This window comes from Ceratotherium simum, chromosome 13 (assembly GCF_057802395.1).
Source record: "Ceratotherium simum simum isolate JZ-2026a chromosome 13, ASM5780239v1, whole genome shotgun sequence".
Classification (NCBI taxonomy): domain Eukaryota; kingdom Metazoa; phylum Chordata; class Mammalia; order Perissodactyla; family Rhinocerotidae; genus Ceratotherium; species Ceratotherium simum.
Genome location: NC_141912.1, coordinates 34857234 through 35124523, shown reverse-complemented (window position 1 = coordinate 35124523; position 267290 = coordinate 34857234). Strand labels below are relative to the sequence as shown.

Genomic DNA, 267290 nt, shown 5'->3' with positions numbered 1-267290 from the left:
TACCCAGGAGAGGAAGGCCTCTAGCTCTTCCCAGAGTGTTCCAGCGCTGCAGTGACTCCCTGGTCCTTGTCTACAGACTCTAGGGAGAAGGGTGCAGAGGAGCTCTCAAGGGGCCCTCACACAATCACCTCCTGCAAACACAGTGAGCAGAATTGGAGCCCGACTCCAGGCCACTTGCCCCAAAATCCTAAGTGAAAATTATGGGGGTCTCTCCAGGTACCAAGGTTTGAGTAGCCCATGGTAGAAGAACATAACTACCATTAGGCCCGGAGTGCACCATCAGCCTTTTGTCCCCCAAGGAAAGAAGTATTTGAGGTGAGAGAAAAGCCTCCATATTGTCTAGGCTGAGTAGGAATTGAAGACTAAGATGGCACGATGACCAGGCAATTCAAAGCGTGCCGGGCAGCGGGGAGTACTTTCACATTTTGAACCATATGAATATATTACACAATGAGATAAAATAGAATTAAAGGAAAATGAGAAGAATAAAATATGTTTCCCTGTCAAATTGGTTCTCTCAGACATTACTGCTGGGAGCATAAATTGGTACTACTTTCCTAGAAGTTCAGGAAACTTGAAAGTACCAACACCTCTTAACGTAGCATTCCAATTTAAGAATTTAGATTAAGGAAATAATTGGAAGTGTGCACAAAAATTTACAAAAGTAAAGTAATGGAAACAACCAAAATTTCCAGTGGATGCTTATTAAATAGAAGACGACAAAACTATATTAAATAATGCAAGTTTAATGTATACATGTTTATAATAACATATATATATGATGGATAATATATGTGTATTACAAGCAACACATCTACCTGTGTGTGCTGCTGCTGGTGACTCAACCCGGAGACAAAACTGACATGGCCCTGCCCTTGGGAACTTGCAGTCAAATGAAGAGACAGACATTAAACACAAAGTCACACCATTCAGTGTGCAATTGTAAAGTGAGAAGGATTCTATGAAAGAAAGGCATTTGAGAACATGTGGAATATGATGCAGCCACTGAAAATAGTGATTTTGTTTTTTCACTCAAAAGACTTTGTTTCATTATAGTACATGGGCTAGGACTGATGGGAGGGGGTAGATGTAGTGAGCAACCATTGCCCTGATTAGCATCGGATGCCCATCCGGATAGCCCTGAGTGTGCCAAAGCTGCCGCCGTTCTGCATCATGGTTTTCCTGATGCCGCCGCTCAACTCCTGACCCCGCCTTCCGATCCCGAGACAGGAAAAGGTGCGGAAGAGCGCCCCGGCCTCTGTGCCCGCGGCGCAGCCCATGACAAAGCCCATCTTCACACGATCGGTGGAAGCGGCTTGGCTGAGATTGTCCGTAGGAAGCCAGGGACACCAGCATCTCGCTCGCGGCCTCGGTGGCTCAGCTCTACGTCTCACACAGAACACGAGGCAGAGTGCTGAAAATAGTGATTGTGAAGACTCTACAGTAACAGGTGTGGCATAAAAATTAATATATTTTAAAAGATTGTAATCCAACCGTGGTTCAACTCAGTTACAAGTCACGATGCTATCTACTGGGAAACATTGCAAGAAAAGAACTTGGTTGACATGAGGTCTTTCAGTGCAGGATAGGTATAGGTATAGGTATAGGTATAGGTATGGGTATGGGTATGGGTATAGGATAGGGATAGGTATAGGTATAGGTATAGGATAGGTATGGGTATGGGTATGGGTATAGGTATAGGTATCGGTATAGGTATAGGTATAGGATAGGTATAGGTATATGTACAGGTACAGGTATAGGTATAGGTATAGGTACAAGTGTAGATAGTATGTATCAGGGTAGACTCCTAATCACAGTGGACCAACATTTGGCCAAGAGGAAGAAGGTTTTTTAAGATTAGTTTTCTGCATGCTCTATCTCTAGTAAAGGTAACTATCTTTCCACTTTTAAAAGTGTGATAAATTCAGGTAACTTCTGTGATAGGCTACTTCTAATTTCAGAAATTATAGCCTCAAATTTAAGGCTTTGATTATTTGTTATAGGAAATTGCACTTGTCAGAGTGTGTGTTACCGCAAATCGTGTTTGTTCACTTCAAGTTAAGATTATATTTGTTATATGAAGTTACGTTTGTACACCGACCTTGTATTGATAACCCACTGTTTAGGACCTACCTGATTTTGTTATAATTAATCATATCTTATATTATGTTGCCAAGTTAGATTCCACATCTAGAGTTTCCCTCCTTGTGGGTTGTATAAGTAAATAAAATGGTATGATAGTACATTTGCTTTCAAAAACACAACACTATATCTTGATCCTCCACAAAGGAAAGCATTTATTATGTAAGGTAAGTGAAGAAGACCACCACCTTGTATACACACTACATTCAAAATTATGTTTGGGAAAAAAAAGATGCATAAGAAAAAGAGTGGGAAAAATAATCAAAATGCAAAACGTTTTCAAATGTCATGCAACATAATTATCATACCTAGGTATGAAAAAATTATTTTAAAAATGTTTCCCTGAGACTGAGGAGTCACTCTCCCCTCCCAAATGATATCAATTGAGATCTTTTTGAGGATGCAAAGGTCAGATAGGGGACACTGGAAAATTCCTGTTTGCATTTTTCACCCAAAGATTAGTCGAGATTTCTAGTCCATGTGGTAATTATTTCTCCAGTGACTTTCCAGTTCTTAGAAAGATAAGAGAGCTCCTGATATTAACTCCAGACAGATGGCTGGAGTGTCTTTCACCATCTCATCCTTCCTTTCCCTGTTTTCCCAAACTATCCAAATACAGCTTACGGCACAGATTTGGAATAGGAGGGGAAGCAAGACAGGGGCTGAGAATGCCCCGTGACATTGGGCTTAAGGGCACTTTCTGAGGCCACGCATCATCTATGTTTCAGCTCACACTGCTACAGAAATGTTCTTTCTAACCACGCGCCCATGTCACAAAATTCCACTACTGCAAACAATTACTGACTGAAGGTCCTAGAGAGTTTCTCATAATGGAAAGTTTCACATCCAGACTTGGAAGTAGCTGGTTATCTAAGTGGGCTAGAGGTTGGGTTAGAAGAAATAAATGTGATTTTCTTTATTTGACTGTCATTTCTTTGATGGGAAAGGGAAGGTGTTAAATAAAAAGAGGGTCTACACACACACTCCTCTTCTCCATGATTCCTGCCTTGAGACACAAAGACCTCCTTCTCTGGTCTCCAGTTCCAGTTGCCAGGGAGGGATCACTCCACTGCCACACCCTCCATCTGTGTGGGTAGGCCCCCAGAAGACAGCTACTCCTTGCATAAAGTCCATTACCACTCCAAAAAGCAACATCAAAGATCCAGAGAAGATACACCCTTTAAAGTAGAGAACCATCTTCCTTTCTCTGGTCACTGTACCTTAGCAAAAATTATTCATAAAAGGCAAAAAAAAGTTACTACACTTAATAACATCTCGCTTCATTTTTAGGCTAGATGCAAATTCAATGTAAGAAACACTTACTGTGGGCCAACTGTAGCAGGGAGCCAGGGGCTCTGAATGTGCCACACTGTGCCAGATGTTGGGAATGCAGCAGTGAGCGGGATAGACAGGTCCCTGCCTTTTTTGTAGTTCTTGCCCGGTGAGGAGTACAGATAGATTCACAGAGAGATAATGACAAAAACGAAAAGAGATCACGGATGTGACATACTTAACACAGCACATACAATAGTATGCATTACTGAGTCACAGAAGGGCACAGAAGGCTAGAGCCAGGCTCTTCAGGTGTACGGACCTAAAAAGGGCTGGAGCACGGAACAACTGGGGAGATGTGGCTGGAGAGGGTGGCAGGTGGGCGAAGGCGTCCTTCACCCTGTGTGTCCCTGGCTGCTGGTGCCGCTCCACAGGCTCCACTGGTACCCAGGGAAGTCACCCATCTGCTCCACAGTCTCTGCACCTCATGCCAGCTTGTCCTCTGGGGTGGCTCTGCCCACCTCCTCTGAGGGCTTTCAAGACCTCAGTTTACAACCCAGCAGGCCCTTCCTTTCTTCTCTTCAGTTGGTGTGGCGACCTCCTGCTCTCTCAGGCTAGTCTTTAGTCATGCTGGTCAAGGCATGGACATTCCTTGTACAAATGGGACTGCTCTTTTTGCCCCATCTTGCTGGTGGCAGTGTGTAAAAAGCAAGTGTGACATATCACCGAGAATGATCACATTCTAAGAATGCAGCGATTGCATCCTAAAGAGCTCAAGAAAATATATGGTTGAAACAGGGCTTCTTTATGTGTATATTATGACATTCCAAATAATAAATTTAATGTAACCAGGAAACAAATTATGCTTTACATTTTCCTGCGTACTCTGAGTAAGACTTGCATTTGTGGTCATCATCAATGAAGCTCTGTAACAGCCATTGAGAGAGTCACGGGTAGCCAGGATTCACACATGACACAGTGTCCCAGGTAATGACGTACCAGCATTAGGTAAATGGTTTTAGGGAACAGCAGAGGCAAGAGATCTGTGTTGTTTCCATACAAACAGATTCCAAAGATCCATGACATTGTGAACGATGACAGCGTTGCTATCTATTTCCTCTCAGTGGGAGGAATGAAATTATCCGGATGCGGTGCATTTGACAATAAAGAATAAGCGATGGTTCCTGGACCTGAATGGGAAGAGATGATGCCTGGGAAACTACAGAGAAACTACAAAGAATCTTCACGTGCACGGATTGGACAGTTAAAAAAATATATGTAAGTACATCTTTTCACCCATTAATCTAAATTTTCATCAACACATCGCTGTACTTCACCTGGGCGTATGTATTTTGTAATATTTTTTAAAATCAATTTGTTTATAGAAATGCTTAAGGCCTGCACACCCTAGATGCAACCCCACCTCAACATGTCCAAACAGGGCTCTTGACATGCTTGATCCCCACACCTGCTTCTTATTTGGTCCGTCTCTCCCAGTGACCAGCCTTGCCAGACGTGTAACTTTCTCCCTCCAACTACCCTCTCTTCGCCACCACTGCCAGCCTCATATCTAATCCACCTCCAAGTCACGCAGATGCTGCCTGCTAAGCATCCGTCTAGCTCTCTGACCTCTCTGCCTCTTCGCTATTACCATCCGAGGCCAGGATTCTCTCACCTGTAGTCCACAACGGAAGACTGTGGACCACAGACTGCCTGTCGACTACTACAGCTGTCCTAACTGCCTCCCCCATCCTCTCCTAATTTCTGCCAACTCTCTCCATTTTGCAGCCAGCATGATCTTTCAAAAGTGCAAATACCATCACATCACTCCCTGGATTAAGAAGCGTTGCCTCTCATTGCCAAGTCTAAAGTCCAAAGTTCGTAACATGACCTGGAAGAGAAAGTTAAAGCAAGAGCATTGTTCCATGTTTGCGTTTGAGGGGGGAAAACTTTTAGAATTTACTTCATTTAAAAAATATATAGGGGCCGGCCCAGTGGCGCAAGCTGTTAAGTGCTCACGCTCCGCTGCAGTGGCCCGGGGGTCCACCGGTTCGGATCCCGGGCGCGCACTGACGCACTGCCTCTCCGGCCATGCTGAGGCCACGTCCCACATACAGCAACTAGAAGGATGTGCAACTATGACATACAACTATCTACTGGGGCTTTCAGGGAAAAAAAGGAGGAGGATTGGCAATAGATGTTAGCTCAGAGCCGGTCTTCCTCAGCAAAAAGAGGAGGATTAGCATGGATGTTAGCTCAGGGCTGATCTTCCTCATAAATAAATAAATAAATAAAATAAAATAAAAAATATATAATGGGCCAGCTTTGGTGGCCTAGTGGTTAAGTTCAGTGTGCTCCATTTCGGCAGCCTGCATTCAGTTCCTGGGTGTGGACCTACACCGCTCGTCTGTCAGCGGCCATGCTGTGGTGGTGGTTCACGTACAAAAAGAGGAAATTGGCAGTGGATGTTAGCTCGGGGTGAATCTTCCCCAGCAAAAAAAATATATATATATGTATATGTATGTATATATATATATATATATACACACACACATATATATATATAATGGGATGAGTCTTTTAACATCATAATCACAAATTGATATTTTTGCCTTTAAATAGAATGCACCTTTGGGAAAAGCTTAGTAAACTCATGGATGCGCCATTTATCTCAACTGATACAAATTTTGAACCATCATTAAATTTCATAGATATCCTTGTAATTTATCTAAACAGTGTGGTGCAAGCATTTGGAACAATTAAATCAGGTAATAAGAGGTCTTTGCAAATTTATTAGCCCTTGGAGAATTCTTATTTTCTTCCCTTTGGATGCCAGAATCTTGAGAGCTGTAAAATGCAAAGTAAAAATGCACTCACTTTGAGAATTGTACTTAGCTTTTTGAAGTTTTCCAAATCTATTTAGTGAGCCCTTTGCTAATTAAAAATGGACTTCCATTCTTCAAAGAAAAGTTCGTATATCTGATCTTATATTTACTTTATAAAGAAGGCCTTACATATTTTTTTCTTTCACCATGACTTAAATAGTCCAGTGTGCTGGCCCATGCTCACCTGGCCAGACTTCTCCAGAGCAAATCCACTCTCACACTAATATCCGGTTACAGAAGCTTTTTTAAATTCCTCAAAAGTGCCACATTTTCTCTCACATCCAGGCCTTCACGTTTAGAGCTTAAAACAATTTTCTCCATTCTCTTTCTCTCTCTTTCAAAATGATGAAATACATAAGCAGAAAACTCCATGGTATAGCCATAGTGAACCTCACAGAATCACCAACCCCTTTCCAACACTAATAATTTGCCCTATTTTTTAAATAAGTAAAACATTATAGACTCAATTGATGCCCCTGCATACTTCTTCCTGATACCCTTCCTTCCTCCCCCCAGGTACGCTCTGGCCTAAATGTGATGATTATCATTCCCATGAATGTTTTTGGACTATTACTATATTTTTATGTGTCTGTGAAAATATATAGCATTTTTAGTGTGTTCAAACCAGATTTATTTATTAGCTACCACGTTGCAGTTTCGTTTCACGTTCATATTACATTCGTCTCTTGCCCCTTTCCTCTACAAGTAATTTCAAGAATTTTTGGCCTCACCCAAAGGTTTTCATTACCATGTAAAACTAATACAGAGAATTGAGCAAGATCTTGCTGTAGAAGTTCAGTGCTCATATTTAAATTTTGCATTTTGTGGAAATTGTAAAATATCACAGAAAGAAAACACAAGATTACTTTTTTTTAGATAACCTGGTGGCTAGGTTTCAATAAATAACCAATAGATATGGTTTAGCCGAAGTCCAAAAGGGCTGTCCACGTGTTAGGCCTTTGTCTTGAATTGGTTGGGGCCAGGAGACTTTATTTTATTATATTTGAGTAGATGATAACAATTGCATGGTTTGAAGTTTAAAAGATGCAAAGGGTATATGTGAAATGTCTCCCAGCCACTTCATCCCTCACCGCACACTTCCCTTCCCTGAAGACAACTAATGTCATCAATTTCTTCCAAACTGTTTAAGTGGGAGAATACTCTAAGTGTCCTTCTGCAACTTGCTTGCTTTTTCCTACCAACTTAATATTTTTGAGACTTAAATATTTTGAAACATGTAGACCCAGATAGCTCATTTTATCTGTCTATAACATTGCTGTCCAATAAAACTTTCTGCAATCATGGAAATATTCTGTATCAACACTGTCCAATATGGTACCCACTAGCCACATGTGGCTACTGAGCACTTGAAATGCAACTAATGTTATTGAGGAACTGAATTTAAAAATTTAAATTTAGAACATGGAATTAATTTTAATTAATTTAAATTTAAGTTTAAATAGCCACATGTAGCTTGTGGCTACTATACTGGACAGTATACAGCTCTGTACATTTAATTATATACATTACAGCTCTGTAATATTTAATTATATAAATATACCACAAATAATGTATCCATTCTTTTGTTTATGGATATTAAAGTTATATCCAGTTTATTGTTATATAAAACAATTCTGCAATAAACATACTTCTGTATACCTTCTTGTGCAAATGTGGGAGAGTTTGGGTATAAGTTTATAAACTTAAAGTGGAATTGTATTATCAGCTCTACTAGATATTGCCAAATGGTCTGCACAGTGGTTTTTCCAGTTTACACTCCCACCCATGTGTCTCTATTGCCCCATAGCCTCACCAACATTTCATATCACCAGACTTATCTGTGCCAATGTGATAGATGTGAAATGCTATCTCATTGTTTCCTCTCTGAGGAATTGTCCTTTGTAGTGTTTTTGTTTTTCTCTTGAGTTGAGCCCCATTTTCATATTGGTTTGTGGAAGTTCTCCACAAATTCTATATAGTAATTCTTTCTTGCTTATATGCCTATATATGAAGTCCACTATAATATGCCTTTTATTATTAATTTACTTTTTGGAATAGCAATATATTCACATGTATTTCAAAAGGTACACAAAGATAACTAGGCTTCTTCAAAAAATTAAACATAGAATTACCGTATAACTGCAAAAGATTCTCTCCTCCACCAAACTCTAGCCAGATTCCTCTAGGTCTTTTCTACCTTGACCTATAAACACTTAAAAAAAAAAACAATGACATAGTATCTAACAGCTCAAGGCCACACCCCTAGGTTGACCCTTGCTCCCCTTAAAGTGCTTGCCTGAGAAAACTCAAGGTTGCCAAAAGAATTTACTGTTTGTTCCAGCTAACACCTGAGGGAAGATAGGGCCCCTGTCTCCCAGCCTCTGTGGAGGGTAGGCGCCTCACTTGGACAAGCGCCAGTTAACAAACCCAAACGGATTTCACGTGGACCAACCCCTCTTCCTGATTTTTGTAACTTTTCACTTTCATGACTCTACTCAGCTCCCAGTCACCCCCTCCCTAGTCCCTCGTTCTCCTTTTAAAATGCCCAGTTACCTCTGTACAAATCAAAGTTGAGTTCCCTTCACGCTGGACTCTTTCCCTGTTGCAATAGTATATTTCTGACTAAAATCTGTCCTTACCACTTTAACTAGTGTCTGGCTTTGTTTATCTTTGACGTGACCCAGCAATTCTACTCCTAGGCATATACCCAAGAGAAAGGAAAACATATGTCCACACAGAAACTTGCACAAGAATGTTTATAGCAGCATTCTTTATAATAACCAAAAGGTGGAAACAGCCCAGATGTCCATCAACTGATGAATGGATAAATAAATTGTGATGTATACATAGAACGGACTATTATTCAGCCATAAAAAGGGATGTAGTACTGATACTTGCTACAACTTTCATCAACCTCGAAAATATTATGCTAGGTGTAAGAAGCCAGACACAAAAGGTCACATATTGGATGATTCCTTTTCTATGATACATACAGAATAGACAAATCCATAGACGTAGAGAGCAGATTAGAGGTTACCAGGGGATGGGATCAGAGGGAATGAGGAGTGATTATTTAATGGATATGGAGTGTTTTTATGGGGTGATGAAAAAGCTTTGAGACTAGAGAGAGGGAATGGTTGCACGACATTATGAATACACTAAATGCCACTGAACTGTACACTTTAAAATGGTTAACTATGTTATGTGAATTTCACCTTAAAAAGAAGATCACCAATAAAAAGTCCTCCTCATAATCCTATTGCCTGGCTACTCTGTTACCCCTTCTCAGAGGTAACTGATGTTTTGTTGTTAATTTGTCTGTTTTTTGAAAACTCCATTTATAGTGACTTTTAATGAATAGAAGCTTTTAATTTTAACACAGACAAATTTATCAGTCTTTTCCCTTAGGTCTCACGCTTTTCAAGTATCTTATTTCAGAAATTCTTTCTTATCCCAATAACCTACAGTCCTATTTTTTTCCCTAAAAGTTTAAAAAATTTACTTTTCACATTTAGGTCTTTAATCCAGTTGGACCTCCTTTTTTCTGTATGGAATGAGATAGAAATCAGTTTTATTTTATTTTCATATGGATAACCAATTGTCTCAGCACAATTTATTGAATAATTAATCCTGTCCACAGAACGAGGACAACCTACCTAAGTCAAATATTGGATATGCAGGTATATGCATGATTTTTTTTTTTTTTTTGGTGAGGAAGATCGGCCCTGAGCTAACATCTGCCAATCCTCCTCTTTTTTTTGCTGAGGAAGACTGGCCCTGGGCTAACATCCATGCTCATCTTCCTCTACTTTATATGGGATGCCACCACAGCATGGCTTGACAAGTGGTGCGTCAGTGCGCACCCGGGATCCGAACCGGCAAACCCTGGGCCGCCGCAGCAGAGCATGTGCACTTAACCGCTTGCGCCACTGGGCCGACCCCTGCATGATTTTTTTTTTTTTTTTTTCCTAAGCTCTCTATTCTGCTCCATGGGTATGTTAGTTTCTCCCTGTATCAATACCAGACTATCCTAATTGCTAAATAATTATCATAATTTTCAATATATGGTAAGGCAAACTCTCAAACTTGTTTTCTTGGTTATTTTTGGTTCTTTGCTCATCCATATAAATTTTGGAATCAGTTCATAAAGTCAATAAAAAATGTTGCTGAGGATTTTTAATAGAATTGCATTAGATTTATAGATTAATTTGGGAAGAGTTGTCATTGTTGTAGTATTCAGTCTTCTCATCCATAAAGATGGTATGTCCCTCTGTTTATTTAAAGATTTTATTTATTTATTTTTCCCCCAAAGCCCCAGTAGATAGTTGTATGTCGTAGTTGCACATCCATTCTAGTTGCTGTATATGGGACGCGGCCCCAGCATGGCGGGAGAAGCGGTGCGTCGGTGCTTGCCCGGGATCCGAACCCGGGCCGCCAGCAGCGGAGCGCGAGCACTTAACCGCTAAGCCACGGGGCCGGCCCCCTCTGTTTATTTAGATCTTCTTTAGCACCTTACAATAAAATGCTATAATTTTTCTCAGAAATTTCTTGAGCATTTTTGTTTGATTTATTCCTAGTTATTTTAAAATTTTTTATTGTGTTGTAAAAGGCCTTTATAAAATTATATTTTCTTACTATCTGCTGCTGGTATAAAGGAAAACCATTGTTTTGCTTATTAATATCATATCTAGTAACATTTCTAAGTTTTCCTATCAATTCTAATAATGTATTAGGTTTTCTATGTAGACAATCAAATCCTTATAAACAATACAATCATCATTTATGAGGCATTTTTTTCTTTTTCATTGTCAGGTTAACAGTCCACACACTCACACACACATTGCTTGATTTGATTTGCAAAAATTTTGTTTAGGACTCTTCCAGCTATGTTTGCCAGTGAGATTAGCGTATAGTTATCCTTTCTTGTACTGTCTTTGCCTATTGTTGTTATTAAGGTTATATTAAGTCTTATAAAATAGTTTGAAAGTATACTCTCTTGTTTCTTTTATCTGGAAAGGTGTATGTTGTTTTTTTTAATGTCAGTTATAACTCTATCCAAGCAATAATAATCTTGTGAAGCATTTTTCTACTGTCAGAAACAATTTGTAGAAGTCACTGAGCCCCTTGGCCCCCACTCTTTTACTGGGCTAATTTCTTCTCATCCTTCAGTTCTCATTGTGAACTTCACATCCTTAGAAAGCTCTTTTCTGTTTCACACTGGATTAGGTGTCACTGTTCCATCCCTCTCATAGGATATCTTATTTCCTCTATCATAACTCACTTCACATTTCATTGTAATGTCTCATTAAATGTTAGTATTCTCAGCTGGACCACAAGCTGTGTGAAGACAGGGACCTAATTTTTGGTCACCACTACCCCAGTGCTTAGTACATTGATGGCACAAAGTTGGCCATCAATAAATATTTGTTGACTGTTTGATTAAGTGAATGAGTGAAAGAAAAAACCTCAGAATGGGACATGAAACAAGTTATCCCTGGATATGGGCAAATTTGAGCTCCCTGTGAAGTCCTTCTGCTTCAGAACAAGGAGAAGATAAGAACCAAGAGAGATCGCAGCCCCAGCTGTGGAAGGAGAGGCCTGTGGAAGGAGGTGGATGCCCCATCCTGATCTGTCTGTGTAGAAGCCCGGTATAAAAAGACAGTGGTGGGGGCAGAGATGCGTCAGCACCAGGGACCCCGTCATCACTGGAGGTCTACTAGAATCCTGGGGGTTCTACCAGAAGTGGCCCTGGGCACTTAGAGATTCTGGGATGGTCATCATGCCACCTCAAAGCCAAGTGCTATGCAGGGTCATGGGGAAGACCCTGGAGAATCTCTCACAGAGACTGGGGCTTGGACAGGGCTAGATTTCTCTTAATACTGCAGTTGGAGTCCCCCAAAATCCAGTTTTAGTTTTTTGGGTTTTTTATGTTTTTGCACTGTGTGACCAAATTGTATCCAAACCTGAGAAATTAAAATAAACTTTCAGAATTCCCAAATCCTCTCAAGGCAGAGATGGCTCAATGGCTTCTGCTGGCCCCCAGAGAAACCTCACCCCTCTGACTCAGGCTCAATGACTATCATGTTTATTTTGCATCTGCACCTCAGAACCAGGAAGTGCCTTGGACAGAGGTACAAGAAATTCACTCACTGGAAAGATGATATCCCAGGTATCTTAGCTTATCTCGTGTGATTTTGACTAGCATTAGTTACCCCCTTGAGCTTCAATAACTCTGAGTACACTGGCAAATAGACCTTTAGACTTGCAGTGAGGATCATCAGGCCCTGATCCCAGATGGTGGTTTGTTCATTCATTCAATAAACCCTGCCTGAATACCTCCTGAGTGGGACTTGGGTCAGTCCCTGTCATCTACCTAAAAAGCTATTTACATGTGACCCAGAAATCTTGATCTATAGAGTAGACTTGAAGACTGATGGCTTAAGCGTGTTATCTACTAAATTTCCTCCCCATTGTTTCAAAGGAGAATAGAGTGACAAAGAGAGGAGGTGTTTGAGAGGGCTTATTTTAAGCATGCAGGTTGACTAAATTGTTGACTGGGGTCACCATCACATGACACATCTCCCTGCATAAAACTCAGGGCAACCCCAGGACTAGCCTACATCTGAGTGGGGGCCTCTGGAAGCCTGGTCCTGACTCTTCTCTAAGTTGTATGGCTTCAGGGCCAGACGAAGGCCATATTGGTAGGTTTTCACTGCCATGCCCAGACCTTCCACTTTTTCACCATGGGGGCAGTTAGCTTCATTATCCTTTGAATCCATTGACACGTACGTAAGAGACTTGAGCCTCTCATAAGATTTGGAAGGCAGGATATCATAGTAGGTAAAAGCATGTGCTCTGGAGACAAAGCCTGCGTTCAAATCCAAACTCCAACACTTACTTCTCTGGGCTAAACAGGGCTAAAAAAAGTCCGGTATCAGTTAGGATGTATTCTGCAAGCAACAGAAAACTCAGCTACCAATAGGACATTAAATTGTCACATATTACAAAAAAATCTGGCTGTAGGTGGCTGGTAAAGCCCCTCAACTATATCATCCAAGACCCAGGCTCTTCTCATCCTCTCTATCATCCTTGGTGTGCTGGCTTTTTGGGCCCTCAGTGACACTCCACTGATACTCTTGGTGTGTGGGAAACTTTGCTTGTGGACTTCCCAAATCAGTCTGGGAGTATTACTATTTTGGGGGTGGGCAGGGAACAGTGACTCTGCGATGGTTTGGAGTGTTGTTCTCAATTCTTTGCTCCCTCATTATTTATTTATTTATTCATTTATTTAATTTTTTTTTTGTGAGGAAGATCAGCCCTGAGCTAACATCCGTGCTAATCCTCCTCTTTTTGCTGAGGAAGACGTGCTCTGAGCTAACATCTATTGCCAATCCTCCTCCTTTTTTTTTCCCCCATAGCCCCAGTAGATGGTTGTATGTCATAGTTGCACATCCTTCTAGTTACTGTATGTGGGACGCGGCCTCAGCATGGCCGGAGAAGCAGTGTGTCGGTGCGCGCCCGGGATCCGAACCCCGGGCCGCCAGTAGTGGAGCGCGTGCACTTAACCACTAAGCCACGGGGCCGGCCCCCTCATTATTTATTTAAGTGTACATCCATGCTCTTTGCTGTGTGGCTTGCTTGGGCCAATAGAATATCAGAGGACATGATGCAAGCAGATGATTCAAATGTACTTTTGTGATTTGACTTGGTCTCTTGTGCTCCTCTGATGTGACAAGAAAAAAGCAAATTCCAAATATGCACTGCCCCTTCAGCTTGGGCCCCAGAATAAAGACCCTGGGCCAGAACTGAGCACAACCAGAAGCCTGGAGCCCTACCAATCCCTGTCGAGTCCAGCTTGGATCAGCAAAACCACAGCCAACTTCCAGCGTATGAAAGTTCCATGAGGGGCTGGCCCTGTGGCTTGGTGGTTAAGTGCACGCGCTGCGATGCTGGCGGCCTGGGTTCGGATCCCGGCTGTGCATCGAGGCACCACTTCTCTGCCCATCCTGGGGCCGAGTCCCACATACAGCAACTAGAAGGGTGTGCAGCTATGACATACAACTATCCACTGGGGCTTTGGGGGCAAAAAATAAAATAAATAAAATCTTAAAAAAAAAAAAAAGAAAGTTCCATGAGTATGAAAATAAATGGCTGTTGTAGTAAGTCATTGAGATCTTGCAGCTGTTTGTTACATGGCAGAAACTGACTATTGCAGGCCAATTTTAGGTTCTCACCAATGTCTAAGCTCTTTAGCAGGATCAATTATCTTACACCACAATTGAGATGTATGAGCGGATGTAGTTTATCTGTAAGCAATGTGGTCTTTCTTACAACCGTTAACTACTGGGTAGCAGTAAAGCTGGAGTTGTTTCAGTGCAATGCCATAGAATAAACAGGCTGTTCAGATACTTTGTAGTATCTCTAGGTAAAAATGCTCAGTCTCAGATTTCTCAGAGGTCTTTCTTCCTCCAAGGCTTCTTGCCAAGTAGTTGTTGGGAGCGCACGGAGAGAGAGAAGAGGCTTATGCGATCTCCTGGGGGACAGATGTAGGAGAATAATTAAGGTCCTCATGCTCTCAGTGTGTCCTTCGGCTCCTCTGGTTTATGGGTCAATATGCACTTGGTCACATTCACCCTACCGGCCTTTAGCTAAAGTCAGCACTTAGAGTATCTTATGGGTCTCTCTTGGCTGGGTCTGATCTCATTGGTATTCCTTGGCTGACTCAACCTCCCTGTGGCTCTGGAAAGCCCAGTGGACCACCTGAATCTCCACCATGTCCCCCATCCAGTCCCTGACCCAAGCTGTACAAACCACATGCCTATGTTGCCCTTTCATGGTCTTCCTGCCACAGTGTGTCCCATGGCAGGCCCATGGCTCTCAACTCAATGTTCGTCATTGGAGAAGGACTGGAAACGCAAACTAGACCCTATCTTCCTACTGGTTCACTCTGATTTGCCCACTTATCTATATTGGGCACAAGTTTGTATCAACTTCAATGATTTCTTCTATTTTCTGGATGTTTCTGAAGCCATTTCCCCAATTCCAAGTTAAGCCTCTTTGATTCCTATCTCACTCTCATCTCACGGCTTTCTTCTTCTTCAAGCCCCAAGACAAGAAGGGACAGGCTCTTCTTTTATTCCTTTCATATCATATCCTTGGCTTCCTGGCTCTCGTTGCCACTTCGGAAGACAAGAGTTCCTTTTGGAAGCAATCTTTTGAGGTAGGTATTATTATCATCATCGTAGACAGATGAGGAAATCAAAGACGAAAGATTAAATTACCTCCTCCTTTGATAGAAACTTGAATGTAGGTCTGGATCTTGATTTTGTTAAATTGGAGCTAAATGAATGTAAAAAATTATTTCTCTCTCACAGAGTCCAGTTTTCAAGGCTATTATCTTGTTTAAAAATCCTATTTTGAATTTCAATAGATGCATATTAGCCCTTTTCTTCTCTTTATATTCCTTCTGAAACATCCTAATCTCACAAGCAGATTGATGCCACAACCAAATAAGGAGGAGATCATTTAGTTGCTGAGGGCCAAGAGAAAAGCACAATAACAGTTTCTTCATACATTACTCATTCCAGCTCCCTCCTTCCACCTGACTTCCCTACTCCAAAGTCTAGGGAATTTTTACCTAGTCCTTTGAATGTGCGCATGCACATGTGTGTCAGTGTGTGTATATGCATGTGTGTGAGAATGTGTATGCATATGTATGACAGTGTTAACAAAAATGAACTCTCCAATTATTCTTCCAAAGCTGCTTTCTTATTCCATGAGTCTTTGACTTTTAAAACCCCAAAGTCAAAAATTTGACTCACTTATAATTATTGTTCTACTATCATTACTTTCTTGAGATAATAAAGTTAGAACCCATGTTTTTTGTGATGGGAGTAGGGGTGGGGGTTACAGGAAATATAGGATGATAGGTTACTATTTTAAAAATCTTATATCTCCAGGATCTCAGTCAATGGCAATAGAGATAGAAAAGAGGACAGTCGTGGTCACCCACTGGCTCCTCCTTTGGCTTCTTTGAGTCATCACCCTGGCTCCAACAACCTCTGAATGCAGGAAAATGAAGCCAAGATATTTTCAAGTCTCAGCCATATGTCTGGCAATATGTTATGTACTTTCAAATACATTACCTCATTTTATTCTCAAAGCAAACCTTCAAGGTAGATATTATAATCCTCAGTTTTTAATGATGAGGGAGCACAGGCTGAAAGAGGTTTAATAACTTCTCCAAACCCTCACAGGTAAAACATTAAAGAGGTGAAGTTCAAACCCTATCCCCCGTGACTGCTAACCTCACCATCCTTTCCCTAAATTAAGGTGCCTCTTGAGAGAATGGCTAGCCTATGTGGGGAGGACTCTATAAAGATGAGTATTTTCTTCCTTGTAGGAGTTTATTTTTAAAAGAAGCATAAAAGAAAGTTTATCTAACCTGGCTTTAAACTAAGGGGGTCAGATTTAAGATCCTGCCAAGAAATATCGCAAGTAGAGAGGGAGGTCCCGGCTCCCTGGCCGTGTATTAGAGGGAGCTCATACTAGGATGGGTCAAAAAGCCACCCAATCTGAAGATACTCTTTGGGACATTTCCCACTGTTGTCTTTAAACTTAGGCTTTTGAAGGATATAACAATGGATAAAGAAAACAATACCTATGGTTCATACTTTTTAAAGATTTTTAAAATTTCTAAAGTGTATATTTTCTTTCAGACCACCAGACTTTCCTGGTCTGTAGAGGAAGTCCCTCAAACATCAAGAACCCAAATTTCCTCTTGTGGTTCAGTTTTGGTTATTTGTTGATGCATAACAAACTGCCCCAGAGTTTGGTGTCTTAAAATAGTAACCATTTTATTGTTTCTCACAAATCAGTGGGCCAGGAATTCTGGCAGGTCACAGCTTGCCTCTGATCCATGTGATGTCTGCTGGGACTGGAATGTCCATGAGGGCTTCTTCACTTACATGTCTCGAGGCTCAAGATGGAGGGCTCCAGTGGCCAGGGGATGACCGGAGCTGCTCAACCGAGCAGCTGTTCTGAGGCCTCAGTTCTCATTGGTGCTGGCTTCCTCAGTTCTTTGTCATGAAATCTCAGGATCTCTCCCTCTCCACGTGGCCTCTCCTTGCAGTCACTCCAGCAGGGTAGACCGACTTCTTACCTGGAGACTCAAAGTTCCCAAGAGAGGAAAAATGGAAACTACCAGAGTTTCTGAAGGCTTAGGCTCAGAACTGGCACATAGTCATGTCCACTGTACTCTATTGGTTAGATCAGGTGACAGGGCCAGCACAGATTCAAGGAGAGGGGACTACACAAGGTTGTGAATATTAGGAGTTATCCATTAGGGGTCACCAATGTAACAGACCACCACAGGTCTCAACCTGCATCAACCAGTTCGGCAGAAATTTCCCTCCCCTCGTTTTTCTAGATGAGCCCACAAGAGGCCTTACATGTGTTCATAAACATCAGCTGTGGCCACCATGAAGTATCTGCCATGTTCCTCCTCTCCTATTCTGGTTCGGTGCCCATAGTTCTCAAAGCTGCTTAAGGAAGCTTTGCTGTTACCTCAACTGATATCCTACAAAAGATGCCAGCAGCCAGTCCTGAGATGTCACATTAGTGCTGGGGTCTCTGACAAGCTGGGACAATAAGTCACACCCTGGCAGCTAGGTCCCACAGCAATAGGACTTGTGTCTAGAGTCCCTGACATCTCTCGACAAACAGCTCCTTCTGCTGATGACCCCGGGCCACTAACCTCTGGCACTCAAACCCATACCAGGGCCTCGGGTGGCGGTGAGCAGACATCATGTTATTCTCTTCCCTTTCCCGTAGATATAAAGCAAAAAGTCAATGCCTTAAGGCTACTGAAGCAATAAAGGCAGAAGGTAGAAGGGAAAGACATCTTCACCAGCCAGACAAAATGTCCTGTCACTCAAATAATTTTGTGACAATCTCCTTCAGACAAATTACTGAAGTGGAGTTCTCCCAGTCTACTGGAGTTGGAGATGAAATGTCACAAATGTCCGTAATAAAATAGCAGGTTATAAAGGACACAGAGGGAATTCTGGTAAGGAATTTTTTATTCTTTTTTTCCCCCCAAAGCCCCAGTAGATAGTTGTATGTCATAGTCGCATATCCTTCTAGTTGCTGTATGTGGGACGCGGCCCCAGCATGGCCGGAGAAGCGGTGCGTCGGTGCACGCCCGGGATCCGAACCCCAGGCCGCCAGTAGCAGAGCGTGCGCACTGAACCGCTAAGCCACGGGGCCGGCCCAGGTAAGGAATTTTTTTAATGACACAAAATCACAAAGCAAAGCGAATAGAAGAGGAAACAATAGCAACAAAATGTTGGAAATTGGAAAGCTGGAAAGCAAATAGTAACAATTTAGTAGATCAGAGAAAGCTGGGGGAAGCAGAGAAACAACCAAATTTACATTGCAGAAGCTGCAAAACGACTTAGTGACACTAGTCACCTATGGAGGTGAGTATGGGGCTAAAAACAGAATATGTGACTGAAAGTCTACTTAAGAAGCACTTAAACCCAATACCTCTCTTCTGAGAGCAGGGATGTAACTTCCCCTCTTGAATAAGCAGAAGTCTGAGAATTTATACCCCAGAAGATACCAATTAGAGAGTCTCTGGACTCGGGGACACCAGAGAGCAAGGGTGTCATCCTGAAATAGGAGATTTAAGTGAAAGTTTAGAATTTCCCACTGAAAGTTGAGATTCCCAGCCTTTCTCCCCACTTAACTCACAGAACCCTGGCACCCAGACTAGAACACTCCAGACAAGAGATTGTCCAGGAAATATGACAAAGACAAAAGAAAAGACCTGAAAATACAGATGGCAGTTACCAAGTAACAGCCCAGCTAGGCCGCTGTAGCAGACATCACTGCCCATATCCCCTGGGCAATCTCAGTTCAGTGTACTCCCGCTGACTTCCAACTGCCAGTATCTGAGTCTCTTTGCCTGAGGTCTCTCTCCAAAGCCAGAGAAGGCTACGCTGCCCAGGCACAAGGCAGGCCAGAAGTGCTATGGAATTAATACTCCTCCCCAGGAGCAGCTCTCAACCAAAGACTGCCAGGGTTTGACGTATAAATACCTCAGCTCCCTTGCCCTTGCATGCAATACTCTGAGGTGTGTGTTTTACACTATTTTCCCAGCGTTTTTCTGTAGGATTAAGCTGTAGAATAGTATTCTCAGTTATAGTTAGCATTATAGCTGCCTTCTCTTCCCTGTCTCACTTCCCTGCTCCCCTACCTGTGTTTCCACTGAGTATTTCCATTCATATACATGTCTCAGGGTCTCATTTAGGGGAACTCTAAGACAATCATGTTAAAGTTGAAAAGCCCCATGCAAAGTGAACAGAGTTTCTCATCAGCTTTTTAGTGCCCCATTCTTAAATATAAGCAGACAGCCAAGGATCACCAGAAATTGAAGAAAAATTCTGACTTGATATATAGAGATCAAACAACAACAAAAAGAAAAATTTGGAGGAAATGGAGATTGAAAAGGGGGAAGAAAACTTACCAAAGAAATATCATATTAATATCTTCAGGAGAGTTAAGAAGAGAAATTACTTTCATGAAACAAGAACAGAATACTATAAAAAATAACATTCAGAGAACAAAAATGAGCTCTTAAAAATTAAATATATGGTAGCAGAAATGAAAAACATACTGGAAGATTTGGAAGATAAAGTTGATGAAATCTCCCAGAAAGTAGAGCAAAAAGAAAGCAATATGAAAAATGAGAGAAAAAAAGGATTAAAAATTTTAGAGAATCAGTCCAAGAGGTCCAATATCTGATTTTGGGAGTTGTATAAAGAGAGACAAGACAGAACAATTGGAAAGATATCATCAAAGAAATGATTTAAGAAAACTTCCCAGAACTGATAGACATGAGTTTCTAGAGTGAAAGGGCCCAGCACATTGAAAGAAAATAGGCCAGTTCCAGAGCTATATCATTTTGAAGTTTCACCAGTGAGGATGAAGAGAAGATCCTAAAACCTTCTAGAGAGTATAAAACATGTTTTATACAAAGGATCAAGAGCCAGAATGTCATCCACTGGAAGCAAGGACACAGTGGAGAAATGTCGTCAAATTTCTGAGGGAAATTTTTTTCCAATCTAGGATTCTATAAGAAACCAAAGTATTAATTAAGTGTAAAAATAGAATAAATACACTTTCAGACATGCAAGATCTCAAAGCATTTACTTCCCATGCATCTTTTCTCAGGAAACTTTTAGAGGATGTGCTCCCCACCACAAGGAAATAAACAAGAAAGAATACTTGATGTGTATGAAACAGGACATCCAACACAAGAGAGGAGGAAGAGAATTCCTGGGAAAACAGTGAAGGGAGACCCCAAAGACGGCAGCTGTTTAGCAAGCCTTGAGGGCAGCCAGTCCCTATTTGAGCTGGTCAGAGGCTTTAAGAGGGGATTTCATTCAGAAGATGTGCTAGACTACATAATGTGTTTGAACAAATTGAGAAGAGATACATACTGGGTGATATATGGGGTTGAATTAATGGTAAGAACATAGAAACAATACACAAAAAGGCAATTATTAGGTCAAGGGAAAATGAGAGGTTATGCAATGAGTAATGTTTGTGCGGTCATTAACAGATAAACAATGAATATCCATCTAACCCAAGTGAGCTATGTTGGGCTGATAGGGTGATGAGAAGTGGGCAGATGAGGCAGGGTGGGAGGATGTGTTGTTTTCCATAACAAGCCTCGTAGAAGTATTTGAATCTTTAAACTATGTGCATGAATAACTTTGATTCAAAAATAATAAAATCAGGAAATTAATACCAAAATAAACAGGGAAGTAAAATAAAGACTGGAACCTCTAAACAGGAATGAAGGTGAACGTAGGGATCCGTGGCCTGTTGTTTTTGTGTAAAAAGCCTCATATGTGACTTTTTGTTTTTCAGTTTCTTCATAACATGCATACCCAAAGTGTACATATCATAAATGTGCAACTTGATTTTTTTCACAAAGTGAACACAGCCTTGTAACTACCACCCAGATCAAGAAACAGAATATTACCTTATCAGACAGCCCCATAAACCCCTTTCCAATCACTATCCACAAGATCTAACGTCACAGATCAATGTTGACTATTTTGTATTTTGTGTGAATGGAGTCACACAGTATGCCATCTTTTGTGTCTGACTTCTCTCATTCAACTTTATGTCAATGACACGCATCCACGTTGTTGTGTATAGTTGTAGTTCATCCATTCTCATTTCTGTAATATCCCATTGGGAGAATACGGCACAATTTATCCATTCTATTCTTAATGGCATCTGTGTACTTTCCAGTCTGAAGCTACTATGAATAGTGCTGCTATGAACATTTCAGTAAATGTTTTTGGTAGACATTATATACACATTTTTGTTGGATATATTACTTAAGAGTGGAATTGCTTGGTCATAATGTATATGTATGTTCAATTTTAGATACTGCCAGACAATTTCCAAAGTGCTTGTACCAATTTGCATTCCCACCAACAGTGTGAGAGCTCCAGTTGCTGCACATCCTTGCCAACTCTTGCTATTGTTCATCTTTTTCATTTTAGTCATTCTGGGAATATGTAGTAGTATTGCACTGTGCTCTTTTTTTACCTTTTTTGTTTTTTGGTGAGGAAGATTGGCCCCGAGCTAACATCTGTGCCAGTCTTCCTCCAGTTTGTATGTGGGTCGCTGCCACAGCACGGCTTGATGAATGGTGTATGTCCACACTCGGGATCCGAACCCATGAACCTGGGCCGCTGAAGTGGAGCATGCAAACTTAACCACTATGCCACTGGGCTGGCCCCTCATTGTGCTTTTAATTAGAATTTCTCTGATGACTAATGAAGTTGAGTACTTTTTCATAGGTTTATTGGCCATTTGAATATCACTTGCCATGAAGTGTCTCTTCAAGTTTTTTGATCAGTTTTCTATTGTGTTTTCTGTCTTGTTCCTATTGATTTGTAGAAATTCTTCACCTATTTTCATATTGGTCTTTTGTTGTCTATATGTATTGTGAATATTTTCTCTCACTCTATGGGTTACCTATTTTACTTTTGAACTAAGTTACACAAATAAAAGCAAGACACAAATTATATGCTCTCTACAAGAAACACATCAAATATAAAGCCATATTTAAGTTAAAAATAAAGGATGCAAAAAGATATACTAAGCAAACACTAACCAAAAGAAAACAGAGGGGCTATATTAATATCGACAAATTAGACTTCTCATTAAGGACTATTACCGGGACTAAAGAGGGATAAAACAATAAAGGAATCAATTCATGAAGAAGACATAACAGTCCTAGATGTTCATGCTTCAAAATACATATAGGAAAACTTGTAGAACTAGAAGGCAAAATAGAAAAATCCACAAATATAGTTGGACAGTTCAACACTGTTGTCTCAGTAATTGATAAAACAGGTAGACAGAAAATCAGCAAAGATATTTCAGCAGAGACCTGAACACACTATCAACAAATTTGACCTAATTGACATTTACAGAACATTCCACCCGATAATAGAAGAAAAACTTTCTTTTCAAGGTTCATGGAGCATTTATCAAGATAGATCATAATCAGGATTAGAAAACATGTCTCAACAAATTTAAAATAAATGAAATCATGGGCCAGCCCCGTGGCTGGGCGGTTGGGTGCGCGCGTTCCGCTACTGGCGGCCCGGGTTCGGATCCTGGGCGTGCACCGACGCGTCACTTCTCCAGCCATGCTGAGGCCGTGTCCCACATACAGCAACTAGAAAGATGTGCAGCTATGACCTACAACTGTCTACTGGGGCTTTGGGGGAAAAATAAATAAACAAAATAAAAATTAAAAAATAAATAAATAAATAAATGAAATCATAAAAGGTATGTTCTCTGACCACAACTTAATTAAACTAGAAATCAATAATAGAACGATATCTGGAAAATCTCCCAAATATTTGCAAATTAAACAACACACTGTTAAATAACCCATGAGTCAAAGAGGAAGTCACAAGGGAAACTGGAAAATATTTTGAATTAAATATAAATGAAAACCCAACATATAAAAATTTGTGGGACATAGCCAAAGTGGTGCTTAAATGGAAATTTAAACATTAAACTAGAAAACAAAAAAATTTCCAAATTGGTAACTGAATCTTCCACCTTAAGAAACTAGAAAAAAGAAAAGCAAATTAAACCAAAGCAAACAAGGAAGAAAATAAGAAGGATGAGAGCAGAAATCAATTAAATTGAGAAAAGAAAAATAGAGAAAAATCAATGAAACCAGAAGCGAGTTCTTTGAAAAGATCATTAAAATCAATGAACCTCTAGACAGACACATCAAGAAAAACCATTTAAAAAAAAATCTTTAGGGGCAGCAATCAGATCAGTGTTTGCCAGTAGCTTCTCGTTGGGGGAGGGGATTGGCTACAAAGGAGCAGGAAGGAATTTTGAGGGGGGTGGAAATGTTCTATGTCTTGATCATGGTCATGTATGTGATTGTGCACATTTGTCAAAACATACAACCGTACATCTAAAAAGAGTGAATTTTACTGTAGGTTAATTATATCTCAATGAACCTGATGTTAAAGAAAATATGAATGCATTTTAGCATTTCATGTAGGAGTATTTCATGAAACTTTTGCTTTAGATGTGTTTGTGTTCTGGATTGTGGTGTAAAATGTGTTTTTTATCCCATAGGTTGGGGTTAAAAAGAAAGAAAGCAAGTCATTGCCCTAGAACACGCCAAGGTCTTTCCTGCCTTGGGACTCCACACTAGCCGCTCCCTCTGCCTGAAGTGCTGGGACAGGTTCATTCTCCTACTTCAAGTCGCCTTATGGAGCCCTTTCCAGGCGACTCCATGTCTCCCCACTCTCTGTGTCTCTAACTCTCTCGTGTGCTATTTATTTCCTTCATATCACTTACTACAACCTGTAATTTTTTTTTTTTCTGAGGAAGACTGGCCCAGGGCTAACATCCATGCCCATCTTCCTCCACTCTATATGGGACGCCGCCACAGCATGGCTTTCCAAGCAGTGCGTCGGTGCGCACCTGGGATCCGAACCTGCGAACCCTGGGCCGGCGCAGCACACACTTAACTGCTTGCGCCACCAGGCTGGCCCCACAACCTGTACTTTTTTTATGTCTGAAGCAGTACATTGAGTCCGTGGACTTGTAGATTGTAGTCAGATAATAGCTTTATCCTCCCCCCCCCCCACTGCCTCTTGGAATCTGCCCTGTGGAGCTAGTTCTGCCACTGTCCCTGAACTATACTCAGGAAGGCCACAGAACGTATCTGCTCAATCTCTGGAATAGAAAGTCCTCCAAAATTCATTCTAAATTAAGTTTCTTCTCTTGGCCAGCTAAGACTGGCTTGATATGGAAAGCTGTGGTGGCAGATGGGGGCAGTGTGGCCGGCTGCTTCTTTGAGCATTTCTTTCCACCCTCCCTCAGTGTCCCATCCTTTCCATTGAAGCCAGACGCAGCGAGGTAAGGGGAGGACATGCTTTATTTAACCAGCACAGACCAGAAGTGGTTTTGGTTTCCTCTGGCTGTGGCAGATGTTCAGATTGACTTTTGCTCTTGTAGGATGTTTGTGGGTCTGTATAGCCCCTCAGTTGCTGGCTATATCTCACCTGCACTCTGTTCCCAAACCTTGCATTTGTCTAGGGGTTGAATTGGCTGCAATTCTCCACCACTTCCTGTTATCCAGGACCTTTGCAATGTGCTTTGGCAGCTCCTACATCAAAAAGTGGAGTTTGGGGCCGGCCTGGTGGCGCAAGTGGTTAAGTGTGCGCGCTCCACTCCTGTGGCCCGGGGTTCGCTGGTTTGGATCCTGGGCGCGCACCGACACACTGCTTGGCAAGCCATGCTGTGGCGGCGTCCCATATAAAGTAGAAGAAGATGGGCACTGATGTTAGCCCATGGCCAGTCTTCTTCAGGAAAAAAAAAAAAAGAGGAGGATTGGCAGACGCTAGCACAGGGCTGATCTCCTCGTTAAAAAAAAAAAAAAAAAAGTGGGGTTTGTTTCCACACTCTTGAATCTGGATTGGCCTTAGGACTTGCTTTGGTCAATAGAAAAAGGTGGAAGCAATCTTGCACCAGCTCTGAGCCTAGGCCTCAGGAAGCCTTGCACACTTCTGCTCTCAATCCTAGAACTCTGCCAGCAAACAAACTCAGGCTAGTTTTCGCATGACAAGACATGGGCCCCAGGCACTTCTTGTCATCCTAGCAACACCCAGCCAACCCGAGAAGCAGAGCTGTCTAACTGACCAGCAGCTGATCACAAACAGATGAGTCAACCTTGCTGAGGTTAGAAGTGCATACACAAGCCCAGCCCGTACTGCTGACCCACAGAATTGTGAGCTAATTAAATGGCTATGGTTTTAAGACACTAAGTTTTGGGGTAGTTTGATACACAGCGTTACCTAACTGAAACAGTCTGTTAAGAAGTTATCTGTGTCAGGTCATCATTTGCATGGCTTTACTTTAAATTTTTTTGCATCCTTATGATTATTTTTAAAAAGCCAAATAGGACAAGTATTACTGTTTGTTTCGGTCTTCTAAGCTGACCATCTTTTTTTTTGGCATAGGCTCTTTGACTCCAATCCTGTGAGGTGAAGATTATTACTATCCTATCTTTCCAGATAGTTGAGTCAAAAAAATTTAAAAGATTTGTTCAAAGTCATCCAGCTAGCAAGAGGCAGAGCTGGAATGTGATGCCAGGCAGTCTGGCTCCAGAGCTGAAGCTATTAAACACCATCTACTCTGTTCCCTGCCGCACTGACAAGTATTTCCTGGGATATGTAAACCAGTTTGAGGAGCATGGGGTTTTTTTTTTTTTTTTAAAGATTTTATTTATTTACCCCCCAAAGCGCCAGTAGATAGTTGAATGTCATAGCTGCACATCCTTCTTAGTTGCTGTATGTGGGACGCAGCCTCAGCATGGCCGGAGAAGCAGTGTGTCGGTGTGCGCCCGGGATCCGAACCTGGGCCGCCAGCAGCGGAGTGCGCGCACTTAACCGCTAAGCCACGGGGCCGGCCCGAGGAGCGTGGGTTTAAAATAAGGCATCTATATATTTCTTACCTCCAGCTTTACTTTCCCAAAGTTATTTCTAAATAATAAGCAGCACTCCCCAATATATAAAAAGCTGTTTCAAATCAATAAGAAAAAGACAGACAACCAATAGAAAATGGACAAAGGACATCTAGGAAAAGAAATTCAAATGGTTTTTCAACTATTTGATTGAAATTGAAACATGCTTAATTTCACTCATAGCTGATAAATGTAAATTAAAGTAGCAGTGACATACTATTTTTTGCCCATCAGATAGACAAAGATAAAAAAGTTTGAAACACACTCAGTTGGCAGGGCGAGAGGAGGGACTTGGTATTGTCATACATTGTTGATGGGAAGGTACGCTGGTGCAACCTCTACAGATAGCAATTTTATTATACCTACCAAAATTTAATATTTATACATTCTTTGAGCTAGCAGTTCTACTTCAAAGATATACCTCTACACTGGACATTTTTGAGAACCAAAGGAGCACTGTTACAAACAAGGACTAACCAGACATCTGCATGTACAGTCACCCTAGCCATAAATTATATAGAAAGATATTCATTGCAGCATTGTGTGTATTGGTAAAATATTGGAAATAACTCAATTATTCATCAATAGATGAATGGTTAAATAAAAGTAGCATTTATCCCTACAAGGATGCAACACAGTGGTTAAAAAGGAGACAACTCTGTAAATATTGATTTCAAGACAGTAAGTATAAAAAAGCAAGACAGAGAATGGTGAATATGATATACTACTATTTGTGTATTTTTAGAGAGTATGTATGAATACATGCTTGTATATGAAGACACTATCTCTGGAAGAATGGCAAATCTAGGTTTTGGGGAACCTGAAACTTGTACAATTTTGGTGGCCCTTTTTAAGGAAAAAAATACAAAAAGTACAAATACAAAATTAGGTACAGGGCCTGGGAAGGCGCCTGAGCAAGGGGCCTTCTGCTCATGCAGAAGCATTATTGGCTTCACAGAAAATTCCCTCTATCTGGAAAGATGCAGGAGAAACCAGCACAAGAGTTTGGCTCCTGGGAGGTGAACTAGGTGGCCGGGGGACAGGGGAAAACAAGGGATGTGCCTTTATCCCTTTAGCATTCTGCACGTTTGCTATCTCTTCAAGAGGAGGGATTCTTTGTAAATTTATTGCAATGTCAGATCGATATAATTCCTAAACAACGAGGGCGAGCAGGACGGTAATTTCTCAAGAGAAAGATGCATTTCTTTCTTTAGAGACTTCTGTCCTTTTCAAGAGAAAAAAAGAGGATAAGTACCTTTTGTGCATTGTTTGAGCTAAGTATAATAAGGAGAACTGTTGTTTTTTAAATACCAATAACTTCTTCCTGTCATAAGAGGTAAAATCTGGATCTTAAAATTGGCTTTAAGTTTTTATTTTTCACGTACTGTTGATCTTCTTACAGCTCTTCCTTGTGGATTTTTTATAGCGTATTATTCTTCCTCCATAGATAGTCTATCTTCCCTTATCTACGAGAAATTTTATTATAGTTTATGTGAAGTTTTCCTCTTTTCTGTTCCCTCCATGTTCTTTTTCATCTTTTATTTTTATTTTTTTGTGCATGTCCAAAGTCTTCCTCAAATATCTGGTGGTCCTTAACTGAACACTCATATTTAAGGGAGAGCCATCAACAAGGGGGTGGGCGACTCTGGTACCTTGGTGGGAACTAGTAGCCTTCACTCTTGGGTAATTGAGAGAGAACCTAGATTTTTAAAAATTTGAATAACACCTAAATGTCAATATCTGTAGGTATTTTTGTTGAAGTAGTCTGTTTTCTCAGAGAGTCAGACTCCTGGGAGGTAAAAGTGGATTGCCAGCCTTCTGGGAACCACCCGGGGAAACGGAAAGTTCACTGCTTGGGATATAGATCTTCACCAAAGACCCCTGTGCTCAGTATGGAGCCTCATCTCTGCTCTCAGTTGGGCTTGGTGTCCCCAAGTCCAGAGTCTGTCTGGTTTGGTCTTTCCCCAGTCTTAGCGTGATGGGCTGGTCTGGGGGTTGCCTGGTTACCGACTGTAGGGAGAATTAGCTGCAGGTATCAGCTTCTTCAGATCTTTCAATCCATCCTCCCATTGCACCTCTGCTTTCAAAGAAAACTGGGGCCTCAATTTCCGTGTCTTCCCAAAGTTCTGCCTCAGGAATCGGCTTACTTCTTGTTGCCCACAGCTAACGCTCTCACCCCTAGCGGCGAAGTCGCTTATCATTATTCTCTCAGCTCTGTCAGCTTTCCGATTTCTAAAATGTTGGCTTCTCTTGTCTGATATTGTTTCTTCTCCTGTTCTCTTTGTCCCTTAGGCTTGTGCCTTTTTTTTTATTCTTTTATTGTCATTTCAGGGAGGTTTGAGGCATGAGGAGAGAGAAATTTGAATGTCCAGGTCTCAAGATTTAACCAAAAGAGCTTAAAATTGCCTTTGTATTCAAAGAAATGAAGCTAGAATTTGTCCTTGGATCAAGATATACCTTTGTTTTGGGAAGGACTACTTTTATAATGTTTTATTTAGCATTGGTAAATTCATTAATTCATTCAAAGATATTTCCAAGTGTCCAGTATACTGCACAGAGTGGACAGGACAGTATTGGTCTCTGCTGTCATAGAGCTTAGATTCCAGTTTTGAGAAAGGAGAGCCACACACAAAGAAGAGAGAACCAACAAATAAATACTATAAACTGTACTAAATATTATAATGAAAACAAATAAAGACAGAGATAAAGAATAGCCCTATCCTCCTCTTCCTTTTCACATCCAAATAAGAGTCGTTAGTGTTGGCTGCTCCCGTCCCCCACCTCCCACTCATTTTTCAAAACCCACTCCAGTTGGGCTTCTGCCTCTTACTCTCCCTAAATTCCCCTATGACTTCCTTATAACTAAATATGTACAATGGACTTTCCAGACCTCCTCTTACTTGATTTCCCAGCAGCAGATGACAAGTGGACTTCCACTTTCTTAGGACACTTACCACTTGGCCTCCATGATCCAACATTTCTCTAATACCTCTCCCACCACTCTGATCACTCTTGGTCTCCGTTGCCTTCTTTATCCTGACATTAAATACTGGAGCTGTCCAAAGCTTGGTCTTGGACCCTCTTCTCTTCTCGCTTTACAATCCTGGGAGATCTCATCCTTAAGAACTGGAAATTTTAGCACTCACCTTCCTGTCTGGACTCCACCAATAATCCTGATGTTGTTTTTGCATACAGCCTTGACTCCTTTCCTACTTCATTCTTTCTCAGCACTCTTGGCAAAGCCCTCACTCTCTGCCAACTCTGCCACTGCACTCACATAGCTGAATATATCTGGAGTGAAAGAAAACCACGCAACAGTGCTGCCTGGTCTCACTTTGAATTTATGGTAAACCTTGAGTAGAACTCAGTGCTGGCTGACAATCAAGCTACACTTTCCTAGTCCGCTGGTCTTCACGTTAGAGTGTGCAGACCCCAAGGAGTACACAAAGACCTTACAAGTGGTATAAGGGCATGGCCAGTTATGAAGGAATCCATTTTTGCATCCCCTATTTCTGTATGTCCTTTTCTTAAAGCTGATTTGCCTGAGAGCTATTCTGCAGAATCTCATTTCTCTCGTCCTCTTTTACCATTAGCCATTTGCCATTCTCCCAAGGTGAGGAAATGTAAAAACATCTGGGCTGCCAAAGAAAAAATTGATTGCCAATCAATATTCTGGTTGAAATATTGTTTTTGAAAGTAAATGACTCTAATGATTGAGTAATAAATCTTTTAGCCAGTCAGGTGGTTTCCAATTTTTTGCTTTCAACAAAATTAAAAGAGAATCTAATTGAGTTGTCAGCTTGAATATCATTAAAAATAATTTTTATGATCACTCATTATGTGATTTTTGGCATGTAATTCAGAAAGAGTTCAAAGAAGTGAGTGTGATTGCTATAATAAAAGTATTTCCATTCCCATTTACTTATTTATGTGAACAAGGACTTTTAGCCCTTACTTTGATGAAAAAGAAAAAATAGAAAGAGTTAATACTGAATGCTGTTTGTTTTGGCGATGTGATTCAATGACTCATGCACTAGTTGAAAACCCATTAAAAGATGCTTTTCAGATAAAATTTTATATTTAATAATTACCTATCAGAATTTATAATACACTTATGTGATTTTGATCAATTTGTTCTACTGCTAATAGTTCAATCAAGAAGAAAAGTTTAAACATTTAGAATGTTATGGTTAAAAGAAATTTAAGCTTTTTTGTGTGTGTGTGAGGAAGATCAGCCCTGAGCTAACATCCATGCCAATCCTCCTCTTTTTGCTGAGGAAGACCAGCCCTGAGCTAACATCTATTGCCACTCTCCCTCCTTTTTTTGTCCCCCAAAGCCCCAGTAGATAGTTGTATGTCATAGTTGCACATCCTTCTAGTTCCTGTATGTGGGACGCCGCCTCAGCATGGCCGGAGAAGCAGTGTGTCGGTGCGCGCCCGGGATCCGAAACTGGGCCACCAGTAGCAGAGTGCACGCACTTAAACACTAAGCCGTGGGGCCAGCCCAAAAGAAATTTAAAAGAAGTAATGTTTTAAAATATATTTTGTTGCACAGAAATATAAGGAGATCAATACAAAACTTTCAGATATGAAATACATTAAATTAGTTTAAAATTCTGTAGTGGAAGTGAATGAAATGTGAATTCAAGGAGAAAAATAAATAATGTAAAATGTCCAACTGTTGAAGAAGAGTTTATTCATATGTTTTTTAAATGGATGATGTCGAATACCAAATAGCTATGGCATTTAGATTCTATTGGATACATTTAAAAAAGTAATATAAACAGTTTTGCTTTAAAATGTCAATATTTACTAGACGTGAGAATTTTTACCCTCTTTGTAGTTATTTAAATTTACAAGGAAAAAAATTAGACATAAACTAAAAAATATGCAAGAGGTCACATAGTTTTCTAAAATGTTTTTAGGGAACATGCAAGCAAAAAAATCTGGACTGTTGAACTACTCCTGGCACTGAACTTGCCTGGCAACCAGGCAAGAGGGGACTCTGCCTTGAGCCCTGCATTTTAGAGGGTCCCACATGTCATAACACAAAAATAATAAATTTGGAAAGGACATTGGGTAGCTCTGTTATTAAGGATATGACACTTAGTTCTGGCACAGTGTATTAGTTACCTATTGCTGTATAAGAAGTTACCCAAATTTAGTGGCTCAAAATAATACACTTTATTATCTCAGGGTTTCTGTGGGTCAGAAATCTGGGAGAAGCTTAGCTGGATCCTCTGCTTCAGGGTCTCTCACAAAGCTGCAATAGAGGTGTTGCCAGTGATCTCATCTGAAGGCTCAACTGGAGAAGGATCTGCTGCTAAGCTCACTCCCACAGCTGTTGGCAGGATTTAGTTCCTTAAAGGTAGAAACTAAAGGTATAAGTGTCTTGTTGGCTGTTGTCCAGAGGCCACTCTCAGTTTCTTGCCATGTGAGCCTCTCCAACATGGCAGCTTGCTTCATCAAACTCAGCAATAGAGACAGTACCAGCAAGACGAAAGTCACGTCTTTTATAACTTCATCTCAGAAGTGATATTCCATCACTGTCACCATATTCTATTTGTTATAAGGAAGTCACTAGGTCCAGTTCACACTCAAGGGGAGGAGATTACATGAGGGCATGAATATCAGGAGGTGGGGAACGCTGGGAGTCATTGTAGAAGGCTACCTACTATACACAGCATGATCCTAAGTCTAAACATCTGCTGTTATAATTAACACTATTCAGGTCCCAAGGAAATGTGTCTCCATACCTCTTGTCCTCTATCATTAAAACAAGAGGTGATGGTGGAATGCTGTGCAGATTTATGGGTTGTGCTGCTGCTGACTCTAGAGGCAGACCCTTGTTTTGAATGCAGAGAGAATTTAGCAGCGATAGTAATTAAATAGGAGAAAAGGCAAATTAATTAACTTGTCAGTCTTGTCTCCCAGTCAGTATGAATGCAATACTTTCTTACATAATGATGTATCATTTCCTAGTAGGGCCGCAGTTGCACATGGTGACTGAGGAACATTTTCCTGTACTAAATAATTCATATTACTCTTAAATTTGTATATATGAATATGTAGGCATAAAAAGCATGGCACATGATGTTACGCTGGTAGCTAAATAGACATCTAATGCTTGAAGTAAACATAGTTTTATTTTTATAAAAATATTTAATAAGATTTAATTAAAATTTCAAAAAATTAAATTTAAAAGTCAATTAAGTATAATTTGCATTTTACACTTTAATTTTAATAGATGATTTAAACATTAGAAAAATCACATTTAAAAGCATGAAAATAATTTTAATTTTACATTTACCTTATTTTACATCTTTATGAAAATATATTCAAATTATGTAAAGTTTGAATACGGTTGCATACAACTTTTAAATTCATTAGCCCATTACCATCAACAGAACACAGATTATGTGAAAATTTTTATCATAACACCATAATTAGTGACTTTGCTAAAATGAAGATAAGAAAAAATAAATTTTATGATATATATATTAATTTGTAAATAACACCTGTCTTTATGTTATTATTCATCCAACCATCTCTGGTCTACCATCAGAATACCTGGATATATGTAATAATAATTAAATGTAGTCATTTTGATATTCTTCCAGTTGTGTTGCTTTACACGCATTCTTTGATTTTGTTGTTATGAAGGTAGACTTGTCAAGGGAAGAGTAAAGAACATACTTAACAGTTTATAGCTTGATTATTAACTTAAAAAAATTTAGACCTACAATACGCGAGCCTCCAGTTTTGCTCTTGCCCTAGGGCCCTGCATATGTCTACACCTTCTTTTCTCTCCTCAAATCAACCACCTTATGCCTAGCTGATGATGTTACTTCCTAGTTCACTGAAAAACAGGGGCAACAGAAGAGAACTGCTTTTTCCACCTGCCACTACATCTCCCCACCTACCTACATTTCTGCCTAGACCTTGTCTTCCCTCCAGGCACCACAAATGTAAGTGTCTGTCCAAGGCCTCTCCCTCCACTTGTGCACGAATCTCAGTCTCTCTCACTCAAGGACATCACTCCTACAATTGCACATTCCCTCCCTTGTCCTCTTCCCTCTCTACTTTGTCATTCCTATCAGCGTATACAAATACTAGAATACACCTGTTTAGAAAATCCTTCCCCTTGATCTCACTTCTCCTTCTACAGGGTTGTGACTCTCTCGTAACCAATAGAATGCAGTATAAGACATGCTGCATGATTTCTAAGGCTAGGTCAGAAAAGATGATATGGCGTCTGCCTTGTTCACTGCAACACTTGCCTTTGGAGCCACGAGCAGCATGTAAGAATTCTAACTACCCCAAGGATGTCATGCTGTGAAGAAGCCCAGGCTACGTGGAAAGGACCCATGTACATGTTCTTGCTGACAGCCCCAGCAGAGGTCTAGCTGCCAGCCAGCATCTACCGCCAGACATGTGAGAGAAGATGCCTCCAGATGATTCCAACTCTCAGCAGTTAAGTCACCCCTAGGCTTTACGTTGTCCCAGCTGAGGACCCAGACATCAGTGAGCAAAGACAAGCCATCCTCAGTGTCCTTTCTGAATTCCTGACACAGTATTCCACGAGCATAATTAAGTGGTTATTTCATACCATTAAGTTTTGGAGTGGTATGTTAGGCAGCAATATTAACTGGAACAGTGTGTGTGTGTGTGTGTGTGTGTGTGTGTGTGTGTGTGTGTGTGTACATATATACATTCATATATTTCCCAGTTCTGTCTGCTGAGAAGGCCTGGAAACAATGGCATCCCAGTAGCAATGAGGACATTGGGCACCCAGATCTTGGTTTCCAAATACCATCTTCTGTTAAAAGAAGCCAGAACCCCTTGAAGAAATGGGTGACTCCCAGGCAGAGGCAGGAAAAGTACAAATTGAGCCTGGATTATTTCTTGTACCAGAAAGTAAGGAAGTGCTCAAATAATGTTGAGGACATTTCAAAAGGACAGGGGAGCTAGCTTGAAGGGCTTTCCCATTTGGCAAATTTGGGATAATTAGTGCATCAAAATAATATTGATAGTAACTCATTATAATTCACTAAATAAAATAAAAATCCCTGAGTCCAGAAAATATAAATAAATATGGTAGTAATGGATTACAGTTCATTGAGTAAAATAGGAATCTACGAGTCTATATGATATAAATAAATGAATAAATGGTGGAGAAAGGAATAGTAGATTGTTGGCTGAAAAATGAAGAAGAAATGATGGTATGAAAAAATCATCATTTAATAAACATCCTTATAGTGGTTATTCTGATGGTGGTCATCAATGGATGCTAAGGCAGATAGGTGGAGATTTGATGATGTACCATAGATTTAGGAATTGCAAAGGGACAAGTGGTGGCTTTAGGGTGGAGAAACCTGCCAGACTGAGCTGGCAGTACTGGGGGTGAGATGGGTTCGCCTCCTGCACCTTCTGATGTGATGCACTGAGAAAGGCACGTCATTTCCCTCTTGCTCTTACATGCACTTAGGTTTTAGGGATATCTTACAGAAATAAAAGGACTTTACTCTTTAAAAGTGATTCATGAAAGACAGGGAAAGACACAGGAACTGCCCAGATCAAAGGAGACTGCAGATATGTGACCACAAAATGCAATATGTGATCCTGGAACAGAAAGGACAGAGACGTTATGGGACAGCTGATGAAATGTGAACAGTACCTGTGAATTGGTTAGTAGTGTTGATTTCCTGATTAAGATGATGTCTTCATTTGCTAGGGCTGCTGTAACAAAGTACCACAAACTGGGTGGCTTAAACAACAGAAATTTATTGTCTCACAGTTCTGAAGGCTAGAAGTCTGAAATCAAGGTGTCGGCAGGGTTGGTTCTTTCTGAGAGCTGTGAAAGATAAGTCTATTCCATGCCCCTCCCCTAGCTTCTGGTGTTTTGTTGGCAATCTTTGGCGTTCCTTAGCTTGTAGACACATCAACCCTATCTCTGTCTTTGTGTTCACATAGCATTCTCATTTTATGCAGATCTGTGTCCAAATTTCCCCTTTGTATAAAGACGTCAGTCCTACTGGATTAGGGGTCCATTCTACTGCAGTATGACCTCATCTTAATTTAACCAATTACATCTGCAACAACCCAATTTCCAAGTAAGGTCACATTCTGAGGTACTGGGGGTTAGAATTTCAATATTTGAATTTAGAGAGGGACAAAATTCAACCCACAACAGATGGTTATATTGGGGTTGAGAGAGATGGAGCAAATACAGCCAAATGTTGACAAATGGGGAATCAAGGTGAAAAGGATACTGGAGTTATTGATACTGTTCTTAAATGTTTTCTGTAAGTTTGAAATTACCTCAAAAGTTTTTTTAGGGCCGGCCCCATGGCTTAGCGGTTAAGTGCGCACGCTCCGCTACTGGCAGCCCAGGGTTGGATCCACGGCGCGCACCGACACACCGCTTCTCCGCGGCCATGCTGAGGCCGCGTCCCACATACAGCAACTAGAAGGATGTGCAACTATGACATACAGCTATCTACTGGGGCTTTGGGGGGGGGGAAAGGAGGAGGACTGGCAATAGATGTTAGCTCAGAGCCGGTCTTCCTCAGCAAAAAGAGGAGGATTGGCATGGATGTTAGCTCAGGGCTGACCTTCCTCACAAAAAAAAAAAAAAAAAAAAGTTTTTTTAAATTAAAAAAATTTTAAACCCAGTAAGGTGCTGGGTTTACGTATTACACAAGATCTTGGTGCTGAATCTACAATGGGGAAGGAACTGTAAGGAGATGATACAAGTGTTTTGGTAGTCCTATCGCAAACTTGCCTGAGACATAAGTGAGGGTATCAGAAACTAATACATTATGTTTACATAGCACTTCATAATTTACAAAAAAATACCTTATTTCATTTGTCCTTCATAACAATTCTGTGAGGCAAGGAGGTTTCTCAACTTTAAAAGAAACTAAAGAAAGATCAGGTGACTTGCCCAAGGTCACACTCACACAACTGTTAAAAGATAAACTGAGGGGGCCGGCCTGGTGGCGCAAGCAGTTAAGTGCGCGCGCTCTGCTGCAGAGGCCCGGGGTTTGCCAGTTCGGATCCCGGGCGTGCAGCGAAGCACTGCTTGGCAAGCCATGCTGTGGCGGTGTCCCATATAAAGTAGAGGAAGATGGGCACGGATGTTAGCCCAGGGCCAGTCTTCCTCAGCAAGAAAAGAGGAGGATTGGCAGATGTTAGCACAGGGCTGATCTTCCTCACAAAAAAAAAAAAGATAAACTGAGGCGTATTAAAATTTTTAAGTTTATTAGATTAAAAATCAATTCCAATGGGGCAGTGCCACACTGGAAGTGGTTACCAGCACTCCTCAGACATGAGCCAGGGGAAAGACTTATACTGTATAGAGAAAGTGTGGAAGCAGAGAAAACAAATTGATTGGCTATAGCTGAAACCCTTGTTGGCTGTTTGTGATTGGTTCTCTTTAGTGTTTTGATTTCATAACCTTGAGGCATTTATAGGTTTAGGTTTGGTTTGCTTACGTTGGTCGCTGTGGCATTAGAGCCTCCTCAGTCTAATGGCCTCCTTGTTTAATTAATTTAACACAACTAATAAATGATTAGTTAGGACCCTGATCCAAATATTTTGACTCGTTATGCGACTACCTGTGGCAGCAGCAAATGATAAGATGAGTTGACTCTAAGCAAAATTGTGACATCGTTTGTACCTTTTTGGGGTAAACAAGGTCTTCCTATTAAGGTCAAAATGAAGTTTAGGTATGAGGTCCATTACCATACACACCACTTCTTTCACTGTCTACCCTACCACCACCACTACTTATCCTGGGGCCCCAGTTCTCCATATGGGCTTTGATTTCCTTCACAGATGTAACCTTAAAAATGAAACAGCCGGTTATTTTACCAGCAAAATGAGCTTATTCAAGAATAGTCAAAGAATTGCTATCCAGGATGTGCATGCTGTGATGGACCATAGGCAAATCCAACAAACAAGGCAGAGGAAAGATATTTTATAGAGAAAAAGGAGAAAATTGAGAGGGGTTGTTTTGAAGGAAAGTCCATTGGAGAAAAGCAAGAGTTCAGGGTGGTGATGGCTTCTCACTGGCTAAGTTGCTGGGGGTAGTGGATTTCTGTTTGGGATGCAATGTACATTTATGCCTATAATTGAAGATTCTTTCCTATTGACTTCCTTTTGTTAGAGTCTGTAATTGATTATCTTTCCTGTAATTGACCTCCAATGATACTACTGGGAGCTCCCCCATCTGGCCTCCTGACTCCATTTTAAATGAGATTTCCCTTTATTAAATTTCACATGGACCTTCAGGCCAGTGCCTGGTGAACAGGGTCAATAAAAGGCCTTCAGGGGCTGGCCCAGTGGCACAGTGGTTAAGTTCGGGTGCTCCACTTCAGTGGCCCGGGGTTCTTGGGTTCAGATCCTGGGCAAGGACCTACACACCACTCGTCAAACCATGCTGTGGTGGCGCCCCACATACAAAATAGAGGAAGATTGGCACAGATGTTAGTTCAGGGACAATCTTCTTCAAGCAAAAAGAAGAGGATTGGCAACAGATGGTAGCTCAGGGCCAATCTTCCTCACCAAAAAAAAAAAAGAAAGAAAGAAAGAAAAAGAAAGAAACGGCCTTCAAGCCTTGCCCCACAGACAACCTCCTGGACATTTCCCAGCAGCAACTCTCAGATCAGAACTCCCTTCCCCCTGGTCCGGCCCCGTGGCATAGCGGTTAAGTGCTCATACTCTGCTGCTGGTGGCCCCGGTTCGGGTCCCGGGCCCCCACCGATGCACCGCTTGTCAGATCATGCTGTGGTGGCATCTCATATAAAGTAGAGGAAGATGGGCACAGATGTTAGCCCAGGGCCAGTCTTCCTTGGCAAAAAGAGGAGGATTGGCATGGATGTTAGCTCAGAGCTGATCTTCCTTACCAAAACAAACAAACAAAAAAAGAACTCCCTCCCCCCGCCTCCTCCACACACACACACACACAGACACACACACACACGCAAAACTTCACTCTTCCTTATTATTGCCCCAACAGTTAAGTTCCAATCACACACCCTCGCCCTGCTGACCAATCGGTCTTTCTCTCTTTAAAAACCTCCCGCTGGACTCTTACAGTCCAATTATGATCATCCTCTTACCCCACAGGGACCGGAAGTTAGAAAGAGAGCACTCTGGGTTTCAGCTCCACAACTTCCCGGGCCTGCAGACCTGGGGGAGTACTATGCCTGCGCCTGCGTGGACTCCAGGCACTGCTGCTCATCCCCACCCACCTTGGTTAGGAGAGCCTCTCCCAAAACCCCAACCTCTTCCACCTCCCCTCCACTATAAAGCTGGAAGGGGCTTTAGATCCTTGACTGACAGTGACTCACAGTAGCGTACTAGGTCTGCTAGCTCATCCTCTATCTGTAGGGGCCCAAGACCTTGAGCCTTGAGCCTAGAGACCCACAATGACCTGAGCAGTTCCAGCTTGCATGCCTCTATGTTGGGCCTTCAGTTTCCAAAACACAGACTTATAGGATGGTAAAGCTGGACAGACTGGGAATCATTTAGTCCAGACCATTCACATTGCACTGGATGATTATATGATTGTTCCAAAGGCTCAGAGGCTCTACTCTCCTTTTTCTCTCTTGGGTGGCGGAATTAAGGTCAAGCTGAGCCGGTGCAGGACTTGCTGCCACCATGCCTCTTAATCCTGGCATTGCTGAGCAAGGGCTTCTATCTCAGCCTCCCTGGTCCAGCCAGCAGTTACACTGTGGGTTAGGATGGCAGAGGAGGAGGGCAATGTGGACGAGGAGGATGTGTTCCTGGCATTTGCCCAGAGGCCCTCTCCTCCCAGGAGTCCACTCTGTCAGGCCTTGGACAAGGTCTTCTTTATCTTCCTGGCCCTCAGCCTGACACTACTGATGCTAGAGGCTGTTTATAAGCTGCTGTGGCCACTACAATGGGCAAAGTTTGGGGACTGGCTGCTGGGAACACCTCAGAAGGAGGAGGAGCTGGAATTGTGACCACCTTTCCTATAAACATCCTCTTTCCCTGCCACAGAGGTGAGAGGGGAGACGGGAAGAAATGGGACTATTAGGAGCTGTGGAGGGGACACTTAGATAGCTTAGAGCAGCTGTCTTAAGATTTCTGCACCTAGGGGCCGGCCTAGTGGCATAGTGGTTAAGTTTGGGCACTCTGATTCGGCGGCCCAGGGTTCGTGGATTCGGATCCTGGGCGTGGACCTACTCACCACTCATCAAGCCATGCCATGGTGGCATCCCACATACAAAATAGAGGAGGATTGCCAAGATGTTAGCTCAGCGACAATCTTCCTCCAGCAAAAAGAGGAAGATTGGCAACAGATGTTAGCTTAGGGCTAGTCTCCCTCACCAAAAAAAATTCTGCACCTATACTCCAGGAAATAATTTTGAAAAAGTTTGTACTCTTCAAGTATTTTTAAGTAAGTATCAAAAATTTTTCATCATAAATTAAAATTCTTTCAAGGATGTAATTCCTGGCATATTGAAAATATTCATAATTTAAAATAAAACAATTAAACCACCCTTTTGAATGTCCAGGGAAACTGAAATATCAGAATGACTTGATACCCACCACCACCCATTTAAAAATACATAAATAAGCTCTTAACAATTGGGAATGATTTCTTTTCTTCTTTCATCATTCTCTTTTCTCCTTGAACTTCTATTACCATTCCACCTCCCCACAGACAATTTTATGCTTTTATCTTGAAAGTCTTCACTGACCCATCTATCACACTTTCCTGTATATATATATATTAATTGAAATGAAAAACGTTTTTCTTTCTTGTAACCATGAGACTCTAGTTTTCAAAAAAATTTCTTCTAGGTTATCATTACAATTATTATGAGAACAGAACTGATCAAATAGCATAAAGATTGTACACATTTCTGTAATTGTTAAAAGTGAAAGTACATTTTTAATGAGATAGTCAAGGTGGTGTTTACGGTGCCTTGATAAAAGAAAGAGACTACATATCTCTTTATTTAAGACAAGGTAAGGGCCGGCCCAATGCCACAGGCGGTTAAGTGTGCGCGCTCTGCTGTGGCGGACCGGGGTTCGCAGGTTCAGATCCCGGGGAGCACTGACGCACCGCTTGTCAGGCCGTGCTGTGGCGGTGTCCCATATAAAGTAGAGGAAGATGGGCACGGATGTTAGCCCAGGGCCAAGCTTCCTCAGCAAAAAAGAGGAGGATTGGCATCGGATATTAGCTCAGGGCTGATCTTCCTCAAAAAAAAAAAAAGACAAGGTAAGATTATCCCCAGGAGATTTCATGGTTGAGAAGGATATTTTTTGGGGGGTGGGGGGTGGTGGGGGGAGATGGTCTATTGTAAAAGGGAGAAGGAAGAAGAAGAACTTCTGCTGCTGGCGTTTATTCAGGAAGACCAATTCTGGGAAAATTGAGGATCTGGAAATTAAATCCCTTTTATCTTCTAAGCCCAAATACCCTTTGGAGAGTTTTCATGTTCCCCAACTTAAAGACTGTAGGCTTAGACGACTGGAGAGAAGTGGTGTGGGATTCTTTAATGGAAGGGAGGGTTTGAAGTTCTGGGACTCTGAGAGCTTAGGGATGTAAGAGCCTCTGTGATCCTAGAAAGTGGCAAGATGCTCACCACTTAGGAATGCGCAAGGATGCAGGAGGTGGGAATCTCAGCGATTAGGACCGTGTTAACCTTTCCGGTTTCCCCATACGCTCACCTTTGGACCCAGCCTTGCCTTCACGAGTCCTCCCAGCCTCTCTAAAGCTGGGCGGGGTGGGGGTGCGGGCGAGGCAGGCATCAAAGTCGGTTTCTTCTCTCTTCGTTCTTCCCTCAGCTCTCCCAGAGAAAGAGGAGGAGACGAGACCCGAGGTATTCTACGAGCCTGATTTCGTCTCACAGCGGCAATTTGCACAGATTCTCCTCAAAGCCCCCGTCCCACATCTCTTGGGCTCAGGTCCTGGAGTTCCTGGACAAAGCACGGCCTCTTGGTTATCACCGCCTATGCCTCGGGGAAACCCCTGAGAAAAGGACAGAGAACCACCTACGTCCCACCGGCTTGTTGGTCATTAGTTCTGTGGAGGAGCTTGAAAAGACATCAACAACAATAGCAATAATAATAACAACACATTGTATAGCGCGTTTGCATGCGTGTGTTATGATTTCACGATCGGGAGATGTAGGCACCTGGACGGAGAAGTAGCTGCTGGACAGCGGCAAGGGAGCGCGCAGCCCGTAGAAGGGAAGGGGCAGGCGCAGTCGGTTAAGCCGTGGAAGTGGGTACCTGACCGTAGGAAGGCAGAGCCGGAAGGAAAGGAAAGGTTATAGCCTGGCGGAAGGAAAAGGTTATTTCCCTTTTAAGCGACTCCTGCCCTTCCGCGAACCCCTGTGTAGCCTTGGAGGGCCCAATTCCTTAGCTGTCCAGTTCCGTTCCCCGCCTGCTTGGAAACGGGGCTCAGTGCTCCCCGCACGCAACTCGCTGGCAGCCGGGCCGGATGCAGGAAGTTTCTGATTGGCGGAGTCGCAGAAGCACTGGGTGAAAATAGCTCCGCTGGCTGCGCGCCCGAGTCCGAGCTCAGCCAACGCCGTACGGCAAAATGGCGGCCCCCAGGTACACCGGGACTCCCTGCGAGGACGACCCCGCCCCCTACAGGTCCGGAAGGGAGCCGCAGACTAGGTGGGCGGCACAGGAGGCGCTCGGGGGACGGGCCTACCGTCACCTCCGGCCCGGGCGGCGGGGGCGGCTGGGTTCCGTATGACAATATGGCCGCGGTCAGGTACCTGTAGGCGGAAGTTCCGCGACTTCCGGTCCGGAGTAGGGCCTGCGGTGGGAGGGGGAAGGAAGGCGGAGGGAACCATGCGAGGTTCTGAGATCAGCGGAGAGGGTCGCCTCGAGAGACCGTTTCTGAGGTGGGGGCCGGACGGTGCGGGGAGCGAAGGCAGGGGCGGGAATGTCGAGGGAGAGGTATTGGGGAGTCCCGGGCGCTGAGTCTGAGGGGCAAGCTGTGGTACCTTCCTTCCTATCTCTGAAGGGGAGTGGGGCGCCGGGGGCTGAACTGGGGGAGGGGGACTTGGCGGGAAGCTCATCCAGGGGGGAGGGGCTGGACCCAGGGTTGGGATCCGAGGGGAATCGGGAGAGCCCAGTGCGGTGATCACAGTCGGTTACAGGTCACAGAGAGAGAATGGGGAAAATTAGGGTGGGGTGAGAGAGAGGGGACTTGGGGTGAAATATCTCCAACCTAACGCCCCGGTTTGAGGAGACCTATCAGAGGGTAGAATATGGAGATAATTCAGGTAGGAGAAAGGGGAGTGGATTTTTGGGAGGGAACCTCCCTCTCCTGAGACAGTCTAGGAGTTGGGGTGATCCTTCAGGACGGGGTGAGGGTGTGGATTTGACGTGTCTGAGAGCGAAAGGGGGAAAACACGTGAGGTGGTGCCGACGGGGGTGTGGTGTCTGTGCAAGGGGATGTCAAGGAAATCTGGAGTGCAGCGGGGAGGGTGGTCCAGGGTTGGGAGGAATCAACTTGCCAACTATGACAAATAATGGGGAAACGCAACAGAAAGACCGGATATCGACTTGAGGGGTGGAGCTGGGGGTGGGACTCCCGTAGTAAACGGCCAGAAAGCATATGGTACCAATGGTTGCTCAAGATAGGCAGTGAGGAGACTGTTGGGCAGGGCCGGGTGTTACTGAAACCCAAGAAGATTGGAAAATGTGTGAGATGAAGGGATGGGGCTGTGCTGGAGGGGCTCTTTCTGAGGCCCCACCCCCTTCCAGCAGGAATTCCGAAATCCCCAACACTTCCTCCCTCCTGGGGATTTGATCCCCCATGGCCACCGCTAACAGCATCATCGTGCTGGATGATGATGACGAAGATGAAGCAGCTGCTCAGCCAGGGCCCTCCCACCCACCCCCCAGTCCGGCCTCACCCCGGGCAGAAGCCCCTGGCTCCTCCCAGCCCCATAGGGCCAGAGGAAGCAGTAGTTCGGGCGGCAAGAAATGCTACAAGTTGGAGAATGAGAAGCTGTTTGAAGAGGTGAGCTTTAGGGGAGAAGATTCTTCTTGTACCCCAGGGAGGGGGATGGCTGACTGGCTCTCCTGTCCTTTCTTCCCCACTAACCTTTCTCTTGATCCCTTCCCTTGTCTCTTCCCCACTCCCTTCTTCCCCTGAACCCTCTAGTTCCTTGAACTGTGTAAGACGCAGACGGCAGACCACCCTGAGGTGGTCCCATTCCTCTATAACCGGCAGCAGCGGGCCCACTCTCTGTTTTTGGCCTCAGCGGAGTTCTGCAACATCCTCTCTCGGGTCCTGTCTCGGGCCAAGAGCCGGCCGGCTAAGCTCTATGTCTACATTAATGAGCTCTGCACTGTTCTCAAGGCCCACTCAGCCAAGAAGAAGCTGAACCTGGCCCCCGCTGCCAACACCTCTAGCGAGCCCTCTGGGAATAGCCCTCCCACAGACCCCACCTCGGACCCCGCGAATGCTGAGACTACTGCTGCTGAGGCCCCAAGGACCCATGGTTCCCGGCGGCAGATCCAGCGCTTGGAGCAGCTGCTAGCGCTCTACGTGGCAGAGATCCGGCGGCTGCAGGAAAAGGAGTTGGATCTGTCAGAATTGGACGACCCCGACTCCACGTACCTGCAGGAGGCGAGGTTGAAGCGGAAGCTGATCCGCCTCTTTGGGAGGCTGTGTGAGCTGAAAGACTGCTCTTCACTGACGGGCCGGGTCATAGAGCAGCGCATCCCTTATCGGGGCACCCGCTACCCAGAGGTTAACAGGCGCATCGAGCGGCTCATCAACAAGCCAGGGCCCGATACCTTCCCTGACTATGGAGATGTGCTGCGGGCTGTGGAGAAGGCAGCTGCTCGGCACAGCCTTGGCCTCCCCCGGCAGCAGCTCCAGCTCATGGCTCAGGATGCCTTCCGAGATGTGGGCGTCAGGTTGCAGGAGCGACGCCACCTCGATCTCATTTACAACTTTGGCTGTCACCTCACGGATGACTATAGGCCAGGTAGGGATTAGTGAGGTGCCCATTATATGTCAGGTGTGTGGTGGAGGAGGCATCTCTCTAGTCCCTTCTAGGGTTTGGGCTGAGTACTTTCACTTTATATCTTCCCACATAGGCTTTGACCCTGCACTGTCAGATCCCACCCTAGCCCGGCGCCTACGGGAAAATCGGACCTTGGCTATGAGCCGGCTGGATGAGGTCATCTCCAAATATGCAATGATGCAAGACAAGAGTGAGGAGGGGGAAAGACAGAAGAGAAGAGCCCGGCTCCAGGCTACCTCTTCCTACCCTACAGACCCCCCCAAAGCCTCCTTGGATTCTGGTGAGGTATAGAGGGATACACCCTTCAGAGAGACCTTGTCCTTCCCCTGCACTGGCCAGCAGGGAGTCCAGGGTGACTCATGGGGGAGTGTGCAAAGGAGCGCAAGAACCAGACCCTCTGGGGCAAGGGATTCCTTAGAGAAACTCCTTTATCTCCCAGGGCCCTAGTGGAATGGCATCCCAGGAGTGCCCTACCACCTCCAAGGCAGAGACAGATGATGAAGAAGATGAGGAAAGTGATGAGGACGAGGAAGAAGAGGAAGAAGATGAAGAGGAGGAGGAAGAGGAGGAGGAAGACGAGGCCACAGATTCTGAAGAAGAGGAGGATCTGGAACAGATGCAGGAAGGTCAGGGGGACGATGAAGAGGAGGAGGAGGAAGCAGGTATGTCAAGGAAACAGTGTCCTCATGTGTCAGTTCCCTCTACTCTGTGGGTGTGAGCCACCCGTTTGAGACCCTTCCCTTCCTCCTCTTCCTCCTAATATCCTCTCAGTAGGAGTCTTTTCCCTAGTTCTCATGCTACCCCTCCCCTCTTTTCTTCTTTTCCAGGTAAAGATGGAGACAAGAGCCCCATGTCCCCACCACAGATCTCCACTGAAAAGAACCTGGAACCTAGCAAAGGGATCAGGAGGTCTTCAGGGGAGCAGCAAAACAAAGAACTCACAGGGTCACTGTCGTCACTGTCAGAAGAGGCCCTGGCCCCCTCCAGCATAGATGCTGAAAGCAACGGAGAACACCTCGAGGAGTTGCCCCTGGAGGAAGAGAGCCCTGTGTCTCAGCTCTTTGAGCTAGAGATTGAAGCCTTGCCCGTGGATACCACCCCTTCCCCTGAGGAGAGGGACGTTTCCTCTTCCAGGAAGCAATCAAAGGACCCCCTCACCACTGTCTTGGAGAATGGAGCAGCCATGGTCACCTCCACTTCCTTCAATGGAGGTGTCTCTCCTCACACCTGGGGAGATTCCGGTCCTCCCTGCAAGAAATCTCGGAAGGAGAAGCAAACAGGAGCAGGGCCATTAGGAAATAGGTAACGACAAAGAGGAGGAAGAGGGAAGCCAAGGAGGGATTGCAGGGGGCTTTCTGAGAGTACTGTGGAACTGAGTCTGCTGGGGGAGACTGGACACTCCCCCTCCAGCCTCAGGCTCCCCATACACCTGCACACATTTATGTTTCTGTCCCTAGTTATGTGGAAAGGCAAAGGGCAGGGCATGAGAAGAATGGCAAGAAGATATGTGCCCTGCCCAGCCCACCTTCCCCCTTGGCTTCCATGGCCCCAGTTGCTGATTCCTCCACGAGGGTGGACTCTCCTAGCCATGGCCTGGTGACCAGCTCCCTCTGTAGCCCATCTCCAGCCCGGTTGTCTCAAACCCCCCACTCACAACCCACCCGGCCAGGTACTTACAAGGTAAGAGGGGAGGCTACTTTTCCTGATTTCATTCTCTTTTGTTGTCTGTTCAGTTTCAGGCGCTCTGTCTGAATATTGCACCCACCACACCCGTTCTCTTTTTTTTCCCACCCCAATTTTTAATCTCCAGAGGCCTTCCCTCTGCTTCTCCTCCTCCTCTATTCCAGACCTCTCTGACTCTGTCTCTCACTCCCCTGCAGATGAGTGTGGCCACACAGTGCGATCCAGAGGAGATCATCGTGCTCTCGGACTCGGATTAGCTGCCTCCCCCTGCTCCCTGCCTCCAGAATGTTTTGGGGAGAGTATTTGGAGGATGGTGGGAAGCAGATGACCGAGGAAGGGATGAACTGAGCTAATCCCCTTTTGGTGGTTTCTTTTAAAATAAAATTTTAAAAAGCTTAAGTTTTACACAGAAACATTAATAAACAATAAAGTTCTTTTCCTATTGTATCTCTGTCTGTCCCTTGTTCTTCGGCTCTCACTGATTGGCACCACTGCTCTCTGGCTCCAGGTTAGCCCGCCTTCTGGTAGCCCTGGACCTGTCCTTCTAGCCTGCCCTTAGCATGCCCCTCTCTCCGAGTATCCTCGCTCTCGGGACTTCCCCTTGCCCTCTCCCAGGCATTAAAAAAATTGTGCTTCAGCCTCCTGGACTCGCTTTACTTTCTCACTTGGAGCGGTAGGAGTAAAAAAGCCAATCAGGGGCAGACTCAAGGTTATTTGGCCAATCCAGGCCCGGAGGAAGGGGGCGGGATTTCAGGGGGACTGTCAGAAGCTGGGAGACCAGGGCGATTAGATCCCGCAAACCCGCTAATGGACACAGCTCAGGGGCGGAGCCTAGGCAGCGGTGGCCATGACCCATCGCCAATGGGAAGAGGCAAGTTTACAGAATTAAAGGGGAATGAGTGCTTCGGCGAAACCAAATCCTGAGTCCTCAGCGGCGGAAGGGACCTGGTAACTTTAAGGTGGAACGCGGCCACTGTACTTTAAAGGAGAAGTGGCCGAGTCGGCCGAGTATTGCCCAGCGGCACGGGCGGGGTGCCCGCCTGTGCCTTTAAAGCCGGAGGGGCGGGAGGCGGAGCGGAGGCGGAGGGCGGAGGGAGTCGGCGCAAGATGGCGGCGGGAGGGGCCCAGGCTGCGGCTCTGGCCGCCAAGTGAGGGGAGGGGGGGCCCGGGGGCGCGCGGCTCGGTAAGCGGGGACGCGCGGAGTTGGGGGTCACCTTCCGGGTGGGAGAGGAGGTCAAAGTAGCGCTTGGGGCGGAGCAGAGGGGGGCGGGGTCCGGTGTGGGCGGGGGTAGACAAGGGGCGGAGCCGAAGGGGCCAAGAGGCGGGTCTTGAAGGGGCGGGGCTGGAGGTAGGTGGGGGTAAAGGGGCGTGGCCTGCGAAAGAGCCGGGGGTGGTATAGCCTAAATGGAAACGGAGAGAGGGATAGTTTTCAGTACAGGAACAGACTTTTCCCTCTCCTAAGAAAAGAGTACCAAACACCAAAAAGGTAAATTTTAGAAAGTCCGGCTCAGGCAAATGGGAAATTTCAAGGGGAGGTATCCCCCTCCCCAAGAGCACCTTATTTCTCTAACCTCCAAGGAAAGAGCACTGGATTTGGAGTCAATACACCTGTGTTGGTGCTGCCGTTTACTGGCTGTGTGACCTTGGATAATCTCTTAATCCTTTTGACCCTCAGTTTCCTCATCTGTCAAATGGGGTTTCGAGGAATACCTACCTCACAGTGTGGTTGTGGGGAGTTACTCAGATAGCCGGTGAAACATGTCTGTAAACTGTAAAGGGCTATGACATTATGAGATACTATCATTCTTCTCTCTTTTTCTTCCCAGAGACCCCCCCGGCCGCCCTCCTCCTTCCCTTGTTCCTGTGGCTGGGGGGGGTACCCCCTCCCTCCACACCATGGAGCCATCTCCTCTGTCTCCCAGCGGTGCAGCACTCCCCCTGCCTCTGTCGCTGGCCGCACCCCCACTGCCCCTGCCTGCAGCTGCGGTGGTGCACGTATCCTTCCCTGAGGTGACCAGTGCCCTGCTGGAGTCCCTCAATCAGCAGCGGCTGCAGGGCCAGCTCTGTGATGTCTCCATCCGGGTGCAGGGACGAGAGTTCAGGGCTCATCGTGCTGTCCTGGCTGCCTCCTCCCCTTACTTCCATGACCAGGTCCTACTCAAGGGCATGACCTCCATCTCACTGCCCAGCGTCATGGACCCAGGCGCTTTCGAGACTGTCTTGGCTTCGGCTTACACTGGCCGCCTCAGCATGGCTGCTGCTGACATTGTCAACTTCCTCACAGTGGGATCTGTGCTCCAGATGTGGCACATCGTGGATAAGTGCACTGAACTCCTCCGAGAAGGCCGGGCCTCGGCCACCACCGCCGCCACCACCACTGCTGCAGCCTCCTCAGTCACTGTCCCTGGTGCTGGGGTCCCGTTAGGGAGTGGGGGCACCGTGGCCCCTGCCGCCATGGGCTCTATGCGCTCCCATGCCTCCAGTCGGGCCAGTGAGAATCAGTCCCCCAGCAGCAGCAACTATTTCAGCCCCCGGGAGTCCACTGATTTCTCATCTCCCTCCCAAGAGGCATTTGCAGCTCCTGCAGTGGGCAGCGGGGAGCGTCGAGGAGGCGGCCCTGTATTCCCAGCCCCTGTGGTTGGCAGTGGGGGGGCTACTTCTGGGAAGCTGCTGCTGGAGGCAGATGAGCTTTGTGATGACGGTGGGGATGGGAGGGGTGCAGTGGTCCCTGGGGCTGGGCTCCGGCGATCCACCTATGCACCCCCCAGCATCGTGCCGCAGAAACACTGGGTATATGTGAAGCGAGGTGGGAACTGCCCAGCATCAGCGCCCCTGGTTCCCCAAGACCCAGATCTGGAAGAGGAGGAGGAGGAGGAAGACCTGGTGTTGACGTGTGAGGATGATGAAGATGAAGAGCTGGGGGGTGGCTCTGGGGTTCCAGCAGGGGGAAGACCTGAGACTACCCTTAGCATAAGTGATGTCCGGACCCTGACTGAACCTCCGGACAAGGGAGAGGAGCAGGTCAATTTCTGTGAGTCCTCCAATGACTTTGGCCCCTATGATGGTGGGGGTCCTGGGGCAGGGCTTGATGATTCAGGGGGGCCAACCCCTTCCTCCTATGCCCCCTCCCACCCTCCGAGGCCCCTGCTTCCCCTGGATGTGCAGGGCAACCAGATCCTAGTCTTCCCATCGTCCTCCTCCTCCTCCTCACAGGCTTCAGGCCAGCCACCAGGGAACCAAGCTGAACACGGGGCAGTGACCCTGGGGGGCACATCGGCAGGGGGCCTGGGGGTGCCAGGTGGCGCTGGAGGGACCCCTGGAGGGACAGGCGGCGGGGATGGGAATAAGATCTTTCTGTGCCACTGCGGGAAGGCCTTCTCCCACAAGAGCATGCGCGATCGGCATGTGAACATGCATCTCAACCTGCGGCCCTTTGACTGCCCCGTGTGCAACAAAAAGTTCAAGATGAAGCACCACCTGACCGAGCACATGAAGACGCACACAGGCCTCAAGCCCTACGAGTGCGGCGTCTGCGCCAAGAAGTTCATGTGGCGCGATAGCTTCATGCGCCACCGGGGACACTGTGAGCGCAGGCACCGCCTGGGCGGGGGCGGGGGCGGGGCCGGGCCGGGACCCGGCGCGCCCACGGGGCCAGCCTTGCCGCCCAAGAGAGAGTCCCCCGGGGTGGGCGGGGGCAGCGGCGACGAGGCTAGTGGGGCCACGCCCCCGTCTAGCCGACGGGTCTGGTCCCCACTCAGCGTCCACAAGGTGGAGATGGGCTTCAGTGGGGGCGGAGGAGCAAACTGAAGGGACAGGCTGCTTGGGAGTAGCTTTCGGGGAAGAGGGAATAGAGATCACGAGCCAGGGGTTACTGTGGCCCCCAGGCGATGTCCCACCACACTTACTGTCTTCCTTATCTCTATGGACTTGTATATATTCTGCAGGGGGAACCATGTTGCACCATCGGCCACCCATTCCACGTGTCAGCCCCTCCCCCCCCAAAGTATCCCCGGAACTAAGCCCTCTCTTCGCTTCAGATGGGTACGCTGAAGCCCCAGCTCCAGAGTAGGGCTCATATGGTTGGGGAGGAGGCGGGAGAGGGGGCCTGTTGAGCATCGTGGAGTCACAGGGTCAGGGGTCAGGTGGTTATAGTCTGTAGCTGAAGTCTGTGTTTGTGTTGTCGTGGGGACCACGCCTTTGAGACCCACCCTTGTCCTAGGACCCACCCCGTCCCCCGAAGGATGTGCCCCTTATTTCTACCCTAATCCCAACCCTCCCCCCACCTTGGGGTCCCCCAACTCGATTTTCATCGGGGAGGGAGTGGAGACAAGGAGGAGGTCGTAGGAGTACAAGCTTTTTATTTTAAATCTTATTTTTTTTAAACCACCATTAAAATATTTATTGGTCATTTCACTTGGCTTCCCGACAACCCCTATGTGTTTGCTGGGAAACTGGCAGAGGTCGGGGAAGGCGGAGTAGTGGTTCTTCGCAATGTGGATTCTGGGGGGAAATGATCGGGGGCGGGGCCTATGGTTGGGGAGGGCTCTGGGACTGGGCAGTGCTGGGTGGTCCAGGAGGGCGGGGCGGGGCTGAGGTCCCAGACCTGAACTGAAGAGAATGTTCCGGGATCCCTGCCCCGCCAGTGGGGGAAACACCTGCCGCCCACGTGCCCTCACCTAACCGGAGCGGGGGTTGCCTCCGCCCCTCCTGATGGCCTTGAGAGTAAAGAGAAAGTGAAAGGGGAAGAGCAGGCTTCCGGGCTGAGGAGATCGCGGCGCCATGAAGCCCTTGTCCTTTCTCCTCGCTGTGGTTTTGGGTGAGCGAACCCCCGGAGTCTGCCCAGGAACGAGGGGGAAGCGGAGGGAGGTGACCCTGCCACGCGCCTGCCGCCGGGGGGTGGGGGTCGGGTCATCTGACATCTGGGCCGCCCCCTCACTCGCGCCGCTCTCCCCCAGGCTTGGCGACCGCCGTCTCGGCCGGACCTGCGGTGATAGAGTGCTGGTTCGTGGAGGATGCGGGCGGGGGCCGCCTGGCCAAGAAACCCGCTGCACTGCTGCTGCGCCAGGGCCCGGGGGGACCACCTCCCCGGCCGGACCTCGACCCGCAGCTCTACCTCAAAGTGCATGGTGAGTCATCCCGGACTCGCTCCCACCTCTGTCGCCTGCACCGAAAACCCTCCTCTTTAGGTCGCACAGTGCCCTCGGGCTTCAGTTTCCCCCTCTGCAAAATGAGTCTGGTTACCTCCAAATTTCTCACTACCAAGTAGTCTGTGCATTTGAAATTCCCTGGACGCTGCCCTCACCGCGCCTGGCGGTGACTCTAGAGCTCAACTCTCTTCTCTCACAGACCCGGCGGGCGCTCTCCAGGCCGCCTTCAGGCGGTACCCCCCGGACGCCCCCGCGCCACACTGCGAGATGAGCCGCTATGTGCTGCTCCCCGCCTCGGCGAATTGGGCCAGCGGCTTGACCCCGGAGCAGAACTGCCCGCGGGCTCTGGACGGGACTTGGCTCATGGTCAGCGTGTCCAGCCAGGTCCTCAGCCTCTCCGGCCTCCTGCGACCACAGTCCGAGCCTCAGCCCGAGCCCGCTCTCATCACCACGGCAACAGGTAGCTGGGGAGGGGAAATGGAGCGAATGGGTAAATTCTAAGGGTCCAGATCAGCTGGTGACTCGCTATGTGGACTTGAGCCAGTCATTTCCCACATCAAGTCTCAGTTTCCTTACTTATAAAGCGAGGCGGTTCGGCAGGAATTAAACAATCTATCTCTACCGCTTCTTCTAGCCCCGCCCAGTAAAAAATCCCCCAAAATCAAAGAAAACCGAAACCCTGCCGCTTGGGGACGGGGCTTCGTGGTCGGTAGGGCGGAGCTTTGGAGCGAGGCGGGGTTTCCGGACACCGGACCTTAAGAAACTTTTTAGGCGGCGCGGTTGGGAGGGGCTCAGAAGCAGGAACTTTTTTCTCCTCTCCTCCCAGATCTGTAGGGACCCACACCTTTGTGGTTCACCCTGTTTCAAAAACCAGTCTTCGAGCCCCACCGGGTCCACATCCATCGCTGCAGCAGTCAGCAAGGAAAGGCTCTTGCGCTCGAGCGCGTTCACTTCCCTGACAGCCCCTTCCCTATGGCGCGTGGGGATGCGCTGATTCTGTGGTCACCAAGCGGTGGGCTCGGGTGGGCGGAAGGGACATGGCAGGAGACCTGATAGTCCTCACTGCAAGGATCCCTGATTGCATCGTGCAACGCTGTCTGAGGCCCAGCGGTCGGGCACTTTGCTGGGCTGGGGCGCGGAGAGGGAGTGGGCAGAAAAAGCAAGAATGGGGAAGATCTGATTGGGATATCTAGCAGCTCTCCCTTTTCGCAGCGGAGTGTGGGTAGGATGTCAGTAGGTAGAGTCCTCGGCTTTCCTCAGTCTTGTGCGATTTTATGCGGGCGGGGGCCGCCTGGCCAAGAAAGTCCACAGCCGGACTGGCCGGTCAATCCCAGCCGAGCCCTGCACCCTCCCTTCCCCAGTACCTCCTCCCTGCCACTCTCCTCACTGTCAGACAATCACCCACAGGACCAGGGAAACCGATTCAGCACCCACCCCGCAATCTTCACCTCTGCCTACACCTCCATTCTTAGTTCCCAGACCCCACCCTGGGCAGGGGCAGAGGCAAACTGCTGCTCGTGGGGACAGTAGCTCTCTCCAGTGAGGAGGAGTATTTTCCAGGGCTGCTGGCTTCACCGAGGTGGGGGGTGAAAGTGTCCTTTTCTCTCTGAGTCTGTTTTTCCAAATGTAAAATGTAGATGCTATTTCCAATCTGCCTTACCCTTGTTGTGACTATCATGGGAGGCACTTTGTTAATTTATTCACTGATTCAATAAATATTTATTAGCACCCAGAATAAATTAGGGCCGAGTAGTTCTCAGTCCAGGCTGCAAATAAGAATCTTCTTGAAGTTTCTAAAATATACTGAAACCTGGGTCCCACTCCAAGGGAATTAAATGAGAATCTCTTGGTGGCCCTGGGCACTTTTAAGGGTCACAAAGGTGATCAGATGTAGATTCTGCTCTCTAGAAGGTTCTAGGCAGATTTGTCAGAGGTAATTGTTATGTAGATTAGAAAGTGACTTGGGCCTTGAAAGAAGTGCAGATAGGAAACCATGGGAGTGCCCAGGGGGGGAAATTATCTACGTCTCACAGACCACTGGGGGTAAAAACTCACTGCTGTGCTCAGTCTTCCTTTTCAAGCATTTCTGCTTGATTAGGGACTGAAGAAAATGAAAGTTGTTGTTTTAATGTAAAATTAAAAATGGAATCTTTCCAGGGTCAGATCATTGGTAATCTTGCTAATATACATTTATACATTATTTCTTATCAAATACTTTCAAATGTTTGTTAACAAATTTACTTTGTTAACATACTTTGTGTGTATGGTATTTAATTCTCATCATTATTTTAAAACATTGTTATGGGAAATTTCAGATACACAAAAGTAGAGAGAATCATATAATGAACTCCCATGTACCCATCACCCATGGTATAGTTATTACATTTTACCAAATTGTTTTACCTACTCTCCCCCCACCTTCTTTTCTCTTTTCGAAGTGTTTTAAAGTATATCCCAGGCATCATATTCTTTTACTCATAAGTACTTCAGTAGGCATCTCTATTAAATAAGGACTATTAAAAAAATACAACCACAAAGCCATTATCATACCTAACAAAACAAACAATAATTCCTTAATATCATTTAATTCCTAGCCTATATTAAAATTTTTCCAATTGTCTCAATGATGTTATTTTACAATTGATTTGCTCGAATCAGGATCAAAAACTGGTTCATATATTATATTTGGTTTCTGTATCTGCTCAGGCTGCCATAACAAAATATCATAGACTGGTGGCTTAAATAATAGGGATTTATTTTCTCAGAGTTCTGGAGGCTAGAAGTCTAAGATCAAGTCCAAGATCAAGGTGCCAGCAGGGTTGGTGTCTGGTGAGAGCTCTCCCATTGTGGTTGCAGATGGCTGCCTGACTGTGTCCTCACCTGGAGGAGAGCTAGTGAGCTCTGGTGTTTCTTCCTCTTCTTGTAAGCGCACAGTGCTATCAGATTAGGGCTTTACCTTATGACCTCATTTAACCTTTATCACCTTCTCACTGCCCCTGTCTCCAAATATAGTCACATTGGGGTTAAGGCTTCAGCATATGCATTTCGGTGGAGTGGGGGTGGGGCACAGTCCATAACAGTTTCGGCTCTTAAGTCTCTTTTATTTTATAATTGCCCCTTTCTGTTTTGCCATTGATTAGTCGCTTGTTCTGTAGAATTTCCCACATTCTGTATTTAGCCAATTGTTTCCTCATAGTGTCAGTGTCATTTCCCTTGTTCCTTTTTCCTCCATATTTCCTACAAATTGGTAGTTAGATCTAGAGGCTTGATTAGATTTGGATTTAAATTTTTTTCAGTAATATTTTTTAATAGTTGTTACCATCCACTTTTTTAACAGAAAAGTAAAAACCTATATAACACAAGCAGCAAAAACAAGTAGAAATTCCTTACTGTTCTGGCCCCGTTGTATTTACATTTGTGTTTTTACAGAGTCCAGTTTGTGGGATGTAGGTCTAAAACTGCTTCAATAACCCATATTAAAGAGCACTGTTAGCTTAGGGGTTAAACTGTAAACCTTTAGGTTTTGTTTATTAATCCTGTGGATTGCTTTTAACAATTCAAAGGTATGTTTCTGGATTTTGATAAACTAAATGAAATTGCCTCCTTTTTTTTCTCTACTGAATGAAAACAATCCCATTAGTTTGAGAGAAGTTTAACCTTGTAGGCCTCAGAAGCTAGTCTTAAAAATTACATAAAGATAATCATAAGAGAAAAAAGATTACTTCTGGGCCGGCCCCGTGGCTTAGCGGTTAGGTGCACGCACTCCGCTGCTGGCGGCCCGGGTTCGGATCCCGGGCGCACACAGATGCGCCGCTTCTCTGGCCATGCTGAGGCCACGTCCCACATACAGCAACTAGAAGGATGGGCAACTATGACGTACAACTATCTACTGGGGCTTTGAGGGAAAATAAATAAATAAATAAAATTATTAAAAAAAAAAAAAAGATTACTTCTACCTGGAGGACCTAGACATTTCTGGGAGGAAGTAGCTTGAGGGACATGGAGTATCTAGATGTTTGGGAGAAAATGGGGAGGGACATTGTAAACTCGAAGGAACATTATGACCAAAGCAAAGAAATGCCCAATTATTAGAGTTTCTACTAGTTACAAGAAAGGGATTCTATGTGGCTGCTTTTTAGGGTGCAAGAAAAGTCTGGGAAGGTGGGTTGGGGGCTAGATTTCAAGTACCCTGTAAGCTGGGCTTCATAGGTGATAGCGAAGTGTGTGTGTGTATGTGTGTGTGTGTGTTTGCCAAAAGCCTATTACTTTACTTGATTCTTACAAAAGATAGGCAAGGATCAGATCATTGGACTAGTGAGGAAAATACAGATTAAATGATTTTCCCAAGATACCCAGCAAGTCCATGATGATGATGATGATGATAGTAATGAAAATAGTTACAGCTAACATTTATCAAGCATTTTCCATATGCCAGGTCCTGTTCTAAGCACTTAATAGGCATAATCTCATTTATTCCTCTCAATAACCATAGGAACTATGGTTACCTATGGTTATTAGGTATTATTATGGAACCACAGGTACTGATATTATCCCCAGGTCACAGAGCACTGAGACACAGAGCAGTTAGGTAACTTGCCTAAGGACACACAGCTTGTAAGAAGCAGGGCTAGGAATTGAACCCTGTCCATCTAGCCCCAGCCTGTGCCTTTAGTTGCTGGCTTCCTGGGTAGCTGGGGTTTTTAAACAGGCAGTGACCAGATCAGACTTGTAGCCACACTGTTTGGCTACAGTGTGGAGGATGAATTGAAGGAGAGAGAGACTAAGGATAGGGAGACTAGAGAGGAGACTGTTGTAATTGTCCAAATGTATGTTGATGAGAATTTGAGTTGGGAACAGATGTGGGATCTATTTGAGAGACAGAATTAGGGCCTGGTGGGGACAGCACATAGCACATTATATTCGGCGATTTGCTCGTCTGTCTCCCTTATTAGACTGTAAGCAATTTGAGGGCAAGGACTACCCATCTTATTCACCACTCTGTCCTTTACCTTGAACATCCTAGGTGCTCAATAAACATTAGTGGGATGAATGAATTAGAGGAAGGAGTCTGAGTGACTCCCAAGTGTTTGCCTTTAGTGTCTGGGGGGCTGGTGGTGATCATTCATCAGGCCAGGGAAGACGGGCATCAGAGCAGGGTGGCAGAATGCTGCAGAGACGCTGTTGAGTTGGGGTGTGTTAAGTTTGTCTGGCAAACAGTTAAGTGTAATCACAGCAAACATTTTGTAGACTTACTGTGTTCCAGGCACTGTTCTAAGCATCTTTCATATACAGGTGTCTTTGTTATCCAGAATCAGGAATTGAATAAATCTGCATAGCAAGAAGTATTAAATGATTTAACCCCTCACTACGACTCCATGAAATAGGTACTATTATCATCATTATTATCCCTATTTAGGAGATTGGGAAGCTGAGCCATGGAAAAGTGAAGGAACTGGCCTGAGACCATATAAATAGCTGCAGAGTTGGGATTAGCCAGGGCAGCCAGGGTCCAGCCACTAACCAGCGTACACTGCCTCAGTAGAGCATAGAGGTCTGTGTTCAGGTTTAGGCTAGAGCCAGAACCTTCCAAAGTCAGTGAGTACTCTGTACAGCACCATAGGAGTGACCATCATGAGTCATCACTGTCTTCACCAGCAAACCAAGAAAGGCCTGGCTCTTCAAGAGTGGTGCATGGAGGGCTGGCCCCGTGGCTTAGCGGTTAAGTGCTCTCGCTCCGCTGCTGGCGGCCCGGGTTCGGAACCCGGGGCGCGCACTGACGCACCCCTTCTCTGGCCATGCTGAGGCCGCGTCCCACATACAGCAACTAGAGGATGTGCAGCTATGACATACAACTATCTACTGGGGCTTTGGGGGGGGGGAAATAAATAAATAAAATTATTAAAAAAAAAAAAAAAAAAGATTGGTGCATGGAGACTGGACTGGTTCAGGTTGTATCAGAAGTGCACTCGGATCCCGCTGTCCCCAGAGCTCCAGTGGGCTGTGTGTTCAGAGCAGCCTTCAAGGGCTATGCCCACTCACTGCCCCTATTCACCTCTAGACTTCTCTGCTCAGTCTCAGCCACACTGGGCCCCACCCAGTCCCAGAGCAAAGGGGATTTGCAGGAAGGGCTGGGAGATGGTGAGTATCAGAAAAGGAGGTGTCCTCTGAGGGGTGGGGAGTTGAGTCCTCCCTATAACTCCATTTCTCTCTTTTTTCTCCTTCTTTCTCTCCCTCATGCCCCTCCCACTCCCTCGTCTCCCCATTTTCCCCAGCTGTGCTGACTGTCCTCACCCACACCCCCACCCCTCGAATCCGACTGGGACAAGATGCTCTGCTGGACTTGAGCTTTGCCTACCTGCCCCCCACCCTCGAGGCCGCTACATCTCTGTCCCCAGGTCCCCCTCCCTTTGGGCTGGAGTGGCGACGCCAGCACCTGGGTAAGGGGCACCTGGTCCTGGCTGCAACTCCTGGGCTAGGTGGGCAAATGCCAGCTGCCCAAGAAGGGGCAGTGGCATTTGCTGCTTGGGATGATGATGAGCCGTGGGGTCCATGGACTGGAAACGGGACCCTCTGGCTGCCTGCAGTGCGGCCCTTCCAGGAGGGCACCTATCTGGCCACCGTACACCTGCCATACCTGCAAGGGCAGGTCACCCTGGAGCTTGCTGTACAGAGTGAGTAAGGGGACAGGGGTCCCCATGGGTAGAGGGTAGGCACTGGGATTATGGGGACATCATGATAGGAGGAGGGATGGTGGAGAAGAGAGTGCGGGGTGAGTGGGGGGAGATAGATTGGGGTCCCTAAGAGTCAGAGGGGCAATGGGTAGAGGGTCCCTGAGAATCTGAGGGGCTTTGGGATGAAGGTTTCCAAATCTGAGGGAATAGGGGTCCCTGAGAATGGGGGGTTTGGCATGGGGATTCCTGTGAAGCACCAGTGGGAAGACAGTATGTTCCCCATCCTGGAAGAAAAAACCCAAACCCCCCTCAGTTTTGGGGAAGCCAGAGGGCAAAGTGAGGGTCTCTGAGAAAGGACAATGTGGATTGAGTCCCCTCCATGCTCCTTTCCTACTCTCTCCAGAGCCCCCCAAAGTGTCCCTGATGCCAGCACCTCTTGTATGGGCTGCCCCCGGAGAGGTTCCCCCAGAGTTGCTCTGCCTGGTGTCCCACTTCTACCCCTCGGAAGGCCTGGAGGTGGAATGGGAGCTCCGGGGAGGCCCAGAGGGCGGTATTCAGAAGGCCAGGGGAGAGAAGTGGCTTTCTGCCCTGCGCCACCACTCAGACGGCTCTGTCAGCCTCTCCGGACACCTGCAGCCACCCCCGGTCACCGCCGAGCAGCATGGGGCACGCTACGCTTGCCGCGTCCACCACCCCAGCCTGCCCGCCTTGGGGCGCAGTGCTGAGGTTACCCTGGAGGTGGCAGGTAAGAGCCAGGAGGATGGAGAAGCCAGGGGCGGGCTCCCGGGAAGATACTACGGGACTCACTCTGGCCCCTTCGCCTGCCAGGTCTCTCCGGGCCCTCCCTGGAGGATGGCATAGGCCTCTTCTTGTCTGCCTTTCTCCTCCTGGGCCTCATCAAGGCACTGTGCTGGGCTGGTGAGTGTGAGCCCCACCCCGAACGGGACCGCGACTGGCAGACACTCCCTGCCTACTCCCAGAAGCCTGACACCCATCCCTCTGCCCTGCCACTCCCCCATCCCATCCCTTCTCAATCTCTCTCCACAGCTGCCTATTGGTCCACTTCCAAGGAGTCAAAGGAGAAGGTAACAGCACTCCACCTCCCCTTCCATTTCCCCTCTCATTTGATCCCCTTCCCCCTTGGAGGGAGGCCGCTGGTGTGGTGGGCAGAGCGCGGACTTGGAATTCACACAGACATGGGTTAAATCCTGCCACTACCATTCTAACTGTAGGACCCCTTGAACGTATTACGTAACCAACACCTCAGTTTCCTTGGGGGTGGGGATAAAAAAAATTACTTAGGCAGTGCTGTCCAACAGAAATATAATGCAAGCCACATATGTGAATTTAAATAATCTAAAAAGGTAAAAAGAAACAGGTAAAATTAATTTTAATACACTTTATTCCATCTAATATATCCAACATATTATCATTTCAACATGTAATCAATATAAGAAATTCATAGTCTTTTTTTCCATCTGAAGTCTTCAAAACCAGGTGTTTATTTTAAACTGTCAGCACACCTCAATTCAGACCAGCCACATTTCAAATGCTCAACAGACACACATGAGTGATGGCTACTGTATTGGACAGTTGGAGCCCAGGAGGGCTGTTGGAAGGGTTAAAGGAGACTTTGGAAGATGCAGGAGCAGAAGCACTCACTGCACAGTGTCTGCCAGGCAGAAAACACACGGAAAATGTGAGCCCCATTCTTCTGCCACCCTCTGTGCCCATGATGGTTCATTTATCTCTGGATTGACCATAAGCACTTCACCCTGCATTCTAAAACCCTGAATTCCTCACCTCTTTTTTACTTCTCTTCCAGAAAGCACAGTGAGGGCCCTCACCATCATCCAGCAGAAGCCACCATCATCTCTGGTCTGAGCTACGATAGTAGCTCCCCCAAATACTACACCATCATCTGCTCCTGCTCCCTCCAATCTCTCTCCACTGAGTGGCTGGAATCCTTTTTTAAAAGACACAAATCTATAGCGTGCACCTTCTTAGAGCTCTAGGGCAGTGGTTCTCAAAATTTTTAGTCTCAGGACCTCTTAAAAATTATCAAGAACTCTAAAGAGCATTTGCTCATGTGGGTTATAACTATAGATATTCAGCGTACTAGAACTTCAAACTGAGAAAAATTAAAACAAGAATACACAAGCACAAATTTCATTAGCTGTGAGAGCGATGTCAAAACACATGAGCTTCTGGAAAACTCTCCTGTACATTTTTTAAAGAATGAGAGTGAAGGGGCAAATAACATCTCAGTATTGTTACGAAAATAGTCTTAACCTCACATGTCCCGTGAAATAGGGACCTCCGAGTCAGGAACCACACTTGGAGAACCTGTGTTCTAGAGGTCAAATCCATTCTTCTTGCCCTGGCCTCCGGGCCGAGCCACTGCTTACCGCTTCAACTCCACCTGATGCCCTCCAGCCTTCTCAATGCTCATCACACCGACGGCTATGCCTTTCCTCCAGTGGCCTCCCGCCCTCGCGGGGCCCCAGCGCCCTGTTCCCTCTGCCTGGTCCACCCTCGCCCTCCCTGGGCTCCAGATCAGGTCAGCCTCGTCGTTCCCCTCAGACTGCCCCGTGTCCCTCTTGTGCGGCTCACCACGGTTGTACTTAAGTGATTGTGCCAGTCACTGTTAAATGCCTGTCTCCCCTCCCGGACTGTCGGCTCCTCGAAGCCCAGGACCATCCTGTCTCCTCCGCTGCTGTGAGCCCTGCGCCGCTCAGGGCCTGGCGCCCACTGGAGGGGCTCAATTTAAGTTATCGTCTTTTGCGTCTCGTCCTAAGTCTTCAATAAGAAGTGTTGGATCAAATAACTATCGGACGAAGGAAGCGGCAGTTCGGCTTAGGGTCCTCCGAGGGGCCGGACGGTCGCCCAGGGCAACGCGGGGAGCGGGTCTAATCGTGTGGGAATAAAGTTGTGTTCCAGTGCTTCTAATGTGTCTCATTCTATCCCGGGTTCCCCTGTCCAAGCGCAACGGCTCTTCCAGTCACCTCTGGTCCCTTCCAATTACCCCGACCTCTCAAACGCCTTGGCGACACCCAATCCCCCTTCGAAAAAGTTTGGGGTCGGGGGCCACCAATGGCGGACAGGACGCCCTCAATCAGCGGGCTCTGGGGGCGGGAGCGCGACCTCAGGAGAGCGGAGATCCCAGCCTGCAGCCGGAAACCCGGAGCCCAGACTCTGGAACCGGATGCGGCGGCTTCCTGCTCCGCCCCCTTACGGGACGGCGGCCGCCGAGGGCTCTTCAGAAAACCCGGAGTGGATTTCCGTTTGCTGCACGCGTGGGTGGGGGCGGGGAGTGTAACCCCGGGGGTGGAGGAACTGGGTCTTTCTCCGCCTGAAACGCTTCGCGCGGGAGTTTTAGCCTCGTTGTTGTGTGGGGGGAGAGGACTGTCAAACTGCTGCTGCCCTCCCCCGGGGGCTGGAGACTGGAATCTTTATCCCAATTCAATGTGGGGCGACGTGGGCTCCAGGATCCCCGAATCGAGGGGGCCCGAGCACAGCGGAGCTGGCGGCCCGGGCTCCTGGGTCCCGGCCCCTGGACGTCCAGCGCTCCCCTAGTCCGCGGCCCTGGCTCCTGTCCTCACTTCCTTCCCTTTTTGGCTCCTGCTCTCGGAGCGGGCGGACGTGGGGGGGAGCGGAAAGGGCGGGAGGGCCCGGGAGCTTGGCGGGGGGGTGCAAGGGGTTGCGGAAAAGCCGCGGAGGGGACTTGGTCCCGGGACTCGGTCGGGGGCCGGAGACCGACGGGAACAGCGGCCCGGGACCCGCGCTGCCCCCACCCCTCCCGAGCAGGTCAGAGCCAGAACACCCTACGACCCTGCCCGTTCCCGTACTCGTGACCCCCCTCATCCCCAAAATACACCAGGGCCCCCTATATTCCACCCCTTTGTGGCCCTCCCCCCCGCCCCATTCTCCCTGCAGGACTCCCATCCGGTTACCTAGACACCCACCCGCGTCCCTCCCCTCCCACCTCCCCCGCGCCCACCTGACTCTCCACCTGCCCCCCCTCCTGTCTCTCCCCAGGCGCCCCCATGGCCCGACCCCGCTGATTCCTTCACTCGGCCATGCTCCCGCGGCCCCTGCGGCTGCTTTGGGACACGAGCCCCCCCGGGGGAGTCGTGCTGAGCAGCTTCCGGAGCCGAGACCCCGAAGAGGGTGGGGGCCCAGGTGGCCGGGGCGTGGGCGGGGGGCAGGAGGAAGAGGAGGAGGAGGAAGAAGACGAGGTGAGATGTGGGTGGTGGGAGGCAGGGGGTCTGTATTTCAGAGACTCGCCATCTTTCTCTCCGCGTTTGTGTCCCTGCATTTCTTCCTCTCTGTCTCAGTTATTTCCGCACCTCTTGCTGGGTGTCTGCCCGTCTCCCCGCTGCGGGAAGTCCCGGCGTTTCTGTGGTTCTCTGTGGCAGTGTGACTCAGGAGCTGCCCGCAGGAACCTGCCCTGTTACTGCCTGGAGCGTCTGGCGGGCTGTCCTGCGGGTATCTGGCCCTCTCCACCTGTACCTGAGTGTGCTTACCTCTCTGGGCATTGTGTCTCGGTCCCTGTCTCCCCTTGTTTTTGTTTGGCGGGGAGGGGTTTGTTTCCACAGTAACCGGCTCCTCTGACTCTGGGATTGGGGAGGGAACCCTTCGATTTCGTGACCCCTCCCCCCTTTCCCGCCTGGCGCTGGGTGGAGGCGGGAAGCCAAGTTTCGTGGACCTTGGAGGGACAATCGGAGGTTGAGTGGGGGGTGGTCACCTGCTTTCCTCCGGGACCAATGGTGCGGGCCGGGCGCAGGATTTGGGCCCTCAGGAGGGGCCAGAAGTTGGATTTGGGGCCCCGAGGCCCTGGACTCCTGGGTCCAGAGGCTGGGTGAGGTCAGGGTGACTGGCAGGGCTGGTTTTTCGGGATCGGCTGGGGGAGGGGCTGAGGCCATGTGACTCTCTGAGTCTACCCCCCCACATCATCCCCACTTCCCCTTCTCCTTCCTGTACTGGGATCGGAGCCGCCACCTTGAGGGGGTCTCCGGGGCCGAGGGACCAGGGGGAAGGGGGCTGAGGGGAAGGACTCACTCTTTGGGCTTGGCCAGTTCCTGCGGGGGAGGGCGGAGCATGCGGCTGTGCCGGTGACTGAGGTTTCAGCTTCTCAAGGTCTCTGCCTCTGGCTTTCTGCCTCGCTCGCTTCCCTCTCCTCCCCTTTGCACCTTGCTTTTCTGCTGTGTTAGTTCAGCTCTGGGGGGAAGGGGCTTCGGCAATCTTCGGGATCAGGGTTCCTGCATTCCATCCACCCCCCCACTGCAACCCCCTCGACTCCACCGGGCCCTGAGGCGGCTTGGGGGGGGCTGTCTGGGCCCCAGTGGGGGAGACCTGGGGTCACCAGCCCCCCCCACCCCTCGCACTCGCTGGTACTGTCCCCCGCCGCCACAGGTGAGGGGTACAGAGGGAGGAGTAGGGCCTGGGGGTGAGGGCTGGGAACAGTGGGGGCTAGTGTGGGACTGTCTGACTTCCCGTTTCTTGCTCCTCCAGGCCCCTGTGTCTATCTGGGATGAGGAGGAGGATGGTGCCATCTTTACTGTCACAAGCCGCCAGTATGGGTCTCTTGATCCCTTGGTGAGATCATAACTTTGGCTTCTCACCTCTGACCCATCACTTCCCAGCTCCCCTTCCTCTGGCCGGCTTTCTGGCCAGAGTGCTAGGTTGGAGGTCTGGAGACCTAGACTCTGCTGTGTAACTTATATCAAGTGTTTTTGCCTCTCTGAATCTTAATATAATGAGCCTGGATCATCTCCTAGGTCTGGGATTTTCCCCAGAGATCTATGGGCAGAGTTGAAGAAAGGGTCGGTAACTGGTCCCCTGTCTCCCCAGGCCCCAATGCCTCCCCCGCGTTCCTCCCGAAGGCTCCGAGCTGGCACTCTGGAGGCCCTCGTCAGACACCTGCTGGATGCCCGGACATCAGGGGCTGACGTGACCTTCATGTCAGCCTTCCTGGCCACCCACCGGGCCTTCACCTCCACACCTGCCCTGCTAGGGCTTATGGCTGACAGGTCAGGGTCATAAGGACCAAGGGTCATGGATGTGTCTGGATTTTCTAAAGCCAGCGTATCCTACCAAAATAGTCAAAGCCACTGGGGGTTTGGAAAAAATGGACAGATAGAATCTCTTCCCCTCCCCAGGCTGGAGGCCCTTGAATCTAGTCCTAGTGATGAACTAGAGAGGACAAAAGGGTGAGTGACCCCCGATTCCTAACCTCACAGCCCCTCTGCCCAAGCTGCTGCTTGATGGCTGACCCCCGGCTGATTCTCCTCCCAGGGTAGCCATCTCTGTACTGTCAACCTGGCTGGCCTCTCACCCTGAGGATTTTGGCTCTGAGGTCAAGGGTCAGCTTGACCGGCTTGAGAGCTTCTTGCTTCGGACAGGGTATGCAGCAGGGGAGGGTGTCGGGGGGGGCAGCGCTGACCTCGTCCGCAACCTCCGGTCCCGCGTGGCCCTCCAGGCCCCCGACCTTCCTAAGCCCCTGGCCCTTCCCGGCGATCCCCCTGCTGACCCCACGGATGTCCTGGTGTTCCTCGCTGACCACTTGGCCGAACAGCTGACCCTGCTAGATGCGGTGAGACCCTGACCTCTGACCCCCACACCCCTTCCCCCTTACTAACCTTCCCTTGACTCCAGATCCTTTCCTTGCTTCCAACCCTTCCCCATCCAGCTCCCAGCCTCCTCTGTCCACCTAGTTGACCTTTCCCTGTTTCCCCTTGGTTGTTTTCCTTCAAGCCCTGTGCCCCTTTGGTTCCTTGGCTACCTCAGATCCTCATACCCCTGATATTAGAAGGCTGACTTGGCTTGACTATGAACTTTAACCTCTGACCTCTGCCCTGCAGGAGCTGTTTCTCAATCTGGTCCCCTCTCAGTGCCTGGGGGGCCTGTGGGGTCATAGAGACCGGCCGGGACATTCCCATCTCTGCCCATCTGTCCGAGCTACTGTCACACAGTTCAATAAGGTGGCAGGGGCAGTGGTCAGCTCTGTCCTGGGGGCTACCTCAACTGGAGAGGGGCCTGGGGAGGTGACTATACGGCCACTCCGTCCCCCCCAGAGGGCCCGGCTCCTGGAGAAGTGGATCCGCGTGGCAGAGGTAAGAGAGAGGATCAGCCCTGATGGCGACCGTGGTGTGGAGAGAGGTCCCACAACTGTGGCCTCCCTCTGTTCCCCCCACAGGAGTGCCGTCTGCTCCGAAACTTCTCTTCAGTTTATGCTGTTGTGTCGGCCCTGCAGTCCAGCCCCATCCATAGGCTTCGGGCAGCCTGGGGGGAAGCAGCCAGGTGGGGAGGATGGCCTGGGGGTGAAGCTGGGAAGGGGGAGATGAGCCAGGCCCATCCTCAATGCTGCCCTCCATCCCTCAGGGACAGTCTCAGAGTCTTCTCCAGCCTCTGCCAAATTTTCTCTGAGGAGGATAATTATTCTCAGAGCCGGGAGCTACTCCTGCAGGTGAGGCCCTGTTCCCTGGCATTCCCAGGCTTCCCTGCTCCCCATTCCCACCCCCATATCTCCTTGTTCTGTCACCACCAGGAGGTGAAGCTGCAGCCCTCTCTGGAACCAAATTCCAAGAAGGCCCCGAGGTCTGGCTCCCGGGGTGGGGTGAGTGACTAGTGTGGGGTGGTTGTGAAGGAGCGTATGGGGGAAGCCGTCTGAGGGATGGAAAGGGGAGGCACAGCAGGGTGAGGAGAATTAAATTTGTCCTCTGAGGCAATGGGATAGGAAAGTGGAGGGATGCAGAGTCCTCAGATCAGTGGTAGGGGCATCTGACTCTGACCTCTGACCTCAGGGTGTGGTCCCGTACCTTGGCACCTTCTTGAAGGACCTCGTGATGCTGGATGCGGCCTCCAAGGATGAGCTGGAGGTCAGTGGTGTGTGTTTGTGTGTGCATTGCAATGATGGAACCAGTGGGCCTCAGGGTCAGACAGACCTCCCTCCAGAAAGGGGTTGCAAGGCGTAAGCACTGAGTGCCAGGACTCTGGCTCCATCCAGATTGCCGGGTTCTGGTTCTGTTACTTTGGCAAGTTGCTTAACCTCTTTGTGCCTTTGCGATCTGTAAATGGGAAACTAGTGACAGTATCCACATCAGCCTGTTATTATGAGGGTTAAATGGATTAACATCTGGCGAGTACCTAGAACGTGCCTGAAATGTAAGCATATGTAGAGTTTGTTAAATAAACAAATACTGGGACCTGGGGCAATTTCCTTATCCTTGCTGAGCCCTAATTTTCTCATCTGTGAAGTGGACACAGTTTCTACCTGTGATGTTCAGTTTAAAGGGTAAGGTAGTGTGCTTAGGGCATGATAGATAGGAGGGGAAGGAGGGGCCGGGATGGAGGAGTCTGAGAGGCTGAGGAAAGTGTGTGTGAGTGGGATGTGGATGTGGTGTGTTTGGGAGAGGGAATATGCTCTCTCTGTGGCGGGGCTGGCACTCTTACTGCATCCCCATTATCTTTGCAGAACGGATACATCAATTTTGACAAGCGGAGGAAGGTGAGGGGAGTGCGTGGGTCAGATGTTAGGCATCCCTAGCCGTGTCCCAGGAAGGGGAGATGGAGGGGAGGGTCGGGGGTCCCTGAGTTTTGGCTCCTGCAGTCTGAGGGCTCCTTCCTAGGAGTTTGCTGTCCTTTCTGAGCTGCGGCGGCTCCAGAATGAATGTCGTGGCTATGACCTCCGACCCGACCCCGATATCCAGCAGTGGCTACAGGGGCTCCGGCCACTGACAGAGGCTCAGAGGTGACTGGCTGGGTGAGGTTGAGACTCTAGGGCTCAGGCTGGGTGTGGGGGTTGGTGTGCATTGTCCTGACCTCTGGCCATTGCTCCCCTCCCCAGCCATCGTGTGTCCTGTGAGGTAGAGCCATCTGGTACCAGTGACCCTCCTGCCCCACGCGTGCTTCGGCCAACATTGGTCATCTCGCAGTGGACAGAGTGAGAGAGTCAGTGGTTGGGGGGCAAGTCTCTTGGAGACTTGCCCTTCTTCCTCTGACCCCCCCAATCTCCTGCCACTCCAGGGTTCTGGGCTCTGTTGGGGGTCCCACCCCTCTTGTCTCCTGGGACCGGCCCAGTGTGGGGGGAGATGAGGTGCCTGGAACCCCTGCTCCTCTGCTGACCCGGCTGGCCCAGGTGAGCTCTGTTCTTGACCTCTGACCTTAACACTGACCCTGACTCTGTGAATGTTTCTTCCTTGACCTCCCTCCCTGCCTTCACGCCAGTCCCCCATGTTGTTTGCCCCCAGCACATGAAGTGGCCGTCTGTCTCATCTCTGGACACTGCCCTGGAAAGCACTCCATCCCTGCACAGTCCGGCTGACCCCAGCCACCTCTCTCCCCCAGCCTCCTCCCCTAGGCCTTCTCGAGGTCACCGCCGCTCAGCCTCCTGTGGCTCCCCGCTCAGTGGGGGTACAGGAGAAGGGGCCTCCAGGGGGACTGAATATGGGGGAGGGGGCTCTGGGCCAGAAGCCTCTGATTGCCGAATCATCCGCGTCCAGATGGAGCTGGGGGAAGATGGCAGTGTCTACAAGAGCATCTTGGTGAGGGAGCCATGGGCTACAAGGTGGGGGGTGAAGGATGGTGCCCTGTGGGCCAATGGATGTTGTCTTAGGTTTGAAGAGCCAAATGAGAGGATGATTCTAGTTTTAATTCTGACCCTTGGTTTTCGCAGCCGTTTTATTTTGAAGGCTACTTTGCATTAGCTGCTGCTCCTTGAACTTTTGGTGGCCATATTAGGTTTTCAGAACCAACAGCAGTTCCCTGCAGGGAAGCAGCCCTGTTTCACTGGGCACCGTGTGGGCTGGCCTGTGGAGGACAGGGAGCCACCACATTGGGTTTCCCTGGTCACTCACAAGTGCTGGACACGGGTAACCTTTTTTGGTGGGGATCAGTGGCTAGGGTTGAAAGGATGGGAAGTAGAGATCATCATGGCCAATTTATTGCTCTTTTGGTCTCCTGTCCTGCCAGGTGACAAGCCAGGACAAGGCTCCAAGTGTCATCAGTCGTGTCCTTAAGAAAAACAATCGTGATTCTGCGGTGGCTTCGGAGTATGAGCTAGTGCAGCTGCTACCAGGGGAGCGAGGTCAGAGGCCACGAGGGGAGGCAGACTCAGGAGAGTGGTGCCCACCAGTGGGAAAGCTTCCACATCTGGGTGGTTGTGGGGGGAACGACTGTTTGTGCTCGACATCCCCTCTCTGAACTTACAGAGCTGACCATCCCACCCTCGGCTAATGTTTTCTATGCTATGGATGGAGCTTCACACGATTTCCTCCTGCGGCAACGGCGAAGGCCCTCGACTACTACACTGGGCCTCACCGGCAGTCCCTCTGCCTCAGGAACTCCCCCAAGCGAGGGAGGAGGGGGTTCCTTTCCCAGGATCAAGGCCACAGGGAGGAAGATTGCCCGGGCACTGTTCTGAGGAGGAAGCCCTGTTGGCTCACAGAACTCATGGTGGCCATACCAGACGTGGGCAGGCATCCTGAATGATGGCAGTTGTGTCGCATTGGGAAGAAATCCAGAGAGGTGGCCAACCACCCTGGGGCAGTGAAGTGCTGCTAGTTTACCAGACAGCCGAGGGATCCAGCCCTGTGGGAACTGGTAATCTTGGTAACCAAGCTGGAAACCTGTGTACAGCTCCCCAATTTCTATGAATGCACGACACGCCTAGTACTGGGAAAGGGGGTCAATTTCTGATTCCTGGCCACATCCTAGCATGCCAAGGGCCAAGGCAAGGCCTAGAAGTAAGGGGAGAGGAAAAGCCTAGAGGCTCTGAGCCCTGGGGAGAGGGGATGGCACAAAGTAGGTTCTTGTAGGAGTTCCTATTCCTACTGTGGGGGTTCATGTCACTGTGACAACACTAAGATAATAAACCAAAACACTACCTGAATTCTACCCCCCTGTCCTTGCAGTGCATGGGAACCAGCTGCTGGGAGTAGGGGTGGGGAGTTGGCTGAAGGTAGACACCATGGAACAAGAAGGAGCCCAGTGTTTTCTATCCCCATGAAGAGCTAAAAGCGAGGTGCTGGTGAAAATGGTTTCCTCAGAATGGTTTATTTCTCCCCAGCAACCTCTCTACCCCGGTCCCTTTATTTGCTCTTAAATTTTTCTCCTCATTTGTCACAGACCCATGTCAAGTACTAGCCACCCAATTAAAGTGATCAGTATGAAGACCTCCCCTGGCTGCAAGTTTGTAAGAAACGATTTTTGGACAAAGAAATGGAAGAACAACTTTGTGGACAATGGACAAACTTAGAGAACATCACAAAGCATTACATGTTGGGATTTTAAATCAGTTTAAGCTACATTCAAACAAATTCTAGGAAGAGAGAGGCTAAAAAGAACTAAGAGAGACACCAGGACGATTTGGAAGATAACAAGTAACCATAGCAAGGAGGTGAAATGTGAAACCACATTTCAGCCTGGGGTTTCAGGTTGGAGAATTGTGAGTTCTTCAATTAAACTGCCTTTCCCAACAATTCCTGCGTTATAAATGCCCTTCCCATGTTTCCTAAAGACGTGTGCCAACAAAAATAAGAAGGAGTTAAGGGTTGTATACACAGGCAAGTAGTAAGTTTAAGAGAGATTTTAGTCTCAAGAAAGAAAAAACGATTACCACAGACAGATTCCAGTTGCAAGAATCTGGACCTGTGGGAGTAATGGTGACATATATATAAGGTGGAAGGGGCGGGGGGAATGGATGGAGAATTACCACAGAAGTGTCTGGTCAGGAAACAGCTAGAAGTTTTCACATTTTATTAGCTACAGTATAGATCCTAGAGCTGCCTCGTTCCCTCCCCTCCCCGCCCCCCCACCACAGGGTCAGGCCTTCCCAGGAGCCCCTGCCTTTGCTGCCTGGGCCCTCTGGAACTCCTGCTGCAGCTGGGCAAGGGTCTCCCTCTGTTGCTCTGACTGCCGCTCGAGGTCCCGGAGCTGGGATTCATATCGCTTACTGAGGAGAGGCAAGAGAGACAAAAAAGCAAATGAGAAATGAGGGAGACTTACTATTGAGTGTGCTGCAGACAAGAAAGAGATTGGTGGAAAACTTGAGATCTAGGGGAAGGACAAGAAGCAGGATTAAAAGGGAAGGGGTTGGAGGAACTGGACAAGTGGGGGCTACCCTGAAGAGCTACTCTACAATGGCTCCTCAACACCCCTACTCCAACAGTGTCAGATGCATCACAGGGCAGTGGAACAAAGACTCACATTTCAGCTGTGATGTAGTCCAGCCTCTTCCCCACTGTGGCCCGAGCCTCCCCCAGCTCCTGTTTGACCAGCACAGGACCCAGAAGTTTAAAGACCACGTTGGACCCATCCAGCAGGGCCAGTTCCTGATGGAAGGATGGGATATATATGATCACAATCACTGCCACTACAGGTCCCTCCTCGCCCCACAAATCCCAGTCTCTCACCTCCTTCACGATATTATTTTCTGTTAGTTGTGCCTCAAGTTTCTGCCGCCCTGACATGGATTTACTCAAGTCTGGGGGGTGGGAAGAAGGACTTGATTAGAGACATCAAATGTGTCCCCTGATCCCTCCCAATCAGAAGAAAATGGAGCTGAGGAAGTGGACAAGGATGGGGACGGCGGGTCAGTGGGTGGAGAAAGGGGCTGCACGCGGGGGCCTGGGTGGGGCAGAAAACATCTTGGGATGGCTTTGGGTTCTGAGCGAGTGAGGGGATTGGGGCGAGGCTGCACCGACGCTGCCCCCTTACCCTTCTGTAGCTGTTGGTATTTCTCCACTTCTCCCTGTAGCTTCTTCTGGATCAGCTCAGCCATGGCGGGGACGGAAGCCTGCGGCGAGCGGGCGAGGGGCACTGGGTCTCACACTCTGGAACGTGCCCGAGCTCCCTTTCTGGCCGGGCCTGCGGAAATGACAGCGCTCTTCAGAGGCAGCCTGTCGGGGCACCGCAGCCTCTCTCCGTCCCGGATATCGACTCTACCCCGGCCCCACGAGGTGCCTGGCGAAACGAGACCCCAGACCCCTCAACCGACACCCTACCCTACTCACGTTCTCCCTTCAGTACTACTAAACCCGGAAGCAAACAAAGAATGCTGGGAAAAGACGGCGCCGGAAGCTGTCCTCTGACGTATGCTGGGAACTGTAGTTTTGACATGTTTAATGACTGGTGTTCTGCTAAAAAGACTGGACTCGGAAGGTTTTAGGCAAGATGGGGAAACGAAGCTGGAAAAAGAAACTGCCCCGTTCCTTGTGCCCTGGCCCCGGATTTGCCTTTCTTTCATTACTTGGGCAAAACCTGCCGCTCTGGTGGGCGAGGGCGAGGCTGCCCCGCACCTCCCTGAGGAGCGCGCCCTCACTCAAGATGGCGCCTGGGAGGCTTCAGACCCGGTGTGTGCTGATTGGATGACGGCCAGAGGACTTCCGGGAGTTTTCAAGCGCACTGTTGGACAGCTGAGAGAAGTTTGCACGTGGGTCGTGGTTCAGGTGGGCTAGATGGAGACGGCCCCCAAGCCAGGAAGGGGTGTCCCGCCCAAGAAGGACAAACTTCAGGCAAAGAAGAAGGTAGAGACCTCCCTGGGGTGAAAGGGAAATTTTTAACTGCGGGGTCGGAGGGGCGGGGCGCGGGCAGCGGAGTATCAGGGATCCTGATCTGCCGGTAGAAACCGCGGCGATACTGGGAGGAAGAGACCACTCCGACAGCTGCCGCAGCCTCTCCAGGCCCCCCTCAGAACAAGAAGAGGAATCGAGAGCTCCGCCCCCAGAGGCTAAAGAATAATTACATCACAAAGAAGTCTCGGATCTCCAAGAAGCCCCAGGTCCCGAAGAAACCCCGAGAACGGAGGAATCCGGAGCCTCAGCGGAGCTTGTCCGGGGTGAGCCTGGGACCGGATCGGGTGGCGGGGCAAGTCGCCTTGGGCTTTGAGGTTGCGAGGGTTGGGGTTAACCCGAGCCTCGAGCCTGTCTGTTATTTGCCTCCTCCCTGCCCCAGGCGCAGGATCCATTTCCAGGCCCCGCCCCCGTGCCTGTGGAGGTGGCTCAGAAGTTCTGTCGCATTGACAAATCCAAAAAGGTGAGGACCAGCCGGGGAGGGGGCGGGGGTTGCAAGCAGGGAGTGACTGGGTGAGATGAGTGGAGGCGGGACCAGGTGGCTGTCTTGTGACTCCACATATTTGCTGGTTCTTCTCGCGCTTCTCTACCACCAACGATGTTATAGCTGCCACATTCTAAGTCCAAAACCCGAAGCCGAGTTGAGGTGGCTGAAGCTGAGGAAGAGGAGATAAGTGTCAAAGCTGCTCGTTCTGAGCTGCTGCTTGCTGAGGAACCTGGGTAAGTGGACCCTAATGTGGGCCTCCCCAGCCCCCGCTTTATGGCACTCTCCTTTCTCCTTTTTATGTTGGTACACCCACTTCATATTAGGAAGCTTTGCTGCAACCTTACCACTCACTTGCAGGTTTCTGGAAGGGGAGGATGGGGAGGACACGGCAAAGATACGCCAGGCCGACATCGTGGAGGCTGTGGACATTGCAAGTGCAGCCAAGGTGAGCCTGAGGATGGAAAAGGGGCCAGTGAGTTGATTGGTGGAGCAGAGCAAGATGGACATGGGGACTAGAAGAGGGAATTACTGAAGGGAGCCAGCTCTTCATGATCCTTTTTCTTTTTTGCTCTTCCCTTTCCCAGCATTTTGACTTGAACTTGAGACAGTTTGGACCCTACAGGCTGAATTACTCTCGAACTGGGAGGTAAGGTTGAATTCCAGTGACTCTGGAACTAGGACATAGCGGTGTCTCTTTATCACGTCAGCCAAGCCTACCTCAGCCACACCAGCGTATGTCTGGGGTGTTGAGTGGGGAGGGTCCTGTGATTTGCTTGCATGTGAGAGAGAGCCTGTGTAGCAACATCTCTTCTCTCACCTGGAGAGGAGGAGCTGGCGTGGGGCAGACCTCAAAAGGTCTGAGTCAGGGTGCTCCCCTGCATTGACACCGTGCCTGTACCCCACCTCCAACAGACACCTGGCTTTTGGAGGGCGCCGGGGTCATGTGGCCGCACTTGACTGGGTGACAAAGAAGCTCATGTGTGAGATCAACGTCATGGAGGCCGTGCGGGACATCCGGTCAGTGGGGTGAGACAGCCCATCCCTGACTGAGTGACAGCCCGTGACGCCCTTTCCCACTGAACCACTCCTCCCGTCCTCCCAGGTTTCTGCATTCGGAGGCACTGCTTGCTGTTGCTCAGAACCGCTGGCTTCACATCTACGACAACCAGGGCATCGAGCTCCACTGCATCCGCCGCTGTGACCGAGTCACGCGGCTTGAGTTCCTGCCCTTCCACTTCCTCCTGGCCACAGCTGTGAGTGGCTGTGGAGCACAGGGACCTGGTGGCAGCCCTGGAGAAGACTGCCCCTCCCCTGGGACCACAGTGGGGGGAGGACAGAGGGCAATCACGACTCATTCTCTTCCTCTCTTTCTCTCTCTCTCATAGTCAGAGACAGGGTTTCTGACCTACCTGGACGTGTCAGTGGGAAAGATCGTGGCAGCTCTGAATGCTCGGGCTGGACGGCTCGACGTCATAACTCAGAACCCTTCCAATGCCGTCATCCATCTTGGACACAGCAATGGTGCGTCCCTGGCTGGGCTTTGACTCCCCGACCATGGTGACTTGCTTTTTTCTATACTGTACTTCGTGAGTACTTACCTCCCGCTCTTGTTACCTCTTGGCCTTGAGTCCCCATTTTCTCAGGTTTAATCACCTCAGCGCCCTGTTAGTAACTTCAGCTCTTCTCCTCTGATGTCCAGGTACTGTGTCCTTATGGAGTCCAGCTGTGAAGGAGCCACTGGCGAAGATTCTCTGTCACCGTGGTGGGGTCCGGGCTGTGGCAGTAGATTCTACAGGCACGTAAGTCACTTGTTTGGGGGTCACAGCTGGGAAGAAAGGCATAGAGTCAATGTGTCTTTAGGAGCACAGACTCTGCAGCCAGCTGCCTGGGTTTAAATCCTGCTGTTACCACTGACCAGCCGTGTAAGTGTGGGCACGTTACACAACCTCTCTGTGCCACACTCTCCTCACCCTGGGAGTGAGGACATGAGTGTCTAGCTCAGCACATTTTTCCTGTAGAGTCAGGTAGTAAATATTTTAGGCTTTGCTGGTCAAGAGGCAAAATCGAGGGTATTATGTAGGTACTTAAGTAACAACAGAGACAACAAAGCACAAATTTTTAAGCAATGAAATTCAAAATATAATAATTTAATACAAAATCTTTGTAATATAGGTCTACAAATGGGAAGAATTCAATTCCTCTTTTTGAAGATAACATTTTGCTTAATTGAGGTTCATGGTTAGTGTTCCAAATCACCAAACTAAACTGCAAATGTTTGTCTGTTAATGCTCATCTGTAAAGAGATTTTCTATATTTCATCTTTGGAAACATCTTTTCACACAGATAGATGATGAGACAGGTGGTCTGTGAGGTGCTCAAAGTGCTGTCAGTTATAACCATGTCACTGAGACTTGTCATGCGCTGGGCAGCAGTGGGAAGCGATAAGATGCCACACACAGTGTCTGTCTTGACCTCTCTACTGTGCTAGTGTAACGGAGAAGCAGCCACAGAACAAGTAAATGAACAAATGTGGTTGTGTTCCAATAAAACTTTGTGGACACTGAAATTTGAGTTTTGTTTAATTTTCACATCTCAAAATATCCTTCTTTTGATTTTTTCCAACCACTTAAAAATGTAAAAACCAGGGGGGCCGGCCCCATGGCGTAGCAGCTAAGTGCGTGCGCTCCGCTGCTGGCAGCGCGGGTTCGGATCCCGGGCGCGCACCGATGCATCGCTTGTCAGGCCATGCTGTGGCAGGGTCCCATGTAAAGTGGAGGAAGATGGGCACGGATGTTAGCTCAGGGCCAGTCTTCCTCAGCAAAAAGAGGAGGATTGGCATGGGTGTTAGCTCTTGTAGGCTGTTCAGAGATAGGTGGTGCGCGGCTTTATTTGGCTCGTGGGCTGTGGTTTGCCCAGCCCTGGGCTTAGCTCATAGAGCTGTTGTAGGCGTTACAGTGAGGTAAGGCACGTAGAGTTTAGCGTGGTGCGGGGTGAACGGAGTGCACCATGTTTCATCCTCATCCTCAGCGAAGATGATCGTGCTCTTTAGGTCTGGCTGGTGCTGTGAGGGGTGGGGGTGGTGGGTCCACTTTGAATCTCTGCTCTTTCTGAGAGCTTTGGCATTTCCACAGCTCTTCTGATCTGTATGTATCTCTGGATCTGGCAGACTGTTTCCCGTACAAGTTCCCGTGTGTTTTCCTCTAATTCCTTTCATCTGTCAGGCATTCACCAGGCACCTGGTGTGGGCTGGGCTCTACACTGAGGTTCTGGGGGTATAAGGATGAATCGGCCATTAAGCCTGCCCCAGTGTGTTGTTCCATACACTTTATTTACAAAAACAGGTGGCTGTGGTACAGGAATGATTATCCAGGTCACGCACTTAGGTTCTACTCAGTTGTCTTCTGTCACCCCAGACTGCATGCGTCCATCAATGGATAGGTCACCTCTCTCCCAAAGTTCCTCCTTGCCTGCCCCCTTTCTGCCACATTTTCCTGTCACCCACAATATGACTTCTTTGCCACTTCTAGCCTCACAGCCCGTGTTCTTCAGCCATCAGTAATAGCAGGAATCCAAAGCACCATTCACTGAGTGCATTCTGGGTGCCCAGGCTCTGCTACTTGCTTGGGTGGTATCACTTCATGACCACTCACTACCCCCCGTGACATCCTGACTGCTTTTCCCCTCGAGGGTCCTCCAAGTCTGTTCTCTCCATCCTTGCCGTTTCTGCGGACATGCGTGATGCTCACAGCCGGTTTCCAGCCTCCAGTTCTTCCTCCTCCTGGCGTGCCCCGGGTGTGTTGTCAGAATAATCTTTCCCACAAGCTGCTTTCCTTTTACACTGCTGCCCAGGCATCTTCTACATTAGGTATAAACTACATAACTTTATTTTTAAGTTGTTTTTAAAGAAAAACAAGAAAAGGAAAAGCCCAGTGGCCACCAACTTGTGAAAGCCTTCCAGCTGCTCAGACCCCCTTGGCCTCCCACAGTTGTGTCTTGGTGGACAAGTGGTTTGGTTCCGCCCTTTTACTCCATATCTGTGGCAGCCTGGCTCTGGGAGAGTGGGGAGGCCTGTCCCAAGGCTTTCTGCCTTCTGTGGGCCACTGGACCTAAGTAGTTGGCCTTCCCTGGGCCGCCTGGGTCAGCTGCTCCTGTGCCCAGGGCTTAATCAGTTAGTTCACTGAGGTTTGGTCAACGATTGATGCTGAACAGCTCTGGGCCTTGATCTTAGGCACACCCCTGCTTATCTCTGGTTCTCCTCAGAGGCGCCTTAGACAAGCCACAGAGACTCCAGAGATGAGGCTTACTGTCTTCCTCAAGAGGTGTTCTGGGAGCTTGCATTAGGATTGGATTGGGTTCCCAAAGCCGAACTGTTTCTTGCAAGTTTGGTAGCATGATAGTGTGGCCTGAATGCCCATCTGGCCAACGGGCTGGTATCTGCACAGGGGATCCCTGTGTGTAAGGTGGGTGGGTATGGGGTGAGGAGCCAGCATGTGCCCCTGAGTTGTTGGTTCACTGAAGGGTGTGACCCTGTGTCCCAGGAGCCCTCAGTAATTCCTGGTTTGCGCTTATAGCCTTTCCTTCTGGTGGAGCTGGGGCCCTCATTGTCTTGTCAGGAGAAGTATCCAACTGGGCCTCTATTCGGCCCCATCACAGGGCAAGTCTCTGCTCATAGGAACACTTCAGTCCCCTCCTCCTGGGTTCACAGCCAAGGCTAGAAAGAGAATCCTTGACCCTTGGCAAACATACGTCCCCCGGCCTGGCTGGTCCCCTTCAGCCTCCGTCTCTGAGGAAGAACTTGAACATAGATAGAAATTCCAACCTCTGAAGGCAAACAGCTTCTGCGGTGCAGGATTCCTTGGAGGATTTGGTCACCAGCCTTGCCCTCCCTCCTTCCAGGGAAAGAGGGGGCGGGGCAGGGCCCTCTAGCACATGACATCATTAACTCCTAAGGAGGTTTTCTCAGGTCCATGGGTCTTCAACTTGTGTCTTGTCGTGCTGGAGAGCAGTGTTGGGGACCGAGTCCTCAGTCTGACTTTCAAGAGCCCCTGCAATTTGTCCCCTCCTGGTCCTCCTGACCATATTTCCCACCAATCCTGAAAACAAACCTCTGCCTCTGTCTCACTATGTCCACACTCTGATGTTAAGTCATTTGTACCTGCTGTGTCTCTGTTTCTTGTGCTTTCTTGAGAATCCCAATTTTCCCACGAAGTGCTCCCTGCCCCCTGCAGTCTGTCCTTCCCTTCGCCGAGCTGCTCTGCTGCCTGTGCGAGCGGTGGAGCAGTACAGTTAGATACAGATTGTTCCGTCCGTTCTCCCTTTGGTTCACATGTCTTCAGTAGGTAAGAGGACAGACACTAGAGAAACAGGCCTGACTTGAATTCTAGCTCTGCCATTCACCCTGAATTCCTTTCTCTGAGCTTCAGATTCCTTATCTGTAAAAGAGAAATAAAAATAGTACCGAGCTGTGTGATGCTTAACCAAGAAGATGCCTGTGGAATGTTTGTTGTGATGGTAGTGGTTACTAGCATTATTACTCTTTTTCTCCCTAACCAGACTTGATGCCTGGACTTAGCAAGCCCATGCTATGGATTAACTAATTTCCCCTCTCCCCCAAGGCATATGGCCACCTCTGGCCTGGACCACCAGCTGAAGATCTTTGACTTGCGAGGGACGTTCCAGCCTCTGAGCGCTCGGACCCTGCCCCAGGGAGCGGGGCACCTGGCCTTCTCCCAGCGGGGACTTCTGGCTGCAGGAATGAGTGACGTGGTTAACATATGGGCAGGGCCGGGCAAGGCCAGCCCACCCTCCCTGGAGCAGCCCTACCTCACCCACCGGCTCTCAGGCCCTGTGAACAGCCTTCAGTTCTGCCCCTTTGAAGATGTGCTGGGGGTGGGGCACAATGGGGGCATCACCAGCATGCTGGTCCCTGGTGAGTGAGCCAGGGGGTGGGGCTCAAAGTGAATGAACTCTGGGTGGCAGTTTGAGTGAGCCCGAGACAGCCAAGAGCAAAGGGCTTGGTCGGCGGGAGTTGCTGGACTGGTTTCCTATTTATGGCGGCCTGCTCCTCCCTCTCTCCAGGGGCTGCTGAGCCCAACTTTGATGGCCTGGAGAGTAACCCATACAGGAGCCGGAAGCAGCGCCAGGAATGGGAGGTGAAGGCCCTCCTGGAGAAGGTGAGGATGTGCCGCATGCGGTCTGGGACTGGGAAGTAGGGACAGCTCCCTGTGCTGGGGGTCTTGGGAAGAGTGGGACTCAACAGCCTCCCTGAATTCTTTCCCTCTTTGGGGTCACCCTCCTGCAGCTCCTTACCCATTCCTCTCCTTCTCTGACACCTCCAGGTACCTGCAGAGCTCATTTGTCTGGATCCACGGGCCCTGGCAGAGGTTGATGTCATCTCTTTGGAGCAGGAAAAGAAGGAGCGGATAGAGAGGCTGGTACGGAACAGGCCCCTGAGTGCTCAGGCCCTCCTCACCCCCACATCCTCTCCCTACCATGTCCCCAGAAGTGCGGCGCAGCAGGTGGGTGCTGTCACAGTTCTCTGCCTCTAAGGCTGTTAGAGATTTCACTCCTGTCCTCTCCCTCAGGGCTATGACCCCGAGGCCAAGGCTCCCTTCCAGCCAAAGCCAAAACAGAAGGGCCGAAGCTCGACAGCGAGCCTGGTGAAGAGGAAGAGGAAGGTCATGGATGAGGAACACCGGGTAAATGAGCACTGGGGGGTGGGCAGGCCTCCCATGGGCTGCACCCTCCTGCCTGTGCCTCTGGTCTTGCCAGCCTGCCACTTCTCACCTTGCCCCGGTCTCCCCCCACAGGAAAAAGTCCGGCAGAGCCTTGAGCAGCAGCCACAGAGGCAAGAGAAGAAAGCCATGCCCCTGGGGTCCCGGCCATCTGCCCTGGACAGATTTGTGCGCTGAGCCAGGCTGCAGGGTGGCTGGGATCAACAGTCTCTCCCCAAGATCGCCTGTGGGGAAATGACCCTGTTCCCTGGAGTGAGGAGGGGGTAGTGTGCCCCTTCCCCAACTGGGGGTGGACAGCTGGCTCCTGGGGTGGGTTGGTATTAAAGAAGGTGTTTTTTTTGGATAATGTGTCTGGATCGTCCTGTGGATCTGTCCCCCCCCCCCCCCAGCAGGGGGCTCCTCTAGGATCTGAGGGTTATGGTGGCTTGCCTCTACCCCCGCCCCATATCTTGTAGTCGCTGTGGCCTTAGCCTTGCTCTTTAGGGACCTTCCTCCTCAGAGAGGCTGTCCTCTCTCTTGTCCCATGTCCCTGGAGATGTCCTTCCCATCCAGCAGGGTTTGGCAGTCTCTAGGCTCCCAGGTTTGTGTTCAGGGACTCCTGGGGAGGACCACACTGCACTCGAAGAGATAGAGAGACAAGTTTATTGAGGGGCTCGTGCCACCCCAGCATTGTTTTGCTCTTTCTTCCTGATGACCATCTTTGGGGCCGGCAGGCCAGGCCTCTAGGTTTTTCCTGTATCCCTCAGTCTTCAGTGACAGACTGACGATCTGCTATGGGGAAACTGATCAGCTGCAGCCACTCAGGGCCCCTGCCTTGGGCCTGGGAGAGAGAAGGTCGTAGGGGTGGTGGCTGAACCCCCAGCTCCGCACTCCTCTCCTGTGGTCCCTGGCACTCTCAGCTGTGAAGCCAGGCTATCACCCGACACCGCAGGAGGCCCAGGACTCCCTGGAGCCAGGAGCAGAAGGGTGCAGTCCTTTCCCCATCAGAGCCGCCCACCAGCGTCCAGGCTGCTTGCATCTTCCAGGGGTCCAACCTGTGGGATGTCAGCAGGAACTTCCCATAGCAGCACCGGTCCAGGGGGTAGTGGGTGGCACCAGCCAGCTTGACACAGTGGGTTGGAGTGAGGCCTCCTCTTCGGGCACTTACCCCCACAAAGACATCCTCCAGTGGCAGAGGGGGTGCCCGACTGGCCACCTTCAGGATGAGCTGCACAGCGGAAGCTGACAACACATACCCTGTGCCAGAGGCATAGGGTGGAAAGGGGCCCCATGTGGGAGGCCACTGCTCGTCTGATATCCGGTGCTTGCCCCCTGGGGTCCGAGAGGGGTGCACCCACCAGTGCACACGTCCCAGGTACAAAAGAGGCACTGGCTGGCTCCCCAGGGTGGGGCCGCCTCCTTCCCACTCTTCATGTCCGACCTCAGTGCCTTTCTGGGGCTCCACGCCCATCTCCCATTGTTCCCAACGGCCCCCTCGGCGGACCAGCTCTGATACCAGTTCGGGGACGTTGACAAACACATCATCGTCGGTCTTGAGGATGTAGCGGGCCATGGGGCAGTGTTTGTCAGCCCAGTTCAGCCCGCTGAGGGTCTTGAGGGTAAGGTTTCGGTAGGAGTCCTGGAAGGCCGCCTGCAAGATGTCCCCATGGGCCGCTGACTCCAGTGCCAGGTTGTTCTCGTGGGAGCCCCCGGCGGAATGCCGCCAGCTCGGCTCTCCCAGCAGAAAGAGAGTCCGAACCCTGAGCCCTCGGGCCTCGCGCAGCCCGCCCCACGAGGCCCGAATGGCGTTTCTTTGGTTCAGGTTCTCCGGGGCCGTGCAGACCAGGATTAGCAGGAAGGGAGGGACGCCGGGCCCACCGCACGCCTCCTCGTTGGGGATTAAGAGGCGGGGCAAGGCCAGGGGCGGTCCGGGGGAAGCCGGGGCTGGGAGCAGGGAGGCGAGCGAGAGGCTCAGCAGCTCCTCCCCGATGCCCGAGGGCCCAAAGAGGGTCCAGACAATCACCAGCAGCAGGGCGGCAAGGAGAAGGCGCCGGAAGAGGCTGAGGGGCATGGTGTGGTGCAGTCAGAGCGGACCTGGAGGGAAAGATGGAGGGCAGTTAGAGGGCGGAGAGCCCAGCTCTCTGCGGCCTGGGTCGCTAACCGGCCCCGCCTGGGATGCGGCGGGCGGAACGCGCGCCCGGTCCCAGCGCCGGAAGGTGCCGAGACGCGGGAGGCGGCGCGGCCGGGGAGCACGGGTGGAGCTGCGGGGAGGTTACCTTGTCGCCGCGGCCGCCCGAAAGCTCGGCTCCAAGGCTGGCTGATCGCTGCCGCACCAGCCGCGCTCTCCCCTCCGGCGGCGCCGGCTGGGCCCCGCCCCTTTCTCGGCGAGAGGGTGGCGCCGCGCGTCCACTGCATCCCGCCGGAAACTTCGCAGCAGCGCGGAGCGGCGGAAGTAGCGCGGCGTGGCAGTCGGCTCTTTTCCCAGGACGGGCGGCAGGGAGAGAATTGGACCAGTACGCCTTGGCGGCAGCGGGCGACCACCAACGCTGTGCATCCAGACAGGCAGGGCCCTCGCCAACCACGCACGTGTTCCATCTCCCGGCTGCGGAGCCCAGCTCTTCCGGGTCACAGAATCAGCGCTCAGTTAGAGGACTTGATCTGTACCAGCATCGCCCCAACTTTCGAACCTCCGGACTAGGCACAGGCCCCCATCTTTTAGAGACCTAGGGTAGCCAAGACTTGCAAATACACCAGCGTCTACTGGCTAGGCTCAGCCACCCACACACCACTCTGCCGCACCAAGCCCAGGGGATTTGGTCATCTTGAAACCGTGCAACCTGCTCCATCTTCCTCATACCTCAGAGGGTGGGGCACCACTAGGTGAAGGGCTGCTTCTGGCAGGGTGGGGCGTGGCAACACTACTGCTTTAACCAAGAGCAAAGACACTGATTGGGCAGCTGAGGGGGAACATCAGCGGAGAGAGGGGAAAGATGAACAGGGCCCAGAGTGATAGCATTCCCCATCACTGTCCCCAGAAGAATGGAGAGAACCACAAAGAAGGAAGCCATAGGTGTATAAACTATTTATTAACAGACAAAGCCTACAGATTTATTTCTTCTTGGACACACCCACAGTGCGGCCACGGCGGCCTGTGGTCTTGGTGTGCTGGCCTCGGACACGAAGTCTGCAGGTGAGAAAAGAAAAGGGTCACAGGTCATATACAACACAAAGAAAAGGTGGGGAGAGAAAATGGAGCCAGAGAAATCTCTGAGTCTTAGGGGCGGGCAGGCAGGATGAGACTCCCCACCCCTACTCACCCCCAGAAGTGGCGCAGCCCTCTGTGGGCCCGAATCTTCTTCAGTCGCTCCAGGTCTTCACGGAGCTTATTGTCCAGACCATTGGCCAGGACCTGGATTTGGAAGAGAAAGTGAGAGATGTGTTTTACCCCCTGACCTCCTATGACCGCCCAATTCCAGCTGGACACCCCGCCTTCCATTTCTCTAACGTCTCCCATCTCAATACACACCTGGCTGTATTTTCCATCCTTCACATCCTTCTGTCTGTTCAAGAACCAGTCTGGGATCTTGTACTGGCGTGGATTCTGCATAATGGTGATCACACGTTCCACCTGGCAGGCAAGAGAAGGGTCAGATCCAGATGCCCCCCTTCCGAGGTAGGCCCAACCCACACCCCCTTCCTTGTCTCACCTCATCCTCAGTGAGCTCTCCTGCCCTCTTGGTGAGGTCGATGTCTGCTTTCCTCAACACCACGTGAGCATATCTTCGCCCCACGCCCTGAGGAGAGGTTTTGGAATTGGGTTTGAGTCTGATTTTTCTGATTTCCTTTATAGCCCCTACTCCAATCAAAAGCATAGAAAGGTAGGGCCTGCAATAACCTAGTGCTTTATACTTTCCGGATTGCCCCTGCCCCGCCCACTTTTCCAGATATGAAGCCTAACCATTACACAGAAAGGAGAAAAAGTTTTGTTCAGGGGCAGGGCTGGACCATGAACAGATAGCTGATAGCCCCTTGAAAGCAGAATCTTTTCTTTTTTTCACAATGCCCAGCATACGCAGTTGTCAATAAATGCTAGCTGCTAGACACTGCAGCAGCACAGAAGAGGGGTACCTTTCAATTTCCTGCTGGAGGACAAAGGGCCTGGCTCTCGAAGCTGATGCAGCATCAAAGCAGCAACCCTTTTAACAGGGTTGAGCAAGGGGTAGGATTGTCAATGGCTCAGGGTCTTTAAGCCTCATGATTCTTTGGTCAGATCACCACATCCCCAGGACCCAAGTTTTCCAAGATCACAAACGATTTTGTTAGTGCCTGGAGATGACCAGGCCCTTGGGAGCTAACTGCCCAAATCAAACTCAAAGGAAACTAATGCTTACACTAGTGGCATCGTATCGACACCAGCACTGTTACTCTTTGCCACCGAACTCATGAACCAAAGAGATTTGGACAGTGAAGGATGGTGTGCTGGGTTTAAGTGTCCCTACCCCCCTATATATGTCCACCCGGAAACTCAGAATGTGAACTTGTTTGGAAATAGAATCTTTACAAATATAATTAGTTAAAATGAGGTCGTACTGGATTAGAGTGTACCCTAAATCCAGTGTCCTTACAATAAAACGAGAGGACACACAAGACACAAAGAGAAGGCCACGTGGTAACAGAGGCAAGAGACTGGAGTGATGCAGCTCCAAGACAAGGACACCAAGGAGTGCTGGCAGCCGCCAGAGAAGAGGTGAGATGGATTCCTCGAGCCTTCAGAGCAGCATGGCCCTGCTCACACCTTGACTTGCGATGTGTGGCCTCCAGCACTGAGAGAACAAGTTTCTGTTGTTTTAAGCTAACAAGTCTACGGTAACTTGTTCTAAGAGCCCCAGTAAACTAAAACAGATGGTACTTCCTAGAAATAAGAATGTGACCTAGGAAATCAAATTATCAGGAGGTAGATTCAGAAGAGATTAGGGTCTAAGTCTCCCTCAAATTTAAATATTTACAAAAGTAATACTATGTCAGAAATACATCCTTTAAAACGAGTGGATGGGGAAGGGTGTAGATGAAACAAGATTTCTAATTTTTAGCTAGATGATACATCCATGGCGCCAATAATTCTCTTCCCTCTACTCTTTTTTTTTTTTTTTTTTAAATTTTATTTATTTCCCCCCTCAAAGCCCCAGTCCGTGGTTGTATGTCATAGCTGCACATCCTTGTAGTTGCTGTATGTGGGACGCGGCCTCAGCATGGCCGGAGAAGCAGTGCATTGGTGCGCGCCCAGGATCCGAACCCGGGCCGCCAGCAGCGGAGCGCACGCACTTAACCACTAAGCCACGGAGCCGGCCCCCCTCTACTCTTGAATGTTTCAAATTTTCCACCAGCAACTGTTTTAAAAGTTGCTGTCAAACTAAGATTTTGAAAGTCCTGTTTACTGACTCCAGAGATTGGCTGGACAATTTCCTAAGTTAGATCCCCAGATCCACTGTTCTCTGCCCCAAGAACACTCCTGTTCTCTCCATCCAGAAGAGTGCACTACAGGGAACCATCACTTTCTCATCTTCATAGTCCAAGGGTCTGGAACATATAACAGTAGAGTTGATACCAACTTAATATTACTCTTGGAGTATTTAGAGCACTGTTACTCATGGGGGCACTGGCACTTTGGCAGGACACGAATTCCTTATAAACAAGGCCAGCAGGTATGATGTTCCAGTCATTGTGACCAACACCAAGCCCCTCCTCCCATGTTTCCAAATAATCCACAGATGGCAGTTACTACACTGATTTAGAGAAAGGGCAGAAGACCAGCCAGCCTTAAAGAATACTCATAGCAAAGCCTGTAAGTGGAAACAAAACAATGAGGAAGAGATCACGGCATAGAATAATCTTGCAGGATCTGTATTACCTCTACAAAACGCCCTCTTCTGCTTGGGTCAACTTCCACTCCATTCTTCACCCTTCCCTGGCCAATTAACCTTGCTTACCACTTCTTTAATCACATCTTTTCAGGAATCCCCTCCCCACACTCAGCCACCACCCCCAACTTTCTTCCAATTTCCAAGTATTATCTCCCATACCACATCCTTAACAAAAGACCACCTCTACACTTTAGTTCTCTCACCAGAGGAAGAGCTTGCTGCAACTGCTGGCTCTCCAGGTAATCAGCAAAAACCTCAGTACTCATCTATCTCTAGGAATAACCTTTCCCAGTGAAAAGCAGGGCATCAGGATGCCAAGAGTCTTCTTATCACAGTGCTCATTAAGTACCTGCAACTGCTCTGACAAAATTGTTTTAAGTTCACTACAGAGGTTATGATGTTTAATTAAACTAACAAATACAAAACCAGTTAATTTCAAAGAGGTAGAGAGGAAGGACTTAACAGAAGCATCCTATTAACCATGCTCATCTTTTAGATTCACTATCTCACTTAGGCCTCACAGCAACCCTTGAAAAAGGTACTGTATTTTCCATGGCCTTACTAGTTTCAGAATTACAGAAGGACGCAATCTCCTTATACACCATTTAAGAGCAAATGAAAAGGGCCAGCCCAGTGGCTCAAGCGATTAAGTGCGCACGCTCCATTGCTGCGGCCCGGGGTTCGCCGGTTCGGATCCCGGCACGCACCAACACATTGCTCTGGCAAGCCATGCTGCGGCAGCATCCCATAGAAGGTGGAGGAAGATGGGCACGGATGTTAAGCCAGGGCCAGTCTTCCTCAGCAAAAAAAGAGGATTGGCAGACGTTAGCACAGGGCTGATCTCCTCACACACACACAAAACAAATGAAAGCTATGCTTCCTGCAGTACATAATGAAAAATTAAGAAAATCTAATCAATGTTGTAAGTCAAAGCTGCGATTTAGTTTTAAATTAACTTACCTATAAAATAGTTATCATGGTTTCCTCTAAATTCTTTGAAACCAGGCAACAGTATCCCTAGTAACATCCACTCCCTAACACTGCATGAGCACCTATCATGCACCAGACGTTGGGGATTCTTCACAAGACAGGCCGATCCCCACCCCCACTGGTAGGAGAGGAAGACATTCAACCATTTCCACAACTAATCACACCTATTTGGGGGGGGTAGATAGAATAATGTCTCCATCTGGAAGGCCAGGAGTTCACTAGGTTGGTGAAGGGAGATCCAACCTTGCACTCAACCAACTTAATTCATGCAACAAGCCAAGTACTGGTTCCTGTTTCTGAAAGGGGTACGACTTGCACCTCTAGCATCTGAGTCAACATCCTGCTCCTGATTTAGTGACCCCCTCTCACCTCCCAAATATACGTTTCTTCACACTTGGAATCTGTTGGCATTTCTACTCACCCCTCAAAATGTACAATTATTCAATTTCCAGGGCATATAAATTTCACAGGAAGGATTACGGGTGTGATGGGGGGCGGGGCAGAAATCTAGAATGGACCTCACAAGCTGATTGATGGCTCACGGTCCAGGAAAATTTTAGCAAATTCAGGTAGAACACCAAATCTACTCCCCATCCCCTAGGTGGAATATTTTGGCTTGACCTGAGACTATTCCCTGGCTTTCATACTTACCTTTTAGGGTAAACGTGGTATGGGTTTAAGGGATTTAGTCACTCACTCATCCAGTCTCTTTTTTTTTTTTAACCCAATAGCCGAGGGGATCTGGTTGGGGCTTATGTTTCCTCTACCCTGCCTCACTAAGACTTAGGTCCTAACAACCCGTTTCACTTATATTGTCTAGTTCTTACCCTGCTTTACCTTAATGGCAGTGATGGCAAAGGCTATTTTCCGCCGCCCATCGATGTTGGTGTTGAGTACTCGCAAAATGTGCTGGAACTTCTCAGGGATCACTAGAGACTGACAGAAATTTGGGGAGAAATCAGACACCGTGAACTACCACCAAACCGTAACCTCAAACAGGAGCGTTACGCTTGTCACACTGGGGGCCACGACTGCCCTTCAGGTTTTCACAACATAGCCAACTGCAGTCCTGCAGACAGCAGGATCACGAAGTGCTCAGGCTGGGGAAAATGCAACCTCTGGGAAGGGGCAAGTCTCCTGCCCGATCCCAAAAGTACTCTGAACGGCGGAGGCCGGAGGTCCCCATACACGCCCAAACTTTTCGCGGCTTCCGAGCGCCCGTGGAGGGACTCTTCCTCTGGCCCCACTCCCCAAAACTGGACGTCTTTAGGCGTCCCTTCCCAGGGGCACGATCCAAGGCTCCGCGCAGAAAGCTGCAGACCCCCAGAATAGGCCGTTCTCGGGCCCCCGATAGCAGACCTTCCCAACCCCGGTTCCGATGTCGCCGGATCCCCGCACGGATTCCAGTCTTACCATGGCAGCAGACCTAGCGGCGGCGTGTAGGCCTCCTGTGGAAGAGAGAACGGAAGTGACGTAAAAGCCTTATATAGTGACCAGGCGGAAGAGGCGGAGCGATCTTGGTACAGCGCTTCCGGAAACTGCTTGTGCGCGAGCAAACGCGACTTCTGCGAGTCTGAATTGGGAGCCATAACTTCCGGTGCGTTCTCTCGTTACAGTTCGTCAAGATCTTGGCTGTGAGAGCAGCAAAGGTTCCGGCGTGAAATTGTGTTTAAGACTTCCAATTCCCATTTGCACTCGGATGAAGTGGTTAGAGCCGAAAGGGGGAAGCTGGAGTCAAACAATTAAACTCAAATATCTGGGAACGATTTCGCGCTGTGCAAGACGCCCCAGGACGTGCAAGACGTCCCGGGAAGCGACCCGCCGGACTGACAGCTGCCGGAAGTGAGGCTGCGCGGAATGGCCGCCGCCGCGACGATGGCGGCCGCCGCCCGGGAGCTGGTGCTGCGGGCCGGGGCCTCGGATATGGAGGAGGAGGAGGGCCCACTGGTGAGAACGCGGGGCGGTTCCCCTGCGGAGTTTCGGCCGGTCGTCCTCGCGTCAGAAGGGCCTGGGCTGGGTGTGGGACAGATTGGGAGCTCGGTTGCTACCGTGATGATGCCTGGATTGGCTCCCCATACCTCTCCCTGTCATCGGACCGGAGCCTGAGCGGGGACCAGAATGGCCGAGACTGAGGATCCGAGGGAGCAATTTCAATTAATCTCCAGATTTGGGGGGAGAACAGACAAGCAGTGTAGTATAAAGGTTTAGAACATGCCCTCTGGAGCCAGACGGCCTGGGTTCTAATGCCTGCTCTGCGCTTACACGCTGTGCCCTTGGCCGAGTTAACCAGACTTTCTGTGCCATCGCTTTCCACACCTGTAAGGTGAAGAAAATAAGAGCTACCATATAGGGTGTCGGTTAGGATTAGATGAGTGAGTATTTAGAAGATGGCACCGGGCATGCAGGTAAACACTATGTGTTAGCTGACGTTTCGACAAAGGCTAGGGCTCCCCAGAGGGATTATGATAGAACACCTAAGATAGCAGGAGTCTGGGGATGCTAAATTCTACTGCAAGCTCTGCTCTGTCCTCTGCATCTCCTAATTTTCCTCATCTGGACACCTCCACACTCTTTGTGGGTTGCCTGTCTCCTTGTCATATTCCCTACCCATCAACCCCAAGGAGTAGATGCGGTACAATGTGAGACTCTTAGAATTTTTTGACTCGGTGCCTATGGCATCCTGTAAAAGCCCCGCCGCGAAGGATTGGGGATTATCCCATTATATTTTGTTTTCCCTCCTCCATGTATTCTCTCCCTTTAACCTGTCCCCCTCCAGGGGGGTGGTCCTGGTCTTCAGGAGCCATTGCAACTGGGAGAGTTGGACATCACCTCCGATGAATTCATCCTGGATGAAGTGGACGGTAAGGGATGGCACAGGGTGGATGCAGCGCCTATAATCTGAGAGGCGTGGAGGCTGGAAGTAAAAGGCAGGGATGGTGTGCAGATGTTCAGTGAGGGGAGAGGGAGCTGTGGAGCTGGACCCTTATGATTTACTTCTATTTCCAGTTCACATTCAGGCGAATCTGGAGGATGAGTTAGTGAAGGAAGCTCTTAAAACGGTGAGGCTTTCCACTATACTAATCTCCTACTAATTCCCTCCACCTACCCTCCCCTCAAAGAAAAGAAAAAGAAAACAGTCTCTTGCTCTTATAATATCACCGTGGTGTCTTCCCCTGTAGTCCTTCGTCATTTCTGTTCTAGTGTCCCTTCACTGTGACTTCCTCCTGACCTGTCGTGTTTACATTCTCCCAGGGTGTGGATCTCCGTCACTATTCAAAGCAGGTTGAGCTGGAGCTTCAGCAGATTGAGCAGAAATCCATTCGAGATTGTATCCTCCAGCAGAGGAAAAGGGGGCTGTTATTAAAACGGATTTTGTGGGATGTGGTGCTGACAGCCCATTGGGGCTGGCATCTTCTCTCGGAGGTTTCTGTCACCTCAGGGAGAAAGTGGAGAGGTTGTGTGGGTCTGAGCATCTCCATCTTCACAGTGAGGCCCCTTGACTTTTTGTGGGTCAGATATCCAAGAGAGTGAGAACATAGCCTCGCTGCACAACCAGATCACAGCCTGCGATGCTGTCCTTGAGGTTAGTAACCATGACCTGGGACCCCCAATAACCCTGAACCTGAACCCGGATCATGGTCTCTGGTGCCATTTTCTGGGTCTCCAGCCTCAGGGGGGACAGTTAGAGTCACTTTTAGGATGACCTCAATAGACTTTTTTATTGTTACTACCATAACTAATGTTATTTGCCGGTGACCTTTGGGGTACCTCCTCCCTCATCACCCACTGCCCTCATGGACTAATAGATAGTGGAGACTTAACGAAGAAACTTAGGTGGCCCACTTGTCCCCTACCAACCCTGTGGCCCTCCAGCAACATCTCCTGCCCTCCTGCAGCGCATGGAGCAGATGTTGGGAGCTTTTCAGAGTGACCTCAGCTCCATCAGCTCTGAGATCCGGACACTGCAGGAACAGTCAGGAGCCATGAACATTCGGCTTCGAAACCGCCAGGCAGTTCGGGGGAAACTTGGGGAGCTTGTCGATGGTCTGGTGGTGCCCTCCGCTCTGGTCACGTGAGTCACCAGTTTGAAGGGCCACAATATCTATGGCAGGTAGATGGGCTGGGGTGGCCTGCCCTACTTACCACATGGGTCTCCTGGCTCCAGGTCATCAAGTGCCTTCCAGAAACTGACGAGTGGGTTGACAACTCTTTCTAACATTGATGCATGCTTTAGGCATCAAAGATTAGGAATCACCAGGGTCAGGCATGTAGTGAGGGGGTCCAAGGCTTATGGGGGGGTGGTCCAGGAACAGAAAACTTTGTACCCATGTCCTGACTGTGTGATACAGTGTAAGATGGGAAGAGGAGACAGGCTGGATGTATGGGGTATGGTTTGGAGTCTAGGGATGTCTGGGTCTCCCTCCTAACCCAGCTCACCCTTTCCTGCTATTCAGGGCAATTCTGGAGGCGCCAGTGACAGAGCCCAGGTTCCTGGAGCAGCTGCAGGAGCTGGATGCCAAGGCGGCCGCAGTCCGGGAGCAGGAGGCCAGAGGCACAGCTGCCTGCGCAGACGTCAGAGGCGTGCTTGACCGGCTCCGGGTCAAGGTGGGGAGTGGGACTGGATACTCTAGAAACTACTAGAACTAGCTTCCCTGAGACCTTCATCCTGGATTTCCCTGGCAGAGCTCATTGTAGCTTGCCCCCAAGAACTTCACCCTGCCTTTACTTCCCATCTCTGGGTTCCCTTGAAAATCTTAAGAAATGCTGAATAGGGATTCTCCACCCTTTCTCCTCCTATATTTAACATTTGTCACTTCCCCCACTGCCTCCCAAATGGTAAGAAGGTTGCAGCTTCATGCCTTTGTTTGGTCCCTCATGTCTAGGCAGTGACGAAAATCCGAGAGTTCATCCTTCAGAAGATTTATTCCTTCAGAAAACCAATGACCAACTATCAGATCCCCCAGACGGCCCTGCTGAAGTACAGGTCGCCACTCGAAGGAAGGGCTCGGGATGGCCTCTGAGCTGCGAGCAGCCCAGTGTGGTGTCTGGTTTCTTGGGCAGGCAAGGAGACTGACTCGTCCCTGGTCCCCCCAGGTTCTTCTATCAGTTCCTGCTGGGCAATGAGCGAGCCACAGCAAAGGAGATGAGGGATGAATATGTGGAGACGCTGAGCAAGATCTACCTGTCTTACTACCGCTCTTACCTGGGGCGGCTCATGAAGGTGCAGGTGAGGCCAAGGACGCAGAGGCACCTGGGCACCTGGGCTGGGAAGAGGGGCCACTGCTGGGCAAGGGGGGACAATGTAAAAAGAAATTTTTTTATAGCACCATGGGAAGAGACGCTTACCAGTTCTCTGTTTTGTTTTCTCTAGTACGAGGAAGTCGCTGAGAAGGATGATCTAATGGGCGTGGAAGACACAGCAAAGAAAGATATCCTAGAGCTGAGGCACCCTCATGCTAGGCCGAGAGAGTGAGGGGGCTTCTGCCTCCAGTCTCCAGGGCACTGCTGCTTACCTGTTTCTGTGGGACCAAAAGCTTCAAGAACATGTTAAAGGCTATGGCCTCTCTCCCTAGATGAAAGCACATATCATCTTGATACATAATTTTGCATATCATGTCAGGGAGTATGGAGGCTGTCTGAAGCCCATTCACAGATGTCAGGTGCAGTGGCACCCTGGTACTGGGAAAGAGGGACATCTAGGCTGTGTCTGGCTGCCTGGGGTCCCTGGAGGTACTGAGTCTTTGATCTTCCATCACAATTGTGATCTTACTGTTTTCCCTGACTCTGACCCTTCACGATTCTTCTCGAAGCCATCCCTCCGCAGCAGGAACACCATCTTCACCCTGGGGACCCGTGGCTCTGTCATCTCTCCCACTGAACTGGAGGCCCCCATCCTGGTGCCTCACACTGCCCAGCGGGGAGATCAGAGGGTAGGAGGAGGAACAAGCTTCAGTCATGAGGGGACTCTGAGCATGGGTGACGGAAAGCTTCCTACCCTGCAGGCCTCTGGATCAGTCCCCATAGACCTCAGACTGGCCTTCCCTAGTCAACTTGGTGTTCTGTGATGTGAAAGGGTAGGGACCATTGGCTTACGGGCAGACAGAGGGGAGAGGCTGGCTGAGGGGAGTGACATGTCATGAGGCAGGTGTGGAGGTGGAGGCAGGAGTAGCAACAGCAGGTGGGTGTGGGCTCTTGTGCCCCTTCCCCCACCTCTTCAATACCCATTCTGCATGCTCTTTCACAGCCTGGACTTGGGTTAGGTGGGAAGGGTCTCCTGAGCCCTCATGACCCAGGTTTGCTGATTTTCCAGCCATAGCCACTAGGAGTCAGTGTTGGGTCCATCCCTTCTGTCTCTCTTCTTTACCCCTCCTCTTCTAGTATCCATTTGAGGCCCTTTTCCGCAGCCAGCACTACGCCCTCCTGGACAATTCCTGCCGTGAATATCTTTTCATCTGTGAATTCTTTGTTGTGTCTGGCCCGGCTGCACACGACCTCTTCCATGCCGTCATGGGCCGGACACTCAACATGACCCTGGTGAGATCCCCACTCCTGTGCTCTTAGGCCCGTGTCCTCAGTCCTCATTGGCGCCGGGGGGAGGCAGGGTCACAACTCTGGCGGTGCTGAAACCAAGACCCCTTCATTCTAAAATGTCTAAGCCTCGTACTCACAGTGCGACTCCCCATGAAACCCTCAAAGCTTGGGATCCCTGAGACTACCCCTACTACTGACCCACACCCAGGCAGTAGCACCTGAATTCAGGGGCCCCTAAACCTTAGTGCTCTGATAGGCTTGTGATCATCGATCCTGGTGAGCAAGGCAGCAAGACCAGCCGAGCGGCCGGTTGACGGGAGGAGAGGACGTTTCCTTTTTAGATCTCTCTCCCTCCCTCCTTCCCTGTGCCACGTCCCCAAAGGAGCACGTGCATTTTTCCATAGCCACTGGGAATGACAAAGTAACATCATCTTTCAATCCTCTGCCTGTTCCTAAATCACAGAAACACCTGGAGTCCTATCTCGCTGACTGCTACGATGCTATTGCTGTTTTTCTCTGTATCCACATCGTCCTCCGATTCCGCAACATTGCAGCTAAGAGGGATGTGCCCGCCCTGGACAGGTCACTGAGTACTAGTCCTTGATGCCCCCCTGGCCTTGAACTCTTGGTCTGACACAACCCTGCGCTGACCCTTTGGCTCCCACGACCTGATACCATTGCCCCTTATTCCCATTCATCTGCCCGGAGGCAGTGCTGCTGCTTTCTGACTCACCTTTCACACCCACTCCCACCTCCACCAGCTGTCAGCCGTTCATCAGGTTCCCCACACACACTTTACCACCACCCCCACCCGCTAGCACCCCGACGTTTCTCGCCAGCTCATTTCTGATTCTGATTAAGCCCACAGGTACTGGGAACAGGTGCTTGCCTTGCTGTGGCCACGCTTTGAGCTGATCCTGGAGATGAATGTCCAGAGTGTCCGAAGCACTGACCCTCAGCGCCTTGGGGGCCTGGATACTCGGCCCCACTATGTGAGGGAGGGCAAGGGTAACAGGGGTTCCTGAAAGGCAGGGCTCTGAGCTTCACTGTGGGGGTTGGCCAGGTTCACAGTTGTGTCGTGGGCCTGGCTGGATATGTGGCCACACTGTGTGAGGGGCAGTCTAAGAGTGTGGTCAGACTCAGAGTGGATTGGGCACTGTTGGTAGGAGAGACTGTAGGTGGGAGTCGCACAGCTGGGTTGCCCAGCGCCCAGGGAGTTGGGAGGTTGTGTTGGTTGGGCTGGGAAGTTGGTGAGACTTTTTCTTCCCACTTTCTTTCTCCCAGATCACACGCCGATATGCAGAGTTCTCCTCTGCCCTTGTGAGCATCAATCAGACCATTCCGAATGAACGGACGATGCAGCTGCTAGGGCAGCTACAGGTGAGGGCAGGGCGCCGCAGCGGGCTGGAGTGTGAGGAGGGGCCCTATGCCTTTGTCTTTTTGTGTCACCTTCTCCTTTCAACTTTTTCAGGTGGAAGTGGAGAATTTTGTCCTCCGAGTGGCAGCTGAGTTCTCCTCTAGGAAGGAGCAGCTCGTGTTTCTGATCAACAACTATGACATGATGCTCGGTGTGCTGATGGTAACAGATGCCCCTTCTCCCTGTCTCCGGTACTACCCAGAGAATTTGGGGTCCCCCGCTGCTCTTGTAGCTCCATGAGGCAGGGACTGTGTTGGTCTTGTTCCATGTTTTCTTCTTGGAGTCTGGCACGGTGGCTGGCACAGTACAGCACACGTAGAAGGAAGGGGTATCCTGATGTGAAGGGCTGCTTCTCCCTGAACTTGAGATTTCCCTTTGTCTTCCCTCAGGAGCGGGCTGCAGATGACAGCAAGGAGGTTGAGAGTTTCCAGCAGCTGCTCAATGCTCGGACACAGGTAGGGGTGTGGGGAAGAAGAAAGAGACAGTCTTCTGTGCTGTTTTCAGTTCTGTGTGTGTGTGTGTGTGTGTGTGTGTGTCTGTCTGTGTGTGTAGGTAGAGGCAGTTAATGGACTTTAGGTACACGGAATTGGAATTATTATAACTCTTGGTTCACAACATGCTGTCATTATTGGTCTATATTCTTTTCTTTTGTATTTTTCTTTTTCTTTTTTTTTTTTTGGTGAGGAAGATTAGCACTGAGCTAACATGTGTTACCAATCCTCCTCTTTTTGCTGAGGAAGACCGGCTCTGAGCTAACATCTATTGCCAATCCTCCTCCTTTTTTTTTTCCCCCAAAGCCCCAGTAGATAGTTGTATGTCATAGTTGCACATCCTTCTAGTTGCTGTGTGTGGGACGTGGCCTCAGCATGGCTGGAGAAGCCGTGCGTTGGTGTGCGCCCGGGATCCGAACCCGGGCCGCCAGTAGCAGAGCGTGCGCACTTAACTGCTAAGCCACGGAGCCAGCCCTGTAGCTCATTCTTTTTCACTGCTATGTAATGTTACATTGTGTGAGTTTAACATATTCTCCTGTAAGTGGACATTTGGATTATTTCTATTTTTTTGCTACTGTGAGAATTGTTTTATGACAAATTACGTCTTTTAGTGCACGTAGATGTAGACAAGCTTTATCGAAAGTTTCTCTTGGAAGTAGAAGTAGGCTTGCTGCTTACAGGGTTTGCCAGTATTCAACTTTATGAGACAAGTGTGCCAAATTGTTTTCCTAAGTGGTTGTACCAATTTATTCCATATCTGCACTTTGTAAGAATTCTCACTGAGCCGTATTTTCTCCAACACATGGTATTATCAGACTATCTTTGCCATTCTGGAAGGTATCTTATTGGGGTCCTGGTTTGCATTTTCCTGGTTATTAATGAGATTGAGCATCATTTCAAATGTTAAGTAGTCATACAAATTTTTCTTTTCTGTAAAATATCATAGCATTTGATCTCTTAAAAATTGGGTTGTTTATGTATTTCTTTTTGATTTATAAGGGCTCTTCGTATGTTCTGCTTACTAGTCTTTTGCTGATTATATAGATATCTTTCAGTATGTGTTTTATCTTTTTACATTTTTTATGTTGTCTTTTGATGAACAGAAATTCCTAATTGTGATATGATTGAATTTATTAATCTTATCTTTATTATTGTGTCTTGTTTAAGAAAGTCCTTGTTATCCCAAGGTCAACAAAATATTATACTACATTTTCTTCTTAATATTGCAGAATTTTGCTTTTTCATTTAAGTTCTAAATTTACCTAGAATAGATATTTTGTGTATGATGTGAGATAGAAATCCAATTTAATGTTTTCTATGTGGATAATAATTGGCCCAGAACTATTTATAGAAAATTCCTTTCTTTCTGCACTTGACCTGCAGTGCTGTCTCTGTCACATAGGAAAACTCCACAAAGATGTGCGTCTTGCCTCTGTTCTATTCCATTGATCAATATGTCTGCCCTGTAATACAATTTTAATTATTATGCTTTATAGGGCAAATTCCCCTACCTTGTTTTTCATCAGTATCTTGAGTGTTACTGGCCTTTTGACTTTTCATATAAATTTTACAATCAGCTTTTAAGTTTTAACATAAAAAGACCATTAAGGATTTTGATTGGAATTGCATGGATCAATTTGGAAAAATAGACACTTTATGATATTGAAACTTCCTGTCCATGAACATGGGCTCCCTCTTCCTTTTTTAAGATAATCTTTAATGTCTTTTGACAACGTTTTATAATTTTCAGCACAAAGACATTGCAAATTTTTCATTAGCATTATTTCTAGGTAGGTGTAATATGTAGGTTTAGTCCTAATAGGAATAAATAAATCTTTTCTAATTCTTTGCCTTTAATTTCTTATGTCTTTGATCTCTTTCTATTCTGGCTAGGACCTCTATGACGATGGTAAATGGTTGAACAGAAGGGTCATAGTGAGAATCCTATGCTGTTCTTGATTTTAAAAGGAATGCTTTCATCATTTCCCCATTGAGGGTAATGTAGCTGTAGGTTTTTTGTAGATGCTCCTTATTAGGTTAAGAAGATTCCTTTTAATCCCTAGTGTGCTAGGAGTTATTATTGTAATTATTTCTACTAGGAATAAATCTACATTTATTTAGGAATAATTACTAGGAATAATACTAGGAATTACTAGGAATAATGTATTTTCTCTCTAGTTGTTTGGACTTTCTACTCTATTCTTTTAGAAATTGTCCTTTAAATAAATTGTTGTTACTTAAATATTATCTTTTTAAAAAGAAATTTTCTTGTTGTTTGAACTGGTATGTAGAAATGCTATTGATTTTTGTATATTGGCCATATAGCCAGCCACCTTCCTCAGTGGGTATTTCTAATAATATTTCTGGAGATTTGTGTGCGTGTGTGTGTGTGTTTCCATGTAGGCATTCGTCGTCTATGAGTTAGGACAGTTTTAGTACTTCCTTTCTAATCCCAATGTCTTTAACTTTTTATGTCTTTATTCTCTTACTGCACGGCTAAGACCCCCAGTACAAAGCTGAATCATTATAGAAGTGGTGCTAGTGAGAACCCTAATCTTTTCATAATTTTAAAAGGACAGCTTTCATCATTTCCCCATTAAGAGTAACGTTGCGGGCTGGCCCCATGGCTTAGCGCTTAAGTGCGTGCGCTCCGCTACTGGCGTCCCCGGGTTCGGATCCTGGGCACGCACCGACACACCGCTTCTCCGGCCATGCTGAGGCCGCGTCCCACATTCAGCAACTAGAAGGATGTGCAACTATGACATACAACTATCTACTGGGGCTTTGGGGAAAAAAAGGAGGAGGATTGGCAATAGATGTTAGCTCAGAGCCAGTATTCCTCAGCAAAAAGAGGAGGATTAGCATGGATGTTAGCTCAGGGCTGATCTTCGTCACAAAAAAAAAAAAAAAAGAGTAATGTTGCTGCAGGTGTTTTATAGATGCTCTTTATCAGGTTAAGATAGTTCCTTTCAATCCCTAGTATGCCAAGAGTTATTATTTTTTAAAATCATGAATGGGTATTGAATTTTTAATCAAGAGTGTGTGCTTTTCTGCAACTGTTGAGGTAATCATATAGTTTATTTTTTTTAATCTATTATGTGGTATATGACGTTTGTAGATTTTAGAATGTTAAACCATTCTGGATTTGATCTAATTCATTTAGAATTTTTGCTTCTCTGCATAGGTGAGGTTGGCCTCACCTTTATTGTACTATCCTTGTGTGGTTTTGGAACCAAAGTCATACTGGCTTCATAGGAGGTGGGAAGGAAGTATTCTTTTTATTTCTTTTTATTCTGAAAGAGATTAAGATTGAAATGATCTTTTCCTTGAAAGTTTCATAGAACTTTCCAGGAAAAGCATCTGGAAAGATTTAAAACTATGAAATTCCCTCTAAGTACTGGTTTTATTGAATTCTGTAGGTCTGAATATGTAGCATTTTTATTATACTTCTATGAACTTTTATATTTTGATTATTTCTTCTTGGATCTGTGAGATTTTTGGAGGAGTGTTTTAAAATTTCCAAAAGTAGTTTTCTTACTTATCTTTTTTGTCATTAATGTCCAACTTAATTGCATTGTAGATGGGGAATGTGTTTTTTGGGGTACTGATTCTTTGAAATTTGTTTAGGTTTGCTTGTGGCCTAGTACATGATCATGTAAATGTTCCATGTGTGTTTGGGAAGAATGTGTATTCTTTAAGTGTCAGGTGTGGAAATCAAGCTTTTTAGTTGTATTGGTCACATCATCTATATCTTCACTGATCTTTTATTTATTTATTTATTTTTGGTGAGAAAGACTGGCCCCGAGCTAACATCTGTGCCAATCTTCCTCCATTTTTGTTTGTGGGATGCCGCCAAAGCATGGCTTTATAAGTGGTGTAGGTCCCCACCCAGGATCTGAACCTGTAAACCCCGGGCCACTGAAGCAGAGTGTGTGAACATAACCCCTGTGCCACCAGGCCGGCCCCTTTACTGATTATTTTTTGTCTCCTTAGCAATAGTTCAGAGAGATACTTTGAAATTCACAGATTTCTCACTTTTTCCTGCAGTTCTATCAAATTTTGCTTTATATAGTTTCAGCTTATTTTATTTTATTTATTTATTTTTGGTTAGCTCAGATCACCCCTGAGCTAACATCCAGGCCAATCCTCCTCTTTTTGCTGAGGAAGACTGGCCCTGGGCTAACATCTGTGCCTATCTTCCTCCACTTTTTTATGTGGAACCCCGCCGCAGCATGGCCTGACAAGCGGTGCGTGGGTGCACGCCTGGGATCCGAACCCTGGGCCACCAGCAGGGGAGCGCGAACACTTAACAACTGCACCACGGGGCCAGCCCCCGTTTATTTTATCTTAATTCTTAAAAGTTTAGAATTGTTAGATCTTACTGGTGACTTGAAGCATTTGTCACTATATAATGTGCCACTTTAGCCCTGATAATTTTGTCTTAGAGCCTGTTATGTCTGATATTAACATAGCTCTGCCAGCTTTATTTTGGTTAATATTTGCCTGTTAATTTATTTCCATTCTTTTACTTTCAGCCTTTTTATGTTTTCACATTTTAAGTCTTTTGTAAATAGCATATAGCAGGAATTTTTAAAAAATCTGATTGAATTGTCTTGGCCTTTTAATTTATGATTCTAATTCATTTATGTTTATTATGATTAGTGTTACATTTGGACTTTTTTCTACCATCTTTAGTTTTCTGTTTGTTTGGTGTCTTTTGTGCTTCTTGCCTCTTTGCTTTTCTTACTACATTTTTTTTTCTCTCTAATTATTTGGATTTTGTATTCCATTCTTTTAGAATTTGTCCTTTAAATTTTACCTTGCATATTTAGCTTAACATCTAAACTTAATATTTAACCCCTCTCTCAAAGAGTATGTGGGCTTTAAAACACCTTAAATGTTTTTTTTTGTTTTTTTGCTGAGGAAGATTCAAACTGAGCTAACATCTATGCCAGTCTTCCTCTATTTGGTATGTGGGTCACTGCCACAGTATGGCCACCAACGAGTGCTGTAGGTCTGTGCCCAGGAACCAAACCTGGGCCACCAAAGCACAGCGATATATACCACATCTTCTTTATCCAATCATCAGTCGAGGGACACTTGGGTTGCTTCCATGTCTTGGCTATAGTGAATAATGCTGTGATGAACACAGGGGTGCGTAAGCCTCTTTGGATTGTTGATTTCAGGTTCGTTGGGTAGATACCCAGTAATGGGATAGCTGGATCATAAGGTATTTCTATTTTTAATGTTTTGAGGAATCTCCATACTGTTTTCCATAGAGGTTGCACCAGTTTGCATTCCCACCAGCAGTGGATTAGGGTTCCCATTTCTCCACAGCCTCTTCAGCATTTGTTGCTTTTTGTCTTGGTGATTATAGGCATTCTAACAGGTGTAGGATGATATCTTAGTGTGGTTTTGATTTGCATTTCCCTGATGATTAGTGATGTTGAGCATCTTTTCATGTGCCTATTGGCCATCTGTATATCTTCTTTGGAGAAGTGTCTGTTCATTTCTGCTGCCCATTTTTTGATTGGGTTGTTTGTTTTTTTGTTATTCAGTTGTGTGAGTTCTTTATATATTATGGAGATTAATCCCTTGTCAGATATATGGTTTGCAAATATATTTTCCCAGCTGGTGGGTTCCCTATTCATTTTGATCCTGGTTTCATTTGCCTTGTAGAAGCTCTTTAAACTGATGAAGTCCCACTTGTTTATTTTTTCTTTTGTTTCCCTTGTCTGAGTAGACATGGAATTCAAGAAGATCCTTTTATGGCTGATGGCGAGTAGTGTACTACCTATATTTTTCTCCAGGAGTTTCATAGTTTCAGGTCTCACCTTCAGGTCTTTGATCCATTTTGAGTTAATTTTTGTGTATGGTGAAAGAAGATGGTCTACTTTCATTCTTCTGCAAGTGGCTGTCCAGTTTTCCCAGCACCATTTATTTAAGAGACTTTCCTTTCTCCACTGTATGTCCTTAGCTCCTTTGTCAAAGATTAGCTGCCCATAGACATGAGGTTTTATTTCTGGACTTTCAATTCTGTTCCATTGATCTGTGTGTCTGTTTTTGTACCAGTACCATGCTGTTTCAATTACTATCGCTTTGTAGTATGTTTTGAAGTCAGGGATTGTGATGCCTCCAGCCTTGTTCTTCTTTTTCAGGATTGCTTTAGCTATACTTTTGTTGCCCCATATGAATGCTAGTATTCTTTGTTCTATTTCTGTGAAGAATGTCCTTGGGATTCTGATTGGGATTGCATTGAATCTGTAAATTACTTTAGGTAGTATGGACATTTTAACAATGTTTATTCTTCCAATCCAAGTGCATGGAATCTTTTTCCATTTATTTATGTCATCATTGATTTTGCTCAATATTGTCTTCTAGTTTTCATTGTATAGGTCTTTCACTTCCTTGGTTAAATTTACTCCTAGATATTTTATTCTTTTTGTTGCAATTGTAAATGGGATTGTCTTCTTGAGGTCTCTTTCTGTTAGTTCGTTGTTGATATATAGAAATGCAACTGATTTCTGTAAGTTGATTTTGTACCCTGCCACTTGGCTGTAGTTGTTGATTATTTCTAATAGTTTTCCGATGGATTCTTTAGGGTTTTCTATAAATAAGATCATGTCATCTGCAAACAGCCAGAGTTTCACTTCTTCATTGCCTGTTTGGATTCCTTTTATTCCTTTTCCTTGCCTAATTGCTCTGGCCAGAACCTTATCCAACCTGTGTTGAATAAGAGTGGCAAGAGTGGGCACCCTTGTCTTGTCCCTGTTTTCAGAGGTATGGCTTTCAGTTTTTCCACATTGAGTATGATGTTGGCTGTGGGTTTGTCATATATGGCCTTTATTATGTTAAGGTACTTTCCGTCTATACCCATTTGGTTGAGAGTTTTTATCATAAATGGATGTTGGATCTTGTCAAAAGCCTTCTCTGCATCTATTGAGATAATCATATGGTTTTTCTTCCTCCTTTTGTTAATGTGGTGTATCACATTGATTGATTTGCATATGTTGAACCATCCCTGTGTCCCTGGTATAAATCCCACTTGATCATGGGGTATGATCTTTTTAATGTATTGCTGTATTCGTTTTTTTTTTTTTCCCCTTTTCTCCCCAATGCCCCAGTAGATAGTTGTATGTCATAGTTGCACATCCCTCTAGTTGCTGTATGTGGGACGCCGCCTCAACATGGCCAGACAAGCGGTGCGTCGGTGCACGCCCGGATCTGAACCCAGGCCACCAGTAGCGGAGTGCGTGCACTTAACCGCTAAGCCACGGGGTCGGCCCCTGTATTCGGTTTGCCAATATTTTGTTGAGGATTTTTGCATCTATGTTCATCAGGGATATTGGTCTGTAGTTTTTCTTCTTAGTATTGTCTTTGCCTGGCTTTGTTATCGGGGTGATGTTGGCCTCATAGAATGTGTTGGGAACTGTTCCCTCCTCCTCTATTTTTTGGAATAGTTTGAGAAGGATAGGTATTAAGTCTTCTTTGAATGTTTGGTAAAATTCTCCAGAGAAGCCATCTGGTTCTGGACTTTTATTTTTTGGGAGGTTTTTGATTACTGTTTCAATCTCCTTACTTGTGATTGGTCTATTCAGGTTCTCTATTTCTTCTTCATTCAGTTTTGGGAGGTTGTATGGGTCTAGGAATTTATCCATTTCTTCTATATTGTCCAATTTGTTGGCATATAATTTTTCATAGTATTCTCTTATAATCTTTTGTATTTCTGTGGTATCTGTTGTAATTTCTCCTTTTTCATTTCTAATTTTATTTATTTGATCCTTCTCTCTTTTTTTCTTGGTGAGTCTGGCTAAAGGTTTGTCCATTTTGTTTATCTTCTCAAAGAACCAGCTCTTTGTTTCATTGATCCTTTCTACTGTTTTTTTAATTTCAATTTCACTTATTTCTGCTCTGATTTTTATTATTTCCCTCCTTCTGCTGACTTTGGGCTTTGTTTGTTCTTCTTTTTCTAATTCTGTTAGACGTAGTTTGAGGTTGCTTATTTGGGCTTTTTCTTGTTTGTTAAGGCGGGCCTGTATTGCTATGAGTTTCCCTCTCAGGACTGCTTTTGCTGCATCCCATATGAGTTGGTACAGTGTATTTTCATTTTCATTTGTCTCCAGATATGCTTTGATTTCTCCTTTAATTTCATCAATGATCCATTGGTTGTTTAGTAGCATGTTGTTGAGTCTCCACAGCTTTGTCACTTTCCCAGTTTTTTCCTTGTAGTTGATTTCTAACTTCATGGCATTGTGGTCTGAAAAGATGCTTGTTATGATTTCGATCTTCTTAAATTTATATAAGCATGCCTTGTTTCCCAACATATGGTCTAGTCTTGAGAATGTTCCATGCACGCTTGAGAAGAATGTGTAATCTGCTCTGTTTGGATGGAGTGCTCTGTATATGTCTGTTAAGTCCATCTCATCTAGTTTTTTGTTTAGGTCCATTATTTCCTTGTTTATTTTCTGTCTGGATGATCTGTCCATTGATGAGAGTGGGGTGTTAAGATCCCCTACTACTATTGTGTTGTTGTTGATATCTCCTTTTAGTTTTGTTAATAGTTGCTTTATGTACCTTGGTGCTCCTGTATTGGGTGCATATATATTTAAAAGTGATATGTCTTCTTAGTGGAGTGTCCCTTTTATCACTATATATTGCCCCTCTTTGTCTCTCGTTACCTGTTTTATCTTGAAGTCAACTTTGTCAGATATAAGTATGGCAACACCTGCTTTCTTTTGTTTGCCATTAGCTTGGAGTATTGTCTTCCATCCTTTCACTCAGAGCCTGTGTTTGTCTTTAGACCTGAGATGTGTTTCCTGGAGGCAGCATATTGTTGGGTCTTGTTTTTTGATCCATCCCACTACTCTGTGTCTTTTGATTGGAGAGTTCAGTCCGTTTACATTTTGGGTAATTATTGATATATGGGGGCTTGTTGTTGTTATTTTATCGCTCTTTTTCCGGTTCTTTTGCATTTCTTTTGTTTCTTGTCCCGTGTGTTTCAGAATACCAATTTAGTTTGGTAGTTCTGTATGGGGGTTCTCTTAGTTTTCTCTTTCTTTATTGTGTGTGCTTCTGTTCTGATTATTTGGTTAGTGGTTACCATGAGGTTTGTATAAAAAAATCTCATGGATGTGATAGTCCATTTTTTGATGGCCTCTTATTCCCTTAGACTAAGTCAATTCCATCCCTTTCCTCTTCCCCTTCTAAGTTAATGTTGTCACATCTTATTCCTTCTTGTGTTGTGAGTTCGTGTTTAACATGATAAGGTTATATTTATGCTTGGTCCTTACCTTCCCTTGATCTTTGGTTTTATATTTAAGTGTTTGCTAATCTATTTTGATAGAAGACTGCAATTTTTCTGGTTTTGTCGATCTATTTTCCTCCTTGTTCAAAACTTTGAATCCCCTTTCTCTTTTTTTCCCAGGCATGAGGGCCTTCTTGAGCACTTCTTGTAGTGGTGGTCTTGTGGCAATGAACTCCCTTAACTTTTGTTTATCTGGGATAGTTATTATTTCTCCATCATATCTGAAGGATATTTTTGCTGGATAGAGTATTCTTGGCTGAAAGTTTTTGTCCTTCAGAATTTTGAATATATTGTTCCACTCTCTCCTAGCCTGTAAAGTTTCTGTTGAGAAATGGGCTGAGAGCCTGATAGGAAATCCTTTGTATGTTATTTTTTTTTTTTGTCTAGCTGCCCTTAATATTTTTTCTTTGGTCTTGACTTTTGCCAGCTTTACTACTATATGCCTTGGAGAGGGTCTTTTCATGTTGATATATTTAGGAGATCTATTTATTTCATTCACTGGTATTTCTAGCGCCTTCCCCAGGTTTGGGAAGTTCTCAGATATTATTTCTTTGAACAAGTTCTCTGCTCCTTTTTCCCTCTCTTCTACCTCTGGAATACCTATAATCCTTATGTTGGATTTCCTAATTGAGTCAGATATTTCTTGGAGAGTTTCTTCATTTCTTTTTAGTCTTAGTTCTCTTTCCTCCTCCATCTGGAGCATTTCTGCATTGCTGTCCTCAATAATACTAATTCTTTCCTCCATATTGTCAGCTCTGGTGCTTAAGGCTTCCAGCTTTGTCTTTATTTCCTCTATTGTGTTTTTCATCTCTAAGATTTCTGATTGTTTTTTTTTTTAAGTTGCAATCTCTTTTGTGAAGAAACTCCTGATTTCATTAAATTGTCTGTCTGTATTTTCTTGTAGTTCAGTAAGCTTTTTTATGATGGCTATTTTGAATTCTCTGTCGTTAAGGTTATACATTTCTGTGCTTTCCAGGTTGACTTCTGGGTGCTTGTTATTTTCCTTTTGGTCTGGAGATTTAATATATTTTTGCATGGTGCCTGTCGTTGTTGGCTTACTTTTCCTCATAGTGAAAATATATGGTCGCAGTTTCCTCTTGCTGCTGCTGGGTGGGGGTCAAGTTGTGTATTCTGGCCTGCCTCAATCCGCGGGCACTCTCGCCAGCCCCTGGCTGATCTGAGGCGTGGCTGAGTGGAGGCTGCTGGGGGGGAAGCATGGGAACAGCTGGAACTGGAGCGTGGGAACAGCTGAGACTGGAGTGCAGCTAGGCCGAAGCAGCTGGGGCTCGGGTGTGGGTGAGTTGAAGCAGGTGCAGCTGAAGTGCCACTGGGCCAAAGAAGCAGGGCCTGGAGTGCCGCTGGGCTGAAGAAGCTGGAACTGGAGTGCGCTGGGCCGAAGAAGGAGGAGCTGGAGTGCCGCCGGGCCAAAGAAGCTGGAACTGGATTGCGCTGGGCCAAAGAAGCTGGAATTCCTTCCACTTCCTCTGGGGATTCTAGCACCTCTGTCCTCGGATGTATGGCTGCCTGGGTGCCTCAGATGTCCCTTGTGTTGTGTGAATAGCTTCTGTTGGAATATGAATGTCCTTTTTGTTGTGTCTTAGAGGGAGAGAGTTCAATGGGGGAAGCTCACTCTGCCATGATGCTCTGGGGAAATGTCTATTTCTGTCCTACTTTTTTTTTTGTAAGGAAGATCAGCCCTGAGCTAACATCCGTGCTAATCCTCCTCTTTTTGCTGAGGAAGACCGGCTCTGAACTAACATCTATTGCCAATCCTCCTCCTTTTTTTTCCCCAAAGCCCCAGTAGATAGTTGTATGTCATAGTTGCACATCCTTCTAGTTGCTGTATGTGGGACGTGGCCTCAGCATGGCCGGAGAAGCGGTGCGTAGGTGTGCACCCGGGATCCGAACCTGGGCCGCCAGTAGCGGAGCGTGCGCACTTAACCGCTAAGCCACGGGGCCTGCCCTGTCCTACTTTTAATTGTTGCTTTTTTTTTGAGGAAGATTGGCCCTGTGTTAATGTCTGTTGCCAATCTTCCTCTTTTTCTTTTTTCTCTCCAAAGCCCCAGTACATAGTTATGTATCATAGTTGTAGTGTTGTAGCTCTTCTATGTGGGATGCTGCCTCAGCATGGCTGGATGAGTGGTGAGTAGGTCCATGTCCAGAATCTGAACCGGCGACCCCCAAGCTGTGGAAGCAGAACACACAAACTTAACGGCTACACCACTGGGCTGGCCCCTAATTATTGCTATTTTATAGTGATACTATTCATTTGGATTTCCATGCTTCCCAGTTTATTTGCTCACTATTCCTTTTTAAAACTCAGTTTATTATTTGGGGTAATTTTCCTTCTTCCTGAAGTAAATCTTTTACAAATTACTTTGTGAAAGTTTGTTGGTAGTAAAACTCGTTTTTGTGTTTATATAAACGTATTTATTTCACCTTTGTTAGGAAAAGATAGTTTTGCTGGCTTACTGTCAAATTCTAAGTTAACAGTTATTTTCTCTCAACATTTAGAAGATGATTTTCCACTCTTGGCTGAAATTGTTGCTGTGGCGAAGTCGTTTGTTGTTCTAATCATTGTTCCTTTGAAGGCAGTTTGTTCTCTTGGAACGCTCTTAAAGATCTTTTTTCCTTTGGTATTTTGAAGTTTTACTACAATATGTCTAGGATTTCTCTTTATTTATTTTGTTTGGTTCTCGTGTTTCCTGTGTCTTTGAATTTATCTTTTTCAGTAATTTGGGAAAATTTACAGCTAGTATCTTTTTAAGCATTGCTTTTCCTCTGTTCTTTCTTCTCTTCTTCTGGGATCTGATTAGTTGCAGGTTAAACTTTCCCATTCTGTTCTCTCCTTTACTAAAATAAACATGTAATTACACAAGAAAGAAACCCGTTGTCCTCCCCCGCAGTTAGGTGTTAGGTGACCCGACGGAATGTCAGCTTTGCCTTCAGACATGCAATTCTCTAGACCCCCTGATCCCACAAAGGTGCACTGAAACCAGTGGACTCTGCTGAAAGCAGCTGAGACACCGAGGGATTTCAGGGTGGGGAGCCAGCTGTCATCAATGCTCCCTGTCCTTTTTGGGGGGCTGCTGCTTGATACTGTGTGGGAAAGATTTCTAGCCAAAGCCCAGTGTGCTGTTTCCCTCTGGTCACTCCTCTGCTATCAGAACATTCTCTTTTGCTGGATAGAGAGCTTAAAGAAAGTTTATCCAAGTCTAGACCAGCGCAATCCAATAGAAATAGAATGCATGCCACAAATATGAGCCACGTGAGGAATCCTCAATTTTCTAGTAGCTACATTGCAAAAAATAAACAGGTGAAATGAATTTAATTGTATATTTTATCTAAGCTACTATATCAAAAATATTATCATTTCAACATATTAATCAACAGAAAATTAGTAATGATTTATTTAAATTTTTTCCCCATGTGAAATCTCCTTAGTCTGGTATGTATTTTATGCTTACACTGCATTTCAGTTCTGACTTACCATGTTTCAGGTGATCAGTAGCTGCATGTGACTCATGGCTACTGTGTTACACAGGGCAGCTCATCTCTGGCAGCTGACCTTACCTTGGCAGTCCACTCCCTGTGCCCTCCACTGTTATGTTGTTAAGAGCGGGTGGGGGTTATTGCATTTAGGCAACCGATTACATTTAAGCAATGGGTTGAATTTGGTTATTTAATCTCTGTCCAAAAGCATATCACAAATAAAGGAAGATCCCTTATTTATAGAAAGAGCCATTCTTGGGAATGTCTCCCTAGTCTCATGTTAGTTACCTGACAACTTTCAGTGGATATAAGTGGATGTTTTGTGGAAAGAGTAAAAAGATTTTATTTTTAAATGAAAGTAGTTTATTTTTAAATGGAATAAAAGTTTCACTTTGGCCTTACCAGATCTTACTATCTGGGTTGGGTTTTTTGTTTTTTCTTTTTTTTTTTCTGTTTAAATTCTGCTCTTCCATTTTTAAAAAATATTTTTCCTTCTTATTGTGGGAAATTTCAAATGTACATGCTAATATAGAGAACAGCATAGCAAACCCTCAGGTCTCATCACAGATCTTCAACCAATAACAACTCACAGTTTTGTTTCATCTGTATTAACACCCATTGTTCATCCTCCTCCTGTGCCCCCCTAGTTATTTTGAATTCCGTCCTATACATCATCACTTCATCTGTATCCAGATGTGTTTTCAAAACCACAATATGTTATCACACACTTAAAAAACAACCCAGCACACTTAAAACAGCTAGTGTTCAAATTTCCCCAGTTATCTCATAAATGGTTTTTATGTTTCAAATTGGGATCCATATACAGTCCATGCATATGTCTCTTTTTAATCTGTAGATTACCCTTCCATCTTTGCCCCCCTCCTCTGCAGTTTATTTGTGGAAGAAACTGAGTCACTGAATTGTTTGTCGTGTAGAATGACATACAGTCTGGATTCGGCTGATTGCATTCCATGGTGTGGCTAACTGTTCCTCTTTTCCCATAAATGTGTAGTTAGATGGAAAGGATCAGATTCCAATTAGATTTTTTTTTTTATGAGGATATGTAAGAGATGGTGGTGTGTACTTCCATCGGGGCACATAATGTCTTCTTGGCTCTCTCTTTGTCAGTAATGATAACTGCCTAGATCCATTAATTAGATTTCTATACCTCTCAATGTCTTAAAATGTTCCATCTCCTTGTCTGTTTTTGCTGCGTTCTGAGTCATTTCTTCAATTATAAATTCCAATTTGCCGTTATCGTTCTTCAAGTATTCCTAATTTGCTATTTAGCCTGTTAACTTTTTTAAATTAAAAAAATTTTTTATTATTACATCCTTTCTAAAAAGTTCCATTTTGTTTCAAGTCTGTCCATTCCTAATCTTGTTAATTGGTCATCTTTGTGTCTGTATCTTTAACTTCTTTAAACCTTTCATACAGAATGTACAACTGCTTACGTATGTGACGGTTCTAATGTTGGCAGTCTTTGGAGGTCTAAGTCCATTGCTTATTGTCTGTGCTGACTCTCGTGGTAGCGTGCTTTCTTTTGTGTCTGGTATCTTTGAGTTCATTGTTTGATCTTAATCTGGGGGAGTCATATTTGCCTAAATTGGGGTTGAGAATATTTTCTTTCAGAGAGGATTCGCCTCTGCTTTTGCAGTAGCTGAAAGATGCTATCCACCTGGGTCTACATCGCCTCCTCTTTGAGGCTCTCACAAGAGACCCAGGCTCCGCTTCCCCACTCGAGGCTGGCATTGGGCTCAGTTTCCGGCTAGCAGAGTTGTCATCACCATTTGCCTTCTTGTAGCCCTGCCTCTCCCAGCTGACTACCTCTTTGGTTGCAGCCCTGACTCCAATTTCTTGTTGCTCTGCTCCCAGCTCAAGTTTAGTTGTTTTTTTTTTTTTTTTGCTTATTTTTGCTTTTTTGAGGAGGGGGATCCTTCGAGATTTCCCCTACCTCTTGTGAGACCAGTGGTGTCTTAAAGTATGAGACCTTTTCAGAGTTTAGCTGTTCTACTATGGGAGTGTTCTAATAACCTAGTCAGTCATGATGCCAGAAGTGGGAAAATCTGCTCACACCAGAACACTCGACCCTGTGTATACATATGTGTGTTTCTCCAGGAATTCATTGAAGAGTTGCTGTCTCCCCCTTTTGGGGGTCTGGTGGCATTTGTGAAGGAGGCTGAGTCTTTGATTGAGCGTGGACAGGCCGAGCGACTTAGAGGGGAAGAAGGTATGAGGGTGGTGTGGTAGTGGTAAGGTGAGTGGGAAAAAAAAATGCGAGGATGCGGATTAATGGGGTGGGGGTAAAGCAGGAAAGAAGGGTTGGATGGTGAGGCTGGCTGTGCCTTGGGGAGGACTTAGTGAGGTCGAAGACCACCCAGCCTAGTCCCTCTCTGACTCTCTCTTTCCTCCTGCTATCAGCCCGGGTTACTCAGCTGATCCGTGGCTTTGGTAGTTCCTGGAAATCATCGGTGGAATCTCTGAGTCAGGACGTCATGCGTAGTTTCACCAACTTCAGAAATGGAACCAGTATCATCCAGGTGACCTGTAACTCCCAGCCCCCAATCCCATCCCACCCTATTACTAATTCCACCCCCGCCTCCGCCCAGCTCAGCATCATCCAAGCGACCCTTAAAGTTCTGGATGAGCCCTAACCTGATTCCTAATCATCATCAGTGTCACCCCACAGTCTGATCTGTCCATGACTTTCTCTGACCAGGGAGCATTGACCCAGCTGATCCAGCTCTATCATCGCTTCCACCGGGTGCTGTCTCAGCCCCAGCTCCGAGCCCTCCCTGCCCGGGCTGAGCTCATCAACATTCACCACCTTATGGTGGAACTCAAGAAGCACAAGCCCAACTTCTGATGTGCCGGACCCTCGGATCCACCAGCCCTCTCCTGGACTTCTGTACCCCACACCATACCCTTCTTCACCTGCAGTCCCCTTCCAGTTCTCCCCTTGCTTCCCAGGTCCTTCATTCCTCACCCTAACCTTCATTCCAGGATCCTGCCTTCATTCCCAGGACCCTGCCTCATCAGAATAAGCTGGATCCCCCTTGGCTTTCTGAATCTCCCAGTGTCTTCAGGTTTCCCAGGACTGCTTCCCCCTGGGCTTCCAAAACAACCTTTTTCATTTTCCCAATTTTGTCACCCCCCCCCCCCCACAACACACACACACCCAAGACTCTTTTTTTCCACCAGTAAAACCTTCACTGCCTCAGTCTCTGGTTCACTCAATGCTTGTCACCGTAGCCTGAGGTGTCAAGCCTCATCTCTTGGAATTGGTGGCATGGGGACAATGCCTCTAAGTCATTGATTTTTTTTTTCAGTCTAAGTGATTTCTGTAGCTTTTTGACCTAAGATCTCAGCAACTTGAACACTAACCAATCCCCTCCTGGCTTGAGAGTTACTCCAAGGTCAGTGTGCAGAAAACAATAAATATTTAATATGACATAACACTTTTCTCCCATTTCCTTTCTCCTTCCTCTGGGGCCTTCAAGGAGGCCCATCTCAGCTCCAGGGTCACCTTCCCTCTCTGACGACTTCCTGGGCTTACATCCCTTCTGGTGGGTGTCCACTAAGGGGTGCGGATAGTAACCTCTGACCTCTAGTTACTTCAGGCCAAAGAAGTGGCAGCATTGGTTTTAGGGAGGGGACTATTTCATTAGTAACCAACCCGGTGGAGGAAGGTGGCCCCTGGTTAAAATGGCAGATGCATCAAGGGCTGGGAACCTGGCTGTGCAGCCTCAGGCGCTGGTCCCAAGGGCTACCTTGGCTCTCCTTGCGTCCCGCGCCTTCAAGCTGCTCCTGGGATTGTCTCGTCTCCTTCAGCAGCAGCGTCTTCGCTCCTCTGCTTGTAGCCGTCACAGTCCCTTGCTGGAGGGCTGTAGCACCCACCCCGTGGGGGCAGGGGCAGGCCAGGCTCATCCATTTCCGTGTTTGACTTGGAGCCTTCCTGCTGCCCCGCCTGTACACCTCGTTTTAACTCAGACTGTAGACCGGAGAGACACGCGGGCGCTTTTAAGTCCTAAAGGGGAAGGCGCAGGCAGTCGGGAACGTGGTAATTGGGGGATGTTTCCTCCACCCTACGTCTAATCCTTCCTTCCTAGGTCCCGGCGAGTGGTCGAAGGAAAGCAGTTTCTATTCCCCGCGTAGGCCCTCTGGATGCGGGCCTCTCCTGCCGAGCCAGGGAGGGGAGGGTCCGCGGGGTGCGGAGGCGCCACATGCAGAGCTCGGCCCGCGTCCTGAGGCCAAGCTGGAGCGGCCGGGCCGGCGGGCTCCTCCGATTGGCTGCCGCGGGGCGGGGCGTGGCAGGGCTGGCAGGAGCTGCCCTCTCCCGTTCCCGCCTTTTTTGGGTTCCGCCCCATCTCCGGGAGCGGCGCTCTGATTGGCTCTGGGAACCATATCTCAGAGCTGAGGCCTTGCTGCTGTGGGCGTCTTGGCGCCCGAGGCTAAAGGGCAGGGGAGGGCGGGGAGCAGTTAGCGACTGAGAGCGGCTCCTGATTGGTCCAGGCGTCTCAGGGGCGGAACCAGGACAGTGTCCTTAAGTGACCTCACCCCGCGCCAGCGCCACTTTCCCCCTCCTCTCGGCGTCCTTGTGGGTTTACCCGGCCTGACTCTCCGCCCCAGACGTTCCCTGAGGCCTGCTAGGCGGTGGTGTGCGAGGTCTCCCCGGGCGCCCGCCCCGGAACGCTCTGCCCCTCCACCGTCCTTTCCTGCTTCTCGTTCCTCACCCACCTACTCTCCCTCCACCTACTAATAAGTTTCAATCTTGGATCTAGATGTTCGCACATTTGACCTGATTCCAGCCTCAGCGCGAGGAGGACAGAAGGGCCCAGGGTCTGGGACTTGGGACAGGAGAGGCTCAGGCTGCTTTGACAAAAAGAGTAGGTTCCCAGAGAAAGGTTCTCTCGATATCCCGCGAGGAAGACTGCCTCCGAGACAGGCAACGTCATCGAAAGTCAACCAATGCTCTGAGGGCAGAAGGGGTGTGCAGGCAGGGACCTTGGTTTTCGCGGTTCTCACCTTCCCTTCTATCCATCCCCGAACCCAAATGTTCAGACTTGACCAATGAGCGCAGTCTCTTGCAGGCCTCGAGAAGGGACATTGCTGGAATATGAGGAGGCTCGTAATTCTGGAACTCCGAGGCATTCAAGTTATATCGGAGCACACAGTTTTCGGGGACATTGAACTCCCCGGTATCCATAGGAACCCTCGGACCCAACAGTCCCTCAGGATGGGATGAAAAAGAGACACAATAATGTGAAAGGGAGCCGCGATACCTGTATCGACCTCCAGGGGGCAGCATCGACCAGGGGATGGAGTTCTCTGTCCGCTCCAACCTTGAGCAGTCTCTGCCGCCTTGTCTGCGCAAGAAGGCGATGAGGCTTCTCCCACGCGCCTTCGCGCTGAAGCAACTGACGGACTTTTCCTTCAGTCTAAAAGCATTCAGTCCTTGGCTTAGATGGGTCCTTGCGATCCCCAGGCTGAAACGACTTCTGACCAACATCGCCACCTCTCAAAAGATTCTGCTAACTTCTTTGTTTTTGCTGATGATGGGCACACTGGCCTCACAGACCCAGAAGCATCTGGGATCACTCCCTGAGACAGGACTGTGTCAATATCCTCCTCTTTGCTAATCTCTTAAGATCAGTGTCTGTACTGGTAGAAGGGTCTCTGTCCTTACCTAGTGTCCTATAGGAAGGACTTAGAGGTGTCCTTATGGGTTGTAACAGTGCCCCAACGCTGTTCAGAGATTGCTGTCCTTTAAAGAAATATCATTTCCCTCTATTTCTCCGCCTCTCTGCCCTTAGATTGCCCTGAGTTATTTCTTAACTGGGTCTGGAAAACATTTACTTGGTGTTCAACAGCTCTGTTTCTGCATAACATGGGGGGGCACCTCAGCATCCGTTTCAGAATGTGGACATGTGCCCTGAGGACAAAAGAAATAAGAGATATCCTCTTTTCTTTCCATCCTATCAATATGGACCTACCCATGCTCCATTTAAGAACCATGGCTTTTCTGATTTCAGGAAATCAGGCTTTAGGGGAAGCAGGCAAACTGGCTGGGTTCCAACGTAGATTCAGGGTAAAGATTCAAGGAAAGAAAGAGAAACAAGACCAAGACAAAACTTTGAGGGGAAGAATAGAAATCAGCTCTCTTCATCCTGGGAATAGTGATCACAGCAATTCATGTTGCATTTTAGAGTTTAGAGTGTTTTCAGATACCATATTCATTAAACCAAGGCATATTTATTGATCCCCTTCTCTGTGTTCTGTGTTAGGCACTGTGGATTCAGCATAGAATAAATCACAGTCCCTGATCTCATAGAGCTGCTATTTCATCTCATTGATTCACACGCCTGCCCTGTAAGGAGGTGTTCTTCCTGATTCAGATGCTTGAATAAGTAGTAAGCCCAACACCACACAGCCACTCATGGCTTGAACCTGCTGTGCCCACATTCACCTCTTGTTCCGTGACTCCAGGCTGGGAGTCATGGAGCTAAGGAAGCAGCTGACTGTAGAGAAATAACAAATGAACTCTGAGAAGAGTAAGTTGTTGGAAGGATGTTTACAGACCTGAAGGAAAACCTGAACAGGCAGGCTTTGGAAAAGACAGAAGCCAGGCCAATTCCAGGATCTGGGTAGCAGGGACTGATGGTCAGAAGGCTCGTGGGCAGGGAGAAACATGTTCTCATTGGCTCCCTTTCCACTCTGACACATGGCTGGCTCTAATGCAAGGCTCTCAACCAGGATCCCAAAGGATCTGTGAATGAGGATGGGGAAAAATTACATTTTATTTTCACTAACCTCAAACTGCAATTTAGCATTTCCTCCAGTGACAAATGTAGGCAACAAACCACAGCAGCGTTAGCAGTTCTGTGACTGTCACCAATAGAAATCACAGATGGTTTTATCTCACCTTCAAATTGTTGCAGAAATTTCAAAATGCCACATGTGCTCGTTGTTTCTTTGTGGTTATGGTAGTGCTTAGACCCACTGCCAGATCTAATGACCACACATATGTTTTTTATTTTGATAACTGTACTTCAATACAATTGTTTTCCTTTGTAATCCTATGCATTTTATTTTATGCAGTTGAAAACTATTCTGAGACTCCATGGACTTCAACAGACTGATGAAGGGGTCCAAAGCATGAGAAGTTGAAGAAGCCCTAGATCTCTGATGAGATGGTGTTCCCTGAGTTGCATTATTTTATAACCAGGGTCATTAGGAAGGTTTTCTTCATGTTTAAACTAAATGTCTGCTTGTTTAATTTCTGCCCGTATTTTCTTGTCTCCTTCATTATTACTCTGTTCAATTATTCATTCAGCAAATATTTAGGAAAGACCTTTTCTGTACAAAATTATGCTACTACATGCAAAATAATCCTCACTTGCTGTGGGTGCCCCTGGGGGCTCCCAATCTGGTAGAGGAGCTGGACTGTTTACTCACCTGGGCCACACGGGCTGCAGCTTACCAAGGGCAGGGCGGAGGGAGGGTTGCCTGGGTGCAGGCAGTAAGAGGGTGTGTTGTCTGTAGAGAATTTTAAAATAATACTAAAACCGACTTTTTATCGTTACCATGCACCACCAATTCTACAACAATGTTAGTGACAAAATACTCCTCCCCGTGGTGCAGCCCCTCCCAATCCACCTTGCTTGGTGTGCCACTGCACGCAGGGGAGTTTAACCACATCCAGTTTACACACACACGCACACATACACACACACGTAGCCTTTTGAGACTTCCCTTTCCCCTCCTCAACTCCCCCATCCCAATTCTCACCTCACTCCACTTGGGGTGGGATCTGCAGAGCCACTGGACCAGCCTACTCCAAGGTGAGGGTCCCAGCCCTCTGTCTAAGCCCCGTGCTGACCCTTCTTGAGTGACAATAATGTAACTGCCACATATCTAGTGCTTACTCCCTTCCAGGCACTGCTTCCCCCCCCGCACTGTGCTGCATTTCTTCATCGAACATTTCTTTTTCTATTTGACTGATGTCATCTCTTTATTATTTCTCCTATTTGCTGTGTTTGAGTTTGATATACTAACTTTTTTGTAGTGTCTCAAGATGAATCTCAAATCATTGGTTTTCAGCCCTATCTCCTTTTCTAACATATGGATTTAATGATATAAATTTCCCTCTAAACACTATTAAGTTGTATCTAACAAGTTTTGATATGTTTTATCTCTTTCTACTATTAGTCAGTTTAAAAGATTTTCTAATTTCTCTTGTGATATCTTCCTAAATCCAAGGATTATTTAGAAGTACATTGCTCGATATCTAAGCAGTTCAATATTTTCTTATCATGTTATTATTGATTTATACCTTTCAGAAAACATATACTGAATGGTTTCAATCTTTTGACTTTTTTTTGAAGCTTGTTCTGTGACATGGCATGGGGTAATTTTGGTAAATAAAATTTGATATACAAAAAAAAATGTGGATTCTTTTGCTGTGGGGGAAAGTATTCTATATTTACCAAATAGGTCAAGTTGTTAATTGTGTTCTTCAGATGTTCTATATCCTTACTGATTTTTCCTCCTTTTTTTTTTTTTTTTGTCCTATCAGTGATGGAAGAAGATGTGTCTTCCACTATGAATGTGAATTTTTCTATTTTTCATTTAGTTTTGTCAAATTCTGTTTTGTGTATTTTAACCCATGTTTTTGGATATATATTACATTGGGTTTGGGGAAGGGAAGGAGTCATGAGTATTCGGAACTGTGATATCCCATTGTCTCTCAAATGGAATTAGGATCAGGGTTCAACTTATCTTGAAGCTCAGGATGTGGATCAGAGTCAGGGGAGGTTGACAGTGCTGCTGGGGCATGGGGTCTGGTGGGAGAACCCCAAAACACAGCTACATGGATGACCATGAGCACTCAGGCTCCAGGGCTCTCATCCAAGTGCCTGAGGACCCTCGATATAGATCACACGTAGGAGAGGGAGGGACAGCAGCTGCTTGAAGGGAACATGGATAGGCCAGGCCTGGAGCTAGTAGTCAAGAGGCGGGAGGTCCACACATCTGCACAGGGAAGACCTGAGAAGACGCTGTCCTCCCATTTACATCCCAGAATCCCATGCAGGGCCTCCCTCTAAGGACAGGGCAAGGGATCACTCCTTGGCCTCTGGTTGGCCTCATTAATAGTCCAGCGTAAGTCCCGCAAACTTAGCGTCTGTAGGCATCGTCACCAGCTCTTCTTTATGCCCCTGTGCTTGAGCCCCTTGGCAGCTGCTTTTGATAGTACATGATTTCTGTTCCTCCTCTCCAGATGTACCTCACATTCAAGGATTTCCCATTCTTCAAGAAAATTCTGGATTTCCTGGTCATTCTGAGGTTTGATTAACTAGACTGAAAGCCTCTCTTTCAGTCTGGTCCTGAATTTCTTTTTCCTCCTTGACTTTCTGAAGACGTCTAATAGTTTTCCTTGGAAGTGTCACTGTCTCCATTTTTATTCCTACGTTTTCTCTGCAGCCACAGGGCTTCATCTACGGGCTGCAGAGAGCTGACACCTAGTCTGAGCTGCTAGAATTGAGGTGAGTAAGGAGGTCCCAGAGTTCAGAAATGTGTTTTCTAGTCTCCAGCCACTATTAAAGGCCCTGGATGTGATTGAGTCAGACCCACCCCACAAAGTTTCCTATTTGACTAACTCAAGATAAACTGATTTGAGACTTTAATTATATCTGCAAAATCCCTTCCCAGAAGCACCTAGACTAAAATTTGATTGAATAACTGGGAGAGGATATGCTACTGATCAACTAGGGCAGTGATTCCCAGGTCCCTGGGCCCCGCATTTCCAACCGCAAAATGTGAGGTTGTTACGTTTCTGCAGATGACCCCCCAACCCCAGTTCATTGCCTGAGTTATGTAAATGGATCCAGCAATATCCATTGGGTTTGGCATCTGAGGAGTGTCTTTAACTTAGTAAGAGAGGTCTGAATGGAGGGTTAAGGGAGGAGACGGTTTCAGAGGGTGAAAGGGCAGTTGGTGTGTCTTGCTCTTTCTGAAGCACAGATGGAACCTGGATGCCAAATCCTCTGTTGGCCTCAGGGGCACTGAGGAAAGCCTCTTATCCTCTCAGCCTTTCCTCCCTTTCTCTTGAGGTCTCCTCGACCTGACAATCTATAATCCCATCCCATGCTTGGGCAATGATTTGATGGCCAGCAAACCACCTTCCATTGAGGATTTAGGATAATCAGCATCCTCCACATTCCTCAGGGACACAGAGTCCATAGCAGCTGCGTGCTTATCAAAGAGAAGGAGCTTCCTATTCTGTCCAAACTAGGAACACTCTACTCAAAGGTCTTCTCTGATCTCGTTCAGCACCAATGGATCATCCTCAAAATCCATAGGATGAAGCATACTTTTGATGATGACAACTCACTTATGGTGCATTCCAGATGCCCCAGCTCTCCTCCCAACTTTCCAGTCCAACTGCTTTTGTTGAGGAGACAGCTTCTTCTTGTAGTCTTTGCACTTCTTTTTTGAGGCATCATATTCTTCCTTCAGTTGAAACTTTTGTTTTGTAGCCTCTAGTTTCATCTTCATCCAAAAGCTTTAATGTGGGCCGGCCCCGTGGCTTAGCGGTTAAGCGCGCGCACTCCGATGCTGGCGGCCCAGGTTCGGATCCCTGGCGCGCATCGACGTACCGCTTCTCCGGCCATGCTGAGGCCGCGTCCCACATACAGCAACTAGAAGGATGTGCAACTATGACATACAACTATCTACTGGGGCTTTGGGGGGAAAATAAATAAATAAAATTATAAAAAAAAACCCAAAAAACAAAAAACAAAAGCTTTAATGCGAGATCTGCAGATTCCCTCTTTAAATAACGGCAACACCCATCTCTAAGATTTCTTTGGGGCTGGCCTGGTGGCGTAGTGGTTAAGTGTGCATGTTCCGCTTTGGCGACCTGGGGTTCGCAGATTCCGATCTCGGGCGCGCACTGATGCACCGCTGGTCAAGCCATGCTGTGGCGGCATCCCATATAAAGTAGAGGAAGATGGGCATGGATGTTAGCCCAGGGCCAATCTTCCTTGGCAAAAGGAGGAGGATTGGCGTGGGTGTTGGCTCAGGTCTGATCTTCCTCACAAAAAAAAAAAAAAAGTTTTCTTTGCATTGACCTTAAATTCTTCTGAGGATCTCTCATGATAATGCAAAATTTGGATATAAGCTATATAAATTCATCCACGGTAATTGCAGGCAAACCAGACATATAATACATTTATATTTCTATCTTCTTCAACATGAAACCATCTTGAGTCCACCTTTCTTTGTCACTCCTCTTTTTGGGATCAGTTGAGGTTTTTCTTTGTGGAGGTTCCTCTGCATCCCTAGCATCGACATCTCGTACGTTTGCAGTGGAGCTAGACATGGCATCATTGGAGAAGCCATAATTGGCCTAATATGTAGCAATGAAACCTTCCGTGGTCTTGGGGAACCAAGCCTCCTCATCCAGATCCCACTCATAGGGGGTGTCAGATGGCTGCTGCCTGAAAGAATCCATTTTTCTACTGAGATCTTCTTCGGTGTCACTGTCCTTGGCGTCTCCATATAATTCTTGCATTTGCAATGCTCATCAAACTCGTCGTTCCCATCCGAGTGGTTGCCACTCCTGTTTCTAACCCAGCACAGGGGCAATGTCCAGGTGAGCAAAGAGGCTGCCCCGCCAGGCCTGGGAGCCACCACCAAGCATATCTGAGGCGACTGCCCAGATTCTGTTTTAAACATTTAACACACTAAGTCGTTGAATCATCACGGCAACCCTGTAAGGTAGGTACTATCGTTATTTCCATTTTAAGGAAGAGGAAATGGCGGCCCAGACACCTTGCCCAAAGTTATAGAGAGCTCATGTATGACAAGGCTGGGATTTGAATCCAGGCAGGTCTGCTCTAGAGGCCACATCCTTAGCCACCACTTTTTACAGCTTCCAAGAGACTAGTGAATGAAATCCAGCCTGCCTCCCATCCCTGTTTTTATCATTTAATAGTGAAAATGTAAACTCCCAGCCCACCTACTCTATTGCCTTGTTGTCTCCACGACGCTCTCTCTGTACTTTCTGGCCCTGACCCAGCCCTCCACACACCCCCTCCCTAAGCCACCCTTATGCCTTCTAATAAACTGCAGGTCTCATACCCTTAACTCTCCTTGGAGTGCTCCCTCCACTTCCTGGCTTTACCTGAAACTGAACTCTCCCTTGAGGGCACTACCTCCTCTGCAGCCTTCTGAAATGAGAGCTGTTTATTTTCTTATAAGTGAGGGTGTTTCCTTGCTCCGCATTGCTGCCTCCAGACTCCTCCTACCCCAACCCCCAGTTTCTAGTTTAAAATAACCCTCTGCCTCTGTGGCTCAGCCATTGGGCTAAATTGCCCTCTTCCTTCCTCTTTGCTACCATCTGCCACCTCCAGACCTCTCCACCTGTCTTAGGGGGATGCCGGCACCTAGCTGTCTATCTCTTCTCATCTCATTGTCTGCATGGAGGACCCATTCCCCACCTGGCTTCTCAACAAATTTTGGTGACTTCATTCCCAGGACCTTCTCTACTCCAAATCAGCCACCCATTCTCATTGTCACACCCTGGACCTTGTCAGCTGAAGCAGCCCCTCCTGAAGAATCACTCATTCAAGCAGCCTGCCTCAGCCCCCATCTCCTAACCTTCCATCTATTAGTCTGTCTACTCCTCTCACAACCATTTTTCAGTCTCCTGGGACCCCCAGATCAATGGTGCCTCCCTTCCAAACCATCAGCCCCTCATTTTCCAGCTTCAACTGCAGGGCCCTTCATTTCAACAGCTCTCTTGACAATATCCTGAACTCCCTTGCCCCTCTATATTTTCATCCTTGGTACCTATCTGGCAAAACCTAAACCCAAGATGAGCTCAATGATCCGTTTTCCTCAGGATTTTACTCTGATAACTCAGAAGTATTGGAGGAAGTCACAGAACCAGGAAACAGTTACCACTCCTCATTCATGATCATCAACCCTAAGGAGGCCCCAGCATCACTTAGTGACCCAACCACACCACTCTGGTCAATGGGTACTTTAAACTCCCTGATCCTGGAACCTATGAGGCTCCTCTCTCTGTGTCTTACCTCACTCTCAGTTGATGATCTCACTCTTATGTCACAGAGAAAACTGAAGACGTCAGAGGTGAACTCCCTCAGCCGCTTGTTACCAAATCCACACCGCATCTGTGCCCACCCTCTCCTTGTTCCTGCAGGTTAGAATAGAGCGATGGTTCTCTAACTTTGTGTGCATCAGAATTGCCTGGAGGGCGTTTCAATGTTTCTGATTCAGTAGCTCAGGGAGTGGGAGGATGGCTAGAATTTTCACTTGTAACTAGTTTCCTGCTGGTGCTTGATGCTGCTGGCTTGGGGACCCCACTCTGAGAACCAGTGGAGTAGACAGGCTGCCCTTCTCCTGCCCAAGGCCAGTCTCTCTACCTGTGTTCTGCATCTCTTTTCCTCAATTACCCCTTTTTTCCCTCCTGAATCTTCAGTCTCTCCCTCTCAAAACACACAAAAAAGCCAAAACCAAACCCTTCCTCCATCTCATTTCCTCCTCTGACTGCTCCCTCTACCTCTCAACCACCTCCTCCAGCCTCACTCTCACACACACAGTGCATGTGAGAGGTACACAGTGCGTGGACCTTGATTAGATCTTGGTTTGAAAAAACAAATAAAAGACACTTTGGGGTTAGTTGGGGGGAATTTGAGCATATTCTGCATATCTGATGATATTAGGGACCGATTGTCAGTTTCTTGGCTGTGATCATGGCATTGTGGTTATGTAGGAGAAAGTCCTTATTTTTGGAGACGTATGCTGAAGTATTAAAATTTGAAGCATCATGATTTCCTAAATTCTCACATGGTTCAAGAATATATACAATATATAAATAGTTGTATGTGTGTATAAATGATAGCCATTGTTAAATCTAAGTAAAGTGGTGGATATACAAATGATAATTGTACTATAGTTTCAATTTTTTTGTATGTTTGAAACTTTTCATAATAAGAAGTTGGGAAAAAAATTCTCTTTCTATTCCCTCACTTGCATTCACTCCTCAACCCTTTCAGGCTGTGTCTGCCTCTCCCACGCCACTCAACTGCTGTTGCAATAAGCTTCATGTCATTAAATCCATTTTTAAAAAATTTTTTGTTTATTGCAGTAACATTGGTTTATAACATTGTATAAATTTCAGGTGTACATCATTATACTTCTATTTCTGCATAGATTACATCATGTTCACCACCCAAATACTAATTACAACCCATCACCACACACATGTGCCGAATTATCCCTTTCACTCTCCTCCCTGCCCCCTTCCCCTCTGGTAACCGCCAATCCAATCTCTGTCTCTATGTGTTTGTTTATTGTTGTTATTATCGACTACTTAATGAAGGAAATCATATGGTATTTGACCTTCTCCCTCTGACTTATTTCACTTTGCATAATACCCTCAATGTCCATCCATGTTGTCACAAATGCCTGGATTTCATCGTTTCTTATGGCTGAGTAGTATTCCATTGTGTATATATACCACATCTTCTTCATCCATTCGTCCCTTGATGGGCGCTTAGGTTGCTTCCAAGTCTTGGCTATTGTGAATAATGCTGCAGTGAACACAGGGGTGCGTGTATCTTTATGCATTGGTGTTTTCAAGTTCTTTGGATAAATACCCAGCAGTGGAATAGCTGGATCATATGGTAGTTCTATCCCTAATTTTTTGAGGAATCTCCATACTGTTTTCCATAGTGGCTGCACCAGTTTGCACTCCCACCAGCAATGTATGAGAGTTCCCTTCTCTCCACATTCTCTCCAACACATGTTGTTTCCCGTCTTGTTAATTATAGCCATTCAGACAGGCGTGAGGTGATATCTCATTGTAGTTTTGATTTGCATTTCCCTGATAGTTAGTGATTTTGAACATCTTTTCATGTGTCTGTTGGCCATCTGTATATCTTCTTTGGAGAAATGTCTGTTCAGGTCTTTTGCCCATTTTTTAATTGGGTTGTAGTTTTTTTGTTGTTGAGATGCATGAGTTCTTTATATATTTTGGAGATTAAGCCCTTATCAGATGTATGGTTTGCAAATATCTTCTCCCAATTGTTAGGTTGTCTTTTCATTTTGTTGGTGGTTTCCTTTGCTGTGCAGAAGCTTTTTAGTTTGATGTAGTCCCGTTTGTTTATTTTTTCTACTGTTTCTCTTGCCCAGTCAGACATGGTGCTTGAAAATATGTTGCTAAGACTGATGTCGAAGAGCGTACAGCCTATGTTTTCTTCTAGAAGTTTCATAGTTTCAGGTCTTACATTCAAGTCTTTAATCCATTTGGAGTTAATTTTTGTGTATGGTGTAAGGTAAGGGTCTACTTTCATTTTTTTGCATGTGGCTATCCAGTTTTCCCAACACTATTTGTTGAAGAGACTTTCTTTTCTCCGTTGTATGTTCTTGGCTCCTTTGTCAAAGACTAGCTGTCCATAGATGTGTGGGTTTATTTCTGGACTTTTGATTCTATTCCATTGATCTGTGTGTCTGTTTTTGTGCCAGTACCATGCTGTTTTAGTTACTATAGCTTTGTAGTATATTTTGAAATCAGGGAGTGTGATACCTCCAGCTTTGTCCTTTTTTCTCAGGATTCCTTTACCTATTTGGGGTCTTTTGTTGTTCCATATAAATTTTAGGATTCTTTGTTCTATTTCTGTGAAAAATGTTGTTGGAACTTTGATAGGGATTGCGTTGAATCTATAGATTGCTTTAGAAAGTATGGACACCTTAGCTATGTTAATTCTTCCAATCCAAGAGCACGGAATATCTTTCCATTTCTTTGTGTCTTCTTCAATTTCTTTCAGAAATGTTTTATAGTTTTCTGTGTACAGCTCTTTCACCTCTTTGGTTAGGTTTATTCCTAGGTATTTTATTCTTTGTGTTGCAATTGTAAATGGGATGGTATTCTTTTTTTTTTTTTTTTTTTGTGAGGAGATCAGCCCTGTGCTAACATCCGCCAATCCTCCTCTTTTTTTTTTTTTTTTTGCTGAGGAAGACGGCCCTGGGCTAACATCTGTGCCCATCTTCCTCCACTTTATATGGGACGCCGCCACAGCATGGCTTGCCAAGCAGTGCGTCGGTGCGCGCCCGGTATCCGAACCAGCGAACCCCGGGCCGCCGCAGCGGAGCGCGCGCACTTAACCGCTTGCGCCACCGGGCCGGCCCCCATGGGATGGTATTCTTAATTTCTCTTTCTGCTACTTCGCTGTTCATGTATAGAAATGCAACTGATTTTTGTATGTTGATTTTGTATCCTGCAACTTTACCATATTCGTTTATTACTTCTAAAAGTTTTCTGGTGGATTCTTTAGGATTTTCTATATATAAAATCATGTCATCTGCAAATAGTGACAGTTTCACTTTCTTCCTTTCCAATTTGGATCCCTTTTATTTCTTTCTATTGCCTGATTGCTCTAGCTAGGACTTCCAGTACTATGTTAAATAGGGGTGGTGACAGTGGGCATCCTTGTCTGGTTCCTGTTCTTAGAGGGATATCTTTCAGTTTTTCACCATTGAGGATGATATTAGCTGTGGGTTTCTCATATATGGTCTTTATTATGTTGAGGTACTTTCCTTCTATACCCATTTTCTTCAGAGTTTTTATCATAAATCGATGCTGTATCTTGTCAAATGCTTTCTCTGCATCTATTGAGATGATCATGTGATTTTTATTCTTCATTTTATTAATGTGGTGTATCACGTTGATTGATTTACGAATGTTAAACCATCCCTGCATACCTGGAATAAATCCCACTTGATCATGGTGTGTAATCTTTTTAACGTATTGTTGTATGTGATTTGCTAGTATTTTGTTGAGGGTTTTTGCATCGATGTTCATCAGTGATATTGGCCCGTAATTTTCTTTTTTTTGTGTTGTCCTTGTCTGGTTTTGGTATTAGGGTAATGTCGGCTTCGTAGAATGAGTTAGGGAGCTTCCCCCCTCCTCTATTTTTTGGAAGAATTTGAGAAGGATAGGTATTAAGTCTTCTTTGAATATTTGGTAGAATTCAGCAGGGAAGCTGTCTGGTCCTGGACTTTTATTTTTGGGGAGGTTTTTGATTACTGTTTTGATCTCCTTACTGGTGATTGGTCTATTCAAATTCTCTACTTCTTCTTGATCCAGTTTTGGAAGGTTGTATGATTCTAAGAATTTATCCATTTCTTCCAGATTGTCGAATTGGTTGGCATATAGCTTTTCATAGTATTCTCTTATAACCTTTTGTATTTCTGAGGTGTCTGTTGTAATTTCTCCTCGTTCATTTCTGATTTTACTTATATGTGCCTTCTCTCTTTTTTTCTTGGTGAGTCTAGCTAAAGGTTTGTCAATTTTGTTTATCTTTTCAAAGAACCAGCTCTTGGTTTTATTAATTTTTTCTATTGTTTTTTTGGCCTCTATTTCATTTATTTCTGCTCTGATTTTTATTATTTCCCTTCTTCTACTGATTTTGGGCTTTGTTTGTTCTTCTTTTTCCAGTCCCTGTAGGTGCATTGTTAGATTGTTTATTTGAGATTTTTCTTGTTTGTTGAGATAGGCCTGTATTGCTATAAACTTCCTTCTTAGAACCGCTTCTGCTGTATCCCCTAAATTCTGGCATGTCGTATTTTCATTTTCATTTGTCTCCAGGTATTTTTTGATTTCTTCTTTGATTTCTTCGTTGACCCAGTCGTTGTTCAGTAGCATTTTGTTTAATCTCCACGTATTTGTGGCTTTTCTGATTTTCTTCCTATAGTTGATTTCTAGTTTCATACCGTTGTGGTCAGAAAAGATGCTTGGTATTATTTCAATCTTCTTAAATTTATGGAGACTTGTTTTGTGGCCTAATATGTGATCAATCCTGGAGAATGTTCCATGTGCATTTGAAAAGAACGTGTATTCTTCGGTTTTTGGATGGAATGCTCTGTATATATCTACTAGGTCCATGTGTTCTAGTGTATCATTTAAGGCCAATGTTTCCTTATTGATCTTCTGTTTGGATGATCTATCCATTGGTGTAAGTGGAGTGTTAAAGTCCCCTACTATTATTGTGTTACTGTCTATTTCTGTTTTTATGTCTGTTAATAATTGCTTTATATATTTAGGTGCACCTACATTGGGTGTGTAGATATTTACAAGTGTAATATCCTCTTGTTGGATTGTTCCCTTGGTCATTATGTAATGCCCTTCTTTGTCTCTTTTTACAGTTTTTGTTTTAAGGTCTATGTTGTCCGATATGAGTACTGCTAACCCAGCTTTCTTTTCATTGCCATTTGCCTGGAGTATCTTTTTCCATCCCTTCACTTTCTGTTTGTGAGTGTCTTTAGGTCTGAAGTGTGTCTCTTGTATGCAGCATATATATGGGTCTTGTTTTTTTATCCCATCAGCCACCCTATGCCTTTTAATTGGAGCATTTAGTCCATTGACATTTAAAGTAGCTATTGAGGGCCGGCCCCGTGGCTTAGCGGTTAAGTGCGTGCGCTCCGCTGCCGGCGGCCCGGGTTCGGATCCCGGGTGCGCACCGAGGCACCACTCCTCCAGCCATGCTGAGGCCGCGTCCCACATACAGCAACTAGAAGGATGTGCAGCTATGACAGACAACTATGTACTGGGGCTTTGGGGGAAAAATAAATAAATAAAATCTTAAAAAAAAAAAATAAAAAAATAAAGTAGCTATTGATAAGTATGTACTTAATGCCATTTTTTAACTTTTTTTCTCAGTGTTTTAGTAGTCCTTCTCTGTTCCTTTCTTCTTCTATACAGAATTGATGGTCTCTTTAGTTTGACCTCTGTCTGAAAGCTCTACTCTTTAACTCCCCTCCTCCCTCCTTTTATGTTTTTGATATCATGTCTAACCTCTTTTTTGTGCATTTGTATCCATTACCCTCTTATCATGGAAATAGATAATTTTTCCTATTTGTGGTCTTCTCTTTTCCCCTTAAATCAGTCCCTTTAACATTTCTTGTAGCACTGGTTTCTTGGTGACAAAATCCTTTAATTTTTGCTTGTCTGGGAAATTTTTGATCTCTCCTTCCATTTTGAATGATAACCTTGCTGGGTAGAGTATTCTTGGCTGTAAGTTTTTTCCTTTTAGCACTTTAAATATATCATGCCATTCTCTTCTAGCCTGTAAGGTTTCTGCTGAGAAGTCAGCTGATAGCCTTATGGGGTTTCCTTTGTATGTAACTTGTCTTTCTCTTGCGGCTTTTAGGATTCTCTCTTTATCTTTAATTCTGGACATTTTGATTATGATGTATCTTGGTGTGGGCCTCTTTGGGTTTATCTTGTTTGGGGCTCTCTGTGATTCCTGTACCTGGATATCTGTTTCCTTCCTTAGGTTAGGGAAGTTTTCATCTATTATTTCTTGAAATAGATTCTCTGCCCCTTTGTCTCGCTCTTCTCCTTCCGGGACACCTATAACATGGATGTTAGTGTGCTTGATGTTGTCCCAGAGGTCCCTTAGACTGTCCTCACTCTTTTTTAATTCTTTTCTCTTTTTCCTGTTCAGCTTGGGTAATTTCTTCTAGTCTTTCGTCCAGCTCACAGATCCGTTCTTCTGTATCATCTACTCTGCTTTTGAGTCCCTCTAGTGAATTTTTCATTTGCAGTATTGTATTCTTCATTTCTGATTGGTTCTTTTTTATATCTTCCATTTCTTTGTTGACATTCTCACTGAGTTCATCTATTCTTCTCCCCAGATCAGTGAGCATGCTTAACACTCTTTGTTTGAACTCTCTGTCGGGTAGGTTGCTCATTTCTGTTTCTCTTAGTTCCTTTTCTGGGGTTTTGTCCTGTTCCCTTACTTGGAATGTATTCCTTTGCCTCCTCATTTTGCCTCTTTCCCTGTGCTTGTGTCTACGTATTAGGTAGGTCAGCTACGTCTCCTGCTCTTGGATAGGTGACCTTATGTAAGTGATGGCTTAGGAGGCCTGCAGTGTGCTTCCCTCAGTTCTCAATGTTCCAGGGGTGACCCCTATGTGGGCTACGTGTGTCCTTCTGTTGTGGCCTGTTTGTTCTCTGTGTAGGCACCCAGGGAGGCGGACTTATGCTCCTGGCCAGCTGTTGTAATGCTCAGCTGCTTGTAGTTGTTGTGGGCCCTTCAGTCTCTTTATCAGGTGTGGGGAGACCCAGCACAGCTGGCTGCAAGTTCTAATACCACATTTGTGTTGCAGTATTTCTTTTTAGTGAGTAGGCCTAGGCTCAGGGCCTTACAATTGCTATAAGCCTCCAGGCTTTAGGTCTCTTGTCAGCTCTCTGAGGATTGCAGCTGGGTGGGGCTGGTCTCAGTCTCGGGAGCACCCAATTGTTTCAGGCTTTGGAAGGTGGGGCAAACCCCCTATGTGGGTCTTTGAGAAGCACAAGTCTTCTGCAGCTGACAAGCCCTGCTGCCCACAGGTCCACACACACAGTCAACACACTCCTGCCCCGTGTGCACACCCTGACCTCCTGAAGCGGACCCAGTCTCTCCACGTCAGGAGCCCCACACACTCCACCACTGCCCCACACTCTCCACCCGCTCCTTGTGCATGCCCTGCCCCACTGAAGTTGGCTCAGTTGCCTGGCTGCAGAGAATCCAGTCACCAATCTATGCAGGCCCATGAGTTGCCTGAGGGCTTGTTGTTGGGTGGGGCCAGTCTCCAGGGTGGGCTGCCTGCCCTGGCTGAGCTGGATTAAATCGGTGCTCTAGCGGGTGGGGCAGACCCTGGGCTAGCAGGCCCCAGGGAGAACTCCAATGGCTTCTGTGTCAGCACGCCCACACCAGGCCACAACAATGGCCACCGCCAATGTCCCAGTCCCTGGAGAGGTCTCACCTCTCACCGAGATGCACACAGGGCCTGTTAGGCGAGTCTCTTTTCACCAAAATACTGTGCACCTTTCTTTCTGGTGATTTTAGGTTGCTTTCTGAAACGGGTGAGTTTGCGCGTGGGCCCTTTTAAGAGCCGGTTTTAATTTCTTTGTGAACCAGCTTTTCTGGGGGTACTCCCCAGTGTTTTAGCAGCAGGCAAAGTCAGATATTCTGCCACTCGTCTGGATTGTGCTGGGTCCACAAAATGCCCACAGCGGGGGCGCTCCCCAGCTCAGGGCCCCCTGCCTCCAGGGAGGGCTGCATACCTGTGGGCCGCTCCCTGGCGGCCCTGAGGCGCTGCGGCTGGTGAAGGCGGCGTTTTTCCTCTCCAGAAAGGAGTTTCTGCCTCTTCCACCTCAGTTAGGATTGTCCGTTGTTGCAGGAGTTCCTCTCATCTAGTTTTCAGTTCTGTCTCGGGTAATTTTTCCACGAGTAGTTGTAAATTGGCTGTGTCTGCGGGAGGAGGTGAGTTCAGAGTCTGCCTACGCCACCATCTTGACTTCCTCTCCCATTAAATCCATTTTTTAGTTGTCCCCTACTTGAATTCCCACCAGTAGTCAAAGCTGTTGACCAATCTCTCTTAAAACACTGTCTTTGGTGTCCAGGACTAAACACTCTCTGGTTTTCCTCCCGTCCCTCTGGCTGCTCCTTGCACCTTTGTTGGCTCATCCTGCTCTAGCTGGCCATACTGGAGTTCATCAAGGCCTGTGAGCCCTGAACCTCTCCTCTTCTCATGCTACACTCTCCTTCCAGGGACTCACATCTGGCCCATGGCTTCAGTTGCTCAACCGGTTACTCTCAAATTTATGTCTTTCCTCTGATCTCCAGACTTGTATATCTAACTGCCTACCTGCCATCCCTCATTGGATGTCTCAAAGGTACCACAAACTTAGCTTATTTGAAAATGAATCACAGTTTCCTGTGATACTCCACAAACAGTATCATCTTCAGATCTGGACCACAAGGGCCCTGCCCTGACGCACATACTTTAGGGGGCCTCACCCATCTATCATGAACAACATTTATTAAAGGACACCTGGGCACCTCTTTCACTTGGGATCTGGCCCTCAGTGCTGGCACAGCACAACCTGAATCCCTGGACATCTGCTCTCATAATTAACAGTGTCCAGGCCCCAGAGAAATGCTTCTGCAATCTCTTGCTCTGTATCCTGGAAACAAAAGATGACTACAACCAAATTCTGTGACAGTTTGAGGATGTGCCTCTGGCAGATCCCAAGGCACACACTGTTTTTTTGGAGTGTAGGGAGGATTTAAGCAGTGGAAGCACTTAGGTAAGAGAAAATATGACTTAATTAGTATGTCAAATATTACCCCTCAAATAGCCTGGTAAAGTATCACTTCCCATTTGTGTTGAGTGTCCATTTGTTTTGCTTTTCTTTGTGTTCTAGGGATATTGATTTATGTTGTGCTGCATTCACAATAGTTGCAAATGATAGTTGAGGAACATTTTGCAATATTAAATGATTCTTATTACTGTTAAATTTGTATGCATATAGGTCTGGACATAACTTTTTGTGTGTATGTGTGTGTGTGAGGAGGATCAGCCCTGAGCTAACATCCGTTGCCAATCCTCCTCTTTTTGCTGAGGAAGACCGGCCCTGGGCTAACATCTGTGCCCATCCTCCTCTACTTTATATGGGATGCCACCACAGCATGGCCTGAGCAGCAGTTTGTCGGTGCGCGCCTAGGATCTGAACCTGCGAACCCTGGGCCACCGAAGCAGAGTGCGCGCACTTAACCACTGCGCCACCGGGCAGGCCCCTGGACATAACTTTTGTGACGTAGGATAGATTCTCTATATTGGTAAGTGGATGAACATTGACTACTAGATTATGAATAGTTTGATTTCTATAAAACTATTTAATAAAAATTTTTTAAAGTAAGAAAATAGCTTTATTTAAATTAGTTAGATTTAAAATATCAATATTTATTAATTATAATTTATATTTTGCCTTTTTCAATAGATAATTTTGAATATTTTAGAAGAAAATAACTTTGATAAACATTAAAATGATTTTAAGTTTTCTTACATTTACATATTTTGGTGAAAATACATTTAAATTTTGTAAACTTTGGCTACAATTATATTTTATTTTCAAATCCTAGATCACTGAGAATGAGTACACATTGAGATCATGAGAGAAATAGAAATTATGAATGTGGAACTCAACGAAATAAGCTGAAAATAAAAAAGAAATAGAATATCTTCAAGGAAGCAATTTACTTAAATTTTTAAAAATTGGGAAAAGAGGGCGGGCCCTGTGGCTTAGCGGTTAAGTGCGCACGCTCTGCTGCTGGCGGCCCGGGATCAGATCCCGGGCGCGCACTAACACACTGCTTGTCCAGCCATGCTGAGGCCGCATCCCACATACAGCAACTAGAAGGATGTGCAGCTATGACATACAACTATCTACTGGGGCTTTGGGGGAAAAAATAAAATAAATAAAAATAAAAATTTAAAAATTGGGAAAAGAGTATAAATGGAGGCCACATATATTTTCATTATTTTAATCAGTAATTAAATCAATAAAGATATAAAGTGGGATGGATTTTATCTGACCTATTCAACTGTAGATTTGATAAAATACTTTTCTGGCTCATTTGCATCAAATCTACAACCTGAACAGGCAGATTAAATCTCTCCAACTTCATATTCTTTATTTGTACCCTTCTCCTGGGCCCCTCAAATGTCGTGGTTCTCTGTCTTCCCCTCAGACGGCTTGCCACCCATCCCCCGCACCCCCCACACCGGAACGCAGCCATCATGTTGTACAGGGTTGGCAGCCAACAGCCTCGGCTAAGGTTTCAACCAACTGCTACCATCAGCTGCCAGACACGGGAGGGAACAAGACTTCAGGCGATTTCAGCTCCCAGCCGTTGAGTCACTTCCTGCTCCGTCCCCAGACATCGTGGAGCAGAGACAAGTGGTCCCAGCTGTGCCCTGCCCAAATACCTAACCCACAGAATCTGTGGGAGTTAATGTATGGTTATTGCTCTTTTAAGCCACTAAGGTTGGGGGGGTTTGTTACACAGCGATGGATAACTAATACACCTCCTCGATCCACTGCAGTCAGCTCTAACCCCGCCACCCTCCCACTGAACCTGCTCTTACTAAGGTAACCACAGTTGGATCTTCTCATTGCTGAATCTAACGACATTTTTCATCTTCATTTTGTTTTTATTCTCTGGAGCATTTGACTCTGTTGACTACCCTTTGAAGTTTTTCTCTGTTGATTTTTGTGAAACCACTGTGTCTCCCTCTCATTTCTCCTCCAACCTCTCTGGCTGATCTTTCTCAGGCTACTTTCCATGACTTGGTCCAGGCTCCCTTCTCTCCTCATCCGCACACTTTTCTCTGGCACTTGCGTACTCCTGGTGTCAACTACAACTGCTATGTTGGTGACTCCTAAATGTATATTTCTAGCTCAGATTTCTCTCTTGACCTCCGCTACCAGATATCTGTTTATGAATCTCTCCATCTGAATGTCTCCAGTTGCTTAAAAATAAATGTTTCAATTTAAACTTATCAAGCAAGCATTGAATATCCCCAAATTTGAGTTTGTCTTTTTCCCCCAACCTGCTCCTTCTCCATTGTTCCTGGTTTCAGTAGACGGAATCACTGACCCCCCAGTTGCTCAAGCCAGAAACCTGGAAGGTCCCCAGGTCCACTCTTGCTCTTCCCCCAGGTTCTAATGACCAAGTCCTCGCGATTTCACTTTCCAGCTCATCACCATCTCCGAATCCCTCCAACCCTGCTGCCGCTGCTGCCTACCTACCTCTGGTTTTTCCCCAGCCCCCAGCTCTTATGCCCACCTGCTTCACAGAGGTGAATCCCACACATTCCCTGGAGTTTGCAGCCGTTGCTCAGGACCCCTGTTCGTCCTTGACCTGCTCCCCCAATCTTGCCTCTTTCCAGCTCCTAACTCTCAGCCATATGACCCCAACCTAAATCTCATCTTTGAACCTTTGGATTCCAGGGTTTGAACTCAGTTTTCCCTGCCAGGTAGTGACATGGCTTTCAGTTCTCTATGTGCTTCAGAGAGAATCTTTATCCTGGTTCTGCCCTCAAACCTAAACCTAACTTCCAATCTGAGCCCCTTGGCCAGCCATAGGTGGCCTGTGCCAGTCCCCAAGAGAAAGGAATGCAGCATTGCTCAGGGATCCCCACTAGACTTTTGGAGATATCTCCTCACTGGTCCTCTGCTCCTAGTTTTGCCACCCCTTCTTTAGCCCCTGCTCCTCACAGCTGCCAGAGGGGTGCTTCTGAAGTGGAAATTGGAACATCTCACTCCTCTACTCACCATTCCTTAATGGCTGCCCCTCCCCTTCAGGGTAAAATTTCCACTTGTTCCCCTGCACACAAGGTCCTTTAGGATCTGACTCAATATATGAAGCTGTAGTGTCACTATAACATAGTGCAGTCAGCGGAAAGAGCATAGACTTTACAGAGCTACTTCAAATCTCAGCTCTGCCGTTTTTGGCGGTGTGATCTTTGGCAAGTTACCTAACCTCTCTGAGCCACAACTTCCTCGTGTATAAAGTGAGACAGTGATGTTGTGAGGATTAGTGATTTATATGATTTTGTAAAGCATCTATCACAGTGCCTGGCACATACTAAGTGCTCAAGAAATGTTAGAGATTATATTCCATCCCATCCTTTGTACTTTATGCTCCAATTGGCAAAACTGACTTACCCAGGGATCCTTTAAAAAAATTTTTTTTGTTGAGATAACATTTGGCTTATAACATTATATAAATTTCAGTTGTACATCATTATATTTTGACTTCTGTATAGACTACATTGTGTTCACCACCAAAGGTCTAGTTGCCATGCATGTCCATACAAATGTTTGGGGATCCTTGATTACATCATACTTTTCATTATCCATGCTATGTACATGCTTTCCCTTCCATCTGGAAAGTTAAATTACTCACCATTCACTCTCCCATCCACAAAAAAAAAAAAAAAAAAAAAAAAGCCAGTGTATGCCTTTTCCAAGAATTAGCTCAAATCTCAAATCTTATGAAGCCATCTCTGACTCTTCTAGGGAGAGCGAGACTTCTTTTTTCTATGCTGCCTGCTTTTTGGTTATCTATCACTGCTCAACCAGCCACCCTAGCATTTAGTGTCTTAAAACAACAGATATTTATTGTTTCTCAAAATTCTGCAGGTTGACTGGGCCATTCTGCTTTATTTAGTGTTGGCTGGTGCACTGGGGCGGTTGGATGTTCCAAAATGGCCTTGCTCACTTGGCAAGCAGTGATGTTGGCTGCCAGCTGGAGCCCAGTCTGTGTTATCCTCTGTGAGCACTGGTTCTACTTCATATGGGCCTCTCCCTGTGGCTGCTTGGGCTTCCTCACAGCATGGTGACTGGGTTCCAAGAAGGCATGTTCCAAGTGGCAAAACTGCAAGCTGCAGATCTTATAAGACCCAACCTCAGAAGCAACACATCGCTCCTGCCACATTCTATTGTTCAAAACAGTCATAGGGCCAGCCCAGATTCAAGGAAGGGGAATTAGACTGCACATCTTGGTGCAAGGAGAGACAAAGCATTTGCTGCTGTCTTCAATCCATGACACTCCCACTGCCCTCTGTCACTCACCTTTATTATAGCTCTAACTACCTTCTATTTTCAAGATCTGCTCTTGGATCTGTCTCTGTGCCAGCCTCCATCTTAGAGCTCAGAAACTGGCAACCCACACAAGTGTTTCATTTGGTTCACAATGTGCTTTTATTGTTCTTTTGAATTAATTGCAGCACTTAAGAAATGAAGAGGTTTTACAGGAAAATTGGGATTTATAGTTTCTCTTGAAAAAATTAAGTGTGGCAATGCTAGTTTTGAATTTCTACATGGCCACACCCGACCAGGAGCTGCTGCCTCTCCAGATGGCGCTTGCACGTGACCTGCCTGGTCCTCACAGGAAGGTGAGTTTGCAACCCTTGATGTACCTCCTTGAGGGCAGAATCTGGGTATTCTCAGATGCTGAGCACTCTCATTACCAAGTGAGGTTCTCAGGAGATTTTAAAAGTGGAGATTAAAAAAGAATTTATATGCAGCTGGAAGTGATACCTACCAACAATAACACCACCATCAACAACAGTCTTCTGGAGTAGTTACTCCAAGCTAGGTACCGTACTAAGCACTTTACATTAACATATTTAACTGCCACAACAATGCTATGAGATAGGCACTTTTAATATACGCATTTTGTAGATGAGGAAACAGAGGCATATAGTAGTTAAGTAATTTAAGATTAACAAGTATAAATAGGAAGAGTGAGACTTCACCTGACAAGGAGAGAATAGGTAGGGACGTCAGATGGCTCCACCTACAGGGCATCCTTGTCCTCTTCCAAAGAGATTAACAACTAACTTTCATTTAGCACTTTCCCATTTATTGGCTCATTTAATTATCACAACAACCCAATTAAGCAGATCTTCACTTTTGCATCACTTCTTTGCTTTATATCTTTTCTGTAAAAAAGCATCACAGTTACAGCTAAAGCCCATCCCATTTCTGTCCTTCCTCAGTGGTAATTATCATTCCAAAGTTGTTGGGGATTATCTCCACGCTTATTTTGTACTTTTAACAAAAGTATGCTTGTTTTCCTAAACATGTATCATTGCTTTGTGTATTTTAAAACTTACATAAATATCATACAACATCCATTTTTGCCACTTTCTTTTACTCATTATGTTGGTAAATACAGCTAAAATTCACTTATTTTAACTGCTGTGTGGCAGTCCATTGTAAGAATAAACCATACCTTTTTTATCCACTCCTTTACTTTAAGGACAGTTAGGTTGATTCTACTTTTTCTTGACAATCAAATGACACTGCAGTGCCCCTTCCTATCCTTGCCTCCTTGTGCACAGGCACAAATGCTTTTCTGAGGAACACATCTAGAAGCAAGGTTGCTAGGTATTAGGATATTAGGTGCATTTTCAGCATTAAGTATTGCCAAATTTCTCTTCAAATTTGTTATAGCTGCTCGCGCTTCAACCCCTAACGTATGAGTTCCTATTGTCCCACAGGTTTGTCAACACTTGGTGTTATCAGAGCTATTTTAATTTTGCTGATTCAGTATGCATAAAGTTGTATCTCATGGTTTTGATTTGTATTTTTTCATTCCTACTGAAGATGAGCATCTTTTCATATGTTTATTGGCCATTGGGGTTTCCCCTTTGGTGACCTGTCTGTTCAAAGCTTTTCTCATTTTCTCCTGCCTTGTCCTTTTCCTATTGATCAGTAAGAGTTCTTTATAAACCCTGGATACTAATCCTCTGTTTGTCATATAGGTTGTAAATGTTCTCCAAGTCTGTGGCTTGTCTTTTTATTTTGTTATGACGTCTCTCGTCTTCTAGAAGTTCAAACAATTTTTTAATGTAGTCACATGTGTGAGTCTTTCCTTTATTGTTTGTGCTTTTTGTATCTTATTTTAAAAATCCTTTAAAAAATCCTTCCCTACTCTGATATCATCAATATATTATCTTATATTTTCTTCAAAGAGTTTTAAGTTTCGTTTTTCACATATTTAAACTATCTGAAATTTATTTTTGGGGTATGTTGTCACATAAGGATCTATTTTTTTCCCCGTTTGGATAGCTGATTAACCCAAGACACTTTAACAAATAGTCCATCCTTTCCCACTGATTTATGTCACTTTTGTCATATACCAAGTTCTTATATCTTTGAGGGTCTGATTCCAAGAAGTTTTATTCTGTACCAGGAGTCTATTATTGGCCCATGAGCCAGGACCACACCGCCTTCATCACTCAATCTTTAGAGGGAAGTTGTGATACATAAGGCAAGTATTCTTCCACTTCAAACTTGTTTTGGCTTTTCTTGGCCATCTACTTTTCCATAAGAATTGTAAGAACACCTTGTCAAATTCCATAAGATATTTTCTTGGGGTTTTGACTAGAATTGTACTGAATTTGTAGATTTGAGAAAAATTACCAGTAATTATTTTATATTGAATGTTCCCCTTCATGAACATGCCATATTTCTCCATTCTTTTATGTCTTCTTTTCAAAATGTTCCCCAATAAAGTTTTATAATTTTCTCCATAAAGATCAGGCACATATTTTGTTATACTTATTCCTAAGTATCTTATAGTTTTTGTTGCTATTACAAATGGTATTTTCTTAAAACAGAATCTTCTGTTTGTTTACTGCGGTGGTGTAGGCATATTGATGTTTGCATATTCATCTTGTCCCCAGAAAAAGCTGTATTAGTTCTAATTGTTTACGGGTTCTTGTAAATTTTCTTCATCAATAATCATTCATCTATGTATAGTGATGGCTTTATTTCTTCTTTTTCTTGTTGTGCCAGTTCAGACTCCCAACACAAGTTAAATAGAAACGGTAAAAACTAGTATTCTTGTCTTGATATTGGTCGTTATTTTCTATTCCTAGTTAACTAGATTTTTTGAAAAATCACGAATTAGTGTTAAACTTTATCCAATGCGTTCTCTGTACCTATTGGGACAATTGTGTTTGTTTTTTTCCTTTTAATATGTCAATGTTGTAAATATCATTAACAGATTTTTAAAGTAGACCATCCTTACATTTCTGGAATAAACTCTGCTTGGTCACACACTACACATACACATATACACACGTGCACATATACACACACTTGCACAAACTTTACTGGATTCACTTTGCTAATATTTTATTTAGGATTTTTAGTCTTATAAGTGAGATTTGCCCTCTTTTTCCATTGTCTGGAGCAGTTTATATAAATAAATAGTTTCTTTAAGAGTTGGCAGAATAATACATCTAGAAACCATCTAGGTACTGTGTGTGTGTGCATTTTTAGCTTCTCGTTTAATTTATTAGAATTTATAGATCTGTTCAGGTTTTCTTGAGTCAGCTTTAGCTCCTTTAATCTAATTTCCCCACCTCTTCAGGACCAAGACCTCGTCTCCAGTCCCTGAGCAGCTGGTAGAACTTGAGCCCTGAGTTAACAGAACCAGTTCCCTCCCAGCTGCCTTCTGGGAACCGTGGCCACAGTCAGCCCATCCTCTGGCTTTCAGTTTCCTCTTTGTTTCTAGCACCTGAGATTTTACTTTCCCTTTGAGAACTCAGTCATATGTTTAATTTTTTTCATATTTTATCCAGTATTTCTAGGTGATGATGCTTTTAGATTTTCTAATTCCTTTGTCTTGCTTGATTCTACAGTTGTTCTCATTTTATAGACAGGAAAGCTAGGGTTCAGAGTGGATTAATAGCTTGCTGAAGGTCAGACCGCTAATACTTTTAACCAAGTTATTGAACCCAGACATTCTGGTTCTGAATCCTGTGTGGTTGCCTCATTACTCCATGCTGCCTTCTGAAGCCAAATGAGGCAAAACCAGGAAGCGGCACTAAAAAGTTAAAGGGGAAAGTGGTCTCCTAGGCAAGGTGGAGGAGGCCTGAGAGGGAGGCGGGACTGTGGAGATGGATGATGCCAGGAAACATGGAGGAAGGAATGGTGCGAGGGAAACCCCATACGGGACTCCTGGGCTGCAGCTGCTGGAGGGAGAATCACAGCCGCAATCCACCCTCTCGGGAATCCTGAAGTATCTAGCCCCTGCCCCAGATCCTGGCACGCATGCATCCATTCAACCAACATTTCAACTCAATATTAATGGAGTGTCCAGTTCTAGGTCCAGGGAATGGCAAGAGTGAGCATTTGTGGTCATGGTGCCCTCCCTCGGGGAGCTTACAGTCTATGGCGAGACAGACATTAATTAAATAATCACCAACAAACGTGGAACTGCGGCTGCGCCAAGTGACTCCGAAGAAAGGTACACCTTGGTGTGGGAGCTCAGAGGAGGGGAATTGGACTCTGACAGGAAAGTTAGGGTACCTTCCCTGAGGATGTGGTAAAGGAGCTGAGATCTGAAGAATGAAGAGCAGCTAACTAAGAGAGAAATGGGAGAAAGACCCTCCCAGGCAGAGGGCCCAGCCTGTGTGAAGGCTCTCTCTGCGGGAGGAAGTGCCACACGAACAGGAAGCGGAGCGTTCTGAGAGGGAGAGTAGTGAGTGGTGGGAGATGAGGCTGGAAAGGCCAGCTTGGCCACACCTGGAGGGCCTTAGAGGCCACGTTACCGACTGGGGTCTTTAACCCAAGATCAATGGGAAACCGCTGAATGGGTTTAAGCAGGATGCCTGAAACAATCAGATTTGCATTTCAAAAAGGTCTCTCTCACTCACTTGAGCAGCCTGCAGAGAAGGCATTCCCAGCCTCTCCAGCTATTGCGATGATTCAGAGGAGAGCCAGACGTCCTGGTGGTGGCTGGACCAGGAGGTGGAGGGGTGGGAAAGAGAGGACAGACTTGAGAGAAATTATAGTGGATACAATTGATAGGACTAGACACTGGATTCAACATTGAGATGCTGAACTCTCCTAGATCAAATCCTTGGAAGGGAGGGGCCGCAACACGTAATACCCAGGTCCCGGAACAGTCCCTGACACGTGGTGGACTCAGTACATATTTCCTGAAAGGGTGAAACTGATTAGCGGTTTCCCAGTGATCCTTTTATCTCTCCAGTTCTTTGATTCCTGTTTGCATGTGTCAATAATCAGCCTCTGACACATCCTAGGGAGGAATCTGCTGAGTTGTAAAGAGTATATTTTGGGGGAAGTTCATACAAGAACTAAGGTCTACCCTATCCTTTAACATGAACAGTAACAATAGACTTGCTGTAAGTGTTGCCCAGGGAGTGACTCCCTAGCAGAACCTTTTACGAGGGTGGATGATGACAGTGCCCTCCCCAGTGCCAGGCTGGGCCAGGGGCGCCAATCTGGAGGGGACTCTCCTGTGGGACTCCCTGCTGACTCTTTGTTCAAAATCAGTTTCCCAGCACATGAAGAAGACATTTAGCAAGCAATTTTGTGGAGAAAGTGCAAATGGCAGGACATGAAGTGCTGGTGTTGGCAACTCAGGGTCTTCACAACACTGGAGGAAAGAGGCAAACTGGAGAAGAAATGAGTGGTCCCCCTGGCGATGTTTGTACCTGAAGATGTTTCTTTCTAAGTTTTTCTGAGATGTTTCTTTTATGTCTTGTCTCACACAGCGCTGTTGTCTTTCCTCCACATTCCAGAACCTCCCACTTTCTCCTCCAATCTCCCCCGGCTTTTCCTCTGGTCTCCCCTGGCTTTTCCTCTGGTCTCCATCTCCTCCATGTCCCTGTCCTCTCCTTGGGCACGTGCCTCTGCCCGTTCACACCTTTCAATAAGAGGCCCCTGTGCATCTGGAAAGAGCAGCCTCCATCTGGGCTTTATTCTTAGACAGAAGTACAAAGAATGTTTTAGAAAGCCCTGGCGTCCTAGAAACAGGGCCTGAGGAGGCCAGGAGTGGGCACGGGGAGACGGCAGCATCAGACATGGGTGCTGGGTGTAGCTTTAGCACTGGAGTGTAGAAGGACCCAGTAGCCTCGGGGGAAGTGGGGAGTTGGGTGGGATTAGTGGGGGACTAGGTTTTGATGGTGGGCGATGTCATGGAGATTTATAGGGATTCAGTTATCTCTTTAAAATCATCCCTTCAAGAAAATCCCACGGAATCGGATCCATCCATGACGGCAGCAGGACATAGACAGCCTGGTTAATCTTCTCAGATGGAAGACAGAAGATCCGAAGTACAGATTCCTTTTTAAGAAATGGGAAAGCTCTTTGCCAGGCCTGGGAGCTCTCTCAGGGATTAGCACTTCGGACTACAAGGGAGGCAGACCGGGCCATTCCAGCTTTCAGTAGGTCCAGGTGAGACACTCTGGCCACCCAATATGGTTGCCCTGAAGTTGCTCTGGTTGGGGTGGAGTGGGAGCTGTGCTCCATTATGCCTCCCACAGAAGAGGCAGTCACCCTGGCTGCGGAGGGGGTCTGCAACAGGGCTGCCCCTCTACCCTCCTAGAGCGCTGTGGGGTTGGGGGATTGGCTCCCCACAGGGGCCTTGACTTTGCCTCCAGACGCCCCTCCCTCCCTGCTGTGTTCATCTCTGTGCTCCTCACCAGGCCTGGCCTGTTGTCAAGGTAGACAAGGGTTTGGAGTGAAGCCATGGCCCCCAGATCAGTAGGGCTTGTCCCCACTGTGGCCTCGTAGGTGCTGTGCCATGCTGGAGCTGTACCAGAAGCTGACCCGCAGTCTTGCCCCCGTGGACTCTGGTGCCGCACAGCCCTGAGCTCTGTCTGAAGCCCTTGCTGCACTAGCTGCAGTTGTGGGACCGTTCCCCGCCGCGGTCTTGCTGGTGGTGCTGCAGGTTGGAGTGGCCGGAGCCCTCGCCTTCCGGGGGCAGAGGAAGGGCTTCTCATCATGTGCTGCACTGTGTGGCAGTGGGCTACTGCCAGTAACTGAGGGAAGAGTAGACCTAGCAGGTGTGGACTGGCAGGGACAGCACAGGAACCAAGTGGTGGATCTACTGGTGACCACGAGCCAGGGGTGCTGGCTGAAGCCATGGCCACACTAGCTGCACAGGTACAGTATCTCCCGTGTGTGTCCGTAGGTGCTGGGCCCCGCTGACAGTGTGGGGGAAATGCTTGCCACACTTGGGGCAGGGGAAGGGGTGCTCACTAAGTGGGTCTTCTCATGGTAGACGAGGCTGGGGTGGCACCCGAATCCCATCCCCAGGTGACAAAGACGCAGGGCCGCATGCCTGTGTGAACAGTGGCATGCTGCAGCCGGCCCGAGCTCTTGGGAGAAGCCCTTGCCACACTGGTGTGTGTGTGTGTCAGGGGCTTGGGCAGGTAGGAGCTGTGGCCCCACTGGCTGCAGCAGTAGGGCCTGTCACCTGTGGGAGTGTAGGTACAGGGTCAGGTGGGCCCCTTAGTTGAAGCGCTTCCCACATTTGGGGCAGGGAAAGGGCCGCTCTTATTCCAGGCAGGAAATGGGTTTGTGGTGGGGGAGGGGGCTCTGGTAGGGGAGGTGGGGAAGGGTCAGTCATGACAGCTGAGGGGTCAAGGGGTGCCACAGCAGAAAGGGAGCTGGAGATCTCTCCCGCCTTCTCCTCCTCCTCTTCCTTTGCTCCCAGCTTGTGGGAGGAGGGGAGACTAAGGTTGGAACAGCAAGGAGGAGGGAGGCAGAGGAGACAGAGGTGGGAGAGCACAGGCCCCCAACTGAAGGAGTGGCGGGGGAGCTTCAGTGACCCCTCCCTTCCCCCCAAGGTGTAGTGTGGGGTTGGCGGGGAAACCCAGGGCATAACTTTCCCGTGAGTAGTTTGCCAGGTTTTTGAGGGCTGCCAGGCAAGGACAGAGCCCTCACAGTTAGGCCTCATCTGGCAGGGGTCTCCTGAGGGCCCTTTCACTCAGGCTTCTGAGGCCCTGGGGGCAGCTTCTGCATTCAGACACACGATCTGCTGTGGTTTAGAGACCGAGAAGCCTGAGGGCTAAATGCGGGGGAGGGTAAGGTAGAGGCTCCCCCTTCTCCTTTCCCCTTATGCCTCCTCCCCCAAAGACCCCCTCCCATCCATCTCAGCTGGGTCCTCCCTCCTCTGTGCGCCCTTCCTGCATGGGACCCGTGCCATTCGCCCTATGAGGAAGGGAGCTAACATCTAGGGGAGCATCTACAGGCAGCGGTTTTCAGCCTTGGTGCACATCAGAATCACTGGGAGGGCTTGCTAAAACACAACTGCTGGCCCCACTTCCAGAGTTTCTTGTGCAAGGTCGCTCAGTTTGTAGGCGGCAGCGTGACAATCTCGACCCACGTCTGTCTGGCTGTAGCATCAACCTTTTTTTCTCCACCTTGCTCCTTTGCATTGTGGTTATTCTCCTACCTGTATCTTGTCCCTCAACAAAGTAGTAGAGTTCCCTTTTGTTACTTTGTATCTCTCACTCTGCCTAACCGGTACATGCAGGCATAACTGAGGGACTGAACTAACCCAGGGGAGCAAGGGGTGGAACAGAATTGGAGCTGCCCCCCACGCCCCCACCTCCTCTGCCAGCACTGGAGAAGTCCTGGTCAGGAAAAGGTAGTTCTTTCTTCTTCATGGGTGGGTAGGAGAGACTTACCTAGGGAAACGGTTTTGTGTGTCTCCCACATGGTGTCACTTAAACAAACAGGCACGTCTGCAAAATTCACAGTCATGGGGACAGAGAGGGCAGTGAGGAGAAACATGAGAAGTGGAGAGAAGGGGAGGGTGGGGTGAAGCTGTCGACGGTGTGGGGGGTGCTGAAAAGGGATAGATGGGCCCCAGGAGACACAGGGGACCAGGGGGCGCAGGAGGTTCCAGAGTGAAGCAAGAGGGCAGGGGAACAGAGGCAGAAGAGGCTGCCAGGTCGGCTAGGGCTGCGGAGAATGAGGAGAGAGGGGTGATGCTCCAGGCAGCCCCTGGAGCCAGAAGAGAAGCCAGGTTCATTCCACCCTCTTCGCCTTCCACCTCCGTCTCTCTCCCAACTTCTTCCCATCTGTTTCTCTTCCTTGAAATTCCAGGAGCAACACCCATCTTCCTCTTGCCCCAACATCCCAGGAGTGCCCCCCCCCCATATCTGGGGTCAGAGAGAAGGGGAGCCAGGATCAGGGTTCCGGGGAGGCGGGTGTAGAAAGCGGCTTCTGCGAGGGTGAAGTGGGTGTTGTCTATTTCTGCAGGGCAAGAGGTCTCCAGCGCCGAGCGCCGGGTCACCAGGCCTGCGGTACTTGCCGCAGCTGGAGGATGCCCCATGCGTCCGCGGTATTAAGGGTAGTAGGGACCAGGGAAACAAACGAGAAATCCCAAACTTGGAGTGCAGTGCCCTCGGGTCGGCGGGTCAGATCCGGAGGCTTACTCCTCTGCCAATAAGGCAGAGAATCGAGCGAGCCGCAGGAATCTGGGGCGGGTCGGGGTGGGGGCGCCAAGGGCAACGGAAACAGGAAATGAGGGGCGGAGAGGCTGAAAGGGGGGAGAAGGAGCGTCAGTCCCTCCCGGAGAGCGATTCCTCCTGCTGGCGTCCCACACTGTTCGGGACCCGGCGCGCAGCCGTGCGCCCCTGTCCCCCGGCCCCGCCCGCGGAACACGAGGCCGGGAGGCAGTGGTGGCTTGACTTGACGGCCCCACCTCCCTGCCTGGACAGGCCCAGGACAACTCCGAGGCGGCCCTCCCCCCACTTGGCCCGGGGCTCCGCGGGCACCGGCTGCCGCACTCCTGGGAATTGTAGTCTCCGGCCCTGTCCGCCTTCTTCGGGAGGCCGCCCGGGTGGCCGGTGTGTCGAGCTGGGAGGTTCTCGCAGCCCTCCCCACCTCCCTCCCTCTTTTCTTTCCAGCTATAGAAACCAGCTTCTCGCAGTGACAAGGAATCATTCCCCTTACAAACATTAGGGTCCTGCCCCGTCTACAAACTCGCCTTGCTCTCTTGAGCCGCCTTCCTGCATTCCCTCTGGTGCTGAGACCCAGGATTCACTCTGGGCAGTTCAGGCTTTAGGGGGCAAGTTTGGGATCTGACTTCACACACCCCTCCCCGCTTCATCCTGTCTGGTCCAGCTTCACAGACCATTCCTATCTTGGTACATATTTGAAGGCTCGGAAAAATGGGAATGACACACCGTGTACAACCTTTGACATTTCTTCCCAATTTCCAAGGCAGATTCCACATGAATTCTAGCCTTCCTTCCCCAATCTTTTTTTTCCCCCGGCTTCTGGTACACCCTGATAGAGACACAGAACTGCAGGTTTCAAAGAGGAAAAAAAGCAAATGTTGTTGTTGTTGCTAGGAGGGGAGGGTTCTCCACCTTCCCCAACATCTTGTAGATGGGAGGTTTGGGGCGATAGAAAAGGCAGTAGATGGGGGCGCATGCCCCACTCTGTACAATATAGAAGAATCTGATATAGATACTTTGTATAAAAGCCACTCGTCCTCATTTGTGTCCTCTTGCTGGCTGGCCGTGCTGGGGGGTAGTGGGGGACAAAGAAGCTGGGGAGGTGGGCTAGGACACAGGGACACCCCATGGTCCCCCATCTTCCGGCTGTCCCCTTGTGGGGTCACTTTGGATCCTTGGTGGGGGCATAGCACAGCTCCAGTGGCCGGGACACCTTCCAGAACTTCTCATTCACCAGCTCCAGGGTCAGCGAGCCATTCAGTGTCTAGAGAGGGAGTGGGAGGGAGAGGCGGGGGAAGAGAAAAAGAAGTTGGAGAAGATAGTAAAGGAAATGAATGAGAGGCAAATGGTGACCCCAAGGGAGAAGGAAAGAAAAAGGAACAATAAAAGAGATGGGGCAACTCAGGGGCATAGGGAGTGATGGGGGAGAAGAAAGGACAGAGAAGGGAGACGGCAGGTGCAGGGGGAGAAGAGGGTTGGTCAGTCAGGTGAGGATGACAGTTGTGTGTGGCCCCAGGCCTCCCTCCCCTCTCCTCCCCTCCCCTCTAACACCACTGCCCTCAGAGGCTCTCACCGTGAAAGCTCCGCCCCCAGGGGCGATGTAGATGGTGTACTGCTTTTCGCTGACACCCTCCAGACTGGGCAAGGCAGGCTCCTCAGGGCCGTCACCTCCTCCGGCACCCCCACCCTCCCCACCACCCCCATCAGGTCCCCCAGCATCAGAGGCGCCCCCTCCAGGCCCTCCTGGCTCCCCTGCCTCTTGCTGCTGTCTCCGCTCAAGGGCAATGCGCAGGGCCAAGTACTTGGAGAGATGGTCCACTGTGGCATTCCCAGTTGTCTTCACATACCTGAAGTGAGAGAGAGGGCAGGTTTAGGGCACAGGAAGCTTCAAATAGAGAAGGGAGCTGGGGGACTTTCCAAAAGGGCCTCTGGGTTAGGGTTTCTTTCTGGGTTTGGGCGAAGCCCACTTCTGACGGAAGTCTACGTGATCTGTGGTTTCTCAGTGGTCTGGGAAAAGACAGGGCTCTCACCTAGTCTGGCAGTATTCTCCCTTCTCCACGAGCAGGGGGTGGGGCCGGAACACGAGCTCAATTTCTCCACCTGGCTCCGGGGGACTGGGAGCCCCGGGAGGGCTTGGGGGGCCCAGGGTTCCCCCTCCCAGGGTCCCTCCCCGGTCACCAGAGTCTTCAGAACCGGCGCCCCCACCTACCCCACCAGTGCCACCTCCCCCTGTCCCTACACTGCTCCCCCCTGCGCCCCCTCCACGGGGTCGCTTGGGAGCAGGGCCTGGGGCAGAGTCAGGGGCAGAGTCTGAGCTCACATCTTCGCCATCCCCCTCTCCCTCCCCAGGCTCTCCTTCCCCCCCACTCATCGTGGTGGTCTGATCTGACCCGGGCATCGGCCGTCTCACACGCTGGGCCCTGCAGAAGCAAGTGGTTGAGATTAGAAAGCACCAAGGATAAGGGGTTTAGACTTTAAACTTCAGAGCATTAAGAGACTAGGGGAATCTTAATGATGACACCTAATATTTATTAAACACTATGTCCCAAACACACTGCTAAGTGTTTTCCATTGATTGCCTCACACGATACAAATTCTATGAGGCAGGTCATTATTTTCTCTATTTTACGGCTGAAGAAACTGAGGCTTAGAGAGGTTAAATAACTTGAGATCACAATCCCTCGCCTCTCAAAGTGTGGTCCAAGAACCAGTAGCATAGGCTTGGAGAAATGCACAACTCCGGACCTACTGAATTATAATTTGCGTTTTTAACAAGACCCTCAGGTAATCTGGATACACACTCAAGACTGAGCAATGCTGGCCTAGGGGGTGATTTAATTCCCAGCAGTGTGAATCCAGAGCTTGTGCTCAAAATCACTCTACTGCTCTAACCTCTAGAAGGTTAGAGGGTGAGCTATTTTCTTCTTAAGACTAGAACTAAGAAGCTGCAATTTACATCCATGACTTCCGTGCCTGACAATCAGGCTGTGGTTAGCTCTCAAGATGCTAAGGCTTAGAAGCTGGCAGGCAGCCAAGACAGCACTAGGAGTCTGACCCACGGATCTGTCACACCAGCCCTGCTGCCACCTCTCTCCCGGCCCCGAACCTGTGCATGGCCTGCATGCGCAGCCCCTCCTCAATGCTGGAGCTCAGTGCCTGCTGGTTGTGTAGGCGGCTGAGGCGGATGAGCACGCGGTCTTGGTGAGCCTCGTATTCCTCCCGGCTGGGATAGATCTTAGAGATCAGGGCATCGAAGTTGGGGTCTGGCCGCAGAGATCGCTTGGATACTAGCTTCTTGCGGCAAGTAGGGCACTCCTTGTTCCTAGGGTGGGAGAGAGAAGGCCTTGAGCAGACAGTCGCCAGGGCATTGAGGCCCTAACTCTGTACCCTTTGCCCCATCTCAAACATGTCCCTCCTGTTACCCGCTCCGCAGGGCTGTGACAATGCAGTCAGAGCAGAACCGGTGGAGGCACTCCTTGGTGGTCATCGTATTCTTCAGCATATCCAGGCAGATGGGGCACATGAGTTCTGAATGCAGCGACCGAGGGGAAACTGCAATCTCTGTGCCATCCATGATGGCTTCCTGGAGGCATCGGTGAGTGGAAAGGTGGTGATGGGTCGGGGAGAAAGGGGTTTTAGAAACAAGTGGTCCATGAAACGGGAGTTTTGCGAAATACAGTGAGATGGCAGAATCTTGGGTACCCCATGTTGGCTACTTGAGGAAGATGGGAATTCTGAGAGAGAGACAGGGGCTACTGACTTGGAGACAATGGAGAAGAAAAGGAATTAGTGTCCATTAACTAAGAGTGGGAGCTTTGCAGTAGGAGGATCTTAGGTGGGGGTGGCACAGATTTGCAGTTTGGGGAAGATTTATTCAACAGAATTCCTTCAAGTGTGGTCCAGGTACTATCTATATCAGAATCCCCTAAGGTGCCTGTTAAAAACAGATTCTGGGGCCCCATCCCATTACTGTATCAGAATGTTGGTGGGCGGCAGGCCAAGAATCTCCATTTTTAATAAACTCCCAAGGTGACTTTTATATGCACTAATCTATGACACTGAACTGAGGAACAGGAAAGGTAATTTCTGTCTGCTAACTGTCTTTCAAATAAAGAGAGTAATACTACTTGCTTCACCTCCGTGGCACGGCTGTTTTGAGGATTAAATGAGACAAATGTGAAAGTGCTTTGAAAAGATTAAAGCGATGCAAAGGTAGGGGCAGGGGAGTCTGTGAAATCGGGCAGGGTCGGTAGAATAGGGCAAAAAACGGAAAAGAGGCTGTGAGATTGGGGTCTGTGGCTCGAGGGGTTTGGGGCGAGGGAGTAAGCTGTGAAGGGAGAATCCCTGTCACCTGCGGGGTCCGGTGGAGCTCATACAGACTCAGTTCCCACGTTTTGCTGGCATTCTGGGCATTCGCCGGCGTCGTCATGGTGACCGGGCACGGACCCCCACCAGGGCTGCACCGCGGAGGAGGAGAGAGGTAGGCTGGGGAGGGGGTAGGGGGGAAGGGGCGGGAGAGTCTTAGGGGGCCGCCCCTCGCGCAGACCCCGCCCCTCCGGGGGCTCCCCCCCTCCGCTCCCGCCCCCGCGCCGGCGCGGGCCCTTACCCAGCTCCCGCCGTCCGCGCTGCCGCTGCCGCAGCGCCTCTCCCTGGGCCCGGGCTCCCGGGCCGAATTCGCTCGGTCCGCAGCCGCTGCTCAGACGGCAGCTCCCGCCGCCGCCGCCGCCATGGCCCGGGCGCTGGGGCCCTACGTCACTTCCGCCTGCCCCTCCACTCCACTCCACCCCCCGCCGGCGGAGACGTCACCCGCCACTCGCGGCGGGGGTGGGACGCGACGTGGACGCCCGGGTTCCCCCGCCCTCGGGACACGCCTGCCCCCCGTGCGGAGCCGGCGTCCCCGGAGTCCCGCGCCACGTGGGGCCCACGGTCTCCGTCCCGGGCCAGCACGGTCGCGCGGCCACCCTTAGCCGCCGATCCCCTCCTGAGGTCCCCACCCGGGGCCTCCGCTCCGGAGGGCGGGGCTTGGGATCGCTCGGACCCCCGGAGGGGACGGAGGGATTGGAAAAGGGGCCACCTCCCCCACTCCGCGTTCCCTAGCGGCTCTAGGGAACGGCTTCCCCCTCCCCACCACAACTTCTCTGTAACCCCAGCCCGGGATTCCGGGGGAAAAAAGGCTGCAAAGGACCCTCTGCCGCTTCAGTCCCCCAGTCCTGTGAACGCAACTAAGTCCCGCTGTGCCCGGGATTCCCCTTACCACCCTGGGGACTTGCTCCACCCTCGGCTTTGGCTCTCCCTAGACCCTCCGACCCGCACTCCCCTCGAGGTTTGGGGGCGGCGGCTCGGGACGTCCAGACTCAACTCTCGGCCGGAGCGAGAGACTCGAGAATTGCGTTTGGACAATCAGGAGCCGCGGCCCGGGGCGGGGGAAGGAGGCGCACGGGAGGAACGGGGGAATGGAGACACCACGCGGAAGCAGGGACACACACACAAGATGGGGCCCCTATCGGGGAGGGGGTGTGCGCGTGTGGGTGGGGGGGCACGAGGGGCCGAATGTCTGGAGTGGGAAGCGGGCACAGGCCTCCTCCAGGACTTTCCAGTAAAGGAAGGGCACGGGGAGGAAACAGAGGAGGAAGGGGCAGAGCGATCCCCATTGAGGGCAGGAGATGAGAGGGATACGGGGAAAAGAGACCGTGATGGGCGTCCTGTCTCCTCCAGCCTGAGCTGGGGCTCCCGAACTTGGGCTGCAGCTGCCAGGGGGTGGCCTGTTTCTGGGACAAGGCAGCAGTGGGTCCCCTCGCCCCCTCCCCCAGTTCCCCCCTACTTCCCTGTCCTCTCCTTCAGTCCGTGGCCAGTCCTTATGTGGGCTCCAGAGTCGATTAGCGCGGACCCCCTCCCCTTCCTCCTCCTCCTCCCAGCCCCCTCCCTTCTGCTCTCCTCCAGCCCCTTTCATCGGCTGGTCCATTCCCCTAATCCTGGCCCCCTCCCCTAATCCCCCCCATCCGACCCCAGGCCGGCTGCAGCTATTGTAAGGTGGAGAGAAAGGGGAGGGGGGACTCAGAGAAAGGAGAGGGTGGGGGAGGGCCACCTGTTCCAAGACCCCCTCCCAAGGCCAGACTGGACACCGGGATGGGGCCATGAACAAATCACCCTTGGGGACCATAAGGACCCAGGGAATTGGGGGGAGGGGACTGGGGCTGCAGGACTAGTGGAAGGGGGTGGGGCAGACCCCTCCCTCCAAAGAGACCCAGAATGTCACGCATACACAGTGACACACACACTCTCCTCTCACACCCGGCGGCGGGGGTTGCCCTGGGAGACCAGGCAGTGAAAGGGAACAATCCTTCGGGAAAGGGAAAGGAGGGGGAGGTGGGGAAGGGTCTGAGGGCTTGGACACAAGAAGAACCGGAGGTGGCAGGGAAGAGGATTTGGAATTTATTAGGGTCACAAGCACCCCTGCCTCCCATATTCAGCATTCCTGAGTCATACACTGCCACCCTTTTTGTAGCCTGGGAACTCAGAGTCCTCATCAGCAGGAGGCCAGGCAGAGTGGTGGGGGAGTGAGCAGAGTCCAGGGTCCTTGAGGCTGTTACATGAAAAGACCTCCTGGGAGGGGCAGAAACATTTGGACAGATGCAGAGGTGGAGACAAATGGGCTGGGGGGCACCCGCCCACTTCTATCCTTGGCCTAGGGGAACTTCTGCCCTTCCCTCAGTGGCTGGACTCCCTTCACTTGCTTTCTCATATCATCGGGGTTCCACTTCTCTGCCCTCTCTCTCCCCATGATGGCCTCATACCAGTGACTTCCACTGAGGCCCCTGTGATGTATCCACTATCTTCAGATGCCAAGAATGCGACCACATCTGCCACATCTATGGGAATGGTGGGGACAGGGCAGAATCTGACTCACTCCCACTGACCCAAGGTAGCTATCATCTCCCACCAGAAACCACCCCCCCCGACCCCGAAACACATACACACCAACCACCAATCCTGGTGAGACCCTCTCGGATACCATAAACTTTGGGATCTCTTCATTCAGGCCCCCTCCCCACTCAGTGCTCACCCTCAGGGTCCCCCATATGTCCCATCGGGATCATTCCAGTCACCTGTAAGGGAACACTCATATGTGGGTGAAAGTTTCTTTTATGGGTTTTTTTGTAGATGCAGTCTGTGACCCCTTTTTCTTTTGTCTTCATTCCTTGTATACTTATTGAATACCTACTATTTGCCAGGCACCATGCCCAGCATCCTCTCTCTCTCAAGCCCAGAGAGTTTGAGTGTCTGAATGATTCTGCCCTCTGCCCTACACCCACAGCCTCCTACCTTGTCCAGCACTTTCTGTGGCATTTTCTGTGTCATAGGTGTCGTAATGAACCCTGGGAGGACAGAGTTACAGCGGATTCCATGTCTGTGGAAGGGAGGGTGGCCGCTGACTCCTGAGAGGACTGAACACTGACCTCTCCCTCAGACCTCCCACATGCCTCACCAAAGCCCCCCTCCCACCCCTGGGTCTGACCAACCGTGCCAGCTCCCGGGCTACAGTCTGGGTCAGCCCAATCACTCCAGCCTTGGATGCTGCGTAGTTGGTTTGTCCCATATTCCCCACCTATAGGGGGGTCAGAGATTTGGGATGAGTCAGGAGTCCCAAAGAAGGGCTCTCTTCTCTATGCCCACTTGGCTGGCTGACCTCGTCCAGCTCAACCTGACCTTCCCTACGATGCTACTGATGTTGATGATGGAGCCGTGACAACCACTGGACACCAGGGCTTGGGCTGCAGCCTGAGTGACTAGAAAGATGCCCTGGGGGAGAGAAAGTAACAAGGCAGAAAGGATCAGCTGTGGTGACAGTCCTCCTCCAACTCCCTTCCCAGGCTAGAGGGGCCAGAAGTCACAGGGTCAGAGGTCACCACCTTGAGGTTGACAGCTATGACTCTGTCCCAGTCATCCTCAGACATGTGGAGCAGAAACTCATCCCTGGTGATGCCCGCACAGGACACAACGACAGATGGCGGGCGAGAAAAGCTGTCCTACGGAAGACGGAGGTTACACGCCAAAAAACCACGGGCAGTGGAGGCAATGTTAGCGCTTTAAAGGGGGCGAAGTCGTTTCGCGTTCACCTGCACTTGTTCCAGCAGGCGCCTGGCGGCCCTGGCCTCAGAGACGTCAGCCTGGAAGGCAGCGTGGGCCCTTCGGGGCGCCCCCTCCTCGCCCCCCCGCCTGCCCAGCAGCTGCACCGTCTCCCGTGCCGCTGCCCCGTCCAGGTCGCAAGCGGCCACGGTGGCCCCCTCTCCAGCCAGGCGCACACTGACGGCTCGGCCGATGCCACTCCCCGCACCTGAGGGGGACGAGAACACGCGGGGGGGGGAGGGGGATAAGTGGGCAGGGGCCAGAGATCAACAGGGCGCAAAGTTAGTAAAGTTCGGGCCGGGGGCAACAGCGGCTGCAGAGTCCCAGGACACGCCCCCGACATCACTCCGGCACCCCAACCCGCCTGGGAGAGCTCCCTCCCCTCAACCTGTGACCAGGGCCAGCGCGGAGCGGAGCCGGAGGTGAGACGCCATGGCGGGCCGCGGAGCGCTCCAGCACCTAGCCAATCGGAGCGCAGAGGGGGCGTGGCAAGAGCAAAGCCGGGCCAATCAAAGCACCGCCAGAGTTAGGCAATCTGAGTCCACCGGCGCAGGCGGACCTCCCACCGCGGGGGCGTGGCCAGACACCAGCGCTTGGGGGGCCTGGGGAGTGAGATGAGGGGCCCGTTCCCCCAGAAAAGGACAAAGACTGCGTGTGGGGCGGAAGATCCGAGGACTTTATTTCCGGTCACCACCCCACCCCCTCGATCCAAACAGTGATATAAAAAGAATAGAAACAAAACAAAAAATCAGGCCATGAGATTAGCAATTAGCCCCCCTCCCCGATCACCCCCAAATCAGGACACACGACTGATGTTTATCCCTTACTCCTGCTACTACCCCTCTGTCCAGGGCTCTGGTCTTCCTGAAGCCGCCACCAACAGGTGCGAGAGAGGGAGGAGGACCCTGGAGAAGCCTCTATGTGGCAGTTTGGTCCACTGAAAACAGGTGGGGTAGGGAACACGGAGCAGGCTGCCATCTGTCTCTTCCAGCCTTCTTCATGGCCCCATTTAGTCTCCCAAACCCAACAACATGGTCAGCACATGCCCAACGCTATGGTCCCTCTGGCCTCATTCTTACCTCTAGTGTCCCTGTAAGACTGCCAAACCTTGATAGCCCTCATGCCAAAGTCACTATGTCCCTAGGATACAATTCCTTCCTTTAGCAGATGTCCCTGGCTAGGGCTCCCAACCTCCACAGACCCCTAACCTGGAGGACTTAGAGGACAGAGGTTTGGGGGTGGGCTGGGGGCAGTTTATCCCACCTCTCACTCGAGGTGGGCAATCAGCACCATCATGACAACTCCCCCCAGCAGCCCCAGCACCTCCAGAAGTGACTGTAGTGGTGATGCCTCCCTCAACAGCTCAGGCAACACGGACACCGTTGCTACGTAGATGAAGCCACCTGCAGTGAATGGCAGAATCCAGCCAGGACCTGTACCACCTGCAACTTCACTGCCCACTGCCCCTCCTTCAGTTAGGAGGGCACAGGCTGTGCCTGCCAGTGCCCCTATTGCTGTCAATAGTTGTAGACGCATCGCCTGGTGGGCAGAAAAGAGAGAGAGGCACTCACCAACATCTAAAAATTATCAGTGGTTTAGAAATGGCTGGTGGGGTATAAGTGTATGTGAGTAGGATGCATGTCTTTGGAAACTAAAGAGCAAGGCAAAAAGAGGGGGTTCTAGAACAGACACTTTCTGAAAAATCTTAGTTGTCAAAGAAGTCCTTTCCAGAGACCTTCTGATCCAGTAGGTCAGCATGGAAGGCATGGATCTCTATTAACTATTAAATGGTGTATGGACCACAGTTCAAGAAATACTGAGCTACAGAACTTCTCCTTCGTTTCTAGAAGATCTGTTGTCAATAACAGTACAACTTGTCTGGAACTAATGAGAGTCAGTCTTGGGTCTGGGGTGGGTAAACAGGGGGTTTAGGGTTTTGAGGCAACCATGTTTGGGGCACATCATCACCAACCTGCTTTTTGCTGCAGCCAGACTGAACCAAGATGGCAAAGTCCCCGACCTCATGGGGCACTTCATGTAGCAGGACAGTCATTGTGGTCAGGATCCCCAGCCCCCGACCTCCTCTAAATGAAGCTCCAATGGCCAGACCATCTGTGAAGTTGTGTGCCAGGTCAGCAGCCAGATTCAGGTACCCTGATACACGCAGGTCTGGTACAGGAGGAAAGGAAGACAAATCAATTAGAGACATCCATCACCCCCAGTCCCAGCCCTGATCAGCCATTATCACATCTCCCCCCAGAGACCACTTCATACCCAGCCCCTCACTGTTTCCCAGACACCAGCCATTACCCACAGTGCATATTCCACTCCATGTGAATCAGGATGATGCCCCTTGCCCAGGTTTATCACCAACCCTGACCCTCACCTGAACCTGTTTTTTCCTCTTCAGCATTCTGAGGTCTCACTGGCCCATCTTTGGGCCCTGTGCTCCCTCCTCTCCTCTTCCTCAACCCCCTTACTTCCTTTTCTTCTTCCTCTGAGCTCTGCTTCTCTTTTGAAGGACGCTCTGAAGGAAGAAAGGAGTTGGTAAGAGAGGGGAACAGAGATCTCTCCATATGTCTTCAAAAGGGAAGTCACTTCCCACCTAAGAGCCATAAGATGTGGCGATTTTGAGGCAGGCAAGGTGGCCTTCAGGAAAGTTGTTCCTAGGCTCACCCTGTCTTCCATGTCCATGACTTCCATGTGTGCGACCGTGAGCATGTCCCTGTCCATGACTGTGTCCATGTCCTCCTTTCACATGTCTCACAAATTTCTCCACCACAAGAAAGGCGACAATTCCACTGAGGACCCACAGTCCCACAGACAGAATGGGGCCCTGGCCTGGGAATGGAGGCATTGAGACATTAAGGGAGATGTGGATTCCAGGCTCCTTCTCGAGGGCAAGAGAAGACTGAGAGGGAGGGATAGACCTTCCCCAGCATCCCAACTGGTCTCCATCTGCCCCTTCCTCACCACTGTGGGAGTGTCCGTGTCCATGCTGCTCCTGAGGGTGGTGAGAATGAGGTTCTGGAAAAAGAGGGAGAAAAGGACAGATGACAGAATACCCCACCCAAGGGGTGTGTGTTTGGGGGAATATTGAAAGGTCAGGGATCACAAAGGAGAAAGAACTCTTTTACCCAAAGAATAAAATATATTAAGATTTAAGGTAGAGACCAGAGGTCACTTACCCAGGGCATGAGGGATGAGGTGCAGGAATGCATCTCCCAGGAGTCCACCTGAAGCAAAACTGAGCAAGATTTGGAGCAGAGAGCGGTGCCTGGGGGAGTTTGACTCCACAGGGATAAGGAAGAGAACGAAAAATGGAGCTGCAGAGATCAGCACTGTGGCCCCTAATGCCTAGTGAGGGAGAGTCAGGGGTCAAGTGGTGCCAGGTTTCCCAACAATTCAGAACCAGCCCCTCTCTCCCTGATCCCCTGGGGACTCACATAGGCCCAGAGAGTGACAGTGTCCAGGTCCTGCTTGATGCCTGGAGCCCCAGACTCCCCATAGCCTCCATGGCTGTGTTCATAGTCATGTCCATGTCCTCCGTGGTAGAGGCTCTCATGGGAGTGGCCATGGCTATGGCCATGGTGCAAATCCTCATGTGAATGTCCATGGTCGTGACCGTGGGTATGCCCATGCCAGATGCTCTCGTGAGTGTGGCCATGGGCATGGCTGTGTCCATGGTGGAAATCCTCATGTGAGTGCCTGTGGCTGTGGCCATGGAAGTCCTCGTGCAGGTCCTCGTGCAGGTCGCCATGACCCCCGTGTCCGGCCACTAGCAGCCCTAAGGCCGCCCAGGTCAGCAGTCCCACGGCCACCCAGTGGGGGGCCCCCAGGCCTCTGGCCATCACGCTGACCAGAGGGACAGAGACAGTGATTCCACTTGACCCTCAACTCTATACCTATGCAGGGTCCGCTTTACTCTGCTCGCGCCCTCCGTCCACTTCTACAGGCCGCTCCCCCATTCCATTCTGTCTCCACCCACATTGTTCCCAAGACTCGTTCTCTTTATCCCGAACCCCCTCCCGGATGTTGGGCCCCCGGGACACCGCTCTAGGCTTTGATCCGCCACTTTATAGACTCTCTGGGCCCTCGTCTCTATGACCCACACGGTGGGGAAAAAGGACTGGAAAGGACGGTAGGGAAAAGCAGGGAATTCTCACCGGCTCCGGAATCCTCTCCTTTCCCGGTTTGCTCGGACGTGGCAGTCCCGCCTCTAGCTCCCGCGAGAACAGGAAGTTCCGTTTTACCTCCGTCCCAATACCTTTACCAATATGGCGGCACCCCGGTAGCTGCGATGCCGCCCTGCCCTGGCGCGCATGCGCGGGTGTGGAGGTTATTTGAGGGGAGGCTGGGCGAGGCCAGCTAACAGGCTCGAGGAGACCGCCTCCTCCGTTTCCAACTAGACGAGGGGGCGGGAACTAGCGCGAAGACTTCCCGTCTATACCAAGATGGCCGCCACTTCGGTGCTGTCATTTTGGTACAGAGCAGACCGAAGCGCTTAATTCGACCCGGTTCACGCCAGAGTCTTTTTCTCTGGGGCTTCCTCCTGCTCAGCTAGTCCCCGACCATTCCTTGGGAATCCCTGGTACCTCCTGGGTATCCCTACACTCAGACAGGAATCATGTCTTGGGCTGCTCGCCCGCCCTTCCTCCCCCAGCGGCATGCCGCAGGGCAGTGTGGGCCGGTGGGGGTGCGAAAAGAAATGCATTGTGGGGTCGCGTCCCGGTGGCGGCGGCGACGGCCCTGGCTGGATCCCGCAGCAGCGGCGGCGGCGGCGGCAGCCGGAGAACAACAAACCCCGGAGCCGGAGCCGGGGGAGGCTGGACGGGACGGGATGGGCGACAGCGGGCGGGGTGAGTGTCCTAGCGGACGGGCAGGCGAGCCAGTGACCGCGGTATCTGCAGCCCCTCCCCCCCTCCCCTGGCGCTCTTTCCCTGGCGCTCCCGCCCCCTTGTTTGTAAACACGAGTCCCTTCTCTCCCGAGGGCCTTAGCGCCCTCCCTTGGGGCGGGGCGGGGAGGGGAGCTTCCGTCCCCCTAGCCGTGGCCGCTTGAGGCCCTGCACACCACAGTCCCGGTCGTGGGACAGAAGTCCTAGAACTTGAGGACTCTGGACGTTTGAAGGCAGATCCTGCGTCGTAGGAGGGGTCTCTTCCTCCTGTCTCTTTTCCTGCACGCTCCGGCTACAAGCTGGGAGTGGAGGGGCTGGCTGGTCCACCCCACGTGCTGCCCCACCCACACGAGACTTGTCTGGCTTGGGGTAACCTAATGCATTGCTTGGAAATTTTCCTCACCTGAACTATCCTCCTCCCCTTTGTCAATCCCTCCTCTCACTACAATTAAGAGTTAAAAACGTTGTTTGACAACAGGGTGTCTCTGGACTTGGGGATGGGTGGGGTGGGGTGGGGCGGGGCGGGGCGCGGTGCGGTGGGAGATTAGAGAGAGAATTAAAGTCTCCGGTTGGATGATCGAAGACTCATTTTCTCTTTTTGTCTCTCCTGTCTGTGTGTCTCTGTGCCTGTATGTGTCCCTCCCTCAGACTCCCGAAGCCCAGACAGTTCCTCCCCAAATCCCCTTCCCCAGGGGGCCCCTCCCCCTTCTCCTCCTGGGCCACCCCTACCCCCTTCAGCAGCCCCATCCCTTGGAGGCTCTGGGGCCCCACCCCCACCCCCGATGCCACCACCCCCACTGGGCTCCCCCTTCCCAGTCATCAGCTCTTCCATGGGGTCCCCTGGTCTGCCCCCTCCAGCTCCCCCAGGATTCTCCGGGCCTGTCAGCAGTCCCCAGGTGAGAGGTTGTGACCCGCTTACTGCCTCTCCACTTTCATTTCCTTGTGACCCCAGATCCTTGTGTGAACTTCCCCATAGCCCACTGACCTTCCAGTCCTCTAATCCTGGCAGGCCTATGGTCCTTGTGAGACCCCTTGCCCTTCCTGAGGTGACTGATCTCTCAGTGCATGCTTCCTCCCCCACCCTAAAAAGAATCCTGATATTCTTGATGTCCCTTTCATCTGTTGGTGATTTTCTGCCCTTTTTGTCCCATCTGCCCTTTTGAGATACATGTCCTTAAGGGCCACTGTGTTGCACAATTCAGGGGAAACTGTGTGTCTGATTTCTTTGGGGTTGTGCGCCAGGGCTGGCCTTTCACATAGACTGCAGTGTAAATAATGTCCTCTGTACTGTGCAATGCAGAGCCCTGCCTAGGTGGTAGGAAATGATTTCCATCACCTCCGAGAGAGTCTCCTTCCCAGTGAGTCTCCCTGTGACTTCCCTATTTCCCCCATCCCAGATTAACTCAACAGTGTCGCTCCCTGGGGGTGGGTCTGGCCCCCCTGAAGATGTGAAGCCACCAGTCTTAGGGGTCCGGGGCCTGCACTGTCCACCCCCTCCAGGTGGCCCTGGGGCTGGCAAACGGCTATGTGCAATCTGCGGGGACCGAAGCTCAGGTATGGGGCTCAGGACCAGCAGAGAGGAAGCAAGAGCGAGTCTGCCATTCACCATCACCTGTGGGATACCCAGGGGCCCATGGGGTTGCATTGGAGCAAGTGAGCTGGGGGAGGGATGTGTTCAGATGTGGGATGGGGGCTGGTCAGAGGGAGGAGGGGGTTGGTGTAGAGTTTTTGAACAGTGAAGAGAGTGGAACTGGATCATCCCTCATGTCCCAGTTCCCCATCTCTGTATTTGCAAATACAGAGTGGACTTAAACTAAGTTTGCTGGGTGGAGGTTGGCAAGAGGCTTAACGGGGAGAGGTCTACATGCAGCCTTGTTATTGCTATTCTCCTCTCCTTGTAGGCAAACACTATGGGGTTTACAGCTGTGAGGGCTGCAAAGGCTTCTTCAAGCGCACCATCCGTAAGGACCTGACCTACTCGTGCCGGGACAACAAAGACTGCACGGTGGACAAGCGCCAGCGGAACCGCTGTCAGTACTGCCGCTATCAGAAGTGCCTGGCCACAGGCATGAAGAGGGAGGGTAAGGGCCTGCCCCACCCAGGCTTCCCAGGCTACCCTATGGGAGAGGAGGGAGGAGGTGGAGGGAAGACTGCAGGAAACCACGGACTGCACCTCTCAGGAAGGCTGGGCTGATCTCTCTCTCCTGCAGAGGGCGGTATTTGATTTCTCTCTGCCCTCCTCATCAGCTGTTTTCCCTGGTACCCTGATCTGGTCCCGTGAATTTTCTTCTTAATGGTTCTGCCTCTGTGCCTGCACCTATGACTCCTCCCAGTCTGGTGCTGGGGTAGGATAACTTCCTTCCCCATGATGGGTTTCTCCTGGCTCCCCTTTTCTAACCTGAATAGTCCCTTCTCTCTTTGACCCAGTGTTCCCTCTCTGGTCTCCATCTCCCTGTTATCTGTGGTCTTTCCTCCAAACTCTGAAACGCTGCCCTCTTAAGCTACAGACTTTACTGACAACCACAGGGGTGCTTTGTTTCTTCTTTATCTTATCTTGAGTCTGATCCTGGAATACTGAGAGAGATATTTTACACAGTATCGTGGTGAAATCCCTCATTTTAGAGAAGAAGGGCCCGAGGCCTGGCTTTCCCAAGGTCATGCAACAAAAGAGTGGCAGGGCTGGGGTCAGAACCCACATCTCTAAAGACCCAGACCAGTGCTCTTTTATTGCCTTTGTGGAATCAGAGGAGCACACAATTTGCAGTCAGGAACACTTAGATTCAGATGTATGACTTGCCATGTGTTGCGTGAACTTGGGCGAGCTATTTAACTTCTTCAAGCCCCAAGTTCTTTATCTTTAAAAATGGGGATAAGAGTTCATAGTGTCGTTATAATTGAGTGAATGTTAAAATAAGTTTGGCACATATCTTAGTGTGAAGTAGATCCTCAGTTTAAATGTTAGCTTTCTTCCTAATTACTTTACTCTCCTCTTCCCTTCTCTTCCTGGGCGTATTTATCTGCCCTTTTATAACCCCTGCTTCTAGACTGCCTCCAGTCTACTCTTGTTTCTAGTGACTTCCCCAATTCCTGTAAATATCTCCTAAGGGCCGTGAGACCCTGATAAGGCCCTAAGGACATTTTGGAACCCCCTAATGGCTGGCTGCTGACTTTCCACTTTTTTTCCTCCTCCCTTCCCCCACAGCGGTACAGGAGGAGCGTCAGCGGGGGAAGGACAAGGATGGGGATGGGGAGGGGGCTGGGGGAGCCCCCGAGGAGATGCCCGTGGACAGGATCCTGGAGGCAGAGCTGGCTGTGGAGCAGAAGAGTGACCAGGGCGTTGAGGGTCCTGGGGGAACCGGGGGTAGCGGCAGCAGCGTGAGTGATGGGGTCAATCCACTCTCTTTCCTGAAGCGGGGTGGGGGGCGGGAGTCTGGGACTGTTCTATCTCCCCCTCCCTTCCCTTCCCCTTACAACCCCCCTAACACTGACTGGGACTGGAAGTGCTGCCAAACAAGGTCTCAGACATCTGAGGTGGGTGTGATAGCGTCCTCTGTCCCCACCCCCAAAACAACCCACTGACAGAACCACAGGCAAGTCCTAAGTAAATGTTTTCACGAATACCAGAAGAGAAGCCTGATTTACAGGGATTGGCTCAGATGGGGCTTTGTATAGGAGGGAGTGTCAAAAGCCTCTTACAAGGGGGGGCTCCCAGTGTACCTCCAAACCTTCCATAACTCTTACCCCCCCGTCCCCTGCAGCCAAATGACCCTGTGACTAACATCTGTCAGGCAGCTGACAAACAGCTATTCACGCTTGTTGAGTGGGCGAAGAGGATCCCACACTTTTCCTCCTTGCCTCTGGATGACCAGGTCATATTGCTACGGGCAGGTCAGTGACCTTAGATCCCTTTGACCTCTTAACATTTGACTCCTCTTCGACCTTCTGACCTCTAGTGACCCTAGTGGCCTTACCTTGCATACTCAGGGAGCCAAGCTCATTGACCTCGCCACCTCCTCTTCTTCTCTTCCCCTGATGTGCTTTGAATCCCATGGCCTGATCTCTGGCTCCTGACCCTTGCTGCCCCCACCCAGGCTGGAATGAGCTCCTCATTGCCTCCTTCTCCCACCGATCCATTGATGTCCGAGATGGCATCCTCCTCGCCACAGGTCTTCACGTGCACCGCAACTCAGCCCATTCTGCAGGCGTGGGAGCCATCTTTGATCGGTCAGTGGCCCTCAGCTGGGCTGGCCTGTAGGTAGAGGAGGTGGGGCTATAGGCTGGTCCGTGTCCAAGGCTGGCTGAGCTGTGACCTTTGAGTGACCTGCAGGTCCCTCTCCAGGGTGCTGACAGAGCTAGTGTCCAAAATGCGTGACATGAGGATGGACAAGACAGAGCTTGGCTGCCTGAGGGCAATCATTCTGTTCAATCCAGGTAAGAGGAGGATTACCCCTGTCTCTCAAGACCAAGGCAACCTTGGAGCCTCCTCTTCTCCGGAGACTCCTAAGTTACCCAGCTATCCCCTTCAGTAAGACCCTCAACCCGGAAATCTAGCTGACCAAGAAAAACCATATCCACTGATACATTCTCCTTCTGACCCCATGCCACAAACCCAATGCACGCTGTTTCCCTTGCCAGGCATCTGGTGAAGGGCAAGTAGGTGGGACCCTAAAGGGACATTGTGTGGGCCACATTTCCACATTTGTCCTGATTTGACTTGTTTTCCTTCCTCTTCCTCGTCTCTTCCGTGCCATCCCAGATGCCAAGGGCCTCTCCAACCCCAGTGAGGTGGAGGTCCTGCGGGAGAAAGTGTATGCATCACTGGAGACCTATTGCAAACAGAAGTACCCTGAGCAGCAGGGACGGTGAGAAGGAGATGCGGGGGTGAAGGATTGTGGGGACCGAGGCTCCCACAGGGGTGAGGGGGTGCCACGAGGGTGTGTTTAGGGCCCACGTGGTTCCAGGTCTCACTCTGCTTCTCCCACCCCCTCCTCAGGTTTGCCAAGCTGCTGCTACGTCTTCCTGCCCTCAGGTCCATCGGCCTTAAGTGTCTAGAGCATCTGTTTTTCTTCAAGCTCATTGGTGACACCCCCATCGACACCTTTCTCATGGAGATGCTCGAGGCTCCCCATCAGCTGGCCTGAGCCCAGACCCAGACGTGGTGCTCCTTGAGGAGTGTGCATCCGAGAGGGACTCTAAGCCTTGGGGCCAGTGGGGAGGGGCCATGTTCCTAGAATTTTGGTGGGGTGACGAGTACAGGGCAGAGTCAGGACCTCCTTGGACTGTCCATAAACCCTCCAAGGGGTTTCTTGATATCCCAAGATGGAGGGGACCCCAGAACCCTGCAAGGGCTGGACCTCTCCTTTCAGTGGCCTCGTGTCTCTGAATTTGCGTGGGTCTACCATGATTTGGGGTGATTTGTCACCCCCTGCCTGGAACGATCTCTCCCTCCCCCAACACAAAGGACGGGTCTTGCTCCTAGGACCTTGCTTCCTTTTCATCTTGCCTCACTTAGCTCCCCATCTGAAGAGTGGAACTGAGAACTCCCCCAGAGATGGGCATTGGGGGGCAGGCCCCCCAACTGACTGCCATGGGATTAGGGCTCTGACAGGCCTTCCTCTAACCAAGTGGGCAGATGGAGGCTCCTCTGGAAGAGGGAGGGGCTCTGTCACTGTCTCCTGTCCAGAGTCCCCTCTTACACTTCACCTCCTTCTGCAGTCAGACTGAAAACTAAAAAGGTGGTGGTGGTTAAGGGGCGGGTGGAGATGTAGGAACCAATCTATTTTTAATTTCCTCTGAGGGTAGACTTGCAGTTAGACTCAAAGAAGTACTGTACTTTCCCAGGTTGACTAAGAAATACCAGTGGTGGAGGTGGGTGTTTGGGAAAGGCAGGGCCCTGAGATGGTCTGTCCCTGGGGCTCTTCAAGCACCCCCATCTTTTCCTGTCTCACTTGGGCAGGGTCCTGGGCTGTAATGGCAGGACGGGGAGGGGTGGTTTGGTGAGTAGTCCTCAGGCCCTTCCCTCCACAGCTCTCCCCCGGCCCTGAACACACACAGTGTTGGCTGGGGACACAGGACCCTGGCCTGAGAGTTGAGGGGAGATGGCCAGCCTGCAGAGATGGGGTGCTGGGGCTGCATGAATTTTGCCCTGCAGCTGTTCTCTCTGGGGTTCCTTTCTCCTCTCTCACTCACACATAAAATCGCTTTCAAATTAAAATCGTTTTCTGGACTGAGGTGATTGTGTGTGTGGGGGGGGGGCAGCGCTGCTTCGGGATGGGGGTGGGGGTATCCGGCCGGGAGCTCCGGACGCTCTCCCTGGACGCCGCCGCCGCCGCCGCGGTTCCCTGGGGCCCGAGAGGCGGGCGCAGGATGGGAGACACAAGGCGCGCTTTGTCGGGGAGGGGGGAAGAGGGTGTGCCAGGCTGGGGGCGGGGCCGGCCGGAGGAGGAAGGGGGGCGGCTGCTTCTCAAAGGCGCCTTGTTCGCTTGCGCCCTCCTAGCGCCAGCGGGCGGCGGCGCCTCGGCTCGCTCGCGTCTTCTCCGGCCGCGCCGCGGGCTCCGGGCAGACCCGGCGCCGTGCCCGTTCGTGGGGGCGCACTGGGCGCCGAGTGCGGCGGCCTCCTCAGGCGTTGCCCGCCTGGAGGCGGCCTCTCGTCCCTGGGTGACCCCGTTTCCCCGGACTTTTCCAACTAGCGTCGACTGCCCCTCATCTGTCCACCGGGTCTCTTTCCACCTGGGCTCCCGGACTCCCTTTCGTCGGTCCCCCTTTCGTCTCCTCAGATCTGATTAGCCTGTGATCATGGGTCTGTCCAGTCTCTGGCCTCTCTCCGCCTCCCCTCTAACCGACACCCCCAGCCCCCCTTGTGGCCGTCGTGTTGCTGGTCTCTAGTCGCTATCTATAGCCTTGTCTATAAATACCCCTGCCCCGGGCCGGCTCTGTAATTACACGGGGCAGGGCGAGGAGAAATAATTATGGAGACCTTATGGTGGGGGGAGGTAGCGACCCCCAGGCCCGCCTCTCTCCTCCCACTGTGCCCTAAATCCCGCCTAGGACTCTGCTGAAAGGGGGCTCTGGGACCCCAAGGGGGAGGGAAGGGGGGGCTGTGACTGGACGTCTGGATTCTAGAAAAGGAAGGGACTGGGGAAGAGATATTGGGGTTCCCGAAAAAAGTGTCCCAGTGTACAAGCCATTGGGTACCTGCAGGGGAGCCAGGGAGAGCAGTCCGAGGGTCAGCGAGGGAGGGTTCCCGTTCCGCGCGCCCCCCCACCTCCTCCCGACCAGGTGGTGATCGAGGGTGGGGTTTCCCCTCGGTGGCTGTGGGCGGGCGGCTGGAGGCGAGGGCTGGGCCGGGGGCGGGGGCGGGGTGGGGGCCCTGGGCCGCCGGGGTGGCCGGGGACAAACAGGAGCGGCGGCCACCGAGCAGGGAGCAGCGCCGGAGCCCCGACGGCGCCTGGCTACATGGAGCTGGGCCGCTGAGAGCTGTCGCCACCCGACAGCTTCTGACCTCCTTCGGGCCGGGCGTCGGAGGCTCACAGCCTGCTCCCTCTCTCCTGTTAGCCTCCGGGCGTCCAGCGCCTCCGGCTGCCCCTGGGTCCCTGGGACCCGGCGTTCTGGTCGCCAGCCATGGAGCGGTGCAGCCGCTGCCATCGCCTCCTCCTGCTCGTACCGCTGGTGCTGGGGCTGAGCGCAGGCCCCGCCTGGGCAGGTAAGAGCAGTCCCGACGCCCGGGTTGTCGGAGTCAGGCTGGAGCTCTGAGTACTCCCTGGGCAGGGGACAGCTGATGCCTGCCTGGGGCAGAGCTTCTGAGTCTGACAAGGGGATCTGGGGGATCAAGGGTCCAGGCTAGAGGGCAGGACACCTGGGTTCCTTGGAGCCAGAGGAAAGATCTCTTTCCCTCCTTGAAGTGACTGGGGTAGGGCAGGTAAGGCTGAAAAGTGGAGGCTCACCTTAGAGAGCCATGAGTGGAGCTGGATGCTGGGGTCCTGGGGAGAGCCAAAGATGGCCAGTGCCTGCCCGTGTGGTCCAGCCAGTGCTGGGGTGGGGGAGTAGATGCTGGTGTTGATGGGTGAGGGGTGAGTGTACGTCCTCTGGGCTTTCTGTCTATATCTCTGGAGTGAGGGGGGAGCATCTGTGAGAGCAGAGACTAGTAAGTAGAGAAAGAAGGCACACCTGGACTGTTTGTCCCATTGGCTTCCTTGACAGGATCCCCTTCCCCCCTCCCTGTGCCCTCGATGTTGCCACGCGGCTGGCTCTGGGGAGCACTGGGGCTGGCTGCCAACAGGACGGCTGCTGGACAGGCCGGGATCAGGTGTCTGAGGCAGGAGCCAACTCTTTGCATTCCTGCCCCACCCCTCCCCCTCTGGCCAGCCAGGCTCCCCTGGGACCCTGGTGTCCACAACCCCAATCTTTTCCTTCTTTTTCCCAGGATCCAGAAGTCCTGACTCCTAGGAAAGGGGATTTGATGTTGGAGAGGAGGGGGCTGGGAGCACCTGGGTCCTAGGCAAGCTGGAGCAAGCCCCCTACTTCTGGAAACACTGGAGGCTGATTTGCACATAAATTGATTATTCATGTCTTCTCTGCTCTGGAGAGAAAATGGTCAGAATAGCAGCATAAAGGATTTAGATTAGATTACAGAAGGAAGAACTTCCAAGATGTGAGGAGCGTGAGGCTCAGGACAAGAAATTGAAGTGTGCAGTGTCTGTAGACTCTAGGAGTCTTTCTTAGGGGAAAAGGGAGCCTCCAGCATGCAGGCAGGGAGATGGCTGGGATGACTGTCTCTTATATGGGGACAGAATGAGTCAAGGTGAGACTCCATAGGGAAATGGGTTAGTGTGGTGTTCATAAGAGTAAAGAATGGGGGCATTTTGGGGGTCAGAGGTAGTAGAGTGGTTGGTAGGGTGATGGGGCTACCAGTGGAGAGCCTGTGAGGCAGATTGTGGCCGGAGACAGTGGGGTACATATGTGGCCTGAGGTGGGAAGATGGGTGGGCAGACCTGTGCCTAGGTCGTCTATAGGATGGAGCTGTACTCTCCTGGGCTTTGATGGAGGGTGGGGGCCTCTGAGGTCTCCTTGGCCTGGGGTCTCTGTGAGTCTCTGTGTCTCTGTCTCCCTCTCCCTTCGTCTCTCAAAGCAGCCCTTGTGTGTTGGTGTTTGCGGAGCTGCCACACACGGGGGCCAGGCTGGGGCGGGGAGGTGGGGGGGGCAAGGCCGTGGTTTCCCGGCTCCTGGACTCAAAGGGCCTTTTCTCTGCCTGCCCGCCCCACCTCACCCACCCCACCCAGCTCTGCTCTCCTGATCGCTCTGGCCCCTGCCCTGCCCCACGCTTCTGTGAAAGTTTTGCTGGAACATTGGGATTTTTCCAATCTGGAGCCGATGGTGTGAGAAGTATGTGTATCCGGGAGCAAGTGAGGGAGAGGTGACCTTTGCCTTCCCAAGAGTTTGAGCCCTAGGAAGCTGAGGTCTAGGTGGATAGGGCTGGTGGCCCGGGTCTTGAATCTTTAGATCCCAGGTGGTAGGGGTGGGGGGGCAGGTCGAAGTTCCAGGTGTAGGGAGCTTGCCCAGGTTTGGGCGAGGACTCTGATGGGATCCACAGATGTGTGGCTCAGGGCCCTGGACCTGCTCCGGCTCCGCGTGGCAGATTCAGGCTCCCCCCTCGCCCCCCAGCCCATTTCCCAAGCCAGGGGCATAGGCTCCTGGGGTGGCTCTTTCTTGTTTTTTTTCCCTCTGCATGGTCGGAGTTGTCCCCACCCCCCTAAACATGAGAACTGCAGCAGCTTGAAGCCCCCACTCCATAGAGCTGCCTCTCTGCTCCCTCCCTGGTGGCCCCCCTGCATCTCCCGTGCCCAGGATGATCGATTGCCCAGATGTTGTTTGTGCTGAAGACACGGGACAGAGGCCAGAGATTGAGAGATATGTAAAGGGAGTGAGAGAGTGGGAGAAAGACAGGGAAAGGAAAAGATGGACAGAGTGTGAGGGAAATGGAGAAAGGCAGAAGAGACAGGGAGACAGAAAGACAAACAGATACAAAGAGAGGAAGAGACAGAGTGAGAGAGAGAAGGGGAGACCGTTGGAGAGTTGAGAGAGATATTAAGAGAGAATAGAGAGAGATTCATGGGCTGAAAGAGAGATAGGGAAAGAATGAGGGAGACAGACACTAGGAGGGAGAGGGGCAGTGTTGGGCATGGAGCTGAACACAGGGCCAACACTGCCCTTTTCCAGGTGACTCTGGTTTCCCTTCCATTCAGGCCTCATTCAGGAGCAAGTAAGGGAGAGGTGACCTTTGCCTTCCAGGGAGTTTGAGCCCCAGGAAGCTGAGTTCTAGATGCCAAAGGTCCCCTATCTAGGCCCTTCTGAGGGTGTGTCCCTTCCCCTGACCCTCATGGACTCTCCCAGGTACACCCCCTGTGGATGTACTCCAGGCCCTGAGGTTCCCCTCCCTCCCTGATGGTGTCCGGAGGGCAAGAGGCATCTGTCCAGCTGATGTGGCCTACCGAGTGTCCCGACCCGCCCAGCTCAGCGCACCCACCCGCCAGCTCTTCCCAGGTATGGGTGACATGGTAGAGTAGCTCGGGGAGGTCGTGGGGTGGGGTCTGGGATCAGACACCAGAAGGAAAGGGGTTTATGGCTCTTTTTGCCTCTCACTTCACCTGTGTGTGTCTCTCTTGGGTTCCAGGAGGTTTTCCCAAAGACTTCTCTCTGCTGACTGTTATCCGAACCCGTCCTGGCCTCCAGGCTCCCCTCCTGACTCTCTATAGTGCTCAGGGTGTCCGACAACTGGGCCTGGAGCTTGGCCGACCTGTCCGCTTCCTGTATGAGGACCAGACCGGACGGCCTCAACCCCCGGCTCAGCCCGTCTTCCGAGGCCTCAGCCTAGCAGATGGCAAGTAAGTCAGTTTGTTCCTCTGGTCTGCCTGGCCTATGCTTTCAGGAACTCCCCTCTAGCCACTGCCCCAGAAGCCCCACTCCCCAACCTAGGAAACCTTGCCTACCCTTTTGGCCACACCTCACCTACCCACTGCCCAAGCTTCAGTCACTTCTAGCCCAGAGTTTGGGCTTTAGAGTTTAAATCCTTGTCTGTAGCACTAGCCTGTACATTGGGGAAGTTACTTAACTTTTCTGAGCCTCGGTTTCTATGTTTGTAAAATAGGGATAATAGAACCATGAGACTCAAATGAGAAAATTATTGCATGGTGCCTGCTGCATTGTAAGCACTCAATAAATGGTCGCTGCTCTGATTACTTCTATTATTCATTGGCTTCAACCCTTCCATCAACTTCTCCCCAGCCCTGTTGACTTTCCCTCTTTCAGTCAACCACTGAACCTCTCCTCCTGTGACCAGGTGGCACCACGTGGCTGTGGCTGTGAAGGGCCAGTCTGTCACTCTCATAGTTGACTGCAAGAAGCGAGTCACCCGGCCCCTCTCCCGAAGTGCTCGTCCAGTGTTGGACACCCATGGAGTGATAATCTTTGGTGCCCGTATCCTGGATGAAGAAGTCTTTGAGGTAACCAGAGCAATCAGAGAAGGGAGTGATTTCTGGTCTCATATCTTATGTCCACTCCTCTTCTGGCCCCAGTACTGCATCTTCTTACGCCCTAGCCCTTCATTTTCCCTCTCATGAATTTATGTTTCCATTTCCTCTCCTCGGGGCTAATTTTCTCTGTAGGAGAACTAGATGCCCACTTATATGGTGGGATTGTCCACAGCCACTAATTCTGTCACTCAGTCTTCATCAGTCCACTCATTCATCCATCCATCCCTTCAGCCAATCTCTTGATCTGCCCACCCCATCCATTCACCCATCCATTTACCCATCCATCCATTTACACACCCACCTACTCAAGCATTCAGGTTTGTATCTACCCACCTACTCATCCTTCCCCTGCTCAGCCACTTCCTCCTTCAAACCATCCATCTATAAATTTGTCCCTCCATCCATCCATCCTCTTTAACCCAACCGTCCATCTCTTCACTCATCCATCCACGCACCCGCTCCATCTACCCATGCGTATAAGAATGCATGCATCCATCCACCTGTTCACCTACCCGTCTCCTCACCCACCCACTCCCCATTCAACTATTCATTCATCCACATTCACTTCCGTCTGTCTACCTACCTACCAATCTGTTTCCATCTACTCTGTACCTCCCATTTATCTACCCAACAATCTACTCCAGTTATCTACTATACCAATCTACTTACATTCATTCATTCACCCTCCATAAACCCTCCCATTAGGACATGCATTTGAGCCCCTATTTACTTACCCACCCACCCACCCACCTATCTATCCAGCCATCCATCTGTCCATCCACTCACCCAGCCAGTCAACATTTTCTGAATATCTGCTGGCTCAGTGCCAAGGGGAACACAGAAGAGTAATATAAGGTCTCTGTCATCCCAAGGAACTCCCAGTTCTGCTCTGGAGATGAAACAATATCCCCAAAGTACAATACAAGGCAGGGTGGGCTAAGCATCATGTGTGGGCACAAATAAATGCCATTGGAATTCAGAAGTGCTCCCTCTTTTCTAGAGGTCCCAAGAATTCTCATCATCACTGCCATTGGAAGGTCAAAGCAACTAAGGCTGGGCCACTGTCTCCAGAAGCCCCTGTAAAAATGCTCCTATGTCACCACAGGGGCCGGGGGTAGGCAAAGAATGTTGAATTTAGAGTTGGAAGGCTTGAATTCTAGTCCTGATTCTACCACTGCGAGTGACCTTGGGCCAGTCATTGACTCTTTGAGCTTTTCTGAATGGAATGTATCTGAAAAACGGGCATAATGACCGTTGTTCTACTGAGTTTCCCAGTTGTTGTGAAGGTCCAATGGAATTAGGAATGAGAGAGTCCTTTGAAAACTGAAAAGGGCTGTGCACATGGGAGGGCTGATAAAGACCTTCTCCCATCCTATGGTTTTACCTGGGATTGGCCTCCTACTCTTTGTCCCAGACTATACCCTTTGTCTCTCTCTGAAGCCCTCTCTGCCTCCCTCCATTGGTGTTTCTTCCTCATGTCTTTGCAGGGTGATGTCCAGGAGCTTGTCATTGTTCCAGGGGTACAAGCTGCCTATGAATCCTGTGAACAAAAGGAGCTGGAGTGTGAGGGGGGTTGGAGGGAGAGGCCTCAGAAACAACAGTCTCACAGAACCCAGAGGTCCCCAAAGCAGCAACCATCAAGACTTCATAGGCCACAAAACCAGGAACCCCAGCGACAGGTGAGGGAGCTGGGTGAACCCCAAACCACAGCACACCCCAGGGAGGGAAGACACCTAGACATCTCCCCAGGGGAATTCCCCCAGTGTTCCAGAGCTCCCTGTGCTATTTTGGGCCCCTGTTCCTCCTCCCTAGTGTCCCTCCCCAACCATACCTCCCTATTCCCATCACTCCCTCCTCCCAGTCCTCATTCATCAACCTTTTTATTTTCATTTAAAAATAAAAAGAGTCATTATGAAGAATTCATGGCTGGGAGCTGTGTCCCCTCCTTGTGTCTCCTTCTCTGCCAGTCTTCCTGGAACTGTGTCTTTGGGTTTCCCGTCCCTTCCTTGAATTAAGAGATTGGGAGAGAGTGGGGAGCCCAGGGTGGGAGGGGGGAGGATGAGAGAGCAGAGTAGGGGAGAGACAGAAACAGGGAGAAAGAAGTTGAAATGGTAAGACCTAGCTGAGAAATGGGGAAAGAGTAGGAGACAGAGGGAATCCCAAAGGAGTGGTGGGTCTGTGGAAGTGTAGGGGCAGGGTCTCTGGCCTCCTGCATGCGGACGTGCAGGATAAGGAGCTGTAGTGGGGGAAAGGGAAGGGACACTCTGGATTGGGCGGAGTCTGATTGTTATGGTGACAGATATGATCTGGGGTTGGTGGTCTGAAGGTTGGGGGGGGTCAATCTCTTAATCATGTCTGCTTCTGTCCCACATGCGGGACCCATCCCCCCTTTCCCCCTCTCCCCATCTCTCTCCTTTCATCCCCAACTCTCTATTTCCCAACTCCACACCTACCCTGTTTCCCAACTCCCACACCATCTCCCCCCCTCCCTCCCCCACTCCACCCTCTCCATCCCCCTCCTCCCTGTTCTCCCTGCCCCATCCCCAACCCCAGCCCACTGAGTCTCTCTACTATGACTACGAGCCCCCCTATTACGATGTGATGACTGCGGGGACGACCCCTGATTATCAGGTAAATTTGAGGGACCCCTTCCTTTCTCCTGTTCCTCCCACCAGCCCTTGCAAACATCTCCTATGACACCTTCCTCCCCTTCCTACCTGTAGGGAGAGACACCTTATATTTAGATTATGGGAGTTTCCTCACTGCACCCTCCCATGTCTCTCTGCTGCAGCGGCCTCCGAGCCCCAGACACAGGCCTCCCCCTTCCCCCAGGGGGCGTCGGACCCCTCCCCGAAAGCCTACCCCACTTGCCAAGAGGTCAGCGGCCCGGCAGGCATCCCCCTCACCAGGCCAGAGGCCCTCTCGAATTGGAGGTTCTGGCCCAGCACGGGGCCAGCCTCCCCCCTCCCGACGCCCAGCTCGGCAGGCAGCTCCCCTCACTGCCCGGGCCCCCCCCAGGACCAGAGGCAGCGGTTACCGACAGGTAGAGCTGGGGCATCCAGATCTCTGCCCCCACACATCTATGACTTCGGAGATTCACTCTCCCCACCGTCCCCTGCTCCAAAGGGGCTGCAAGATCTGAGATTTCCCCCACCCCCCCAGCACAGACAGACACGGCCCTCAGGGGGCACAAGGTGCTGCTTTGCCTGCCTTCCCGCTAACCTCTCTCCTTCCTTCTCACCCCACGCTGCTCTTCTCCCCCTTCCCCTTGGGGTTAGGACCCCACCCCAGGTGAAGAGGAAGGAATCCTGGAGTCAAGCCCCTTGCCACCCCTTGAAGAGGTAACTCCATCCCCCACCCTCACCCCAGCTGGGGGCAGTGGGCACCTGTGACCCATTCTCCTGGCCCCCTGTCGTCTTGATGAATCAGCCCCTCCTCGGGCCGGAGGGCTCTTTGTTGTATCCATTTATGGCCTCTGTCTTCTGGCCACTCCAGATCTATCGGTCTGCTTGTCTCTCTCACTATAGCCATTTTTCTTCAGTGTCTATGTCTCTTTCCATTATTCTTTGATTCTGGAGTAACCTCTTCCCCATGTTGGTGTCAAATGGTTTTACTTTTTTTTTTTTTTTAATTTTATTTATTTATTTATTTATTTTTCCCCAAAGCCCCAGTAGATAGTTGTATGTCAGAGTTGCACATCCTTCTAGTTGCTGTATGTGGGACACGGCCTCAGCATGGCTGGAGAAGCGGTGCATCGGTGCGCGCCCAGGATCCAAACCCGGGCCGCCAGCAGCGGAGCGCGCGCACTTAACCACTAAGCCACGGGGCCGGCCCAAATGGTTTTACTTTCTATGTCACATTTCTGTTCTCAGGAGCCACTTTCTGTCCAATGCTGTCACTTTTTCTCTTCTCCCAGTCTTTCCATCCATTTCTTTGGTCATTCCCTGGGCTCCTTTGTCTATCATTATGTCCTTGGATCATCCACTCTGTCCAGCCCTCCGGCCACCCTTCTTGTTATCCACTGTTTCTTCCCACCAGGCCCATTTTCTGGACATCCCTCCTCATTTGGGGCCTTTGATGGCCATCTCCTTTCTATACAACTGCTCCCCTCGCTCTTCTTGGGAGAAAAACTCCAGTCCTGATTACCCTCAGAATCCTTTGGGCTAGAAGTTGTCACACCCTGGGGTCCAGGGAACACCTCCTGTCAGCCCTAATGCCCCCATCTACCCCTCTCCCTCCCCATCCCCGGGAAGGAGCAGACAGATCTCCAGATCCCCTCCACAGCCGACAGGTTCCTGACAGAGGAATATGGGGAGGGTGGCACAGAGCCCCCAGCAGGGCACTACGATTACACCTATGGCTATGGGGACGATTATCGTGAGGAGACGGAGCTTGGCCCTGCCCTCTCTGCGGAGACAGCACACTCAGGAGCCGTAAGTGAAAGGAGCTCCTCTTCCATTCTTGACTTCCAGTGGGAGCTACAACAATCGCTTCCTGTTGTTTTTGATTATTGTCTGTTGGCTGTGAGCTACTTCCCAATGGTGGTTTGCCATTTTCTGTTCACATAAGATGTGTATGTTGCTTGAAAAGATTATTTCCTGCCTTCCTTTGCCAAATCTCTTACCCTGTGACTCGTTATGGATCCTTCTGCCTAGGGTAATTGTAATCTGTTTTTTTTTATCCTATGGTTACTTCCTGTCTTTCTTGGCCATTTCCTGTCTCAATCAAGCTAGATTTAATAAAGCTTTTGGTCAATAAGCCCCTACCCTGTGTCCATTTTCAGTCTGTCTTCATCATTTCTTCTTTGTCAAAACAATTTCTTATCTCTGTTGCTGCCAAATGATCTAATGTCCTATGTCACATTTTCTAACCTATGGGCCACTTCCTATCTGTCCCTTCCTGTCTTCTCCAGCCATGGCATCCATCTTGGTGACTGTGTCAGATTGGACTGAAAGGGACTTATTATTTGTGTTTTGGCTCTAGTCTTTCATGCTGTCTTGTGATAATTTCCTTTGATAATAAGCCTTTTCCTGTGTGTCGCAGGTCATCCAAATCATAACGTTTCCATTGTGGGCCTAGATGTTTATCATGGCCACTTCCTGTGTACTAGCCTTGATGTTTGTGTTTTCTGGAAGAATTGCCTTTCATTGTCATAATCTCCTTTCCAGGGAGTCACTTTCTGTCTGTTTTGTGAATTTCTTCTCTCTCTTGGTCATGGTAGCCATGTTGTTGTTGAAGGTCCACTTCCTGGATCCTCTTTCCTTGGCTGCTTCCTGTCTGTCCAACCACTTCCTGTTTGTCCAGTTCATTTTCTAGCCATCTTGGCCGTGTTTAATTTTTCTTGGCCTTGGTATCATTCTTGCTTCCAAGTGTTTGTTCCTTTGTTCTGTCTCCCTTAATAGTCTCCCATGTCTTCAACCACTCCCCGTCAGCTGGGATATTTCCTGTCTACTCCATTTCATCTTTTGCCTACCTTGCAGTTGGAGCTGTCTCCTCTACTCTCCTGCCTCATCCCACATCTCTCTTCTCTAATATTGCCATGCTTGACCCTCTGCTGCCTTTCCCTTAAGCTGCTTTCTGGAAATTTGGGGTTGATCTGGAATATGGGAGAATTTGGAAATTGATCATTACTGTTTGGTCAGGATGGTGGTGGAGGGGGCATTCAGAGGATCTTTGTTGAGAGAGTTGGGGGTGATGGTGAATGTCCTCCATTCTCCCTGTCCTTATCTTGGTTCTGGCCCTAGAGTTGGGGGTAGGCATCTGAGTGGAAGTGTGGAAGAGAGGGAACTGGTGGGCTTGGAGTATAAATGAGGGCCAGAGGGAGGGTGTAGCATCCTTGCTGGGAGAGGAAGTAGGAGAACTTGTGGGGGTTTGCTCTGGGGCTTGAGTAGCTGAGCTCAAGAGCTGTAGTTTTCCAAAAACCAGTTATGAGATCTGAGTTTGGGATATCAGTGGGGACTACCCTCTAAATCTACTTAAAGTGGGGATGTTTAATCTCTGGGGAGTTTTTAACTTGTGAATCCCTTGAAATTCTAAGTAAAATTCTGTGCATAAGCGCTTATACTTTTCCTTTTCTTGAGAAAGACTCCATAGATTACATCAGATTCTCATATGGATCCATGCCCTCCCCACAAACCAAATAAAAATCTATCCACAATTTTAGAGTCTTATTTGGTGGGTTGGGGTAAGGGTAAGGAAGTTGAAGATTTCTTAAGGTTCTAAGGTTCTCTAGGGTCAGAGGAAGTTTGAAGGATAGGTTGGGGTCCTCCAGAAGATGGTTTGGGAAGGTTAAGGGGTTTGGAATCCCAGAAAGGGTGCAGGGACCTTCCTGAAGGAGGTTCTCAGGGAGATGAGGAGGTTGTGTTTGCTGAAGTGGGCCTGGAAAGTGGGAGGGTGGGGAGCCCTGAGGTCTCCTTGGCAGGCCTGGGAGATCTCTGAAGAGGGAGTCTTGGGGGAGGGCTGGGGGATTTGGTGATAGGGTCAGAAAAGTCTCCAGAGGACCTGAGAATGAAGGTGGGAGTTGGGATGGGGCAGTCTTGGTGTTCTGGCTGCTCACGGGCCCCACTGGGGGTTACATGTGTGTCTCCCTCAGACTGCCCGTGGACCCCGGGGGCTGAAGGGAGAGAAAGGGGAGCCCGCAGTGCTGGAACCTGTAAGTCACACTGGTCACTAGGCTGAGGGTGGTGGGAAGAAGGGAAGAAGCAGAGGTGCTAGCCCTGTAGTCTCTGACTTTTAACCTTTGACTCCATAGGGTATGCTAGTGGAGGGGCCCCCTGGCCCAGAAGGCCCTGCGGTGAGTTCTAGCTGTGACCCATTAGCCTCCATTCTTTTCTCAGAGACCTTTCCTACACACTCATCTGTGCTTTCACCACATGTGCCCGGGCCTCCTTCTCAGAACTCAGGAGCATTCTTCCAATCAAAGCTTCCCAGATCCCCAGATCTCTTCTGTAGAGACCACCCCTCAGCCACAGACCCCTCTTCTATCTGAGCACCCAAACCTGACTCCCTCTTCTTTTGTTCTTCAGGGATTGACTGGTCCACCTGGCATCCAGGGCAACCCAGGCCCAGTTGGAGACCCTGGCGAGAGGGTATGGGAATGTCCTGTGGGGGGGGGGGCGCTGCAGAGGAGCCACTAGTTCCCACTGGGGGTATCGTGCTCAGTAATTTCTCATTAGCTGACTGATTAATGAATAAGGGGCTGTTGTGCTCCCCAGAACCCAGACAGGAGGGCAAACTCTGGTTAGGGAACGGAGGAGTCTGGTGTCTCACCCTTATTCTCCATGGAGGTAGGGGATGGGGTGGTTCAGGAAAGATCTAGGGAAGTCTACATTTATTCTGTTGAGGAGGGTTTCAAAATGATGCCAGGACCCTAACATCCCCCTATCTGTCACCCTATCCTTCTCATTCTCTTCTTACTCTAGGGCCCCCCTGGCCGAGCAGGGCTCCCTGGATCGGATGGGGCCCCTGGCCCTCCTGGCACATCCCTCATGCTCCCAGTGAGTTGTCTTCTGGGCTTTGGAATGGGCTGATGGGAGGGCAGGGGAATTGTGTTGTGTCACCAAGAACCAGAAGGTCAGGAAAGCTAAGGAGGTCTCTAAATAGCATCAACCCAAAGAGATTGATCTTTGGGGTGGAGGACTAGGGCCTCGTTAGATGACCTAGAACCAAACATGGATCTTCTAGAACCAGGCAAAAAGCCTGTATTTCAGGGGGTCTAGAGCCAAAGGAGAATCTTTTGGGAGGAAGAGGCTAGAGAGGTGGGGAGGAGGACAGGAATTGAATTTCTGAAAACCTCTTAAGTGATCATCTGAAAACTTCTCATGGGAGACACTGGAGGAGGGCAGGGGGGTGGGTGGGTGGGGGTGGGGTGTGTCCCAGAACTTGGGAGATGGGGCAGAAATGCTGGATGAACCCTCTGGCTGGGAGGGTCACATGAATTTCCTGGAAGAGAACCTGGGCCTTCTCTCCTTGCCCCTCAGTTCCGGTTTGGCAGTGGTGGGGGTGACAAGGGCCCTGTGGTGGCGGCCCAGGAGGCTCAGGCCCAGGCGATTCTGCAGCAGGCACGGGTGAGTAGGGCTGGAGGGGATCTCGGTAGAGGGAGGGGTATGGTGGGAAAGGAAGACTCTAGGAGGGGTTGGAAGGGCAGGTTGGAGTGAATGTAGGGCAGGGGACGTCTGGATTGGTTTGGGGCTCAGAGGGAGGTTGGGGAGAACATAGGGCAGTGGAATGAGGATTAGGGGTGGAAGGGCGAATTTGGAGGGTGTCCTGGGGTTGGGTGTTCTCCTGCTGCCTCTTCCTCAGCTCTGCTGTTGCCCCTGCTTCCCTAGCTGGCGCTCCGTGGACCCCCTGGTCCCATGGGATATACAGGCCGCCCAGGACCCTTGGTGAGTGAGTGGGGTGTTGGGGTAGGGGATCCTTTATTTGTGTGTGGGGGTATGGATAGTTCTGTAAAGGGACCAATTTGAAAGTTACTTCACTTCTTTTAGGGAGGGCTTTGAGGTCACTGTGGGTGTGTCCTTCAACATAGCCACCCTCTCTTTCTTACAGGGACAACCTGGGAGCCCTGGTCTGAAAGGAGAATCTGGAGACTTAGGACCTCAGGTGATACTCCCACCCATCTGATCCCCAGCCCAGTGTCTCCCCCTCTGTCTATGCCCATTAACCCCACCCCTGCCTCTCCCTCACCAGGGCCCGAGAGGACCTCAGGGCCTCACAGGTCCTCCCGGCAAGGCTGGGCGAAGGGTGAGTGACTAGGGGGTAGGGTGGGTGTGGGTGGGAGACGAGGCATGGAGCGTGGAGGACTGTGCCGCCGCTTGCTCTGACACTTCCCTTGCACCTCCAGGGCCGAGCGGGTGCGGATGGCGCCCGAGGGATGCCTGGAGAACCTGGAGTGAAGGTAACGGGCTGGGGCCCCACTCTGATGCCTGTAGCTCCCAGCTCCACCTGGGCTCATTCATTCTCTGGGGGTGACCAAGTTCCCCAGTTTCCCCCATGAAGCAGCCCCTCTTCACAGGACACAGTAGGGAGGGGTGGGTGGGAAAAGGGCCAGGACCTCATTTGGGTGCCTCTTTCCCCCCTAGGGTGACCGAGGTTTTGATGGACTCCCAGGGCTACCTGGAGAGAAGGGACACAGGGTGAGTATATTGGGGGGTAGGGTATTTGGTGAGGGATAGGTCTTCTGTGGAGGGGAGGGAGGTAGGGATCTCAAGGCAAGGGAAGGAGGCTGAGGGTCCCAGCAGGGGCTCAAGGGATGAAATTGGTTGGTTAATTGAAGAGGGTCAGTGTCTGCCCGTATTGGGGGCTCTGAGGCCCCTCTCACTGTTTGCCCATTTTCCAGGGTGATACTGGTGCCCAGGGTCTTCCGGGGCCCCCTGGTGAGGATGGAGAGCGTGTAAGTGTTGTGGCCAGGGCAGGGGCTCAGTATGGGAGAGGTGTGGAAGACGAGGCTGCTTCACCTTGTCTTCCTCCTCCAGGGAGACGATGGGGAGATTGGGCCTCGGGGGCTGCCTGGAGAGTCGGTGAGTGTCCACCGGGTTAACGAGGGGGGCTCTGGGGATGCCGGAGGAGGGACACTGGCACGAAAGAGACACATTTTCTCTCACCCTTGCTGCTAAATCTTCCCCTCACCTGAATGCAGGGACCTCGAGGTCTTCTTGGCCCCAAAGGCCCACCTGGTATTCCTGGACCCCCGGTAAGTGACTTCTGACCCTGACCTTACCCCTGCCCTCTCCAACTCTCTACCCTTCCTAACTGCCTCCCTCCTCCCCTACTTTCAGTTCTCCCCTCCCTGGCCCCCATGTTACCCCCCTTTAGCCTTCACCTCCAGGTGCCCTTGCAGGGCCATATGGTGCAGTGCACCAAAGGCTCTGAGCACAGCCGAAAAAAACAAAAACAAAAACAAAAACAAAAACAAAAAACATCCTCAAGAAAAACAAAACAAAAACCCACAAACCCACAGACCCACAGACCCACGCCCTGCAGATCTGGGCCAGCTATGCTTGTTTAGGTTTGGGATGAACTGGAGGTCTGACTCATGTGCGTCTGCCCTGTCCTGTCCCACCCTCTGGAATGGCGGGGTCTCTCAGAAACCACAGGTCCCTCCAGGGCCCCAGTCCCCCTTCCAGCCTGCTCACGCTCCTCTCATCTTTCAGGGAGTCCGAGGCATGGATGGTCCCCATGGTCCCAAAGGGAGCTTGGTGAGTGATGGGCATGGAGACCCTACCCGATCTTTAGCCCCCGAGGTCCCTGCCAGGGTCCTGTTCCCTTTGGCACCCCTTTGGCCCCTGCCAGCTTCTGGTTCCTGCCCTCTTGGCTGTCCCTTCTGGAACTCAGCTCTCCACCCTGTTTGTTACCATCTCTCATCTCCTTCTGACTCATGTCTGGTGCCTGTTTCTAGGGACCCCAGGGAGAGCCAGGACCTCCTGGACAACAGGGCACTCCTGGGACCCAGGTGAGTGGTCCTGTCTACCCCCTCCCCAACTTTAGTGACTTCCCCTGGGCTTGCACAGTGGGTCAGACCCTGGATGGGGATAGGAAATTAAGGGTTTCAAACCTTTACTGCTCATGCTCTGAATGGGGGATGCTTGTTGGAGAGGAGAGTGGCCCACGCCTGTGGGGCCCCTGTGACTTCTCTCTCCTTGTGTGTAGGGCCTCCCCGGGCCCCAGGGTGCCATTGGCCCTCATGGAGAGAAGGTAAGTGACTAAGTGATCTGGGGGACAGGGAATGTGCCAAGGGGTGGGTGTAGAGAAGGCCCTAAATGTCTGACTGGGACTTTAGCCGTGTTCAGACCTGACCCCTCTGGTGACCCTGAACCTCCTCGTCTGCCTGCAGGGTCCTCAAGGGAAACCAGGGCTCCCTGGCATGCCTGGCTCAGATGGACCCCCGGTGAGTGGCCTCCCACCTCTTAATCCAAATTCACCTTGACCCTACCCCCAGTGAGTGACCTCCAAGCGCTGTCAATGACTATCCAAACCGTGTGTCCCTTGCACAGGGAGGTCACTGGTGGTCCTGCCCATGGTCAGTCAGCTTCATTATGTCACAGGGAGAATTTGGGTTGAAGAAGCCTAGGGAGGGGTGCAGGGAAGGTGACAGGGGCCAGTGGTGACATTCTCCTTCACCTACCCCAGGGTCACCCCGGGAAGGAAGGTCCCCCTGGCACCAAAGGAAACCAGGTGAGATCTTCTATGCCTCCTTTCACCCCCTGAAGGAGTCGCAGCCAGACCCTGGGGCCTCAAAGCCCTTGGGATTTCCTTGTCTTCTTAGTCCCATGCCCTGTAACCCTGTCCCCACTCCAGGGTTGTCACTTCCATTTCTCCCACTTCTGAGGCCCCCACAGCGACACCCTGAGACCCCTTTATAGATGCCTCTCTTTCTTTTTCCAGGGTCCATCGGGACCTCAGGGTCCTCTAGGATACCCAGGACCTCGAGGTGTCAAGGTAACAGACCACCAGGCTGGGAGATAAAGGACTGTGGTCTGGGGAGCCGGCTGCTGTCTTAGGAGCTCGTCCTTCCAACCCAACCTCCATCCCTCATCTCTCTGTCTCTGTGTCCCCCTCTAATTCTAGGGTGTGGATGGAATTCGGGGTCTGAAGGGTCATAAGGGTGAAAAGGTGAGCAATGTGCCCCCAACTTCCCAGCACTCCATGCTGCCCCACACCAACCCGTCCGCCCATCTCTTTTCCGCACTTCCTTCCTGCCAGCCTGCCCCACGCTGCCCTCCAGCTCCTGAAATCCACCCTTCCACCCATGTTCTCTGAAATCTGCCATTCTAAACCCCCACGCTCCACCATCTATGGTGTCCTCTCACCCCATCTTTCTCAGGGCGAGGATGGCTTTCCTGGGTTCAAAGGTGACGTGGGCGTGAAAGGCGACAGGGTGAGTAGAAACCCCCACACTGGCCCCCAACTCTGAGTCCTAAGATCCTCCACTCTGGAGCCCCCAGTTACCAGCCTATTCCTTTGTACCCTGGACTCCCCATCTCCAGTGCTCTGTTCCCTTTAGAGCCTGATCCCAGCAGGATGACAACCCCACAGTTTGTGTCCCACGAGCCCTCGAATCACAATGCTCTCCCTGCCCCTGTGAGGTTCCCTGTCTGCAATAGCTTCTGGGACCCCTCCCAACCCCATTCAGTGGGGTCCACCTCTTCTCTTGGGGCCCAGCCCCCACCCCCAGTCCCAGACATTCACCTCTCCAATCCTCTCACCCAGGGCGAGGTTGGCGTCCCTGGTTCCAGGGGAGAGGATGGTCCCGAGGGGCCGAAGGGACGCACTGGACCCACTGGAGACCCTGGGCCTCCTGGGCTCATGGGCGAGAAGGTGACGGGGGATGAGGGATCTGTGCTTGCATGCTCTAGGCACGTGGAGGGGAGGAGGGCCTGGGCCCTGGGATCAGGGTGGTGTGGGGTGCCGACAGCTGGAGTCCGCGAGTCAATTGAAGATGACCATGCATTAATTATGCCCCTCTCTTTATATGGAACTTCCTGGACACTGATGGGTTGAGGAGGCATGTATAAGAAGGCAAAGTCCCTGTCATGAAGAGTTTACATAGCATAGAGGTGGGGACAAGGCATTGAGGCCATCATAGGATAACTGTAGGGGCAAGGCAGGGTGAAAATGTGTCTGGACTCAGAGCAGCAGGAGTTCCGAGAAGGGAGAGAGTCAAGGAGGAGGTGAGTGCTAACTCACCGGGTGCTCACCGCGAGCAGGCACTGTGCTAACTTGTCCTGTCCGTCCTGGGGGCAGGCACTATTACAGTCCTCTTTTGCAGAGGTTTTGCAGAGGCACCAGGAGGTTAAGATGCTTGTCATCACACAGCCAGTGAGGGGCAGAGCCAGGATTTGAGCCCAGGCAGTCAGGCTGCAGAATCCCTGCTCCCAACCTCGCTCCACAGCTGCCTCAGGGGTGCATGCATGGGGTGGTGCAGAGCACGAGCAGAGGGGCAGAGGCCGTCCCGAGCATGGTGTGTGGAGGCCTGCAAGGGGACTGGTCTTGGTGGAGCAGGAGCCTGTGCTAGGTGGACATGTAGGCAGGGCTAGATCACAGCCCCGGAAGGACTTGACGGAGCTGCAGACTTCAGTCTCCAGACACGGGGGAGGCAAGATCCCAGCACTAGAGTCGGGGAAAATCCACTCTCAGGAAGGAGAGATTACAAAAGCCGGGCAGCCCATGGGGCGGGAGATGAGGGGCCAGGGGCTGGAGGTTTTGTGGGGAGCGTTGCTGGGTGGGGGCTCCCATCTCGGAGGGCTGGGGTCTCCAGGGATGGAGTGGTATCTGGGTTTCTCTTGCTCCTCATTGCTCCCTGTCCCTCCACAGGGCAAGCTGGGCGTTCCTGGTCTGCCTGGCTACCCCGGACGCCAGGGTCCCAAGGTGATGCTACATCCCACTTGTGCCCCTCCTCCTTTTCCCTTCCCTGACCCCTGATTCCAGGAAGTACAGACTGATAGCAGCAGGGGACCCTAGAGAGAATTTAGCCCATCCTCATTCTACAGATGCGGGAACAGAGGCCCAGAGAGCAGCAGGGGTTTGTCCAAGGCCACCTAGTTATTGGCAGAGCCCAGGTCTCCCAGACCACTGCGTCCGTCACCTCTCCTGACCCCACTGGGCTCTTTCTAAGGCCTTTCATTTCATGACTTCTTAATTTTTCTCCTTCTCCTTCCTCACCAGGGGTCCCTGGGATTTCCTGGTTTTCCTGGAGCCGGTGGAGAGAAGGGAGCCCGGGTAAGCTGGGAGGGAGGGAGAGGGTGTGGAGGGAGGAGTGGCTCCGTGGGGAGTCACGCTCTTGGTGATGTGTTGTCTCTGCTTCATTCCCACCAGGGCCTGTCGGGGAAATCAGGGCCTCGGGGAGAGCGGGGCCCCACGGTGAGTGCAGTGGGGAGAGACATGTGGCTTAAGATCCAAAGAGGTGTGTTTGGGTTTTTCTGACAACTCCTCTCCCCTCTCTCTAGGGTCCACGGGGTCAGCGGGGACCCCGAGGCGCCACTGGGAAGTCTGGAGCTAAGGTTAGTGGTCTTAGCGGGGCTCCATCCACCATCTGCCCCTTAGCCCGGCTCCCCCTCAGATCCTCTGACCTTGGAAATGGCTAGAACACAGTTGCTCTCACTCTCTGACTCTGTTTCCCCCCCAGGGAACATCAGGTGGTGATGGCCCCCATGGGCCCGCTGGAGAGAGGGTGAGTGTCGCCTGAGTCTCCCATTCCCAGTGTTCCCCAAGGAGCCCGAGTGGGGCCAGCTCCCTCTCACCCCAGGGAGGAAGCTGTGTCCCTGCCCAGCACCCCTCCCCATTCTCCTGACTCAACCCAGCTCTGTCTCTAGGGTCTCCCTGGGCCTCAGGGCCCCAATGGATTTCCTGGCCCCAAAGGACCTCCGGTAAGCTGACCTCTGACCCACCTTGGTTCTGTGAGTCCTTCTTCCCCATCCCCCTACCCAGCCTAGAGATCACCTGACCTCTGAACCCCTTCCAGGGTCCCCCTGGGAAGGACGGGCTGCCAGGACACCCAGGCCAGAGAGGAGAAGTGGTAAGTGATGCCCTGGCCCCCTCAGACCCTCAAACTCCAGAGCTGTCTGGAAGGCCCGCCGGGGAGGTTCTCCTGGAGGAGTGGAGAGCATCCTGCGGCTGCTCAGACCCACGGCCAAGGACCCTGTCTTCCTCCAGGAACCTGGGGATCCATGCCATGGTGTCCGTGCCTGACCGTGTTCTGACTGCTCTCTCCTCTCTTCCTCTCTCAGGGTTTCCAAGGGAAGACTGGCCCCCCTGGCCCCCCCGGGGTGGTGGGACCTCAGGTATGTCTGCCCCCTGGAGAGAGCGGACCCCCAGACCCTGGAGTTAGTCTGTCGATCCCTCTTCTCCCTTTTCCCAATCACATGCCCCTGCCCCTGTGTTGCCTGACCTCACCCCCGGGGGCTGGGGCAAGTGCTGGGGGGCTGGGATTTGGAGCAGGGATCCCAAACTTCAGTCTGTTCCTCATCTTCTCGCATCTTGGAGAAGAGGCACTTCTCCACTGGGGACACAATGTGGTGTAGTTACTCCACACTGGGGACTAAAAACCAGAGCAGTGGCCTCTGAGAGTCCTGGGGAATTTCCCAGTAGCTTTGGGGCAAAGAGAAAGGGGTTCTAGAGAGGTATTTTATGGTGGCCAAAGAGGGCAGACAGTGGGGCGAAGGGTCTGAGATTGGAGTCTCTCTGCCTCTTTCCCAGGGAGCAGCAGGAGAAACCGGGCCCATGGGGGAGAGAGGTCACCCAGGCCCCCCAGGACCCCCTGGAGAACAGGGACTGACTGGAACAGCTGGAAAGGAAGGAACAAAGGTCAGTAAGGGGCTGGGCAGAGGGAACTTGGGGGACCAGGGTTGGGGTGCTGAAGGGAACAAGTATTTGGGGATTTGAGGGGGGCTGGAGATCTCTCTGCCCCATTTGGGAACATGGCTATGGCTCATCACCTTTCCTTTCCTTTTAGGGTGACCCCGGTCCCCCTGGGGCCCCAGGGAAGGATGGTCCCGCTGGTCTGAGGGGCTTCCCAGGAGAGAGAGGCCTCCCGGGCACTGCTGTGAGTGTGACCCCAACCCGACTGCCTGTGACAAGTCACAGTGCATCCAGGCATCACTGCTACTTCCGTCTCTCTGAGTCTGTCTCCCCTCCCTGACCCGCATCCTTCCCTGCATGTCTCCTGGACCCCATTCCTGTGATGTCCCACCTTCCCACCTCGCGTCTGTTGCCCCAAATCTCTGTTTCATAGGGTGGACCCGGTTTGAAGGGAAATGAAGGTCCGGCTGGTCCCCCTGGCCCTGCAGTGAGTCTGGGGTCCCTGGGGGGCAGTGGGGAGGAACCAGGAAAGGGGTCGGTTAGGAAGGATGAAGAGTGGCATCTGGATCTAGGCGGGGCTGTGGAACTGGAGAGAAGGAGTCTAGGATCAGTCATAATGTATCTGATTTTGGGTTGGGAACCATGGTCAGGGGTCCTCTGGTGTGGGTGGGCTGTGGTCTTCTCCTTGGGGGTCTGACTCCATCTCCTGTCTCAGGGCTCCCCTGGGGAGCGAGGTGCAGCAGGACTGGGGGGACCCATTGGCCCCCCAGGGCGCCCAGGACCGCAGGGTCCCCCTGGAGCAGCAGGAGAGAAAGGTGTCCCGGTGAGTGTGGGGGCCCTCGGGAGAGACACTGGGGAGGGGTCTGTGAGCTGATGGGTTATGGAGGGTTCCCCATGGGGGTGTTTGAGGGTGAGCAGTGTCTCCAGGTCATGTCTCCTTTCTTCATTCCCCGCAGGGTGAGAAGGGCCCCATTGGTCCAACTGGCCGCGATGGGGTGCAGGGTCCTGTGGGGCTTCCTGGTCCTGCTGGGCCCCCGGGTGTGGCAGGAGAGGATGGCGACAAGGTGAGGGAGCCCACAGACCCGGACCCAATCTTTTTTCCAGATGAGGTCGTGGAAATGGAGATGGGCGTGGCCCTAGTCCCTGTCTTATTACTCTCCCCACTCTCCCATCTCCTCTCTCTAATATCTCATCTGCCTTCTCCTCCCAGGGTGAGGTGGGCGACCCTGGACAGAAGGGCACTAAAGGGAACAAGGGTGAACACGTAAGTGTCCATGACCTTTGACTTTTTTTTTTTTTTTTTAAAGATTTTATTTATTTTATTTTTTCCCCCCAAAGCCCCAGTGGGTAGTTGTATGTCGTAGCTGCACATCCTTCTAGTTGCTGTATGTGGGACTCGGCCTCAGGATGAACGGAGAAGTGGTGCCTCGATGCGCACCCGGGATCCGAACCCGGGCCACCAGCATCGCAGCGCGCGCACTTAACCACCAAGCCACAGGGCCGGCCCTATGACCTTTGACATTTGACCTTTAACCTCATCCCCACCTGGTCTCCCCCTGTCCTGGTATCTCTGACTCTGCTTTCTCCCCCAGGGCCCTCCTGGACCTCCTGGACCCATTGGTCCTGTGGGGCAGCCCGGAGCAGCGGTGAGTGACTGATGGCCCGTCTGCCCCGCCAGAGGCCCCGGCAGCCCCTAGTCTGCCCTCTGCCCGTGGTGTTGGGGGTGGGAGTGGGGGCCTCTGAGCCTGGTGCCCAGCTCCGTGTGGGGTTTGTGGATAGAGAACACCTGACCCATGACCATCTCTGTATCCTTGTCCCTGCCCTCCCCCGACCTCAGGGGGCAGATGGGGAGCCAGGAGCTCGGGGACCCCAGGGACACTTTGGAGCCAAAGGCGATGAAGGAACCAGAGGATTCAATGGGCCCCCAGGACCCATTGGCTTACAGGTGAGCTGCAGGGTGAAGACAGGGGCTGAGAGGTGGGGTCAGGATGGGGCTGCCCCAGCCCCCTGCCAGCCCCTTGTTGATGAGGACTGGGGAGATGGGGGCAGAGGACTGGGGTCAGGCATGTGGATCTGAGGGGGAGGGACCTGGGGGGCCCATCTGCCTGGGGAGGGTTGGTCACCTGGGTCTGTGCTGTGTATACCTGCACAGGGTTTGCCAGGCCCCTCAGGCGAGAAGGGAGAAACAGGAGATGTGGGCCCTCTGGTGAGTGTGACCCCAATGATGATGTGTGACTCCTACTGACCCAGCTCCACCTACTAGTCACCCTCCCTCCCCATCAAGCCCCCACCCCAACACCCCACTGCTCACCCCACTGCTCCCTGCGTGCTGCTCCCTGGCCTGGCTGCCCCTCCCCGCCCCGCCTCTGCCCAGGACCTCTGCCTGGCCCAGCCTTCTGCCATTCATGTGTGCGTCCATCCCTCTCTTTCTCCCACTTCCCTTCCCCATCTCTGGTGTATCTGTTTCTCCCCAGGGACCACCTGGCCCCCCAGGACCTCGAGGCCCAGCTGGACCCAATGGAGCTGATGTGAGTCCTCTCGGCCCCTTGTCCCTTCAGATCACTGTGGCCAGTCCTCTGCCTCCCTTTCCCTAGACTATCAACTCTAGTCTCCTCTCAGGTGCCACAGGCCCTGGGGAAGGCCTTCCACTCTCACTGCTATGACCTTGGGGCCCTCATCCAGGCTCTGCCCCTGGAACGGCACCTCCTCGCCCAAGCAATGATCCCTATTTCTGTTCCTCTTCCAGGGTCCACAAGGTCCCCCAGGAGGTGTTGGCAACCTGGGTCCCCCCGGAGAGAAGGTAACTGGGAAGGGGGTGAATGGACTGGTATTGGGCAATGAGGGGTGGACTTCTGCCAATTTTGGCTACGGGGGCAAAAGAGAATGAGGTGTGGAGAATATCAGGATTTTTGGAGGGGAAGGAGGTTTTTGACCCCAATCTCCTTGCAGGGGGAGCCAGGAGAGTCAGGATCTCCAGGGGTCCAGGGCGAGCCAGGTGTCAAGGTGAGTGACAGCTCTGAGGCCCTGCTCCCCAATCCCCTTCACTCCTCTCAGCCCCACCCACTTTTCCCATGACCTTGAGCTGGAACTCCTCTGTAGCCCAGAAATCTGTGCTCATGGCCGCTGTCTGCTAGGCCTGGTTCCGGGTCTGAGTGAGCCCTGCCACACTTTCTTTGAAGGGAAGAGGGGTGACTTTTTGTGTGTATCCCACTGTCACAGAGGGAACTCGGGGGAGGCTAAAGGTGTTTTGGAAGCAGAGGCTACATCCTTGATCTTCAAGACCCCTTTGGGACCATCTGTACCCTCTACTTGTCCTCCAGGGTCCACGTGGGGAGCGTGGAGAGAAAGGAGAGTCGGGGCAGCCAGGAGAGGCGGGACCACCAGGGCCTAAGGGCCCCACAGGCGATGATGGCCCCAAAGGGAACCCTGTGAGTTGGGGGTGGGGCTGAAAGGAGGGCCCTGTGAATGGGGGACCTGGGCATATGGGTGTTTGTGAGTGTGAAGACTTGGAGCGTGGGGAGCCCAAGAGTGGGAGACACCTGGGAGGAAGGCTCTGGGAATGGGGTCTCCTGGGAGGGATGTATGGCGTCTAGGATCCAGAGAGAGAAAATGAGAGCTGCCCTCTTGTTAATACCCTGAAAGCATTAGAAGGCATGCAGTACATGAGGGGTAAGAGGAGTCCAGAAGATCCTCTTCCCAGGGTGGTGCAGGTGGGCACTACGTGTAGAGAGGGAGAGTGTGGCATATGCCCATGGGGGTCTGTGTTGGCTCTGGGTGGGCTTAGGGGGCTGTGACCCTCATCTTTGGTCTCCCTCTGCATTAGGGTCCTGTTGGTTTTCCTGGTGACCCTGGCCCTCCTGGAGAAGGTGGCCCTCGGGTGAGTCCTACCCAGGGAGAGGAAAGGGCAGAGGGTGGGCTCATACAGAGGGCCTCTGTGTGGCTCAGGGGCTTGGGTGTGGGAAGCTGGGGGTATAGCACGGTGGGCAGGGGGATGGGAGGATCAGCAGTTTTGGGGGTGATGCCAGCCAGGTCAGGGGCCCCCTCTGACTTTGATTCATCCTGTAGGGCCAGGATGGTGCAAAGGGTGACCGCGGAGAGGACGGCGAGCCAGGACAGCCTGTGAGTGACCAGGGACCCCTCCCCCCACCACTGAGCCCAAGCCTTCAGACCTGTTTCCCCTCCTTTTTGCCCCACTCCTGAGGGGTCCCTTGGCTGGAGGCTAAACAGCCACCCACCCCTATTCTTCCCTCCATAGGGATCCCCTGGTCCCACTGGGGAGAACGGACCCCCTGGACCACTTGGAAAGCGGGTAAGCGAGGTGGACACCTGGGACCTGACGGGCAGTCCTTGGGCAGCGTGGTTGGAGGATGGGGCAATAGCAGGTGGGATGGGAGGGAGATGCCCGTGTCTGGGCTGTCCTTGGGTAGGGTGTGTATGTGTGTGAGCACATGTGTTTATAAGGGTGCTGTGTGTATGTGGGTATGTTTGTTCCTGGGTTTTGGTATGTAAGTTCTTGCCAGGGGTGGTGGTGTGTACTGACCAATCAGAATGGAGACTGGAGGAAGGGACTGGCTTTTCTGGAGGGCTCCTGCTGGGCCAGGGATTAACTCTTTAGTGGCTTTTCACCAAATGCACAGAACTACTCCATATTTTAACACTGGTACAGCTGTACCGGCTGTCTCTCACCATCTGTGAATCGGCCTTTGCAGTTGTGTCTGTGCATGCACAAGTGTGTGTATGTGTGTGTGCACACGTGTGCTGGCACCCAGGAGGACAGCAAGGGGAAAGAGCTGAGCCTGGGTACTCCCTACCTCATCCACTCTTCCTTCCTGTCTCCATCTGCAGGGTCCGGCTGGCACACCTGGTCCTGAGGGGCGACAAGGAGAGAAGGGAGCAAAGGTGAGGGAAAGGCTGCCTTGGATGCTGGCACATTCCCTCCATCTTCCTGCCGTTTTGTCCTCAGACTCCTGTCTCCAGATTCCTCCCATGTCCACCCTCCCACGTTGAGCCCCTTGTGGCCACGGGGTTCTCTACACTTGTTCCTGCCCCAGGGGCTCTGGGGTTTAGCCCCTCTTGTCTGCCTCACCTCAACCACCTTGGACCCCTGCCCCCACCCGCAGCCCCCTCCTCCACCCTTTAGGACCCATTCCTTGTGTGTGTTTCAGGGGGATCCTGGTGCTGTGGGCGCCCCCGGGAAGACAGGCCCTGTGGGTCCCGCAGGCCCAGCAGGAAAACCTGGTCCTGATGGTCTGAGGGGGCTGCCGGGCTCAGTGGTGAGTTATGGAGTGGAGAGAGGTGGCTGCGTTGGGAGGAGTGAGGGGCCATGGGAGGGGTATGGTGTGGGGACACTCCTGACCTCTGTCGTCCCTTCGAATTCGCAGGGCCAACAAGGCCGTCCTGGAGCCACAGGCCAGGCTGGGCCTCCAGGTCCTATGGTGAGTGACTATGGACTGGGTGGGGTGGGTTGGGGGTGGGATAGGGGCGCCCTGGGGCAGTGGCATCAAGCTGAAGTCCTGGAGGGGGTGGAAAGTGGTGGGGGGAGAGCTTGGTCCCACCTCTCCCTGGGAAGAGTGACTTCCTGTCTCCCCACAGGGACCCCCAGGGCTTCCTGGCCTCCGGGGTGATTCTGGAGCCAAGGGAGAGAAGGTGAGTGACAAACAAACACGTGGCCAGATGTCTCTCCTCTCACCCTCCCCCCCCTGAAACCTATGGGACCTGGAGTGCCCACCCCTCTGCTTCAGGCCTCCAGCACTGTCTTCGGGGGTGCTTACTCAGTGAGGGCCATTCACAGCCCCTGCTCTTTCCTCAGACCCTATGCCTGAGTCTCTCTCTTGTCCTCTGGGCTCTGATCCCCGTGGTTCTCCTTCTCCTGCATCCATGTGTCTCCTCTCTGCCTCCCACTGACACCTGTCCCCTTCTCCAGGGTCACCCAGGTCTCATTGGACTGATCGGGCCCCCTGGGGAGCAGGGAGAGAAGGGTGATCGGGGACTTCCTGGCCCTCAGGGCTCTGCTGGACAGAAGGGAGAGACGGTGAGTAGAGGGTGTGGTCCTGGAAGGTCTGGGGGGATGAGGGTGGGGATTGGTGTTAGGGGTGGGAGGAGCGGGGTGAGGGAGGGGGAGGGGAGGAGGACCCAGTTGAACCAGGCCCCTCCTGTTCCTAGGGTATCCCAGGAGCATCTGGCCCCATCGGTCCTGGAGGACCCCCCGGCCTCCCTGTGAGTACCCCATCTTTTCCTCCACTAAATCCCCTAAACCCCACAGCTCCCCCCTCCATAATATCCTAATGGCTTCCATGGCAACCGCCAGCCTAACCAGCATAGACTCCAGTGTCCCTATATGTCCTTACACTTGTGGTGTTTCTCCCCCATCCTTCCAGGGCCTCCCGAATGTCCCCACATTCTCTCATGCCTGCCCCTCCTGTGGTAACCCCACTGTCCTATGGGCTCATAACCTTGCCTCTCCATTCCTCCATGTCCCGCCCTTCCCCTGTGGTGACTGAACATCTCTTTCTTGTTCCTCATTTCACAGGGACCTGCTGGCCCCAAAGGAGCCAAAGGAGCCACAGTGAGTGACCCCCAGCCAGCTCTGACCTCTGACCCCTCCCCACAGCTGGACTTGACACTCTCTCTCCAGAGGCAACATGCTCCCCCCAGTGGAGCCCCTTAGTCCCAGCCAGGAGACTGATTTTACCCTTCCGTGACCTTGATCACATGCTTGACCTCTTGACCCCTCCATGACCTCATTTACTCCTTTGGCAGGGCCCAGCTGGACCCAAGGGAGAGAAGGGCATCCAGGGCCCTCCAGGACACCCGGTGAGTTATGTGTCAGGGCCTGCTTCTCTGACTGTCCCTCTCTGTCCTGGGGTTTCTCTGCTTCACCCTCATACTGACCTCGTCTCTCGCCCCCTCCACCTGTCCCTCCACCCAGGGCCCCCCGGGCGAGGTGATCCAGCCCCTGCCCATCCAGATGCCCAAGAAGACCCGGCGCTCAGTGGACGGCAGCCGCCTGATGCAGGAAGATGAGGCCATGCTGACGGAGGGGACCCCAGACAGTCCCGGGGGCCTGGAGGAGATCTTTGGCTCCCTGGACTCCCTGCGGGAGGAGATCGAGCAGATGAGGCGGCCGACGGGGACCCAGGACAGCCCCGCCCGCACCTGCCAGGACCTGAAGCTCTGCCACCCGGAGCTGCCTGATGGTCAGTGCTAGCCTTGGGGGACACAGAAGTATTAACAACAGCTTGGGCACGAACAGCAGGATGGATGTTGCGGGGTCTTGGGGAAGGTGCTGGGCTGGGGATAAGAGTTGAGGGACTTGGAACAGCAGCTCTTACCAACCACATCAGAAGTATTTCAATATTTAGCAACTGATATGGTCCTGCCAGTGTGACCAGCTCATTACCAGCCCCGTGTCTACAGGGACAGATAAACATGCACGTGTGCACTCACGTGCTTGCGTTTACACAGATGGACACGTGTGTGAACCTACAACCACGCACAGTACCGCTGTCAGGGTGTCAGTGCTCCTCCCTCCTCCAATCAGGAGCCCGGGGGTACTGCCAGGGGGAGGGGCATCAGAGCTGGGGTGGGGATGTAAGGTGATGAGGGAAGCTGAAGTGGGGTGGGCTTATTATGGGGCTCTGAGTGGGAGAACAAAGGCCTGGGAGACTGAGAGCATCGTGGGGAGGGCTGGGGGGCTGCAGCAGTGGGAAGGAAGTGGGAATGTGGGGCAAAGAGCATTTTGGGTCTGAGACCTCGGGGCCCTGACCTGCCCCCTCCCTCACCCAACAGGAGAGTACTGGGTCGACCCCAACCAGGGCTGTGCTCGGGATGCCTTCCGGGTTTTCTGCAACTTTACAGCAGGAGGGGAAACCTGTGTGACGCCCAGGGATGATGTCACACAGGTGAGAGCTGGCCCCTGACTGCCCTCTCCCCTGCCCCATAGTGTACCCCCCTCAGGGCCGAGTGGTTTCTGGGTTTATGTGACAAAGTCCTTGGCTGTGGCCCGTACAGAGCCTGCTGGCCCTTCTCCATTCCTTGCTCCTTCTTCCTTTCCTTCTCGCCAGTCCTCCGATGCTCACTTTGTCTCCTTCCTTTGGCAAACCAAGACAAAAGTTTGCCTTTCATTTACCCTCAGTCCCCTGGCTCCCATTCTGGCCCCTCAGTTCTTCCCCAGCCCTTTCCTCCCACCCATTCCCTGCTCATGACCCTGGCTCGGCTGCCCTGCTTCTGTAGATGCTTGGCAGGCCCGTCTCTGTCTGCCCCTGACCGCAGCCTCTCTCCTGCCAGTTCTCTTACGTGGACTCAGAAGGCTCCCCGGTAGGCGTGGTCCAGCTCACCTTCCTGCGGCTGCTCAGCGTCTCAGCCCACCAGAATGTCTCCTACCCATGCTCGGGGGCGGCCCACGATGGCCCCCTGAGGCTCCGGGGGGCCAATGAGGACGAGCTGAGCCCAGAGACCAGCCCCTATGTCAAGGAATTCAGAGATGGCTGTCAGGTGGGAACCAGGAAGAGCTGGGTAGGGGGCGGGTCCCAGACTCAGGCCGGAGGAAGGAGGTGGGAAGACCCTTCAGGCAGGGGCACCCAGGGAGAGCAGGAGTCGTCCAGCTTCCTGGTGTCAGATAAGCCTGAGGAGCTCGGATGGGGACAAGGAGGGTGGGAAGGATGGAAGGTGGGGGTCACCTGTGTGCACACACCAGCGTTACCCAGGTTGAGTCATGCGGGCTCGTACACACATTTACACGGGTTGCCTGTCATCACATAGGCACACCCATGAACATGGACACACATCCCTGCGGAGTCACACAGACTCCCACAACGACCACAGACAGATAATCTCAAAGACAGACCTGAAGCCACACAGATTGGTTCATGAGTACGCGCGCGCACACACACACACACATACACACACACTCACACAAAACCTTCCTAGCTTTCCCAATCCTGACTCTCTGCAAGTAATTTTAGGAGGAAAATTTAGCAGGTCTGAACATGTGACACGGATGGGGGAAGAGCATCTCAGGGTGCTCAGAGGAGAGGGGAGCCTGGGCCTGAGGCTGGGGGATATGGGAAGTGTGTGCCTCCACCATGCTCACTCCTCCCTCTCCCCATTTCCCCCTCAAGACACAGCAAGGCCGGACGGTACTGGAGGTGCGAACACCTGTGCTGGAGCAGCTGCCAGTGCTGGACGCCTCCTTCTCAGACCTGGGGGCGCCCCCGAGACGGGGTGGGGTGCTGCTGGGGCCTGTCTGCTTCATGGGCTAGGACCTTCTGTGTCTGACCCTGTTCGTCGAAACCAGGCCCACCTGGAAGCCTACAGCATCGGCTCTGTGCCACCTCCCAAGAGGGCTCCTCACCATCCAGGGGGCCTTGGGCCAGGGCACCGAGAGCCCCCAGTCAGGGGCAGTCCAGGGGAGGGTGACACAGGTGCCAGGACACCCCGGGGGGGGGCGGCATCTGGGGCTCCTGGCCCTCCCACCTGGAGCCTGTGACCTGTTAGACAGCTGAGACCCTTATTTAAAACTCACCTCCCAATCGCCCCAAACAAGAGGAAGAGAAGAGAAAGGACACTGTGTATTTTGTATTTAAAAATAATTATATTATTTAAAGAGTGGAAAACAAAGTAACAAAAAAGATAAAGAGAGAAATGCCAACAAAAATCAGGGGCCTTTGGAGACAGGGCTCTCCAGGCATGAGGCCCCGGCACCCGCATCCTTGCCTCAGGGCTTCAGTGACTGTGGGGGTTTTCGGGCCGAACCCCACCTCCCTCACACGCCACCGTTAGCACCCACTGTGAACATTGGAATATATGGTCTCCTTTGCCTCAGGGCTCTGACTGTCTCTGCCCAGAGTGGGGCTCTCTCGTCTCTACCTATTGGGGGTTGGCTCCCTGACCCACATACCTGCTGTCTTTCACTTGGTCTGGGGCTTGCAGGAGTGCTACTTGGGGACTAGGCCACTTCCCCGGGAGAGAAATGGAGTAGTGAGGGGTGTGTGCAGGGCCTGTATTCAGCAGACTGTTGAAATATTGAAATTCTTCCATATTAGCTGGGAAATCGCCATGGCCCTGAGCCCCCTGAGTATCCCACTGCCGTCCTGGCCACCCCAGGCTCTCCCCTGCGCACCCCCCCCTTCTCTGATTCTGCAACTAAAGGGTTAATGTGTGGCATATGGATGGAAGGGACTCCCAGGACCTTGTCTAGCCCTATGACCAGTGTCCATTCTGACTGATGGTTAAATAATGTGATTGTCTCCTCCCGGGGTGTGTGTGTGGTGTTTGTGTTATTTCTCCCCCAACCCCACCCATCCAGCGCCCTTCTTCCCGGCTGAGCTGTTGCCAGAAATGGATGGCTTAATCCCTATTCCCTGGAGAGGACCTCTCCAGCCAGGGTTGCAGGGCCCAGAGAGAGTCCAGAAAGCCTGGGTGGGGAAGGAGTACAGAGGCACAAACGGATCCCCCAGTGACATCAGGTGGGGCCCGCAGTTTTGCCTGACGCTGGTGCTGGACTGTTCTGGGTGAGGGTGTGCCTGCCCTCCCTGATTCCACACAGCCTCCCCGCTCCCCTCCATCTTTAGGGACTTCAGGGCTGGGAGGAGCCCTAGATGGCCTAGTCTAAACTCTTTGCAAATAGCAGACCGAGGCTCACTTCCATGACAACGTTTACGGCACCTGTACCTCTGGTCATCTCATCCTCCCCCTCAGGCTTTCGATGTGCTGTCATGAAAAGGCAGGGCCCGGGCCCCTATACTTGCGTATATTAGCGCCTGCGTCATTCCAGGTTTTGCGCTGTGTCGAGATGCACAGTCCTCGCCCCGTCTCCCCCCACTCTGTGCTGCCCCGCCTCCTCCTTCCCCAGCGACCCCTCGCAGGGCTCATTCAGCGCCTCGGTGCCCTCCGGGTCAGGTATCCGGGTCGGTCTGTTCCGTTCAGGGCTGGCCGCACAGCCGGGCCTCCCCGCCTCTCCTGGGGCTTCCCATCCTCACACAGCGCTTCCTGGCTCCCGCCCGTCCTGGCCGTGGATTCGAACATATTCCAGGGCCTCCTCGCAGTCGGGACGCCCCTTTCTCGCTGGACGCCCGGCTGCGGGGGCGGGAGGGGGACGGGTGTACGCGCACTTGCACGTGTGTGTGCTCGGGTTTCGGCATCCACAAACTCCCGGGGGCGGGCCAGGGAGGGGCTGCCTCGCACCCCCGACCCGGAGTCTGGGTAGGCAGCGCCCCCGCCCCTCCTCCCCGTACTTCTTCTCATATCCCCGATCCCGGATCCCCGACGGCACCGCCTTGTCGTCCCTGTCCCCAAGGACAAAACCCCGACCTTTGAAACCCTGGAGGGTTGGAGCTAGCGCCTTCTCGATCCCAGGAAGCTCTCCTATGGCGGTCCAGGGGCCCAGCCTCGCATAGGCGGGTGGGCAGGAGAACCGCTCGCAGGTGACAACCCCTCCTCCGCGCGCCGGCGCCGCCGGCTCTGCGCGTCTTCTCGCTTCTGCTGCCCCCTGGTGCCGGCACCGAGACCTCGGCCCGCTAAAGGGCAAGTGGAATGATTCCCGCCCCTAAGACATCTGAAACCTCTGCCCCTCCTTTGTCACCCACTGAACCCTCACTCCCACTCCCCACAACCCAGGAGGAGGCCGAATGGAGGGGAAGTCCCCTGATCTCGTTTATTTGGGGTCAGGCAATGGACGGGGTTTCTGGGATAACCTATGCCCACCCCTCGGTCTCAACCTCCAAGTCCCAAGGGCATCCCCCTCCTCTCCCTCCCAGGCCTTAGCTGAAGAGATTAAATAGATGCTCCCCACTATGCTCACCTGTACCCACTTCCAGCCAAGCCGGACCAGAGCTGAGGTTTCTCTGGTTCTCTCTCTGCAGTTGGAGCCAGACCCACAGAGGTCTCCCTCAGAGCACAAAGGGGAGTGTCCCCAAAGGTAACTTTTGGTCAGATGCTCTGAGCTCAGAGGGATTTTCTCCATGAAAATAATGCCATACATTCACTCAAATAACATTTATACACGGCGGTTAGGTCCCCAGGCCAGTTCACAAAAGCCTGTTTAACTAGTATGCCAAACAACCCCATATAACGGTTTTAGGAGCGATTCTGTGCCAAGTTGCAACTGAGGATGCCAGGACCACAGCTCTCTCCTTGCAACGGGACTTGTCCCACCCCCAAGAGAAGCTGGGGCCTGGCTCTAAGGAAAGGTGGGAGAAGTCTAGGGGCAGGGCTCCAGAGGTGGGGTGGGGCTGGGAGTGAGTGGTGCAGGTGCCCTGGCATCTGGACACGTGGGTGCTGGCAGTGGCTCCAGTGGTTTGTGAGTGGTGGAAGCTTCTGGATGGGGTGGGGAGGAGATAAAGGAGAGAGAGGCAGAGACTTTGGGGAGCTACTTTGAGTTTGATTGGTTTAGAACACAAATTTGTAGGAGGGGCTGGATTCTGAAAGGACTGGACTGGCTTACAAAGGAAGAACCCAATAAGGAAGAGGGAGCCGTTGATGGTGTTTGAAAAGGTAAGTGATATGATGGTGTCGTACCCTAGCAAGGCCTCACCCAGGTTGGATGAGGGTGTGAAGGGCCTGGACACAGGCACACAGCCAACAGCAGACTTGGAGGCTTAGGAGAGGAGGACTTGTAACTGGCAGGGCAGTGAGATTACAGAGGAAGGCTGTGGGGATGGGTCCTCCAGCCTGTCACACCCTTGGAGCTGCTTTTAGCCTTGGGCTGATATTTTTGGCCTCTGTGATTTATGGTCAAAAAACAACTTGTAAAATTTAGACCACTTAGATCACTGTACGGGAAGCACTACACATCCCAGAAGGCCATGGGCTACATATCCCGCCCGCCCCCGGGCTGTGTTGCAAGCTGGGATTTGTAGTTTCTAACTGGATCAGGGCAGGTAGGAGTAGACACAGAAAGGGAAGGGAGTGGGTCAAAGCAAGGCTCTAGCTGCCTCAGGAAAGTGTAGTAGGGGGTGGCCACCCAGTTTTGTGGTTGTGTAGCCCCTATTCCTGCAAGTTTGGTGTGGTCAGCAGGGACGGTCAGGGCCATATCCTAACTTCTTCCTGGCCAGCTGGGCAGTTCATGGGCCATGATCATGTTTCCCAACTCAAACCTGTTGAAGTGAGAAGTCACCCTGGGTGCTTGCAGTTGGATTCTGTTATCTTTTTTCTCATCTTCAGGGTGGCTTCATGGGAACTGGCACTGCCAGCAAACTGTCATCTCAGTAGGGAAGTCCTGTCACACTTGTCCTTGAATGAAGACCAGGGACATCTACACGGGTACCTCCTTTAGGATGGAGGTAGGTAGGATGGTAGAAGCAGCCTCAGTGAGAACCAGCACACCACACTGCCTTCCCTCAGTTGGCGGGAGCATGGCAATCCATTTGTTTACTTTGCTCTGGCCTCTCTTTCTGTCAGTAACATCTCACTTCCAGGCTGAAGATCTTTTGATTCCCAAGAAATAGATGGGTGGTTTTCCAAAGTATGACAGATAAAAACCACATTGGATACTATGGCAGCTGGTTCAAAGGTCACATTCCAGGTCTTGTCACTTCATCTATAAAGGGCTTGGACTCCACAGAGACTGGGGCCAAAGTATGTGGGTCATGGGAATATATTCCTATGTTGTGTTCATGTCTCCCCAGGATCTGGGCTCTATTGCTGGTAATGAGTAATGGGTCCTTGGGTTACTTCTCTTTGGGTCAGTGGGTTACTTCTCACTAAATAAAGTGTACCTATATTCCTAGTGCTGGTAGGGATTTTTTTTTTTTTATAACTTTGCAGTTGTGGTTATTTTTATTAATACCTCAATATTTTTCTTCTTTTTTTTTTTGTGGGGAAGATCAGCCCCGAGCTAACATCCATGCCAATCCTTCTCTTTTTGCTGAGGAAGACCGGCCTTGAGCTAACATCTATTGCCAATCCTCCTCTTTTTTTCCCCATTTTCTCCCCAAAGCCCCAGTAGATAGCTGTATGTCATAGCTGCACATCCTTCTAGTTGCTGTATGTGGGATGCGGCCTCAGCATGGCAGGAGAAGCGGTGCGTTGGTGCACGCCCGGGATCCGAACCCGGGCCACCAGTAGTGGAGCGCGCGCACTTAACCGCTAAGCCACGGGGCCGGCCCCCCTCAATATTTTTCTTACTTTTCAGAATTAAAAATCTGTAGAAACAAACAAAAACTAAAAGGTAAGAAACATGTTTCAGAGATATTAGAGTTAAGGAGAAGAGGGGAAATAGCACCGTGTTTAATTGGAGCTCTGATGACAGAGGGAGTCAGACAGAAAAGTCTGTAGCAGCAGAGGGTCTGGGTTGGGGAGGGTTGAACAGACTTAGTGCCAAGTGGGTGCTGATGTTAGCTGGCAGGAGACCTCTCTGTATTCCTAACAAGGGTTCCTCCTTCATTCTCTCGCCAGTGGTGCTTTGATTCTAACTAGGCTGCTTATTTAATACGAGCATCAGTTTTCTCATCTGCAAAATGGGATAATACTTCCTCTGTAAGGGAATAATTCCCCCTTGAATGATCTTTGCATTGAAAGAGAAGGGAGGGGAACTGGCTATGCTGCCTTGGTTCTATCTCCTTGCCTTGGTCACTGCTGACACACTGGTGTCTGAGACACCCTGCTCCTCTGTACATTTCAGATCTTAGTCCTGTCAAGACCCCATACTTCTTAAGTTTCTTTTTGTCACAAACAGCAAAATCTGATTCCAAACAGCTTAAGCCCCAAAAGAAATTTATTATAAAAATATTGGGGTACTCAGGGTTTGAAGTGGGGAAGGGCAAGGGCAATTTTGGGACCTCATGGGTTCATGTACTTTGTCCCTGGAGTGTGGCCATAAATACCACTGGGCTGATCTGCTCTCAGGCTCCGTGTCTCCAGGCTCTGTGGTTCAGATTCCCGGAGGGCCAACCTGGTTGGCCTAGCTTTTGGGTCAGCTGTCTCCCTGAGAATCAACTTCCCATGGCTGGGGGCCCAGTGTAACCATAAACAGATAATATATATGAAGCACTGGGGGTGGGGGTAGAGGGATGTTGGGGGCACTCTTCCTAGTTAAGGTGGGATTACTAAGACACCCCAGGAGGTGTCTGATATCTTTCCCTCTAAAAAGACCCCTTTCTATACATTTGACCCGCGTGATCCAACCAGCCCCTTCATGACCACACTTGGTCTCTCTCACTCACCCTCTCCCCAGTGGGCCAACCCAAGTCGTGTTCAGCTCTTGTAGCCACGATGTCATGAGCTCTCTAACTCATCCAGCATCTCTGAGTCCAGCATCTCTGCTAGTTTGTTTTTTTTTTTTTTTTTTTAAACACTGTTATTTTATTTTTTTATTTTTAAAGATTTTTTTTTTTATTTATTTATTTTTCCCCCAAAGCCCCAGCAGATAGTTGTCTGTCATAGCTGCACATCCTTCTAGTTGCCGTATGTGGGACGCGGCCCCAGCATGGCCAGAGGAGCGGTGCGTCAATGCGCACCCGGGATCCGAACCCGGGCCGCCGGCAGCACAGTGCGCACACTTAACCGCCAAGCCACGGGGCCGGCCCTCTGCTAGTTTGTATTTTGCCACTTTGCTCTTCAGCACACAAACGTTCATGACCTTTATATCCAGGGCTGCATATGACTTCTGTGGGCACTTTTGGGTACTTTTGCCTTTCTGGACCCTTTCCTCAAAAAGACAAAAAACACCAAACTATATCTTATGACTGTGTTCGTATACAGATAAATATATTAATAGTATATATTTCTATATTAAAATATTTTCTTCAAATATCTAAAAGTTTATTTTCTATTTTAAAAGAAATGTAAACATTTTCATGTTCCCCAAAAATATTGTAGGCCCTACACACCCTGTCTACTGTGCCTAGTGGCTAAGTGTCTTCGCTGAAGATTTTATACTTTACTAATAAAAAAGATCCTTTTCCCTCTTTACTGAATTTTGTCTTGATCAACATATTTGTCTAATGTTAAAAAACCCTGCTTTTTCTCATTTGCTTTATCTGGTTTATATCTGCCTGTCATCTATTTTTAGAACTTTGTTTTTTTTGCTGAGGAAGATTCGCCCTGAGCTAACATCCACTCCCAGTCGTCCTCTTTTTGATTGTGTGCCGCCACCACAGCATGACCACTAACAGATGAGTGGTGTAGGTCCACGCCCAGGAACCAAATCTGGGCCCCTGAAGTGGAGCACGCCGAACTTAACCACTAGGCCACTGGGGCTGGCCCTCAGAACTTTTTGTTATGGAAAATTTCAAACATGCAAACACATAGAGAATAGTGAAATGAATCTTCCAATATCCATCAGCCATGAATTAATAAAAATGTTCAACTCATGACCAATTTTGCTTCATTTCTACCTCACCTACTACTCCTTCCTCATCATCTGGATTATTCTGAAGCAGTCCCAGATATCATATGATTTCATCTGTAAACTTTTCACTGTGTAACACTGAAAGACAAGGACTCTTAAAAATATAATCAAAATTCTATTATCACATCTTAAAATTGATATTCATTCCTATTATCATCAAATATCTACTCAGTGTTCAGATTTCCTAGGTTGTTTTGTGGGTTTTTTTGCATGTCTGTGTGTTTGTTTGAATCATGATCGAAATAAAGTTGATAAAAGTCTTTTAAGTTCTTTTTTTGGGCTGAGGAAGGTTCGCCCTGAGCTAACATCTGTGCCAATCTTCCTCTACTTTTTAGTATGTGGGCCACCAGCACAGCATGGCTGCTAACAGAGCAGTGTCAGTCTGCGCCCAGGAACCAAACCCAGGCCACCCAAGCGGAGTGTGCTGAACTCAACCACTAGGCCAGTGGGGCTGGCCAGTTAAGTCTTTAAAAATCTGTTTTCTTAGGGGCCGGCCCAGTGGCTTAGTGGTTAAGTGTGCGCGCTCCGCTACTGGTGGCCCAGGTTCAGATCCTGGGCGAGCACCGACGCATCGCTTCTCCGGCCATGCTGAGGCCGCGTGCCACATACAGCAACTAGAAGGATGTGCAACTATGACATACAACTATCTACTGGGGCTTTGGGGGAAAAAAGGAGGAGGATTGGTAATAGATGTTAGCTCAGAGCCGATCTTCCTCAGCAAAAAGAGGAGGATTAGCATGGATGTTAGCTCAGGGCTGATCTTCCTCACAAAAAAAAAAAAAAATCTGTTTCCTTATCTAAATTATTTTTGTTTACTTTTTATTATGGAAAAATTTAAACATATCCAAAAGTGGTTTATTATTTCTATTTTTAAAAGAATTAATAAATATTATGTTTTCAGTTTCAATTTTGAATACTGTAAATATCAGTAACATAATACACATAAGTAAAATTTTTAGGGTCCTCAAAAATTAATTAAGTGTCCTAAGGAAAAAAAAATTGAGAATCACTAATCCAGAGGAACTCTTAAACAATACTCATGCCCTGTCCCCACCCTCAGAGATGTGTATTTGTCCAACTGGTGTGGGGCCTGGGCAAAGGTACTTTTGTAAAATTTCCCCAGGTGATTCCAAAGTACAGCCTGGGTTGGGAACCTCTGCTCAGAAACCTGTAAGAAATAAGCAAAGGAACAGAGTGAGAAAAGTGCCTTAGGTCTGGAAGGGCCTCCTGGGACCTCCTGTATCCAGTAGAAATACCTGCGTGAGCAGGCACAGAACACCTGAATAACAGCAGCTAAAACAAATACGAATTATTTTTTTCTCATATAACAAGAAATCTGAGGAAGACAGCTGCTGATGTTGGTTTGTCCATTCAATGATGCTATCAAGACCCCAGACTATATCTTTGTACTTCATCTCAAATGTTACTTCTTCATGCTTGTCACCTCATGTCCTCAAAGTGGCTGCTACAACTCTAGACATCACTTCAACATTCAAGACAGAAGAGGTAAGTTATAGTGACAGCCACATCTATTTCTTCAACAAACTTCTGCTTTGGGGTCACACAGCCACCCCTAATTGCAAGGAAGGCTGGGAAGGGGAAAGGGGGGTTCAGGATGAGTGTGGGGTCAGCCAAATCACAGTGTCTGCCACACATTAGTTGAATCAGTATCTGGGAAGTCGATGTCCAGCTTCCTTTCCTGGGCAGGACCTGCCAAGCCGAACAATGGTGTAAACTTTAGCCTGAGTTGGCCATCAAGTCAGTGAAGTATGGCTCCACTGGGTGAATTCTTATATATTTTCTTTGGCTAAACTATAAGCACATTTTTTGTTATAGCTGTTGTTCTGTTTATGTCACTGTTAAACGTGACATTTACCAACAAAGAAAAGATACATTAGGCATACCTGACACCACTTAGCTGTAGAAATGCCCGATAACACTTTGCTGTGTCTTTAAAGAGCAATATTATGGCTATTGCAAATGCTTCGAAGATACTAAGCCTCATATCTGGCAGATGTAGATGCAACATGGGAAACTGAAAGTATAACCGCCACTGCATTGTGTTATTGATTTATTACTACAAATAAATCTATACCAGGTCCTTTCTGAAATCTTTAGAGATGGCCCCAAACTCAACAAACGCGTCCCAGCACACACAATGTCTGGTATTGCTTCTCTATCCTGTCAGTCACAGTTTCCGGGGCTCACAGAACCACACTTGCTCTTACTAACGAGCACTGTGGAGTGTACGATGTTGTATGTGTATGTGTGTGTATGATGTTGGACAAGGCACCATGGAAGGTGTGATTACCAAGAAGATAAACAGCTCGTGAGAGAGCTGTTACTGAGGGTCCTGCACCGGAACTGGAGGAAACCATTCCATCCTTTTACTATATCTGATGCTTGAGGGTGATGTGCTCATGGGGAGCTCCATTTTATATTCCCATGAGTCTACTCTCGTTCTATTTTGGCTGTCAACCAGGAATGCTGTATTTATTGGTTAGGTTTAGGCTTAATTGTAAGAAACAGAAAACCCTGAAAACAATAGTGACTTAGCCAAGATAGACATTTACTTCTCTCTCAAGTAGAACCCTAGGGTTGGTATGATGTTTAACAGTGTCAGGGGTTCAGACTTTTACCTTGTTGTTCCATCAGCCTCAGCATGGCTTTTGCCTCTCAGCTCCAATATGACTGCTTGAGTTCCAGCTTCCATGTTTGCATTCCAATCAGCAGGAAGGAGGAAGGGGAAAGAAGGACCCCTCCCCCTCTTTATAAGGCTATTTTCTAGAAGTCGCACGTAGCAGTTCTGGCAATGAGCTCGTTGGATAGAGCTTATATGTGGCCACACATAACTGGAAAGGAGGATGGGAAATTAGTACTTATTCTCGAAGTCCATGTGCCCAAGTAAAATGGAAAGTTCTATTAAGGAATCGTGGGATTATGGATATTGGGGAACAATTAGCATTCTCCACCATGCCATGTCTCTAGACAATTTCTTAAGTAAGACCTGGAAATGGGGGATTCTGCAGTGATTGCAGTCCCATAATTTCCGTAAAAATTGTTTAAGAACATATTCTTTGCCCTGATGGGAGGGAGTTCCAATGTAATCTACCTAGTGGGGGCCTAAGGGCCAACAGCTCTAGGCAAAGCATTAAGCAAGATTTTAAAAACAAATGGGCTATTTATTTTGTTTTGCTGGCAAACCTCAGACCAGGGATTTCTTGAAGTGTCTGGAGGCTGTTACAGGTCTCTAGAACTTGAGCCTGCGTCACAGAGGCATCCTTCCCTCCATGACGACATCATGAGTTGCCTCTATTACTATGCCTGCCTCTGAGTGTCTGAGAAGGTCATTGGCCTTGTTACAGTCTCAGTAGCATAGTTACAATACGTATCATGTCAGGATGATTTTAATTTGTTAGAGATGCCAGCCAATTGAGTTCTCAGAAACACATGCCATATAGTTATGGGTTCAATGCTCAAATCATTAAACGCTAGTGGTCTATATACCTGTTTGGTCTCTAAAGAGTGCTGTCCAATGGAACTTTCTTTGATCATGCAAATATTCTACATCTGTGCAATCCAATATGGCGGCCACCAGCCACATGTGGCTATTGAGCACCTGAAATGTGGTTAGTACAGCTAATGGAACTTAATTTTAAATTTTATTTAATTTTAATTCAAATAGCTACATGTAGCTAGTGGCTACCGTATTAGACAGCACAGCTCTAAGGCATCTTGCTGTTTAAAGACCCATATGAATTTGGATTCATTTTCAGTAATTTGATGAAGAGACCCAAATTTATACAGATGTAAGATATGCAGTCTTCAGAGTTCAACATGCCAATTAATTTCTGTTCCTCTTTTTTGGGGTTGGGAGCTTCAAGGGCAAAGGCTTTTGTCTGATCATGGGCAGAATTTTTCTCCCAAAAGTCAACTGAAATTTTTGCTATTTTATGATCCATTCCCTTTTAATCATAAAATCAATAAGGGAAGACCGAGTTTTGGGATGCAATTGCTTTTTTAAAATCAGGTTTACTGAGATATAATTTACATGCAGTAAAATTCATCCTTCTTAGCTGTATAATTCTGTGAGTTTTGACAAACATATTCATTGTGTAATCACCACCACAATAAAAATAAAGGATATTTCCACCACCCCCAAAAAGTTCCTCATGGGCCCAGTTGTTTTCAAGTCACCCCTGAGTAATGTGTCATTAGTGTAACGAACAATTTTAGTACTTGAATTGGATTTAGGTCATCTGTTTAACTTCTGCTTTATTGGACTATGCGTCAGGGTGGAAGAATTTACTGTGGTAATACAGTAAATGTGACTCATTGGGGCAGCCATGTGAAAGCAAACTGCTGGTGGTGAACATAATTTATTGGTATTGAAAAAAATGCCTCTGCCAGATGGATGTATGCCTGCTAACCAAGGACTGATTTGGCAAGATCTTTTGCTAAGGAAATGATATCAGGTACAGTGCTAACTGCATTTTATTTATTTTTTTATAATTAGATGAGTTAAATATATGTAAAGTACTTAGTCTCTGGCACTGAGTAAGTACTACCAAGAATTAGCTATCCTTTTTTTTTTCGATTTTTAAAAATTGAAGTACAATTGTCACATAATATTATATTAGTTCTGAGTGTATAGCATAATTATTCAATTCGATATTTGTGTATATTGCAAAATGATCACCACAATAAGTGTAGTTAACATCTGTCATCATACATAGTTACAATTTTTTTTTCTTGAGATGGGAACTTCTAAGATCTACTCTTCTAGCAACTTTCAAATATGCAATACAGTATTATTAACTATAGTCACCATGCTGTACACTATATCCCCATGACTTATGTATTTTATAACTGGAAGTTTGTACCTTTTGACCCCCTTCACCCATTTCGCCTACCTCCACCCCTGGCCTCTGGCAACCACCAATCTGTTCTCTGTATCTATGAGTTTTTTTTTTAGATTCCGCATATAAGTGAGGTCATATGGTATTTGTCTCCCTCTGGCTTATTTCTTTTAGCATAATGCCCTCAACGTCCATCAAGCTATTCCTAATATTGTTGTCATTTACAGTTAACTTCCCAGATCCACCTACCTTTTTTTTTTGGTGAGGAAGATTGGCCCTGAGCTAACACCTGTGCGCCCATCCGCCTCTATTTTGTACGTGGGATGCCACCACAGCATGGCTTGATAAGTGGTGCGTAGGTCTGCACCTGGGACCTGAACCCGCGAACCCCAAGCTGCTGAAGCAGAGCATGCAAACTTAACCACTATGCCACCAGGCTGGCCCCTCCACCTACCTTTTGACTGGCCAAAATAAGTTGTTAAAGAGTTCCATTGGTGGGATGGATTATCTCTAGTTTCTCCAACTATTTTATTATAACTTATTTTACATACTCTCCTAGGAACTTGGCACTGTTTCATATTCACGTTTTTTTGGTGGGGCAGTGGAATTCCAGGGGTTCAGAGTGGAAGCTTTTCCATTGCCCAGAATTGCCATAGTAAATTCAAATAACATATCCAGGGCAGGTGAAATCACCATAGAAACTGTTTTGGTTTTCTGTACCCTCCTTTAAGGTTATTACACCCTATCGCCTTAGATACTCTCTCCTCCACATGCCCCAGTATTCAAAATAGCCCTCTTATTAGATTAGGTTTTCCTAATTAAAAGTTGCTGTTGATCCTGTTATCCCAAAGTTCCTAGAATTCTGTCATATCATTGTTTGTCCAAAGTGTTTTAACAGAGTATAGAGTGTCTCCAGACAGATCTGACATTGTAACAGATCTGCAGGGAAGGACCCTGGGGCTATTTGTCCTGTCATATGAGAGGATCTGGCTTGATCTTTATGGCAAAGCTCTCTAAACTCAGAGGGTGAACCAAAGGAGGTGTGTGGAAGTGGCCGCTTTCTGTATGAACTGAGACAGGTGTTCTTAAAGTTCATAAGCTCTTTGTCTTAATGGTTCCCTTTGGCTTGGTTCCCAGCACTTTTAAACCACAAGAGTTGAGGGTTTGCCAAGATTATTTCTACAGCTGTAGCTTCTGTATCTAGCAGAATTGGACTGTTTTTGATACTTCCCTAACTTCTCTTGTAATTTTATTAACTCACTAGGGGGCCTATTGTTTTTGGGATTCTGATATCCCCAAATCTAATGAGTCATGACTACACAAAATGCTATATCTCCATCCTTCTTAGCTTCTTAAATTCTTTTTCATTTTTCAGTTCTCTAGCAGTTTCTCCTGCAGATGGTCCTGCTCCATTAAAAGCTACAAAGAGAGGGCCTACATTTTTTAGAGAAACACTGTAAACCGTACTCTACCTGTCCAATATGGTAGTCACTAGTCACATGTGGCTATAATAATTTTAATTTAAATAATTTAAAATTAAGTAAAAATTTCAGCCCCTTAGTTGCACTAACCACTAGCATTTTCAGTGCTCAAGAGTCACATGTGGCTAGTGGCTACAATAGTGGCTACAACAGGACAGCTCAGAGAGAGAACATTTCCATCATAGCAGAGAGTTCTACTGGACAGCCCTGCTCTAGATATTCTTTTGTTTGTTTTTTGTTTTTGTGTGAGGAAGATTGTCCCTGAGCTAACATCTGTGCCAATCTTCCTCCATTTTGTATGTGGGATGCCACCACAGCATGGCTTGATGAGCGGTATGTAGGTCCACGCCCGGGCTCTGAAGCTGTTAACCCCGGGCTGCTGAAGCGGAGCACGGGAACTTAACCACTATGCCACGGGGCTGGCCCCTCTAGATGCTCTGATGCTCACTTTACAGATACGAGGGTTCTCTACTTATATAGACCTTTCCAAAGTGGTGTTGAAGGGTTGCCTTCTGTTGGTGTGTTTTCTTTATATTCAGTTACAAAAAATATAATTAGGGTTTGTTTGGCAACAGAGCAATGATTAGCATGTTTTCACGGCTGCTGTTAAAATCATAGCCAAACCACAGAAGCACTGCTGCTGCTAAAGCCTCTACGTTTGGCCATATTTATCTTAACTCGTGTTCTCTCACTTTTTTGTTAAGACTGTTGGAGTGTTCACAAACGGTTGACCAATTCCCTTATTTCTTGTTCCAAGTCTAGATTCCACTACTGGCCACTAGGTGGAGATAGGATCCTATTTAACACACTGGCTTTTAAGAAAATTTTAAATTGATTCTTTGCAATGGGTAATCCGGCTTTTTCCTCAAAAATCTTAGAACATTTCTCATGACAATTAAAAACACCCACAGTTTTCATTCTCAAAAGTTGTCTAATAAAAAGAGAAAGGAAAGAATTCCTAAATAATTCATTTACCGTGCTTCCATGTGACAATCCTCTGCTCCAACGGGGCAAGCTTCAAAACCCGACTGCCTGGTTCGAATTCTGAGTTAACTCACAGCTTTATGACTGTCCTCTGGTGACACCACATTAGGAGGAATTACTGGCCAAACAGAAAATCCTGTGACCTCCTCCTCCTTGTCAAACCCTGAATTAATCTAATGGTTCTGCTTTATAAGCACAGGGCGAAATGTTCAGGACACTAAGATAACAGTCAAAATGTTTTTTTTTTTTATTATTGATGTCATACTAGTTTAAAACATTGTGAAATTTTAGTTGTACATTGTTGTTTGTCAGTCACCATATAAATGCGTCCCTTCACCTCTTGTGCCCACTGCCCAGCCCCTTCCCCCTGGTAACCACCAAACTGTTCTCTCTGTCCACGTGTTAGTTCATCTTCCACATATGAGTGAAGTCATGCGGTGTTTGTCTTTCTCTGTCTGGCTTTTGCTTAACATAATACCCTCCAGGTCCAGCCATGTTGTTGCAAATGGGATGATTTTGTCTTTTTTATGGCTGAGCAGTATTCCGTTGTATATATATACCACATCTTCTTTATCCAGTCATCAGTCGAGGGATATGGGTTGCTTCCATGTCTTGGCTATAGTGAATAACGCTGCGATGAACGTAGGGGTGCATAAGCCTCTTTGGATTGTTGCTTTCAGGTTCTTTGGATAAACACCCAGTAGTAGGATAGCTGGATCATAAGGTATTTCTATTTTTAATTTTTTGAGGACTCTCCATGCTGTTTTCCATAGAGGCTGCACCAGTTTGCATTCCCACCAGCAGTGAATGAGGGTTCCCATTTCTCCACAACCTCTCCAACATTTGTTATTTTTTTGTCTTGGTGATTATAGCCATTCTAATGGCTATAAGGTGACACCTTAGTGTAGTTTTGATTTGCATTTCCCTGATGATTAGTGATATCGAACATCTTCAAAATGGTTTTTTAACTAAGTCTCTTTTAATTATGACTCAAGATTATAGTAAATTAACTATCGGGCATTGTAAACATTGGTTTCTCAGTCCTCCACTGATGCGGTTTGTTTGTTTGTTTCTTCTCAAAATCCCAAATAGTGAAGCCTCTCGCATCTTAGATGGTGCAGGCAAAGAGAGGCTCATTCGTAGTCCGTGGATGTGAAATTCTTTGGGCGCAAAGTGGACTGTCTCTCTCTTTTTACCAAGATGATTGAGAGTGGATTTATCAAATTCCTACTTCTCTTTCTCATTTGAGGCACTGAGAGATGGGCTACCTCTACTCTCTACTAGAAACATCACAGAATAGAAAGCATGTGTAATTTCTCATGGCGGTGAGCGAAAAATAAAAAAAAATCACAGAACAAAATACTTTCACCTGCATCCTTGGTTTGTAACTTCAGATTTCAAAAACTGCTTACATGCAAATAGGATTCATATTTGTATTTGTAATAATAAAATATTTGTAATAATAATTTAACATAATAATAATGAAAAATAATTATGTGAATTTCGCTCTGTCTTCTGCAATAACCAGTGTTTCCAGAAAACTAGGAATTAAGAGTGTTTTCTGTATCAATATATGACCTTCTTTGATAAAAATAGATACTCATGTTATCTTGAAAATTGTCAACAAAATGGATGGTTGGCCCCTGTGTAGAAAAAAGTTGACATAACAGGCCTGACTACCATCCTTTGAAAGGCCTGCTTACAAGGTTGGCACCTGGCTGGCATCTAGGAACTTGGATTTCGGGAGGGTCCCCACCATTCCCAGAACTGGTAAGAGTGTGCCTAAACTGATTGTACAAGCAACATGGTTTATGCTGAACACCTGCTTTCCTTCTGGGAGCCTGGAATTTTGGTATGTGCTAGGCAGAGGGTGCTTACATGTTGTTGTTAGTGCCATTGAGTCAATTCCGACTCCTAGTGACCCTGTGTACAGCAGAGCGGAACCTGGCCCGGTCTTTTTGCACCGTCCTTTCACCTTCTGGCGCTCTATCAGACAACACTTTGCTCCTATTCATAGGGTTTTCATGGCCATTTTTTTCTGAAATGAGTGGCCAGGTCCTTCTTCCTAGTCTGTCTAGTCTGGAAGCTCTGTTGAAACCTGTCCACCATGGGTGACCCTGCTAGTACTTGAAATACTGGTAGCATAGCTTTCAGTATCACAGCAACAAGAAGCCATCACAGTATGACAACCATCAGATGGGTTGTGTGGTTCCCTGACTGGAAAATCAACCCGGCAGAGCACCAGGGCTGGCCATATCACCAGTGCCTACGTGACCAGCCCCCAGTAATAACCCTGACTGAGGAGTCTCTTCTGAGCTCTGCTGGCGGACAATATTTCACACTTGTTGTCACTGCTGAAGGACTTCAGTGTGTACTGTGGCTCCAATGGACCCTCGGAAGCTTGCGCCTGGTTTCTCCATGCTTTGCCTCATGTACCTTTTCCCTGAGCTGATTTTGCCTGGTATCCTTTGCTGTAATAAATCACAGCCGTGAGTACAGCTGCATGACGAGTCCTGTGAGTCCTGCTAGTATCATCTAACCTGGGCTGGTCTTGGAGACCCCCAACACAGCCCCTTATTTGGTATTGGTATCTTGTAATATTTAAAATTATAAAAACCTGACTTATAGTAATCCTTTATGAACATATTTCATCTAAATGATTTCCTGTAGTCACATGCAAGAAGATCAGTTAAGAAAGAAAAACTCTATAAGCTTGCTTAAGGCCTTGCTGTTTTTGAAAAATTGATATTTTCCTATGAGTATTATAGGAATTAGAAGTTTTCCTGACTAATATTATATAAAATTTGGACTTAGGTGGCAGGCCATACCATGAAGTCACTGAAGCAAATATGACTTCTGTCTTGATATCAAACATAAATTAAAATGATTTACAAAAATCTTCACCAGCTGTGTTCTCAAAGCAGTGCTATGTTTGAATAAGCTGATAAACACGTATCTTTGACCCTTTTGAAACTGGAGATGTACTTCTCATTAGATGACTCAGAAGAGAGGGAGTTTAGGTTGATCTGATGAACATAGAGTTATGGGATAAGTCTGTCTCCGTAACTTGACACAAATCATATAAAAAGAGAACTATAATATGTTATGCTCTTATACCTGTTACTTACAATTCTGATCTTATGTCGATTTTCATACTTGGAAAGTATATTCTTAACAACTAACATACTTTATCAGTCCTGTATAAATTACAGTGGCAAAATCCAGGCTCAGTGTCTGTTCCATCTCGTATTACTAAGAGTAATGGTTCCACTCCTCACTGGTAAGAGTACAGCATGAATTTGGGCATCTACAGTGAAATAAAACAAATTTGAGGAGGTCCACTATCAGTTGCTCTCTTAATTGATAAGGAGAAATGATCACCATCAAGAAGTTTACTTCTCCATGCCTGGGTAAAACAACAATGACTTGTCCCCAGGCTCTTCACTGGACCCAATGGTCACCAAACCCTCCAAGCACAAACATGACCACACACCATCTCCTCCCTCTCAAGAAGAAAGGTAGACAATAATATTGGATTTAGGTGGTATATTTTCTTTAAGAAAGGGCAGTCTGTAGACTGGAGAACTTGAGAAAGAAAAAGTACATTGAATTAAAATTCAGAGACTCAGACGGGCCAGCCCCATGGCTTAGTGGTTAAGTGCGCGCGCTCCGTTGCTGGCGGCCCAGGTTCAGATCCCGGGTGCGCACTGATACACTGCTTCTCTGGCCATGCTGAGGCTGCGTCCCACACACAGCAACTAGAAGGATGTGCAGCTATGACATACAACTATCTACTGGGGCTTTGGGGGAAAAAAATAAATAATAAAAAAAAATAATAAAACTACATCTGCTTTAAAAAAAAAATTCAGAGACTCAGAAACTGTGTCAGGGGCACAATTCAGTCATAATGTCCTTTTTGGAGGTGGGAGGTTGCTGGACAACAGAAGTGTGAGAAGTGCTAGTTCCAAGGCTACGTGTGTGTTTGAGATCCGTTCGGGAGCCCTGGGAAGAAGAAGAATTGAAAAAACCAACTCAAGCTCACGGGCTAAATTTCTTTTCCCTCTAGAATCTCAGGAGAGAAAAAATTATAGAGAGAGGCTGAGTGTTGGCCTGATGAAAAGTGGAAGAGAGTTTCTGACGTTTTCTTCACCAACGGAGCAAAATAATGCTCCCTGCTTACATCCACCCAAACATGAAAATGGGACAATGAGTTGGGGGCAATTCGCCTCAATTTGAAAAAAAGAGACAGCCTCTGAGAGTTTCTCCTCATCCACAGAGCACTTCCTATGATATTTCCTGAATACAGCATACTCATTCAAGGCTCCCAAACTCATGATGCAGTGAAATGAATTACATCCCAAGAAGGGAGAAAGGAGCAGAAATACCACCTATTGGCTGTGGTCCTTGTCATCCTGAAATGAAAGTGAAAGGGGAGATGAATTAAGTCATTGAGATGGTAAAGAGCAACAACACCTTAGAGAATTATTCAAACATTTGCATCCAGTTCCCCATGTCCCTGGGAATTGAAGCAGGGCCCACTTTGTAGACTTAAGCCTACCCCAGGCTTAAAGGAACACCTGCAGAATAGGGTGCCCGGCTGCCTCAGGTATCTTACTGGGCCAAGGTCTCAGTCTAGGCATCTTTCTACCTACAGGGCTGTCTTTGCTTGATCAGAATCTGATTTCAGTGGCCTATTTTGCTCTGCTGTTTTGTTTTTCCATCTCAATGTCATCACTGAAGAATAGGAGAGTGAGACAGGGGAAGGGCAATATCAACCACTTTCCAGAAGTTTCTTATCTCGCTGCCTTCTAAAATGGAGAATGAAACTCACCATGAGCCTGATGAGCCCCAGCACAAAGTCCCCCACTCCAGTCAGCATCTTGCTCTGGGCAGAATCCGACTGCCTCTGGGAAGAACAGACCCCAGGGTCAGCCTCACCTCCACCTGCTGTGACCCCTCGATCCTCTGTGACACCTAGAGCCTGATCTAGTATTTCTTGGAAAGAAAAGAGAGAAGATGGGGCCAAGCCTGGAGCCACCATGGAGAAGGAGCAGATGTGGAAAGTACCCCAAAGTTCTGGGCCTCAGACTGGTGACTTGCACAGGAGGCAAGGGCTGGTTTTAGGACAGCCCATTAAGTCCAAGCTCATGAGCTGATGGGAGAGGCCAGTTCCCATGTATGAGGGCCAGTTGTGAAGGTGATTGCCTCTCTGAGGTTTTCTGACAGAGAGAGATCTTTAGGATCCCGGGTCAGGGATAGATGTGTGCTGGAATCACCAGATCCCCACTGCCCAGTCCAGACCACAGTTAGCGGGTTGATGAGGAAGAACACAGGGTGGTGTGAACCCAATGAGCAGTGAGTGGACCCCAGAGCCTGGAGTCTAGAGGGTCATCAGGGAGCAACTCACTCCACTCCATGGTGACAGGACTGTCCAGGCTGGAGTGCTCCACTCAGTGGGTATAGATGTCTCCCTGCTGCAGGGGGGGGTCATTTTCAGCATCACCAGTATCTGGAAGGTCCAGTCTCCATTATGGATCAGTTTGGTGGACACAACCCCATCTGTTTCCTCCTATCCACTCAGGAACCAGCAGACTTGAAAGCTGCCTGGATAGAAATCCATCACGTGGCAGACAAGCAGGTTGGGGTGCTGCAGGGGCCCTTCTTGGACAGGGAGACATCCACTTTGGGCTGGACCAGGAGTGGGGAAAAGAATCTTGTTAGGACAAATGAGACAGCTAAAGCAGTGCATTTAGCGATTTTCTTGCCAAATTGACTTCTAGATGTTTATTTTATTTATTTATTTTTTATCAATACTTCTATTTTATAGGTAGGAAAACTAAGGCATTTCATGGAAAACAAAATCCATTGTACAATGCATAATATAGTCAAAGATCGGAAATAGAATTAGTGTCTTAACCACTTCTCATCTTTAATCAATGAACATTATTCCTAAGAGGACATGAAAAAATTACCCATATTAAAAATACTGAAAATAAACATCATTAATAAATACCTTTAAACGCTGCATCTCTCTAACCTCTTTGTATTCATTCATTAACTAGCATTCCAGAGTAAAAATAATCATAGTTTTTTATGGCTTCCTATTTCTTTAAAATAATAACTGAAATTGGTCTCCAATTTGGTAAACCTAGTAACTAATGCCATTTGGTGGTTTTTTTGTGTGAGTGAGGAAGATTGGCCCTGAGCTAACAGCTGCCAATCCTCCTTTTTTTTTTTTTTCTTTTTTTGCCAAGGAAGACTGGCCCTGGGCTAACATCCATGCCCATCTTCCACCACTTTATATGGGATGCTGCCACAACATGGCTCCATGAGAGGTGTGTAGGTCTGCGCCTGGGATCTGAACCTGCAAACCCCAGGCCGCCAAAGTGCAGTGCGCGACCTTAACCACTAAGCCATGGCGCCAGGCCCTGTTTAACCTTTTGGTAATAAAACAATACAGAAGTGGAAACCCTTGTGAAATTTTTTTTCTCCTTTTGGTAACGAGACCATTAATTCTTTACACTTGTGTAATACTGTAAGGTTTGAAGAATAAAATAAGCAAGAGAGCTCCATAATACACTTGAAATACGAAAAACTATACTATAACTTTTATGGGCCCAAAGTTCCTTAAGTTCCAAGCAAGCTAGTCAACTCTCATTATTCATGAGGACACCATCAGGTAGGCCAGTTTACAAATAAGGAGTACTCTACAAACGGCTCTTAGTACATAGTTCTTGGGATAAACGTGTTTCTACGCTGACTGAACAGTCACGTAGATACTATAAACATGACGACTGTATATCACTATTCGGTGAAGTTTCTTGCCTTCCTTCACGACTTCTTCATTCTTCTTTTTCAGTGGACAAAAGATTTTCCAAAAAGTCTGAATCTTCTAAGTACAGCTCATCCCCTGGTAAAAGCTGGAGCCTCCCATCAGCGGTTAATAATGTGATCGGCAGCCACCTTTCCGTCCCTTCTAATGCACGATCCAAACAAAACTTGTGCAGGTCAGAGAGAGAGGCAAAGTTTTCCACTCTTCTTATCTCATAGAACTGTGGGGGTGCCAACCAAATTTCTTCTGCTGCGAAACATTCAGTTGCCTCTGAGGGAGATGCCCCCTGGTAGGCCACCACTCCGGGGAGGCGCGCGGCGGCTGGCGCGGGCAGCACGGCAGGAAGGCGGTGCGGAAGCGGCGGCCGCCTCGGCCGGTGCAGCGCGGGAGCCAGGCGCTCCAGCCGCGCAGCGCGCAGACGTCGGGCGTGCAGTCGAGGCGCGCACACGCGCAGGAAGTGGCGCGGGGCGCGGCGGGCGCGGGCGCGGGGGGCCGCGACCCCCTGGGCGGCAGCGGCGGCGCGCCGGCCTCGTCGAAGGCCTCGCCTAGATGTTTAAAATGAATATCTCGTCTGTTAAGCTGTTTGGAGGGAGACGATGGGGAAGAGCATAGGCAAAACAGAATAAAACGTTCAGATGTCCCAGGAGCGACCTTGTCGTACACAATAAAGAAAGAGCAGAGTAGAATAAGGGAGGGTCAGAGTCGGCACTCTGCAACACTTTTGCCAGAAACGTATGACCTGGTAACTAATGTTCTTTGAACAGGAATGTTGAACCAGCTATGAAGCTACCTAAGTTTACATTTTCTCATCTTGTTCAAAATGATGCATAATCCTGCCAAATATTATCTTGGAGTCAGAATATATTCAGCCAATAGCATTCCTGTGATCCAGTCTAATATCCTCGTTAAAAAAAAGAGAAGTGGGGCTGGCCCAGTGGCATAGTGGTTAAGTTGGTGCACTCCGCTGTGGTGGCCCAGGGTTCTCAGGTTTGAATCCCAGGCGCAGACACGTGCAACCCCATCAAGCCATATGTGGCAGCATCCCACATGTAAAATAGAGGAAGATGGGCACAGATGTTAGCTCTGGACTAATTTTCCTCAGCAAAAAGAGGAGGATTGGCAACAGATGTTAGCTCAGAGCCAATCTTCCTCACCAAAAAAAAAAAAAAGAGAGAGAGAGGGAGAAGAAGAAATGAAGTAGCTTGATTTGTTCTTCATTTAACCTATATGTCTCCTATCCTCCTTTACCAAAAAAAAAAAAAAAAAAGTTTGTAGCAGGATCCACAAACCTAATGCTCTTAGCTCTTTCATGTTTGATTAGCAGATCAGATTAAATCACTCATTGATTAGCCAGTGAGTGATTTCATTTGATCTGTGCATTAGGAAGTTCCTCCCGGAGGGAGTGTGAGGAATGGATTGGATGTTTTTACAAAAACAGGCAACAAGTGATGAGAGCACAGACTAGAATTAAGAATATGAGAGAAATTATGGAGCAAAGTCTATAGGATATAGGGAGAGGAAGGATCATCTCTTTCCGTGTCCCCGATACAGAACCGAGAGGTAGTAAGTGTAATGTTTGAGATCATGGACTCCGGGGAGAGAGGACCCTGTTCCTCTCCTATCTCAATGACTTATTAGCTGTGTGACCTCAATGACCTACTGTGTCCTTAGGTAGTGAAATAGGGACACTGATGTTTCCCTGACAACATTGAGCGGGTTAACTGAGATCAGGAAGGTAAGATAAAACATTGGGTCTAGAACAAAGTGAGGTTTCAGTTAACAGCGGCTGTGATCACATACAGGCTTTTATTTATAAAACTGGAGTGAGAACACAGAGTGATAATATTCTTTCCTGACTACGTTCTTGCCTGGGCACCGCCCATCTCTCAGGTTTATTCACTTACAAGCTCCTCAAGAGTATTGGACATAGGCTAGTTCTACTTCCTCCTCCCGGACCTGTCCCTCCTCAAACCCACACGATGTACAGTGTGCGCTCCCCTCCCCTCCCTCTCCCCAAACTGCCCTGACCAAGGCCACTGTCTGCTGCGTCTCAAGATCTGCCCACACTCCCCTCAAAGGTTGGTGTGTCCTCATGCTGTGTTCCCAACACATTCGGGACGTTCTCAACTAGTGTTGTTTCACTCACATCATCCCTTAAATACCAACCGTAATAAGTAGCTCATATGAGTATACTTCCACCCCGTCCTTGTTTCTGAGTTCTATGCGTGTCCATCCACGTGGCTACCGGACACCTCTGGGTGGACATCCCCAGGAGCCTCAGCATCAGCCTGTACCAATGAAACTCACACTTCCTCCCTCACTCCTGCTCCTCTCCCAAGTTCTTGGTGAGTGGTGTTAATTATGCACCCCATCCTCCAGCTAAGAGCTGTGGTCGCCTGGAACTCATTCTCTTCCTCACTCACTACTTCTGATCAGATAAGAAGACCTATCATTTTGTCTCTTAACTCTCTCCCTGTTCCCTCCTGTCCACCGTAATAGTTAATTCAGACTGCATCCTTCCTAACGTGGATAAATGCAGTGGCCCCTTAACACTTCTCCCTGACTCGGTTTTCCCTCCTCCAATTCATCCTTTGCCTACGCCTGAAATATTGGAAGTCACCCATTGTCTCAGGATGACGTCCAGCCTTCCTAACATGATGAGCAAGGCTTTTTACAACCTGACTCCCGCTGCCCTAGCCAGTTTCCTCTCCTGCCCCCTCTGCCCTTCTAGTCAGCCATTCTTATGGTTTTATCTTTGTGATTTCTTTTCCTTTTTGTGTTGCATATTTCATATTGCATAGTATTTGCATATTCTGCAAATAAAAATAAAGTGCAAAATAAATAATATTTTTTGGTTCTAATGTCCAAACTAAAAATACCTAATTCTACCTTATCCTTCAAGACTAAACTGAGTGTCAACTTTTCTGAGAGATTTTTCCAAAGTTTTCTGCTCCCTGACCCATGTTATCTCCTCTTATGTGTTATACATGTTCTCTATGTATGTAACTTGAACATCACATTTCTCACACTATTTATAGACGGAACTCATAATTTTTATTCTCTCTCTCGAATTTGTTCTCTTCCAATGATCCCTAGCTGAGTAAGCAACCATCCATCAGGTTCAGCAAGCTGGAAATGTGGGGTTACTTCAACTCTTTTTTCTTTTCCCACTATAACCAGGTCCCGGGGAGTTGATATCCCATGGTGCCTCTTACTACATGACATATGATAAAGACTTCGTAATAAAATCAGTGAAGTATTGACACAAAAACTTATCAATAGTGAAGTGAAACAGAATGGAGAGCTCAGAGTTTATGAATATATGGGATTTAATACACAACAAAAGGAACTCCTCAGCGTTCAGGGAGAGAAAAAGTTATTTAGTAGATGGGGTTGGGAAAATTGGCTTGTTATATGGGGAAAAAAATCTTGATCTGTACTTGACACAAGAAGTTGGACCCCAAATGAATTAAAGACTTGAATATGAAAAGCAATCTATAAGGTTAATATAAGAATGTATAGGAGAATATAATTATGTACATGGGGGTGAGAAAGTATTTCTTAAGCAAATATAAATCACAAGGCAAAAATATAATAAAATGGGTTACATTAAAATTCAATACTTCTGTTAAACACAGGGTGCCATTAAGAAATTAATAGACAGGGAATAGAAATAGACTCACAATGTCTAAAACTGACATGGGATTACTATCTAAAATATATAAGCAACTCTTAAAAAAACAAGCAAAATAAAGCACAGTAATGGAAAAGTTGGTAAAGAGTGGGAATGGGAATTTATAGGGGAGGAAACTTGCAAGACTAACTTCAATTCACCAGTGGAAAGAAAACTGCAAATTAAAAAACAATGAGACTGAGGGCTGGCCCCGTGGCTTAGCGGTTAAGTGCATGCGCTCCGCTGGGGCGGCCCGGGTTCAGATCCCGGGCGTGCACCGATGCACGGCTTCTCCGGCCATGCTGAGGCCGCGTCCCACATACAGCAACTAGAAGGATGTGCAGCTATGACATACAACTATCTACTGGGGCTTTGGGGGGGAAAAATAAAGTAAATAAAATTAACAAACAAACAAACAAACAAACAAAACAATGAGACTGAGATCTATCAGACTTAGAAAAATTAGAGAGCTGGATAATTCCAAACACTGGTGGATGGGGGTGTGGAGAAACCTTCACATATTGCTGGTGGAGTGTAGACCACTTCAGATGGTCAGAATAGCACTCGGGATGCTTGGTTGAATGGAGTAGATGTATGCTGAATGACCTAGCACTTCCGCAATTGGTTATAGATCAGAAATGTTCACTCAGTCCATAAAGGGACAGGTAGGGGGTGCTGCTGGCTGTGGCATTATTTGTGAAACTGAAGAGCTAGCGGTAATCAATTGATTTGATCATCACTGGGACAGTAAATACCTAAACTATTGTCAATGTGCACTGGGGAATATTATGCAACCATTAGAAGAAACCAAATGATTGTACTCTTCGCTACTTGGTCAGATCTTAAAAACATCATGCTGAGTGAAAAAAAAAGAAAACATTGTACTTTATAACATCATGTAGGAATGTCAAAAACACAGGCACATGAAAAATATGTATTTTGAAAAAATGCATACAACCAAAAACGATATAGGAAACCCATTAGAATGGGTGAGTGCAATATCTATCTGTGTATCTTTGAATCTTATCACACTAGTTACATTGAGGTCACTGAGACAATGTGATTTTTTTCATGTCTGTCTTATTTACTACACTTGAACATTTTAAGGCAAGTTGCTCTTTCATTCATATTTGTATACAGCACCTAACCTAAACCTTAGTGAATACTTATGAATCAAATAGAGTGAGCAGAGAATTGATTTTATTTTTTAAAAGATGTTTCCAGCTTTATTGAGGTATATTTGACAATCAAAAATCATATATATTTAAGGTGTACAAACTGATGGCCTGATATACACGTACATTGTGAAATATTCACCACAACCAAGCCAATCAAGATATCCATCACCTCATACAGTTACCAGTTTCCTCTTTTGCTCTCTTTTTTGTGGTGAGAGCGCCCAAGATCTGCCCTCTTAAATTCCAAGTACACAATACAGTGTTGTTAACTATGGTTGCCGTGTTGTACATTAGATCTCCGGAATTTATTCATCTCGCATAACTGAAACTTTGTACCTCTTGACCAATATCTCCCCATTTCCACCTTCCCCTCCTCTGGTAACCACCATTCTACTCTATGTTTCTATGAGTTGGACTATCTTAGATTCCACATATAAGTGAGATCATGCATTATTTGTCTTTCTGTGTCTGGTTTATTTCACTGAGCATGAAGTCTTCCAGTTTCCTCCATGTTATTGGAAATGGCAGGATTTCCTTCTTTTTTTAAGGCTGAATAATATTCCTTTGTGTATATATACCACATTTTCTGTATCCATTCATCCATTAATCGACATTTAGGTTGTGTCCATGTCTTGGCTGTTTGAATAATACCGAAATGAACATGGGAGTGCAGATATCTCTTCAAGATCCAGATTTCATTTCCTTTTGGTATACACTCAGAAGTGAGATTGCTGGATCATATGGTAGCTCTATTTTTAATTTTTTAAGGAATCTCCATTCTGTTTTCCATAATGGCCGCCCCAATTTACATTCTCACTAACAGAATAAAAGGGTTCTCTTTTCTCCACAACCTTGTTGCCACTTGTTATCTCTTGTCTTTTTGATGACAGCCATTCTAACAGGTGTGAGGCGATATCTCATTGCGGTTTTGATTTGCATTTCCCTGATGATTAGTGAACTTGAGCACCTTTTCATATACTTGTTGGTCATTTGTATGTCTTCTTGGAGAAATGTTTACTCAGGTCCTTTGCCGATTTTTTAATTGGTTTTTTGTTTTTTGTTATTGAGCTATAAGAACTCCTTATATATTTTGGATATTAACCTCTTATTAGATATATTTTCTCCCATTCCATAGGTTGCCTTTTCACTACATTGATTGTTACCTTTGCTGTGCAGAAGCTTTTTATTTTGACGCAATTCCATTTGTCTATTTTTGCTTTTGTTGCCTGTACTTTTGGTGTCATATCCAAAAAAATCATTGCCCATATCAATGTCAAGAAGCTTTTCCCCTATGTTTTCTTCTAGGAGCTTTACAGTTTCAGATCTTATGTTCAAGTGTTTGATCCATTTTGAGTCAATTTTTGTATATGGTGTGAGATAAGGGTCCAGTTTCATTCTTCTGCATGTGTATATCTAATTTTCCCAACAACATTTATGGAAGAGAATATCCTTTCTCCATTGTGTGTTTTTGAAACTCTTGTCAAAGACCAATTGACCATAAATGCATGCATTTATTTCTGGTCTCTCTATACTGTTCCATTGGTCCATATATCTGTTTTTATGCCAGTACCATACTGTTTTGATGACCGTAGCTTTGTGATATATTTTGAAGTAAGGAAGTGTGATCCTCCAGCTTTGTTCTTCTTGCTGAAGATTGCTTTGGCTATTTGGAATCTTTTGTTGTTCCATTAGGATTGTTTTGTTCTATTTCTGTAAAGAATACCATTGGATTTTGAAAGGGATGGAATGGAATCTGTGGATCACTTTGGGTATTATGAACATTTTAACAATATCAGTTCTTCCAATTCATGAATACAGATGTCTTTTCGTTTATCTGTGTCTTCTTCAACTTCTTTCATCAATGTTTTATAGTTTTCAGTGTATAAGTCCTTCACCTTTTTGGTTAAGTTTATTTCTGTGTATTTTATACTTTTTGTTGCTATTGTGGGTGTGATTGTTTTCTTAACTTCTTTTTGGTCAGTTCACTGTTTGTGTATAAAAAGGCAATTTTTTGTTGAGTCTTTAGGGTTTTCCCCATATATGATCATGTCATCTGCAAACAGAGATCATTTTACTTCTTCCTTTCTGATCTGAATGCCTTTTATTTCTTTTTCTTGTTTAATAGACTTCCAGTACTATGTTGAAAAGAAGAGGCAAGAGTGCACATCCTTGTCTTGTACCAGATCTTAGAGGGAAAGATTTCAGTTTTACCCCATTGATTAAGTAGGCTGTGGGCTTTTCATATATGACCTTGATTGTTTGAGGTAAGTTCTCTCTACACTTATTTCGTTGAGAGTTTTAATCATGAATCGTTGTTGAACTTTCTCAAATGCTTTTTCTGTGTCTATTGAGATGATCATGTGGGTTTTTTTCTTTCGTTTTGTTAAGGTGCTGTATCACATTGATTGATTTGCTTATGTTAAACCATCTTTGCATCCCAGGGATAAATCCCACTTAGTCATGGTGTATGATTCTTTTAATATGCTGTTGAATTTGGTTTACTTGTATTTTTTTTAAGGCTTTTGAATATATGTTCATGATGGATATTGGCCTGCAGTTTTCTTTTCTTGTATTTTCTTTGTCTGGTTTTGCTATCAGGGTAATGCTGGCCAGCAGAGGATTGATTATAAATTATTGGTAGCCCAGAATCTAATCAGGGGTCTATAATTGCCTGTTGATGGAGTCTGTAAATTGCAGCTCCTCTATATGACTTAAAATTTATCATAAGTGGAAACTCCAGATTGAATTTATCGTGCAACTTCCCAGACCACAGAAATGAGGGCAATGCAGCACAGCGGCAGAAGTAAAGGATGTGGGAAGAGTATATCAACGTAAGGCTCACCATATCAGTTCAGGGTTGAGCTCGGGGAGCCCAAGCCCCAGATGTAGCTCCTCTGCCTGCTCCCCGCACTGTGCAGGAGCCTCCCTGAGTGGCTGTCAGGGGGCCTTGAGGGTCCAGCAGCAGGAGGAAGAGGGTGTGAGGGGTCTGGGCATTGTCTCTGTCACTGCAGAGATGGCCAGAGTTGATTTGGGTGATCTGCTCAGAGTTCTTGTCTTTCGTCACTGCTCCACGTGCCCCAACTCGAAGCTGCACAAATGGTAGCTCAGATGGGGAGAGAGTGGAGCCAGCCTCAGGAGCCACTGCACAAGCCTCGGGGAACCTATACAACTTTTAGCCCGCAAGGGCTATGCAAAGGCTGCACTTCATTTCTCCCATCTCCCAAGCCTGTCTTCTTGCCTGGGGACTTGCCTCTCAGTCTCTGAGCCCCTGGGCCCATCCAGTTGAGAGTCTCTGTGACCTCCATCTTCTACCAGCCCTCCCTGCTCTACTCCCCAAGTCTAACTGTTTCCTGTTCCACTCGTAAGTTTCCCCACCTGTTTTTCAATCAGAACACATTTCTGTTAGTCCCGAAGAGTGGTTTGAATTTTTTCTTTTTTAAAGCAATTGACTTTTTCCTCCCTAATAAAATCTTATTTGCAAAGCATATAAATGTAACACAACGGTCTCTCAAAACTGTTTTTTATGTGTATTTGAAAAATATTACAGAGTTTGTGAAACTCTTACAAACATCTGAAATTTCTTGAGTAGAGCTTGAAAACTTCTGGTGTAAAATAAATCACCTTTCCAGAACAGGACATATTAAGAATATGTAATTACTATAGGATATAAGGTAGGCAATGTGGGCAGTGCAATGGGATGCCCACAGACCAGCTGTGTGACCTTGGTCAAGTAAAGCAACTTCTCAGAGTCTCAACTTTTTCATCTATGAAAAAGGATGTTGGGGCCTGCCCAGTGGTGTGGCAGTTAAGTTCGCCGCTCGGCTTTGGCCACCTGGGGTTCACAGGTTCAGATCCTGGGTGCAGACCTACACACCGCTTATCAAGCCATGCTGTGGCGGTGTCCCATATAAAGTAGAGGAAGATGGGCACGGATGTTAGCCCAGGGCCAATCTTCCTCAGCAAAAAAGAGGAGGATTGACAACAGATGTTAGCTCGGGGCTAATCTTCCCTAAAATAAATAAATAAATAAATAAATAAATAAATAAATAAATAAATAAATAAATAAGTTATGATTATTTTTTACCTTCAAGGACTACTGTTAAAATTAAATAAGATGATGTAAATAAAACCTATAGCATAGTGTCTGGCCCTGCTCACTGGCGGTTAGAGCTCTTCCTTTGTCAAGCTATGATGGTTTAGATTACGTGGTGACAAAGAGAAACACCGAGGACAGAATCCTACCTTGTTCAGAATGGCTCAGAAGGAGCTGCCCTTGGGGCACGGCCTTAATGTTTGAAAAGAAACTTTTATTAACTTAATGCTGATAGTTTCTTTCTTTCCACCTTTTCTTTCACTTGGGAAAGGGAGATAGAAGAAATGAAGTAAACAAAAGTTCAAATCCCCAGGCTTCTGCTCCTGCCCAGGTGGTGTGATAGGGTAAAGTCTCACTGTTTAAATACCAGGATGGTGAACGCTATGAACAATAGGTTTTTCAAGAGGCTGTCAGAACTACAATTCTGTTGCCTTTCTACATAGTTTTCTTTATGACTCAATAGTCACTAGTGTTTTCTCAACAATTTCAGCTTCACCTGGGCCCTGTTAAGCCAGCTTCTCCCCTTTTGTCTCTTTCCATTTCTGCTCTGTGGGAAATTGAAGAAACCCTGAGGAGTTGGAGGCGTAAGAAGGAAATGGAGGAATCTGCCCAGCCCATTGGACCCAAGTTCCCTGGACTCCACATTTCACTCAGCAGTGGGTTCTTCAGCATCAAAACTGTGCAGAGAGCTCTGGGCCCGCCCTCTCCCTCCCCCTAGCAGTCTCTCTCACATGGTGAAGAGAGTCCATCTCATTTGCCTTACTAATCTGAGCCCATTGGCTTCTCCACCTCACCCCACCCCTCCACCACCACCTACCACTCTGCTCAATATTCACCCCAAAGGAGGCCCAAGCCCGGATTTCCAGTGTATTCATATCAACGTCCACCACTACCCCTGCTCCCCAGAACAGCTTCTCCTGTGCTCAGCCTGCCCTACCTCTCCTCTCACCTCCTATTGGACATTATCCTATCTCACCAGTTACTTCCTGCTAAGACTCAAGCGTCTCCATTTCTTCTCTCATCTGCAGACACAAGCTGCACAGCTGAGCTGCCCTTCTCCAATTCCCTGCCCATCTAAGTGATAAACGTCAGAAAAATGTCCCCTTTCCTCTATCTGAGAAATGGGTCCAATAGTATGAAGTTTGAGCAGAATTCGGGAGTTTCAAATGCTATTACCCCTGGAAGTGGGAGGAAGCTGAGAGAACCTGATTCTCAGGAAGAAGTGGGGCTGGCTTTATGGATGGAGGTGGGGAGGTTGGGGAATTTTAACATAAACGACTTTACCATTCTATCACTTATGGTCTTGGTGGTGAATTGGAACTAGAAGAGGCCATTTTTTGTTTCTCCTTTCCTCTCTGGCCCTATCCTGATGAGCCCTGGTCCAGTTCCCAACGTGAGGGACAGTCAGCTGCCGTTGGTATCCTGTCGGTCTTAACCACAGCTTGTCCTCATTACCCTCCTCGGCTCCTCTGGCCATCACCAGTCATGGGATGGGGCTCCTCCCTGGGTCTGTGGAAGGGGCCTCTACCTGGAGCACTGATTCTACAGCGTGGTCTTGGGATCTTGGACAATGGTGACTAACTATATTTTCCCCTTTCCAATCTTTAATGTTGAAACGTCATCTTGATGATCCCTCTATGATAACACTGTCTCTCCAGAATCACTCCAGACCACAAGGTACCATTGTCCCCAACAGACACACACACTGATCTCCTCTCACTGGTGGGAATAGTGGCCCCTGGATGATGTCAGAGCCCCAAAGTCTCCTTGTGGAATGGGCCCACACTGGACAGCCCCCTAGGGTCATTCCCTTGAGCTGGGCCCTCTAAGACCAGACTTACTTGGGATGCCTCTGCCCTGAGCCAAAGGGGAACTCAGCATCACCAGGGACACCATCAGAGCTGCCATCCAGGGGGCCCCAGTGACCGCAGGACCACCATCCTGGAGCCTGGGAAAGGCCAGGGGCTGAGAGAATTGCAGTCAGAGCAGTTCTCATTCAATGGGCCTCACTCCTAAAATATTAGAGATGATGAGTTGGAACAGCCTCCTATATCCCCTGAGTGTAGCCAGATTCTGAAAAAGTAATCAATAAGCAGGAATCATCACTCACCAGGCAGAGGTTTGATATAAACAGGATTCTTCAAGGTATAAGATTCACTGGAGACAATATGAGGAAAGGGGTCCTCACTTTGAGCCACTGGGTGAGTCATAAGACTTATTATTTGATATATTTTCCTTCCTTAGGAACAGATCCCAAGGAATCTCATTCCTCCTCCTCAGTGACCACCATCCCCCTTGCATGGATGTGCTCTGGGAATGAGCAAGTCCTCCCCAGTTAGAGATCTAGGGGGATTAGACTCCCTCCCTCTAAACTCGGAGGACCAGCCTTTTTTTGCATTTCAATTTTTTTTTTTTTGGTAATTTTAAAACACCAAATGATCACCTACTAACAAATTTACAGGTTGTACCAGATATGTGGTAAATATACTCCTGCCTAAACACAAAACGACAAAGCAAATATACATTTCCAACCAAGTTATTAAGTACTTAAATAAAATGTGGATGAATCAATTGAAAGCATTTAAAATTAGTTAACTCAAGTTTCTATTTGAGTGAGGATGTATTAGATAAAAGTGGTCAGACACAGGTTTAGAGTGAAATATCCTGGCCGTGAGGCCCCTTTTCTGCACTTTTTGGCTTTCTTACTGTGGACAAGTTATTTATTTATTTTTTTTTTAAAATTTTATTTATTTATTTATTTTTCCCCCAAAGCCCCAGTAGATAGTTGTATGTCATAGCTGCACATCCTTCTAGTTGCTGTATGTGGCACGCGGCCTCAGCATGGCCGGAGAGGCGGTGTGTCGGTGTGCGCCCGGGATCCGAACCCGGGCCGCCAGCAGCGGAGTGCGCGCACTTAACCGCCAAGCCACGGGGCCGGCCCAGGACAAGTTATTTAACTCACTGTGACTTAGCTTCCTCTCATGTAGAATGAGATTATTGTGGAGCCTATGTCATTGGTTTATTTGGAAATCTAATGTGGATAATAGTATTTATGAATCTTTTAAAACAGAGCCTTGACATAGTAAGGTATCAAGAAATGTTAATTATTATAATGCAAGGCTAATTTAAAAAAGAAAAATAACAATTGAATAAATACAACATACAATTAACTTAAATAATATAAGTTCTATCATTTTATTAATAAGTACCAGGGTTTTTTACTGTAGTTCTACACAAATTTATAATAAAACAAAGAATTTACAAGGCAAAGAGTTAATTTTACCCTTAGTGAAAAAATATTAGGGGAATCTCTTATAAAGAAGATAAAAATTTCGAGAAGAAATGGAAAGAATAATAATTAGAAATTAAATAATTAAATATGTTTTGCATTCTATGTCTGGAAATATCAAATTATTATCAAATTCCTACACAAGTGTCAAAGGTATAAAAGGGTAAATATACTATCACTTGATAACAATCAAATGAATTCCTATATGATGCAAAGAATTAACATGAAATTGTGAAGAAAATTATCCATTCACAAAAGTCACTACAAATAAAAAGTACTCAAGGATCAACTTCAATGACACATTTCCAAACAGCCCCATTAAGAGGAAGGTGATTATGATGTCTCATTTTAGTTTTCCTCCTCTTATCCCCAAATCCCACACAGGCTGGGGCTTTCTGGGTCACATTGGTCCTGACAGCTCTCCCACCTCCTCTCCCAGCAGTTCTAGAATCTTCTTTCCCAGCCACAGAGATGCCCCTTCTGATGTTTTCTGGTTGGCTGAGCCACATCAAGCTGTTTCACCTCCACCCCATCTCCCTCCACAGGGATAGGCAAATAAGTCCCAGATTCAGAGGTCTTCCCTTCCCTGCACTGACTCATTTTCTCCTCACTGTCTGGCTCACCGTGGCCACTGCAGATGCACCTTGAATAGATAAGGAAAGGATAATAAAACTGTGTCCTCCTCCCTGAGTTATGAGGATTAAGTGAAACAACACACGCACTTAATAGATTACATGAGTCATGGTTGATTCAGATGTGTCAATAATACCCAAGTTTGCACCTTCAGCCTCGAGCTCTCTTTTGGAAATGGGGGAGGCTGGTCCCAAAGCAGGGCCTGGTTTGGGAGGGGAGCTGCGAGAGAGCTGTAGCTCGTGGGAACTGACTAGGCACAGGGGGCCAGGGCAAACAAGATGCAGGAGCTGCCTGTAAGAAGCCAGGGAGAGAGAAGCCACCAACCTGGTGTGTCAGAGATCTGCTGAGTGCTCAGCATGTACAGCAGGAGGTAATACTCTATGCCAAAAGGAACTTAGACCACGTTTGGCTTAGACCAAACATGTCCCCTATCTTGACCCTAAGGATAATTTAATATAAAACACAAAACCCATAATCATTTTGGATAGTAAAAGCAGGCCTGTGTTGGAAAAACAGTGCTGCCTCTATTGGTTTGAGCCTTTTTAACACCGGGGATGCATTTTCCACTGTGTGAATTACTAGGACAGGAGGGCTGGGTGGTCTGATGAATACAGGCTTACAGGATAAGTCTGGATCTTCTACAACTTGATGCATTAAAAAGGCTAAGCCATGTTTGGTCAAGGACTACTCATGACCAGTATGCAGAGAAAAGGGTTTACGTTTATTACATTATATTTCTAATGTTAAATTCTGATCTTAATTTGATTTCTTAATGGTAATGGTAAAATATGCTCCTAATAAGTTATATGTTGAATCAGTGCTGTGTGAACATGGGTCATATAACCCAAAACTCACGGTCTGCTCATTCTTGAATAACTAAAAATAATGGTCCCCGACCTACATGGATGATACTAGCAACCAGGAATATGGGGCAGCCAAGGATATACAGCAAATTCAGAGGAGGTCCATGTCCAATTTACCACCTTACCCAATAGTGAGGATGTCCCCATTTTCATGTTTTTCTTCTTGCCTATGTATAAACAACAGTGAACTTCTTCATTAACTCCTACTGTTTACCAAAATCCTCAAATGAAAGCAATGGCAGAGGTGACTTGGTGCATATTCTTAAGATGAAAGAAACAATGACATTGGATTTTTATTTTTTATGGCGCTAAGGAGAAAGGAAGTTGGTTGGAGGCCCCAGGAGAGAAACTGTGCATGGAATCAAAGAGAAGAACTATAGCAAGTAGTTTCAGAGCAATTACTTGGCAGTAACATCCTCTTGGGAAGCTGGGGGTTTGTCCCAGAACCAGCCTCTAGGACTGAAGAAACAGAAAAATACTTGTTCCAAGGCACATATTGTCTTTCCGGTCAGATGAGGAATGCTGTGGAGGTAAAAGAAAAAGTTGTCCCAGGTTACTGACCCCTCTTCCTTGAAGTCTTAGAAAAGAAAAAGCATAGTGAGAGACTGAGTCTTAGCCCGATGAAAAACAAAAGTTTTTCTGGTCTTCCCTCATCAATGGAACAAAGTAATGCTCGTTTCCCACACTCACCCGAGGGCTAAGGTTGAAAGAGAAGTTCAGCCTGAGACTCTCTTCCCAGTAGATGCCTCAGAGTCACAACACAATAAAAGGACTTACATCCATCTGCAACCCACCCCCTCAAGAAAAACAAAGCAGGAATATTACCTTTTTTTCAAAATCCTCATTGAACTAAAATGAAAGGAGGAAAGGGAATTTATTTAGCCATTAAAAACACCTTAGACAATTAGATAAACTTCTCCATCCCATCTCCATGGACATGATCCTGTCATTGGGAATTAAGGCAGGGGCTGGTTGAGGACTCCTCCATCACTAAGTGAACTCAGGCATGAGGCTGAGAGACCTGGAGAACTCATGCATCTGCATGGGATAAGATTCCAGCCTGGGGATTCTTCTTTCCCTACAAGCCACCTTTACTCCCTGACAGTCTGATTTCAGTGGCCTCCAGAACTCTCTGGCATTGCTTTCCTGTGTCAGTCCCTTATCATGGAAGATGGGTGAGTTAGGGGAAAGGCAAACCTCAGCCACCTCCCAGACTTTCTCGCCTTTCTTGCTCCTCATGTGCACAAAGATGCTCACTGCAAGGAATGATGAACCCCAGCACAGGCCAAAGATTTTAGCCAGCATCTTTCTCCAGGCAGAATCAGACTGTGTCTCTGGAAAGAACAGACTACAGAGTCAGTTTCACCTCCACCTGCTGCACTCCCCTCAGGTACTGTCTGAGATTCTGGAGCCTGATGTAGAATACCAGCATGAGGACAGTGAGAGATATACACCTTTGAGAAAGAGTAAACTTAGAAAGGACCCCCAAGTTCTCGAACTTAGGGTGTGACTTCAAAAAGGGTACACGCGTTGATTCTGGTAGTTGCCTTTCAAAATAACTGAGAATAAGCTAAATGGCTGAAGGAAGAGTACAGTTCCCACATGTGAGGGCAATTCAGTTTCCTAGATTTTCTGAGTTTCCTAGATTTTCTGACAAGGGCGGAGATCTCTGAGTCCTTAGCATCCCCTAGGTCAGGATCGGGCAAGTCTCCATTGTCACCAGCTCTGAACTATTCTCAGGGGCTTTTATAGGAAAAAGATGGGGATAGATATGACCCCAGTGTATAGACACATAAGACAAGATGAGTGGACCCCAGAGCCAGAGCATTCCTTGCTCTTCAGATTGTGGGGTCTAGACAGTCATCAGGGAGTGACTCACTCCACTCCACTCCACGGTGAAAGGACTGTCCAGGCTGGAGGGCTCCATTTGGCAGGTGTAGATGTCTCCCTGCTGGGCGTTCACTTTCAGCATTGCCAGGATCTGGAAGGTCCAGTCTCAATTATGGATCAAGTTGGTGGACACAACCCTAGTGTTTCCTCCTGTCCATTCAGGAACCTGCAGACTTGAATGTTGCCTGGACACAACTCTGTCACGTGGCAAACAAGCAGGTTGGGGGACTGCAGGGGCCCTTCTTGGAGGGGGAGACATTCACTTTAGGCTTGATTAGGAATTGGAAAGAAAAGAAAGGGTAATGGCATTTGAGATTATTATTTCTTAGACATTTTCATTATAGAATTAATTTCTAGATGTTTAAAAAATAAATGATATAATTAGGCTCGTAGATAAGGTTGGTACTGAAAAGATGAAAATAGACTTTCAAATAGAATATGCGTGACCTTGAATTACATAACAAAGATTGAGAAGAATGGGAGAGAGACAAAGGCAGCACTTTGTGGCACATTTAGCAGAATTTTAACTATAAGTCATTGATTAACAGTTTTTGGACAAAGAATGTTTAACCAGCTATGAACCTACCTATCTTTTCAATGCTCTATCTTGATTAAAAGGATGCAAATTCACTCAAATAATGTCTTAAAATTAAATAGACAATGGCATTCTCTTGTCATATCAATCTAATAACTTTATTTTTAAAAAAATATAAAGGAAATTTAAACAAGTTTGACATGACTTATTTTTTAAATAACTTAAATATTTTCTGGCCTCCCTTGCAAAAACCCCAGATCTTCATATTTACAAATGTTCTGAGCCCCTACATGCTTGATTCTAGTTGTTTCTCAAGTTCCTCCTCTGCAATATGTCTTCTCAGGTCCCTTGAGGGATCCCACAAATAATCAGGTGTTACCTGTACCTCGGCACCCCTATATTCGATGTCCCCTCTTCTGTGCTGCTCGTAGGTCAATTTCTAAGCTGCTGCCTACTTCCTGGGACCTCCAGACACCCAGTACAGTTTCTTCTTTTGGACATCTGCCGCCAGAAACCATTTTCCCTCCACAGGGCAGAATATGTCCGTGTGCCACTAGAGAACAGCCTATTCAGAGGAATTTCCCAAATCAGAGCTTCTAGGTCCTTAATAATTTAGTTCTTTCCCTTCCACTTTCTTTGTACGCAAATACCCCAGGGAGGAGCTGGGTAAAAGTACAGTCTTGAACTGCACCCACACTCACTGCCCCCTGTGCTAGTTTAGCCTTGTCCAAACTGCCCACCTTCTTCACTCATGGTGATTTTCATGTAGGGACACTTTTTATCTAACCCGACTTCAACCACTTACATAAACTCACAGTCCATCAGCCAGTTCAACCCGTCTTTGAATCCCAATTGTGGATTAGGTTCAATTTCTCTCCCATAGGGCACCTGGCCTCTGTATAAATCAAGGGATATACCTGGATGTCAATTTTAAGGTCCCAGAACATTCTGTGATTAGGTACTTTGCCTGGACTATGCAGCAGCCCTCTAGGAGGTGCTAGAGCCAAATTTAGAGGCCAAATGGTTACATCTCTGAAATGTGAAATACATTTCACAAAGGCAAAAGATTCCTATGTATTCTAAGGCTGCCTTGTTGAATTCCCACAAAACATCTGCTCAATGACTTCTAGAATTTTGTTAGGCATCCACATTAGAATTTCCACAGTTCCCCTTTTCCCTTCTCCCTTGTTTTCTTAATCTTTCTAATTCATGCTCTCATTGTATTTCTCTAGACAATAACAACAGTTTCTTATCCCATATCCCTGATTCCTGTTCCTACCCTCCCCAACCTAGTTCATATCTTTCTGAAAACACAGCTCTGACCTTGCCATTTTTCTATTTTAAAAAATCCTCAGGGGTGATATCAGCAAGATGGTGGAAGAGGAGGCTCTGAACTCTCCCTCCCCCCACGGACACGCCAAATTAGTAGTTATACATGGATCAATTCTCTTGTGAGAAATCCAGAAACTAGTTGAGGGACTCTTGCACACCAAGCAAGTGAGAAAATACCCACAATGAAACTGGTAGGAAAACCTGAGAAACCCTCTTGCCATAAACCCCACGCCCAGCACAGCACCATGCAATCAGGAGGGAACGCCAAATCTTAGTTTTTCTTTGAGGAGCAAAGAGTTTGGACCACACATCTAGCACCTCAGCTTTTCTGGCTGCTATCTGAGGGTCTGGTTTCCAACTTGCCTGTCTCTTGGAGCTGGCAGGCCGGTATTTGCTAGTCCCCTGGGGACCACAGAGAACAAAGAGGCAGTTTTGAATGGGCGTGTGAGCACTTCCTGCAGCTCCTCTCCCTGGCTCAGCATAGAGCTAGGAGGTGATAAAGCCCAGCTCCCAGATTCTCCCTGGAAGGAATTAGATTGCACATCTAGAAAAAGAAGAACAAACTAAACCCAAAGTTAGCAGAAGGAATGAAATAATAAAGATTAGAGCAGAAATAAATCAAATAGAATAACAATAGAAAAAAATCAAACAGAGTTGGTTTTTTGCAAAGACAGACAAAATCAACAAACCCTTAGCTAGAATAACTAAGAAAAAAAGAGAAAACAAATAAATAAAATCAGAAATGAAACACGAGACATTAAACAGATGCCACTGAAATAAAAAGGATCACAAGGCACTATTATAACAATTACATGCCAACAAATTGGATAACCTAGAAGAAATGGACAAGTTCCTAGAAACATATACCAAGATGATATCAAGAAGAAATAGAAAGCCTGAACCGACCAATAACAAGTAAAGAAATTGAAGGAGTAATCAAAAACCTCCCAAAAAAGAAAATCCCAGGACCAGATGGCTTCATGAGTGAATTTGATCAAACATGCAAAGTAGAATAAATACCAATACTTCTAAAACTCTCCCAAAAAATGGAAGAAGAGGGAACACTTCCAAACCATTTATGAGCTCAGATTCACCCTGATACCAAAGCCAGACAAAGACAACACAAGAAAAGAAAACTACAGACCAATATCTCTAATGAGCACAAATGCTAAAATCCTCAGTAAAATATCAGCAAACCTAATTCAAAAGCATATTAAAAGGATTATACACCATGACCAAGTGGGATTTATCCCTGAGATGAAAAGGTGACTAAACATATGCAAATTAATCAATGTGACACACCACATTAACAGAATGAAGGAAAAACATGATCATCTCAACACAAAAGTCAACATCCATTTGTGATAAACACTCTCAACAGAGGACGTGACCTCAACACAATAAAGGCCATATACGAAAAGCCCACAGCTAACATCATAATCAATGAGGAAAACCTTTCTTCTAAGATCTGGTAGAAGGCAAGGATGCCCACTCTCACCACTTCTATTCAACATAGTACTGGAGGTGCTAGCCAGAGCAATTAGACAAGAAAAAGAAATAAAAGGCATCCAAATCAGAAAGGAAGAAGTAAAATTATCTCTGTTTGCAGATGACATGATCATATATGTAGAAAACTCCAAGGACTCAACAAAATAAAACTGTTAAAACCAATAAATGAATCCAGTAAAGTTGTAGGATACAAAATCAAAATACAAAAATCAGTGGTGTTTCTATACACTAACAATGAACTATCCAAACAGGAAATTGAGAAAACAATCTCATTCACAACAGCAAAAAAAAAGAATAAGATACTTAGGAATAAACTTAACCAAAGATAAGAAAATTCTCATACACTGAAAATTATAAAACATTGATAAAGGAAATTAAAGCAGACACAGGTAAATGAAAAAACATCCATGTTCATGTATTGGAAGAATTGATATTGTTAAAATGTCTATACTACCCAAAGTGATCTACAGATTCCATGCAATCCCTATCAAAATCCCAATGGCATTCTTTACAGAAATAGAACAAAACAATCTTAATCATATGGAAACACAAAAGACCCCAAATAGCCAGAGCAATCTTGAGGAAGAAGAACAAAGTTGGATGCATCACACTTCCTGACTTCAAAATATATTACAAAGCTACAGTCGTCAAAACAGTATGGTACTGGCATAAAAACAGATATACGGACCAATGGAAGAGAATAGAGAGCCCAGAAATAAATCCATGCATTTATGCTCAATTGGTCTTTGACAAAGAGTTTCAAAAACACACAATGGAGAAAGGACAGTCTCTTCAATAAATGTTATTAGGAAAATTAGATATCCACACACAGAGGAATGAAACTGGACCCTTTTCTCGCACCATATGCAAAAATTGACTCAAAATGGATCAAACACTTTTTTTTAAATTTATTTTTCCCCCAAAGCCCCAGTAGATAGTTGTATGTCATAGTTGCACATTCTTCTAGTTGCTGTATGTGGGACGTGGCCTCAGCATGGCCAGAGAAGCGGTGCGTTGGTGCGCGCCCGGGATCCGAACCCGGGCTGCCAGCAGCGGAGCGCGCACACTTAACCGCTAAGCCATGGGGCCGGCCTGGATCAAACACTTGAACATAAGATCTGAGTAAAATTCCTTGGAGAAAACATGGGGGAAAAGCTCCTTGACATTGGTTTTGGCAATCATTTTTTGGATATGGCACCAAAAGCACAGGCAGCAAAAGCAAAAATAGACAAGTGGGATTGTATCACACTAAAAAGCTGTTCACAGCAAAGGAAATAGTCAACAGAGTTAAAAGGCAACCTACGGAAGGGGAGAAAATATTTGCAAACCATCTACATGATGAGGGGTTAATATCCAAAAAATATAAGGAACTCATACAACTCAATAGCAAAAATACAAGTATCTGGATGAAAAAGTGAGCAAAGGACTTGTATAGACATTTCTCCAAAGAAGACATACAAATGGCCAACAGGTACATGAAAAGGCGCTCAACATCACTAATCATCAGGGAAATGCAAATCAAAACCACAATGAGAAGAGAGATCACCTCACACCTGTTAGAATGGCTATTATCAAAAGACAAAAGATAAGAAGTGTTGATGAGGATGTGGAGAAAAGGGAATTCTTGTACACTGTTGGTGGGAATGTAAACTGGCACAGCCATTATGGAAAACAGTATGAAGCTTCCTCGAAAAATTAAAAATAGAACTACCATATGATCCAGCAATCCCACTTCTGAGTACATATCCAAAGGAAATGAAATCTGGATCTTGAATAGATATCTGCACTTCCATGTTCATTGCAGCATTACTCACAATAGCCAAGATTTGAAAACAACCTAAATGTTCATTGATGGATGAATGGATAAAGGAAAAAAAAATATATATATATACACACACATATATACATACATACAATGCAATACTATTCAGCCTTAAAAAAAGAAGGAAATCCTGCCATTTGTGACAATATACATGAACCTGGAAGACATTATGCTAAGTGAAATAAGCCAGACACAGAAAGACAAACACTGCTTGATTTCACTTATATGTGGAATCTAAGATAGTCAAACTCTTGGAAACAGAGAGTAGAATGGTGGTTACTAGGGGCTGGGAGGAGGTGGAAATAGGGAGATATCTGCCAAAGAGTACAAAGTTTCAGTTATGCAAAATGAATAAGTTCTGGAGATCTAATGTACAGCATGGCGACTGTAGTTAACAATACTGTATTGCATACTTGAAATTTGTTAAGAAAGTAGATCTTAAATGTTCTCCCCACAGACACACAAAGAAAGAAAATTGTTACTATGTGAGGTGAGGATATGTTAATTAGCTTGATTGTGGCAGTCATTTCACAATGTATACATATATCAAAACATCAAGTTGTATACTTTAAATATATATAATTCCTATTTGTCAATTATACCTCAGTAAAGCTGAAAAAAGTCTTCAGGGTCTACCAACACTTACCTGGCTACATGGGAATCACTGGGGAGCTAATTAAAAATATAGATTTCCAGATCTCACTGCCCAATGAGTCTTAATCTCTAGGCAATGATTCTGGGGAATCTGTGCTATTTAAGAAAGATCTCCTGGAGGTTCTGATGAGCAGAGCTAGTTTGGGACCCATTGGCCTAGAAGATAAGCTTAAACTCCTCAGGCTGGCATTCAGGGCTCTCTGCAATCTGGCAGTTGATTACTACTAGAGAAAATGATGCCCTGTAGCAGAGCTGTGACCCTACAATATCTTGGTAAGGCCCTCAACAATTTTTGCCATTCCTATAACTTGTCTTTGGGCATTTCTCTCACCTAATTCCCTCAGCAACTAGTCTAAACACATGTCACTCTCTTAATTCTTACCCCATGAGTCCACTATCTCACTCTTAGCAGATGACCTTGCCTTCCACTTTCCCAAGAAAAGAGGGAACAAAAGCTGTGACCTCCCAGTCTCTCCCTTCTCCTATCCCTCATCCTCTTGTTTGTCTCTGTGACAAGGTCTTTGCTTTTGTTCATGGTTCTCTCCTCCACCCCTCCATGCTATTCCCTCTGTTCTCCTCATGCTGGTGCACCCAGTGTCCCCCACTGTACAGGTTTACAGAAAGAAGCCTTGAAAAGTCCTCTTGACTCTGCACACCCCTCACCTCTCTTCTTCCCTTTACACTCAGACTTCCTGAAAGAATAGCACAATTCAGCTCAAGCACTACTCTGTTCCAGTGATGGGGAATCAGAGACAAATAAAATGCCATCTCAGCCGCCACAGATCTTATGCTTCACACTGATCTTCATTTCCCCGTGCTTCTCAGCCCCCAGTGGTCCAGCTCCTGCTCTCTCTGCTGCAGCCCACCTGCTCTCCCCAAGGTCTCCCTGATTTCCAAACCTACATTTCAATCTGTCTTTGCTTCATCTTCTTAAGTCATGGGTACCACTATCCACGGTGCTGTTTTGGTCACCCTCTCAGCCTCAGCTTCTATGACCCTTCTCTGCCCAGACTCTCCTAATATCCGCTCTTTGCTTTCTGGTTTCCTTCGCAGGCTTTTCTCTCTCAGCCAACATCAGAAACTGCCCATGTTCCTAGGAGTCAGTCCTTTGCTCTCTTCTCCTTCCATCTCCTCTCCTCGATCATCTCGTCCAGCTGAGCCTTCTGCTCAGTTCTAAACTCTTTATTGTAATGGTCCATCAGACAGTCCACCGGTGTCCCTCAAGCATCTCAAACGGAACTGCCTTCTACAGTGTTTCTTCTCTCCACTGCCTACTGCGCTGGAGGTACCATCACCACCTCCATCTCCCACAGTACGCACCTGGAAGTTATCCTGTCCTCTTTTCCTCTCTCCCACATCCAATCTGTTGCCAGGTCTGATAAACTCCTGAGGATCCCATCCTCTCTCATTTCACGCTCAGCCCAGTCAGGTCCTCGCCCCTCGCTCTCCGGGCAGGACAAGCCTCCGGACTAGCTCCCCTCCCCACCAATCCCCAGCCGCAAAGTCCTCCTTCGCGCCGGACGTGACAGCCTGCGGTCCGTCAGGTCGGCCGGCCCCCGCTCTCCGGGCTGAGCCCCGCGGTGCCCCGGGAGCCCGGCCGTCCGCTCCCCCTCGCGCGGCAGGACGAAGCCTCCGACGGCTCGCAGTGGGGTCCGCACCCCCTGTCCCCCGCCCGCCTCTGCTCCCACCTGCTGCTGCCCGCCCCGGTCCTCCCGCCCCGCTCGGTCACCGCCCGGCGCCCCTCGCCGCTGTGGAAGCGCGCGCGCTCCTCCCGGTTCTGGATGAATCTGTCCACCAACCCGCTGGACCCACTGCACCCAAACGGCTCTGCGACAGCGATTTCTCTGCGGGGAGAGGGCGGCGCTGGCCAGGGGCGCCGCGACCCCACCGCCCGCGCCCCCGCCGAGCTCCCCGCGCGGCCCCTGGGGGCTGACAGCGCAGCCGCGACAGTCCCCACGTGCTCCCGCCTCGCCCGCCCCCTGCTCCTGGCTCCGCTCCCCGCCGGGACTCGAACCTGGGGCGTCCCCGGCCTGCGGGCCTGAGAGCGCTGGCCCGGCGCCCCGTGGTCCTAGTGCCGCGCAATCTATTAGCCCTGCGTTGTGCTATAAGTCGTCCAGCTCGCGCTGTCTCTCTCGCATTTATTGAGGGATATGCGTTATATTTAATGTGCAAGGTTCTAGCTATTCTCCCCAAAACTTCCCACCTCAGGGCTGGATTTTTAAAGATTTTATTTATTCATTTTTTTCCCCCCAAAGCCCCAGTAGACAGTTGTATGTCGTAGGTTCACATCCTTCTAGTTGCTGTACGTGGGACTCGGCCTCGCGTTGGACCGAGAAGTGGTGCCTTGGGGCGCGCCCGGGAACCGAACCCAGGCTGCCAGCATCAGAGCGCACGCCCTTAAACGCTAAGCCACGGAGCCGGCCCAGGGCTGGATTTTTAAATACTATCTTTTCTAACAGTGAGTTACACGACCTTAGGCAGGTCACAGAACTGTTCTAGGCCTCAAGATTCTCAGCTATGAAAGGAGAGGATTTAACTAAATGATTTCTGAAGTCCTTCTAGCATCGAATAATAGGCAGGCCCTTCACAGGGAAAAGAAGTTAGTAAGTAAATAAATAAACCAACATGCATACATATACATACATACTGTCGACTGAAATAGAGAGTCTAGGTAAAGGTTAATTAAAGGAGTTCATTTGTTAATCAAGGTGACGACCTAGAGTCCTGGGAAACAGTCCCACAGAGTATTCTGAGGAACTGCTTCCAGGTCTACAGATCTGAGTGCAGTTTTTAATACTTTTTAACAAAGCAGCGTATGTGCTGGAAAGGGCTAGCACATCTAACAGTCACATACTTTAAAGATCACATAAACGAGAGCTTTTTGGTTATTCATCAAACAAGGCTCGGAGTGTCGATGTTATCCATATGTGGAGGGAGGCAAGGACCAGGGTCGTCAGTTTTTCCCTCAATCCCAAAGAAATGCAGCTGGGGAATGTGAGAGCGAGGTACCCTCTGTTTTTCCTGCTGTGGATGTGCCCAGCTGGGACTTCAGTCATGAGATGTGGGGCTGCAAAGTCATTCTAACACAGGCTTTGGAGGCCTGCACGGCTGCTTCACAGTACAGCGTGGATTTTTGTACTGACTTGAAGCCTATGCAGCTTGCTTGCTAGATTTACCTGTTAGACCAGGGAGAGGGGTCCCAGTTTCAATCACAATGTATAAAATGTGACTCCATGCTAAGGGGTGATTCAGTGATCTTTAGAGAGGGTGGTCATGCTGAGGAGAAAGCGATCAATTCTGTTGGCAGCTGGAGGAGGAGTTGGACATGAAGCCTTCCCAGGGAGGTGATACATCATGTGGGGTCTCAGGGAGAGGCAGAATCTCACCCGTGGGGTAAGCCCTCAGGCAGAGGCCCAGCAGGGGCAGAGGAGCTGGGGAAATGGAGAGTGGTGCTGCTCTCTCTATCTGACTCCCTTCTTCCATTGTCATCTTGGTGACAGTCTTGGCCCAAATGTCACCTCCTCCATGAAGCCTTCCCTTCTTTCTTATTCTTTTCCACAGTTAGGTGCTCTCTCTTCTGTGCCAGTAGTACATCTTGAATATACCTCCATTTTGTTGTGTTGCATGCTGGAAATGTAGAAATAGATTTCTCAAGGCTTTCTTAAAGCTTGGTATAAGAAAGTCTTCCTAGCTTGAAAGGTAATGTATCTGTTCACTTTTCAAGCATAGCTGTAGAGAGACTTGACTTTAAAAGGTGTGGAATGTATCTTGATCAATGAAAAAAAAAAAAAAAAAAGAAAGGAGGAAGTAAAATGATCTCTGTTCAAAGATGTATAATCTTATAAGTAGAAAACCCTAAAGATTCCACAAAAACACTGTTAGAATAAATAAATGAATTCAGCAAAGTAGCAAGAAACACAATCAACACACAAAAATCAGTTACGTTTCTATACACTAAAAATGAACAATCCAAAAAAGAAAGTAAGAAAACAATTCCATATACAATAGCATCAAAAAGAATAAAATTCTTAGGAATTAATCTAACCAGGAGGTGAACATTATATGCACTGAAAACTAAAAAAAAATTGGTGAAAGAAACTAAGGAAGACATAAACAAATGGAAAGACACTGCATATTCATGGATTCAAAGACTTAATATTGTTAAAATGTCAATACAATCCAAAACAATCCAGAGATTCAGTGAAATTCCTATCAAAATTCTAACAATGTTTTTCTTTTTTGCGGAAATAGATATATCTATCCTAAAATTCATATGGAATCTCAAGGGACCCCAAATTGCCAGAACAATCTTGAAGAAGAAGAAAAAAGTTGGAGGTTGGGGCTGGCCCGTGGTTCACAGGTTCGGATGCCGGGTGCGGACCTACACACCTCTTGTCAAGCCATGCTGTGGCAGGTGTCTCATATATAAAGTAGAAGAAGATGGGCATGGATGTTAGCCCCGGGCCAATCTTCCTCAGCAAAAAGAAAAGGATTGGCAACAGATGTTAGCTCACAGCTAATCTTCCTCACTAAAAAAAAGAAAAAAAAATTGGAGGTCTCATTTCAAAATTTACTACAAAGCTACAGTAATTGAAACAGTGTGGACTAGCATACAGACAGACATATAGACCAATGGAATAAAATAGAGGACCCCCAAAAGAAACTCTGGCTTATATGGTCAAATGATTTTCAGCAAGAGTACCAAGACCATTCAGTGGGAGAAAGGACAGTCTTTTCAACAAATGTTGCTGGGAAAACTGGATATCCACATGCAAAAGCATGAAACTGGACTCTTATCTAACACCATATACAAAAATTAACTCAAAATGGATCAAAGATCTAAATGTAAGAGCTAAAACTATAAAGGATTACTATTTCAAATATATAGTGCTGCTTTCATGTTCTACAGATATAATTAATCTCAAGGAGAAAATTGACCTATGATTTAAGAAAACATATTAATGTGTTTTTTCATCATGAATGAAATACCCAGAGTTAGTAGAGGTAGGTAGAAGTTACATGTCTCTTTGAAGCACATAGGGATAATATTTTATTATAAAAATATTAATCTACTAAAGGTCTTAATGTTTTCTTTTTCACTCTTCTTTGGATGTGATCTTATGCCTATTCACCCAGACACAATCATTGTCTTGGGGAAAATTAGGACTTCTATCACAGAAGTTCAAAAAGAAACAATATTCCAAAACAGAATATTAACAGCTCTAACAAAGTCATAGAGTTGAAAGTCAGACATTAGTAAAAGAAAAAGGAGTTTCCGAAATTCCAAAATGCTTAGTTCTTAGAGTTTTTTTGTTAAGTATGCATTTAGTCTAGGATCATCTCCTTTTGGAGATGGGTACTCATTGGCCATTTCTGTGTTCCTGAGATCTCAAAAACATCAAAACTCTCCTTTTCATCCCTCTGCTACCTCCGCACAGTGCTAGAACCTACAGGATCCTGTGCGGTTGTTTGACCTTCCCACTCTTATTCTAGAGTTCCAGGGCCTGCCTTGTCTTTAAAGCCAAGGCAGTTTGCTCAAGACATTGTCTCTGGGTACTTTCCTTTGCTGACCTGATTGCTCTCTCTGTTTTTGTGAGGACTCTTGAGGCGATTAGAAAATTCTACCGCCATTATCATCTTCTTGTTTTCTTAACATTTGGCAAACTGAACGTTATTTTAAAAGCTACTATGAAGACAAAAGGAAAACTAAATTGACTAAGATTTTTACAAAATCTTCCAAAACTGTAAAACCATTCAATTCAATATAAAGTGACAAAAACTTCATAGAGTTAAAGAAACAAGTTTTTGCTAAATGGCAAAAATTTGAAAATTAATGATTTGGTGAATTAATTTCTGTTTGGCTGGCCATTTGGTGAGTTGATTCTTTTTAGAAAGTTGATTTTCAGTAAATTGATTTTCAGGGTGGCCATGGAGAGGGTAGAAGTGGCCTGGATTCAAGGGCCACAGACCCCACCACACAGACCCAAGATCAGGTGGCAGCTCCATCAAGATCTAAGGGATACGCAGAGAGACCTGAGCTGTGCTGGGGCCCACCAGCAGGGCAAGTGGCCGAGCTCTGTTGCCTTTGCCAAGGAGAATCGATCACAAATTAGACCAGCCACAGAAACTTTGGCGATTGAGGGAGAGAGGGCAGAGGCCAATGACCAAGGTGATACTGGAAGCAGAGAACCATCAGAAAAGAGAAAAATGCCACCCAGACACAGCTTCCCCCAGCCATAACGTTATGTAAGTCTACCCTCTGTCCCAGGAGGTCATTCCAAAAAGAGAGGAGAAGAAACCCTAAAAGACTTGGCTTTTCCCAAAAGAGAGATGAATCTTTTAAAAAATATCTCTTTTAAACAAGAGAGCTGCATCTATATCTTTAAATGACCAGTTCGGAAGTTTTCCTACGATTATGCGAAATAGTTGCTCCAGAGTGTAATGAGACCAGTTATATATTTTTAAAAAGTTACTTTTTTTCCCACATATAATGTGTAAATTTCAAACTACAGATACAAAGGAAGAGTGATTTTAGCTTAAAATTCTCAGTTTCTCCCCAGGAGGAAGAGGTTGGGGCTCTGGGATTTAGAGAAGTCAGGAAAAGGGAGGGGAAAGTTCTAGGGGAAGCAAGCAGCTTCTAGCAACACGACAGAAGTTGAGCCTGAAAAGTGATGACCAGTAAGAAGCCTGCTATGGTAGAGAGCTGCCTCAAAGTGGCTGAAACAGTGTGCCCAGAGCAGATGACTTGGACCACCTGGCACATGTAAGCACACACCTGCATCATTTCTCCGTCCGGAAAATTCCCGGGGGAGAACCAGACCACTTGAATCCCTGCAGTTACATGGGTTGGAACTATTTAATTAATTACCAGGAAAGGATCACCCCAGAAAGCTGAAGACCATCTAAACCTTCATATCGCACATTAATATAATGGGTTTTCTTCTTTCTTTTTTCACATCATATTTAGTTCTGTGTACAGCCTTCCATGATAGATTGAAAGATCCTTGATGGCAAGAACCATAATTGTGGTCCTGGAGCTTAGCACAGTGCCTGAAGCAAAATAGATTAAAAGTAGTTAAACACATGTACACAAACACAAAAGAGATCTAAGGTCCAAAATTGAAATATTGAAAGATCACGTTGCCCTCTGGTGGAATCTAGGAGTAACAGGAAAGGCCCCGGGGACCCTGGCAAGCAGGCTGCTTAAATTGAAGAATCTGAGAAAAGGAGTGAATGGCCAATTGGTAGCCAACCAAGAGCAACCAGAGCAGCCGTGTCCAATAGAAATATCGTGGGAGTTACATCTTCAATGTCAAATTTTCTAGTCGTCACATTAAAAAAAATAATAAGAAATAGGTGAAATTAATTTAATAGTATATATTTTAAACCCAATGTATCCCAAATATTGTCAAACATTAATCAATATAAAAATTATTAAGGACAATATATATTATATGTTATTTACAAAGTCTTCAAAATCCAGTGGTTTTATACTTACAGTGTATCTCAGTTCAGACTGGCTACATTGCAAGTGCTCAATAGCGACATGTGGCGGTGGCTGCTGTATTGGACAGCGCAGTCCTAGAGGGAAGGGGCCGTGTCCTGCTCTTTGTGTTCCCACTGCAGGACACAGTGCCCAGGACACAGTAAGTGTTTCATAAATATTTAATGAATAATATCTCCTAACACCTACCTCAACTTATTATGTTCCGAGAACATGATAGATACAACTACCTTTACCTCAAATCAGCATTTTAGACGATTTAGAGTAACTGAACTCATGTCACATTCAACTTCACTTACCTTTTTGTTGAGCCCGTATTTATCGCCAGTATTGAAATGTCTCTCCCTAGGACCACCGGTATTCACTTTATTTACTTTTATTTGTTATCATCTATTTTTTTTATTTAATACAATGCTAGCATTTGGGGGAGAGAGGAGATTGTATAACAAAGATCCAATAAGCCATGACCCCTTGACCTTTCTATCTAGGAGGGAATGGAGTTCGTAAATAAATATTATAAGAAAATAACAGCATGTGATATTGGTTCCCATCTCTAAAAATCAATCCTGGAGAAACCATAGAGGGAAAATACTGGGGAATCCCTAGTGAGACTGACAGGAGTTTGGAACTCGCGGGCTGGGTCGCTTGCGGAGAGAAGATTCGTTAGAGGCAGTGTGCTCTTGCCTCTCCCCAGTGTTGGCCTTGAACAACCATTGCCTGCCCCATGCTGCAGAAATAGTGCAAGATCCTGAGTGCTTGTGCAGCTGTTGAGGGTTGGGGAGGAAATCAAGGCTGAAATCCTTGCTGGAGTGAGGAGGAGATGGGACAGCAGTCACAACTGACTGCCCAAGCATTCACCCTTCCAGCCCCCATCACCCACCCCAGATCTGGCTGACTAAGATCAAGGACTGCCCCGCCCCAGTGCTCCTCATCCTGAAGCCCTGACCTGAAGTGTCACTTGGTGAGGTGACACCAAAATGGCAGTAACTGTGGTTTTGTGCTGTCCTGGGACTCTGGCCCTTCCCTCTCTTTACAGTCAAGATACTGACACAAATGGCAGTCACAGGCCCAAATAACCACTCCCTCCTTTAGGGAGTATGCCACCTCAAAAGAAAAATGACAAACAAGCTCACATGTGTCCTTAAAAGAGGAAGTTTTAGAAAAGATAGACCAGCCACTTAAAATGAGCATGAAAAAGGCATTTAAAAAAAACAAGAGAAGCTACTATAATATGAAAAAAACATAGGAAATCTAGGGAAAACTATATAGAAATTCTTTTTTTTTTTTAAAGATTTTATTTATTTATTTTTTCCCCCAAAGCCCCAGCAGATAGTTGTATGTCATAGCTGCACATCCTTCTAGTTGCTGTATGTGGGACGCGGCCTCAGCATGGCCGGAGAAGTGGTGCGTCGGTGCACGCCCGGGATCCGAACCCGGGCCACCAGCAGCGGAGCGCGTGCACTTAACCGCTAAGCCACTGGGCCGGCCCTATATAGAAATTCTAAGTGTGAAAAAAATATAATAGTCAAAATAAAAACCACGTTAATGGGATAAATAGTGGGGGAGATACAAGTGAAGAACAAATTAGTAAGTTGGAGGACTACACTGAAGGCTCTCCTAGAATAAAAGATGGAAAGATAAAGAAATTGAAAACAGAGAAGAAAATTCAAAAGAGATGGAGAAGTGCTAAAATACAGATAATATGAATTTCATAAAGACAAAAAATAAAAATTGAGAGGAAAAAAGACTTACAGAAATAAAAGAGATGACTTTCCAGAATTAAAAGATAGAGAGGACCCATGATGTCCTACAGCAAGAGAAGGAAAAATACATTTTAGATACAATATAACAAGATTTAAAAATATCAAAGGCAATGAGAAAGTTCTTAAAGATTCCAGAGAGAAACACTGACATCAGATTTCCCAACTGCAACACTGGATGCAAAAAGACCTTGGGAGGATATTATTTGAAATATTAAAGAGAAAAAACTTCAAGTTTAGAATTTAAAACACAGGTAAACTTGATTCAAAAGTGATGGTATAATAAAAATATTCTTAAGCATACAAAGCTTCAGAAGGCTTGCCACACAAATACTGACATTTAAAACTTGTTGGAGAAAGTATCCCAATAAGAGAAAAAAATCTCAGGAGGTACCAAAAAGAGATTGGAAATAAGGTTGATCAAACACCTTGGTAAAGGAGAGAGAAAGTATATGAATGGATATGAAAGCTTGCTAAAGTTCTTATCCGGCTAGAGGGAAGATGGGGAAGGTATAGACAACACTTTAAAAAAATGAAGACTAAAAAAGGCAACTTACAAAACAGAAATATTGAAATAAATAAGATATTAGAAATGAGTCCAAATACATCAATAATCACCATAAATACAGCTGGGATGGGGCAAAGCCATGTGCTCACCAAACCATTACATTTTCCTGAACACACAACTAAACTACATTTTCCCAACCCCCTTTCTCCTAGGCAGGGTCATTGTTTAATTCTCGCCAATGGAATATGAGCAGAGATGGCATGTAGTTTCTGGTCCAAAGCCATAAGGACAGGTTTGCCTTCCCTAGGCTCTTTCTTCTGTCTGCAAAGTTGGAAGCAAAGTTCTTTTCAATAGTGGAGATGCAAGATGAAGCTAGTCTGGGTTCATCAGGCACTTTTTGGACAAGAGCTGCAGGGAGCGTCCAACCTGCCTTGAACTGTTCATGAGTAAAAAATAAACCTGTGTTTGTTAAACCACGGAGGTCTCAGTGCTTGTCTGTTGCAGAAGCAAGTTTGCTCACTTTGACTAACACATGAACTGAACCACCAATTAGAAGACAGAGATTGTCAGATTGGATCTAAACCAAAATCTATCTTTGTAATATTTACAAGAGCTACATCCAAAGCATCAGTGCAGGGAAGGAGTAAAAACAAAAGGATAGAGAAAAATACATCAAACAAATACTAACAAAACGAAAGCTGTGTACCTATGTTAATACCAGACAGAACAGACTTTAAGACAGCAAGACTCAGTTCAAATTGGGAAAAGGCTCAATTCACGGAGACTATAATAATTCCAAAAAGTGAGCACTTAATAGCCTAAACATATAGAGGGCAAAGTTGATGTAAAAAATAGAAATAAACTGAAAAACCTACAGTCATACTTGGAGATTTAAATATACCACTCTTAGTTATTTTTAGGTCAACCCCAAAATAAGGAAAGATATGATAGATTAGAATGACAAAATCAGCATGCCTGATTCAAGAAACATTCATAAAATTCTGCATCCAGCAATTAGAGCCCATGTGGAACATTTACATATATGGAGCACATTCCAAACCATAAAGCAGGTCTCAATAAATTTCTAAGATGCATCATAATGACAAGATTCTTGGATTATGATGCAATTAAATTAGAAGTTAATAACAAAAAAACCCCATACATTAAAAAAAAAATCCGCATATATTTTGAGACAAAAAACACCCAATTGTTACTAAACAAAGAAGCAACATTCTTTATAATGAACTTTCCATGATTCATCAATTCATTATCCCGTTGTCCCATGCTTCCAGCTCCCACCCCAAAGGAGAAAGTGGGAGCTGGTTAGGGCGGGAGCGAAGCAGTGACCACTCATTCATGCACAAATATCTATCGAGCACCCAGTATGTGCTAGGATGGGGGATGGAAAGAAAAAGAACTAAGATTAGGGTTCCCCATAAACTGTGACACCCAAATCCATTAGCAATTGTAATTTAGTTAATTTGCCGTCAGAAGCCGTGATCTGCTCCAATCAGTGTAGGAATCCGTATTCACCGAGGAAAGAGCATCGGAGCAGTTTTTGCCAGAAGGCAGTCCACAGGCTGCCTGGCCAGGCATCACCTAGGGAGCATGCTAAACACACAGGAAAGGCTAATCTAACTCAGGTCAGGATGGAACCCAGGAATTTGTATTTTTAACAAATTCCCCAGATGATTCTCCCGTGCAGCCACATTTGGAACCACAGACAATTTCTTTTTGTGTGTGTGTGAGGAAGACCAGCCCTGAGCTAACATCCGATACCAATCCTCCTCTTTTTGCTAAGGAAGACCGGCCCTGGGCTAACATCCGTGCCCATCTTCCTCTACTTTACAAGGGACCCCGCCATAGCATGGCTTGACAAGCGGTGCGCGGCGGTGCAGCCCACGATCCCAAACGGCGAACCCCGTGCCACCGCAGCCCAGCGCGCGCACTTAACCGCTTGCGCCCCTGGGCCGGCCCCCCAGATAATTTCTTAGATCCCTTCCAAGTGGAAAATTTCATGATCTTTCACAAACGGCCTTTAGGTATTTGGGTAGACTTCTCTTTCCCTGGATAGACAGTTAGCTTTATGTCTATATTTTATAGTGGACTAAACTCCGCCAGTGCCTCCCATTGGCTGAGTCCAACTGGAAGCCAAAGGTAAGGATGATGCTGTCTACAAGGGGTAGCCTCAAGGCGGCCTGGAGAAGGGTGTCCAGGGGCCCCAGAGGGACAACTAGAGGTTACCCAGCACCCTCTGGCCCCCTCAGAACAGTCCATTGCAGCTCCCTACAGCTCTTCTTTGGACTAAACATCTCCAACAATCACACATTTTTTTCTCACACAAAGAAATAAAGTAATATTTTCTAAAGTGATTTAAAGGTTTAAAGGATTTTTATTCTGCATATCGAGTTTCCCTTTTCAAGTTTCCTAGTAAAATTTATTTTATTTTTTAACTCTAAATTTGTCCACAGAAACTTACAGGTAGAGTAGGATTCTCTACGCCACGGATCAGACAGAGGATTTGTTCGAGTTCAGCTGTGCGGTGCTCCGCTGGCCTTTTCTCTCTCTTCAGAGGGTCCCTTCTTGGCGGATGTAGTCACAGTTGATCTAAGCCCCTCGCATCCCCCCAAACAGAAGCTTCCTTTTGACTCCCCTGTGGACCAAGTCTCCCCGGTGCTCACCGGCTCAAAGCATTCTCCCATCTTCTCACCCAGTCTCGTTACTCTGCTTCTTTACCCAGCAACAGCTACGTTATCTCAGGGAATTTCTCTGATTGGCTGAACACAGCAGGGGTCTCCTCCATCCTGGAATCTGTTTCCTTCCTCTTTACCTCCGCCTTGTTCCTTTACCGGCAACACCGACCGAGACTTATTTGGTTAACGCACCAGAGGGCAATGGTCCTCAGTAGGGGGCTGGTCCTGGGACTCCACACCTTGATGACCCTCCTGAACCCCCGGGAAGCTGGGGCCATCAAGGGTGAGTGCTGAGGGTGACTGGGTGAAGAGAGGAGATTTAGGGCATTGGCTTAGGCGCAAGACAGTATAGAGCATGAATTGTTCCTCTCCCCCTCTGCTTTATGGGCAACTTCCTTGACTAAGAGATCCCCAGTCCCTCTCACTCTGTCGTGTCCGTTCCGGACAAGATACAGGTGCAGCTCAGTCGAGCCATGTCAGCGTCAGTTTCAGGCTTTTCCAGGTTCAGCTACCTCCCCAATTCCTTTCTCCTTTCTGAGACCCAAACCTCCATGCTTCTGCTGCCCAACACCCTGATTTCTCTACCACATCCTGGCTTGGAGCATGTCCATTCAAGTCCGGTTCTATTGCAGTATTTATTACCATGTCCATAGTTAACTGTTTATCTGTCTTTACCCTGCTCTGGACATGAGCTCCTTGTGTAAGTTCTTTATTTCCTTGGGTCCTGGCATCATGCTGGGCACATGGTAGTCTCTTAACGACTGTTGAACAAATAATTTCATAGAATTCTAAGGGAATCTTACCAATTAAAACCTAATCCTTAATTTCCACAAAACTGAGCCTTGGTTATGGGAAGAGACACGTTCAATCATAATGCTCTGAGATGGAGGAGTGGGGACATTAACTTCTGGCTCCTTTTCTGGTGCTCTCTGCAATGCCCTGGGCTGCCTTTTTCTATCCTTTTGGTCTCTGTGTCATAAATCTTAATTCTTACTCCTGCCAGCCATCCCTCTTTCCCCTCACACCCCCCTACACTGCATCTCTGTGCCCAAAGCCCCACTTATGCTCCTACCCTTAATCCTTTCCTCCTCATCCCACCCCCACACACCCTCCTCTCACTCACAGGACCTGAGAGCGCAGCTAGAGCAGATGATCATAGCCAGGATTTAATGTCGGGAATCCCCAGTGTGATTTTCGCCAGCCTCTCCTCTTCCCAACCTGGAATACAGCCTGTACCAGTGTCTCTGTGCGGCAATTGTGCTGGGCAGGTGCCTGTTTTCCTCCATCCTTTCCCTTCCATCCCCCAGCATACCCTTCCACTCGCCAAGGACCGGCTCAGGTCAGAAAGGACTCTGCCCCCACACAAAACCCAGGGTGGAGCACAGGCTCAGAGACTCAACACAGCCCAAGTCATGGATGAGACTGATACATTTTCTTCTCTCTCCCTGACCCTGAATTCACCCAATACAGCTGACCACATGGGCTCCTATGGACCAGCCTTCTACCAGTCCTACGGTGCCTCGGGTCAGTTCACCCATGAATTTGACGGGGAACAGCTGTTCTCTGTGGAGCTGAAGAAGAGTGAGGCTGTGTGGCGTCTGCCCGAGTTTGGCGACTTCACGCACTTTGACCCGCAGAGTGGGCTGGCCAGCATCGCGATAATCAGAGCCCATCTGGACGTCTTGGTGGAACGCTCCAACCGCACCAGAGCTATCAATGGTACCTGGCACTTCCTCTGCCCCAGTCCTCCCCGGTCAGGCGAGGAGGCCCAGAGAAGCCTCTTCCCCACCTTGCAGGCCTCTCTGCGCACTCAGAATCTGTAACTGTTGTGCACAGTCCCTTTCTTTCCTAGGAGGTTCTAGATCTTCTCAGACCCCTTCAGCACCCTCTTTCTTCTTGAGCAATGACCCTTCCCACCTGAACTCCCCCCTCAGGGGCCTGTCAGGTGCCCCTACTGCCCTCCTTAGTCTCTTTCTCTCTCTCCCCCCATCCTGCCCCAGTGGTTACCCTCCCAGAGCGTCCCCTGCCCGCAGATGGCTAAATAGGAGGAAACCCCCTCACTCTCAGTCCTGATAAGGCCCAGCTGTAGGGATGAGCCTCTGGGATTCAGGGCCTCGTTCCTCCTAGTGCCTCCAAGAGTGACCGTACTCCCCAAGTCTCGAGTGGAGCTGGGGCAGCCCAACGTCCTCATCTGCATCGTGGACAACATCTTCCCCCCTGTGATCAATATCACCTGGCTGCGCAATGGTCAAACAGTCACCAAGGGGGTGGCCCAGACCAGCTTCTATTCCCAGCCTGACCACTTGTTCCGCAAGTTCCACTACCTGACCTTCGTGCCCTCAGCAGATGACTTCTATGACTGCAAGGTGGAGCACTGGGGCCTGGACGAGCCGCTCCTCAAGCACTGGGGTATGGAGCCCCCTCCCCAGCCCACCCTTCCCAGACCCGTGTTTCCTTTACCCTAGAACCTTTGCTCTACCCTTGACTCTTCCTTTCCCCCCAGAGCCTCAGGTGCCTATCCCACTGCCAGACATCACAGAGACCCTGATCTATATCCTAGGCCTGGCCCTCGGCCTGGTGGGCTTCCTCGTGGGCACCATCCTCATCATCACAGGCACATGCTTGTTCAGTGCCCCCAGGTGCAGAGGCCCCCGGGGTCTGGGGGAGGAAAATGGTTGACTCTGATCAGGATGGGGGTGGAGAATCAGAGATTCTGTGGGGAGGAATGGGATCAGGGAAGGTGATACTATAGACAAGTATTGGGCAGGGAATAAAAGAGCAGAAGTGAGGTGAGGGGTGAGGTTTGGGGGATGTGGGCAGTCAGAGATAGGATCCCAGAACTGTGAGCTTGAACAGTCTGGGTCATATGGTTTTTGCTCCTTTAGGTAAAGACCCTTCTGAGAGAAATGGATTGTGGGAGACACCCTGTGGATTCCTCGCAAGTTTCTGACAGCCTTCACATGCTCAGTGCCACAGTCTACTGAGTACATCTCCTCTGTGCTGACTTTGAACGGGATCAACCTCTGTCCATGGGTTTCCGCCTTTTTGGCCCCAATACTCACGGCACAACTTGGGGGGGTGACCAACTATCTCCGCTTCCCACCCCCAACACACACACACACACACACACACACACACACTTTCTTGCTCTATCCAAAGCTCTGGCTAGCAGCAGTATGTTCTTTAAGGGTTTTGCACTGTATCCAATTCTCCCAGGGTGTGAGGGATGCTGGAATCTGGAAGAGGGGATTCTTGGTGATGACCACTGAGCATAACCACCCAGTACTTGGGATTGGCAGTCATCCTCTGGCTGGTCCAGCTATGGCTTGCTCCATTTGACTCATCGGTTTGGGGCCCACTGTGTGTTACTTGTGCATGGGCCGCTTCACAAGGACTTCGTGAAATTTGCCTCCTGAAATAAGATTCGCCCTGAGAGGGATGCAGAGTACCCTGTTAATTGCAACTCTCCTCAACCAATAGCAGTTCTGCAGGGCACCAGGAGAGGAGAGGTTCATGGAAATTCCACTCTTGTCTGGATTTACTCCGTAATGAAGAGGCCATTGGTATCCAGCTGTGATCCATGATGTCATCTCCTTTTTCTACAATGCTTAGAGTGCCGTGCATGACAAAGAGAGGTCCAAGGCTTAGATAAGACTTCCCTCAACTTACAGTCAATCATATTGGGTAGGAGGGTAGCAAAGTAGATCTGCAAGGTGTCTGGTCAGAGGGGAGGTCTGAGAGATCCACCTGAATGCTCTCTAAATATGTGGCCTGGAAGATTTTAGTTTACTGTGAACAAAATTTTAAAAAATACACAAAGAGATAAGTAACCATACAAAGTACTTTATGTCAAGTACCAAACGAGTAGTACAGATGAGTAGTTTTCAAACCGAAATGCACATAAGAATCACTTGGGTGTCTTGTAAACAGTACAGGCTTCACCTAGATCTACTGAATTAGAATCTTGGGGGTGGAGGAGTGGTGACAGGGAGTCTGTAATTTTTTAACACGCTCCAGATACGCTGATGCAGCTGTCCTGGACCCAGTCTGGTAACTGGGACCCACTAACATAGTCTGTGCGATTGGGGGCCAGTGGAAGAGGGGATCCCCGAGGTCTGAGGTGGTCTAGGAGGGCTTTCTGGAGAACCTGGGCCTTTTAGGGCATAAAAGTTGAGCAAGACACAAGTAAGTAGGGGCAAGATTGGGGTTTGAATTGTGAGCATTTGGTCCTGGAAAAGAAAGACTCCCAGAGATTATGGGGTCTCTGCAGACTTCCCAGGAGAGACTAAGTTGGGAGAAATTAACGGCCAGAAGACTCTGATGGAAGTGGGGAGGTTCGTCGAGTCAAACTTTTTGTTTGCCAGTAACAGAAATCCTCTTAAAATGATCACAGACAAAAGGAGAGGATAGTTACAATACAGACACAGGAGCTGTGCCCAGTATGCAAGGGCGGGTTTTAGCCAGGCCTCACAGGGAACAGAACTCAGAGCTGAAAAGTTAGCAGAACCTAGAGCAGCCTCTCTTGCTCACTCTCTGGGCTATGTGGTCTGTGATCTCTATGTCCCTCTGCATGTTTGCCATATTCTTCTCTCTGGGACTGACTGTCCTTTTCAACTCAAATGTCCACCCTACAGCTCCTGAGTTTGAATATCACCTCAGTTCTAGCCACCCACAGAGACTGTGTCTCCCAATCACAATTTTAAGTTCTTGGAAAAATAAATGGCCAAACTTGGGGCAGGTGTCCATCCCAGTCCAATGTACTGTGACCGGGGGACAAGGTCCCACAGTGCAAACATGGCTGCCAAGCACCCACCCCTGAGGTGAGGGGTCGGGTTGTCCCCGGAGAAAGAAGAATGCATTGGTTCTCAGAAGACACCACAAGATATGTCTTTTCCCATTGTGCCCTGATCTCTGCTGATCTTTTGCTTAAAAGTCTTCACTTGATGTATCCTTGGAAGGACGTTTCTCTGATCTCTGTCCTAAGGTTTAATAAAGTCATTAAAAGTATCTTTTTTGACTAGAAGTGTGCTTTTTTCACTATGCATATATTACCCAGAAGTCACTGGAACTTCTAGGAACAAGTCCAAATCTTTTAGATTTGTGCATCTGTCCTCATACTCACATTTTTTTCTTCTAGTCTGAAAGTAGTCTCTCACTGAAAAAAAAAAATTGTCCTCCTGCATTCTTGATCTGACTCCTTTCAGTCTCTTTTAGAATGGATGTTCAATACTTACCTCCTCTTCTGTATTTTCAAACTCTCCATCTTTGCAGGGTGCCCCCCTACACATAATAAACATGTCATCTCTCCTGCATAATGAGAACATCAAATTCCCTCTCTCTCCTCTTACCCAACCTCCCCCACCGCCACGACCTCTTCCCAGTCACTCTCTCTGAAAGTGTTCAGCATGGGCTGCCTCCAGATCCCCTCTTCCCAACCACTCTCTCTAATTTTTAACAAAGTTACATTATACACATAAAGAATCAAATACTTCTACAAGATTTGCTAAAAAAAATTCTAGTCTCTGGCCCCCTCTCTTACCATATCCTCACTCCCAAAGGCGATAACTTCCAACTGTTTTAACTGATTTTATGGGTACTGCCCTCCCTCCCACCTCTAAATAACATGTTTGTGTTGCTATATCTTGATCTTTCAGCTTTGGGCTTTATCTCTTTACTTCCCACTATGGAAGAGGAGGATTTAGATCTTTTTTTCATCCTCACACTACACACATGCCCTCTTCTCATATCCCCTTCCTTTAATACAGTTATACTGTCATCTTGGCCAGGTCGATGTTCAGTGTTTATATTATCATGTAAGGCTATTCACAGCCAAACCACAGAGGAAACCAAGCTTGCTCTTCCTTTCCTAGACAACTTTTTGTTTTCCCTGGAGTTAATAATTGCCCTGTTTTCCCTTTGCATGGTTTTTGTCTGTACTATCATTAACAAATCAAAAATTCATTAATACAAAATTCATTCTCACAATACAATTAGACACATCAGATATTCTGTCAATTTTATCATCAGATAAAACTCTCTTGGAACTTTCTTTCTCCTCCAGTCTTAACTAGTTGCCCTCAATGACACTGTTGTCATCCTGGGAACACCAGTCACCATCCTTGTCAGGATTTACCTGTCCTCTGCTTTGGATCTTCTTATAATCTTATAAACTGTTTCTTATAAACTGTTTCTTATAATCAGTAATTATATCCAGTATTGTGGTCTACTGCCTGATTTTAGAGAGGCACATCCTCTTTTAGCTTTCTGAGAAAGAGTGCATATGAGGCAAAACTTTATGCTTTGCAGGTCAGAAAATGTATTCTATCCTCACACTCGAATGATAGCTTGGTTGGGTATAAAATTCAAGGTTGGAAATAATTTCCATCTGAATTTTTAAGGCATTTCTTCATAGTCTCTTAGCTTTCAGTGTTATTATTGAGAATCCAAAAGGTATTCAGAGTCCTGACACTTGTTTGTGATCTGTTGTTTTTTCTCTTTGGAAGCTTGCAGGATATTTTCTATTCCCTTCCTCCAACTTCAAATTCCTATAGGTGCTCCATTACCTACAGGGTGAAGATCCTTCTCAAACCATCCTCAGTCTACCTTTTTAACCTTATTGCTAATAGCTCCCCTGAAAATAGTCAATGTTTGGGTTACACAAACCCCTCAGTGTATATTTACCCCTCCCTGCCTTTGTACATACTGTCTTCTGTACTGGACCTGCCAATCCATCAAAATTTTACCTGTCCTTCCGCAGGTCCAGATTAAATGTCACTTCTGTTAAACCTTCCCAATCTCAGCCCGCAATATTTTGCCCATTGTCTCACTAGTACATACCACATACTGCCATACGTCAGAGTAAACTGTGTACGTGTCTTCCTGTGCCACTCCTCCAGGGCAAGGGAAGTCTGTGTCTTATATTTCCAACACCTGTCCTATTGTCTGGAACATACTAGCACTAAAACATTTGTAGAATTCTACTTAATTCCATTTTATTTGCTTCAAATCTAGCCTGTTCCCCCTGTTATGCAGCTGGTTTTAATACTGTTGGCTACCATTTACTGAACACAAACAATGTGCCAGGCCTTGTGGTAAATGCTTTTCATGTGTAGTGGGTTTGAATCTTGGTACACAAAATCAAGAAAATAGTGCATTAAATGCAAGAAGTAGTATATTTCTTTAAATAGTCTTAAATTGGACTCAACTCTCCCACCCCCCATGAAGCTGGTGGTCAATTCAATCTCAGTCGTTATTGGGGCTTCCCTCTCTCATGGTTGTTCAAAGGCCCTGATACAGTCCCGAGGCATTGAAAAAGCCCCTTCTGTTTTCCTGAATCTGTCCAGACTGTTTACCAGGATGCCTGAGTCTTAATGTGTATGGTGCTTTCAGAGAGGCAGCTCTGCTGCTTCTGCACCAGGTTTGGGGCAGGGGACACTTTGGCGAGGAATGATCCTCAGTGCCTGGGAGAAGGACTCAGAAATGCACCACACAGCCACCTTCCCTTTCCCCCTGAGGCCTCCCCACCTGCTTTGGGTGCTGCAAGGGAACAGGGCTCTCTTAGCACCCACAGACCATTGTACCCTCCGCAGTTTGGGAGAATCTCCCCTCTCTGTCTTGCCTCACTGCCTCTCAAAGGCATTCTCCACTCTCTTTCCCTAGTTTAATGCCTGCAGCATCTGGCATAATGTCAAGCATGCTTCAAGCTTTGGGAAATTCAAAGGCAGAAGAGGAAGGGTCTTGGAAGTGACATCTGCCATTGCCCCGTATCACAAACTTAAATACAAGAAAGAAAAAAGAAAGCATTGTTCTGCCACTATGCATTATTTCATTTCCTCCTTACAGCCAACCTGCAAGGTAAGTTTAGTCATACCCATTTTACAGAGGAGGAAACTGGGGTTCAAATTATATAACTTGCCTAAGGCCAGACAGATAGAAGGTTCTGGGAAGGGCTATAGGATGCTAGAGCCCATATTCTTTCCACTGCACCATCACCACTCAGAAGAAAATGGAAGCCAATCTGTGAAACATGAGGCAGGATGCACAGGGTCAAACATCAGCATTACTAGGAAACGTATAGGAGGATGTTTTAGCCTCTTCTGGAAGTCAACTTCTGTTGAGGCTTCTTATAGACAGCAGGAAATGGGGTGAGCTGAAGAATGACCAGTTTGGGGAATTACTAAAGAGATTATACTTCTCCACCTTGCTTCATTCATGTTGCTTTCCTTGTTCAGACTATCTTTCTGACTTGGAATATAATATAAATTCCTTACTGGCTAAGGCTCTTACTGGCCCTGCACGTCTCTCCAACCTCACCTCCCTCCACTCTTCCTTCTTTCGTTAAGCTACAGCTATACTATCTTCCCTTGAAATCCTCCTGCTCAGGATCTTAACCTCAGTGCCTCCAACTCGTCATCCATTCACAACTCGTGGTAAAAATTCAGAGAGGCTTCCCTGATCAGCTTTGCAACACAAACCTTCTAACTTCAGGCCTCTCTATCACATTACCCTATTACCTTTATAGACAGATGCCTCTCCTTGAATGCAGCCCTTCCTCTCAGGCTGCCTTTCCTCCTTTGACCTTCTGGAAGCACTTCCTCGTCCTCCTATAGAGGAGCAGAGTCACTTCCTCTCTCCTCCTCTCTTCACCACATTTTCGGTCATTGCCACTACCTGTGATTTGGTCCCTCTTGTGGTTTGACTCCACCTCATGTGGAGGCTCCAGATCTGATCAAGCCTTGAGTCTCCCAAGGAGAAGAATCTCCTGCATTTCTGCCCCTTAGAAACTTTCTGCTCCCTCGTCCCTGGAGCCCCAACACCACTCCTGAGATCTGGTTGGATTCCCAGTTGCCCTTCATTCCTTTCTTCAGGCCATCAGGAGATGGGTCTGCTCCAGGTACAAGTTCTTACCATAATGCCTGGAACGTGGTAGTTACTCAATAAACATTGAAACAAACTGACTGATTAAAGAGTTAAATGTAGTCACTCTGGTCTCAAATTCCTTGATGATATGCCCAAATAAAAAATAAATAACCTTTCTGCTGTTATTAACTATTGCTTTTATTGTTACTATTCTCTTTCATTTATTTATCTATCTATCTATCTGTCTGTCTGTCTGTCTGTCTGTCTATCTATCTATCTATTTATTTATAGTGAGGAAGATTGGCCCTGAGCTAACACCTGTTGCCAATCTTCCTCTATTTTGTATGTGGGTCACTGCCACAGCACGGCTTGATGAGTGGTGTTGGTCCATGCCCAGGATCCGAACCCACAAACCTGGGCCACCGAAGCAGAGTGCACCGAACTTAACCACTATGCTGCCAGGCTGGCCCCTTTCTTTCATTTATTGAGCACTTCCAATGTGCCAAGCACTAAACACCTCACATTTGTCAAATCCATTAGTCTGCACACACCATGAAGCACACCTGGCATTTCCTAAATTGTTCCATGAAACTCAAATGTTCCAAAGAATGTTAATAACTTAATTAAAAACGAATAAATACAAGTAATATTTTTCTTCTAAAAGATATTTTAATATGGGTAAGGAAATGCCAAACATACATATGTAGTTTTTATTATATAGTAATCTCTCTTTTAAGAATGATATGCCATTTTTGATAATAGCAAAAGATTGGAAATGCCCAGTAAGAGTGGAATAGTTGAAAAAGCTGTGGTACATCCACAGAGTAGAGCAGCATAAAGCTGTTAGAAAGAATGAAGGGGATCTCTTTGAGCTGATGTGGAGGGGTCTCTAGGATGTAGTGGAAAATGCAAGATACAAAAGAATGTATATAGTATGTGCTACATTTGGAGTAAAAAAGAGAGGAGATATTTATTTTCAAAAAGTCACACTGGAAGGATAAACTAGAAATTGTTAAAAGTGAGGGGAAAGGAGAATAGAATTTAGGGAATGAGTTTGAGGCAACAGGAATAAAAGCGACTATTGACTTTTGAAACATATGAGTGCTTTACAACTTTTATAAAAATCAAACAAAAAAACCTAAAATTTAAAACAAACAGAAACAACTGAACCACAGAGAGAAAAGAATTATTTTAACTGATATTAGAAGTCATATTCCACTGTGTATTCTTAGTGGAATATATTCTTTTTTTGTGTGTGAGGAAGATCAGCCCTGAGCTAACATCCATGCCAATCTTCCTCTTTTTGCTGAGGAAGACTGGCCCTGGGCTAACATCTGTGCCCATCTTCCTCCACTTTATATGGGACGCCACCACAGCATGGCTTGACAAGCGGTGCATCGGTGAGGGCCCAGGATCTGAACTGGGGCCACAAGCAGCGGAGCGCGCGCACTTAACTGCTACGCCATGGGGCCAGCCCCATGGAATATATTCTAAGAACAAAAAGAACTACTAAAAACTTTGAAGATCATTCAGTAGTTTTATCATTAATAGTAATATTGTATTATTATTTTGAAACTACCTTATGCATATTATAGGATAAAGTAAATCAGTAATTATTGATGTAATGTAATTAGGAACCAAGATTTTTAGTGTATAAAAAGGAAGAAAAAAGTAGCTGAATTAAAAACACTAATAGTAAATTTGGATTAGAAATGTCGATTTAAACTCATGATTTATAAATATATATATATCTCCTAGCTCTAGCAAATGAAAGAACCCGGAAGCAATGATACCTCAGTAGCAGTGAGCACCCCTAGTGCACAGATTGTGGTTTCTAAATCCATTTCCCAATAAAAGAAAAGGGACCTTTTTAGAGAAGTGATCGATTTCAGGTCTGGGTTAGGGAAAATACAAAACAAGCTTGTTTCAGAAAACAAGGAAGTGCTCAAAGACTATAGAGTCATGTCAAAAGAAAAGAGCAGCCAGCTTGAGGGGGTTCCCATTGGCCAAATTTGGGACAATGTGAGCATCAAAAAATTATTATAATCAACTTAAACACATTGAATATATAAAAATCCATGAGTCCCTAATAATAATAATAAAGATAAAAGAAACAAGCAACAACGACAAAACTTTTCTATCACAACTGGATGTGATAATCTAATTCTTAACGCAGAAAATTAGTACTTAAAGAAAACAAGCATATGTCCCGACTTTTCAGAAGGAACTGTAGTTCCATCGATGAGAAAAGTTCTTCCTTTAAGATGACTGCCAGCTAATAAATGTAGAAGAAATAACAGCATTATAAAATCAGCATTTTGCAACCCTAATGTGATAATTGATTCAGGGAAGACATCATAGATATTAAAACTATTAGGAGAACAGATAATGGGGAACTGGAGAGTCACATCATGCCAAAACTTGGTGCCCAGAGATTGTTTGCAATTGACAAAGGAGAGAAGGTGTCTGTACAGAGGAGAGAGATCCAGCTGTCACTACCTCAACTCAGTGATCAAACGTGGCCTCACCAATAATGGGACAACATTTGCTTCCTGATGAAATGAAAAGTGAAGTATGGAGCATCACCCATGAAGAATTACTGTCAAAAAACCTTTAATCTGAATCTAATCAAGCCTTCAGTTCAAAGTTCTACTTTATAGAAAATACATGGGATAGAGGAATAAGTCAAAGGAAACCATGAAGAAATAATCACGAATTTAGAATGTGAGATATTCTACAAGACAACTGGCTTGCTCTCTTTAAAAAGACAATGTAAAAAATGTGGGAAGGGGAGATTAAGACACTAAATATTTCAGTTAAATTTAGTGGGTGATGCTTGGCAATATCTTTGGGAGAAATCAGATATAACAACATTTCTGAGACAAAAGTGAAAATCTGAATATGGACTGCGTAATCAATGATCTTAGGAAATTATTTTCAGTTCTGTTCAGTATGATTATGGTGCTGTGGATATATAGGAAGACATCTTTTTTTGTGTGTGAGGAAGATTAGCCCTGAGCTAACTAATATCTGTTGCCAATCCTCCTCTTTTTGCTGAGGAAGACTGGCCCTGGGCTAACATCCGTGCCCATCTTCTTCCACTTTATGTGGGACGCCACCACAGCATGGCTTGATAAGTGGTGCGTCAGTCCATGTTCGGGATCCAAAACTGCAAACCCTAGGCCGCCAAAGCGGAGAGCGCGATCTTAACCGCTATGTCACCGGGCCGGCCCCTTGTAGCAAGACATCTTTATGCTAAAGTACTTAGGGATAAAATGCCATGATGTCTTTATTTTGAAATGGATTCAGATACATACACACACACACACAGTTGAAACAAATATGGCAAAATCTTGAGGGTTGTTGAATCTACGTATGGGTATTCAAGTTCTTTGTACTTTTTCCAGCTTTTCTGTATGTTTGGAATTTTCATAACAAAAAGTGTGTCTGTATGTGTGTGTTTGTGTGTGTTTGTAATGCTATGCCACACTTAAAAATAGCTGGAAATTAAATGAGAGATCACTGGAGTCCTGAACCCATGAGTTGATGTATGTCACCTATCGAATATTTACTCTTCTGTAATAGACATTTTGTAATTTAAATATAAAAATAATTTCAATATTCTGTTCTTTTGTTTTAATTAAAATAAGCATGATGTAACGCCTTTAATTTTTTTGTTCCATTACATGGTTATTAAATACACACATGAAATTTGACCATTTCTTCCAACAACTTTTTCATCCCCAGGTTCAAAGTGTAGCCTCATTTTATCTTGGGAGTCCTACAATTGCTTTATCAATATCTTATCCTTTGAACAAAGTGTTCTGTAGTCAAAAGTGACTATAACACAGCCTATAGTCATCTCAGGAACACCACGAATAAGTTCAACTGTAAAAGTATTAAGATGGTTTGTAACTTAGTACTTTCCTCCATGTTTGAGATTTTATTGCCAATCCCAATCAGAAAACAGACAAGATCAGTAAAAATAGAAAAATGGAGAAAGTATTAAGTTTCCAAAATCTTACAAAGTTCTTGTAATTTTTATTCCTGGTCTATAATTTTCGTCATCCTTCTTACACAGTCAGTACAAGCCCAGATCTCCCCTCCTCCTCCACTTCCCTTTCACAGACCTGTCCACCTGGTCACAGCCCATCTGCTTCACCATCCACCTCCTACATCCTGGTTCCCATAGGCCTCTTCCTTCATAAAGGTCTCAGTCTCCAAGCCAAGCCTGAAGGGATGGTTAGGAGGGATGGTAGGTATAAATAGTCACCACTCAGATATTACTCAGTTCAAAGTGAATAATTTCCACTCAGTCTTCTTCCTCTTCACACAACAAAGGCCATCCCTGGGAATTCCCTCAACTATACTTGTGGAGGAAGGTCGTTTCATTTCTTCTTTGTGTCTTCACACTTCCTAATAATTCTTCAGCTAAGCTCAATTTAGTTGGCTTGGTAAAAAAAAAATTAATTTTCTACAGCATGGTGGAATCTTGGGCAGAAGCTATATCTAAAAAGATAGATGATAGGTAGGTAGGTAGGTAGATAGATAGGTATAGAGGTGTGTGTTTGTGTGTGTGTGTGTGCACGCGCGTGTGCATGTATCTCCAGCCTTATTCTTCAGTTCAGGTTGGTGGAATTAACATGTCTGGATGTTTTTTCTAAATTTCACGTCTGAATTCCTTTTTAATCTAGAATATAACCAGAAACTTTTGGCATAGAAGAAAGAATATAAACTTTAAATCAACCTCATCCTGTTTCAGTAGCTCTATGATCTTATGCACATTAAGTTAGAGTTTCTGCATCTCTACAACAGGAATAATAATACATATGTGACAGGGATGTTCTGTGGACTAAACAAGATAACTATGAAAATGCCCATCAAAACGCCCGGCCGATAGCAAGGGCTCAGTAAGTGTCGATGCCCTTTCCCTGGCTTTTTCCTTCTCTCTCAGCTTCCCTGGACTCTGCAGAAACAAGGTCCTTTCTGGTTTGTTTTCCACCTTACTCTGAAGTAAGCCTTCGCCACCACTCCCACTCTCAGAACTGCACTCTGAGCTAGCCTCTCAACCACAAGCTGCTCCTTCAGTTACTCATCATTATTTCCTTCACTTAATTTTTCTCCTGGCCAAACCAGTGGTTAAGTCGTTGTGGGGCTCTGCAGGGTCTATTTGTGAGACCAAAGGTCGTGATGGAAGACTATAATACTGGGGATTAGCCTGAGGGGTGGGAGATGCATTCAATAACAGCAAATTAGTGGGTTGGGTCATTGTGGCTGGAATTAGGTCCAGAAAAGGATGCAAAATTTTAAGGGGAAGTGTAAGCAAAAGTTCATGATCAGTCTCAGCACCAGGTCACTCACCAGATGCCAGGGAAGTGGGGGCCAAGTAAGGAGAGTTCCTTCTGGAAGGCAGCAGGTGCAACCAGAAACCTGATACAGGAACCAAAGGGAGTAGGGGGATCGGGCAATGCTTGTTCTTTCTCAAATCAAGAATGTAGAACAATATGTCGTGGGAACCACGGACCTGGGAGAACAACCATCATTCTACTTCCCATCAAAGAGCACGAAGGTTCACTCTGATGGAGATGCAGGACTTCCTGGCCCTTTATGACTGTGAGGAACTTTTTACGTTTCATTTTCCTGGGGTTACTTAGAGTTAAAAGCATACAAGCAAACTTAGGAAACTGCTTTTTTCTTTTGGAGAGGGAGAAGAAAAGGGATGAGAGAAACTGTGAAACTGTCTCCTTTTTTGCAGCAACTCTGGATGAGAAACAGACTAGGCAAGGAGACAGGTAATAACCATTTCTGGAGGAATCCTCAGTGTCTCTACAACCTGCTTTTATGCGGAAGGCAGTTCTAATATACACATTGCTGGGGCAGAAGAGGAGAAAGTGTTCATTAATTAGCCAGTGGTTACATTCTCATAGTCTCAGAAATTATGATAGCAACTGACTCTCTGAGGTGGACAGTTACAGCTGATAGAAGAGCACTTTGGTAACACTCTTTTTTCAAATGAACACCTGGCAAAAATTCTTATCCAACCTCAAATTAAACATTAGCTTACTTGACAAGATTAGCAATGTCCTCATTTGGCATGCACATGTGAGAAATACTTTATTATGTATAAATATTTACTAGCTATACAAGGACACAAAAATACTTGAACTTTGGCAAGGATGATGGGTTTCTCTGACTTGCACAAGGAGCTATTCTAATCTTGGCTACCTTAGGTTGAAATGAGGTCTCACTGGAGGTGACAGGCCTGGTACCCCAAGGAGGGAGGTCTACTGGCACAGTGGGGAGGGGACAGGGCATGAGGGAAGACGGTGGTGGATGGACCTATGAAATAACATGGTATAGCCACAAGACATGGACTTTGGAACCAATGATTTAGGTCAAGTTAATATACCTCTCTGAGCCTCTGTTTTCTCTTCTATTAAATGGGCATAATAGAGTCTAATGATTAGGAACTGAATGCTGTGAGAATCATGAGATGAAGTACGTAAAGTGACAAGCATAGGGCCTGAACAATAATAAAGCCTAGTGTAGGTTAGCTCTCACTATCTCCCTACATGGCCGAAGTGATAATGTCTCCCATTCATGACGAGACCACTCACCCCCATTTGCCCAGTACTTTCCCAGTTTTATTGCTAAAAGTCCCATGTCTGGAAGACTCCTCAGCCCTGGACAAACCTGGGACAGTTGGTTTACTCTACATTGCCCATACCTTGATGATAGACCCTGTCCAGACCTCAGCTCTGGGCTGCCAGCCCTAGGGCAGGGCTGATGAGCCTCTTTTTGGGATCTGTGCTGTGGTACCTGGGTGGATGCAAATGCCAAGAGGTGGTTTAACCATCATTTACACTTATATTTAAACAGTTTCCCCAGGCACTGGACAGGTTAAGGATATAAAGAACCAGACACAGTCCCTACCACCCCACAAAGGAGCTGTGGGATACATGTATGTACAAGGGGGCAAAATTAAGGAGGAAGGAAGTTACATGTGAACTGAAAATGGAAGTTATCAGTCTAATTGTTCACTGGGATAGTCCTCAAAGGCTGGTGAGCAGAACAGTCACGATAGAGAGGCCACTTTAACTCCATGCTAGACACTCCTGCTGGAGTCTGGAGACAGGATAGTGGTTGAATGGAGAGGGCCTACTACATAGTTCGAAGCTCGATAGGTCCTTTGAGAAGTGTGTGTGTATGTGTCATGGGGGATGCAAGGACGGTGAGGAAAGTCTTTATAGTGGAGGCAACAAGCTGTTTTTGGAGATTATGTAGGATGTGTTGATGGGGGAAAGAAGAGATTCCAGGCAGAGAGCAACATGTTCACGGGGAGACCTATCTTTGCTCTGACTTGAGCAGAGTTCAAGTTGGGGTGTATGATGGGTATAACCTTGTAGAGGTAAAGAGTGCTAGATAGAGGCCACGTAGGCCTTGCAAAGGAGTTTAAACCTTAAGGGTAATAAGCAACATGATCAGATTTATTTTCTAAAGGATCTCTCTGGCAGCGACAATGGGGGGATGGATTAGATGGAAATAAATGTGTGGACAGACTAGTAAGAAGAGAGTTGTGACAGTCCAGCCTGAGGGGGGCACTGATAGGAGAGAAGTGATAGAGGAAGGGTCAGTTGGCCTTGATGGCTGAACAGAGGAGGGGATAGAGAGAGGGAGAACTCTAGGCAGATAACGGGGCTCTGGCTCAAATGATTGGGAGCATGAAAAAACATTAATAATACTGGCTCTGCTACTTATCCACTGTAGAACTGTTACTGAATGGCTCTGAGCCTCAGTTTCCTCATCTATAAAAGGGTCATGAGTATCTAACTACCTCGTGCGGTTATTATGAGGACTTATCTGTAGAGGCGCTCATTAATGTCTGGCATACCAGTGAGTTCTGTATGAGTGCTTGTTACATAAACAGGTAACTCACAGAGGGACATGTTTGGGAAAAGAGATGGGATCCTTTCTGGATACGTATTGAGCGCCAGAAGCCTACGGGACATTGCCATTAGGCAGTTGAAAAACAGACCTGGAACTTTGGAGCAAGGTCTGGACAGAGACAGATTTTATGGGTGGGCGTTGCCTCAAGAGGAATGGGTAAAATTGCTTAGAAATACTGTGCAAATAAAGAGAAGAGGACCAAGGAAGGTATTTAATATGAGGGACAACAACATCTCATGGAAGGCTGAGGCAGAGACTTTAGAGAAGCTGACTAAGAGGGGCTGTCAGAAAAGTATGCGAGCTGGGAAGCAGAGGTGTCAACGAAGCTGGGGGAAGCCACAGGAGATGCTTCAGAGGGAAAGGGAGATAAAGACCTCTGGGTCATAAAAGCGAAGGTTTAGGTTTCAAGAGCTGACCTATAGGAAAGTAAGAAGGAAAGGAAAGAACCTAAAGATGGGAGGGTGGGCACAAAAATATTTAGAAGACATTCAGGAGGAAGCCACAGGTAACATGCTCACCAGGTGGCGCCAAAGATCCTCTATGGCCATCAACAAGTGCCTCAGAACTCTGGCCCCTTAGGCAAGCCTTGTTGGAGTTTCATTCTAATGTGCCAGCCAGCCAGGTGGCACGCCTTTAGTCAACAAACTATCAAACTTCCACTACTGGAAAGCTCTGGGACTCTGAGGGATAGAGACATATACAACTCTGCTCTTCCTTTGGTATGCAGAGATAAAATAAGAACTTTCAGGGAATAGCCTCATCCATTTTATCTCCTACAGTTTTCAACTCTCTCCACGTCTCTTCATCCACATTGCTGCCTCTCCATTCTGGACCACTATCCTCATTTGCTGGGACTGACTGCTGCAACTGCTTTCTCGATTATCACTTTGCATCCATTCTCAATGCCCCACAAACTCAACATGATTCTCTCTACTCCAATTTCTCCCGAGCATGTCTCTCCTAGCTCCCACCAGCCCACAGTATTGGAATTCTAGTGTAATACTTCCTGAAGCCAGATTGCTGGGTTCAGATCCCACCTCCAGCACTCACTGGATGTGTTTATGACACTTGGGCAAGTTCTTTAACCTCTTTCAGCCTCATTTCTTCATCCGTTAAATAGAGATAAAGACTCACCTCACAGGACTATGAGGACTATAATGAGTTTGCAGGTTGTTTTTATCTTGGCACATACTAAGTGCTCAACAAGTGAGAGCTATTATTAAAGTCTAAAGTATTTACGATAAAATTCAAATTCTTATTGTGGCCTACACGCCCTCCCTGACCTAGCTCTGCCCATCTCTCTGGCCGTGTCTGGAAGCCTCCCTCTTTCATCTTGCTGCTTCAGCACCACCTGCATTCAGGCAGTTACCATCAGTCTCTTCTGCTGGCAATGTTCACTGCCCTCCCCCCGATACAAACACTACTCATCCTTCTGAGATCTGTCTGAAGTGATCTCAGGTTAAAGATCTCTCAGACAGAACCCTCTCTTCTCAATTCTTTGTAGATCCTTGCATGTTGCGCTGCTAGAACTTGTAATTTTTATTTCAAACTGATTGGTTGTCTAATGTTGCCCCTTTCCCTACTAACAGCATACAAACTACGGAGACAGCAAACTGTCTTACTCAGTGCCGGAGACCAGCTAGTGGGATTTTGCAGAGCTTGAACTAGGGTGATGATCCAGGAAAGAGGAAAGAAGCAAAGATGTGAGATCAGAGACATCAGATCAATTCCCTTCTACCCTCCCCACCTCTTTAACAGTCCTCCTCTCATTGCTCAGGGAGACCTCCCTCAGGTTATCTTAGGCAAGCCCCAGAGACTAACTCCAACCAGCTCTGGTCCTTGTCCTGGGAGCCCCTCATGCTGGTCCCTCAGGGAAACAGGGCTTTCCAATCTAGAAAGTCCTGAGGGAATCCAAGAGCAAGATTGGCAGGTCTAGGACTGGGGTCCACACATTGGGTGTAATAAAGATGAAGAGTCTGGGAAGACCAAATCTTGCCTTTATCTTGGAGCCAGTCAGTACAATCACTGTACCACGATAGTTAATAATTACACTCTTTATTGACGGAGAAGGCTTCACGAGGACAGGGCCTTGTCTTCTTTGTTATCTTCACCTCCACACCTCCTGACTTCGCAGTTTGGCAGTGTCTAGGTCTATTGACCTAACGGTGTTTGTTGAAAAATAAAAAGCAATCAAGAGAACTCAATAAAACGTGCCGACTGAATAAATACTTCCTATGGAAGCATTAAAGAGAAGCAAATGGCATGAGAGGAAGAAAAAAAAAGCACAGGCAGTGGAACCCATGATTCCAAGAGCTGGAAAGAGCATGGGAGGAAATAATGCATGACTCTACTGTTGCATTCTTCTAGTTGTGCTGGAGATGGTGCTTGTTAACCTTGGAAGGCAGTAATCCCAACCAAGACGGCACTCAATCTGACTCCTGAAACTACTACAATGCCTTAAGGGGGTGGGATGGGGTAGAGCTGGGGCTTGGACCAGTAAACTCAACTAAACAAAAAGCAAATCAAAGAACAAACTGAAACCTCAAGAGCCAGGGACCAGGGCAAGGACTTTTTTTAACCAAAATATCGAGTCAGGAAATCCATGAACATCTATAAACTGCCTATAAACTAACATGGCAGGGTGGGAGGTGACACAGGTCCAGAGCCATTCTTTCCCAGTCTCAGCCTGTTCTGCAGTCAAGGAGATGAGCCAGGTCTCCTCCTCGTACAGCATTTAGGGTTGTTCTGGCTTCAGTTCATAGGGCTCTATATACTAAGGTGCCTCCAAAAGTACAGTGTCAAACTCATCTTTTGATAACTGCAATTTTTATTTTCCCAAACTGCAATAAAAGTCTTAAAAGCACATGAACAGAAGGTGATGCAGCCAGAGGGTCTTAAGATTCTAGAACTAGCCTCCTCCCAAAACTAATCCAGCTCAAACCTTAAATTTCCCTTTGAAACTAGATATAATTCTCAACATACAGACATGCATGCAATTGAAATCTTAACTTCAGTATCGTTTTAGACTTAAGTAAAATAATTTCTATTTTACCCGCACCACTCTTGAGTTTTCAAAATCTTTTCTATGACTCTTCTCAAGAGGACCACAGTCCATAGGGAGCTAAAGAGTTCACTCACTGAGCTCCACAATTAAACCAGACAAAAAGCTCAATCAGGGGTCTCCTCCCCAGACTAAGTGGTTTGCAAACCATTAACAAGAGGTTCTCAACCCTGGTTGTGTGCTACCATTCTCTTTGAACTTTTGAAAACTGTTGCGCAGGCCCCTTTACGAATAATTCATAAGGATACAATCCAGAAACTGCAATAGCTTTTAAAAGCTATACTGGTAGGAGTACAAACATGCAATGAAGGTTGAGAAATCACTGCTACAGCCCAATTTACTGCTACTTTCAACATCTTCATTACGTTCTCCCCCAGATTCCACCCTATACCTTGCTTCTGGCAACATTTAGGGCAGGATAAACCATTTGCTTTATTTACACCCCCCACTCCTAGAACTTTATTTCAAAATTCAGGTTTCCTACTGTGGTCCATTATATCAAGCTAAATGTTTTACTTCTGCAGTCTGTAACCCCCAATTCCCACACAACCTAGCTCCTTGAACTATTCTGCCCCTCTCTCCTTAGCAAAAGGGGTCGACTTTTGGAAAGTTATTTCTGTGATTTGAA

General features: G+C 47.8%; 16 protein-coding genes and 2 pseudogenes across 40 annotated transcripts; 10 read left to right on the top strand and 8 right to left on the bottom strand.

Moving 5' to 3' along the window:
- Positions 1–1112: 1112 nt before the first annotated feature.
- On the bottom strand, positions 1113–1356 carry LOC101397046 (reactive oxygen species modulator 1 pseudogene; annotated as a pseudogene).
- Positions 1357–39143: 37787 nt separating this feature from the next.
- On the top strand, positions 39144–39386 carry SMIM40 (small integral membrane protein 40). The gene has a single exon (XM_087437862.1). It carries the CDS (start codon positions 39144–39146, stop codon positions 39384–39386), a length of 243 nt encoding a protein of 80 aa, XP_087293988.1.
- Positions 39387–41791: 2405 nt separating this feature from the next.
- On the top strand, positions 41792–46562 carry DAXX (death domain associated protein). 4 transcript variants are annotated; one of them, XM_087438449.1, is made up of 8 exons: positions 41792–41991; positions 43162–43417; positions 43562–44393; positions 44506–44717; positions 44872–45094; positions 45260–45734; positions 45890–46112; positions 46313–46562. In XM_087438449.1, exons 2-8 carry the CDS (start codon positions 43211–43213, stop codon positions 46370–46372), a joined length of 2232 nt encoding a protein of 743 aa, XP_087294575.1. In that variant the 5' UTR covers positions 41792–41991; positions 43162–43210; the 3' UTR covers positions 46373–46562. The 4 variants fall into 4 exon arrangements, with proteins under 4 accessions (XP_087294575.1, XP_087294573.1, XP_004424328.1 ...); XM_087438447.1 differs by having other exon boundaries at positions 43159–43417; XM_004424271.3 differs by lacking the exon at positions 41792–41991 and adding an exon at positions 42195–42290.
- A 655-nt stretch (positions 46563–47217) lies between these two features.
- On the top strand, positions 47218–50608 carry ZBTB22 (zinc finger and BTB domain containing 22). Its single transcript, XM_004424272.3, has 2 exons — positions 47218–47298; positions 47942–50608. Exon 2 carries the CDS (start codon positions 48012–48014, stop codon positions 49920–49922), a length of 1911 nt encoding a protein of 636 aa, XP_004424329.1. The 5' UTR covers positions 47218–47298; positions 47942–48011; the 3' UTR covers positions 49923–50608.
- Positions 50609–50754: 146 nt separating this feature from the next.
- Positions 50755–60875, top strand: TAPBP (TAP binding protein). Of its 3 annotated transcripts, none has more exons than XM_087438442.1 (9): positions 50755–50931; positions 51071–51241; positions 51462–51722; positions 57535–57933; positions 58337–58678; positions 58762–58851; positions 58981–59018; positions 59452–59632; positions 59759–60875. In XM_087438442.1, coding segments are annotated over exons 1-9 (1521 nt in total). In that variant the 5' UTR covers positions 50755–50894; the 3' UTR covers positions 59761–60875. The 3 variants fall into 3 exon arrangements, with proteins under 3 accessions (XP_087294568.1, XP_087294569.1, XP_014638317.1); XM_087438443.1 differs by having other exon boundaries at positions 50756–50931; positions 59494–59632; XM_014782831.2 differs by lacking the exon at positions 59452–59632 and having other exon boundaries at positions 50760–50931.
- A 703-nt stretch (positions 60876–61578) lies between these two features.
- On the top strand, positions 61579–69105 carry RGL2 (ral guanine nucleotide dissociation stimulator like 2). Of its 10 annotated transcripts, none has more exons than XR_015554096.1 (19): positions 61581–61740; positions 61972–62171; positions 63448–63531; positions 63787–63965; positions 64095–64145; positions 64231–64528; positions 64797–65048; positions 65132–65235; positions 65317–65401; positions 65483–65551; positions 65739–65813; positions 66410–66442; positions 66564–66685; positions 66782–66877; positions 66961–67072; positions 67185–67478; positions 67906–68020; positions 68145–68535; positions 69061–69105. XR_015554096.1 is itself a non-coding variant. In XM_004424274.3 (18 exons), exons 2-18 carry the CDS (start codon positions 62013–62015, stop codon positions 68354–68356), a joined length of 2340 nt encoding a protein of 779 aa, XP_004424331.1. In that variant the 5' UTR covers positions 61581–61740; positions 61972–62012; the 3' UTR covers positions 68357–69105. The 10 variants fall into 10 exon arrangements, 6 of the variants coding, with proteins under 6 accessions (XP_004424331.1, XP_087294564.1, XP_087294567.1 ...); XR_015554095.1 differs by having other exon boundaries at positions 68847–69105; XR_015554094.1 differs by having other exon boundaries at positions 68145–68956.
- Positions 69106–69505: 400 nt separating this feature from the next.
- PFDN6 (prefoldin subunit 6) lies at positions 69506–70930 on the bottom strand. Its single transcript, XM_014782833.2, has 4 exons — positions 70651–70930; positions 70347–70417; positions 70141–70265; positions 69506–69886 (listed from the first exon to the last, which is right to left on the bottom strand). The coding sequence occupies exons 1-4, from the start codon at positions 70712–70714 to the stop codon at positions 69757–69759; spliced, it is 390 nt and encodes a 129-aa protein (XP_014638319.1). The 5' UTR covers positions 70715–70930; the 3' UTR covers positions 69506–69756.
- Positions 70931–71251: 321 nt separating this feature from the next.
- On the top strand, positions 71252–79075 carry WDR46 (WD repeat domain 46). The gene is made up of 15 exons (XM_004424276.3): positions 71252–71459; positions 71558–71770; positions 71887–71967; positions 72112–72224; positions 72349–72436; positions 72576–72637; positions 72904–73008; positions 73094–73244; positions 73377–73512; positions 73691–73790; positions 77607–77920; positions 78070–78164; positions 78330–78425; positions 78576–78689; positions 78801–79075. Exons 1-15 carry the CDS (start codon positions 71391–71393, stop codon positions 78900–78902), a joined length of 1839 nt encoding a protein of 612 aa, XP_004424333.1. The 5' UTR covers positions 71252–71390; the 3' UTR covers positions 78903–79075.
- B3GALT4 (beta-1,3-galactosyltransferase 4) lies at positions 74123–81662 on the bottom strand. 2 transcript variants are annotated; one of them, XR_015554098.1, is made up of 3 exons: positions 80981–81662; positions 78301–80798; positions 74123–77423 (listed from the first exon to the last, which is right to left on the bottom strand). XR_015554098.1 is itself a non-coding variant. In XM_087438445.1 (2 exons), exon 2 carries the CDS (start codon positions 80773–80775, stop codon positions 79621–79623), a length of 1155 nt encoding a protein of 384 aa, XP_087294571.1. In that variant the 5' UTR covers positions 80776–80798; positions 80981–81662; the 3' UTR covers positions 74123–79620. The 2 variants fall into 2 exon arrangements, 1 of the variants encoding a protein (XP_087294571.1); XM_087438445.1 differs by having other exon boundaries at positions 74123–80798.
- A 109-nt stretch (positions 81663–81771) lies between these two features.
- Positions 81772–87031, bottom strand: RPS18 (ribosomal protein S18). The gene is made up of 6 exons (XM_087438446.1): positions 86975–87031; positions 86453–86551; positions 82412–82498; positions 82231–82332; positions 82022–82113; positions 81772–81888 (listed from the first exon to the last, which is right to left on the bottom strand). Exons 1-6 carry the CDS (start codon positions 87029–87031, stop codon positions 81813–81815), a joined length of 513 nt encoding a protein of 170 aa, XP_087294572.1. The 3' UTR covers positions 81772–81812.
- Positions 87032–87214: 183 nt separating this feature from the next.
- Positions 87215–110308, top strand: VPS52 (VPS52 subunit of GARP complex). The gene is made up of 20 exons (XM_004424279.3): positions 87215–87562; positions 88392–88476; positions 88622–88674; positions 88868–88943; positions 89131–89198; positions 89512–89687; positions 90070–90220; positions 90499–90599; positions 90710–90842; positions 90987–91044; positions 91412–91545; positions 91994–92149; positions 92610–92728; positions 93015–93138; positions 93431–93526; positions 93618–93725; positions 93953–94018; positions 108969–109080; positions 109272–109390; positions 109570–110308. The coding sequence occupies exons 1-20, from the start codon at positions 87473–87475 to the stop codon at positions 109714–109716; spliced, it is 2172 nt and encodes a 723-aa protein (XP_004424336.1). The 5' UTR covers positions 87215–87472; the 3' UTR covers positions 109717–110308.
- Positions 110309–110646: 338 nt separating this feature from the next.
- LOC101387123 (17S U2 SnRNP complex component HTATSF1-like) lies at positions 110647–128492 on the bottom strand (annotated as a pseudogene).
- A 14872-nt stretch (positions 128493–143364) lies between these two features.
- RING1 (ring finger protein 1) lies at positions 143365–147274 on the bottom strand. Of its 2 annotated transcripts, none has more exons than XM_004424282.3 (7): positions 147118–147274; positions 146863–146996; positions 145934–146094; positions 145618–145833; positions 144542–144931; positions 144085–144358; positions 143365–143775 (listed from the first exon to the last, which is right to left on the bottom strand). In XM_004424282.3, exons 2-7 carry the CDS (start codon positions 146938–146940, stop codon positions 143674–143676), a joined length of 1221 nt encoding a protein of 406 aa, XP_004424339.1. In that variant the 5' UTR covers positions 146941–146996; positions 147118–147274; the 3' UTR covers positions 143365–143673. The 2 variants fall into 2 exon arrangements, with proteins under 2 accessions (XP_004424339.1, XP_087294562.1); XM_087438436.1 differs by having other exon boundaries at positions 146863–146968; positions 147118–147269.
- Positions 147275–148515: 1241 nt separating this feature from the next.
- HSD17B8 (hydroxysteroid 17-beta dehydrogenase 8) lies at positions 148516–151217 on the bottom strand. 2 transcript variants are annotated; one of them, XM_004424284.3, is made up of 9 exons: positions 151027–151217; positions 150629–150846; positions 150422–150538; positions 150219–150311; positions 150032–150117; positions 149835–149919; positions 149575–149617; positions 149306–149380; positions 148518–149114 (listed from the first exon to the last, which is right to left on the bottom strand). In XM_004424284.3, the coding sequence occupies exons 1-9, from the start codon at positions 151070–151072 to the stop codon at positions 149098–149100; spliced, it is 780 nt and encodes a 259-aa protein (XP_004424341.2). In that variant the 5' UTR covers positions 151073–151217; the 3' UTR covers positions 148518–149097. The 2 variants fall into 2 exon arrangements, with proteins under 2 accessions (XP_087294561.1, XP_004424341.2); XM_087438435.1 differs by having other exon boundaries at positions 148516–149114; positions 150422–150533; positions 150629–151173.
- Positions 151218–151291: 74 nt separating this feature from the next.
- Positions 151292–154922, bottom strand: SLC39A7 (solute carrier family 39 member 7). 2 transcript variants are annotated; one of them, XM_004424286.3, is made up of 8 exons: positions 154805–154922; positions 154085–154493; positions 153827–153995; positions 153612–153665; positions 153315–153479; positions 153025–153165; positions 152611–152807; positions 151292–152177 (listed from the first exon to the last, which is right to left on the bottom strand). In XM_004424286.3, the coding sequence occupies exons 2-8, from the start codon at positions 154487–154489 to the stop codon at positions 151905–151907; spliced, it is 1404 nt and encodes a 467-aa protein (XP_004424343.1). In that variant the 5' UTR covers positions 154490–154493; positions 154805–154922; the 3' UTR covers positions 151292–151904. The 2 variants fall into 2 exon arrangements, with proteins under 2 accessions (XP_004424343.1, XP_087294559.1); XM_087438433.1 differs by lacking the exons at positions 153315–153479; positions 154805–154922 and having other exon boundaries at positions 154085–154798.
- Positions 154923–155024: 102 nt separating this feature from the next.
- On the top strand, positions 155025–161759 carry RXRB (retinoid X receptor beta). 5 transcript variants are annotated; one of them, XM_014782836.2, is made up of 10 exons: positions 155025–155497; positions 156182–156429; positions 156931–157087; positions 157435–157614; positions 158736–158908; positions 159292–159421; positions 159625–159757; positions 159861–159964; positions 160290–160395; positions 160527–161759. In XM_014782836.2, exons 1-10 carry the CDS (start codon positions 155266–155268, stop codon positions 160672–160674), a joined length of 1611 nt encoding a protein of 536 aa, XP_014638322.1. In that variant the 5' UTR covers positions 155025–155265; the 3' UTR covers positions 160675–161759. The 5 variants fall into 5 exon arrangements, with proteins under 5 accessions (XP_014638322.1, XP_014638324.1, XP_004424342.1 ...); XM_004424285.2 differs by having other exon boundaries at positions 155031–155497; positions 159873–159964; XM_087438432.1 differs by lacking the exon at positions 155025–155497 and adding an exon at positions 155696–155902.
- Positions 161760–162954: 1195 nt separating this feature from the next.
- On the top strand, positions 162955–192605 carry COL11A2 (collagen type XI alpha 2 chain). Of its 2 annotated transcripts, XM_004424287.3 has the most exons (66): positions 162955–163235; positions 165923–166072; positions 166203–166413; positions 166869–167031; positions 168549–168740; positions 169615–169692; positions 170340–170402; positions 171315–171494; positions 173654–173713; positions 173813–173854; positions 174087–174149; positions 174483–174557; positions 175041–175127; positions 175389–175445; positions 175609–175662; positions 175750–175803; positions 175904–175957; positions 176142–176195; positions 176399–176452; positions 176535–176579; positions 176699–176752; positions 177213–177257; positions 177458–177511; positions 177709–177753; positions 177893–177946; positions 178189–178233; positions 178444–178497; positions 178627–178671; positions 178883–178936; positions 179269–179376; positions 180373–180426; positions 180724–180777; positions 180874–180918; positions 181005–181058; positions 181184–181228; positions 181371–181424; positions 181520–181573; positions 181785–181838; positions 182254–182361; positions 182510–182599; positions 182789–182842; positions 183071–183178; positions 183312–183419; positions 183566–183619; positions 183948–184001; positions 184193–184300; positions 184508–184561; positions 184830–184883; positions 185102–185155; positions 185305–185358; positions 185676–185783; positions 186179–186232; positions 186421–186474; positions 186611–186664; positions 187201–187254; positions 187521–187628; positions 187737–187790; positions 187948–188001; positions 188279–188386; positions 188518–188571; positions 188885–188920; positions 189115–189168; positions 189284–189551; positions 190144–190256; positions 190642–190848; positions 191475–192605. In XM_004424287.3, exons 1-66 carry the CDS (start codon positions 163154–163156, stop codon positions 191613–191615), a joined length of 5211 nt encoding a protein of 1736 aa, XP_004424344.1. In that variant the 5' UTR covers positions 162955–163153; the 3' UTR covers positions 191616–192605. The 2 variants fall into 2 exon arrangements, with proteins under 2 accessions (XP_004424344.1, XP_014638329.1); XM_014782843.2 differs by lacking the exon at positions 169615–169692.
- A 54325-nt stretch (positions 192606–246930) lies between these two features.
- LOC101401908 (HLA class II histocompatibility antigen, DO alpha chain) lies at positions 246931–251802 on the top strand. 2 transcript variants are annotated; one of them, XM_087438429.1, is made up of 5 exons: positions 246931–247078; positions 248266–248514; positions 248923–249204; positions 249299–249469; positions 249687–251802. In XM_087438429.1, exons 1-5 carry the CDS (start codon positions 246997–246999, stop codon positions 249743–249745), a joined length of 843 nt encoding a protein of 280 aa, XP_087294555.1. In that variant the 5' UTR covers positions 246931–246996; the 3' UTR covers positions 249746–251802. The 2 variants fall into 2 exon arrangements, with proteins under 2 accessions (XP_087294555.1, XP_087294554.1); XM_087438428.1 differs by having other exon boundaries at positions 246932–247078; positions 249299–249434; positions 249681–251802.
- The last annotated feature ends 15488 nt before the right edge of the window (positions 251803–267290 follow it).

Coding starts and splice junctions, on each gene's coding strand:
- SMIM40 (XM_087437862.1), top strand. CDS start 39,144: ATGGCAGAGGAGGAGGGCAATGTGGACGAGGAGGATGTGTTCCTGGCA.
- DAXX (XM_087438449.1), top strand. CDS start 43,211: ATGGCCACCGCTAACAGCATCATCGTGCTGGATGATGATGACGAAGAT. Junction 44,394..44,505: donor CACGGATGACTATAGGCCAG/GTAGGGATTAGT, acceptor CTTCCCACATAG/GCTTTGACCCTGCACTGTCA. Junction 45,095..45,259: donor AGAGGAGGAGGAGGAAGCAG/GTATGTCAAGGA, acceptor CTTCTTTTCCAG/GTAAAGATGGAGACAAGAGC.
- ZBTB22 (XM_004424272.3), top strand. CDS start 48,012: ATGGAGCCATCTCCTCTGTCTCCCAGCGGTGCAGCACTCCCCCTGCCT.
- TAPBP (XM_087438442.1), top strand. CDS start 50,895: ATGAAGCCCTTGTCCTTTCTCCTCGCTGTGGTTTTGG. Junction 51,723..57,534: donor TCTCATCACCACGGCAACAG/GTAGCTGGGGAG, acceptor CATTTTCCCCAG/CTGTGCTGACTGTCCTCACC. Junction 57,934..58,336: donor CCTGGAGCTTGCTGTACAGA/GTGAGTAAGGGG, acceptor TACTCTCTCCAG/AGCCCCCCAAAGTGTCCCTG.
- RGL2 (XM_004424274.3), top strand. CDS start 62,013: ATGCTCCCGCGGCCCCTGCGGCTGCTTTGGGACACGAGCCCCCCCGGG. Junction 65,402..65,482: donor GCCGGGAGCTACTCCTGCAG/GTGAGGCCCTGT, acceptor TGTCACCACCAG/GAGGTGAAGCTGCAGCCCTC. Junction 66,878..66,960: donor GTCATCTCGCAGTGGACAGA/GTGAGAGAGTCA, acceptor CTGCCACTCCAG/GGTTCTGGGCTCTGTTGGGG.
- PFDN6 (XM_014782833.2), bottom strand. CDS start 70,714: ATGGCTGAGCTGATCCAGAAGAAGCTACAGGGAGAAGTGGAGAAATAC. Junction 70,266..70,346: donor AAAATAATATCGTGAAGGAG/GTGAGAGACTGG, acceptor TCCTTCCATCAG/GAACTGGCCCTGCTGGATGG. Junction 69,887..70,140: donor GACTACATCACAGCTGAAAT/GTGAGTCTTTGT, acceptor GCCTCTCCTCAG/TAAGCGATATGAATCCCAGC.
- WDR46 (XM_004424276.3), top strand. CDS start 71,391: ATGGAGACGGCCCCCAAGCCAGGAAGGGGTGTCCCGCCCAAGAAGGAC. Junction 71,968..72,111: donor GCATTGACAAATCCAAAAAG/GTGAGGACCAGC, acceptor ACGATGTTATAG/CTGCCACATTCTAAGTCCAA. Junction 72,437..72,575: donor ACATTGCAAGTGCAGCCAAG/GTGAGCCTGAGG, acceptor TCCCTTTCCCAG/CATTTTGACTTGAACTTGAG.
- B3GALT4 (XM_087438445.1), bottom strand. CDS start 80,775: ATGCCCCTCAGCCTCTTCCGGCGCCTTCTCCTTGCCGCCCTGCTGCTG.
- RPS18 (XM_087438446.1), bottom strand. CDS start 87,031: ATGGTAAGACTGGAATCCGTGCGGGGATCCGGCGACATCGGAACCGGG. Junction 82,333..82,411: donor GAGAGCTCACTGAGGATGAG/GTGAGACAAGGA, acceptor CTTGCCTGCCAG/GTGGAACGTGTGATCACCAT. Junction 81,889..82,021: donor GGGCTGCGCCACTTCTGGGG/GTGAGTAGGGGT, acceptor TCTCACCTGCAG/ACTTCGTGTCCGAGGCCAGC.
- VPS52 (XM_004424279.3), top strand. CDS start 87,473: ATGGCCGCCGCCGCGACGATGGCGGCCGCCGCCCGGGAGCTGGTGCTG. Junction 88,477..88,621: donor CATCCTGGATGAAGTGGACG/GTAAGGGATGGC, acceptor TTCTATTTCCAG/TTCACATTCAGGCGAATCTG. Junction 109,391..109,569: donor ATGGAACCAGTATCATCCAG/GTGACCTGTAAC, acceptor TTCTCTGACCAG/GGAGCATTGACCCAGCTGAT.
- RING1 (XM_004424282.3), bottom strand. CDS start 146,940: ATGACGACGCCGGCGAATGCCCAGAATGCCAGCAAAACGTGGGAACTG. Junction 144,932..145,617: donor CGCATGCAGGCCATGCACAG/GTTCGGGGCCGG, acceptor TTGCTTCTGCAG/GGCCCAGCGTGTGAGACGGC. Junction 144,359..144,541: donor GGAGAATACTGCCAGACTAG/GTGAGAGCCCTG, acceptor CTCTCACTTCAG/GTATGTGAAGACAACTGGGA.
- HSD17B8 (XM_087438435.1), bottom strand. CDS start 150,981: ATGTCGGGGGCGTGTCCTGGGACTCTGCAGCCGCTGTTGCCCCCGGCC. Junction 150,534..150,628: donor GCCTGCTGGAACAAGTGCAG/GTGAACGCGAAA, acceptor TCCGTAGGACAG/CTTTTCTCGCCCGCCATCTG. Junction 149,618..149,834: donor CACAGAAAGTGCTGGACAAG/GTAGGAGGCTGT, acceptor GTTCCCTTACAG/GTGACTGGAATGATCCCGAT.
- SLC39A7 (XM_004424286.3), bottom strand. CDS start 154,489: ATGGCCAGAGGCCTGGGGGCCCCCCACTGGGTGGCCGTGGGACTGCTG. Junction 152,808..153,024: donor AGAGGAAAAAACAGGTTCAG/GTGAGGGTCAGG, acceptor CTCCTGTACCAG/ACCTGCGTGTATCAGGGTAC. Junction 152,178..152,610: donor CTGGCTGCAGCAAAAAGCAG/GTTGGTGATGAT, acceptor TCTGCCCACCAG/GCGATGCGTCTACAACTATT.
- RXRB (XM_014782836.2), top strand. CDS start 155,266: ATGTCTTGGGCTGCTCGCCCGCCCTTCCTCCCCCAGCGGCATGCCGCA. Junction 159,422..159,624: donor GGTCATATTGCTACGGGCAG/GTCAGTGACCTT, acceptor GCCCCCACCCAG/GCTGGAATGAGCTCCTCATT. Junction 159,965..160,289: donor AATCATTCTGTTCAATCCAG/GTAAGAGGAGGA, acceptor GTGCCATCCCAG/ATGCCAAGGGCCTCTCCAAC.
- COL11A2 (XM_004424287.3), top strand. CDS start 163,154: ATGGAGCGGTGCAGCCGCTGCCATCGCCTCCTCCTGCTCGTACCGCTG. Junction 176,580..176,698: donor GGGGGCTGCCTGGAGAGTCG/GTGAGTGTCCAC, acceptor ACCTGAATGCAG/GGACCTCGAGGTCTTCTTGG. Junction 179,377..180,372: donor CTGGGCTCATGGGCGAGAAG/GTGACGGGGGAT, acceptor GTCCCTCCACAG/GGCAAGCTGGGCGTTCCTGG.
- LOC101401908 (XM_087438429.1), top strand. CDS start 246,997: ATGGTCCTCAGTAGGGGGCTGGTCCTGGGACTCCACACCTTGATGACC. Junction 248,515..248,922: donor CCGCACCAGAGCTATCAATG/GTACCTGGCACT, acceptor CGTTCCTCCTAG/TGCCTCCAAGAGTGACCGTA. Junction 249,205..249,298: donor GCCGCTCCTCAAGCACTGGG/GTATGGAGCCCC, acceptor CTTTCCCCCCAG/AGCCTCAGGTGCCTATCCCA.